The sequence below is a fragment of the Annulohypoxylon maeteangense genome (genome assembly GCF_022496945.1).
Source record: "Annulohypoxylon maeteangense strain CBS 123835 unplaced genomic scaffold GGS22scaffold_6, whole genome shotgun sequence".
Taxonomy (NCBI): domain Eukaryota; kingdom Fungi; phylum Ascomycota; class Sordariomycetes; order Xylariales; family Hypoxylaceae; genus Annulohypoxylon; species Annulohypoxylon maeteangense.
The window spans coordinates 82,458-311,652 of NW_025953253.1; the positions used below are offsets into that span (position 1 = coordinate 82,458).

Below are 229,195 nucleotides of genomic sequence, written 5' to 3' on the forward strand. Positions count from 1 at the left end.
ATATAAAATTCTACAGCCCAAGGTACACTACAGCCTAGCTGGGCTGAATACGCAGCCTCTGTCCCCTAGAGAACTATGCGCCACGAAGTACTTGGACTGACCTATGCGAGACGAGGCGAGACGCCGGAACCAAAGGTTCGGGCCGGGCCACGAGGCACGAGGATTAGAAGTCACAAAGTGACAGAAGGGTTTGACCAATTCTAAGAGACAATTGTGACTCAAAAAACGATCTCGCAGTCTCGTAGCCAGAGAGGGGGACCAGGAGGGGACCCATTGGGTTCCAATTGAGTCTAGTGTTGAAGCCCGAAACACCAAAATAAAGCACCAATGAAAGTAAAGAACCAAACTTTTAACATACCAGCCGGCTCAAAAGGATGGTTGAGACTGTCGAGGTGAAATAAAATATGGAAAATGAGACGGGAATGATTTGGCGATTGGTGTCGTGATATTTGTTGCCATGGCGAGAGAGTGTGATTGATGATGAACGACACAGCCGATTAAGGTCAACGCCTTCTCAATATCTCGGGTCATATCCATATGATTGTTTGATTGTACGATAGGTACATACATACCTCATAGTACCTAGCAGGAATACGGTGTACGGAGGAATATGCGCTGGTCAATTTGCGTGTTGTGGTCGTGATTGTGGTAGCGGAAGATTTGTAAGAAGGGGGGTGGATGAGCCTATTCGCTATTTTCAAGCTGTGCAGATGTAAAGCATTAACAACAATTCGTTGGCGGTTTGCCGCATTGGAACTTTGTTTAGGTAATTTCCAAAAACGAGAGGCAAAAATAAAATTCTTGTTTACCTATCGGCATAAGGAAACTAGGTGTATTTGAAACGGAACGAGAGCTTACAGAATTTGAGGAATTCATATGTAAAAGCAGGATGTCTTGATTTTTTTTGAAGTTGAGGAATTGCGATGTTGGTTAATATTATTTGATCCAGACGTTCCATGTTTCCAATATTAGCATATTGAATAGCACTAACAACCTCGGAAACCGCTAGCACTCCAGCTGTCGCCTTCCACCTACCGTACCTACACGCCAGTCTAGACTAATAAGATTAGACCAAACTCTACATTCGCACTTTATTTCTAGGCAGCTGCCAGGTTGCTATTATTGTTATACTTAAATTCCTGCATACATATTGCTACTTCTACACTACTACTACACTACTGCATATCATTGGAATTCCTACAACATTACATATCACGGCACGGTCTCACGGTCGATCCTACATGCGACGGGCGCAAAGGCGGCGTAATTTCTCAGGTCGCTGATCTTTGATTCAGGTTGACGTCTGGTTACGTTTGGTTCATGTGGTTCGTGTTCCTCCTCTTGCTACCCCCTACAACCTAGCGCCTATGCGGACTCTACGCTACGCATAGTGCCTAGTATGCAGAACCTATGCAGAGGCGAGAGGGTACGATCTCGGAAGCGCATTAATACGGAGTAGGTTAGTTCGAAGAACATTCGATTTTTATTGATCATTCTCGTCGAACCCTCGAGCATCATTTTTGTATTAGGAACGGGAAACGGGACACGGGAAACGGGGGTTCTCCTAGTCTTCCGATCAGCGTAACCATCCCTCGCCTGGGTTGGTCTATCCTGGTACCTGTCAACCTTCACTTGAATCACCTCTAGCTGGATGATAAGCTGGACTTTAGCTGTCTAGTTCGGCCTGGGCTTGCCATTGACGCAACGCAATTCTATTTTGTGTGAATCGGGACGTCATCACCGACGCTGTTCCATCCCACCATTCGCTATCTCAGCTTTGGTGCATGGTAAATGCCCCTCCACCACCATCGTCATTGTCATCCATGATCTTTTTTATCTTTTATCAGCTATCACACACACATCTATTACATACCTAACCTAGTACACTCCACGGATCCGTCTCCTCGGCTCTAGCTTGTTAGCTTCTTACCAATACCCAGCTTCCTCCTCCTCCGAAGCCAACCTACACCAACCCATACCAACTCACACCAAAATCCCAGGGGCTGTGTCTATCGTCAGATCACTCCACCGTTTCAACAACAAAAATCCTACAAGCAGATCCGAGCAGAATCCAGTAACAGGGGCATCAGGCAAAAGACTTTCCGTTTCTTGCCGTGGCTCTTCTCTTTTGACCAACCAACTACACTACACCCCACTTCGTCTCTCTCTGCATGCATTAGCAGAGCACACCTTCGTGCATGACCTGCCTTAACTTAACTTACCTAAGGGATCACCAAGCTGCATGAGAGAGAAAAAAATTGAGAAACCCACCAGCTCAAATTCTAGTCTTTTTTGGTAACGAAGCTTTCATCAGCAGTCGCCTGCTTATTCCCATACAGAGCCTCAGCACTGTCGTTGGCGCTTCTTAGCTAGTCAGTCAGCAATTCCTTCCATAGAATATTCTTCTTACCCTATCACTGCCGGAACCAAGAGGGGCGACGGGAAACGCACGTATCCGAAGGCGAAGGTGTTGTCGAGTCGACCAGTCAAGTCTGCGCTGTGATTGCGAGGCACACAAATAAAAACGACGACAACAACCCCGCTACTACCATACTACCATAGCTGGATATACATCAGGATCAAAATCACTCATTATTGGTCATCTTAACTTAGGTCTTCTTGGAGGGTACGAAATAGCACCTCTTCAGGCAAATAAAATCCGGTAGACAACGCACCCACAATCATCACCGCGCACCTGGCTGGCAATTATTATTCTTTTGCACTTTCTGCTAAAGAATTTATACTTGCTTGATCTGGCCGACTTGTCCGGTCTCTTTCGTGCACTTTGCTATCGGGTCACTTGATCCAAATCTTACGGACAACTCATACAATTTGCCTCTTCCCGGCCGAAGGGCTCACGAACAAATACAGATCTGTACAGCGTCCCGGCAATTATTGTCAATCAAGGGGATAATCAAGGGGATAGGAGGACCTGAACGCTCGTGGCTGGCTTCAAGGGTCCTTCATCTTAGTGGCCCAATTTCACCGCCGGTTCCCTGCTCTGCAGCCCAACCCGACTACGCAAACTCGTCGCAATACAACCCTTCTCAACCATTCTATGGCTTCTACCCCACGATAGGACCCTGATATCCTCGTCTGTTGCCTGTCCCTCTCAACCAGGGTTTCTCTTCCTGGTAAGTACCTCATGCAATTCTTTGCTTTACTACAATATTCTTAAGCGGCACCACTCGGCTTTCGATTCTCCGGAAAATATTGTCGCCATTATAAAAATTCACTACTTATGTACCATGTACTATACATTCTCCGCGCTCTTTTTTTCGAATTTTCTAATGGCTTACTTATATGTCGCAGAACGACCCATCTTTTATCACTCGATAAAATTTATTATACGAAGAGAGTGAGAAAAAAAAGAGGGAAGAAAAAGAAGTAAAGGCCACAAGACCTTTCTCACTTCCAACTATTCCGCCCCCAACTAGAAACCTGACCTTCATATACGAAACCTGGTCATATTGTCAGGACTAAGAAATAAGCCGGACATAATTACATCCCACCTGTCCCACTTCCCTGTCTTCGAATACTTTCCTGCTTTCTATTTGCCTGATTTTATTTTCTCACTTTCTCTCACCGAGACTTCTTCCTCAATTTAGGCTTGAAACACCTTTTGTGACTCTATCGTGATCGTTACCGGTCGCAAGAAATACCAAAATATCGATTTCAACTTGAGTCATTTATCACATTCTCATATTGTGGACAAGCTTACCAACGAACCAACCAACATCGTCAATATGACTGAGCCTCGATACCGGTACTCGGGGCGTAGGTCGCCTACCTCCAACCCCGCGCGAGCCTCGTTGCCTGTAGGCGTAGGCTACAACCCTCATTTCAGCGGAGATATCCATGCAGTACCCACGGCTCGCTATGACGCTGCTGCCCCGCGGAGAGTAAATGAACATAAAGCCTCGTCCTCTTCGAATAACCCTCCAACCACCACCATTACAACTTATAACGTTACTAAAGAGCCTGCGCCGCGCACATCAAATACCGCACGTCGTCGCTCATCTACGGTAGATTCGGGCGCGGTTAAACCTATCATAGTCACAACTAACCATGCCACACGACCTCACGGGTCATCCTCCCACACGTCATCTGCCGCCCGCCAGACTAGTCCGTCACACGACCCCTACCGATCGAGCGATGAGACCTATTATACGCAACCCGCCTCCTCCACTTCGCGGGGCCAGCGATATAGCCACGGTTATAGCCAAAGCGCGACTGTAAGTAATGACGAACTAAGACGATTGAGAGAACGAGTTGGTGGCATCGACGACAGACTTCGAGCTCCGACACACACCCCTACCGACTATTACCGATTCGCCCTTCCTCATGCAAGTTACGCGACTCCATCACATGACCTCAGCAGCACCGCCGTAATCGACTACGAGAATGAAGGTTACGAATACACAAAACCTAGCGATCTGGCTAGATATGACCTAGACAACGATCGCCAGCCACAGCGCGGACGTAGGCGGGAGAGCGTTGACCGTCCCGCTAACAACTACTTCAGGCCAACTGTGAATGTTGTTAGTAACGATCCGGGACGCTACGATGCTCCCAGCGCCGGCCGTGGTCGCGGTCCACCGCCTCCATCCTCGGGACTTGAGCGCTATAACAGGGCTACTGCTGCGGGTATCTATGATCGTCCCACTGTTACTATGCCAGCTCTACCACCTGTTCCTTCCGCACCGCCAGTCGATCCCAAACGTCGCATTGAAGCTGCACCGAGGGATCCATCTCCCGAGCGTAGACTGACGCGACCACGACCTGTGTCTCTATACCAGGATGCGCCGGCGCGCATATCGCATCCTGACGACCTCTACCGCTCTCACGACGACGAGCGTGTACATCGTCGTCGGGAGCGTGACGACCCATACCTCGATCCCGAGGTCTCTGCGCGCGGATTTGGTATCCGCACGGATTCCCTAAAAGTAGAACAACCAGATCGCCCAGCAAGATCAGTAGATCGGCGCGACTATGATGACCGGCGTGTGCGACGAGACGCCGCAGAGCGCGAGCCTCGGCGTCGCTCTGATGAGTCTATCGATTATGCTCGCCCCCACGATACCAGACAGTCCGTTGATGATAACATGAGCCGGGACTCTAGAGATTCTAGAGATACCCTTAGCCGTAAAGGTAGCCTAGGCGGTCGAGCCCGTGATAAAGTGGCTGCTGGCTTAGGTGTTGCTGCTGCTGCAATGGGATTAGTTCCTCCTAAGGAAACGTCCAAGGATGACGATCGCAAGGTCTCCCCACGTCGCCGGGATACTATTGATGAAGAAGTAGAGGTGGGAAGCTCTCGTAACGGTGATAGGTACAAGCCCAGAGAGCGGGATGTTGTCGAGCGCGTAGAGCGCAAACCTTCTCCCAGAGAGGACGCTCCCTTGGAACGACGAGAATCCCGGAAAGAACGGGCGGACTCGGCGTCGGTTTCTAGGGATCGTGAGACAGACCGGGAATCAGAGAGGGAGCGCATTCGCGAGCGTGCTCTCGATCGCGAGAGGGAACGAGAGGAAGAAAAGGAACGGGAGCGCGAGTTAGACCAGCGTGAGCGTGAAAAGGAGCGGGATCGCTCTCGTGAGCGCGCTGAGCGCACTAGACAAGATACGGAGGCTGTACTCAGCGGATCCGCCGTAGTGGGTGAGAGAGACAACTCACCACCCCCCAGCGACGCCACGGGTACTTCGCGCCGACGTCAACACACTTCGTCAACTTTCGACTCTACAAATATTAACGATCTGCTGGATGTTAAAGCCGAGTTGGCTGCTAAGGACAACCAAGAGAAGCCTGAGAGATCGCCTGTCGGGGATCGCACATCTAACAAAGAGGCTAGCCCCTCTTCCTCTAGCGAGCGCCAGCCAGTCGACTCTCACGAAGAGTCTCGGGGTCGCGAGGTAGTCTCAACATCGGAGAAACAAGTCCGCGTAGTGTCACCCCCTCGCGACAAGTCCGAGCAGAAGCCTATTAAGGGCATTCTTAAGGCGCCCAGCGCCAAGTTCCCCGAGGAGGAGAACCCGATCCGGGAGGGCGTCGCACCGCACAAAGATGACAAGACCAAGAAGGGTGTCCCTCCAGGTGCGCGCTGGACCAAGATTAACCGGAAGCTAATCAACCCCGCCGCCTTGGAGGCCGGAAAAGAGCGCTTCGAGGTCCGCGACGATTTCGTCATCGTACTTAGGGTCTTGAATAAGGAAGAGATCCAGGGCTACGCTACTGCCACGGCGCAACTTAGAGGTATTTTTTGACTCTTAATATTTTTATCTGTTAGGATAATGTCTTGCTAACTAGATTTTAGCCGCCAAGAGAAGAGAAATCGAGAAAGAATTGGGTAGCAACCACGAATATGATAGTCGTGACGATGACGATAAGCGACCAAATCGTCGACACCGCCGAGAGCACGATGATAACTACGAGTATCGCCGAGATGATGACCGGGAGCGTCACAGAAGACACAGACGGGATGACGACTCGGATGACGATGGACGCGGCCGTCGCGCTATTGAGTACGAAACTTCAACGACCGGCCGACACGACGTACCTCGTCACCATAGGTCCGTTCGCGAACGTGATTACGACTCCATTACTACCAACTCGGACGACAGACGCTAAGTCAGCCTGTCAAGGGGCGCTGGAGTCATATTAGAGTTATTTATGAGCTATCTAAGGTGTATATGGTTTATATGATCTGTTGATATGTTTTTTTCATTCGTTTCATGTATACATACATACATGTTGCCGGAGATTAGACATATCTCGTCGGCAGAGATAGGGCGGGATGGTATGATAAAGCATGTAGGATCGTCGGATGTATAGGAGAGTGTATATGGAGCTCGAGGCGAAAGGGGATGGAATTAAGCAGCATGACGGAGCTTGTACAGCATGTATCGGGAAAATCATTAGGACTTTGGGCTTTTCTTGTTTGGGTGATGGAATTATGAGGGTTTTTTGTTTAGAGACGTCATGTACAGTCCGTCGCATCTTCCTCCTACCCCCTTTTTCTTTCCCCGTCTTGTCTGCTTTCCCTTTGTCTATCCTTCATCATTCAACATCATCGTCAAAAGGTCAGATACCCTACGGATTTTACGAAGGAAAAAGGAAGAGTAAGAGATGGATATGGATTTGGATACGATACGAACTACTTAGATATACCCCGTAGATTTCTTCTTCTTTTTACTATATTTTATGGAACTTTTTTTTTTCATGAGCCTTGGTACTTAACTAGTCCCTTGATTGTGTATGAGTAGAGGATAGTTACTGAAGGTTAGATGGTAGATGGCGTGTGTATTAGGGGGTGAGAAGTTTACTTGTGTCCTGAGCATCGCGAAGTCTGTCGTAAAAGGCGGGCGGCTTCCAAGCTAGATGTGCTGCTTCTATTGATGCCTAGGTATCTATATATCACCATATATGCTCTCAACATACTCGACAGCTTACTAGGCAGTTTAACCACTACCAAGCCACATCTTCAATGTTTAGATACTCGGTACCTAGCTAGCTATAACATACCCAGTATATCGGCACCTATCTAGGTAGGAAACTTTATTCCCTAAACCATCCCACCGAAGACCAAGAGCCTCACAGTGCTATCTATCCATATATATACGTAAGTACCTTACGCACCAGTATAAACCCGATCCTCCACTGTACAACCGCACCCACCCCACCCCTAAACCGCAGCACGGACACGACGCGGATGATTTTAAAAAAAAAACGGCTACCCGCATCTCCTGGCGGCCCGGTGCGCGGCGGACGGGTGACGGGGCGGCACGGGTACTCGCGTATCGATATCTACCTACCTATCTTTTCTTCTCTTTTTTTTCTTTTTGGTTAAGATTGCGAGGGGTGCGGTAGGGAAGAGAGGCGTTGTGGCTTGCATGAGCACATTTTCCCCTTGTTTTGTTTGATGTATTTGGGATGTACCTGGTACACGGCTTGTATGTATACTACTTGTAGAGGTATACATAGGTAGGTAGGTATCTGTGTCTCATGATAGGGGGTTATCTCCGATGCACGATTACTGCAACAAAAAAAAAGGAAAAAAAGCATAAGGACTTTTCTATAGGTAAGTAGGTATGTACATATTATCTTTAGCTAGACCTCTCACCGGGTGGCCAAGAAGTAAGCCGCGGAAGTCTGATGGTGTTGGTGATGAAAGGAGCCGCATGACCTAACTGGATGCAAGAGAGTATACGGCTAACGGCTCCGGTCACATCTCATTCGCATAGGAAAAAAGTATATCATACGAGTTGCCTCGCGATACATTCCACCATCGTGCGTTGACATCATAAGCGTTTCTTTTTCGTAAGCACCAGCGGCGGAGAAGAAAAAAAAAGCAAAGGCAACTTATCGTCAGCAAAGTCAATCCCCAATGCTATTTCCATAAACGGCTTCAACGTTTTTTTTGGGTCAGGTATCTTATGAATCTTAAAACCAAACCTTAAGGCGACATCATGACATGCTTATACGAATACGGCCGCGGATTTACCTTCAAACGCACTTTCTGCAGATACTTTATCAACGGAAAATAGTACTTATGATGTCCTATATGTAGCGTATTATACCTCGGTGTGAACGAAGACACAAATACCAACCGACAACGTCATTGATATTAACACACACCCCCATATGCCCTCCCATTCCGTGAGATGAGCCTAGAAGCTCGAATGCCATCTCCCTTCTCACTTGACAGATGTGTGCCGATCGACTTCTGTGCCCTCTTATCCCCCCGATTACCTATAACCACAAGACGATATAAATAAAGTTTGGTATCTCCCCTATAAACAATCTCTTGCCGTTACCAAGCCCCACGCCTCAAGCCATATTCCCACCCAACAAACCCTGTTTCTTTTTTCTCCTTTTCCGGTTTTCGCCCCATAACCACCACTATAGAAAATGTAAACTCCTCTATCCTGTAAAGTAGTTTCCGTAAAAAAAAAGCCGTATATGCAGAAGTGAATCCGACGATGTAAATGTATCTAGCCAGCCCACTACTAAGAATAAATCGCATCAGACAAGCAAAAGGAGATCGATAGCGCATGAGATATATGATGAAATAGATCATTGTCATGGCAGGACATCAAGATTCCGGTCCCCGAAAGGAGACGTATCCGGTAACATATAAAAACATGATCGAAGAGGTGAGATAGAAATCCGTATCAAGTTAGAATCACTGATACATAAATAGCAGGTCGAATTAGACGGGACGATGAAGAAATCGGTCGTATATCGCTATTGACTTTTCTGATGACTCTATAAAGCGCGGATATAATACAAGCGCGGGACGTAGCGTATGTGTGAAGAGGCCATTATTTTATGCGCCCGGCGACGGAATAGAAAAATTCCACAGGAGCGCGACTCGTCTAAATATGAAATGATAATAATAATAAGCCGAGACGAAAAAGTGGCGAGTGGCAGCAAGATGTCAGTGGGATATCAGTTATATAGTGTCATATGAAGCAAAATAGCTCGGACTCGGACTAGGAGTCCTCATCCCGCTTTTCGCCGCGGCGTTCACGTTCACCCCATCTTCGCTTGCCGACTCTCGTTTCGTAGTGAGGTACCGTGGTCCTTACATCTTGAGTAGCACCTTCGATAGAGGTACAAGTCTTATTCCGATAGCAGTCGACTGTAACAAAGTTAGCAAAAAACCATGACAAAGTTGATGCGCCAAAAATTCAACTTACGCGCTCGCTGGAGAAAGACAGTCCTTCCGGCAAAAACACGACTATGCATCCACGCCATACGGTAGGCAAGGTCGTTGAGGCGCACTTCCTTTATGCGCGACCCTCTTCTAATTCTGGGGATAGCAACTTCGGCCTCGTTGCCATCGGACATAGGCGCCTTCACCATAACGCGCTCCCTCATAACATCCCTTCGAGGGCGTCCGGGTCGCCTACCGTCGACTTCAACATTGTCGTCGCTCAGGTCGTCCTGGAAGAATTGGCTCCCCGTGGCGCTAGGAGGCGGACTCTGCATTTCGCGCGGGAAATAGCTACGCGGGAAGACGGCAGAGCTTTTGCGAAACGAGTCGGGTATCTCCTTGGGATTCACTTCTTCGAGCATCACACGTACTCGCAGACGAGCATTACGTTTGTTATCTTCGACGAGAATAAACTTGCGCTTCTTGGCGTCCGGCAAGTCAGGGAATAAGCCTTCCGGATTTTTGTCATCTTCCTCATCATCGTCCCGCGCCGTACGTCGAGCTACGATAGTATTATGGTGGGAACCGCCAAGACCGTCATGCAGCGGTGGCATGGACGATTCCGAGGCGGAGTGGCTAGGGTAATGTTGGGGGTAACCGGCAAATACTTGAGCTGGGCGCACGTCGGCCGAGTTTCTAGATCCTGGTCCCGTAGGAGCTTGATGGTGGTGATGATGAGATCCATCCACATACTCTCCATCCCCTGTTTAGATAGTCGAATTAGCGGACTAGACCAGGGTCGGAGTGCTTATTTAGTAGAATTTAGGGCAGCAAAAGAATCGAAGCGATGCGATGCGAATATTTGCAATTTTTTGTGAAGGGTTTCAATACAAGGAGGCAACGATATGAGGCTGTGATATGTGCTCTTGGTGTGTTTGTGCAGTGAGATGCAAAGCAAGCCATGCCAACCTATGCTACCAGACAGACGACTAGACCGTCCCGAAAGCAGCAAGGACTACCAAGCGCAATGGCAACTAGATAATGTACAGAATAGTGCCAGTCCCCCAGTGCTCTCAAAAACGCCAGCGGCTTTGCGCCGTTATATAAACACGAATGGCAACCGATCCTAATAACCGAACAGACACAAGGTATAAGAGGTATCACGTAATTGCACAATGACAACGACAACAGCAACGATAACAACAACAACGCATGAATCACATCTGCTGGTGAAACATACCGACATCTCCTCCGCCTTGAGCGCCTCCATCGTGGGCGTGGTGGTGATGCATCTGCGGACCCATGTTACTCATCCCAGGCTTCCCCATGGGCGTGTCGCCGCCAGGGCCAATCGATCCAGGGGTGGACATCCCTGCCGGGCCACTGGGACCGGACATGTGCGTCGAGTGGGGAGTCTGAACCGCCTTGCGATTGTTCATCTTGGCCATTCGACGAACGCGTCGACTTCGCAATCGAGGATCCTGGTTGCTGTTGCGCCAGCTGTCGACCGCCCTCTGAATAAGTCCTCTCTTGCCTCGGAGGCAAGGGTTAAGCTGGGCCAGTGCCCATCCTACGGTATTGCACTCTGTCTCATACTGCAATCGGTTTCCGCGGTACTGGTCCTTAGGGCAGCATGCTCTCGGGTAAACGCAGTTCTCCGTCTTAAAATCGCTGCCGAGCTCGTCGGTGTTCACAGACTCGACGTCGCAGCGGATTGTGTACTCCATCTTTACCCGATCACGAGAATACTCGAACGCGATCCATTGAACCCCGTTGTTATCTTGCCTGACAACTAGCGGCGTAGTAGCCGGGATGGGACCGGGCGCGGCGTTGTTATTGTTGACACCAGGCGTCGACGAACCGGTAGGAGTCGATAATTGGTTACCATTCTGGGGTTGCTGCGATGTTCCCAACGGTCCAGGCGTAGGTCGCTGTAATTGCGAAGGCATCTGCGGCTCCATCTTGGTATGTCGCGGGCTTCCTGTCATTCCTGGTTGCGCGTGTTGGCTCGCGTGCTGGGTCATCTGGTGTTGGGGGCCCGTGTGCGACATCATCATGTTTGGCTGCGACGCCATGGGTTGATGCGGTTGCTGAGCGTGCTGCTGGTACGGGGAAGGTGCCTGCGGGGGTAAAGATGAGTATTGCGGTTGTTGCGCGCCATAGTACATCGATTGGGGTTGAAGCTGTGATGTTGGTTGACCGTAGATACTTCGGTGTTGATCGTGACCGGATGGCGACGCGACGGAAGACGGAGAGTTGGATTGAGGCGTATGATAAGAGGACATCGGAGGATAGGGTCGAGGCATCTGAGCTGCGGCCATCATCTCGGAGGTGTCTAGCGGCGTATAAGCTTACACATTGACCCCAAAAACAAGGCGCGCGACGCGACGGGGAACTTACCTGCGGACGTATATCCGCTCGTCGTACCGGGTGTGCTGTACGGGCTCTGGTGAGCGTAGTATGGCAAATCTTGCGCGTGTTGTGCGGCGGGAGCGTGTCCTGTTTGTTGGTAGGCGGGCTGTAGAGGATGAGTAGAGGAATACGCGGAAGGGTGCTGCGATTGCTGCGGCGGCGCCTGGTGATGTTGCTGATGAACGATACTCGAGGGTCGAGGATGCTGTAGGTGCTGGGGAGGCGCCGGACCCTGCGAGTGGTGGGGATGATGCTGCATAGAGGAGACAACCATTAGTCCTAAACTCTCGAGTGTCGAAGCCAAATAGTAACGGCAACCATGGAAAAGAAAAAAAGAATGAAGTAGGACGCGTCGGCAATTTTTATTTTACTTGACACTGTCAAGGTCCAAGGAACTTAAACATCTCCAGATGACGAGGTTTAACGGGTGAGGCTTGCTTAAGCGACGGGGGGAGGTATAGGTTATAAGACCGGGGGGTCCCTAAGCATACTACCGTAAGAGATAAAGAATTGCAGTACCAGGAAATGACACCACAAGGTGCTTGCTCCTAAAAGGGAGGAGTGGATAGGAATCGGGAGGCGGAACCCGAAAGTCTCAAAGTTCACCAACTAGGTTCTCCTTCAAGCCTATTTGGGCTATTCTCAAGAGGTACTCAACAACTACTAATGCCTCGAACGCGTTCGGGACTGAGTTTTGAGAGAGAAAGTGGAAGTATACACGACCGACAGGGGGGATGATTAACGAAAACAAAGAGAGCGACAGGAGATTTGAGATCGGAGCGAGGGTTCAGAATGCGACGATGGGAAAAAATGGCAGGGCCAACGATATTTGAGCTATGTAAGGTGAGATCGCAAGGTAAGAAAACACCAAGGTAAGGATACTTCTGTGACTTCTGTGTACCTGTAGGTGTAAAAATGGGGCCTGTAATGTATCAATGTGTACGGCGTACGTCCCAGAAGCCTCTCGTTCCGGGATAATTAACAGGGACGATATGACTGCTTAGTTTGGTAGAAGAAGGACGTGCGATGCCTGCGGCAAAGCATGAAATGTTGAAAGAAGAGAAATAGAAGTTGGAGATTTCGCGTTAGGTGTGGGCGTGGATGGATCAGGATGTGGGACATCGCATGGAAGAAACGTGACAGGGGGCAGGGGGGAAGCTGCATTTTTAGATGAAGTGGCCAATGGCGGCACGGCCAAGCCATGGCTAGTCTACCCGATGAGGTACCTATGTCCGGGGCTAACCAGGATAAGGCCCTTCGCGAGCTTCTCAGGGAGCAAGGCGGTGTGTATGGGGCGTGATAAAAGGTACTCGACAATTGCGTGTAATTGCGACGAATATCGAGAGTACCACCCACGACGAAACTCGTCCAGGGCATTGAGATGGTCCCTTGCTCGAAGACCATGTACGCTCCCAGGGCTGTATGTACGCATAGTACGTATTGTACCTAGGTAATTGTACATCCGTTGCAGAGGCCTACTACGACCTGCTGGAAGATCCTCACATTGGAAACTCTCCTAGCCGGTAACTCTTCCGTCACTTGACTGCGAAACCTATGCAACTCGGCCGCTAGAGTTTTTCCTTTCCCTTAAGCCTACCAGGCATAAAGGTACCTAGGTAGGTAAGGTACTAGGTAGATAGGTATCCTCTGCTGGATCCATCCCAAACCAGAATCGCGGTGGTGTGGTGACAAGCGGCGATTGCCAAAGCCATTCCCACTTCGCCATTGGAGAATTTCTTTCGGGTCCACTTTGATAGCCAACACCCACCCTCTGTTAGGCTTGAACCATCCACACAGCTACATACCTGTATGTACTGTATATCAAGCTCGTGTGGTGTATGAAGGGAAGTACCGTGTACGACTTCGGTCGAATATTATTTTTTTGGCCATTTTCCTGTTTTTGGTCCGAATGTGTGATAAAAAGCCCACAGCACTAACCAGACTTGTTATGCATGTTGGAAGTAGGAATTGAGCCGGAGAAAATCAACCATTACAGCCATACAACGCTAATGATCATAGCGTTGAAAAAAGATATCTCGAAGGGACTCGACTCCGTTGAACCCGCTGAACTTTTTTTTTCTGGCTTTAACTCGAAAAGGAAAGGATGCTCTCTAATGGGTTCTGGTCTCTCGCGACCGTTTCTCCCAATCTTGTTTGGCACTTGCGCCATCAAACATCCGGGGCGTGTAGGGGGGAGATTTAAAAGGTCCAGAGCATCTTTTCGATCAGGATCATGACAGTGTGGGTGCTGCGCGAAACATACGGACCAGCAAAACCGATAAATCGTGAATTAAGAGAATGCATCTGTCTCCCCGCATCCACTTGGGGGGCGGGGACATCACGGGCACGTCAGCTATGAGAGGTGCTTGATAGGACCAGCATCACCATCCTTGAAGTATCGGCCGGGGACGCTAAGGCAACCCGCACAAGCCCTGTTCCAGAAGAAAAGCCCCCTGGACACTTGTGAAACAAGAAGCTCCCCTGTAATTCCCTGGATTTCAAGGACTGATCTCTTAGAGGCAGGCAAGCATGCGACGAACCACGCGATATTCTGGAAACGAAGAAACTCTGCGCATAGGCAGAGTATACTAACGCGCCAAAGTTCAAACCCGGCGCGTTTTGGTAGCGACGAAGATTATTCCATGATACTTGGCGGGGAATAACTTGGGCTGTGTCGTTGTAACATCCGAAGACGTCGCACAGCTGCGATGACTCGGTCGAATCTGCGAGCCGCAGATCCACATCCGCGTCGTAGCACTTGCCACGGAGCATTGAAGTAGATACATAACAAAATAAATGAATATAAACTTACCGAGTCCACACGCGGCTCCTCTTTGAGGTATGTATTAGGCGCTTGTCGACCCATCTTCATAATCATGGCAAATGAGTTGCCAACTTGGAGTGGATTTAAAGGTTCTTCGCCGGTCCTGCCATATATCTCATGTCAGTAAAGCAACAAACAATGAATTAGATAATCCTGCCTTCTCCACATGGCTCGGCTTTGGTGCAGCCGTTGAAAACCTGGGAGGGCATGTGGATCAACAGAAGAGACCACGCCATATGAGCAAGGGGAGAAATTCCCCGCATGCTTTAAATAACGAACTAGGATGAACGTCGCAATTCCCAGAGCGCGCGCGCGCACACAGACGTCTTGTTTAGGGACAGAGTTTGATAGTGATTTCGTATAATAAAACAGAATGTACTCACGGTGTAATAATCAAGGTATTCGTTCGACGATCATAGACTGGATGTAATGAGACTACGACAGTCGAGGTAGGTTGTTCGTTATGAGATTGTGGGATGGCCGGTTTCTTTTCTATCTCAAGGTTAGTGGCATATTATGGTCTGTGATGTGTGGATACAACATTGATGACCGTAACAAAACAAACATCACAATTAAAAATAGTAATTTGTATCGATAAGAAATATTTTCAGCGAGACCCAGTAATGGATGGCAAATTCGTGCAAATCCTTCAGCTGAATCTTGCCGAGGTATAGATAGGTGTGTAGATAGGTAATGGAGGCCTTCCACGGTTGGGGGCGACACATGATAAAAGATGTAGGCATGAAACGGAGAGTTCATTGCTATAGGTAGAATCGAGAAGATAGAAAACAGGTAAATAGACATGGAAAACCAGATTGAAACAGTTCATACATACAAGATAGTTTAGGATATAATAAGCCGTCGGGCAGAGGAAAGCCGAGGATAGTTTGGCTGAATGTGTAAATAATCAATCGTCGTAGTAGTGCCGTACAAGTCGTAATGTGCCGATGCTCGATAAACTAGAGAGTCAGGCTTTGGTTGGCGGCTCTCGATAGAATCCCACGTTTATTTCGAGGTGGTTTGCAAGGTTGAACCTTTCCGTCGGTATCAATGAAGTCAAATCGCGTGTCAGGTACGTGCTTTTGCTATGCCTGTAAAATCTTGCAGATAGATGCGCACATCGACCAGGCAAGCGACGTAATTTTCTGCAAGTTATCTGTCGTGGCCAGACCCCGGGGTTAGATCTGTGCTGCCATATTAGTTCATGCATGCCAGCCTTGTCTAGTTAGATGCTGTCAAAAGAAGTCGAGGGAACAAATGCATGGTTCCCCAAGGCAGATGGGGGGGACGACAAGGAATAGGTAATGGGTACGGTATTGGTGGTGGTGGAGGGGTGCAGAAACTGACCAGTGTACTGGGGTTCGGCAAAACAGTAATATTGTTCTTTTTTTTCCACGAGAAAGTGAGATGGGGGAAAGGCGTTGCAACACCTCTCACTGGGGTATGTGATGAGATTGGTAAATGATGGGAATAAGGAAAAATAGATATAATCGAGGATACAGGGGATTAGTCGGGATAGAAACAAGTGAAGTAACCTTTGCTATACGAAAGAAATTTCCATATCAGGGAGATTGGATAGGGTGGTTCCGATGGGACTTTTTATTTGGGCTAAGGTTGCCAGGCAATTTCAACATCCGATCTGGGGATAAACTGGCGGCTAATGAACATTGAATAACAAGGGGGGTCCCAAAAAAAAGATTTTGGTATCCATGGATAGAAACGATAGGAACACGACTCTAAATCGAGGGGTCGATAGCATAAAACCACTAAGCAGTGCTAGACTTGTAAAAGGATTGCTGTATCTCATAATGGATAAGATCCATAAACGAAAATAGAGATTTACTTACCAAGACACTCAAGATATCACCACAGTGTACTGTATAAACGTGCTGAACCGAATAGACTAATGAACAGCGGGCCGTCGCCTGGTAACTGGCTTCCAGGGCTGTCACTTGGCTGGGTTGCCAGGATCAGGGATCAAGAGATGCGTCAGACAGGTAAATCTTCAGCCTCTTTGACGACAGTTTACAATTTGATATCAACGTAGACAGACAGTTGATAAATTTGTTGTCTCTAGGTGCAATACCTACTAGCAGATAAAACCTTCCTGACTCAGCTAATGGTCACCGCTTCACTGTCGCTCAAAAAGCTGACAGATCGTGAGGAGGTACAAGAGTTGACGGATATCGGAACGAACTTCAGACTTGATTGGGTCTGGCGCTCGTTGTGCGATCTGGCCTCTCCTCAGATAAATAAGCGCGTACTCCTCGTGTGGTAGTGCCAACTTGTGACCTATAGTTTTGTGATTAGGCGGTAAACTAAGGTACTTGGATAGATAAATTGGCGGTGGAAGGTGGCCGTTGACTGAGTTGAGGGTGTGTATAACGCAGACCAACTAAATCCTTTTAACTAGTAGGAAGTAAGAGTAGGTCAGCTTCTGCAACATAATCCATAATATGTCTCCTAGGGTAGCTTTTTAGGATCGTGACAGCGCGAGTAAACCCTCAAGGATCATAAAGGACGGGAAGTGAACAGGGGTATCGCAGTTCCGATAAACCCTGATTCAGATCAATGGCTTTCGATTTGCCCATGCGAAAATAATAATACATCACGAATAGGAGACTTAGAAGTTGAGTAACACTGTTGTGATGGGAAATGAGATACCAAATAAACGATACGAGGAAACTGTGCATTTTGAAAAGACATCGATCAATGCATCAGCTTTAGCATCGTTGTAGATCGAAGAACAGAAATCCGTCTTTAGAAATTCAGTACGATACATACTAGAAGCCCTGACGCAATCTAGGTGCTTTTCTCGTGCAGGACACGCGCATTTGCAGGGTATCCCGTGGCTAATTGGGGACTTGGGGCAGGCTCAGGGTCAGGGGCTCGTGCGTGTAGGCGGCACACCCGCCAGCACCGACTAGGAAGCACACGTCCCGACAATCTGGGCCATGACAAAATCTGATAATTGATAGAAGGGGTGCCTTGTAACTGTGAACCAAGTATAAAAAGAGATCAAGCTCAACTTACAAAAAGTGACACAGCTATTAATTAATTAAGCTCTTTCTTCTTTTGTGCCTTTTAATTGCCAGGTACTAAGTGAGAGTTATGTGATTTGGTGAATAGGTCTTCAAATAGAATGTGTCTTAGACACCCTTAAAAGCGTGATGTTAGTACTAATTGAGTTGAGTGACGGATAATGTGTAAATGTAGAATAGAACGACAACGACGATAATTGGGGTAATTGTTGAAGAAAGTGGGTGCAAATATTTAAAGATCAGCAAGATTCTATGTGAAACCGATTTATGATGGAACATGACTTGTTTACATATACATATCATATATAGAATAATAGCTTTTTGACCATGATTTTCCAAAGAGGCTTGATGAAGCAGTATTAGATTAGATCAGGAGTGCCAAGGACAGAGTAGTTTCGCGGCAATGACGATTGCGACGCAGGCACGCGATATAGTCCCACTTGGGCTGTGCGTTGTGGGTGGTGGCTTTTGAATGGACCTCGATATTCTCTGGGGTCGAAGGGTACCTATAATCCCTGAAACATGTTGTGTTGTGCGACGTCGGGAGTAATTCAAGCTTAAAATAAGAATAATCCGTTACTTACAAAGTGGTCGAAACGAGTAACCAGATGATTGTATCATTCGACATCCACCAAATATGGATGAGGGGTTCGTGATTAGCCGCCACTATAGATATTTAGTTTGCTACTTCGTGTGTGTACTAAGTCCGATCAAGAGTTGATGCTCCTGTTGAAAAGACGACGGATAGAGTTGAGATTAACATGTAGGTTGTAGAAGTACATAAAAGGCATTGACCAGGGTTAGGCCCAAGGGAACAGGACGATAGATTCGTGGCTTAGAATCCCCAGAAACGAATATCAGGAAGAATTACCTCTTTTGGGTGACCGTTGAGGCAGTTCGAGTTTAGTTGCAGTCTCGAGCTTGGGTTTGCCAGGGGTCCGGTGGTTCAGAATTTATTTTAGTAGGGCATGCCGTAGGATTCAAGGACCCAGGGTTGATCATTAAAATCGGGTTCCATGCAGACACAAGGGTCAAATTGCGGCTTGGACGAAGCAGGAAAAAGAGAATGGATGGTCGCTTAAGAGCGAAAGGATGCGGCAGGGTATTGTTGTCGGGACGAAGGTGTTTGTGCAGAATAGTTCCTTGCAACGTTGAAATTCGCAAGCTAATAATACTTCAATGTGGATGATCGATACCGACTAATGCAGGTAGCAGTGGTCCGTGAACAAGAGCTCCAGTGCTACTTCCATATCCATTTCCCATTCCGCGTCCAAGGTTAGCTAGGATGGGACGAGACTTCCCTTCTCAGGTCTAGACGTACGTAAGCCGGACTGGCTAATGGCTGGTAGGGCAATAAATCAGTGGATGTGCCTCCCCGAACGCTTGAAGGCTTGGTCGTACCTTTCGATTCAGTGGTTTATATGCCCAGATAAGTTAGCACCGGCGCGCTTGCAGCTTCTCCAAATGCAGGTTTATCTGGTCGTTGATTGAACATTAAATCAATAGATACATACTAGCATGTACCTGGGCATGTATGTATTATACACGAGCAGGGTCTTCTAGTGACTTCGGATGGAATAATATCAATTCGCATAAACTATTCATATTAGCTAATCATACAAAGTCAAATGACTCTTTAGTTTAATTCTGATTTTTTATTTGAGAGAAATTTCTTAATATTATTATTTGATAGCTTGAATAATCATGATACGTAATAGCCGAGAAACATGCCGTTTTAGTTCTTCTCAAGATATACTAGGTATCAATTTAGGCTTGATTTCTAAGAGGTTGCAAAGCTCGATATAGGTATTTCAATCCGAGTTGAAATTGTCGCTACACAGTGCCCTGTCGCTTAACAAGCCTAACTGCCCAGTTAGGTAAGTGTGCGGTACATTAGCTCCCTGTATGTATGGTAGCGCTGAGATCGAAGAGGGTACTGGGGATAGCGAGAAATGACAGGACAAGTGGGTATTCACTCTAAGGAAACCCTACACAATAGTACATATTACCTAGTAGTGCAGCGTACTATGTAGATAGGTAGATAATGGAATCAGAAGGTTACCATGTTGCTTCTACTACGTTGACTGCAGTTTGGTATATTTGGATGGATTTGTTACCAACTGAACGGATCTAGGAATAATACATGTAATTAGTATAATGGGAATATTATCATGTACTCAATACATATTCCAAATCCATATATGATTCAAATTAGTATAATATAAACGCCTACGTAATTAAGTGAGTTTAGTTGTTTTCCCATCATTATCTACCTACCTAAACTGGTACGGAATGAGAGCCGGCGCTTTTTTCAGCTCTGCAAATCGTTACGGCAGGTTTGTCGGCGCAATATCCATTTTCTCGGGAGGTTGCCGCGATATTACGGAAGAGGTAAGAGAAGCCAAAGGGAATAGTAACCATATTTATTGCTCTGGTGTCGGTCCAATATAAGTTTTGAGCGATTCCGACATAGTGAAGCTCAATCCCACGGACTACTCCGGCTTAGATGGATGGCACATCTCTCGGACAAGTCCACATTAGGTGCAAACTGCAGCAGGTATCGGAAGTTCAGAACGTCAGGACGGGAATCCCAGGTCCGCGGAACATATAAATTCCATATGGCAAACTCAGGTCATATTGACAAAGGGCCGCCCAATGCGATCAAGATCGACGTAATTGCGCGTCATACGAATCTTCATAGACAGCGCGCTTATATCTGTTTGAGACAGCTATCAACAGAGAAAGGACACGCTCTGAGTCTCTGACAGCTATCACGCAGTCTCGGAGATGACACTTATGCATAAGGTAAGCATAGTTAAATAGGGCCGATCAGTGGTACCACTTACATTCTTTGCAATAAGCGAAGTAGACGGTACATTAGCTGGTTATTGATGTATGTATATATGTATTATGTAGTATTTGAAAGCTACCCCGAATTCAACCGCGCACGATCAACATCATAGTACAGAAAATATATGCATGGTATATTAGCCCAGTATATCACGTGACCTTTATACAAATTTGAGACATCGGCTCAGATTGTTAATGCTCTAGTAATAAATTTCACGTGCCTCCTTTTCGTGCCTCATCTGTGCCCCTTAAGCCCCGTTGTTATTATCGGACTTCTTTTTTTTTTCGTTGCAACTTAACAACTTAGTTACCATTCAACACGACACGAAACGTTTAAACTATAAACTACAAAGAAACATACATAGACCTTCCAAGGTTCCTTATACTTTACTACGTATTTGTAGCTTGTTCAGCTGCATGATGTAACACCTGCATCAATCCTTGACCGGCAGATCTCTTGTTCCCATGCTCAAAATAAAAATCCCCAGATTGTTCAACACAAGTTCCCCCCCTGGGTAGTGGAATCGATCCATACAGGGTCTGCGGTCGATGTTGGACAAGGTGTGTGGGCGCCTCACCAGCCCTGACATTCTATTGACCATTGATCCCCGCTAGCTCTGAGGACGTCAGGTCGCCTGTCAACTCGGAGAATTTTGCCGCTTTTCAATTGCGAGGATGTTTCGATGCACTGATATGATAATCAACTAGGAGGGAACAGGCCACCAAACTCCTGTAGCTTGCAGCGGTGCCCAGTCTCTAGATCTTATCACCCACTGTCGAGAGATCTCGAGAAATCCTTCCCCCAAGCTCTTTACAGGCTCCCAGAAAGGACACCCTTACCTTTCGTCCACAGGGATGCGACCACCTCTACACAAATATTCCACGTGGTTCATCGTTACTATCTATTCACAATTACCTACTTATGCTTACAGACGCCGTCAGATCTTAGTAACGAGTTGCTAGATTTACGTGCGTTAGTTAAGAGCTTTAGAATATTGCTGGTTTTAGATAAGTACAAAATAAGGGGGAAACATCCATACAGTAAGACAGAGAGATCCGCTTCGACAATGCTTAGTTACTTGATGTACAAATACGCCAATATATGTAACCTACAGCAGAGCAATTTCAGCGTCAATGTCGCAATTCTCTCGCCCCCCTATCACATGCCGGCCAACGCAAAATTAACGTGTCCTATGGATGAGCGAAGAGACGCCCTCGCCCCTCGAGGGTTTAGGCAGGGGGGTATATGTATCTACGTACTGTGTAATACATGGTACTGTGTGGGTGGCTCCAAAGTAAGCGTATGAAATATTCCCGGCTAACATCTCGGCAAGGGGTGTGAACCAAGCATTTCCACCTACCTAATCATCGACTTTTCACCACATGTAGATGCTTCAAGAGTAATTGAGATTGGTTTGTTTGCAGAAACCTTATACTAAACTTGAAATGACGAGGGGCTCTAGCGGATGATTGCCTTCAAGCCCTCCTGCGAGTCATCGACGACTAGTCGCATGTTTGGTCGATTCTTTCAACCGAGGCGACATCCGTAATGAATAATATGCAAGAGAATTTTATTATTGAGTTACAAACCACACCGTCCAGATCATCAGATGAACTAAGTAATATAAATCCACCTAAACATACAGTAGCTGGCAACTAGTGCTTCAGATTATCAAGGTATACGATGCCAACTAATAAATGCTAATTGTTACGAGGACAAGAAAGGGATTCCAGCCACCAACCAGCTCCACAGCTGTAATGATCTTTCGTAGGTTTGCGCGGTGTGGCCAAATTGGTCATGTTGATTGGACGCATTGAGTTCCGAGTCTTCAACATGATGACGACGAGTATGCTTAGAATTCTCAACCTAAATTCGCCTGCGCGCTGACTAACATACAAAATTTACGAGTTTTAGGACGAGAGGCAAACAGGAAATACGTCATTTCATATATAGTACGATAAGGATGTAGAAGTCGCATAGGAGAACTCGATCGAACCAAGTCGCAGAGAGGTACTTACATTCAATCAAAGGTAAATGTAATGAGCCATCGAATATCCGGGTCGTAAAAGCCTCGTTGCACACAAGCGGAGAACTTTTTACCTCTCTATGGACTTGGCACACCGCCAATGTAAGTAGGGCATTGTCAACGCAGGTTCACATCAACTCGCATCAACTGCTTATCAAATACCAGCATTCATGGTTGTTTCGATGGCTGAATCTGAGTCTGACCTGGCAACTCGGGTCGGGACGTGTCCCGGTTCGGTCCTTTGCTTATTCGACGCTATTCTTTTATTGTCTCCCCAAAGACGTCCATAACATAGCAATTGTTGGTGTAGATGGCCTCAAGCTTCATCCAGCCCTACAACAGATCCCTACCTTGATCACTGGGTTCCTGGGAGACACGACAGGATTTTGACAGCTCTCAGCCAGGGAGCTCCCTAGTCATATCACCCCTAAATGTTAAGCAAGTGAGGACTCTCCACCTTCATGGTTAGGAGCCCAGGGTTCTTTTGAACCGGCCCGAGCGATGCTCGGGTAAGCTAATACTAAGGTAGTCAATACATACGAGGCGGTCATCATTCTCTCTACCCCCTGTTTTGACATTTGCTATGTACTTACAAGTGCTGATCTGCATATTCCTAGCCCGAAGTTTACTAATAACCTCGAGCCAATTTCCCTAACGACCTTGACTCGGCCGAAAAGCTTCAGTTCGATTACCAATATCCCAATTCACGTTCTCAAGACCTGTCTTTTGATGCCCAACTGCGAAAGGACATAGATTGCCTCAATGCCTTTAATTTTACTTGAAGGTTACTAGCAGGTATCTTGTTTTTGATGAATATGGGTACCTATCCTGCAAAATCAAGATCGAGTTCACCACACGCACAGCGAGATCCAGGTGGCTGTTGCCACGGTTCTACAGAAATTTCCAGCGGCAGACACGAAGGATCGACTCAGGCCATACCTTAGGGAGGCCGCTATGCTCAGAGCTAACAGAGAGGCTTGACAAATAAAATCTTTCGTATGGTTCATATCCGTTGGAGAGATAGCCCCAAGGGCTTCCATTGCTTGGTTATGAGCGCCAAGTGTAAACCCAAGACGGCAGCATTGGCCGCTTGGAATACGTTAAATGTAACTACCGAATGGGGCTTCGAATCCTTCGCAGCGACTTGCTTGTATTTCTCGCGAATCAAGCTTTATGGTCTGATGAACAGTATACGACCTATTAACGAGTCCAATTCTAGGGAACAATACAATGCAGCTAAATATTTTCGGGGTTTCACGCTTTCCCCTAAAGAAACTTGAAAAGTCTTCAGTGATTCTTAGCGGTGATTTATTACAGAGCTAACTAGTAGTCTTCTATGCCATATTCGATCGTCAAGAATGGGCTAGGGTTATGTATGTATATCATAAAGGTAGGTAGTCATTGTACCTATAGCTACCTACATACCATCGGGTTGCTTGATAGCACGGGGTTTCTATACCCGACTTAATCGCCAGCTAGGGCGTTTTATTCTACCAAATTACCTCTTTGTAGGTTTTACTCTAAAGAGCTACAGCCGTCGCGCTTGTAACTCCCATCAGACTATGTTTCGCGTCCTGTTTCTCCCTTATATTTAGGATGTTTGATTACCGAAAAGGAGACAGGCAACACGGCTAACTGATATTCACAACATCATAATGTTTGACTAAGGTTATGAATACGGCGGTAGTGATGTATGGAGCTCCTATTTTTAACCATTAGAGCGTGTAAAATACAATGAATTCAACTCCTTCTCGATACGGGAAAGTTACCATCAAAACTCTTTTACTACGAGTTTATACGAAGTAGCCGCGAGTTTCCATTTCACCGAGCCGCTACGCATGTAACTCAGGGCTTTTACCGCACCAGCCGTCGTTATTACTATTCGAGTCGAAGATTGGTTGAACATGTTCATATTCTATTTCTAGCAAGGACAGTACATAATTACATAGGTGACCAGTGGTAGTCATGATAAAGCTGCTGGCATTTATATCCACCCTTGTTGTCAACTACCTTCTCACTGCCGGCCGAGATGCTCATACCACGAGCTGGCCCATGTTACATGAACACCCTCGCCATAATCTTACCGCAGAAGCCCGGATCGCACGCAGCAATGGCGACACTACACCTGCTTATGCTCTGTATCATCAGGTACATACAAGTACATACATACGATTTTATTTCCTTTTTAGCTATAGTATACGCACATATAGGAACATCCATTAGTTGACTTGGTAGATCTACGCCTCTGAGGCGTGAGAATTTGTCACTTGATATTAGCAATCAACAACCGCAGTAATTACGCTCTTATGAGCATACATAGACCATTTTCCTTAATCAATTTGCCTTTTGATAGAGTCTACGTCTGCTTGTACGGCAAAGCTTCGAACTAACATGGTTTTTTTTTTCTTTGCTGGTATTCTGTATGGGGTTGCTCACCTTTGCCCCCTGGACCCTGCAGGCAAACAAGGGGGGCAAATCTTTCCTTTCCCTGTTTCGTTTGCCATAGGATGCAATGCAAATACTACGGTGCCATTCCACTTGACCCTTGCATGTCAATGCGTCCGCTGTACTGTGTACTTGCTCTGTTCTTTTCACATATTCAGATAACCCGTGCCGTGGTCCTGCGTTTTAATGCATTAAATGGCCGAGTTTCTACGGTCTTGTGACATTCCATGTTTCCATTGACGTTCCATGACTACATATTTACCCTTTAATGCGACATAGTATGCCGCCTCATTACCGTAGACTGCCCATCGTTCGTGTACGTAATCCACACTTCGTCGCGTGTTGCCGTATCTCCGCTTGGTGTCCTTCGTGAGGGTCACCGGTCTTATCAAAGCAGCAGTATTTTCGAGACTATTGGAAGATCACATCTCCTCCATAATACTATGTACGCTTCCTATGGATGCTCGCTTAGAGCTATTGCTTTATAAGCAACTGCGCGTTATTTGCAATAGTCTACGTCTGTCGCCGGCGTGGTTTGTTCGAATACGAAAGGCTTCTGCCGCGCGCTTGCATGTAACCCCATGCTCTTATCGCGACCATCCTTCTATATCTCTTTGCTTTGCCGCGGCTTCGCAGGGCCTTGCCGCGTCTGGAGGTCCCATTGTTCGAGAAGGTCTCGCGCTACTGTCACTCGCACGTACATGGGTGTGTATGCACGTACTGAACAGGGCCGGCATCATGAACGCGTCCCCTAGAACTCGAGCAAGGGAAGAAGAGAGCGGAGCGTCTGTGCTAAGGTGAAATGAAGATGGGGGTCCTAGTCGGGACCGGGCGTTCCTGCAGATATACCATGTTCCCCGTATGTTACTAATGTCGTACCTTGCCTGAATAGTACATTTGTTATGCTGAAGAGCAGGCTAGCCAGACTAATATCCTATTGGTATCGACATTGGACAAGTACGAGAGGTACATACATACTTCTAGGTATGCGATGCTGTCGTCAGAACTCACCGATGACAATCTGGGTATTCATGAAATGAAACCGAGCGGAACTTCCCTTCCATTGTTCACCTACATTTGGTAACGAGCTCGGGTAGGTTTACGGTTATTACAGACGAGTGCATTAGATAGTATGCGAAGAATAGCGTATTGCTCCTCTTAGGTCAGGTCTTCGCTCATCTCCGCAATCCTGCGCCTAATGTTGACGGCTTTCCTCGAGTCCGCTCCTTGCTCATTTCGCCTTGCGTTATCAAGTTAGATCGATCTCGCTCAATCCGCCATATTTCCCACCAATACTGTCCCGTTGCGGACGCGCTTACATCGATATCCGCAAGCTGTAGCTACTTCGAAGGACATTCGCAATAGCCTATGTAAAACATGATGATTCTATGCAACCTAAGTCGCGACCGTGTCCATCGTTCACGTCTACCGATGGCTCTCCCATGCCTTTTCCCCCCATCATACCCTTGCTTTTCAAAATGCCGTGCTGCGCATGGTGTGCAGTTCAGCGCTAGGTAGGTACCTACATAGCGTAGTCCCATCTACCGTAGCAGCGCGTAGCGGGAAAATAAAGGGGATCTTGTACGAGTCTGCGAGCATGAGCAAGGGATAAAGCACGATTGCTTATGGTTTGTGCGACTGCACATCTCAGGGATGCGATAGAGGCGAACCGTGGAGCTGGGGCGCTCACCACTGACCAGAGTCGCTTCTCAAGCCCTGGAGGGCTGGAAAGGCTGGGAGGGTAGGGTTATTTTTTCCTTGGGGAGATTTTGGGGATCTGTGCATGGGCAGGGGAATGAGCACGCACTTTACACAGGGGGGGGGAGGCCCGTCTTGTCAGGCTGGCGGGCTGGTCAGGTTGGGGGTCAAGCAAGCATGTTCCCGTTGTGGGGGAATCTCGAGTCCTCTCATCCATCCATATGATAATAAAGATAATACCACCAACACCCAATTACCCAGTACCCAGCACAGCAGCACCCAGATAAAATACTATGCAATTTAGAGGTCTATATGCATAATCCATAAATTAAAGTGAACAAGCTTCAGGAAGATTACGGTTCGATCATGACAATCTAACGGATTGGGTATGTAAAACATCAAGCTTTGTGTCGTTAAAGAAGGCAAGTCTCTGCCAAGGCCTCTGCGCCGGTCTCATCTACGCATTCGATGTATTCGACCTTTAGTCTAGAAGCACTTGCATATGCGGGCGACATGTTCGAAATTAGAAGAATCAGCCAAAGTCGGTCTGAACATCATGATATACATTCGCAAATCAGACCAAAAACGTGTATATCTGCGAGGAAAGGGAGAGCCTCACGCGGGATGCAGAAATAGAAGGAATGGCTGAAACATCCCCGGCATCTTAACGGCTGATCCGAGTCGACAGAGATGACTAATTCGAAACAAGCACGTACATTAGGGCGTTTTCGACCTCCCCATCATCACACACACTTTTCGTGTCGCAATGCCAATCATTTCTCGAGGATGGGTATGGTGAGGGTTAAGGACCGGAAAGTGGCTCAAACCGGATAGACTAGATTCTTGCGGGAAAAACAAACATATCGTCCCAGAAAAACCAAACAACACGCGCGTACTATAGTACCTATACAACGGCGTATTATACTAGATAGGAAAGATCATCCCATCCCCTGAGAAGTGCTTGGAGATGTGATTTCGTTTTGTATGAATTCGTCCAGATCTTCTTCAATATACTATTGCGAAATGCGCAAAAGAGGACTTAGTGGTGAGCATTGACGGTGAGAGCCCGCTCAGCGTCGCCTCGCTTGATGGTATCTCCGTCCTTTAGTTACGAGCTTTGGTAACGCTGAGCGCGGTACCACGAAGATTATCATCGAGAACTCGGCATAATTTTACCTTGGTGCGGGTATAGACACGCTCAAATTGCTACCTCTTTCCTCCTTCGGATTCTACTACTATTATGTAGGACTCTCGAAGAGAAAGGGAAGACGTATTCCTCTTTGGTAATATCTCGTCTTAGCCGGGGCCGGGTAATGCGGGAGTCCTCTTTCTAGATGGTGTGTTGTCGTGATTGACTTACTCGTACATGATCAAGAAGCGGTGAACTCGTCATCAGTATCCTTCATAACGCAGATTTCAAGGATACCATTCCCACTCTGCAAGCGAATAATCCCATAGTGATTTGGATTCAGATGCAATGGCCTGGTTCAACTATCTATGCTTCGAGAACCTATTAAAGAGGATCTCAAAACGCTGTGCCGTACGACTCATTATTCAATCAATTGAGGCGTATAATCGTTTGGATATCAATGGTTAGAGGTTAGTTGTTAAGCGATATAGTGACTTAATTACCAAGTAGCTATCTTAATATTAGGTTTTATAATTCACCTACCTTTATTGTGTGTGCCTACACTGCGTATTGGCGCAGGTTGGTAGTTTAATAACATGATACGATGAAAGGTCTAGATACTATTGACGTTTATCAGTCCTATGGCGTGCACGAATATGCGAAATATAGGAGTTAGGTAGCCATTGTCCCTTGGTTGGTATATTCAAGTTGTTCAAATTAATAACAATCGTACGAGAATATTAGTAGGCGTAATTATAAATCAGGAGTTGATATTTGGATGTTTCTCCCTTGTTTGGCTCTCTTCTGAAGTTGACTAGTCTGATGATTCCTTTCATCCCTTTCTTGGGCATCATAATTCTTTCCAGTTGAAATCTGACATGTAGTAACTTTTAACCTATATGTACCTGATTGGACATAATTCTGAATGAAATATTAACGAATCTTTGTTGCTTGGTTTTAGAACGTCCTATCCCTTTACAACTAGGCAGGTAGGTTTCAACGAGATCATTACTGGAATATCCTAGGTATGTTGTAAATTTTAGATTTAGAAAGAACGCTCAACTGTTCGTTGTAGAGGAACTATAGTCATATAGTTAATATGACTTCCGATAATTCGATACCATACACGCTGAGTCTTCCATATGTCGTTTTCAATCGATTCGCAGTCTCTCCTATGAGACGATCAACATAACATAGACATCTGAAACCAACTATGCGATCGTGAGCGAACAGCTCGGTTAAAATCAATTAGCAATTGACTGACAGCCTAAAATTCATGTGGAATTCCGTCGAAAGGATGACATAGCGGGAAAAGATGCGTAGGGACGGCCCGTGATATTGATTATTCCCTGTGAGCTGTGATCCGAGATCGTCAGCTTATGGCCCCCCCTTTGATTCTCTTCTCCTAAATTGGTGCCTCCCTCCGTACAATACAGTACGGAATAGCTCTAGGTTGGCCACTTTTAAGCTTTTCATTGGTTTCAACAACTACAGTATGGGATTTGCTGACCCCAACAGTCTTAGGATTGCGCGCCACCTGACAATGATTGAAGGTTTTGTCATCCCTAACTTCCTGATAAGGTGACAAGTATTTCTTAGGTCTTACGCAATAAGTTGTAAGACCTCTTGAGGAGAACGCCAGCTGGGCTGAGATACCTAGATACCCTCGGGTGAGCTTAACCGGACAGCGGAAGCCAGCGAACCTACGACAAGGAAAGGCTATGTACCTAGCTAGCTCTAGGAATATGTTATGTTGCGAGCACCGTATTCTTGCTCTTGCTACTCCTAGCCGCGATACCACGATACTTTATCTGTCTCTGACTCTTTCGATATCGGGGCGATACTTGCACCGTAGCAGCACTTGGTTCTGCTATACACCTCAGACTACTATAGGAAGCAAGCTAACGGGTGTTTTCGGTACATCGAGACAACACGTTTGTTCTGTAGGGAAGACTTTAGGGCCAACCGCGACAAAGGAATACAGAAAAGGGGTAACGTCGAGGTGTGGTTAGGTACCACTAGGATGTCCTTGCGACTCAAGGTCCACCTGTATGTACGATTATTTGTTTGCTATGCCTTACATGGAGATCGGGGCACATGATGTAATTCGTGAATGCGAACCCCTTTCTTGTATCACCATAATGGAAATAGGAGAGATAAATGACAGGCGGTGGAAAGTTCAGCTCTGTCGGCTAATTCTTAGCCGTGGTAATATGAATGGTAGAAGTATCTACAAAGCAAAATAGGGGCTCTCATTAGTGGCGAAGGATGGCGTTACTATCAATAAGCTACGGGCGTGCGAGCCGTATCGGTACCTGATGTTTGCTGCGGAATAAGAGAACGAGCCGCCGTCATATCCGTGGCGATAGGGGCTGAATGTGGCCCGTATTGACAACTGTCGTCTATGACGATGAACTACGACTACTAGCTCACAATTGGGCCAAATATCTCATCTATGCTAGTTTCCACTGAGATTCTTAGGTAGAAATAGGTATCAAGTTCTTGTACTTGAACCGTTTATGTACCTTATTATCAATGAACAATATTGTATATGGCCTTAGATACCGATATCGTTCATCCCGTGTTTATCTCGACAAAGGCGACTTGTCCCATACCTAATAGCTAGAAACCATCATAATACCCCTGAGTGTCCATTTCTTAGATAGTACCTAGAGGTATCTTACAATAAAAAGGGGTATCGGAATGTAGAACACTTACGTACCTACCTACGTAGGTAGTCACCTATGGCATATAAGCCTCTTTGAAGGACGGTTTGGATATACCTAGCAATAAGGACGACCTGGTGCCGAGGGACTTGGGTGGCGTACGTTAAGGTACTAATGGCCTCCATATCATAAGACTAGGCATACATTATCTGTCTCCCATTACTAGAAAGTCTGTAGCCATTATCTCATGGTCTTCGCCGTAGAGAGGGAGTTAGATCATAAATACTCGATATAGAAGGTAGGTACCTACCTACGAACCTCCCTCTTTCAGATCTATAAATTCCAACCTTTCATGCAATCAAGGCCGAATGGCCTTAGCAATTTTCTGGTAATGGCAACATGATAACGTACGCTTGGCAGAAGTGATTGGAGAAGCTACTAGGTAGGTAGTATATTGTTCTGACGATAGCCATAGTCACAGAAATATAGGCACTGTTGTGTTCGTCTCGAAGGGACCGGGACGATAGAAATCCTCCGTAGAAGAATTCGATTTCTTTGTACTCATGGTATGAGGTCTCATCATTTCCCTAGAGTATAGAAGTATGCATTAGTAGAATAGCCACAATTCGGTGGTACTTGACTTGAGATGTTGGTATTAACTGAGATCAAGCACCTTTTTGTTGACGGCTAGATGTATATGCTGGATATCCCGTTGCTGGGAACTCTAGCACGTATAGACTGACTGCATGATGTAGTGACTGCAATGGCTATTGGTATATGTAGATATAAGTCTATCAAGGCTCTTGGATTTAATGATGTTAAGCAATGGAGGCAGACGTATATTTACTAGGTACTAGGTAACTACTAGGTAGGTACTTACACAGAAAAGAAGGTAAATGAAACCACCACAGCAAGAACTTGCATATCTCTGGAGGCTCTTTGCCCGAAATACGGCTGGACTACTTATTCATAGGTGTACTGGAGCGGCCTAAGGTCTTGGGATCTGGGAATGCTACCTCGTACCTGGTCACTGTCGGAGCAGATTGGGGGAATGGGTTTGGGACGTGAACCGAGGTGATGTGATGTATGGCTGGGCAAGTAAATAAAATGGCGAGATCATGCTCTCCCTTTCTCTCGGGTTTCGCTCTCGTTCTCATCCAGGTCGAATATACTCTAGGTGTAAATCTCTAGTGTCAGTCCCTAGCTGTAGTATAATTCTAAACACTGCCTCTATACTACCTACCTAATTCTACGTTACCTGCGCAGAGTTTCCGTGCATCACATATCAAAGTCCCAGAAACCATAGACTGGAAACTGCTTAATTATATCAACGGTTGGGTATATAGGCGGTATGTGATTGTTATGTTTCGACACGAGGGTAAATCATAGTGCGACCGCCTGGCTCGAACCGTATCTTCGTGATATATACTTACCTAGTAGGTATATGTCATGTCACAATATTATTTGTAGAGGGGTGTCGTAACATACGGCCATCGAGCACGACCATTATGGAGTTTTGCTAGCGGAGAGACTATGACTTGATGCTGAATCGCCCAAGCTACCATATTCTGCATATTCTACTTCATCTTGTAGGCGTCGCGACTAATTGGGACGTTCATTGTATGATATAATCGCACGAGAAACCTATGACCGATAATATTTGCAGGATATAACGTAGATACAAATCGATTTGATTATATTGGAGTAGCGAAAAGATACCAAGGTCGGTAACGAGACTCGTACGGACGTTCGATCGAATGGGTCGAGGGTGTCAAGTACTACTGACGTTTCCATAGCGATGTACACTATCTGTCGTGAGATACACGTGTCTTTCTCGAAACTCGTTGATGTCGACGTAATCGAGTGAAGAGCGCGGATGTTGGGAGATCCTGCCCCTGACTTGCGGGTAGGTACTAGGTAGTCTTTTATATCCCATAACGTTCCAGCAAACGATACTGATATATTAACCTCTATGAGCTGTACCACAAGGGAAAATAGGCAAGTTTACGACGACAAGGTCGCGTCAAAGTCAGATAGCAACGCATGCTAAAAAGAGGCATGTCGTGTCACCGTACATGAACATAAGCCGCGTCACGACCAGCACAAAATCGATCGCCAAGTTGCCAAGTTCTAAGACGCCAATGCACGTGCTACATAATTAGATCCAGATCGACCAGGTTGTTGAGCCGCTGAGACGTCCCCTTTAAGCTTACTGGCTTCCACTTGACATTTCGTAAGATTCTTATTCGAGTCGAAGGTCTTGTCATCGATCGTTGAAGATATCATCTCATTGTCGCTTAACATTCATGGCGGAATTCTATTTGCTCGAACGGCTGCCTACATAAATCGGATGCTGGAGTGCCGAAACTGGGGAAGTCCTAGATCTTCGCACTCGCTTTGGCAACCTTTACAATATTCATTGTGCGTCGGCAATCCGCGTGGATGATAAGGCTTTCCCATAGGTTCTTTTAATGCGATGTTAGGCAATGTCTCGATTTTCATTATGAAGTACGTACACTTACATATTGGGTGCGCAGAATTGCTTTTCCGAATACCTGACTCATCACTAAACGATTTCTTCGATTATTCCTTTAGGCTCTGCGATTTTCGGCATGGAGGTTGTACGAGTAACGTTGGTTTTCCACGTAGGATCCATCCTGTTACGCGAGTAGTTATTCCATCGAAGAATTCCTGCTTTTTCTGAGAGCGTTCGGAAGCGCGTAGCAATCATTCCATGTAACGACCCCTCGAATTTGAGAGCATGCACGGCTCGTAACGCCATCCTACAGAATTTCGAGCGCGTCGAATTAAATCCGGGATTGGATTTGCGTACTGCTTCCGGGATCACGGAAATTATGTGGAAAAGTGGCGAGGGTCTAAATGTGATCTGTATTAGGTGAAGATCTGCTATGCTACACCAATCATAGCATGGTTTCATCTAAATCCTCGACGAAATTACCGGGTGGGATGCGTGAGGCAACATCTATTACAAGGCTGATGCGGCGAAGCTAACATTCTCCCGGTACCTATGAGCCGATACTTCCTACAAATCACCAATTTTACCCGGGAGGTATGATGTCGAAAGTGGCTTGCATAATCAGTTTCGACGAGCTTGGTTGTATTCTTCTTCAGAAGTTGCATAGAAGAAAAGCTACGCCCTATGAGATGGTCACTAACACAACGTGTCCGGCTGAGGTAGCATTGGAATCGACGAAGATTCGAATCGGCATCGGTCCCGTCCTAGACGGATTTCACCCCGTGCAGATGATATGATTACTTATTAAGACCCACGGCGTGTTATGACCAATGGCTGCCAGAATCGAATCATCCTTTCTCCGGGACCCGGAAAATCGACGAGCACCGGCATTTGTATCCCAAGCACTCAAAAGGTCTCGATTGCTGGCTTTAAGCCACTCGGCTAAGGGTTTGATAGCGTGATGTAAGGGGGTTTCGAATTTGCGGGTGGCTGACCTCTCTTACGACTTTGGCTAGAGACATTTCACTACACCGGAGAGGCGTCATTAATTATCTGACTGGCGTTGATATAGCCTGTTTACCACCTACGGATCACAACGGGGTTAAGCCGGCTGTCGAAATTGCTATGTTAGTTGGTAATTCCGTGGCTATTCGGAAGTACGAGGTTTTCCTTCTCCTTGATTATTGCTCACATCAGCATGCATCAAACGACCGAAAACCGTAAAATGACGAGTCCTAGTCCCACGATGATATGTGGCACAGAAAAATTGTAAATTTTACGATAGGAACCACGACGAGGCGGTATACCCAATCCTTTGAATCCTTTTACGATCTTAATTATGATTCTGACAGCTTCCACTTGGTTGACCTTTTCTAAGCGAGTTAACTTAGTTATTCCTATCGAGAGTTCCTTGTTTCCCTCGGTACTTACCTAGGTATGACGGGATAGACCTTGGCTGAGTAACTGCAAGAAGACGCGGTGTAACACGACAACGATTAGGTTGTGAAACCGTCTTGTCCGATACATCCAGTAATCTGGCGGGATTTTTCTCTTGACCGATGGCAACAAGACTGAAATGGAGATCGGACCGCGCCGTGTTCTCCTTTAGTACAAGAGAGACATATCCTTTCCGAAACTTTCATGATTTCTCCAACTATCTGCATGGTGGCTTCTTTGTGTATCCAACCGTCTGTTAGGTCGATATCTTTTTGACAATCGGTGAGGCTCCCTGAAGACTGCTTACGTACTGGTACCATGTAAGTCATTATGGGATGCTGCAGGATCGTCGAATCGTCTGCTCTCGTATAGTTGACGCGTGATGGTTGGCCTCCACCCAAGCATATCAACCATGATTTAAATATTCGGACCAGTAGGTATGGCCGAGCCGAATGTTATCTCACTTGCTTCGTTAAACTCTAGTCCGATGGAAGCCTCGCCTGCGTATAGTTTCTCAATGGGGAGTTTCTCAGCTGGTGTTGATGTTGATAACATGATGTTAACAGAATTATATAAGACAACCACTTCGGTGGCTTACTACCATCGTAGTTTGAACAGACGACACAAACGACCTGTTATCGAAGCTTGAATATTGTACTCATATCATTACCCCTTTAGGATAATAAAGATGGCGAAAGGAGCTTCTCCTCATGTCTTGATCGTGGGCGCTGGCCTAGGTGGTTTATTGCTCGGTCAGAATCTGCGCAAGAACAACATCTCATTCGAGATCTTCGAACGAGACCCAAGCGATAATGTTCGAATTCAAGGATGGGCAATCGGTCTTCACACGTAAGTAATACACTTGAAAGGATATCGTGATGAAACTAACTGGCATCAAGGATTCTCGACGAACTCGACGCCTCAGTTCCAGATGACCTAGGCTCGCGCGATTTCATAAACCACTTGCTCCCCCTGAAGCACAACTATGAGTTTGCCTGGTACAGACATGACCGTACCACGAAACTCGGCGTGCGCGATGACGGAAGCGGAAAGTTCATCCGCGCGAACCGAGCCCGTCTACGGAACTGGCTGGCGACGAATATGCCGATCCAATACGGCAAGCGAGCTCTCCGCATCGAAGAAAGCAATGATACCGTGACGGTTCACTTCGAAGACGGGACTTCGGCTACCGGTGATATCCTCGTTGGTGCAGAGGGGCCTTACAGCCCAAGTTAGTATCTTGTTCTATTCAGTGAACTGGTATATTGCCTTACTAATACGCTTACTACTAGCCCGAAAATACCTCCTAGGAGGCAAAGACGTCATCCGGAAGCCGCGCCAAGGAACAATCAGCGGCGAAGCCATCCTCAGCGGGCGCGAGATGAAAGAGCAACTAGCATTAGGCCACTCCTGCTACCTCGTCGACATAAGCCCGGACGACGAAAACCCCTCGTTCCTCTTCTGCGGGCTGAGCGAGGCCTTCGAAGACGGGAAGTCCGGGCGGTACTACTACAACATGTTCTGGCGCGACGAGGGAGCCACGGACAAGAACTTCTGGCCGTACTCCGCTAGCAAGGAGAAGCTGTACGAGACGGCGTTGGAGAAGACGGCGCACTTGCCGGATAAACTGAGGTCCATCGTAGTGCGGACTGGACCGGAAGGGATGAAGCAGCCGCCTATCCACTTCTGGACTCTGACTATGACCCCTGACCAGCTGCCCCACGGGAGGGTTACGTTGATGGGTGACTCCGCACACGCTATGCCTTCATGTAAGTAATTATACCATCCCTTCTCCATAAGGAAGAATGTAACTAACGAATAACGACTATAGTCCGAGGCGAAGGAGGTTTCCACGCCCTCCTCGACGCGCTGAACCTCGGAAAGGCCCTCGCGAAGATAAAGACGAACGACACGGCCGTGATCAAGAAAGTGCTCGGCGAATACCAAGACGAGATGATCGAGCGAGGATCAAAGGCCTCGGCGTGGTCGAGCATCGCTTTTGACCAGGCATGGAGCAGCGAGAATGCCCAGCCCAAGATCGTCTGGGGTCTTCCTGTGGTGCCTCTCCCCGAAGAGAAGATCGATGAATAATTGCGTAGATACCTATATTTCTGGGTTGGATGGGATTGTGTATGATAAATATTACTAGTGTAGTGGGACATAGGACAACCTTTGCTTATATATGAAATACCCATTGGAGAAATCCAGCGCAGCGCCGAGCTCAACCTCGGGAGTTTTTATCGGGATGGACTTGGGGGAGTTACGTATTACGAGCGGATTCAGGACGACCACGAAGCAGTGGAACATTGCTTGCTCTCGTGTGGTGGGAGAATGAAGATATCGGGATATTTGTGTACAAATATATGGAAGGATTCTTCCAAGATAACAATATGCGACCGTAGCACATATAATTCAATTACCTAACACGACATCATTTTACGAGTATCTTTCATGACGCAGGAGTACTAGTTAGCATGTTCCTTGACAAGCCACAACCGTCGGCTGCACTAACACCGGAACGCTCTCGTCCCTCAAAGTCCACGAACACTACTCGAGTTAGTGATAATATCCAAAAAGCATTAGTTAATAAACTTGAGAAAAGGTCTACGAACCACACCACTACCACCACAACTCCCTCTCATATTCTCCCCAACCTGGAAATGTTGCGTCCCGACCAAGACCTTGTAATATTCATCTCCGTCTACCGTCAGGTTGGTGGTGAGCGTAAACCTGACATCCATGTTCGTGGTAGCCGACGGTGAAGTGACATTCGCCTCTAAGACCTCGATTGTCCACTTTGACGTTGAAGACGAGGAGGACTCTTCGGTGTCCGTTGTGTTGCAAATAAATACATGGCCATACGGATAATCGCCGGCATAGACCCAGTTCACCGTGCAGTTCGCGCTGCTGGCGTCGAATGTGACTCCGGGCCCGGCGGGGATGGGGCTAGGATTCGTGATATTGGCCCATAGGTGAGCGTTCACATCGCTGCCTGGACGTCCTGAGGGTGAAAACGTGTTAAGCCTCGTTACTTGCCATGGCTCTGGAGTTTCCAGGTAAGCCCCTGATGAGGCGACGAGGGTGAAGCAGCTCGCAAGAGCAAGGATAGGCCTGTAGTGTCTCATCGTGATCTGCTAGTAGTGTCTGTTACTCCCAACTGTTTAAACTTGACTAGGATTCCTGAGACTATCGTGAGTATATCATGATATATATGGAATTGCTTTCTGTAATACGTCTCAGAACACCGTTGACGATACGAGGCAAGAACATGCTACAAAAGTTTGTCGCTATTGAGTAACGTTGGTTCACAACGTAGCACTGATCGATCTAGACCAGACTATTCGCGAAGTTTTACCTATAGAGATCCGTCATTTTGAGGCTACTGTCTGCAGTCATCCATTAGGCTAAATCGACGGCAGGAAGTCATTCCACTCCATGTCTCGATAGGGACTTGGGACATGGAATACGAGCTATCCAATGGCGAATACCTATTTTTAAACGTAATATACATGTTGTGAGACGATGTATATGACAGCTTTAATTTGACGTACTACGTGTAGGGCTGGAGACACGACCCACGCGATGCAGAATTGTCTCTGCTAGATCCAAAGAATGCGGACTTATTGAATCAGGACTGCATATTTTTAGGTAGCATACACTTGAGAAGCTTGCCAAGCACTTCGTGCTGCTGATTGGTGCTTCGACAGCCACTTACGCCGCCGTGCTTTTTCATCTCGCGGGGCCACCGGAAGGCGGTCTCGCGCTGTATTCCTCAGGCCAAGAACGGAAGATATCGCGGATCTTGTCCAGTGGCGCTGTCAGGAGCCCCACCGCTGTCTCAAACGGAGGCTTATTTGGGGCACCCGGATGACTGCGGGTCGGTGTGAAGGCCTTCGTCATCTCGAACTGGTCGGCTAGATTCCTCGATCTTGATGGAAGCAGGGCCTCCTCAAGCTTGACGAGGTCATGCTCTTCTTCTTCTCTGATATGCATCTTTAGGTCTGTCATCAAAGCTTCCAAGGTGGGGATGAAATGTCTGTCTCCGGGTTCAAGATTCTGGAATATGTAGAGCTGTTCTTTAGCCTGAAAAAGCAATGCTTATTAGCATGTATTCTTTTGGACACCTTGATGTATTTATCGTACGTACTATCTGATGCTCCGCACGATCCTTCTCTGCCATCTCTTTACCATCATTGAGCCCCGTTTCTATCGAAGGATACACGACCAATTCCTCGGCTATGGTATGTCTGGCGAGCTCCCACACGAAAGCGTTTTGGTATCGGCGCTGAGCGTCATGGTCACTCGAATTGATGATCTTGTCGTAGTACTTCTCGATTTGTCGGTGATCCTGGTGGATGGCTTCCGAAATACTGCCTGGCTGAATGTCGGTTTTGGCTGTAGCGGAGTACGATCGCCATAGAGTTGAACGAGCTACCGAAGTAGGCACTGACCGGGCTGCCAAACCCCTTAACGGAGTTAGTCGTAGCAGTTGTCGCTGCATTGGTGAAGTCCGGATGCACGATACGATCTCGATTTTGTAAGCTTGGTTTCCTCGGAGAAACTGGCCATGATGATGGTAATGCCAAGTATCGCGGTCGTTCAGCTGATATTAGTCGCATTAATTGGTATACCCATCATAGAGTGACATAGATTGCCGTCATCAAAACGTATTCGATGGGTTCTGGTTTAGTCCATTTAGTACATCTCTAGACGATGACGAGCTAGAAGTCCGCCGTTCACGGTTTAGAACATCGCCGGCTTTCTTAGAAGGTCATTCGATGACACTTCCATAATATCTCATATCTTAGATACCTAAGGACATTAGCTGGATATCCCAAACTTCACATTTAATGAAGTGAATCAAACATGGAATGAATCATGACACGGACGAAACAATCAGCGACCAACAACAAAAACACATGCAATTTCATATATTCATCAAACCCTCATCAGCCCATCATATATGCAATTAAGAGACAACCCACAAAAACCCCAAATGCATATACAGAAAATATCTATCTAGCCAAAGAAAGAATTCCCTAGGTATATATCCTCATCCATCCCATATATCCAACACACAAAAGCCGGTCCGCGGCCAGGGACATCAATTCCTCATCGGGAGAAACCAAAGTCCACCAGACCGCGCGACGGGGAACGAAGAAACTAATAACACATTATCTACCGCCAGGTGCTCGCGACATCCTGGGCGGTAAGCGAGCACGAGGTGGGCACAGTGTAAGAGCGATTAGGGTCACTCTCCCACGTAACCGTGCCGGAGCTCGAGACCTTAACGAATTTATACTGGAAAGTAGTGCCCGCAGCCATGGAGAGCGTGATGCTCCACAGCGGGTTCGAAGACGTGTACTTGGCAGCGGAGAGAGCGGGAGCCTTGCTCACGTCCCAGCTGCCGAGGGCGGCGATGGAGCCGACGATCTTAATCGTGTCGCCGTAGGCTGTCGTCACGGCCTGGTTGAAGGTCAGCGCAACTGTACTCGCGGTGGCCGAAGCGGCGCACGCGGTGCTGGTTGTCGAGGTGGACACACTGGTCTTGGTGGATGACGGGGCCGGAGATGACGCGTTGCCTGAGATCGCGATGTCTGCGCAGGACAGGTACACCTGAGGCGTCTGGAACGAGTTCCACTTGAAGGAGAGGAGCGTGTGCTCGCTCGAGTAGTTCGGGATCTTGATCTTCTTCGTCACGGTGTAGCCGCCTGCGATACTCGTGTAGCAAGAGTTCAGCGCGGCTTTGTCTACGCCCTGGCACCTGGTGCCCGAGTTGAAGCCCTCGCACGTGAACCAGTCGTTGCGGTAGCACTTCTGGTCCGACGTGCAGTCGGCGTTGTAGCCGCAGGTCTGTCCGTTCACGTCAGTACATTTGAGGATACCCTCCTCGAAGCAGTCCTCCGCCGCCTGCTTCTCTGCCTCCGTCGGCGTGTAGGTCGCGTCTAGGAACTTGTCGACCAGGGTCTGGTTCTGGCAGATGCGGTACGTGAACATGCCGCCGTGGTCGCCGTTGTTGTCCACGCACCACTCCACGTCGATCACGTCGCCCGGCGCGTACGTAGCCACCGTCGACTTGCCCCAGTTCGCCCCCGGAAAGTTGTAGTCCACGCTCACGCGCGCGTTATATCCGCAAGGCCCGCTCCTGCCTACCTTCGCCGCGTCTAGATCGGGCCACGCCGTAACCGGCTCGAGAATGGTGCATTCGGGGCAAGTGTCAGTGCCGGCCTAAGATAACAGGTATGGATTAGCATCACGTTCGCTCCGAGGGAAACTTATCGTGGCGGGTCCGTGTACCTCATGTCCGAGGCGGGTGCGGCTGTGAGGCTTGGTCATGTAGCCGTGACCGTGTACGAGGCCGAGAAGGCCGGCGCCTGTCAATACGGAGATAACCCTCATTTTGAAGTAGCGAATGAAGGATACTGCTTAAACGATTGAAGAGTTGTCTTGGGGCTGTGATCTTGAACCTTGGCGATGAGGATCTTGGGTTGATCTACAAGCTTTCATCTCGTTGACTTGGGGCCGGACGGGACGGATCTATATACTCTTCGACGAAGCCCTCGTCCCGGCTACATTGCGGTGAAAGCACGAGAAGGACCGAAGTTGACTATGGGGATGATGGAGATTCATGGAAGAGTATGTCGTTGATCTTACAACTACCGCCACTATATCTCTGCACATACCGCCGAGCCTATGGACAGCTCTAATGCTTTGTTGCTACGCTGTGTATCGCATTGGGAAGATGAATCGTCATGTGTCAAACAGGAAGCCCTCGTAGCTCCGGTCGTTTGTCGGCCCCTGGGCATGAGTTGTGGAGGACGACCCCAAATTTTAACATCGATGTCATGCATGCCGGCCTAAACCACAAATGGCTTTGCCCCGGAGATCGTCTTGGAATTTGTGGAGGCGAGAGATCACTTCTCCAGGCGGGAGGCTTCCCCACATTTTGAGAGCATGCTAGATCTGGGGTGTTCTACGATGTCGCCAAGGCTACAACAGCGCCTTAAAACCCTGTTATAAAATTCTACGACACCTGGTCCGGTCCGAGAAAGCGCCGGATGGAACGCTTCGAGGCTTTCTCCGAGAGCTCGCTTAATAATTTCATCTATCATGAGCCACTGAGATGCTCAGCTATTCAAGAGCCTCCCGTTATTTAGCGAATGAGTTAATCGAAACTCCGTCGCCGCAACTCCGCCTCTAGCCTTGAATCGTCCCTGTGGATCGTGCGTACCTGGCGATGAAGGTTGTGTGCCGAGGAGCAATGGGCCGAATTAACCTCTTAGAGTTCCTCGTGATAATAATACCTGCTAATTATCGTAAAAAATGTAAATTAACTTAACTACCTTTATCATAGTCACGAGAAAATCATGGCGAATAGGTTACTACACCCAGCTAGTTGTGTCGTGAAGCAAGTATTATTAACAGACTTGTGTAGAGGCCCTTTTATCGTACATTCATCGTCAATCGTAATCAACGTCGTCAAACCAGTTTGCCCATATTAGACCGTAAGATCCTCCCCCTTTCCCATCATCAATCGTAACGTCATCGATCCATTCAAATCGCAAGGGATATAGGTAAAGGGGGGATTTGGGTATCAGGCTCAGGCGACCGGGGAAGTAAGAAAAGAAAAGAAACATCCACAAACAAACTTTTGTCCTCCGGCTATGCAGCGATGATAGCGAAACTCTCCTACCAGCAAATAAAACCACCCGTTGTCCTATGCACAGAACTATCTGCCGTATATCGGCTCCCTACTAGTAAAGCACCGTTTCGTATCGAAGACCAATAAGTAGGCTTAACCACTCATGTACCTCGAAAAGAACAGTACATATCACTTCGTCATGTTCATGTGCGCGTTTGCCGCCTCTAGATGAGGGCAGGCTGTAGGGGAGGGTCGCTTTCCGCCGTGGAAGCTCGGTCGGGTTCGTCGGGCATCCACACGGCCTCAATAAGGCTCATGCGGCTGTTCTTAGGTCTGGTAACACCCTGTGATGAATAGGTAGTCAGCATCTATACTCTTCTTTCATCTCATCTCATACCAACACCCTCCCCCCTCCCCTTCTAAACATATGGATGGTTAGTGCTAGGAATAAAATAACTCACCTTGAAAACGAAGCCATCTCCAGCCAGCTTGAACAACTGACGAAAATCCTCCTCTCCGCGCTCCTGCGCGTTCAGCAGCGTCATCATCACGAGGTCCATGCTCCTCATAAGGCGCTCGTCCCACGGAGTCTCGACGCCGGGCTCGCTGAGACACAAATCGTTCACGATAATACGCGCACCGGGCTTCAGAGCCGGGATGAGGTTACGAATGATCTGAACAGCGTAGGGAGTCGAGTGATTATGCATGATCCAACGGAAGTAGTAGACATCAGCGCCGCGCACGGGCTGCTCCTTAAAGAAGTCGTGCACCTGGAAGCGGATGCGCTTAGCGATCTTAGCGTCGGCGCAGACAGGCTTCGGAGCGCTGTCAATCGTGTTGGCCAGGTCTTGCACCACGAACTTCATGTTGCGGAACTGTTTCGCCAGGTACAGCGACACGAACCCGTGGCTGCCGCCTAGGTCGACCAGAGTGCCGCCTCGCGCGTCTACGGAGGCTAGATCGCAGCCTTGCGTGATGTACGATAGCTCGTACCCTTCTCCACCGGTAAGGCTCGTCATGGCCTGCCCCATACGCTTGGCTCTCTTCGGATCCTTACCGATCGTTACGAACATCGGTTCTGAGTCAACCGTGTTGAACGCGAAGTTGAAGCCCGTCTGCATGAGGCCCGTGGCCTCGGGGTACTTCTTCAAGGCGTCGATCACGTGCGCCGATGCCGGGTACACGTCCTTGGTGTTGAAGGCGACCCAAGACTGGAGCGATTCATCCTCGAGCAGAAGTCGGGATGCTGCCGTGTGTGTGATCACGCCCGCCTCAGGTTCATGGAAGAGGTGGTTGACCATGCCATGACGGAGGAGTCGTGCGAGATTGGTAGGGTCCAGAGTAGTCTTAGTCTGAAGCTCCGACAGCGTGATTGATCCATCGATGGGAACAAGTTTTGCTAAGGAAAATTTATTAGTAATTATCTAATGTATCGCTATTGCAGGGTTTAAAAACATACCAATCTCATAGTGGTTCAAGAGCTGCAAGCTCTGTGTGTCCATGAACTATTATGTCATATGTCAGCATAATGTCTAACCCTATATAAAAAGGTGTATATGGTATGTATGATCGGAGTGATATGATAGGTAAAGCGGAGAAAAAAAGCTATTAAAAATTAACTCAAATGTCTCACTTACATTCCAGGCCATCCATCGCACAGATTCTCGAGGACCGACCATGAGATCCTGAAGTTCCTTCGTCGCGTGAATGATCTCGCGGCGGCTTCGAGAGATGTCATCAGGCATCTCAGGAAAGTCGCTAGGCGCGTCCACATCGAAGTTGGGGGTCTGTAGACCGTGTTCCTGAAAATAAGCCTCGACCTTTTCGGTCTCGGAGCTGATCTTCTGCGCGAGAGTAATCATTTTGGAGGGTGCCATGATGGGCGGGGGGGTAGGTGGTGTGATGGGGTTATTTGTGTGGGAAAGGTGAGAAAGATTAATACCAGATTCTTCTCTCTGGTATATTTGGAGATGATGTTTTTTTTCCTCTGATGAGGCTGTCGGTATCTCAGTTGTGGGCCTGAGATTTTGTTTTATGTGGTCTGTATTTACAGGATGGGGAGTGGGAGAGGTAGGGTGGAGCCAGGTAGCCAACCTAAGCCTAACCATCTTTATGTGAGGATGGCGACGGTGATGTTTGTGATGTTCCGTTTGTCATCTGTAGTGTCGATGAAGTTTGAGTAGCAAAGTGGAAACAAAGCAAGCCGCCAGGGTTGATACGAATATGAGATTCAGAAGTGAGAATAGCGGGAACAGTAACGTCCAGACGACTGAAATAGATGAACAAATTATAGACAATTAAGAATACCAATGTCCTGGTGTTCCACCTACAAGCCAAGCGAATGTGATAACTGGAAAGCGATGTTCGGTCACCGAAGAGTATAGATATTAGAGTCTCTGTCTAAACATTTGACAATCATCACAGGCCAATATGATGCCAATGTTGTGTAAGTGAACCTTAGGCTTAGCTCAAAAGGAGAAGAAAGAGTAAGCCCCGACTATGAATCTGTATCACATCTCATGGTGTGAGACAGGTGTCGTAGATATGAAGGCGAATAAGGTGAATCTAAGCTGATCTAGTCGACAAAGAGTGACGTTAGCTTTTTTGTCAACCTTGAAGTTTGCTCTTCTCCTATAGCGATTGTGTCTTGGCATCTCTTTCTCAGTTTCTCATAAGATTTCTTTCTTTCTTATATGTACCGGGTAGAATTATACCAGCACTCGCAATATAAGTTATCGTTCTGGATTATGCATACCTAGAGACCCTTTTCTTCGCCTTCCTCCTTATGAAGAGGTCAGCAGATTTGCCGCCAGGCCTGCAAGGGAGAGAGGCCTTGTCAGCCACGCGGATGTTTATCATCCGATTCTAAAATCTGACAATGGCCACAAGATCTTCCAGAATTAGAAAGGCGCTCTTAGACGAGGATAGATAACTATATGTCTTGAAAATATGGCAACAATAAAAATAAAACAACACCAGGGATCTTCCGGACCAGAGAACTGGTTGACAGCTACCGAGGACTTGGTCTTGGGTCCAAGAGGCGTTCGCTTGTGGTGTGTCACACGGCAGACATGCAAAAAGAACCGTAATTCTTTTTTTTCTTCGGTACGAGCAACCGGTCGGGACGAGGGTGAGAAGATCTGTGTGCGCGTGTGTTTTCTACGCGGTGGTAAAAGGATTGGAGGCGTTGGTCCAACGAGATGGAGACGCGAGAGACACGCAGCTCCTCGAAGGCGATTGCCTTTTTTCCCTCAGCTGTATGACCCGACGTGTCTTAGGCCATAGGGGCTCTTAGCTCGGCGCCCAACAGCCAGGGACGGACGGAGCCCCGAAAGCGTGGGAAAAGCCTGGAGGGCCAAGTGTGGATTTCGTTATGTGCCTTTTCTGGCTGGCTGGTTGCGTGTGGTGTTCGGCCGTCGTGCGGACCTGCTGTGGGCGGTCTAGCTGCGGCTATCCTTTTCTTGCCCGGGTGTCTGCACTGCAGTGAATTGTAACCCCTGTGCGTATGTGAATGTGTCTAGTCTTGTGCGGTGTCCCTCTCCTCTCCTAAGCTGGCTTGAAGTGGACGGCAGGCCATATCGTTTCCGGAGTTGAGATCGGGTTGTTGTCACGGCACATCGTGAGATCTTATATGGTAGAGGATAGTAGAATACTTTCCCTTTACGCGCCGGATGTCTGCGCCGAGCATGCCGGAGTTCGCGGGGTAGTAACCCCTTACCTTATACCCTGGATCTTCCATCATAATTACCTGCCTATGAGAGCTGTGAGAGGTGCTTTCTTCCGAGAAATATGTTTAGCTCTAACTTTCCCCAGATACCGACCGATGGGATCCATCTCTAATGTAACATGCTATTCAAGAACGTAGCATTTATAGCGTCGTAATATTGAAAGAGTTACCTAGTCTGTCAATTATGGTAACCAATCCGGATATTCGATTGGTCCCGTCGTGATGGTCTTCGGCCTAAAAACTGCATGCATAGAGTTCCACTTCCACGGTGGTAAGAGGAACCTTTGGTTGTCTTGTCTAGGTAGCCAGTGACCTGCATCTAATTGCATTGGTCAATCAACCACCAAGGTAGCGCCAATAACATGCATTGGTATATGAGTAGCGTTGTGGGGGTTTGGAATTAATTGTAAGCCGGGTCGGGATCAATCCCATCTAAGAAGTAGGTGATGGAATTTATGCCCTCAAGCAGCCGATTTGCCGCCATGATGCCATCTTTTGGGAGATGAGCGAATAATAATTAGGGGAGAGATCGGCCAGACCGGCCATCCGGATTAGGTATACCTACCTACCTACCTAGGTAGTTATCCAGCTGAAGAAGTGTGGCTTCAAGCCGCTGATTAGACACATCCGCGAACTTGCTAGGAAAGGATCTAAGAGAGCTAGGTATATGAAGTTATGAATATGAACTTCTCATGTTGGGCATGCGACCAGTCGATTCGACCATTGCTCGAGGTAGATCATTGATAAGGTTTTCTAGCGGCTCTTGCCTCATTCATATTATAATCTGGAAATTAATAGAAACAGCGATGATGACAATAACGCGTATAATATGGTGTGGCGGCGGTTTCCTTACGATTTGGTTTCGTTGAGGGAAGCGTTGTGGAGATAGTACTTGTACTTAATCTAACTCGTCTCGAGTCTCTTTAAACTCTTTACATACAATATAGGTTGTTCTTCGGAATGATGGAATGAAGAACAGTGCGGAAGATCTTAGTAGTTAAAATATGACCTGTCAACTGTGGCTTCGAGAGCGCTGCCGCTAGGCTTGCTTCGAATACCTCACCGGTTTCAATTTATCTTCACCGGAACGCCACACTACCATAAACAACACCCATGACGTTTATATGAGACTCAACTATCGATGAGGCTTGTAGTAAGTGCTTACTGATGCCCAGTTGGCGCTGAAGGTGCCTTAAGTGATAGGGGCTTACATTTCTAGGAAAAGCAAATATTTGTATAGGTACCTACCTAGGTATATATATGTATCATGGCGATGAATCAGTGGAAGAACGCTCTCAATCTCTTCAATTATAGCCTGCTAGTAATAATATGGTGCTTAGGGTCGACCTCATTTAAAAACGGTGTCAGCAAATCGCGAGAGTGAACGCTATACGAAGAACGCTAGACGTTGCGAATTGATGGTTACAATTTAGCCGTTGGGAATTTGTCACCTTTCTAATGCAGCCACCGACAGTCGTCCCTCTTCCACGATGGTACGTTGCGAAACTTTGGGGATCAACACCATAACAGTTAGGTATCCCAGAGTCGTAAGCAGGGCCTTGGCGCGTCCAATCACCAATCGACGTTCTTGATCTCAGGGCAGTCGCACGACAGGGCGATAGCATGGTACTGTAGATGCGCATTTACATGTGGTTTGAGAATAAGGGTGAGAGATGGACTTTACCTAGGCACGGCAAAAGAACAATTATACGATGGTCTTCGAATTCGCGAATTCGACCCATCTCATATCAATCAGATTATCTACGACAACACGGAACGGTAAGTAGTGTTTGCTACTCTCTGTTTTATATTATCTGATTGCGAATCATCATCGCGTCTTCTCTCGTTTTCCTTAAGAGCAACGGCTACTTGCTTTGCAGTGACAGCGGCCGTTGCTGCAAGGCGCCCGTTTGGGAGGTGGGAACTAGTAGTGTACAGTGCCCAGGCGTATGAGGCGGCGATGGCGTCGGCGATTCTTAACCCGGATAGGCGAATTCCATCCGCTAATCTTGGGGTACCTACATAGGGCGAATCACTTCCATCTGGTACTAAGTATATGCGGGTGCGGGCACGAGCTTGATTGCTTTGAAAGATGCCGGGCACGCGGATATCTTGCACCCGCACAAGAATCTAGATTACCTAGCAAACACGCGGGTTCACCGATATTTTCGCATATTTAGATCTAAGCGATGAGGGTAGGTGAGAACCTAATCGGAATGAGATATGATATGATTTGACGCGATTCTTAGGTACGTAACAGGGTAGATATTTAGATATCTACCTACATACATAGGCAGATGCGTAGATCTATGAGAGGAAACGTCTCGTTTCTCATGTATACCTTCATACATAGCTAGCCTGTACTGTACTTGTGCGAGGAGTGAAAAGGGGATAGGAAGCTCTGTTTGACAGGTTTCCGACGCCATCGGGTGTTACCCCTGCAAATATATGATCATCCCATTCCAGTTGTGATTCTTGCCGCATGTGATAAGAAGATTCCGTATATTTCTTTTTTCCATAAATCAACATGGTGGGAATGAGTTCGCGAACCCGAAGATCTTCTTGGGAACTAAAAGAGTTAGCACTGTCACAGTGGAGAAGCATTATCGAAAAAAAAGATATTTCCTATTCCGGCTATAAAAAGTAGTAATTCTCCAATGATAACGGCTCCTGCGAGCAAGGGTGGCTGAAAGTGTCTAAAATTAGTCAAGCTAGTGGTTCAAGCGGTTCAAGTTGTTTGTTCTCCTCAATACTTCCACGGTTCGTTTCTGCTCTGCAGGTATTCGCTCTGCCGTCCCGATCGCATTCGTATCCAACCAGTATAAGCTTCTTTCCCGATCTGGACCGCCTCTCGGGAGATCCGACCTCCTTTTCGCTAGGATATTTACTGCGATTCGGGTTTCTGACCATATACGCAGACGAGAGGCATGTACAGGAGTAGCGAGTTGTCATGATATCCCTTCCTCACCGAAACTAGGAGGGCCTCCACCTGTTCTCTTCTCCAATGTAGTCCCCTGGTCATTGGTCCGAGCGCTATCGCTTGTATGCCATCAAGCAAGATCGTCTTCCAGTAGAGCCCGACACTCTTCAGAGTCTTGTTTTTCGGCCAAGTACCGATAGGAATGTGAAAGACCCGTTCCGTTACATTCACATATCCGCATTCTCGCATCGCTGCCGCTATACGGCCTTCGTTCGACGTCCTGAAGCTAACCCCTAGATTTATCAACCCCTCGTCCACATATTGCCAGTATTGGGCAACCGGGTGGTCGCTCGCTAAGGTACCATTACTGCTCGCGGGGAAATGATGAATTTCTTGCAGCTCTATCCAGCCGCCTGGTTTTAAATGCCTATGTTGGAGTAATATTTAGCATCAATTATTCCCCTTGAGCTAGTCTCGGTCAACTTACTCGTAGGATGTTCTTAACAGCTTATCCCAGTCTTTAATAGCCATGATCATATGTCGCGAATGTATGTAGTCGAAATGGTTCTTGGGATGAAGCCAAGGGCTTTCCACGTCGTCTACCATGAATCGGACATTAGGCGGTACCCACTGTGGTTGAATAGGACTCAAGTCTAAGCCAAGAACGTTTGCGCTGGGATAGGTATCACCCACTAACCGAGTCAGTAAACTAAGACACAAAGCAATGATCGTCATATAAACGAGCGACTTACTCTCAATTGCCCATACTCCGGTGCCTGTTCCAAGATCGAGTATCTCGTGTGGGTTGTCTCCGATAGGCGCGAAGTAAAGTTGCTGGCACAACATTTTAAGCATGGCGTGTTTCATATCTTCACGTTCCTGTTCGTCATCGTCATTCGGGAAGTTGTATCGTCCTTCTCTAAATTTATGGTATCTTCTTCCGTTCTCGAAGGAAAAATCCCAAATACTCGATGACACCGATGTCGATGCAGTCGTTGCTGCTGTGTCTGATTCATAACCGGCATCCGTGACTGACACGTTATCTGCCACGATGGCCCCGGACCCGACTTGATGGGCTGCCTCAGCTTCGTCCCCTAATTGCTCGAATGAGGACGGAGCCGCATATGGACCAGTTCCACCTTCTCCTGCCATTGAAAAAGCCTGTGATGTAAATACAGGATATACATTTGCATTAGGATTCCTGCTCGTCAGATGATGAACCGGGGGCCTTTGAGCATCCCAGGTTTGCGGAGCAGCTAATTGAAAATTCCAGTTCAATTTCACGGAAAACCCATTGAGCTTCGAAGGATGGTTCGCAGAGGCATAAGATCGTTCCGCAGCTCGGCTCGGAGGTGCAGTTTCCGTGTTATTGAAGAGAGCTACCCCTGTGATGCTATCGATTCGGAGTCGAGGTAGAGTGATCGGTAAGCTAGGGAGTTTCTGCTCTTGGGTTCTGGTTGGCAGGGATGGAAGAGATGGGAGAGATGTGTAATGTGATATATTCGTAGGAAGATGAGCATAGCTTTGTTGTAACTTGGGGGAAACGACAACGGTCGAGCCCCGACTGAAGTCTGCCATGGCTAACAAAGAAGCGAATGGAGATCAAAGAATCGATGATGGCTTGTCGTTATATGTCAAGAGTCAGGTGATAAGTAGGAATCTGAGACATTCAAGCAGCCATGCGTAGATATGCGTATATATGCATCTGGTCGTTAGAGTTGTCGGGTTGAATCACTCAACATTGTAGGATAAAAAAACGGGGGACAGGATGGGTTTTCCCTTTCAAATTGGCAGGACTCGCCCTACCTCAGTTCTACGCCACGGTATCTGTTCCACGGAGCGATTGAGCGAGTACTGGATGGAATACAGTTTTTTTGATGTGGCTATTAAAGAGACTGGTAGCATCGAGCTCGGATGCCCGCATGAGCACCAGCGCTGGCAGAGAGTCTTGGATGACTGAAGTACCCGCGTAATGAGGATTGCAACACCGATACACCGCAGCTCGCCTGGAGGGGCCAATCCGCGAGTTGAATTCACGCAACCACAAATAAACAAAGAAGTTTGGGACTTTGGAACTTTGGACACTTTTGGGCCTTTTGAACAAAGAACGAAGTCCGAAAAATGTCCAACGTTTATTTTTACGTTGGGGATCTCGTAGTTAATGAGTTGATCTCTCGGGCGCTGAAGTTGACAATGAACAGTCGGGCATTTGAATGATTCATATTATTCTAATGCTAATCCGAAACCGAAAATATAGTACTATGGTATTCTTTATTTCCTATTTGGCCTGACTATTAGGTAGGTAGTATACTAGGTGCTGTATATGATGTCGGTCAGGGGTCAGGGGTCAGGGGTTCGGATGGGTAGACAACTCAACCCCCCACCTTTGTCCCAAAGGCCGCACTGCAGTTTTCAATCGAATCTTGTGCAGTTCGCCTCTACAGCGTCATACTAATTTCATATCTGTATGAGATGGGTCCGTCATGGAAGAACAACAAGACGGGAGATAACAGGATACATACAAACATACTAAGTACACTATTAGGTAGATAATAGTATATTGTATATTTATTGTAGTATCTAATATACTTAGGGAATGCACTTTTATCTAGTTTTTAGGCGTAATCGATTTTTGAAGGCTGCTACTGGCAATGACAAAAGATAAGTACTGGGTGGTAGACAGGTACAGGTTTGCTACACAATAAACGAACCGGAGAAGAACCCGGCAAACAGGTAAGGCCTGAGGTGAGTTGATAAATATCTTAAATTTGGCGCCAGGGACTGACTTGTATGCAGATGGGACCTACGATGGAGAGGGCGACTGCATGAATTTTCTCCGATATGACAACATCCCAAACGTTCTCCTCTCGAAAAATAATTGGAAGACGATTCTCAGATACATATCTTCAACCTAGCTCAGTAAGGTTACGCCGTACACTGTCATACTAGGTACCTGCTAGGTAGTCACGTCATGTGTGCCTTGATAGAAAGATGGTTAGATACCGACTAGATTTGTCATCCAAGCAACGTCTTACGCACGGAATACTAAACTCCTAGAGTCCAAATGGATGGCATCCATACTATAACCTCCTAAAGGGTTACCGTATTGAGAATCTCGTCTGATTCTATCTCTAGGCGGCCGGGCCCACCCGTTCACAACGTCAACCGCCCCGAGCTACCAAGTGTACGGGGAATATGCGAGGCTGAGAATATTCTTAATCAGTGTCGTTGATTAAGTCGCAAATTCGCCTTCTTTCATACCTTCTAGATGATTATGACGGGTGGACGAGCTCGGCAAGTTCCTGGATTCAATATGGGGCAAGGAATCGATACCTAAATCATTCCAATTTATAAAGACATGCATCTCCCTGCCAGTTTTCGGCGTATCCAGGGGCACCCTTTATTAAATCGCTTAAAAATGCCATAGTGTAATTCCAATCGCCTAATGTTATACTATAATTAAATCCCTGGCTGTTAGGTATTTCCAGAACTACTTTGTCGGCTATTATATTATTTAGCTCCCCTAACAGCTCTCCTCATGTTGCTGATAGGCTTACTAAACTCCCTTCAAGATGAGCTTTTAAATACCTCGGGACCGACGCTGAAGCAGAAACTGTTTTTAGGTGAAATTCTTCAGAATTCATTGCTAAGAATGTTTATCTCGATGCCTTCGCAAGGCGAACAAGCTTTAACTTGTGATACCAGGGTTGACTGGAGAAATCGATGAAGAAGATTAACGACTAAATTGCATTATCGCATGATTATCCCTTGCACTATTCCACACAGGCATCCAAGCCCAAGGAACCGGTTTGCCATGAAACAAAGCCCGAATGTTGAACTGGAACTTTCGAGAGCATGTTGGCATGCCGTACAATATCATGGCACTTTCGACCCGGCGGTCCAGTAACCTAGTGACAAGCGGTTACAATGTCTCTCCGGAAAGAGTCGAGTACCTAATCTTAGCTTTGCCACAGGTACGACTATCGTGCGCCGTTAGAGCGTTGTTGGAAATGGTAGCTTTAGGCATAAATATGGACCGATCTATGAAATTCTCACTATTTATCAAGATCGCTCACAAAACATCGTATGCAAGGTCATCGCCGTCGCACATTACGTCTATACGTACCTGTTACTTGCATACCTACCTTATAGGTACTAGCTATGTTCGCTTCTTCGAATAGGGGGGCTAGGGGCATCTACCCCTGAATGCGGGGAACGATCAACCCCGCCTAAGCAATTATCCACCGTCGACTAGCTACATCCAACTTTTCCTCTCAAAACACCGAGTACTCATCCCGCTTGCGATCGAACCGAAAATCGAGGTTTGAAAGGAGGACCGACTAGATGGCGCCTAAAAAGAAGCCTTTCACGTATTGCGAAGGCGCGCCGTCCTGGAACCCGACGACATACATCGCAGACGCCCCACTACACGCGCGCGTCGAAGCGCTCCTCGCCAACGATGACTTCGCGTCCGCCATCGCCGCATCATTCTCGCTCCCACCACCGAACCGCGACAAATACACCTACCACGCGATCGTCAGCGTGACGCTTCCGGAAGTACAGCACGCCATATCGCTCGGCCGACAAAACGGGCTACACGCATGGTACTTCGCGCCCACACCCACGCCGACGCCGCCCCCTAACGATAACGACGCCACAACCACCACCCCCCAACCACAAAAGCAAACCCTAACATCCCTCGCACCACCCCCGCGCCCGGACACCGAAGCCTACCTCGCGCTCTTCTCCCCCAGCACATCCACCGCCTCCGCGCTCAAAACCCTGCACTCCAACGCGCGAAAATCCAGCCTCCGTCTCTCAACCGCCCTCCACCTCCTCTCAAAACGGTACCTGCACCCCTCGCTCCCCTCCCTCACCATCCCAAAACAAAGCAAAAAATCCCCCTCCCCACCGACGAACCCATACCTCCAATTCCTCATCTGGAGCATCAAAGCCCTCGAATGGTGCGGCCCTTGCCCCGCCTCCACGCTCGCAGGTCTACGCTCGCACCCCGTGCTCCCGATCCTAATGCACCACTTCGGGTGCGCATGTCCCTCGCACGAAGCCCTTTCCATCCTCCGAGTAGTCGCGGCCGGTAGGCCTGTTTTCGATATAGGCAGCGGAGGTGGGTACTGGACGTACATGCTACGCGCGTACGGGGTGGACTGTGTGGCGGTTGATAGCGCGCAGAGCGAGTGGCGGGTGAACTGGGTCGACGACACTGTGATTTCCGACGGCGCTGCGTTTTTGAAGAGGCGGAAGGCGAGGAATACGGGGGTAGCGGTGGATCCGGACGAGCCGGTGCTGTTGCTGGTCTACCCCATTGTCGGGGGATCGATAGCGGGCGGTTCGGAAGGCGGGTTTACGCGCGCGATGTTGGATGCGTATTCTGGGGATACGCTTGCGGTTGTGGGGACGCAGAACCGGAATGGGTATACGGGGTTTAGGGGGGAGAGTATGGATGAGTATATGGAAAGAGAGCAGGCCTCGAACGGCTGGGTTAAGGTTGTGCAGGTTGCGCTTCCGAGCTTTCCCGGTAAGGATGAGGCTCTGTTTGTTTTCCAGAGAGGTGCTCGGGCTCCTACTTCTGATCGTACGGAAGTTGGCGAAAGAGATGAGGGTAAGAGTAAAGATGAAAATAAGAGCAGTAGCGGTAATGGTAATAAAGGGGCTTCGTAAGTAATGCTGTCTTTGGTAACATCTTGTAAGGATACCTAAAGTAAGTGCTGCTATCGCCCGCTATCACTGTTAGCGGAATAAGGTGGTTACGAGGATTGTTACAGGTAAGAATTACATCCCTACCCGATTTTATAATAATTAATTTCTCTACAAGTCACGATAACCGACCGATATAATAGGAATCCGTTGATTTCATTATGACCCTATATACGGAAAAGTCAAAGAACTCCCAGAAACCCCAGTGACTACAGAATGAGCACATGAAAACCACCGTCATCGCCAATCGTTCATCCCGCGTATCCTCCGCCAAAAGAGTTGTCGGTTGCTGATTCGGATAGAGATGACAAGTCTTCTCAAAGCCCAAAGAAAATTGCATTGGCGTATATACCTAGTAGGTATTGCCCATTCGTACCGAACCTAGAAGGCCAACGACCCGTTTCCCGCACAAACAAGAGGGGTACTTCAGGTTACTTGACCAGCCAAGCCATGACCTTATGGAACACCTAAGGGGCTACTCCACCAGCACCACCCCCTTCATCACCGTTAGCACCCCCCTCCGTGGTTACGATTGTGACGACGCATAAGGGTCTCTACATCAAGTCTCTGCCTGTTCTTCTTTCCTGGGCTGCGTGGAGCCAAAGCTGACGTCTGGTTACTCGTTGATTGATCACCTTCAGGTTCCATGTGCGAGCTACTACCCTGGTAAGATGACATGCCTGGGTTGTTCTCCTTGTTCGTCTCAGCCACATTCCTGACCTTGCGTCGAAGATGAGGGGCTACCCATTCCTCAGGCGGTTGTCCCTGCTGCTGGGGTGGAAGGTTCGTCTGGGCATTGACGCGCTCGCGCTTCTCGAGCTTGTTGAGAATCTTTTGAGAAACGTAATCAAGGTCTCGTTTCATTGACAACAAATAATCATCATTGGGCGCTTTTTGCAATGACTTGCATAGTCTCCTTTGGCCCCCGATAAGAGACTGCATTGATTCGTTGCAATCCTTCTCAAGTAAAAAATCTACCGCTTCCCGTGCACCAGAGTTCTTATCGAGGTAATCCTCGATCTCCGCCTCAGTCTTCTTCTCGGTAGATAGGCCTGCGATCATCTGTCCATCTACCATATCACGTATTAGGGTGCCTTGTAGCTCTGCGAGTGATTGGGGTTGAGCATCATGGATCAAAGTCTCGTCACTTTCGATTGCGGCTTGCGTTGGTGCCTCAAGTTGACTCACGGCAGCAGAACTCTCCTCCAGACCACGGATGGGCATGTTTATGGCCTTGAGCCATACTATGCACTTCTGCTGAACCTCAGGAACGCTACAGAGTAGTTCAATCTGTCGAGATTTTGCAGCTTTGAGAACTAAATAATAATATGTTAGCAATTGGTATCAACAAAGACCATCGGTACCTATACATACGGCCATGGATGCGTTCTGTAATCGGACCCACGCTCCCACCAATGAGATTTTGGTAGCGTACGACGGCTAGGGCTAAATAGAAGACCGGGTAGTCGAAGTACTTCTGAATGGCCCGAAGAGGATCCGGGTTAACTCCAGGAGGCACAAAAACATCAGGGATCCAGCATATGATCTCGTTATATGGTGCAGCAACAACTTGAAAGTCGATCTTCTCGTTCCAATCTCTGCTTCGATCTTCAGTCGGTTGTGGAATATCCAGGGAGCGAATGGTGATATCTCCGAGGACGGTTAACGTAGCGCGATGTTCAGCAACGGTGAAGATCTCATGGCAAAAGTTCTCATCAACATCCTTATCATCGAGGAGTTTCTTAAGTACTGTCTTAGCTTCATTGCTAGCCGGCAAGTCCCAATATGCAGGCCAAGCCTCGAATGCCTCCTTGGTGAGGTGTTTCAGGTGAACAATCTGCGAGTTCTTGTTACCGCCAAACGCATCCCCGAAGAATTTGAAGCGCTCGCAATCTACGATTCGAGTGCTTACTTCGAGCTTCTTCCACTTCTTGCGATAATCCTCTAGTGAAAGGTACTTGCGAGGACCAATTAGTTTCTCCCAATCGTCATGTTCGGTCTCAAAGTTAAAGGAATGATTGCCGTTCTCAGCAGACAATCGGCCAGTAAGAGAACGGTGGATGGCCACCTTTAAATCTGCAAGAAACTCTCTCTGCTCATCAGAAAGTATGAAAGGATTGGAAAACTTCTGTTTTACCTCTTTCATATTCATACCATCACCGCCGAGTAAAGGACAGGCTAACCCTACGAAGTGTCTCATATGGGACCTTGTAAAAACGCCGCCGAATTGCCTTGCGAGGAATTCGTTGCGATCGGCGCGCACCTGACACGGAGATTGGGTGAAGGATGGATTTACCTGCCACCCAGCAGAGAACATGGAGGGTGTTACCATAATGGCCTCGACATCTCCACCAATCGCATGGCATATGGATTGACTCTTCAAATGATGGACTGGATTGGTCTCGCCGAAGAAGACGTCCTGCTCAATGGTACTCGGGCCACAGACTATAATAATCAGAGGAGTACCTGACTGCTTAGATAAATGCGCCTTGACGGAACAAGCAATGAGGAAATCCGCCATTAGCTTCTGGCGATCTGTCTGGACCTTCAAATCGGCGCCGTGAGAATAATATGTTCCTTGGTAGCCAGTTCCTTCGGCTCCAAGGACAATTCGGCGCTCCTTGCCGTGAACGTAGAGATCGGGATTGTTGTTGACTATGCCGACAATATCGCAATGAGCCAGCCAATCTTGTGATCCAGGATTTACCTCATCGTGAAGAAGGTATTTAAACGCCAAGAAGTCTACAATATGCCAACCAAGATTATCCATACCTGCTCGCTCGAGGGGCACGGTACAGAGTCCGATAACGTGGCTTCCGGGTGGAATGTCTGGAATAGTGCGCGTGATGAACGTGGCATCCTGAACGGGGTCACATGCTTGCCCGCCGACTGGAGCGAACTCACGAGCCTTAGGATCAAGCGGCGTAGGCTGATGGCCCTGGTGGTGGCCATACGCCGATGAGCTGAACATTGTAGTGGGCAATCTCTTGAACTGGTTATGGTGCTGAAGAGATGTGTACTCTGTAATTCTATTAGAGGTTAGAGGTCAGCACGTGATGAACTGAAGGAGAGAGATTTTGTATGATATAGAAAGTAAAGAAAAAGTGACAAGAAGTGAGTGACCAAGTCCTTTTCTTGAAGCTTTCATCATCCGAGGTCACCCATGGCTCTATAAACACCAATTGTGATTGATTTACGCGATAGGGAAAATATGAGTCGGTACTGCTTCTTATCGCGACTAATACTCGTCTATCCAGTACCCCACAAGCCGCTTGACTCTGTTTAGTGGAAACATAGACGCATATTATACGAAATAGAAAGGATGACAATAGACAATAGCCATTGATAATAGATGATATGGCAGTTCCAATCCAAGATAGGAGGAGACATGCCAGAGACAATCTGATGTAGAGGTAGGGACGGGGACATTAAGGCTTGATATTGAGTAATAATTTGACATACCCAAGTATTAGGAAATAGTTATGAAGAGGTAGCTGGGGCAATGGGATCCAATGTTAAAAAGGAAGATGAAGGGAAATGGATGTGTGGTGAAAATTCAGCGGATGCTAATATTCAAACGAAGCTTCAACTCGACGCGATAGTGTAGTGTATGATACCAAAAATGTTATAGTAGAAGGGGGAAAATATCATGGATTACTTACTAGATGGGTTTTTTTATACGACACAGCGCAGGTTGGCTGAGACTCAGTACTTTGATGTGACGTGGTTAAGGAAAGGTTGGATTGATGATGGCCTGTGGTGATGAGAGAAAAGGTGAGATAGAGAATTGAGAGAAAGCTTTATTAAATAGTTTTTTGACGTGCTGCTGATAGTTACTGATCCTAGATCGAAGCTATCCCCCGGGGCGCCAGGTGCCTTCCTTGACGTTACCCTTTTTATGAGTACCTACATATGTATCTAAGGCATCTACAACTTGGAAGTATCCACAGATTGTAGACTACTGAACATCAAAGTACCTACCTAGGTACGTATTAGGTAGGTATACATGTAGATACAATAGGCTGAGTGTAATTGTTACGATTAAGCTTTGAGTTGCTGTTAGAATTCTAGATGCCGTTAAGAGATATTGAACTCAATAGATCCCTTAGACGAAATGTCTAGGTACTTGGAGGTACGTACAATAACATCACGGCAAATTTGAGTCTATCAGTCAGGTTCTTCAAAGGAGGCCATTGATGAATATACTAGTTATAGTTAAAGGATGTGTGGCCTGCGTACCTACATAAACGCAACTAGATAGTTAATATGACTATTGACACTAACAACCCTCAGATGTTTACATATATGTTCTGGAGTATAGGTACCTACCTAGTAGGTATAAATGTTGATGTGGAAAACCGGGAAATATATACAATAATTTTCAATTATCTAGGTACCATCCAAGATAAGTACCGTTTCTCTCTATGTGAAGGGAAGGCCGTGAAGAGGGAGAGAGATAATCATCACTAAGAAACTTCCCTAAGTCACTACCTACTAGGTATATATTCATTAGCATGTATAGGTTTATCGCCATATACCTAAGCAACAATGGCATTATGACCCACTCAATTTGCATATATATACCTAAGTGACCTATCCACCTAAACGCTGAGGCTGTCTTCAATTCCATTACGCCAATAAACTCCACCTTCTTCGCCTCTCAGGTCTCCAAATGAAATTTAATCGTCGTTATCCCAATGAGAATGAAGCATAGCATCCCGATTGATATAATAGGTCATGACCTCGTGCTTTGACGGCGGTCCTAATGCATGCTCGAGAGTCTTCGCGACAACCTGTCTTCTCACTTGGGCCCAATCTGTGCCTCGCTTTTCCAGGTCGAAAACGCTACTGTGATCACTGGCGTCATGGATAGCCCAGAATGTAACAGTCACGTTCTCATCTTTCTTGCCTTGTCCACTCTTTACTTGGCCGATTATTAATGTCTGTTTCTCGAACACGGGCTCGACGATGTCATGGCCCTCAAAAATACAGTCCATATCATAACCCAACCCCAAACCGAGTTTAGGAAAGCTTCTCAAAATTGAATTGTGAATCTTATAGCAGGAGTGGCAGCGGTGGATCGCATGAAGGCCATGGTTGAAATACCCACCATATTTCCGGCGATGCTCGGAAACGGGGTTCTCTTTGCTATGTCCGTAGCGCTCACAATCAGTGAACTTGTCGAGGTGTATCTCACGCAACGACGGGAACCATTGGCGTAGTAGTCGCCAAACGTACTTGAACTCGCCGTAGCAAACCGCTTCATCTTCGCCATCGACTTCCGGGAGTATGTGCGGGGCCGGCCGCTCAAGTAGCGAATTATGACGAGCAAACTTTGGGAGAGCGGGAGCCAATTCCGGGATAGAAATTCGTCTCAGGCGGCTGAGATCAAGCTGTGTGAATGCAGTCTGCAGCGGGTGGTGAAGGGGGAACACCAATCTATCGATATCGAAGTTGAAGAACACAAATGTACGGCTGCCAGGGTGTTTGCATGGCACAGTGTGAGTCGGGCAACGATCTGGCAACATAAGAGCAAGTTCGAAGTGCCTCAATGTCTCGCGACGAGATTCTCTATTTACCCATAGAGATAAGGGGGGCCGGGTTGTCGAGCGTGTAGTTACTACGAATTTGGTGGGTAGCCGTAGATAGCGGCAGTCATGGCTCTCATGCTCTTGAATGTCCCAATGTTGCTGATTGGCACGAATGTGGGCTAAATGATAACAATAAAGGTCGATTTCTCGTCGGTCATCATAGGGTTCACCTAGACGGAAAACTCCAACTCCCCGTGTCAAGTTCACATCCCGATGCTCCCAGGTCTCACGCCAGATCTGGAAACGCAATTCCGGAGGAAGCCTACTGAACTGCGGGAAACCTGCGCCTGAGTAAACGAATGGCCGAGTATCATGTTTGCGTACTTGGTGGTGCGTTGTAGGATAACGAATGTATGCAGGCACAGCGCGTTTTACTATTTCCCCAGTATAGCGCAGTAGCCGTTTTGTGATGGAAAGATCTTGGTCGTCATCCTCGTTATCCCGATGGCGCTTCTGGCCACGGGGTCGCGGCTCTTGGGATTCCTCCATGCTAATTTTTATCGAAGTAGGCGATGATTTAGCACTGTTATGGATAACTTAGTCTTTATACATCCATAGCAGTTGGAAGTGGGGACGAACAGCGCAAGTTGAAATTTATTGGTGTGGTTCGATTCTCGCGTTTTGAGTATTGATCAGAGGTCAGTAAACAATTGTATTGTAAGGTCAGTGGTAACAAAAGAGGACTTTTAGTGAATGTGATATATTTAAATCACTTAGAATATGGCGTCTTTTTAAAGTCGCGACGGTTCAAACTACGAAGAAAATAAAATCCAATAGTTTATAGCATATGCAGTATACTAAGTACTGAGGGAAGAGGTTAAAAGTATTGAGTCGCCGGAAAAAGTTCCTATTTGACTATTTTTTTGTTACAAACTCCAGGTTAGGTATCCCCTCGGGACAATAAATTTGAATTTCATAAACTTCTCTAAGGCTACATCTAAGAAGTTTTAGTTCTACTAATTAAGTACTGAAGGTTAATATATGTACTTACTTAGGCACCTACGTAGTATGTAGGCACTCGATAGTCTCAAGGTTAAATTGAAATTCAACCTGATTGGGTACATCCATGTGAAAGTTAGGATACTCAATTATATATCAAGAAGGCAGGAGGAGAAAGTACCTATGATAATTGGTTATCGAACTACTATGTACATTTGTATGTACCTACCTAGTACGTACCTGGAAAACAGTCTGTGCACGTGAAGCATTATGCACTTGGTACCTAATATTGGCAAGCCACCAAGCCACCCTCGGTATTTTGTTAGAGCAATACAGTACAAAAGCACGGTACATAAAGATTACAAACTGTATTTTGTACCTGTCAATGAAACGATGCTGTACCTATCTATATACCTATAGTATTCTGTAACGCGCATGAGAGACATAATGCGGGGAGTCCACCCTCCCTCAATCCTACCAAGTACATATTTGGGGGGCTAGCCACAAGGAAATCTTGGAACTTCATCGCGATTGTACTTAGTAGTAATTACCTACCTAGTATGTTATGCGTAGGTACCTAGGTATCTAGCGTATGCTTTTCATTCAAATTGTTTGAATTTTGTAAACACAATACGTTTGTGTCGTCAAGTCGACTCTTCCGATTCCGTTCTTAAAAGTGTCAGGTACTATTTACAACTTCTATTCGTCAATATGGGGGTCCTTCGTTCCGCACAAGAGCCACTTGCAGTGTTGGCAAATCCAGCCAATTTCATACGACCTTTTATCCTTTTAGTCCTTGCATTCTACACATTTCGGAATTATGACTGGTTCATAGGAGCAGTACCCGAGACAAGCGTTGGGAGTGATGAAAAACCATTACAAGATATTGTTACTTGGGATGAACACTCCTTATATATAAAAGGGGAAAGAGTTATGATTATGAGTGGTGAATTTCACCCCTGGAGATTACCTGTCCCCTCATTATGGCTTGATATTTTTCAGAAAGTTAAGGCGATGGGGTTCAATTGTGTCTCTTTCTATAGCAACTGGGCTTTATTGGAAGGAAAACCAGGCAACTTTTCAGCCGAAGGTGTGTTTGCCTACGAAGAATTCTTCAAAGCTGCAACTAAGGCTGGCGTCTATCTTATCGCAGTAAGCCACCCCCCAATTACTTGAGATAACTTACCTACTAAACCTCGAAAGCGACCTGGCCCCTACATTAATGCCGAAGTTAGTTTTGGTGGATTCCCCGGTTGGCTTCAACGTATTAAGGGGCATCTTAGGACTCCAGATGAGGGTTATTTAGCAGCAACGGACAAGTCTGCCTTACTACCAATATGAATAGACTTATCTAGCTAATTTAGAGTAGCTATGCAACTCAAATTGGTGCCATAATTGCTCGCGCACAAATTACCAACGGCGGCCCTGTTATATTATACCAACCTGAGAACGAATACACAGTCGGAGTCTCTATCCCTTTCCCTAGCGGCAATTACATGCAGTATGTCGAGGACCAAGCGAAAAACGCTGGCGTTGTTGTACCCCTTATCAGCAACGACGCTGTCGCGCTTGGCCGCAATGCTCCTGGTACGGGGTTAGGTGAGGTCGAAATCTACGTGAGTCGAATCGAGCATAATTGTGTACTGGTCTAACGGGGAATAGGGACATGATGCTTACCCAGTCATGTTCGATTGTGTTAGTTTGATCACATCCTCTTCCACTCGGATGCTTATCGAAATAGGCGAATCCTTCTACTTGGCCACTCCTGGCTTTATCAGGAACTTACCATCAAATCCACGAATTACAGAGCCCCTTAACCCCTTTCTCGTTAGTCGAAGTGAGCTAAAAGTACCTATAAATATTGGCAGTGAATGTATGGTATTGACATCAAGTGCTGCTAGTTCCAAGGTGGCGCATACGATCCATGGGGTGGCCCGGGGTTTAATAACTGTGCTACGTTCATTAACCACGAATTCGAACGAGTTTTCTTCAAGAATAACTTTGCTGCAGGTGTAGCTATCCATAATATCTATATGGTTAGTGATAAACGCCTCATTCTCGACTCTTCAGCTGACCTGTACCAGATTTACGGTGGTACAAATTGGGGCAACATCGGACATCCGGGTGGTTATACGTCATATGACTATGGAGCAGCGAGTATCTCAAGCCATTTCGGTTACGGACGGAAGACTAATTTACCTTCAGGCTATATCCGAAGACCGGACAATCGTAAGAGAAAAGTATTCGGAATTAAAGCTTGAAGCTGAATGGCTGAAAGTATCACCGGACTATTTGACAGCTCAGCCAGGGGCTGCTCTGGTTTGGACATATGCGACCAATGCAGCAATTACTGTGACAAGACTTGCTGGTAACAGTACGCTAGGCAGCGGATCATTCTTTGTCGTCCGGCATAGCGATTATTCCAGCACTACTTCGGATAGCTACACGATGAAGTTACCTACATCAGAGGGCGATATATCTATTCCAACATTATTTGACAAGTTTACCCTTCACGGCAGGGACTCGAAAATTATAGTCACTGACTACGATGTACAAGGAATCAAGCTTTTATACTCGACTGCTGAGATTTTAACCCACCAAAGGTTTCAAAACGCGACAGTGCTCCTTGTATATAGTGGGCCAACCGAAATAAACGAGCTTGCAGTAAAAACTACTGGTGGTTCTCTAGTTGTGTCGGACGACTCTATTAAAATAAACAGGACTGAAGGGCTCGTCACTCTAGCTTGGGCCACTTCCCCAACAAGGAGGGTCGTTCAGATTGACCGCTTTCATATTTACATTTTAGGTGAATAACAATACCCCCTCTTGATTCTGAGAGCTAATGGGTCCTTAGATCGGAATTCTGCTTACAAGTATTGGATACCGGAAATCAGTAAATCTTTATCGCTGATAATCAATGGGCCTTATCTTGTTAGATCTGCTTCTCTTGAGAATGGAGCGCTGTCCGTCTCCGCAGACTTCAACAGGTCGACGATTTTCGAAGTCATCGGAGCCCCGCAGAATACGACGACGTTAATTATAAATGGGAAGAAGGTAGATTTCGAAAACCAGGATGAACGAATAGTAGCTACCATCCCGTATTCGGCCCCATTACTTAACATACCTCTCTTATCCGAATTACCGTGGATCTATGTCGACTCGCTTCCCGAAATTCAAACGAACTACGATGACTCCACATGGGTGATCTGCGATCACCAGTCTACGAACAATTCATATCAAATTCTACAAACACCGACCTCACTCTTTGCCGGTGATTACGGGTTTCATGCTGGAATTTTACTATTTAGGGGTCACTTCACCGCCAAGGGCACCGAAAAATCCTTCAAGATCAAGACTCAAGGGGGCACTGCGTACGGCCACTCGATCTGGCTCAATGGCATCTTTCTAGGATCTTGGGTCGGAAGCGCCAGGAATTCGAACTACGACACTACCTACGAGTTGCCGGATCTTACCCAAGGAGAATCATATACCTTCACGATTGTCATCGACCATATGGGATTAGACGGTAACTACGTGCCGGGCATCGACACTGGCAAAGCGCCTCGCGGGATCCTCAACTATCGCCTCACGAGTTCTTTAATTGACTCCACCCCCATAACCTGGAAAATCACCGGAAACTTTGGGGGTGAAGACTACGTCGATCAGGTGCGGGGTCCTCTGAACGAAGGGGGGCTGTACATCGAAAGACAGGGTTACCACCAGCCTCGACCTCCTACCCAGAACTTTACCTCTGGCTCGCCGTTTTCCCCGCCAGGCAAGCCGGGCATATCATACTACATGGCCCCGCTTTCACTCGACCTACCCTCCGATACTTACGACATCCCGCTCTCCTTTTCCTTCCGCAACGTCGACGGCGGGGCTGCGCGCATCCAACTATACGTAAACGGGTGGCAATTCGGCAAGTTCGTAGGTCATATCGGACCGCAAACAAACTTCCCCGTCCCTGAGGGTATCTTAAACTATAATGGAGAGAACTGGATCGGGTTGGCGATATGGCGTATGGAGGAGAATGGCCGAGAGCCCGTCCTCGAATTTACGCTCGAAGCTGGTATACCGGTTTTGACGGGACGCGATCCTGTTGTTTTAGTCGAGAGCCCGATTTGGTCGCTACGCGAGGGAGCGTACTGAAGTTCATTGATTCTATGATAATGGTAAATATATAGAATCGTTACTCGATCACGACGAGATATTAGCTAGCTACCCCTGTTATCTGCGAAGATTTCCGATTGGTCTACTGGTCATTAAATTGCCTATTCTGGCTTCAAGTTCTCCAAACACAACTACTAACTCTGATTGTAGTAAAGCGACATGAAGGTGGAGACTGACGAGGGTCCGGCTTAAAGGGCCAAGACTACCTACCTAGCCAGTAGGTACCTTATCTGTAGCTTCATGATTCTATCTCGAATTTTTCGGCGTTTCTACGTTATTTTCGGATAGTCTAGCAGCGAGGCCAAGGTTAGAGGAGCGATATCGCCGTTCATGGTGTCCAGGAGGTCAGTTTTGCGTTCCTGTTGTCGTTATCTGGTATCCCCCAGTATGATATGTGGGGGGAGGAATAAACATAAAACCTTTGATCTGTATTAGCGACAGAAGTATAATTCATTATAATGTAACATCATTAGTCAACGGCGAGATAAGCCATCAGCATGCTGTCGAATATATCATGATCGCAGCCTCAAATAGGTAGATGAAGACTTATCTACCTACCTATCAAATGAGTAGAACCAGGTACATATAACAGCCAAGAGAACTTAGTAGGAATAATCTATTGGCTCGTCCGTATTCTAAGCAATTGATATAAGCTTGGGGTTTGAGAATATACGTCATTTTGGAGGGCATATCGCACCGCAAGGCGCGTTTGACAAGCGGGGGTTTGTTTAAGAGGCTTCTCTTTTACTCCAAGAGCTGATTTATAAAGATGAAATACAATCACCAATGCTAATCAATGGAAGAAATTTGAATCGGAATTAGTGTTCGTTCATTGCAGTCTTCAATATTGACCCAAGCAAGATGTCCAGACCAACACCTGACAATTTCCCGAAACCGAAGTCCATTACAGGGGGCTGTCTTTGCGGTGCTCTGCGATACAAGGTCGACTTCCCCGACGACCACGACTTTTTGAAACAAGTACGTACGATATTATCTTGAACAATATAAACACCTCTTTCAATAAACGGCCTCAACTAACGAAACCCAGAGCTCAAGTTGTCAATGCACGCAATGCCGGCGCAACACAGGAACCCTATTCCTCGTAGCGCACACTACCCCGCTAAGCGGATTCACATTCCTAACGCCCACGACAACGCTGAAAAAGTTCTCCGCGACGCCGGGTTTCCAGCGCGCATTCTGCGCTAACTGCGGGGGCTTTCTGTACTGGCGGGACGAGTCGCTGGACGAAGTCGCGGTGGCGGTAGGGACTGTGGACCCGGAGTACCTATCCAAGTACGGGTTCGCGCTTGCGAGTGCCTCGGACAATCTCTGGTGCGAGAACGAGATTAAGGGCGTTACCGATGTGATGATTGGCAAGGAGAGAGGTATCAGGTGGGCTAGGAGTAGCGAAGAGGGTGTTAAAATGTAAAGGGCACCTGCAATGAAGCGAAATTTATCCTGTAGGGAATAACACGCCTAAAAGCTCGCTTGTAGACAATGATAATACTTGATTTCTATTGGTTAGCTTCATGCGATTAGCATCAATGATTGTGAGGGGTCTCCGCAGCTTTCTGTGCGCATATAGTAATCTTTAGGGCGATACTCCAGTATCCAATAGCAGTAATACTCCGAAGGAGTGGACTGAAGCATCAGTGGTTTAGTGGTAAAATCCATCGTTGCCATCGATGGGCCCCGCGTTCGATTCGCGGCTGATGCATTTAACTTTTGCTTCCTGTGACACTTGCGGTCTAGAAGGTGATAATATTTTTTCCAAGTGATTTTCTTCCACGATTGACAGCGATTCAGTGATTAGATCTATAATTTTGAGACGTAACTTTGCTGTGAGTAGCAATTAAATGAAAACAATTAATTAGGCGTCAGTCCGCTTTTGATGGCCGAACGGCAGCTGTCTGTGTGGGTGGGCAGTGAGCATAGGTCTGTACGTAGGTCTAGGTATCGTGAAAGTTGCGCGTCCCAGTCAATAGCACATATTCCAACATCTTCCTCAAGGCGATGCATCAAGGCACCGCTCAAAACGAAAATGAAATGACATCAAAAATTGCGCTCCCTACGATCCACGAGGGATAATAGAAGAGGGTCGACTCCGCGCTGTGCAATGCAGGTCTCTCCCCTTGCGAACCCCGATTCTTGAGCCGGGGTGCGCGGAACAAGGTAAGTATGAAGAAGAAAGGAAGAAAAAGAAATTGAAAATTTGGGCGGGGGGCCAGGTATTTATAAACTCTCCCAGACGCTCAGGGCGGTAGGAGCTTCCCTAGGCAACTGCCAGGCAAGAGGCACTGAAAGAGGCACGAAATGGCCAGTGCCTTCCCAGCCCTAAAACCCCGCGTCGGAAAGATCGAGAAGCTTATTGTCGCGTTCGATGATGTCATGCTAAAAACCTTGAATACAACGGAACGAACGAACGATGTACCTACTATGTACCTTCGTACCTAGTACACGGATAGCGAAAAAGAATATGCATCTTGTACCTCAGCCATAATACAAAAATCTTGAATCTCACAGCACATCCATGGATCTCACATGTACAATGCTCATACAAGGTACGCGGTATTTTGCGTTTTGATATATCAACTTCCATTCAGTATATTCTTCTAATAAATATATACCTCTGATTTAGGCATTTACATATAGATATATACCTCCATATCTATTCCACCCCACGAACTCTCCACTCCTATATCCTTCCCGTTTACAACATAAACGCAACAACAGCCAACAAGCCCAGACTCAACGAAGCAGTCTTCGCCGATCCGGCCGTGACCACTGCCGACGCAGTAGGGTACACAGTCGCAGCCGTGTATCCGACCTTCGAGCTCGTTGTCGTCGGGACAATCGGGTATCCGGTAGCGGCGCTGGCGCTGTACGCGGGGAGGGTGCTGTTGCTGGCCTTGCCCGTGGGGTACACGGCGATAGCTAAGGTGCTGGTAGCGAACGAGCTGCTTGAGGAGGCAGGGACAACAGCTGAGCTAGCGCTGGGGCTGCTTCCGGATCCAGCGACCGGGTAGTTGCTAGGAACGCCGGCTGCCTGGAAGGGCTTTGAGGACGAGGATTCGGGCGCGCTGCCGACGGGGTATTTGGCAGCAGATGGAGCTGCGGTAGTAGTGGTAGGCTTGGTCTCTGAGGCCTTGGTCGTGATAGGGACGAGGACGGTGGAGACTGAGATAGTCTGGGTGGTAACCTTGGCGGGGCAGTTCTCTACGTATGCCGGGCACTTGGTGATGGTGGCAACGACGGTGCTGTAGACAGTGCTGGTAGACAAGGGGACGGTGGTCGGGATCGTGGTGGGGGCCGAGGTAAAGGCAGTGGTCGGCTTCTGAGTCGCGGTAACAGGGCATACGGTCGTGTATAGATCGACCGTTTCGGTGACGACGGATCCTTTAGCCGGGCAGTTGGTTACGGTAGGGGCGCAAGACGTCACGGTGTAGACGGTAGTGGTCTTGATGGTGCTGGTCGTGTACTGTACAGCAGAGGAGGTGGTGCTTGTCAGAGAAGCACTGGAGGCAGTCGTCGCGGTTGCGTATCCACTAGACGTGGGAATGGCAGTGGAGCTGCTGTTAGTGTAAGACAGAATGCTGGAAGAAGCTGTCGCCGTGGCAAAGCTGCTGGATGAGAGAGTTTGAGAAACACTCTGCGATCCGGTGGTAGTTGCCGAGACACTGAGAGTGGCCGACTCAGTAAATGAGCTTGAGCTCTCGTCAGTAGTGCAGTCATCATCGTCATCAGAAGAGGTAGTCGAGGCGCTGTACGAGGCACTGGAGGTGGTGCTAGCGGACGAAACAGTGCTGCTGCTTGTGATCAGCGAGCTGGAAGAGGACTCTGTTGCACTTGCTGAAACGCTAGAGCTGGATGTGGCAGTGTAAGAACTGGATGAGCTGCTATCCGAGGAGCTACTGGAAGTAGCGGCGGAAGACGAAGCGGAAGACGAGCTGCTTGACGAGCTAGCAGAGCTTGAGGATGCCGAGCTTGTGGTAGCAGAAACGCTTGAGCTGGAGACACTGCTGGAGACACTGGCGGAAGCAGTGCTGGAAGTAGCAACGAAAGAAGATGTAGTCGAGGACAGGCTGCTTGAAGAATCAACAGAGCTTGAGGTTGAGGCACTGCTTGTCGTAGTTGCAATGCTTGAAGTAGAAACACTGCTAGCCGTGCTCGAGGTAGAGCTTGAAGTATACTCGGTGCCAGTGGAGGAAGAGCTGCTGGTCGTAGAAACAGAGCTTGAGGCGGTGCTGCTAGAGGACGAAGAGGCGCTCTCGGTACTTGAAGAGGAGCTGGAAGTCGAATCACTGCTCGTGGTGGCAGCAGAGCTAGAAGCGGAGGTGCTACTCGAGATAGAAGCGCTGCTGGTAGTTGAGACAGAGCTAGAAGTAGCCGTAGTGCTCACGGTGCTTGAGCTAGAGACAGTGCTTTCGGTGCTGCTTGCAGTAGTAGCAGAGCTGGAAGCAGTGCTGCTGCTGGAGGATGCGGAGGAACTGGTGGATGCGGAAGAGCTGGTGCTGCTGCTAGTGATCGTGGCAGAGCTAGATGAAGATGTGGTGCTAGAGGAAATGCTAGAGGTAGATGTGGCGCTAATAGTCGAGCTGGATGATGTCGGCGGAGGAGCGCAAACGTCAGCAGAACAGCCACCGCATTTCAAAGCCTCGGCAACGGTTTCGAGGTATGATATATTCTCTATGTCGGTGTTCTCGGAGGCGTAGTAAGCATCCCATAACATAGCACCGCCAAAATGCTCCTTATTTTTATACGTGCAGATAAGTTCCTTGGCCGCGTCAGGGGTAATGTAACCAGTGCCTAAAACACCAACAGCTTCAAGGCTTCCGGGAAGACCGATGAAAAGTTCGGCATCGTCGTTGACTCCGCCATTGATGAAGGTCTCCCAATCATCATAGTTGAACCCCGTGGTAGTTGCCTCGCAGGATGGGTTGTTGTAAAACTGGATCCAGATCTTGTCAAATTTGGCCTCCTGAAGGATGGTCTCCATCTGGAAGTACTTGGAAGTCTGCGGGCATTGAGGGGCAGCTGAGAGGATTATATCCTCGCTATCGTTAGTGATGAGTTCGCGAAGGTGGTTCACCATGTGAACGTATGGCTCTTGGTCATCTATACTTGAGTTAGTAAGTTGTAAAGTACGAGTAAGGTAAGCGAGCACTGTGCTTAATTTCTTTAGAGAAATGAACAATTCTTACCAAATTTGTACTCAATATCAAAGTCAAAACCATCAATGGTGGTGTGGTCCGTGGAGCTCGTGTCAAAGGGTCGTGGACCGGTGTATCCCTCCTTGAAGGGGCCAAAGGCCTCGTAGAGGAAGTCCGCGAAGTCAATACCATTCTGGACGGAGGAGACCGTATAGTTGCTCGTCTCAGAAAATACACCTCCGACTGATAATAACACCTTCTTACCAAGACGCTGGCATGTCTTGATATCATCCTTGATATAAGAGCACGAGCTGAGAAGTGAGGACGTTCGATCATTATTCACGTAGACCTCTGCCGCACAGTGAGAGGCGAAGTTGGTGCCTGGGTAGTTAGTGCCGTTTCCATTTTCGGGTGAGACGTTTACGAAAGCGAGTGTGACGAAGTCAACGCTATCAGATTCGCAGTGGTCGCCGAGGAAGTCGGTCCAAGGTCCGGATTGTCCCTACGAGTTATTTATGAGATGGAGAGTCTTCATTAGCAGTGAGGTATCATACCCAGTAGGCATTGAGTTTGTAGTCTGGCGTGTAAGTGGTAGCAGAAAGTGCAATGGCAGACGACGCTGAAAGCGCGGCCATTAAGACTGAATTCTTCACCATCTTGAGGGTTGATTAAGGGATTGTATTATTCGTAAAGATCGTAAGTGGCCGAGGCCGTAATGAATGTGGTTGCCGAACTACTCAACGAAAGGACGCAAACAAAATGTTTGCTACGGCTGGCTATTATGCCGTTTCTTGTCGAATGGACAGATGGTGATGAGAAGAAAGAAGAGACGAAAGAAGGAAAGAGAGCGTCTCGACTATGAGATAAAAAACACTTGTTTGCTCTATAGGGGCCTAAACATCCCCTAGCCACACCCACCCCAGCTAGGGGACGATTACTATAGGGTCGATCCAAAACTAGGACAGTGGCCTTGTACATTGTTTGACTAATACTTGATAGAAGGCGTTTGCGTACTCTTCTCATCGCTTGCCTACTTGGTAATTTCCCAGTTTCCAGTGACTGAGATTGTATTGTCCGAAATGGGACCTGCGCGCCGAGGAAGCCCATGATGGTAAGCCGCTAAACCCTCGTCGAATCAGTGTGATTATGCGGCTTGCACAAAGACCAAGGGGTACTATCAGGATTAGGGAGTCGGCTAGTATCAGGAACAAGTATAGTCCTCAGCCTAGAATCAGCCTTAAGGCACGAGTGCGGCGGGTGACCAGGGCTTGCAATTGGTCGGCACTAGGGTCCGAACTATTGGAACCACACCTATAGAATACTATAATTCTCATAGGTCAGATGAAAGTGACTAGGCAAAGATCGATTAGATCTAGGACTTAGGACCACAATTTTATCGGACCACTCGACGCTCGCTTAAATCGAGTTTGTTTAATGGAGAAAAACTGGTGAAGAGGAAAAGATCATCGCCGTTGACAACGACATGCGCTATGAACCAGTTAGTTCTCTTCAAAAAGGCACCTATTCAGTATTCAACGGTAGCCGAACTCACGAGATCATATAACGAACATCTTCTCCTGGGCTGCGACGCCACAGCCCTACGATGAAGTTTCATACCCCTAATCTACGCTCAGGGACGCACATATTCTGGTGCGGTACTAAAGACGTTTGAGTGCCTGGCTCTCAGTTCACTAATCCATAGCGCCCAACCCCACGTATGTTCAAAAGGTCCCTTTCCTAGTGCCGGCGGAATGACATACCCGGCCAATTCATAGGCCGACGGCAACGGGGCATGACAATCCTTTGAAAATATTAATCTGTATAATCAGGGACACAAACTCCCAATTTGTTCACTGTGTCGGGATGACGTTGCCTACGTCCATCCACCATAATTACCGGCATCGAATCGGGCATATGTCCGTCTGCGACTCGGTACCTGCATAGGTAACTAGGTAATTAGCCCAGGCATTGAGATTGGTACAGCCTGAAGAACTACATTACAATGAGGCTGGCGGGTCTCGCGAGTCATGTCATGATCTAGAATCGCGGAGTTGACTAGCACTAGGGCTCAGCTGGTGTGATTAAGGCTCGCCATCGCCTGGAGTTGATTATGCCAATATTCAATCGTTGTGAGAACAAAAATATTCACAAAACCTTAGAAGATAAAAACCATATGGTACCCATTTGGAAAGCAATATCTTGGCTTCGACGCGCTCCTAATGGCCGAAGAAAGAAACGTGGATAAAGCTGAAGAAATTGTGAAAATCGTGGCTCACGGACTCGGCCGAACTTAGGATCCACATAAAGCCACATTTATTACTTAATCTTTTTTTACAGTGGGGTTTCATCATCACACTGTGCATTGAAGCCCCTGAGTTAAAAAACTAAGAGATTATGATAGGTGAGTCTTAAAACGGATATCGTTTAGTTTGAGAGAATATCCTCATATTCCGAAGATTGCGTGTCCTCCAATGATATCTACAACTTAGGCTGTATTGAAGTGGACATCATGTCTCTCTAGTGGCGATACATGTGATAACCTCCAATCTGCGACTTACCTAAGAGTGTTGTAGACCTCCATTACTAGGTAGTATGAGGAAATATCAGACGGCGCCTGATAGGAGAGCATGGAAAAGATGAAAAATCAACTATAAAATCAAGATTCCTCATGTTTCTCTTACAGGTACGTAGAGGCACAGTCGACTAATGATTCCCTATAGCCCTAGGAGATATTCACATAGCTACTTGCTTGCCTTTTAGGTATGCATCCGTTGCTAAATGCCGACAATCCCTAGTAACTACCTACCTACTAGGTATTTATTAGTCAACTACATAAAGTAGCCCTATGTGATTCTCACAATTTTCCACATAGTCTAAACAACACCACAAATGCCAACCCCGCTGATTATTTCCGCCTAATATTCATGGGATCATAATCCAGCCTATCGTCACAGAGTAATGAAAAGGATTGGCATAGTGATAGTAGCTCGACAGTATGACCTATAGTTAGGGACAGAATCACATGAAACCTGCTAACTATCAGTGTCTACCTAGATATTTATCTAGGTAGGCGGTGTGTATAGACCTATCACTAATTAGGAGATCTCCGAGTGAGTATAGATGTATTCGAGACCCATCGCAGCCCCCTCAGTAAATTAACGCCAGGCTAATATCCATGAGGGTTATTGGTAATGTTCCTACCTATGTGAACCTCGAGAGTTCAACCTTACCAATATTCACCCCCTTTTTATCATGCTGTTTGACTTCATCATTATCTTCGTCGTTTCGCAAGAGGAAGCTGTACCTCAAAGTTTCTAGTATCATGATGTGATGTTTAGTTCGTTAGTTAATTGGCAGAAGAACTTACACCTGAGCAATAGCCCCCGGGGCACTCGAAGAAACAAGGGACACTCTTTCACCCAGTATGATCGCAGAGTTTATCTCCTTATAGACCGCTATACATTCTTCTCATTCATATAACCACTTATATTATCTATCTAGTCAGTTGTATCATCCTTCAAGTGTTGTTGATCCTGTCGGACGTCAGGGGATAGTCGCGAAGAAGTATTCAAGTCGCGGATAAAGCTATCCATCAATATTTATGTCGGCTAACTTCACCTAGGACATTATTAGATGATTGTATACCTTTATTTCAATAGAAAGTAGAAGCGGCCTGTATATAAAACCGGGATAGAATCGACCTCACCCAACAAACGTGGCATCGTGATGTGATGTATATCATCTATTTATCGACACACGCCCGATAAATAGCTTGGTCGACGACCGAGAATCAATCGTATATCCTTAACGTCGATCTCTCGTTGAATTTTAACCATTCTGTCCAATAAAGGGGAAACATTTAGAGCGAGACTCGAGATAGTTATATGATATGCAGGAACATCATAGAGCTAGGTTGCCGGAGTGCCGGAGATCTTACATATACCATGCATGATCATTTCGCCGATAGCGTCTGAATATATTCGAATTGAGATAATAATCGCGATGACATCGGTGGCGTTCCGAAATAGCATCATTCTCCTACCCCAGACGCAGGGACCGATGCGAACGATTGAGGGGCTACCATATCCCAATAAGTTTCACCACATCTCGACTTTGGTGACCTATGAGGGCGATAGTCTACCTACCTATAATATCCTAGGTTGATTTTAAAGGACCTAGAACTTATGTTTTAATGCCATTGTTTGTTAGGTTCTCAGGTGTGAGCGCCCATCTGGAGTCAATTTCATGTCTTGGCAATTTTTTCCGCAGTAGCACAAAACCACAATCCCAAGGAATAGAAAGGAGAGAAAACGAGAGATCAGCAGAATCGTTTCTATAAATATGGAAGAGAGCGTATGTTGGGCGCTCGAAAATATATCCTGATCATGTCTCTCTAAGGCACAGTACAGGGTAGTAGGGAGGCGGGGTTGTCAGGCATCTGCCAATCCCACAAGACGTTGGATATGCGAACAGTTAGGTAGGTATCACGTTAAAACTCCAAGCAGTTCCAAGGTTGTTATTTCAACTTCTTGACATTGATATTCTAGATACATCTCAACTATCGTAAGAGAATCAAGAATATATATATTTTTTAAAAAAATTACCATGGATGTGTTAATTATCATCATCTCAATGTGTGTACCCCTTTCATCACAAGTCTCCACTGAGCCCTCCCCTTTGAATGTTGAGAAAGGCAACAAGGCATAACTAACAACACCATAGTATTCTCCTTCTTGCGAGTCTAGCCTCCTTCATTCCCCAGTACCATCGTATAGTGTCTCGTGGCGACTATAATGGGATATCTCCTCTCTATGTCCTAATCAACCTCATCGTTGCCACGGAGCAGTTCGCCATTGATCTGCATTATATGGTAGACAATACCGATATAATGGACCTCATCGTGAAGACACCCCCAACGGTTCTTGACTGGCTTAACCTGGCTCAATTTTCCGTGGTTTTCTTTTGCCATCTAGTACTGTAGGTGTAACCACACTCACCCCCAATTGAGTCCGAAACGTTACACGATCTTGTCTAAGTGCTACCATTACGCCTGCTAATGTATTTTCTTAGCTTCGGGATGTACCTCTACTTCCCATCTTCGAAGCCCAGCCTGAAATACTGCATTGTCGCTACTTACGTTGCCTTCTTTCTTATATCAGTCGCTCCGGTCATACTCGAGTCTACCTTGGAATCTGACGGAACGTACGGTTATCGACAGCTTCTCTCCGCCGTATTCTTCGGCATACACACCATTTATATCAACCCTATAATCACTGCTCTTGCTGTAATTGCCGTGTTTCCCCAGCGACATGAGATCTTGTCACGCAGAGAGCCTGGGGCATTGAGCGTCATGGGCTTATTAGTGCAGGCGGTCGTATTCGCGGTGGTGGCTTGCGTCTGGCCAGTGCGTTTTACGATAGGATCGGAAGTCCGAGTTCCTATCAGTGCGTGGTATCAGCTTGTTGGCTGGGCTGCTGTAGACAACTTGATTTTCGCCATTGTCCAGGCGGTGTTGTTTTGGACTTCGCGGAAATTTAGGGTAGGAGATACTGCTGAGGAGATTGCCCCCGAAGAAACAACACCATTAATGGCTGAGCGAGTGTGAGAATGTCAGTATTCAAGGGAACCTAATATAGCATTAGATTATAAAAATATAAATGCATCGGTGCTATCTGATACAGTACCTACAAATCGCGCTGTATTGAGGATCACAACATCTGGTTCAACGTCGGTGACTCTGGCCTTTCCATTATTCATCATTAGGACACCAATCGAATTATTCTTGTGGCGCAATGAAGCCAGTCTAAAGACGGCATAGATGAGTCCAATGAGGACCTTTCACACGGAGGTCTGTTGGGTGGCAGTGTCAGGACAATTCCTTGTATCACTTTCCTCTGCACGTGTTCCTCGGCCTGCTCCATGTCGACAAAATTCTTCATCCCGTAATCTTGCCTCAGCGCCACCACCCAGCCATGCTGCACGTCATCCACACTCTCGACAACACCGTCGATAGATTCTTTTCATAGGCTCGAGCGTTGTCGTCTAAGAAGCAATGCGACGAAGTTATCTGCGAGACGCAGCCTGTTGATATTCACAAAGATGCCGTCACTAGCCGTTCTGAGCTGGGGTGGGTCAGCAACCTAAATGACTCACAGCCAGCAATATGCGAGATGAACAGGCTTCCTGGAGAAACCCATATTACCGCGCACGCCTCCCCTACGCACGATCAACGGCTCGAAACCGTGCATAGCCTGGTAAAGTTCGTTGAGACTACATCTTTATCTCTTCTCTTAATTGAGAATGACTTCTCTATGTGTAATCGCGGTAGAGGGATATACTAGGTGACTCGAACGCCTCGATGGATGCTATTCAGCGATCCTTACGCACAGCGATCTCAACGAGATGAACATCCTGGTTGATACCTATAGCGGCAATATTACAGACGTTGTCAACTGGCCTGATACGAGTATCGAGCCGCTCCAAGGTTTGGCTTCACCCTCTATGCGCTGGCGGACGCCCTCAGCAGCATGAACTTTAACGGATGGAAATGGGCAAAGCTTTGATCCCCACTTTGTGACTCCGAGATCCCGCCATTTAAAGCTTTATCGATAAAGATGTGGTGATTCGGGATTCAAAGTTCAAATCGGTTCAACCTATCAATTCAATTATGTCAAGGATGACCTGCCACGTGCGCGACCGGATCTTTCTTAGCGTAGCAGTGTAGTGATACTGTGGCAGTGGCAATCGCAACACTGGTTCGCTCTGTTCGTTCTGCTCGTTCCTTCCGACCAGGCCGGTGGGGGTACAGATCCCAGAACCCCGGGTGCAAAGGACGGTGATTTTTTGAGTTCGGAAAAAACTCTAGACCGTCACATCCAATCAATTTCGAGCGCCAAGTGCCCCTCCACTTTTTACTCCAACGTTAGTCGCAAATATTTCGAATTCTCTCAGATGGGACAAGAAAAAAAATTAGTAAATTTAATCATGATGCCGATTGCGCGCGTTTCTTGTAGCGCAGGTGCTTCCGCGCTCCCACTCGAAGGCAAATATTCGTATAATCAATTCAGTCAATTCAATTCTTGATATCGTCATATTTGTCAAATTATACGTTTATTCCAACTCCTTCAAGTACCATCCCACGTCCATCTTCGTCTACCTGCGTCCACCTCCCAGTAATCGCGCAAACTCACGGGCACTTGTTGCAGGCTTCGTACGATTTCCCCGCGATTCACTCGAACCGATCTCACTCGGCTCGACTCGATTCGATCCAACTTGCAGTAGCACCCCACGGCATCGAGATCAATAGAGAAGGTACGTTGGAATAGATTCCGTTCTCGTAGAATTTGGCGCAAATCGGGGACAACGGGTTGCTGCTTCCTAGCAGATAGGTCTGGTATAAGTTGATCCTGCGTAATTCAAGTCCTAGATCCTACTCGGCTATGGGATAGTAAGAATTAACGTTGGAAGCAATTGTACTCATAAGACCCGTGCCCCTGAGGATAGCCGTAAATATTGTTATGATGAGTATTTTTCTTTATAAATGTTCGACTGCCTAGCTACATGCTGCGGATAAATCCACTCTGAACAATATCTTTACCAATCGTCATATTTATCTCTCAGAACACAGCGTAACAGCACCGGGAAACCAACCATTGCGTCTAATTTATTGGTCTTGGTGTAACTTTGCGTATAAGAAAATATTTGGTGTTTTCCGGTGATCCGGTTGCTGTTGTGCTGTTGACTGAGATAATGGGGCTTCTTGTAGCTTCATCTTTGCTAACAAGACTTTCCTAGATCTTGCGATCCTGCCCGCTGAGCAACCATGTGTGGCGTCATTGGGTTGATCTTAGGCCATGTCGGGGATGACCCTGAGCACCCTTGCAAAGCTGCAGTTGCGCTTCACGAAGCTCTGTACTTCCTCCAACACAGAGGACAAGATGGTTAGTTAATACTTATGGCAGTAATTTGGGTCAAACAAACTGACAGTCATCAGCTTGTGGTATAGCAACTTGTGCTGCCGGAGGTCGCATATACCAGTGCAAGGTAAATCTATGTATCTATTACTTTTTAAAGGCTAGTATCTAATGTTAATATTAGGGCAATGGAATGGCCGCCAAAGTGTTTGCCGACGGCATGAGAATTCAAGATCTACCCGGCTCAATGGGCATTGGGCGTACGTTTTCTCTTCCTTTCCCTCGTCGCCATCTCTCTCGTTCAAAAATTTGAATGCAGAATTCTCCCAGTATCACTTTATTTCTACTACTATTCATTGAAAGCTGACGTTTGATGCATTAGACCTACGTTATCCGACTGCAGGCACATCATCAAATGCCGAGTCACAACCGGTTAGTGAAACTTACCCTCTTATAGTATTTTACATAGTTCTCGTGAACTATGCGATGTTATAAGATCTCCCATAAAAGCTAATATTATCATAGTACGTTGAGTCGCAATCATTGCATTTTGTTATTTACCCCTTTTTATGGAACAATCCTCACGGTTCCTAAGCCCTTGCCTAGATACTAACATAAAACAGGTTATACGTTAACAGTCCTTATGGAATATGTGTAAGCCCCGCCCGATCCCCTTCTTAGTTCTAATAACCATAAATGTAAATTTATTTGTAAGGCTTTGAAGAAATCGCTAATTAGACATCACAGCTTGCCCACAATGGCAATCTTATCAACGCTCCTGAATTACGTCGGTATCTCGACACTGTCGCTCACCGACATATCAATACGGACAGCGACAGTGAACTGTAAGTTGGCAACCGTACTCCGGAAGATTCATAAGGAAGGATTGAAACCAAGCAAAGCTAACAAAACTTCAGCATGCTCAATGTGTTTGCAAACGAGTTAAATGAGACAGGAAAGGCCAGAGTTAACACGGACGATATATTCAGTAAGCATTCCGAATATCAGACCCTTTTCTTCTTCGCCTAGATTTTCCGTCTTTGTCATCTTTTTCTCTATCCAGTCTATACAAAATATCTTATTCAAAGATAGAGCTATTTTCATCATTAAATATAATGCTAACAGATACTAGATTCTTTAGAGCGAATGTATGAACGATGTTCGGTTGGTTACATCTACTAGAGTGACGATATAATGATAGCTAACAACCGTATCAGGGCGGCTGGGCTTGTACTGCAATGATTGCTGGTTTCGGAGTTTTAGGCTTCAGAGATTCTTACGGTATTAGGCCCTTAGTACTCGGCGAGAGAGATTCCGATACTCTCCCCGGCGCAAAAGACTATATGCTTGCCTCTGAGTCCATTGCCTTACGACAACTTGGTTTTCGCAACATTCGGGACATTTTACCCGGCCAAGCTGTGTTCATACAAAAAGGCCGCGCACCCGTCTTTCATCAAGTTCAAACCCCGAAAATGTATTCACCTGACATATTTGAATACGTTTACTTTGCAAGGCCTGATACTGGTTAGTATTATATAGAGTTTACCCTTGCCAGGTGACACAAATTCTAACCTCACTTTTGCAGTCATGGATGGGATCAGCGTACATGCTTCTCGACAGAGAATGGGCTACAAGTTGGCCGATAAGATACGAGAGCTCCTAGGAGATGAAGGCATCAAAGATATTGATGCTGTTATTCCCATTCCCGAGACATCAAACACGTCAGCCGCAAGCGTCTCCGAACGATTAGGCTTGAAATTCTGCCAAGGTTTTGTCAAGAACAGATATGTGTTCAGGACGTTTATGTTTGTTAACCCTTATCTGTTCGAAAAGACTTGCTGATGCCGATAACTAACTTGGGTTACTACAGTATGCCTCAGCAGGGAGCTCGTCAAAAGGGCGTTAGGCGAAAGCTTAGCGCTATTCAGACCGAATTTGAAGGAAGATGTGTCTTGCTTGTTGATGACTCTATCGTTCGCGGTACTACAAGCAAGGAGATAGTTGCTATGGCACGTGAGGCCGGCGCGCGAAAAGTTATTTTCGCTAGCTGCGCCCCCCCTATCACAGCACCACACATCTACGGCAGTAAGTGATATGCCCTTCCCAAGATGATATTCTAGCTATTGATTACCATTCACCGACCCCTTTTCCAATTGTGGATGGTTTACTAATCAGATCCTATAGTTGATTTAGCCAGCCCCACAGAACTGATCGCTTCAGGCAAAGACCGCTTTGCTATCGCCAAGAGTAAGTGACCAGCTTTAAATAACAACCCTAATAGTGTCAGATAATTACTAACTTCAATACTAAGGCATTGATGCGGAGGAAGTGATCTACCAAGACCTCGACGACCTAAAGGCATCATGCGCAGAGCTCGCACCGCCAAACGGTCCTACTGAATTTGAGGTCGGCGTATTTTGTGGAAAGTATGTCACACCGGTACCCGAAGGGTATTTTGAGCATTTGAATGAATTGCGCGGCACGAAGCGGAAACATACCACGCATGCCCCAATCGCCAGTAGTGGCGCAACGATGGTAGTTGGTGGCAGCCAGACCGGTACTAACGGCTCGGCGCCGCATCTGTCGGCACATGAAGAGGAACATCCTTCGCCGGATCTCAAGAGAAATGGGGCTACTTCCCCTATTCGGGATGACATCAGTCTTCACAATATGGCTAGTGAACCCGAACGGCGTTGAAAGCTTACGTTCTTTATAGACGATCTATTGATTAGCTCGATAAGAAATATAGACGTCTAACGAAATCACACGCTCTTATTCGTGGTTTGCGTAGGTGGTTTACCTACCTCATTGCCATATGTTTCTGAATTTCCCAACGGAGGAGTGATGTCGTACAGACTCGTCTTCTTCGGCAAGTAGTACATTATCTAAACCAAGAATCATGCCTTACCTTCAGTCTTACCTACCCCTGTTTTGCTAAATCAATGTTCAATCTAGTAGCCATCATGTAACATTCTATCTACCTCCTGAATTTAACGTCAACAAGCAGAAACGCAAACCCGATACCTTCTGATACGAGAGAAATTCTGCTTAGGGAATTCATACCATAATAATACCAAAGTACTGATTACATCTCAATCTGGCCAACCCAAGAAGAAAATTACCTACATACCTAAATAATAATAAATAAAGGAGAGGTCATTTCTTATACGGACATCCACCTCACTCACCTACACATAGGAATTACTGCTCGACGACGGCCATGTTCCATTGCCTAATGAGATAAAGGCACTCGAAAACAAGAGTGTAAGAAACATCGCCTTGAATAGGGGCGGTATCTTATCCAGTACCTTTGTCGGTAGGCGTGTTAGGCAAGAACGTACCTGGATATTGCCCAGATGACCATCCGAACCCCTAAATACGTCATTATCCCGCGAATAGAGTTAGCGTCTAAGCATTAAGCGGTGGTTCCTGCTGATGCAAAGAAGTTCGTCCGATGTTCATCGCACTTGCAATCATCTATGGTTTGAAGTAGTCTTTGGTCTTGAGTTGAATGTTGTCCCGCCCTTCATGAACTTGCTCACTTCCAACTTTCTTCCTCACTTTCATACCTTATACATTCTCAAGTTTCGTTTCTCCCACCTCTGTATCACTCAATCGACTTTCTTCTTTCTCATATGTGTACTTTATGTGTTATGTGGTAGTTGACACTTGTCAAATACCGATCGTCAATTCAACCATTCGATTCAAGCTCACCCCTTTGAAGTAGCACATTCATCACGCAACTGAATCCCCCCCCAATCCTGCACTTAGAGCATCACTCTTGTCAATAATTGAGTACACACCGAGTTATCGCATCAGTTTATCACAGCAATCCCGAGGTTCTATTCTTCCTCGCATGCATCGGTACTGGACAGATTCATTCTGAACCCCACTGTCAGACGGCGGTCTCTGTAGGTACTGTAGGTGTCACTCATATCACATGCCCTAGTTTGCTAAAATTCATGTCGTCGATTGAATATACTCTTCTCAAAGACTACATTATGTCACAGTCTTGTCATCTACTAAGCGCATTCAATTAGTATTACTAGATTCGCCCGCGCCAACAGAGTACACTCTCGTTGATAGAATATACACATTGTCGCTAGTGAGTTCCCTCTCTCACAGTATCCCCTATTCGTATCAACCATATCGGAAGCTATCCACACATCCCATTACCTACATACTTACTAAAGAACTGCTCTTACCAAAGCCACCGATACCTCTTAGCGGTGCTCGGATGTTGACTTATCACCATCGTGGTTAATTACCTACCTTATACTTCCTCTAAGTCGGTCGAGACTTCTCGAGTCTCATTTATGGAATCGCCGCTTCCTTCAGTACTCTAACTACCACCATCTCGACCGAGTTATCGGTTTGCGATAAGGGAACCAGCATTCTTCATTTGACAAACTTCGGATCCGCTCCCAACTCAAAGTTTCGTTAATTACTTTGATGTCCAAACTACCTACCAAGGCGAACGCTAGACTTTTAATAGTTACAGGCGGTATACACCTTCAACTATAATTGCGCAGACCATTTGCCGTAAACGTCGTTTCATGTTATTGGTATTCTTTATATGTGAGTACGCGCCTATGGATACGTCTTGGTAAAGAATTAGATCGAGCAGATCTAGTACACCTACCCTAATTACAACCTCCTTATCGCGGCGCTTTACATGCTTGTATAACCCCCATCTACATATTTTATCCTCTATCTCCTTAATTGCCGAGACTAAAGATGTTATCTCATAAGCATACACTAATTAAATCCTAATGCCTTGCCTACTAGGTACCCTATTCTATGGCCCTCGCATATGTGGATTTGACGTAACGTATTTTAATCTAGCCCGTACCTAGTCGTAATATACCGACAAGATGCCGAGACGAAGTCGAAAGGGACCTCAGGCAAAGGATGCGGCCATGTTGCCGTTGCCTCACGGTTTAGGGGTTGTCTTAGGAGCTGGTGTAACCAAAACATCAGCTACTATTGAAAAGTCGCCTTTCTCTAATTTGCCATCCATCGCCGATTCACAACCTACGGTAGACTCAATCGCTAATGCCCATCCATTGCCTATTCCACAAACGTCATTCACCCCTGAGGTGCCGGTTGAAGCAATAGCGACAACAGCGGTGACTTCGGAAGAAGCTGGTGTTAAGAAAATTCAAACTCCAAGTTTGTTTAGACTTGAGACTGCCTCTGTCAATACGCCAATCAGCGGCGGCCGGCAATTACGACCAAGAAACCCAAAGGTGAATGTTCAAAAGTCTTTGGCGCAAGATACTCTATCCTTTTCCGTTACGAAGCTTCAACACGCCGATAGACAAGATTCTAAGAGCACAACACTGAAGCGAAAGGCTCAAACGGAGGGTATATCTGACGCTGGGAACCAAGATATACTCGAACCTAAAACTAAAAGAGCGAAGAGGATCGCTAGAAAGACAAAGGATAATCCTTATGGTTTGACGCCAGGTGTGAGTCCTTTCCCTACGTGGGTGCCGCCAACCGCGGAGCAGTGTGAAGAAGTTTTCGACTTGCTCAGAAAAACGCACAACACTGTTTTGACCCAATCACCAGAAGTTATACCTCCTCCTTCTCTAGAGGTAACTGGATGTGGGGAGGTTCCGTCTCTGCTCGATGGGCTACTTAGGACATATCTGAGCACTGCAGTAAGCATGGACAGCTCGAACAAGATGTTACAAAATGTAGCCGCAAAGTTCGGAGTATTGAATGGGGGAATTGGAAATGGAAGTGTGGACTGGAATAATGTTCGGCTACATAAGACGGAGGTGCTGTATGATGCCATTCGCAAAGGGGGTCTGGCAACTGAAAAGTCTAAGAACATTAAGACCATTCTCGACATGGTTTATGAGGAAAACGTCGAACGGCGTAAGGCATATCTCGAGGAAAGGAAGACCGGTGTGCATGCAAACGTATTCGCAGCGGCAGAAAAGACAGACGGACAGAAGGACTTTGAAGTACAGGCAGTGGAGCAGAATGTCCTTTCACTTGAACATCTCCGTGGCTTGCCAAGCGACGATGTCATGAAGCATCTGACCAAATACCCTGGTATTGGTGTTAAGACCTCAGCATGCGTTATCCTCTTTTGTCTTCAAATTCCATGCTTTGCTGTTGACACCCACGTTCACAGATTTGCGCGATGGCTAGGATGGGTGCCGGAGAAAACAAACGCCGATGATACATTCAGTCACTTGGATGTCAGATGCCCGGACCAGTTCAAGTACGGTCTGCATCAATTGTTTATCCAACACGGAAAACTGTGCGGGAAATGCAAGGCAAACACCGTTGAAGGGACAAAGGATTGGGCTGTTCTCGACGAATGTCCGCTAGAGAACCTGATTCGCCGATTCGGAAAACGGCAGTCAAAGCCGAAGGGAGGACAGGAAAAGAAGAAGCAAGAAGAGAAGATTAAGGAGGAGGAGGAAGATGATGAGAATTAAAGGAAAGGCGTAAAGGATCAGGAGAACGCCGAAGGTGACAAGTAAGCTACCGATTATGGCTGGTGGTAACTGCTCAGCTGCTTTAACTGCTTTTATGTGCAAGGAAGTGTAGATTACCTATTTAGGTAAGAGCTGACCTGAGATAAAATAAAAACTGCGATGCTTTTTAACTTTTTAACTTGTACTATCTTGCACCCGCTTGTTTTTGCTTTTACTCGACTATACGCCTCCGTGTCGGTGCTTTCTATATGTTTCACTTCTACTGTAAGCTCCCGCCCTCTTTATCGTATACCTAGCACGCTATAGGCGGGACTTGCCTGTTCTTTTTACTCTTTAACGGTTTCATATTATACATACTAGTCATTAAGTAAACAATTATACGCTTCCGAATTCGAAGTAATCGAATTGGAATGATAATAGACCTATGGAAATAAATTATTTGCGAAATTTCTACCAACTTCCTCTTCTACACTTCCACTTCTACACTTCCAATCGGAGGGATTACGCCAAGCCTCCAAAGCTCAACCCTGGAACCTATTACCTCATCACACTGCACAGAACCTTGCCAGGCGAAGCAATTAAAGTATTATCGATAAGAAAGCACTGTAAGTACTGTACCTAGTAGTTTGGCACGTTCCTCGAAACTTCACGCGCCGCGCCATGAGCAATTCACTTTAACATTACCTACACATCTCCAGGACTGTCAAACTTTCCCACTTCACTTTTGACAGCTCCTAATTCCTCCCCATTCTCAATATCTACTGTTGCGTATGGTTCTGACTTATTGTGTAGCAGAGAGAAGAGAAGAGAAATTCCATTTCGCAAACCCTCGCAAACCCTCGCAAACCCTCGCGTTGGAATTTGCATGCCATCAATACCTTTCCCCCTCTTGAACGTCCCTGACCATTTCTGGTGGTGAATGTACTTTCCAACTGAGATAATCAGAGTGGCTTAAGATTAGATTTTCTAAATTCACACTCAAACCTCGATACAAATCTTAGAACCTGAACCTAAATCTGAACCCGACCTTCAATCCCCCATTACAACATCGAATTACGATCCGGGACGACATGCCTGACGCAAGTCAACATGTCTGTCAATCAATTACTCGAGAGTGCTTTTAGTAAGCTCCGAGAGTTCCCACAAGAATCACATCTATGCTGTCCACGCATATCCGAAGAGGATGACGAGATCTACGAGGACGTTGACGCTCCTAGCAAAATCACCATCGCCGAAAAGGAAGAGAGAATCCAACAAGGCAAGGAGAGATTGAATCAGACATACATCTGTTCATTAATATTGGGCCTCGAAGAAGAATTGGCAGGGAACTTAGGTCCTGAATTTGGAGAGCGGACAAATGTTTTCCTCAAGTCATGCGCGACATGCGTGCGTAACTGGCACAAGGGACGTAAACCCTTCCTAAAAGACATCGGCCAAATATACGACGACAGTGTAGTCGCCGAGATGGAGGATCGTCTGAATCAATTCGATTTCGTCCGCATCACCAAAGGTCTTGAGGGTGCTGCTGAATTCATCAATGCACACAACGGTGTAGCTGGACAGAGCACCTTTCTTAAGGAAGATCGGGAAGATCTACTCATCGCGCTCTACGAAGCTATCTGCTGTATGCCATACTTGAGTTTGCCGGAAAACCGAAAAGAGTTCAACTTCGTATTCGAGGCTATACAGAAGAGAAAGATTCTTAAACTAGACGAGATCCTTCCGACTATGACTTTTTTCCTATTCGACCCCAACGAAACTCGCAACCGATTCGCTGTCCACACATTCTCTCGACATCCCTCTGTTACCGAAGAGGACTTTGAGTGGGCAATCAACGACAACCTCGCAAACGCTATTGTGGGAGCTAATGACTCCTCAGCGTCTCCTGAGTTCCTCCTTCGCTTCTGGCAAGGATTTCTTCATATTCTGGACGTGCTTGATGAGAAGCTCGTCATTCATTCCCTTCGAGCCATGACCGGCCAGCCGAGCATATATGATTTGCTGCTTGCCCAAATCCCTCGAATAAATTCCGTCCCCATTTTGAAGTTACTTCTCAAGGCATTTTGCGCGCTGATACGAAAGTCTTCCAAGGCGTTCTGGGATGCATATAGTCATTGCTCTCACATATCAGTTGCCGAACAAATATTGGGTAGCCCAGCCTTTAAGTCACTTCTTTTGCAATCGGGAGAGCCTGATATGTCCGAGGGTCCAACGGCCATCTCTTGGGTAAAGCCATTCGTAGAATCAATTCCTACCCATCAGAAGAGTGATGTCTGTGATTCACTTTTGCACCACTTCCTGCAAAGATACGCACAGGATCCTACCATGACATCGGGAGGCAAGCTCGCTTGTACTCTTGCTGCGGTTGAGATTCTCTCCTCCACCCTAGGAACTTTCGCCTCCCCAAGTTACAAGCTTCACATATCATCCTCGACCATTCATACCAATACGGTCTTGAATCTAACATTAAAGTATAAAGACTTGATCATACAGCTTGCCCAACTTCCATCCAACGACCAACAGAATGCTGCTATGTCACATGCTGGTTTATCCGTAATAAAACACGCTCTAACTTTGGATTCTCGCATCACCGTCGAGGAGTTTAGCGCACTCCAGAGCAGTGATAGCTACGTCCAACGAGAGGTAAAACGGAACTCGCCTGGTCTTTGGGAAGCATTCTTGGAGATCCTCCAGCCCGGTGCAGATGAACTTGCCCAGATCATGCTAGTTGCCGCCAGCCCTCTAATTGCCGTAGAGATCTTTCGACCGGTGAAGAGACAGACTTTATCGCCGACGAAGAAGGAATTCAACATTGATTTTCAGAAAACAGCTGAGTTGATAGGCCGGATGATTGAAAGGCTAGCCGACTTTAGCGAGCCTGCTCTACGACAGCTCTGTTCCGATCCTTCGACAATATCCCCTATTATGGCGACTCTTGTGCATGGCGAGCAGGACATCAATCAGGCCGGGGCATCCTTCATCAAGACGGTAACGAATGAGATGAGGAGAACCGACGCCGTACTCAGACTACTAGAAAGCTACTTCACCCATGTCTTATCTTCTTATACCTCTATTGTCACTGAAATTACCGAGAGGATGTCTCTCTGGTCGCCACAATTTAATGTCATCCGATATTCAAGAGATATTCTCAGCAGTCTCTGCGATCCGACGTCTGGTATACTTCGATCGAAAGATCTGAATGGCAGAGAGCGTGAAGTACTGCGTGCTTGGTGGACCGCACAATGGATCTTTATCGACAACGCATTTACCCAGACAGAGGATTGGAGTCGCTTAATTGATATGGAAACCATGAAGAATTTTTGTCGAGAAGCGATGGAGTTTGCCGAAGCTCTTTTGGCTCAAGATGGTCTCCTCGCCTCTGCACTGAGCTCAGAATCTGCGCATTCTTCTTCGGTCGAGAATGGCGAACAACCCGAGAAGCAAGCTATGAGAGATATTCTCGAACACCCGCGAAAGTATTCCTTCGGACTTTGCAAGATGCTTCGCTTAAAGGATCTATATCTTGTTACGGTAATCGTCAACGTGCTCGGAAAGCTCCTGAGACGTCTGGTAGAGTTCGATATCGAGCTCCCCTCGCAGGCTCTGACGTTCGTCAAGAACACCTGCATTAAGAACAAGGATGGGCGATACAATACCTCGACAAACATGAATGATCGCCAACGTGCTGAATTATTACGAGCTTTGGGCGAAGATGCTCGAGATGAAGTCGAGATCATTTCAGTAAAGAAGGCCGAGCCACTTAAACGACAGACTAGGCTTGATGCCTGGTCGTCATCGGTCGATGACACTTCAAGTACACCGAGTGCACCTGGCGCGTCTCGAAAGGAGAAGATACCAGTAAGGTCAAGCAAGGATGATTTGCGTGATGTGCTAAAGACTTCCTCTTCGGATAAGACTAAGTCTGCTTTGGACATAATGAGATCCCGCCAAGCAGAACGAAAACCCGCACCACCTGTAGTTAATGTAGCATCTATTCGTGAAAAACGTCAGAAGGAAGCCGAGGAGAAGCGAAAGCGAGATGCAGAAGCCATTTCCAGGGCAAAAGCTCTTAGGCAACCTAAACCGCTTGTCAGCGGCGAGGGTTCTGGCCTTCAGGGACTTTCTGGCGCCCATGGCAAAGATCATGCACCACAGAAGAGCGAGATCATGGTCAATTCCTCTTCGGAAGATGAAGATGATTCAGACGGTGACGCCGAGTTTTTAGCCCGATCTGCTGCTGGGAAGAAAGGGTCGAAGGGCGGACAATTCGCGAGGCCTAATGTGCCTTTACCAGTGAAAAAGGTGAAGATCATACGTTCTGCAAAGGATATGCGAGCCCGACTTATCCCTCCGATGGACATCCTTCACCAGGCTATTCTCGAATGGGATATCTTCCATGAAGGCAATGACCCACCTAATGGCATAATATGTTCTAAGGTTTCTAACGCCTATGGAGATCCACTTGAGTATAGGAACACATTCATGCCGCTTCTAATTAATGAGGCTTGGAGGTCCTTTGTGACGGCTAAAGATGAGTCGACATCGAAGCCGTTTGGTATCAAGATTGTTAACCGGATGAACGTTGATAAGTTCGTCGAGGTTAGTACAGCCATGCCTATTAATGAAAATAAGGACAGGTTCCTCTCAGAAGGAGACATTGTCCTATTTTCACAGGCTGCGAATCCGTTGGAAGCTACGGAGGACTTACATTGTCTTGCTCGTATCTGGCGTGTCCAGTTCAAGAATGGCAATCTAGAAGTGCAATTCCGCTTAAGTGGTCGGGCTGGACCTATATTATCTACATTGACGCCTAAGTCCGAGCTTTATGCCGTAAAGATTACTAACATGACTACCATCGAACGTGAATACGCCTCGTTGGAGAGTCTGAAGTACTACGACTTGATGCCTGAAGTTCTAGAGGCTAAACCGTCTCCTATGCTTAAGTTTAGTCAAGAAGCCGTTGAAAAGGTCATGGAAAACTATCAACTCAATCCTGGTCAGGCAAAGGCGATTCTAAATGCGAAGGAGAATGATGCATTTACTCTAGTTCAAGGGTGAGTACCGATCATTAGCAGGTAAAACTTGAAGAAATATTGACTAATTGATTACAGGCCCCCTGGAACAGGCAAGACGAAAACGATCGTAGCAATGGTCGGAGCCTTACTCACAGGCAATTTCCCTACAAATACGGGCACAGCTATCAAACGACCTACTGGGCCGGGTTCAGCGGCCGGTAAAGCGTTAGCCAAGAAATTGTTAGTTTGCGCGCCGAGTAACGCTGCTGTGGACGAATTAGTTCTACGACTCAAAAATGGAGTCAAGTCTACCACAGGATCTTTCCACAAGGTCAATGTGCTACGTCTCGGTCGTACTGACGCTATCAATGCTGCTGTAAGAGATGTCACATTGGACGAATTGGTCAAGGCCCGCGTGGAGGGAACTGCGGACCAGAATAAGGGTCCTAGCTCGCGAGAATTGATGCATAAGGAAGCTGGTCAAATCAAGTTGGAACTGGCTGATTTGCGACCGCAACTAGAGGCGGCGAGAACCGTCGGCGACCGTGCGCAGATAAACCAATTTCAACGAAAATTTGACGAATTGAAGCGCCGACAAGCCCAAATCGGCGCAAAGATCGACGCCGATAAAGATAGTGGAAATACGGTGGCCAGAGAGAACGAAATCCGACGACGTCAAATCCAACAGGAGATCCTTGATTCCGCTCAGGTACTATGCGCGACGCTCAGCGGTAGTGGACATGAGATGTTCAAGAATCTTTCGGTCGAATTCGAGACCGTGATCATCGACGAAGCAGCACAGTGTGTTGAACTCAGTGCGCTCATCCCATTGAAATATGGATGCTCTAAATGTATTCTTGTCGGTGATCCAAAGCAGCTTCCTCCTACTGTGTTGTCGCAATCTGCTGCGCGCTACGGTTACGACCAGAGTCTTTTCGTTCGCATGCAACGAAACCATCCTGACGACGTTCATCTCCTCGATACACAATATCGTATGCACCCAGAAATCAGCCTCTTCCCCAGCCAGGAATTCTACGAACGACGTCTCTTGGATGGCGATGACATGAGAAGACTGCGTCATCAGCCGTGGCACCAGAGTGCGTTGTTAGGTCCATATCGCTTCTTCGACGTGAAGGGAATCCAAGAGAGAGGTCGCAAAGGCCAATCGCTTGTCAACTTGGAGGAACTTAAGGTTGCTATGCAGCTGTATGATAGATTGTCGACGGATTACGCGAACATTGATTGGAAGGGAAAGATCGGTATCATCACCCCCTATAAAGCTCAATTATTCGAGCTACGAGATCAGTTCTCTCGCCGGTACGGAGAGAAGATCAAAGAGTTCATCGAATTCAACACCACGGACGCCTTCCAGGGTCGTGAGTGCGAGATCATTATATTCTCGTGTGTTCGAGCTAGTCCGACAGGTGGTATTGGTTTCATGACCGACATTCGACGTATGAACGTCGGTCTAACCCGTGCAAAGTCTTCTCTATTCATTCTTGGAGATTCAAGAGCTCTAGTCCAGGGTGAATTCTGGAACAAGCTCATCGAAGATGCCAAGACTCGAGATCGTTATACAGCTGGCGATGTCCTCTCTTTGCTAAGAAGACCCGGCGTCAAAGTGCCACCCCCTAATTTTGAAGCTCCGCCAACACCCGCTCTGCCGGCTCCCCCTCAACCTATCGAAACCTCGAATCCCACTTCGAAGCAATCTAGTCGAGCCAATAGTCACGAAGATGTAGTTATGGAAGATGCACCACCTTCGAATCGGGCACCCAAGAAGAAGCATCAGACCCCTCAACTACCGCAGACGTACACCGTCCTTGAGCGACAAAATCCCCGAGCCCCAGTCGACAACTCGGCTATGACGGGATATGGTGGATTGAATGAGAGAGGTGAAGCGGCCACCGTCAATCGTTCTTCTGAACGTCCCGTAATCCATCAATCGGGTCAAAAGCGGCCTAGAGATGGTAACGATGATGGCAAAGCGTCAAAGAGGGTAAGCTATATCAGCATGGCGAAGATTTCCGAAAATCGCTAACATTGAATGAAATAGGTTGCTAGCACGAATGTTCCTCTAAAAGCGCCACCGAGCGCACCTCGAAACATGCCGCAGCCCCAAGATCCTTCAGCCATGGCTGTTTTGGGCATTACACCCAAACCTGCTTCATCTTCTCACAACTCCCCTCCCGGGCCTTCGAATGCCCCTAGGGTATGTAACACCTTCTATGGTTAAATAATAAACTGTTCCTTTGCTAATAATTATCATTAGGGTCCGCCCGGTCCTGGATCATCTCGACCGTTACCACCGAGAAGACGACCCCCTCCTTCCGATCCCTTTATCAGACGTAGACCGAGACCACAGTAATAACCCGACGAAAGTGGAGGATCGATTTTTCGTCCCTCCGCTATCTAATGGGTGTGGATACGCTTTTTCCCTTATTACCAACAAAACACCACACAGCACATCATCCGTAATACGATGTGCTTCGTTACGGGAATGGCGTTACCGGTAGCCTCACCATTACATCGCATTTTCACGGCGCCTGGCTTTCCCCATGATACTTGTACTCCTAGATATCGCTTTCCTCTCGGCCTCTACAAAACACCACGCTTAATTAGGAACGCTTGGACGACTTTCTAGTGGCTTTGATACCCAGGTCTCGCATCTAAAGCAGTGCAGGCAGGAATGGTATTTGCTTCTTCGTAAACGGGGATGGAAAAGAACTCAATTAAAAATAGCTGGCGAGCCGAACCTCGGGCTGTCTTCTGTAGATTCTGGGCGAAAATCGTGGAATTAATTACGATCATGCCCGGTTTTAAATGGGCGATTGGCTGGGTAAGTATCCTAGTTCGTATTGCCTGGTATATTTGTGAGGTGATTCGGTGATTTGGTGGTGTGTATGTGTGTATGTGATACCTCCTATGCTTCACGTTTGGTGGTGCTCTGGTGGCTTTAGCCCGGAGATGTCCTTCTCGACGACTCTATTGAATATTCGGGTTGAGCGTCATACACCTACAGTACCTACTTTAAGGGTGCGAACTACATATCATTTTCAACCTTGCGTACCTACCCAAGATCTACCTGTTCACTATTCCTGATCTTCGCACCCATCTCCAAATACCACTATATTTGTGATATCCTACAGCGTCGACCTTAGCGGGATTCCCCCACATCCCCGCACCGCGTACCTATTGTGTGTACCCCCAACCTCCCTTTTTCGACCCTTCAGAACCTTGGAAGTTAAACCCTCGATAAAAAGAACCAGTGTATCTATGTCATCTCCGTCTATCCGTATATCTCCTTCAAAGTACAGCTCAAGGAGCCTCCCCCCGTTTCCAAGCTTCGAATCATTAAATCACCGTAGAGTAACACAGTCACAACTGCATACGGAGTTTTCCATCCACAAACATTAGTACCTATCAATACCCCTTCATTTTCCCCCGCAACCCCTCAATTCTTAACCTAGCCGTATGTTGCCTATAAGACACTGCAACTCAACTCGGCTTAGGGAAATAGTCTGTAATCTCACGAACACATCGGTGTCCATCTAGCTGCGTACCTAGGTACCTAGTTAGTGCTGGGTTTAGTGCTAGGTATGCCAAAGCCGTACACTCTAAGCCCGGAAAAGCCTCGTCCCAAATCAGGAATTAGACCTAATTAGGTACCATCTGCCTACATATCACACTTAAACATAATGCACAAGAATCCCAAAAACGCCCCCTATTAGTTTCATAAACGCCGTTCGGCGTAAATATATTACAAATATATAAGTAGGCGATGAAAGATTGTAAGTTAAATTTAAACCAGCAAGCTAAGAAAGCTAACTAAGTCCAATAGTCCTGGGTATGCCTCGTTACAACCAAAGACATAGCTGCAGCTACGGGAGAAAGGTCCAAATGGATATCAACCAACCAACCCGACAACCGAATCAGAATAAGTTAAAGATCTCAGGCTCCGAACCAGACGTCTTTCCCCCTTCGACCTCGGGCTGTCTCGCCGTCGCCTGCAACTCGCGCATGAGCGGTTCCATGACTTCGACACTATCCGCATCGATGCTCTGGTCGTTACTGCTGTCGCTGGAGTGGCCGGAACCTTGGGCAATTTGGCGAGTTTGGGATTGCAGATGTTCTTGTAACGCCTCTAGTGCCGACTTGCTAACACGTGTGCCCGTAGCATCGTTCTCTTTTCTTTCTTGAGTATCTCTTTCTCGCTCCGCTTGACGTGGATTTGGTGAGTTTTGTTTTTGAAGCTGCGTCGTCCCTCGCTCTAACCCCGTCCGCAGGATTTCACGTAAGTTGTCATAGCTACGTATAGACCTTAGGGATTGGGCGCGTCCTCGGCCAATTTCGGTGTGTTTTCGGCGCGGGCGGGAGGCAGAAGTAGTTGTATTACGAACGGTAGCACTTCGTTGTAGGGGATTTTGATGTTGATCCTGTAACAGTCTATTGAGGGTGTCCATCAAAGACACCATAGACTGCATGAGAACCTCGCCATTCCGCTCTAGCCGGTGCAGCCGTTTCTCCATATCCCTAGTACGACTCTCCTTTAACTTTTCGTATCGCCGGAGGAGCTTCTGGTGTGCTATTTTATCCTGAAGCTCTGCCTCCTCTGCCAGCCTCTGGGCGGCATACTTTTCTCTCCTTACTCTAGCTTCATTCTCTTCTCGCTCCGCCTGCTTTTCTCTTCGGCGATAATAGGCTGTACTACCTTCCCAAGGCATGGGCGATGCTATCGGGGATGGTGATGACGAACTTGTCATGGCTGGGACGCTCGCACTTCTTTGGCGACGTTTCTTGATGGCAGCTTCAGGTGACAAGTAAGGCGATTTCAGATGCATCACAGACCTGATTGGGCCGATATCCGATAGTTTAGCTGTTAAGTATGGCTTTGAAGACAGGGGGCCTATATTGTGACCAAATCGGCCGAGAACAGGAGACTCCGGCCAGTCATCGTCAACTACTACCCCCGACGTAGGAGCCTTGGTCTGACGCAACTGCGCCTTCAACTTCTCTATATCTTTCTGTTTCCGTTCCCGTACCCGATCTTTCCGACTCGAAACTACCTTGGCTACTGCGGGAGGTGATAGAATTTCTACATGGTCTGAGCTATTGGCTCTGATCGAGTTATTTGAAGGTGGTGTAGGGAAATTGAGATTCAGAGGTGACTCGGCGTCTGGATGCGAAGGTGGCCGTACAACTATGGGAACAGATTGGTATGCCGTAGCAGTCTGCGCCTTGAACAATCTAGGCGACGATTCCGTCGTTCTCAGACTCTCAGTAACCGAGCCACAAGGACCAGTTCCACGACCGTTTCCATCGCCATTATCAGAGTTGGCGGTCAGTAGCATGGGTCGGCGGCTAGCAACATTATCAATATCGCTTCTTCCAGAAAACGTCAGTGGAGCCCTTCGGCTCGAAGTTCGAACTGGCAATACCGGCGCACTCAAAGAGCTCGTCAAGAGAAAGCGCCGAGGCTTAGTAGATTTGCTAGCATCCTTTGAATCGTTCTTTGGCGTTTCATGATCTTCGTGTGTGATCGACTCGGTGGCCGGAGGCGGTTTCTTGAGTTTCTTTGGCGTAATCTCAATAACCCGAGGGACCTTTCCAAGTTCGGGTCCAATAGATTCCGATGCCTTCTTCTGATGCTCTTGTTGTAGCGCACGATCCCGCGTGGGAGACTTGGATTCCTGATCAGTGATATATGATGTCTTATTAGATATCAAAGGCGTCATCAGTGCTTGGCGAGCTATGATATTTTCTGCTTTACCCCATGTATCTAATTCTTTTCCTTTCTTAGAAGTTATCTCTTCCTGAGAAGCCTGCGAAGGCACCGTCGAAAGCAAGGAAACTTTTCTAGGGGGAGGTGCCAATTCGGTAACCCCTTCCTGTTGCGTCGCCGACTTTGTTGCGAGAGATATAGAGGACAATGATTCGTGATCTTCAGTAACGGTCTTGAGGGTATTTCTGCGAGGATCAGAGGTCGATTTACGCGATGGATTACTGACTGTCGGATATTGTAAAGGAACGGGGCTGAATGTTGAATAGTTAATCGGGATAGAAATGGCAATATATCGATGGCCGTCGATGGTTCTAGCAGAAACAGCTGAGTCTGGAAGCTTGATAAGTGGCGGTTGGCGACGTTTCCTGCGCTTCCGCTTCTTGCGAAAGACTTTGAAGACGCCCCATTTGGTATCAGTCGAAGAAATACTTGCATTGTCAGGTATTGACATGCGATTCCCTGGAGGTGGAGGCCCTTGAAGGAACTCCACGAGGTCTTTTCGGCAATCCTCGCCGGCGTTAGGACGGGCAAGCATCTTGCCAGATGGCAGAGACGAAGTCGTCTCGCGCAGCTCAGATATTTTTGTTTCTTTCGTTAGGTTGGATATAGAGCGAACGACAGATACAACAGAGGATGGGAGAGATGGTGCTGAGTCTCCATTGGTCTTGTCTTCTATGCGCACCACAATTTCCTTTTCCACCAGGATACCCAGGCTGACTGAGCTTAAGAAGATGCTATCCATAATTAAAAATGCTTAGGCGGAGACGATGGAAGGGGATAAAGTCTATTTTTCAAGTGTCTTCCATGTGTGAATGGAGACATACGCCACTTTTACTTCATCATCTCCAGCTCTGATTGTTCGTGACATGACCAGACCCAGAGCTTCGGGAGTCAGATACGACCACACTCGTCGAGCTTTCCAGCATCAGCATACGAGGGTTCCCTACAGTATTATTATGAATAGCTATCCCTCAATAAAAAGACCGATACCATAACGTATTAGATATTTCGGATATTATATGAACCCCTTGCGGGCCTTTTAAAGAGAGCAATAGAGACTTATTGGGGAATATATGCAAGTAGCTAAAAATGGCATCATAACGAAGAGGAGAACGACCCCAATTAAAAAAACGAGGCAAAGATAAACGGTCGAAGAGGTCGGTAACTAGCCGAGAAAGTTAAACATCATCTTCCATCTGAGTTAGGTATGGTAGACAGGTAAAGGTTCGACTAGCAACCTGTGATCGACACAAGCAAGTGAAGACTGACTAGCCTACCAAGGATAAGCTAGACAGCTAGGCAGCTCGGTTCACAACCAGCCAGGCACTCGACTACCGGTTGGAATCTTAAGAATCTTGGAATCTTGGAACTGTGAGTTGTCTCGAGTCAAGAGTTAGAGTCAGAGCGCTATCAGCTCTGACAGTAGCGAAGTATGTTCGTCTACTGGCTAGGTAGCTACCTAGGTAGGCGACTCGAAAAGGCCGTTGAAACATGTTCAAGAGACACGAAAACAAGGTGTGCTAGACAAATTGAGAGGTCTGTCAGTTAACTTGCTTTTCTTGCCAACATTGGACGATCGATATAGGAAAATACTCGGCCTAGTTGCCCATGACTACCAAGTACTGATCGCTACCTGAATGCGCATCAAAGGCCATTGATGTGTAGTATCAACGACCTAGGTACCTTGGTAATGGAATATTTCGAAGACTCGAAGCATTTCCAGGAGTCGAGGGTGTTTGATTACGAGTCATTGTCATGGTCGAGTTGTGAGACATTGATGTTAAAGTTTAATTCAGAGCTCCGAGGTTGTTCGCAGGGATGGAAATATACGGGGAAATAAACCTTCGATTAATACGATTACCAACCCCACTAATTGACCTTTGCTTTTATCTGCATACACTTTAACCTTCTAAAACGTTCGTATTCGTTAACTCGTTCAGCCTATTTACGCCCCTAAATGACACATCAATTCCACCTCTTTTTCAATCTTGAAAATCGTTAATTCATTTCAAAAAAATAATAATAATACGGTGACTCGTGAATATCTTAAATTTGGTGCTAGGATCTAGTTCATTCGTCGACTTCCGTGGATATGTGAAGGCTAAATATTACCTAGGTGCATTACCATGGCGTCGGAATCCCGAGAATAATAATGACCGCCTCAACGCTCCCGGAAACTTGGAGGTGTGATTTCGTTAACGAATCGTCTATGAAGATAACCGAGAGCGAGTAGGCGGCGTTATAGAAACCTCGGCCGAACATATTAAACCTACATTTCCTCTAGAGAAACTCGAAAATGGCATTATCAGCTTAGAAAGTGATCGAGTTTCTCTTCTACGCTGATGTCTCTATACTTAGCACTTAACGGAGCTCCGGCTTGAAACCGCTGAGAGATCATGTTGGAGATACGCCGATCTTTCCTCATTTCTCCACGCCTCAAATTTCGCATGAGGAGGCGTGTAAATGAGAGAATATGTCTCACACGAGATTTCCATGCATATTTCAGCCTACCAATCTCGGGGAGGTTGGGTCAAAGCCTTGGACTCGAAGAGAACTCGAGAATGAATTTTGCTAAGCTCTGGCAAACAATTGCATTCTGTCCACCCTATAGAATAGTCTAGCCTCGACTTTTCTCGATCAACTGTGAATCACTAAAATGAAATACACAATATTGATTCTCATTCTACCCGGTTCATTGCAACTAAGTGCAGTTACACAGAAAACGAGTCAACTGGCTGAGATATAGAGTATAGAGGTAGTACCTAAAATGCCACTGTTGATTTTACGACAGCTTCGTACGTTCTAACATTCAAGATACCGTAAATAGTTGTATATGATTTGCAATTCTGCGGCAGGGTATTCACAGTAATAACCCTTACCCGATCGCGATATTATCAAAACTGCTTATAGATCGATAGTGATGAATCATTACCTTTGATCCATGGATTTAACCTCAAGCATCGCAGAACGTCGGAGTTTCGAGGCGTCTAGCTGAGCAGCAACATGTCTACTATGGCTTTCCGAAATGGATCACAGATAGTAAATTGTTTTCTAACAGTTATGATCGGAGCATAATGTAATATAGTAGTAAACTAGGGAAGAAAACTCACCAAAATGTCCAAACCCTGGATCCTCGTCTCCCCAGCCAGCCGCGGGATCGGACACGCCCTAACACGGCACCTCCTACGAACAACCACGGCCCCGATCCTCGCAACAGCGCGGTCCGACCTCCCCGGCGTGCGAGCCTCCATCCTAGACTCTCTCTCCTCCTCCCCATCCACCCCCCTCTCCAAAGACGAAAAAACCTCACTATCAAAACGCCTGCACCTAACCCACATCGACGTAACCCACGAACAAAGCCTAACCACCGCCTCCGCAGAAGCAGCCCAGTTATTCCCCCCCGAAACCCACCACCTACACCTCGCATTCGCGCTCCCGGGGATCCTGCACCCAGAAAAAAGCCCAGCAGACGTAGACTACGCCGCGGCGCTGCACACGCTGCAAGTGAACGTACTAGGCCCCCTCATGCTAATAAAGCACTTCGGGGACTTCCTGCCGCGAAAAAACGTCGACATATCCCCAGAGCCGTTATTCACCTCCCCACCCCAATCCCCCACCACCCCCAACGAAGACGGAGAAGCCAACAACCCCCCACCGCACGCAACCTTCCTCCTCCCCTCCGCCCGCGTGGGCTCGACAACCGACAACCGGCTGGGAGGATGGTACACGTACCGGGCGTCGAAAGCAGGCGTGACCAGTCTCGCACGCACATACGACTTATATCTCCAGAACCGGTCCGGGGGGAAGGCTATATGTATAGCGTACCACCCGGGCACGGTGAAAACGGATCTAAGCCGCGAATTTTGGGACCGGGTGCGTGCGGAGAAGTTATTCACGCCGGAGTATGCGGCGGAGCGGATGGTGGAGGTGGTGAGGACGAGGCGGGCTGGGGAGCATCGGGGGCGGTGTTGGGATTGGAGGGGGGTGGAGGTGTTGCCTTGAAGGAGGGGTGGTGAGGAGAAGGAGAATATCCTGAAGCTCGCTATGAAACTACTTCAAGTCCTGAACAAGGAAGTAAAATAGCTATGTGCCATATAACGTAAAACAAGAAAATGGCCCTTATTTCTCCTAAAGGATTCGGATCCGGTTAGAGCAAAACGCCTTTCCAACTCATCCATATATTACTAGAGTTATACGAATAAACGTGACTGCAAGACGTCAATGTGACACATTCCCGCATCCCTACTGTACACAGGTATATTAATAGCCCAAGCTGACAACTGCCATTTTTATTACCTGGCCGGGTATTTTGGAAACCTCTGAAAACTCCATGCTAGTGAGCACTTCGGATCGTAGACCGTATTTATAGCGCTACATCTTGGAAGGACGCCCCATCACCGGGGGAAGGCTCAGGTTTACCCTCCGAATTTGCCTCCTCTTCCGAATCCTCGGCAGTCTCTTTGTCGGGCGATGGTTGTTCACGGCTAGGCCGCAGAGCGACTTTCTGAGTATCCTTATCTTCGAGCCTCACTTTCTGTTCGTCCGTAGCCCTTGCTTTTTCATCATCTCCTGTGCCCTCCTCGTCTTCTTCATCATCCTCACCGCTGCTCTCTTCCTCTTTGTTCTCTTCTTTTTTCGTTTCGACTTCTTTACTCTCTCTAGACTGGCTTGGGGTCTGTGGGAGATCCTTCTGGCTTTGTTGAGCCGGTGTAGGAGGCGATGCCGTCCTCTGTGCTTCCTCGAGGCCTTGGATATTCGCCCTTGGCGCATCCAAGTAAAATTTGGTGACGCCTAGGATACGGCCATTCTTCTCACATGCCTCAACCCACTCGGGTCGCACGACAGGGATATTCATCTCAACTGCCTTCTCCCAAGGTACACCACGACCTTCAGTGGTAACGAAGTGTGTAGTGTCGATGCGCACACCATCGACGATCTTAGCGCCGATGCGCTCGACAGCCTTTGCGAGCTCTTCGCGCGTGGAGGGCGGAAGAATGCCGGTGGTAATAGTGACACCACTCAAATCGGTCATCTTGTGAGTGCGGACGACAACCTGCTTGCTAGCAAATGTGCCGGCGGTGGTGCGTAGGACTAGGTGGAATGAATATTCGGTATCGACTGCAAGACCACTGATCTTAGTGCTATGCATATGAAGAGGTCGAGGGATGTTGCCAGCCTTTTGGCCATTGCGGTAGAGGGAAAGGGAGATGAGGTCGGCGGTAGCGAGTTCGATAGGGTCCCATTCAAGGACTACTGAAGTCTGAGTAGCATTTCTGCAACGAAGGGCAGGTGTGCTAGGCTGCGAAGCGCCAAAAGAGGAAAATATTTGATCTTGGAGGGCGGAGAACCGTGCTTCTGCTTTGGCTTCGGACTCGTTGTTGCGAGAGACAGTAATATCGACTATAGAGCCCGAGATAATGTTGGGAGGCAAGAGAATAGAAGGAAATTCGATCTAGATTTGCACATTAGACTCGTCACTGGCTAATTGGCCACTATAAAGTACGTAGGGAGCATCTCGCGCCTGTGCGATGGATTGCGACAACTTCCAGATAATGGTGGATGATGAGATCAGATAGAATAACGACATACCAAACGTTTATCGGGTGTTAAAAGAACAGTTACGCCGGCATCGACCTTGCCGACAGTGAGAGAGACTAGCATTGTCACCGAGGAATCAGGACACAAAAATTCGAAATAAGTTGGATGCTAGTAGCCGAATGTGAGGTTGGTTGTAGTTGATAATAAGTTAGAGATCTGTACCTATCGTTTAATAAATTTGGGGCGGCGATTCGATTTCGCGTCTCAGGAAATTATCCCACGTGTTACGTATCGAATCTGCGCATCTACCCAAGGAAGCGTCGACACTAGACACTTTTACCACCCCGCAAACTCTCATGCAAATAATAATGTACCTAAATGTACAATGTATAATAAACCATAAAACAGATGATCTTAGGTATAATATCTCTTAAACCAAGGAAACTGCATTTTAAAAAGGACAATCGAGTGGCACCTGGCACGGTCTACTCCTAGATCAGGTACCAAGGTACGTATATTGATGTCGTGCCATCCAATCGCTATAACACCACTAGGCAGTTTTCGTCTCTGGTTTTATATTTATTTCAATGTTCTATAACATACCTAACATTGCATCTTCCCCTATTTCCATATGATATACGTATTACATGTATATGGGTATTATAAGTTCGATATGATTGTATTGTATTGTAAGTACCGGGCTACATACGTCGTGCTGGCCGTGTGTTAGATCGCATGTCCGTCCTCTTACTATCGCCTATTCGACTTATTGCCTGGCTTCCAGTTTGCTTGGGTTGTATTTTGTTGACCCTTGGTCGGGGAGCTGTGATGAATTCACCATTCTTGTCTTTCGCAAGAATCGGTTCAAACCCGGCCACTACCTGTTTCATCTGCTCCAAAAGATCCGCGAACTTGATATTGCAAACAGCCTTCGGATCCCCGCAAGCTATCTTCACGGTCCCATACAAGTTTGTGATTACACTTGACTCATCTTTCGTGATTTTCCTACCCTCTCGATCATATCCATAGTATGCCAATGCGTCGAAGAGTGCGTGCCGGATCCTCTTTACCGCAACTTTACACGGAAAGGGTCTGGCCACGGGATGAGCAAACACCTTATGCCATAGAGGGATCTTCTTCTTTTTGATGTACATGTCGAGGACCGATTTCGCAAATGGGTGCTCATAGCTGTCGAGGTACTTGATCGAAGCTTCGTCGAAAACGTGAATGTGAGAAATCATTATACTGAACTTGCATGAATTATCATTCATCTTCAGTCGGCTTATCGGTATAAAGCTGAATACGTTTTGGTTCGGGAGCGAAATCTGGTATTGTTTGGATACCAAGCGGATATGGTCACCCGAACCAAGCCCCAGGGACAGAATGCCCTCTCTGCCTAGATTTCCTCGGTACGGGCTTCCGTCGCTCACACATCGTCGAAGAGTAAGGAGATAAGGCGCAAATCGTGGTATTCCTAGGGGCCTGCCCAGGAGCAAGCTTGTCATGGTCTACCTAGGCCGAACCCCGTCTAACAGATATGTTGTTGTCAAACAACTCATAATTCTGGTTAGACTGAAAAAAGAAGGATGTTGAACGTATAGATCTTTTAAGCTGTTGGTAGTTCAAATCTTAAGAAGCTTTTTTTCGAGCTCTCATGAGGCTAAAAATTGTTCTGGTAGTGGTAGGAAGTAGAAGTACTACTCAAAAAAGATACTTCCAATTGGTATGCCATGATATCGTAAGTTCATGTACTCTATCTCTATCTTTGGAAATACTTCGTACCTAGTCTAAAGCACACCAACACGCCAAAGTGACCAGAGCGACCAATAGGAGTTGATGCTGTTTCCAAGATTAGCACTGAAAAAAACAAAGTGCCCCACTATGCTACCTAAAAGATACCTTCCCAGGTATATGCAGTGGTAAGGCTATCGCTATCTCCGAACTATAGCGCTAAATAGCCACAAAAGCGTTCGCTCTCCCCGCTATTACTCACTGCTAATTTCTGACAGGCTCGTTTTATTTAAATGCCCCTCGTCACCACGCAACTTTCTTACTTCTAACAAAAACAACGATCACCGATCAACAAACCACAACTTCCCCGGAACGCTTCTGCGACTACTATTGTCGCTCGTAATAAACTTACTTTCCATCTCATCTATCATCCTATCACTACTAGAATCAGCCTAGTCGACCGCCATCATGCCTAAGAACAAGGGAAAAGTACGTATAAATATTCGGCGTCAACCCCGCCACTGACAGCAATATTTGTTTTTTCAATCTTTGTGTGTGAGCGGCTTGTGAAATTTGGCTATGCGAAAAGGTGGCAATCCTGAGGGAAAAATCAACGCTCTTCAATTAGACATCGTCAGCTTGCTTACATCGGGTTGCAACGCATTGCATCAGTCGAGGAGATGATTTAAAACATCAGGCCATTTCACAAGCCAATCATTGTTTCACCATTAGCACAATGTTTCACCCGCCTTTCACCACTATTTTGCTAACGCTATGATAAATAGGGTGGTAAGAATCGTCGTCGTGGAAAGAACGAGAACGACAACGAGAAGCGCGAGTTGACCTTCAAGGAGGATGGACAAGGTACGTCACCTAACCACCGACATATTACTTCCAATATACCTTCGAGTCAAATTCCATATATATACCGCGAATGCATAGGGCAATGAAAAGGAATATACAATAACTAACATCTCTACAACAGAGTATGCCCAAGTCGTCAAGATGCTCGGCAACGGCCGTCTCGAGGCGCAGTGCTTCGACGGTGCTAAGCGACTAGCCCACATCCGAGGCAAGCTTCGTAAGAAAGTCTGGATCAACAACGGAGACATTATCCTGCTCTCCCTTCGCGACTACCAGGACGAGAAAGGCGACGTCATCCTGAAGTACTCAGCAGACGAGGCCCGTTCCCTCAAGGCCTACGGCGAACTTCCCGAAAGCGCCAAAATCAACGAAACCGATACCTACGGCCCCAACGATGAGGGCGAGTGTGGCTTCGAGTTCGACGAGGACCGTGACTCCGAGAGTGAGGGTGAAGCTGCCGCCGGTGGCAAGGAGGTCGATATTGACGACATCTAATCTGTTGTTTTCCCTTCGCCTTGGAGGGAAAATGGAAGTATTCGTCCACCTGGTCCGCCGGTTTACATCGTAACACTTTACAACCCAACAACCTCACGATAACCTTCTTCGGCCATGGAAAAAAACACTGTCTTCTCTCTCAAACCTAGATGTCTCGCGTCTACTACTATTCCGGGTTCCACGACAGTCGGACGATTGCAACTTTGACAGGCTAGTGGCAGGGTTTTACGGTGGGAGAGACGTCGTAGCCCCTTCGCCACTGGGCATTTCACGAGACTGCTTGCTTTTAACTTCACATTTGGCAAATTTCATACACTGCTATTGGCAAGGCATGGAGGAGGTCACGGCATAATGATAACGTAATGACACCCATCACGAACGTCCTTAGGTAGTCTGTTGCTGTTGGTTCTCAATACACACGCCTTTTCTTCAATACATATGCTCATATAACTACGTGCTTGACATGCCCTACTAAGGTGCTTAAGCACTCCTGTAATTTGACTTGACATGACTTAATCTCACGATCTCGTAGCATAACACGCTCATTCTTGAAACGAAAAAAAGTTTGTAATAATCGATTGATTGCCAATTCTCTAAACATCTTCTATCCCTAATCCAAAAGCACAGCCGTCCCCAAAGCTTCGAAAGCAAGTCTCGACAAAACACCGCTTTCCCCGATCAAAGTCTCAACAATAGGCCTGGGTGTTTGTTTGTTCGTTGTGATGCTGGAGTAAATCAATTGTCAACCCCAACCCGACCCGACCCGTCTTTGTCTAGCTAGCTTCGAATCCGACGAAGAGTGTCTTCGAACCTCTGATATTCTAGTAACACTTGCGATGGCAATGATGATAAATAAGTTCCTGGCATTCTAAGCTGCGTGGTCTGTTGTAGACTTGTTTCGATCAGGCTAGGCGAGGCTCTCCCCGAATATGCTACCTCGCGAAACTCCTTGCTCTGTGCTCTTTTCCACCCCCACCCCCTTCCCCCCCTCTCCTTTTACTATGCTTATTGTTAGGCAGGCGGTGCGTGAAATGTGGGCGAATGAGAATAAATCCTGCATCGCAGGCGTGTAGGCGCGGTGGCCGGTGTTGGTACAGCTACGGTGAGTAGGTAGAGTGCTGACCCCCAACCCGGTTTGCGCTCTTGTCTGGTGGTACATTGATGACTTTCAAGGCCTCGCATAGCATGCGTGGTTGGCTTGATTTAGTGGCTCTTGTAGGACTTATTCGAGATGGTTTATGTGATATTCCACTTAGAACAGAATTTTCATCGTTTGATGAATTTAGGGTCTCCCTGACTACAGCCTGGTTGACATGTGTAACGTAATTTTCCGACAGACTTCAACTTCCAAGTCCATTGTCGTATCCCCCCTCTTTAATGTTCGACCAATAGGGCCATTTGCTATGCATGAATTTCGAGAATGCGGCTCTACCACTCATCATCGCTCTTCTCATCATCTACAGAAATGTTAGTATCACTTTCCATGTCTAGTATTGATATTAGAGTAAATGAAAACTTACCACTATCACGAACTCTCTCCTTGCGCTTCTGCAATGCTGCAGCCAATGCATCGGCCATACCACCACCGCCACCGGGGGCGATACCGGCAGGCGGCAGTCCGCTACCGTGCGGTCCTGTATCCGATCCGCCCCCGACTGTAGCGCCACTCCTATCTCTGATCTGAGTCCTATCAACTTTCTTGAGCGACCCAATTCCACCAGCCTTCTGGATGCTGTCCAGCATTGCGGAACGACTATTGTCTGCTGATGGCGCAGCAGGAGCTGGCACTCCGGAAGAGTAACCCGAATCGCGATTCGGGGGTGGTGGTGGAGGAGCAGCTGGGATACCTCCTGGCGGGGGAGGTGGAGGAGGTGCTGGTATTCCTGTTGGGCCAGGTGGTGGTGGGGGAGGTGGGGGTGGAGGAGGAGCTCCGGCACCAGGTAAGGGAGGAGGAGATGGTGCGGAGGATTGGGGCAGCGGAGGCGGTAGTGGCGCAGAAGATGGAGGTAATGGAGGCGGAACTGGCGCACTTGATGCTGGAAGTGGTGGTACAAGTGGACTTCGCGCAGGAGGCGGAGGAGCAGCAACAGGAGGTGCGGGAGTAGGCCGAGTAGCGGCAGGGGGTAAAGGAGGTGCTGGCGGTGCTGGCGGCGGTGCGCTCGAGGTGGGCAGCTTCGGTGGCAGACTCGGTGGAGGTGGAGGTGCTGATGCTTGAGGCTGCTCTCGCGGAGGTGGAGGGGGCACCGGACCCCTGGCCGGTGGTGGTGGAGCGTTGTTCAGCCTCTGGCCAGTAAAAGCGGGAGGTACCCCGAACTTGTGTCCCTGCGGCTTCTCCTCCTGCTCTTCCATCGGCGTCTTAGGCGGTCGTGGAGGGGGTGCCGGTCCAGGAGGAGCTCGAGGCGCGGGATCACTATGAGCGTATTTACCAGCATCGGGCAGGGCAGGAGGTGCGTTAAATCGCGGTCGTGGGGGAATTGGCTCTTGCGGTGGTGTCGGCTCTCGGTGAACGAGTTCCATCTTGCCAGACCTACGAGGTGCAGGTGGAGGTGGAGGAAGACCACGACGGGAGCCTGATGATGATAGGCTTTCCGACGTTGAACGCGGGTTTCCCGATGGAGGAGGTGGAGGAGGAGGGGGCGCTCGACCATGACCGTGGCCGTGATTGTGGCTGTTACCGTTAAGTGACGAGTGACTACCTGACGGAGGTGGAGGCGGCGGCGGAGGTGCTGTCGCAGCTGGCATTCCATTATGAGTCCCCTGCTCTTTCAAAAATTCGACAATGAAATCTTGGTTCTCCCTTATGAATTCGTCCGTAAGCCCTTGCTCCGAAAGAAAATTCCCGAAGTTGTCTCGCCAGTTCGGATCATATGCCTCTAGCTTGGCGAATTTTGATGGCGGTTTTTGGAAACCGTTAACATTCGTTGTAGACATTCTCGCATCATGGAGTGTAGGTATAACACTATTACGAGGTGATTCGGGCGGCGTGGGTGCCGAGGAATGTCTATGTCCTCCGAAGATACTCCCAAAGAAGCCTTGCTTGACAGGTTGCTGTGATGGACCGCCGAAAGGTGTATTTTTCGTGGACTTCGACGCATTCTTTTCCCTCTCATCCATCTTCTTCTTAAATTGTTTAGCCTCCTTTTCATCGACAAAAGACAGCCCAGCTAAACAGTCCTCGAGTTCGAAGGAATGGAAAAAGGTTCGATCTTGATTATAGGACCAATTGTCAAATATTTCTTGGTCCCATATTACACCTCGAGCGGTAGGCTACGGATCATTAGGAATTAGTATATACTGGCAGGGCTTATGTACTACTAGATAGACAGGATAACTTACAGATACGTCGACAAGCTTCAACCAATACGTATTTCCTACTAGATCGTTGGAGAGAACGATAGCCCCTTGTAGGCCAGTGTACGTCCATTTTGAAGGATGTGGATAGGCGACATATAACCTCGCAACAGCTACGGCCTGTATCTTGTTTGTATGTTTTGGCACTACTCGCCTAACGGTTTCCTTATCTTCTTCGCTGAGTATGGACGGCATGGTGGTGGTTGTAACAAGGTCGTGTGATTTATTAAGGGGGGTAAAGAAAGGAGTATAGCAAATCGGTGGCTATCTCCAACGTAGGCGTGATTACTTCTAGGGCTCTACTGAGTAATCATTGAATTGAGGATACAATCGAATCGAATTCGAGAATTCGAATCTACGCCGAGCGGAATGGGATGCGATAGTTTAAAGGATGTAGTATTGTAGCGTACGCGGTCTATTCGCAGTATGGTACCTGAAGTTTAGTGTAGAGGTGGTCGATTGGAGAGCAGGCGAAGCGGCGGTTACGCAGGATTACCGAGTTGCCAAATAGCGGGCGGTTGGTTGGTTAGCTAGTTGGCTGGGACGTTGACAAGAGCCCTGTAAGATGATTGGGAGGCAGCCAAATGTCAGAGGCTGATCAAGCTGATCCTATTTCGCTATTTCGGTTGTACTTGTAGTAATATGTAATGTGGGAATAGTGGCCAAAAGGCCAAAGGTCGAAATATTGGAAATATGAACAATAGAAAAACAAGAAGTAAGCTGCTCAATTTTACATTCCTTTTTGCTGCAGCCTGTGTAGTAATTTCGGAAAAGACGTTTCGTGACTATGAAGGATAGATCCTTGCGATACCTTGCGGAAACCCGCCCGACATCATCAAGTTTGGCTGTGATTTGGCTGTGACCTAGAAACCGCTGACAAGAGATACCGGCCAATAGAATACGACGAAAAAATGAAGACGCCACATTTGAGCACCGCCACTTCGAACAATCTATCTTCCGCGCTATCCACCACAAGGAAAGAAGCCAACCAGGCGAACCTAAATTTCAAGGTTTTGTTAAGCCCCGCTACCGACCCGACCTTCGGGATGCCCCGCCCAAACCGCCGAGTTGTTAATCCCAATTTTATTGAAGACTGTGCACTGAAGAGAAAGCGGTCAGTTTAAATTCAAGACTCGGTGAGTTGGCGATAGGCTGTATCATTATGGACATTCCGACTGCCACTATCACTACTACAGCGTACTATATATCCATGCAATCCATGAATGGATGTTTATATCAAACGATAAGTTGCCGAACACTTCCAAGAAATCTTTAGTTTATCGCAGGGCTGCAATTGATAATTACGCCACTGCATATCACAAACGTACGTCATCCCGCCTTGCCGCCAGTCACCCAAGTTACAGCTCCGGTTGTTACGGATGGTCGAATAAGGCTGCCTAAACGCTCTAGACTTGATTCACTTTCAAACATGTACAGATTCACTGTATTTGAACGGTTGCCTATACTAGAGACAGGTTACAATAATCTCATTCATAATCATGTCTGTGCTATTACAATCATATTACATGAGGTGTACTGTATCCTCGTTTAAGTCTTGAGACCTCGGTTTTCGTTTCAGGATTTCTCCGTCCTATGCCATAGAATCATTCTGAGCCGTGACCACCTAAAACTTCAAACTACGTAATATTCCCAAGACTGTTTTTACGAACAGACTTATTTGTTCAACTCTTTAGCCTTTGCATTGCGCTCTTCCTTAGTCCCTTCTTGCTCTGGCATGTTCTGGGGAATAACAGGACCTGGATGCGCCTTATGGGCTGCGAAAGCAAACTGCTTTGCTCCCTGAGGCTGAGCTGCCTCGCTAGCAGGCTGAGCTTGAGAGTCGGCATCAATCTTGCCGGTCTGAGAGTAATGTTCGGTTAGCTAATACGTCCAATATCTCCCTATAAATTGTGTAAGTCTTAAGAGTCATACCTGAGGAGTAGGATAGGAAGTGTCGGGCATTTTGGTGGTTTGTTTAAGAGTTCTTGTTATTGATTTGGCTATTGTCAGTTTTGTCAAATTGAAAGAATTCGAGTCTAAGAAAAAAGGCTTCATAGAGATCACTACAAGCTACTTTTATGCGAACAATAGTATTCTTAGGTTCTACAGAGTACTTGACCATAACTACGTGGTGTAACATCTTTCGATGGGTGATGACGTATAGATTTGGACCTTCTAGAACCTTGGGACTCTTTAACTTGAGGATCCGCAATTGCCCGTGACCCGGCGTCACAGTGGCGGCAGGTGGTTTACAACCCCGGATTTGCAAGCGCGACTGCATACCAAGTAGCACTTAGCTTTCAATTAAACTGATGCCTACTAGGCATTCGACCTACAACTTCTACACATCTACATCATATGACATACGTACGCACTTACGTACTACCGATCTCGAACATTCGAATGGTACAACAGATAATACCATCTCAACTAATAGGATGATATCCTAACCGAACAAACAGAGCATGCGCGAGGATCCTTGACACCTTGTTGTCACGCTTCTGTCAAAGACGTGCCCCGCATGTCTACAAACAATGCTCCTCAGCCTGTGAAGCTTTCACTGCCTCTCGTACGACCTCCTAAACTTTGCAAATTTCGGATGCTAGTTTATGAGTTACCTACTAAATTTTGTATTATGTTGTCTAGGAATATCAGCAACACCTCTTTCAAGAACTTCGCGCCGAAGATGAACTCGTCGTTATTGCGAAAGGCCTCGGCCTCATGCGCCTCGTTACCAATCTACTACATAGCTACGATGCCGCCGGAAATAACTTGATAATAGTCGTGGGTGCCGAAGATAGGGAAAATGCATGGATGGGTGAAGCTCTCGCCGAGTCTGCTGCTATTAGTATGGCTCCCAAAGCAAGAGGCCTGACAATAGTGAACACCGACTTCACGAGCGTCGCAGCTAGAGAGAGGATGTATGCGAAAGGTGGAATATATAGCATTACATCACGAATCTTAGTCGTCGATCTATTGACGAGTCTTCTTCACCCAGAGACAATCACTGGTCTTATTGTGCTACACGCCGATAAGGTGATAGCAACCTCCCTCGAGGCCTTCATACTCCGAGTATATCGCCAAAAGAATAAGAACGGTTTCCTAAAGGCATTTTCTGATAATCCAGATCCATTTACCATCGGCTTCTCCCCATTAGCTACGATAATGAGGAACCTTTTCCTCCGAAAGACTTCTCTATGGCCCAGATTCCATGTGACGGTAGCTAGCTCACTCGAGGGCAAGAAGAAAGCGGAGGTTATCGAACTAGAAGTCACCATGACCGACGCGATGAGGGATATCCAAACAGCGATCATGGAATGCGTTGAAGTTAGTATACACGAGCTGAAGAAGAGTAATACGGGGTTGGAAATGGATGATTGGAACCTTGACAGCGCACTGCTAAAGAATTTTGATGTCATGGTCAGGCGACAATTGGATCCAAACTGGCACAGAGTTAGTTGGAAGACGAAGCAGATTGTTAGCGACTTGACAGTTCTCCGCAGTCTGTTGCACTCGGTCTTAGCCTTGGATAGTGTGACTTTCTTGCAGCATTTAGATACCATTCATGCCGCGCACTCCCCACAACCAGGGTCTACGAGACAATCGCAGTCTCCGTGGTTATTCCTCGATGCTGCGCATACAATCTTCGACACCGCCAAACGGAGAGTATACGCTAGCAATTCCAAAGCTAACGCGAAGTCTTCTCTTGAATCCCTGCGCCCGGTACTAGAGGAGCAGCCAAAGTGGGCTCTCCTCGCGGAGATTTTAGAGGAAATCGACAGGGACCTGTATTTTAATCCTCCGATGAGAGATGATTCTAATGGAACCATCCTTATCATGTGTTCTGATACAGCAACCACTCGCCAACTTCGAGATTATCTGCAGACGATGCATGTGGAACCTAAAGCTGAAAACGACGGGAAGCAAGGCAAGGAAGAGCATAAGACTTCGGGCGCATTTATGATGAGAAGAAGACTTCGAAGTTACCTCAATTGGAAGAGAGAATTTGCCCAGGTCAGCAATGCGCTGCTAACCGAAAACCAGAAAGCCCTCGAAGGAGCAGTTGACCCGCGAATAGCCCAAGGCTCATATAAAGGGAGAGCACCGGCGAACAAGAGACGACGAGTACGGGGAGGTGGCACTACAGGATCAGCACCGGGTAGAACTGCTAATGGCAGTGTGGCCCAGTACTTCGAAAAGCCTAGCGAGGTCGCCGAGCTCATGGATGAAGTGCAAATTACCGAAGAAGAGGCGAACCAGAAAGCAAATATCATAGATGATCCCCTAGAAGACATGGACGACTATTTCGAGCTTTATGAGATGCAGGATCTAGTCGTAGTACATGCTTATGAGGGCGATCAAGACGAGCATGTTCTTGAAGAGGTAAAGCCTCGGTACATAGTAATGTATGAACCAGATGCTTCTTTCATACGTCGGATTGAGGTTTATCGGTCATCACATAACGACAGAAATGTCCGGGTATATTTCATGTTCTATGGTGGGTCTGTTGAAGAGCAGCGGTACCTCGCTACAGTCCGACGAGAGAAGGACTCGTTTACCAAGCTTATTAAAGAGCGAGCTAGCATGTCTGTCGTCATGACAGTTGAGTCACAAGGTGTGGAGGATCCTCAAGAGGCATTTCTAAGGACGGTGAACACCCGAATAGCCGGAGGTGGCCGATTAGCAGCCACAGCGGAACCCCCCAGGGTTGTCGTCGACGTACGAGAGTTCCGCTCATCCCTCCCTTCCCTCTTGCATGGGCGCAACATGGTCATCGTTCCATGCATGCTCACAGTTGGGGATTACATCCTGTCGCCTAATATCTGTGTAGAACGTAAATCCATCAGCGATCTTATCGGCTCGTTCAAAGACGGTCGACTCTTCAGCCAAGCGGAGTCGATGTTCCAGCACTACAAGAACCCAATGCTGCTCATCGAGTTCGACCAGAACAAATCATTTACCCTCGAGCCTTTCGCCGATCTATCCGGTAACCTCAAGTCCGTCAACCCCAACGAGGTGCCCTCGGACCTGCAGTCCAAGATCGTCCTCCTCACCCTCGCCTTCCCGAGGCTAAGGGTCATCTGGAGCAGCAGCCCGTACCAGACCGCGGAGATCTTCGAAGGTCTGAAGACACAGCAGGACGAGCCGGACCCGGTTATGGCGGTGCGCGCGGGCTTGGATAAGGATGCAAAGGCGGAGGACCAGGCGTTTAATCTGGAGCCCCATGAGATGTTGGGGGTTGTGCCGGGTGTTACGCCGAAGAACTTGAAGAACCTGACGCTAGAGGCGGAGAATGTACGGGAGGTTGCGAATATGAGCGTGGAGGAGATGGACCCGCTTATTGGGAGGGAGGCGGCGAGACAGGTTCATGGGTTCTTTAATCGGAATCTTATTGATATTGATGATTGAGGTTATTTGTATGTATACACCCGTAGGTAGACTTGGATAGAGTATGTAGGTGTGTTTAATTACGAGGTCACGTTCACATGCATTAGGAGTATAAGGTTCAGTGAGGTTAGGAATAAAATTGTGTTATTCCTCTCTATCTTGAGGATGCTATGGCATGTCCATCGCGTCGTCTCGTCATTTCTTGGAAAAGCAAATGTCCTCAATTACAGTGGTTAAGAAAAGGGGGTATCGTAATATTCGTTCGTCAAGACCTCTTGTCTGATCTCGTCCATCTCATCGCTCGCATCTCCTTCGTAGCTCAGCACATCTTCCCTCCTCTCCTGTTTACTAGATGCGGCTCGTGGTAGTCACATGGCGACGCCGTCCCCAACCGCGCCGCGTCCCGGTCGTCGAGCCCATGCCGCCTCCTGTGCTGCGGTGGCGTCGCCCGCTGCTGCAGTAGCCGCAGGTCAGGAAGGAGACGATTATGCCGAAGAAGGTGACGATGCCGCTGATTATCGCTTGCAGGATGTTACCTACGCCGGCGACGATGGCCATGATCACGTTGCCGATCGTGCGGAAGATGGATTGGACCTGTTGGTTTGTGCGGTTAGTTGGGTGTGACGAGGCTAGGTTGGGGGTTTAGGGGGAGGGCTTACGCAAGATACTACGGCACCCATTTTGATGATTAGGTTTGGTAGGTTAAGTGGTTGGTAGGGTTTTCCTTGGTAATAGTGAAGCTGTCTTAGTCGTGAAGAGTTCGGGTGTTTAGAGATGGGATAGTTCAAAGTTTGTTTTCGGGTTGTTCAAGTTTGTTTAGTTTAACGGCCTAGATGCAACCGTGATAAAGGGAGGAGTCAAGGGACTTTATAGGACCAAGTCACGTCCACGTATAGACGGACTTGTTAGATGGCGAGATATGATCTTCCAGCCAAGCGATATCGCATATCACATTTCGATGTTCGAGAAGGAGCTACAGGAAGGTTAGGTCATAGAGTTACAAGCGAGACCCAATGAGATCATTACTCGAGGCGTTCCTTCCTTAGATGCGGCGACTTACAGGCCGCCAGCGCGCTAGGTATCGACCTACCTAATTGCCGGGTCTACAAAAGCAATTACTCGAGCTGTTCGGGTTACGGCACCTAAAATATTTGATTCGAACATGTACACATATTCTGAAATTAAAGTGATATGTCAGTCACATACAGTCTCCAATAATAATTACGTGCATTAGCCATCGGCCTTTGACGGTCTAGGTGGTAGTCGACCTCGTGGATGGTCTGTATAAAAGAAATTGACGTCATTACAGCATCGCAACAACCCCGTTGTGATAGCCCCACCTCTTGTCCGTCATCATGATCTAAAACTAAGAAGGGGGATCGCTCGAATCTGTCTGAGCAATTAACATTTTGATTCGTTCATGCCGTAATCGCGCGTCTGGGAGACCGAGCCGGTGTTAAAGCTCCGGTAGGGCTCAAGCCTTCTTTGCCCTTTTTGAAACCTCTGATAGACATACGGAGCCGAGATGCTCCAAAGTTGTGTCATAGATCAAAGATTTGTGGCTTTAATCTCAGTACACTTCCAGAATGGGAAGTCAAAACGCCACAGAAAGCGGGGTTATTGTCTTTTGAGGCGTCAGATATTGAAGCCGAAAAAACCTGTTTGTTCTCTTGAAATGGCATGGCTCGGTGGCTCCATACGCGGAATGACGTACGTGTGAGATGCGGCTAATGTGACTCAAATCCTTGCTTGGATCGATTCCCCGAACTATCATCCAATGGAAGATAGGATTACTGTTTGCTCGTCAGCAGGATACGAAAAATAGATTCCTCGTGTTGACACCCTGAAAATCCAGCTGTAGCGATCAGACTAGACAAACAACGTTTAGAACAAACGTTATCGAGATCGAACCTTGGAAGCTAACCCAGAGATTAACCCAGCTGTTCGGAAACACAAGCCTCAAATGTTATTATTATGGCTATTGGAAATTAGATTCGCCTAAATCTATAAAGTAAAAGCTTAATATGGTAAGATGAGCTGAGAAACAGGCTTGTTCCCGTCACACCTGACCCCCCTTGCTGCCCTAGCCTAATGTATAATTACGCCATACGTCCTGGGGATATTATATATTAGCTGATAGTCCCCTGTGGAATGTTACTCTTCCTTCTTTCTTCTTCGTGTTCTGCCGCGCAGGTGACTTCACCCCTATCTCTCCGTGAGATCGGGCAAGTCGTTGCCTCCCTTCATGGCCGGTTATGCCGCCTTGTTGGGATGGGTTCGAGTTGAAGACCTATGGCTTCCTCCATTCATGCTGACGAATGAGCATCCCGCTGACCACGGTTACCAGTCCATAATGTCCACTGATGCCCTTCCTCGATCGACATTATTTTGTCTCGAGGGAGGGTCTTCTCCATGACATTAACCATCGCTTGAGTGACGGAGTTGATTACCGGTAGAGTATCTAATCATACTCTCGGAATCCTCTGGCCGCTCGCGTGGTAGCGCATGAACAACCTCGACCACTCTGTTCGTCCGCACTTGACGAAATTGACCTTGGTCGATACGACTCCTCCAATCGAAGACACACCTAAGAGAGTTTCTCGAAGTTGTGCGTTGCTGTGCTGGACGACAACTTGATTCTCACGACACAAGCTCGAGCTCGCGCGATTTCTATCCACGGTCTTCCTGATCGAACCGGATTACCACCGTTTCCAGTTCTCGGTCGAATACTCGTTGTCGATCGACTTTAGCCGACTCGCTTACCGCGATCGAATCCTGCTGCTCTGCCGGCCCCCTTTGGTTGAGACCTCGTTGTCTCTTGGAGACGTCTGTCGTGTCCTGATGGACTACGACGTCGTGGGGATGGACGAGAAGAGACGGGGTTGTTCATTTTTTTGGGAGCGACCTTCACTTCTTCTGGAGCGTTTAACGGAGAATATGATAACAAATTTCTAATATCCGGTCCATTTCGATTCGTCGTTCCGATCATTGGACTCGCCGATTCTACTTTATTCCCGACAACAAATAAAAAATACCATTTCGAACAATTTGGTTATGGGAGATGGTTTGATGCTCGCGTTTATGAGGAACTAAATTGTCATGCGACTTACGAATTGACGACACTTGGGTAATAGATGTTATTATGTTAGCGTCGACTGGGTGGTACTTTTGACAATAAGGATCGCGAGGAGCTCGCTACATGCGCTTCGTGTGCTGCCGCCTATGGAAAGCGCTACAATATCGTACCCAGGGTATGAAGGTTTATGGATGAGTCATATTTCAACGTATTTCTTGGTAGATGCATGAGTTTGGAATATACTTATTTTTCTTCCATCTATTGTGCTTATACATGGACGCCCAGAACAGTGAGATGTTAACTTGTTAACCATTCACCGTGTATATCTATCATGGCATGGAAAATGATCACATGTAGAATGTACATCGTAGGTCCATAACTAAATATCAGGTAGCTCTAGCGTAAAGGTCAAAAGGGGGAGGATACAAGAAATGCTGAAACCAGAACGAATCCAAATCACAGGCCATATTTACATTAGTTCCAGAATCTCTTAGAATACGCCTGAACACTCCCGCAAGTTTCCGTACGAGTAAATATATACTCAAAAAATCCAAGCTCGAAAAACTCGGGAGATGGATTATTAGAACTCGAACAATTTTCCTGATTCGGCGTGATCTCGTAAGAGTTCGTCAAATGGAGAAAATGGTCGGATCTCTATCTGATTAACCAAATCGCTACATTACTGCAGTGCAGTACACACATTAACCAATCCATGGCGTGCAGTACGTCGTAGTGAAAGATATTGATCGTCTAGCTGATTTAGAAAGTGCTTCGGGCACCGCTCTTCTCGTCGATGTACCGGAATCGTTCCCGCTCCTTTCGGTCCTTGAGTAGGCAAGCGATAGCCATGATCAGTATTGTATCGATACCGACCATACCAAAGACAGCTGTGAAGATGTTGTCCACGAACGTGTTTCCGAATGAGGTGAGAGGGGTAGCGCAACCCCTCATAAGGGCGGCAGCAGCAGGACTAGGGCAGGTCGCATCGGTGATAAAAGCAGGAGAGCTACTGTTAAAAAAGCCACAGCAGCTGAACTATAGAGGGGTCAGATCCTACAAGGTAACGGCAGAGCAAGAATATAGTAATTATGACTTACAGCAGTCTGCATCAGCTCTTGAACATTGGACGGTTGGGAAAACCAGATTGATTGAAATTCGGCCTTCATCTTCAAAGTTATGATCCACAGATCCACGCCGATACCCAAGGTGAAGACAGCATCCACTACAATCATGTAGATAGCAAGCTTCAACCAGCTCCGGTTATTTGTCGCTAGCGAGGGGATCGTGACCAGGAAGGTTACCAATACAAAGATGGCGTTGACGATTCCGGCTAATAATTCATTAGCGATTTATGGTCCACCATCACTTCTATTTTATGTGCATATCACTTACCAGTGAAGGGAAATCTTTGGTATAGAAGATCGCGGGCTGCCTCATTTCCATCGGTCGGCGTATTGAAACAGGTTTGCTGGACGATGACGGAGAAACCCAACATAATAGCACCCATAGAGACGAATAATCCATCCGTGACCACGAAGGCCGCAAGCACCTTGTTAACCATCTTGACTTATTGTTATTGGATAGTTTCCTAGCTCTTGAAGTATATTTCTTCCTTCTATTCCTCCAGTACGTGAAATCGTATTTTTCGAAGCGTTAAATCGACGACCGGCGTCTTTCGTAAAAGGCTATCGCGGGCGGCGAAGAAAAATGGTAGTTTAAGGCGAATAACAGAGTAATAGCAAAAGGAACGGAAGGGCAGCGCGACAGCACCTACACCTCGACCTAAAGTCGAAAGGAAGGGAAGAGGGAATCACGAAGCGAAAAAAGTAAAGCAAATTAGAAAAGAAGGGAATAAAATCCTAAAGATGAATACGATGCATAGCACGATAAGAATCGGAAGGTCAATAAAGTCGACTGACTGGACGACAAGAAAGATGCAAGCGCCGGGCTGCCAGAAAGGAAAAACGCTACCTAAAACTTAACCGGACGCTGCCGAAATAGGTGACAAGTGCGAAATAGAACCAGCACACGAAGGGGGAATGGGAGAAAAGAATTACGACTACAGCAAAAGCAGGATGGCCTGACCAGAAGCAGAAACGAAGGTGAAAACGCTACACCAACCTGACCAGCTAGGGCTCCGCCAACTAACGAGTCCAGAAAGAGGGCAAGAAAGGATCGAGACCTGAGTGACGATGCGAGATCCCTCACGCTTGGTGTTTCAGGCCTTGTCAGGGATAGGAGGCGGACATGGGGTAGCCTGCGTTGAGGTGAGAGCACGTACCATATTCTGAGCGGTGCACCCAATTACACACGACTTGTCGGGGGATCAAATGGACTTTTATCCAATCAGATGAAAGAGTTCGTCAACACCAAACCAACTGAAGCAGTGAGGATAGCATCGCATGATAATCGGTCTGAGGCTCTGACAATAAACCATGATGTGAATCGTATGCCAAGCACTGTCAAGTACGTACTTGTATCTAGTAATATTCTAGTAGATTACTACGGTAGGATTCTTCAATTTCGTAGAGGATGGCCGTAAAGGGTTACAAGAGCCTCATTACTATTACCGTTGACATGTATCTAGATAAATTACTTCGTATGTGAAGTTAAATTCGAATCCTCAAATCTCACGAAAGACAACCACATCAGCTAGCCGCAGTCTCTTTCTAAATATTAATGATGATTTATAATACACATCCCCTTATCCGAGACTTTACCATGGCTTACCTCAACAGAAACATTCGCATTCGAAGATGAAGGAACATCAAGAAACTCAAACGTCCTACGAGTGAATGATCCATGCGTTTCGAGTTCTGATGCGGCTATGCCGCACGCACACCCTGCAGCACATCATCCGCTGTAACCCACAAAATTTCGATCAGATTGCAAAGGATCGTCGAGGCACGAACCAGCCACGATTCGGTTGTTAAAATAGAACACCACCATCTACAGAGCAGGACGTGCCGACGCCTTCTACATTGAGATAGAAGATCTCATAGGACAGGGGAGGTGATAATACGATTAATATGACCACGAACCCTTCAGGTCGGGTCAACCTGGTTTCGAAGCATGAAGGAAAGAGCCGGACGACGCAAAAAGGCGTCGTAATCCTTCGAGATTCAGATTCACACCCCTCCCGATTCGTTTGCCATATGGCTTTGCTGCTGCTAAGCCTCTCACGTGTGAACCATGGGAATACCTTGCCCCCCTAGGTATGTACCTACCTACTTACGGCATTCCTCGAGATGGCTATTAGGTATGTATGTAGGTGCCACAGGGCTGTACACCTCGGGAAGGGCGCCGAAGTCATGTGCGGCGGCCAGCGCAGCCACAGACTCTACGTATTGTACATACATACACGCCTAGCAACGGCGCCGCCGTCGTGTCGCCTGCCTACCTACTAGATACCTAGTATACCTGAGCAGGTAGGTAGAGCACCTAGGTACGTCTTCAATGACACCCCTCGGAAGCAGGCACGCCGGGATCCTCAATTGGCTCCTCACCACCACGATAGCGCTGCTTGTAGAATGGCTGACGGGGAGAGAGAGAGACAGCCCAACGGAACGGGCATTGGCTCGTGCCGCCCGCGAACGGCAGCTGGCATGTCGCCGGGATGGGAATGGGAATGCGTGTCGATCGGTGGCGTTCGGAAGATGGGGACCGCGACGCTGCTTTGCTTCTCTACTTGCCTACCTAGGTATTCTACCTTACTAACTTCTTACATACTTGCTTCACTAAGGTTGGGTAGGTATGTAGGTACGCACATACATGCCTCGTCCCGAGGACTCGGTACCTCGTACGGCGAGCACCGCGTTCTTTGTGCGAGGTTGCTGGGTCAGGCGCGTGAGACCTCGTAGACGGGCTGAGACACCGAGGTTTGGGGGGTATGTGTGTGTATATGTATGTATGTTTTGCTTTGGTCGAGCGGCGGCGCGGGTATTTACAAGAACACTTTTTCATGCTGTGCTAGGTGTCATGGCGATATTTCTTCCTGATATCATCGTCATGTACCTAGCGTACTAGTATGTATGTATGTGTGTACGTAGGTAAGCAAGTGGTAGGATATGAGGTACATGCTCGCCGCGCCGGCAACGCTGGTCCCGAGTGTTGCTGATGAGCTGCTGGGTAGTTCGCCCGGTGCCGTGGTCCGGTGTCTTTTTCGACTTTCAGGCGAGACAATGGACTCAGAGTGCCATCCGGGTGTGGGGATGGCGACCAATTGGTTTGTTATATTGTGGTTTGGTGGCGTTGACAGGTTGTATTGTTTTGATAGCCACGGCGCTTATGGGCTTGTATTGGCTGCGATACATAGCTGTATTCACTTCTAGGTAAGACGGAGTTGTGGGTAGTTACGGGTACGGCAGCTTTGCCGAGAAGCTTGTTCAACGTTTCTTTCATATCGAGATGTCTTCAAACGAATTTTACTGTTGTTTTCTTGGCCTTTTCTTAGGTAGGTAGCTACATACAAATTGTCTATGCAATATCACATAGATCATCGTTAACGATATGATGTGTCGACTTACATAGATCTCTTCAAAATTGGTGGCTTTGGCTCTCTGGAGTCTAGACAGGTTCTCTCATACCGCCATCCTTGCTGATCTGATTTCGTGAGCGCGTCGCGTTCGATCGAATAGCGCCACTAGAGGATCAGTAATTTCCTTTTTCGGTCCAATTTTCGAGAGCATGTCCGAGTTCCAATCAACCAGTCTTGCGTCGTATGTAGCATTCTAATATTCACTTACATACATAGCGCGTTCGCTACTACGTGGAGGGTATTGGCGGTGTTGGCGTATTAGCAGCTATGGATATGGGCAGCTATGGCATGGATAATGGAAGATCGGTCTTCTCCAATTTCTCATCGATCCTACGAAGCCATGCTGCGAACAAGGAAGTTTAGAACCCCAACCTCTCGAGAATATGGAGTGGCTTGAGTGGGACTACAGTACTACAGTACTACTACCTAGCTGCACTAGGTGTACCTAGGTATGATTTGCTTAAGGACCCTGGTAGACTCTTGCAAGTGTCTGCAAGCCTCCAAGCCTGCAAGCCTGAAAGCTTGGGGGTCAGGAGGGAAAAGGGAAAAGAAGATCGCGCCGAACCGCGCAAAAAAGGAAAAGTCTTTGTCCTACATACCGCGGGCCGCCTTCGAATCTGGACGCCTCGTGGGTTGGGAGATTGGCGCCTTTCCCTTTCTTGATCGACAGCAGCAATTGTTAATTGTCTAAACTGACGACATCTCATCTCGACCTGTTATCTGAAGATGTTGGTTATCCTCATCCTAACTGACTGACCAGTATTACGTATCATCGCCTAGATATTCGGAGACTTAAGTCTTCCCAGTCGTATGCTTGCCAACTTCTCATCTCGATAAACCCGAATTAAACGCCCGCTCCTGAATGGTCCGAAGGTAAGTAATACATAATACATTTGTTCCGAGGCTACTACCGTGTATGACTTCCTCTCGCGCTTTTTTTTCAGGGTCTGCTGCTCCATGTACTCTCCGCCCATTCGAACCATTCGAACCATTTGACGAGCAGAGCGAATTAAGACGGTATCATCGCCCCCGCTTTTCTACATCAACGTTACGGCCCTAGTGTTATAGCTCCATACGGGGCAAATGGTGCAATCGTGTTAGAGGCTAGCGAGGTTAGTCACTGGGTAGTCGAGCTTCCAAGTTCTCCGCGTATTATCTCGTGAGACAACGAGACAAAGGGACGAAGAAACAAAGAAATGACACCAATTCATCATCATATGAAGGGTGAGCTTAGTAGGAACTATGTATGAGCTAGGTGATAGTCAACTGGTCAACTTGTCGACTTCTTGGACCAATGTCCGAAGTTGGTCTTCATTTTTCGAAATGAAATCGAGTACGAGTGGATAGTGGATATCTTCGTCCTCGGCGGCCATCTGTGCTTTGTGAAGCGTCGAGTCTGTGCGAGGCACACGTCGGTAGGGTGCTTCCGTAGGCACATTGACAATTGAGTCTTTTGCTGGTACACCAAAGTAAATCGTCCAATCAACGCCATTTCGGCTTTAATGGCGATCCTCCTCGAAGGCGGTCTCTATTACTCATCCAGCTAAGCCGTCAACTCTTCCTGCCTGGTCGCAACATATGGGCATTTATAGGAGGATGGAGTCTGATGCTAAAGATAGTCTTGATGGCGTATGACTCGAAACACGATGACTCTTCTACATACATTATAGATTATATAAATGCATTACCTTACCTATTACATTCTAGGTAGGCTCATAAAGCTGGACGAGAGCTTGCTACCGTAATAAAGATGAAAACACACTACCAGCACTCTGGATTGATTCCCGATATGGTCAACTCCAAAATGGTCGAACGGCCTTCATTTCATTGGAACGGAGGCAAAAGGTGATTTATGACCCCTGCTCGCCCCCCCTCAAGGCTCATGCATGGGAGTGTGCCCGCATTGCTGCAACGAAAGAACCGTCCCCCTCAAAGACCAGTGAGACCTTGCACTGTGCGAGTCCCTTTTGCGATGAGAGTGGGGATTCTGCCAGGTGGCAAAGGCGAACAGGTACGATACAAACCGTAGGTGTGTGCTATTCTTGAGCGCTTCTGATGGATTTATTGACACCGCCGAAGTGTTCCAAAAAGCGCACGCATTCCATCCGGCATTAGCGAACATGTCAGTTCGAATCCTTCGGCAACTCACAAGGACCAGGTCCTGAATGATTTATGTATTTTATCTATAAAAACATTTACCTAGTATTTGCTTAAATAATCCAGGTATTTTCAGAAAACTAAAGAAAACGAATGGCTCGTCAAGGCTTAGTGTACTTAGGCCGTCCTCTCACCGAATTCCCTAGTTCGTATAAATAATGGTTTTGTAATAATATTGAGGCTAATTATTGATTCTTCATTGCACACCTAGCCCCCCAACGTAGAAATACACGTGCTGAGACTACTTGCGCAGCTTGTGGTGCTGCTTTTCCGCCCCGTAAGCACTAGGAGCTTGCCAATGCTGCTGTCGAGTTCCTGTCAGGTTGTCAGGCAGTTCAGGGTCCGTCGATGGGTCAGCGGGCTCCAGCTTGCTGACTCTCTTCGCCACCTTTTTTTTGTTTCGATATCAAAAAGTCCTTACTGTACCGTATGTGAATGCATCAACGGATAGTAATGAGAACCTTGAAAGCTACCGTGCTCTCTCGTCCAGTTACTTATCTGTATGTATGGTAATCATTAACATACTATCGGCTGGTTTGCTGCGCCGCTGACGCAGATGACGAACCAACTAGCTAGCTCATCATGGTCATGGAATTCTTGGGGGTCGACGGAATTACGCCGGCATAAACGAGGGATACATCCATTGAAGACTTCCCCTCCAGCCTTCCAGGGGTATGATGGATATTGGGATGACCTGCACATGGCGTGTCTAGCGTCAATGGAACGTCTGCAGGCTATGGTGATGCTAGGTGATGCAGTGCAACATGTATTGAGTAGGGTCCTTGTGTAGTGCCTGTCTGCCGCCTGTGTGAGTAACAAGCTTGGAACAATCTATACGCGAGCGCATTCGCACTGTCGAGAACCGGCGTATTGGATTTTGCAAATCTCGAAGACGTTCTGTGACCTGTGCCATACATATTCTACATACATATTCTACATACAGCGTACATTATCTACCACCACATCCGGGAATTGATATGCCTATAGCAGACGACCTTTAAAAGCTTATTTTCACTTGTAACCTACCTTCCAAATCCCGAGAGCGTGACTTGGAGGCTGAATTTCGGTATTCATGTAGACATTGCTTACTAGAGAAAATACTGGCCATTGACCGTGCTAATAAGTCACTTAGCGATCGCCGATTACTAGCCTCAATATGCAGCAATAATATGTGTCTCGTAAGGACAGCCAAACTACAATACACTGCCGAGATAAATCTCAGGTTATGGTAGCCACAGTCTCAATGGTGAAGATACCTATAGTCTATGCGAATAAGCAAATCTACAACAACTGGCAACCTATCATACTTAACAGTGTACAATAAATATGACTCCTCGGTGGCTAAATTACGTAGGCGCATGTTATTATGATTGTAAAACTTACCGGTATTAGAACAACTACCGCGAATTCAAAACACTTGTAGACTGTTGTGAGGACCTTGCGGCTCAAGTTCTTCAATGGCTGCTAAGCCTAAAGTAGAGTCCCCAGATCGAACAGGCTCGATTCGGAAAGGGAGATTGATGAGGCTATCAACTACATGCGTTCAATTACGACATTGTCATTAGTGTAATCTTTAAACTGGTGAATTCCAAACTGTTACTTGTAGCATAATACTACGCCACCTGGACTTGAGAATATATAAATTAAATGTGTATATTTACGAAGTATATCATCACTTAATTCTAGTCACCGTATCATACACTACCTACTAGGTAAATACCCCTGATGCTTGTGCTACCTTGCTAGTAATAGGAGGGTAAGCTTGAAGATTCTCACCTAGGGCGACTAGTTTGTATACATTTCCCACACCGTCGTCTACGACTTATCATAGTATTGCCATCATGTCTTCAGGTCATACCCTTAGCTTTACATACTTCAACCCAATTCACCTTGGCAGGTTCGTATTACCTTTAAACTGTATTTTAGGAGTAGTCGTCATACGTTTTAGTAACACATTTCCTAAAAGTCTTATTTTACGAACTTGGCTGTTAAGTATATATACCCCGCAACCTCATCCTTTTAGCTTGAACATCACCATCGTGGACATAATCCATACCTAGTAATACCTACTAGGCAGGTAGGTAAGTACTCCGGTGATTGCTGTGCAAATAGTGAACTAGAATTGTTACACATGATTGCTGTAACGTGTCGATGGTATACATACCTAGGTAGTTTGAACGCGATCTCTGATCTCTTCATTTCTGTATTACCAGACTCTTGCCCTTGCGTTTCGCCTCGGATGAACTACCATATCTTGTAACACACAATAACCTCCAAATCGGCAGGACAAGCAAACAATGTATGCCTTCAACCGTTCGCATTTTCGGACAAGTATATGTGTTTAATATCGAAGATGTGAGTAGGTATGCAACGATGTCTTCTCAGCATACCACTCCCAACAGTCTGACAGTGCCACCACTAGGTATTTGCTGCTTACACACAACATCATAAACACGTGTTCAACCGGACTGGATATCTCGATAGATACTGCTCTTTGGCGGTTAATTAACAGTCGTGATATACAGTGTTCAATATAGGTTCTACCAATACAAACTGACTATATAGTAGAAGTTTTTGAGATTGATGAATAGGGTCCATTTTGATATTAACATCTCGGGTTTTCTGGTAGTATCGCCGACAGCTGACAGCATCTTAGCGAGATGACGGAATGGACCATTAATGCTATTATCTTATGTTGAAGTTAACTTATTTTAGCTCCTACTAGGCACACTAGAATGAAGTCTAAAGACTTGAGATTGTTCGATATACTGATGATAATCTCGTGTAAAACATTACTTATTAGACTGGGCATTGTAGTTCCTAGTTCCAAGTTCACTTACACAATTTCATAAAGCCGATCAGCGTCAACGCTTCCTAGAACTCCGGCTTGTTGTGAAAATGAAAAAAGAAATGGGGACATTTCTCAAGGTCGAATAAGACAACGCGCACAGTGCCGAATACGGCAAGTACCTAATTTGGTCTTGTGGACCCTGGGTGGTTTTAGCAGATGGCAGGTGGCAGATAGCCTTGATGTGGGGCAGTTGCCAGGATAGCCGTGCACAGGTGCATTTACTAAAGATCACTAATAACGCCGCACGGAGCATTTCGGTACGTACAATCGCCCTAACTCCAGCAGACTCCAGTCCTCCAGCACTAAGCAGTGGACCCAAACGTTTTGCGGAAATTTCTGCACCGTTATTTTAGAAGCAGCTACTGCATGCGTTCCCCCCTTCGGTAAGCCATGTCACCAGCCTGACAATTTCATTGGTCGAACGCTACATCCTTTACCTCAGTATTTTATTCTCTCCCAAGTTCGCAAAAAGCCTGGTCTCCACCTTCTTATCCAATACTTACATGTATTTAGGTATCTAACTCGACCGCCTTCAATCTGATTGTTCAGTACCTAGTACCAGGTTCCGTCGTACCAGAAGACTCGAATACCAAGCACCGAAGCACCTTTCACGCGCTCATCATTACGTACTTCCAATACCTGCCTACTCGATTCGTATCCCGAGAAGCACTCGAAGCGTGCATGCAAAGTCAAGCAATCAATCAGTCGCGCGGCACTGCGTTTCTTCGTCCTAAGGCGTATCAAACGCCCTAATACTTACTACTACCTCAGTCCACCGAGGGTCGTTGTTACTTCGTCAAAAGTGGTATTACTACGAGAGCTAGCTCTGCACTAGAGCACAGAGGCAGCTTAGCTCGCCCGCTAACAAGGTACGTGATTGGAGAGATTGGGAAACCGCCTCCACGATTAGATAGAGCTAGTAGGGGATGTATTAGGCTTGGGGCTGGGGGTGTGCGAGCAGGGGAAGGTGGGAGAGGGGAGTACCAACTAGATTCCTGGCTCGCATACTCGTCTAATCGCCTCCAGGGCTTGTTGTTGCTACCAAGCACTGCTTGCACCTGCTGCTGGGCTCATCAGAAGGGGAAAAAAAGAGTGGGAAGTCATGACCCGCCACTTAGTTTGGCCCACTCCGCTTGCTTAATGCCTGCCAGACCAGCAGACCAGCGCCTGCTTCTCTCGAGTCTGTGCCTCTTTAAACCTAGCACGCAGCTGGCTCAAGCGCGTCCAGGTCTGCCAGGTGCCTGCTATTTTGCTAGTCCATGTCTGTCTATTCCCTGCGTCCACGCCCCCGCAGCTCCTGCCTTTTTTTCTTTTTAAACTGGCGCGGCCATGACCACGCAAAAGCCCGTGTGCTACCACCTCGCTATCCTCTTTTCAACCATCCCGCATTCGCCTTTCCTGATCTATCAATCAAACCGAGTTTGATACTGACGACGTTTTGATCTTTTCTTCTCACAGGGGAAGTCTAACTCCAAAAGCGTACTGTTTGACAACCGCCGAGACTCCCTTTTGAGAATATCCCCTTGACTTTATTTGCACATCCGAAGCAAAAAAAGCACCGACCATCTCAAAGAGTGCAGTGCAAGTGTCAAGTTCGTCAATCATTTTTTATTATTATTCTGGTATTATTTTTTTTTTTTTCGAGGTTCGCGCCAATTGAGTTTTATTATTATTATTATTCTTGTACTATTTTTTATCTGATTTTCCCTATTTTGTTTTTGGCAATTGACTGACATTTCCACCTACCCTTTTCAGGACAAACATAACACAACCAAGAGAGTTGATTGACCGAACCTATCTGACGAATCCCAAGCTACAAGCTAACTTACAACCTACCACCACCACCTTACCACACTCAACCGTCTACTACCTACCACCCGACCGGTGCACCGAGAGACACTCAGTACTCAGTACCCTCAATACTTACCTACCTAGCCTACCTACCACCTATCTACCTACTCACTCACTACCCATCCATTATCTCCACTATCCTTCTAAATCTTAAAACAAACCAGACAATTTTTTATTTTTAATTTTCTTATTTTCCCTTTTCTCTCATTTTTTCGAGAGTAAGACGAAAATTAATAATAATAATTTCCACTACTGGAAACTGAAATTCCTCGGCCTGAACCTCCCACTTTATTCCGGCCAGTGTCCGCGCACCAAAGAGAAGCGCACCAGACTCGATACAGCAGGCGCCCCAACCAGGTTTCTGCGACAGAATTTACAGCCTACTACAGCCTACTACAACCCAGAGCCTCTCCGCTCAACGCCAGATCAAGTATAGGTCGTCGGCACCACGACCAAAACAGTATCTCCACCATTTTTGCCTTTTTTGTTCGTGATACAATCGTCGTACCTCGACAAAAATGGCCGACATCACAGACCAACACGAACAGACCTCGCCAACCGAACTCGATGAATCACACGTCGGCAATGGCAACCAAGGTCCCGCAGAGAGTCGAGGCATCAAGCGTCAGCGCGCTAGCATTGCCGACGACGATGATGATGACGACGAGAAGGGAGGTCGCGAACGTCGCAAGATTGAGATCAAGTTTATTAGTGATAAGTCGCGTCGCCACATCACATTCTCCAAGCGCAAGGCCGGTATTATGAAGAAGGTACGTCTGACGCTTCTCAACCTCGCTCCAAATAACAATCTAAATCGACCACCACCTAAAGATTTACCTTTACTTTTTCTATCCATCGCGTTATACGCGTTACTTGTTTTGATTTTGAGTTTCCCACGATATCAAATCGGTACTAACGTCTAAATCTTTCCAGGCCTACGAATTGTCTGTTCTGACCGGCACGCAAGTTCTACTGCTAGTCGTCTCGGAGACCGGTTTAGTGTACACATTCACCACTCCTAAGCTCCAACCCTTAGTCACCAAGGCAGAGGGCAAGAACTTAATCCAGGTTCGTATTTCGCGAAAACACCTTTCGACGCGACTTTCGATCATGAACTAACTGATGCGTGCCTAGGCCTGCCTGAACGCGCCCGAACCTACTCAGGGCAACGAGAACGGTGTGGACGATTCCAACCAAGTCGAGTCACCCGAAGAACCGACCAATTCCCACCTGCCTCCTCAAACGAGCCGGCCGGGAATGCCTTCGCACATGCCTCCTAACTACGTACCCAACGTCCCAATGGACCCGCAACAAGCTATGGCGTATCAAAGCTATATGCAACACCAACAGCGCGGTCAATTCGGTCTGCCACCTCAGTCTGGCATGCCGCAACACACCTCACACCAATCCTGATCGTCGTCTTTTCGGCGATGAAATTGCCTTGCGCCTGATACCCCGAATTTAATGCATTCATGAGGTTCTCTTTTCATTCGAGGCATTCCGCACACAATTATAATTGCAAGGCCTCGGCTTCGGTGGTCCGGCGTTGTTGGGTCATCGTGACTTATTTTTTCTTTGCTCTGCACAATACGACTTTGATCCCATCCTCTTTTTTTCAGTCTTTCCAATTAAAATACCTATCGCTTGTTAAAATGGTGATAAGGCGATGTGATCATCGCGCCCGATTTGCCATCTATTAATTCTCGTTTTCATCGTTTCATCCTAAAGAACGAATAGAGGCTGGTTACGAACTCGACGTCTCACCTCGCCGATTCCCCGCCGACTTTTTAAATCTTCCAAGGTGGTTGAACACGACGAGTAAGGAATTATCGCACAACATCTCAACGCCTTTAGAAACATACCTCGAACCCCTTTCGACGATGGTCTATCTGCCTAGATATCTAGTCTAATATACCTCCGACATCAACGTACTTGAGTTTCCTAAACTCATGCTCGTCCTCGCCTATCGAAACGCCTATGCATACGGAATTGAAGGGGGGGCATTAATCATTTTCGATGGTATCTGCATCGTCGCGATCTTGACGAAAGGATGAAGATGCAATATATAGCTCCATTACAACCAAGACTGGTTCTCTAACCAGATCGATCGTTCTTTAGTTTGACAAGGAAACGGTGGCAATGATTTACGAATCATGGCTGATGAATACATGAATGAAACCGACGGATTGAAATCGATTACGTGACGTGGTCGATCGATTCTTGGGACGGATGAGATTCCATTAGGTCTTAGCCGACATTTCAACTTCATTCTATTATCCAAACGAAAAGTCCTTGGCGACCAAAGATTTTTGCGGGTAGGATGACAACAATTCTCAACAAAGTTCAGTTCATGGATCCTTGAGGGTTTATGTCATCTTGCGTATCGACCTTGAACTCGCATCCGCACGGTCTTGGGCACGTGCCTTTCGACTTCCAGTCCGATCATATCATTCATCTGAAGTCATTCTCTCTGGGCACTGGGCTACGATGAGGGGTGGTGGGTGGATGGAATGGTGAGACGCTCTACAACGTCTAGAGACGCATTTGTATGATAGGAATTACCCCGAAGGAATCATCTAACCCGTAGATTCCAAAGATCTTAGCATCTAGCAATTAACTCTTTCAAACTGCTTCATGCTACGATCTGCTTACTTTTTTCCATAGCTGCAGATATCCCCCCAAGTTTTACTCGTAAATTACCTCCGACCTCTGTGCTTTTCCGGGATTGAATAGTTCATGGTTTCGTGCAGATCGCGTTTATAGATCTTCATGACTAACTTACCTCGGATGGATATTTTTAGAATGTAGGATCCTTGAGGATTCGTACCTTAATATACGCGTCTTGGAATTACAGGTGTTACTGCCGGGAATACCATGAGACGACACACCGTATACATTCAGATCGCGACTTAGTCTGGTCTTGTCTCATATAGCTTTTGCGAGAGGACGCGTGATAACCTCAGGTTGTAGGTTGTAGTAGTAACTCGGCTGTTCTACGTTTGCGCGGGAGATACGTAGGTGAAGGTGTAGTTACTGGGTGGTTTATGCGGCTGTTGCTGATATTACGTTGCTTCGCGTTATACTCACTCACCTACCCGCCCATCTCTCACTTCCCGACGTACTACTAGGTAGATTCGCAACTGTGCCTACTTCTATTATATAGGCTATTTTTTCAGTTGATAGAGCCGTGCATTTACGTAGCAAAGTTAAAGTTTGAAGCTTGTAGCTTGCAGGGAAAAGGGGGGGTTCGTGCTCATTGGCTGAGAGCTATCCCGCGACGATAGATCGGGAAAGAGGCCGTTGGAGCTTGTGTAACTTCGCTGATAGGCTCATGCTTCTTGTGCTTGATTAGGTTAGGGGATGTCGGTTTAGTGTTTTTAATGTTAGGTTTAGGTTCTTCGGTAGGTACTAGGTAGGTTGATGGGTTCTAAGGTTGGTATTGGTCAGAGAAGGGGAAAAGCAAACTTCTAGATAGATAGGTTGGTATGGAGAAATTTGTGCTGCGGCGTATGTGGTGGCTGCTCCTTGGCTTCTGGGCGGTTCTTCACCGACAGGGGTGTTTGTGAGCGGCTTGGGCTCTGGGCTCGTGTCTTGGCTGAGGTTTGGTTGTTTGCGGGTTGTGGATTTTGTGATGGTTGGATTTGGAAGCCGAGGACAGCATGATACGATAGTTTCTGTGTTTCTGCGGGTTTGTTGTTGGTTGTGGGTGGAGGCTGGTTGTTCGGTTGGTGATAACTCATGAGTACATCGCGATGATCGGAGTAGAAGTCCGGATGGCTTGCATGAGGCGTATATTGCTATTTTACATTTTACAAGTGGCGGTTTCTGCGTGCAGGATCTTATACATGCGTGCAGGAACTATAGTTTCTAGATAAATGACGGGAGAAGCTTCATTTTATCGGAAGGGTCAGATAGGACAACTTCATATTTTGGGGCTTCTCCCTTTCCACCAGTTGTCTTCGTCTGTTTATTCACTTGTGAAGAACCCTGCTCTTTTGAAGTTAGGTACATTACGTATGATGTATCACCAGAAAAAGTTCTGCTCTGTATAGTTGTCGTAGGGGTTAGGAATAAGAACTTGCTTATATATTGGAGAAATCGCCGTGATGATAATAAATTGCCTACCTATTAACGCTCAATCCAAGTTGAACAAGTTATTTTACATACCTAGGTATATTTCACGAAGTCCTTGGAGCAGAGGTTTTAGACTCGGTCGGGTGTACAAGAGCTACTCCAAATGGTGGCGTTGTCGTATATCAATGCCCCTGAAATCTCCCAGCTACCACAAGACAACTCGTAGAAACTTAAGAACCGAACTCTCTTAAGTCTTCACTCTAATAATTAAGATAGGAGGGAGTTTTCACCAAGGTGTTTCGCAATTCATCGCCAACATGATTCAATCACTTAAAGATTCCACTTGGATGTCATCTTGTAGGTGGGCTTGCAACGATGTACTCAAGACCGTGCTACCCAACGAAACCAGGCTATGCGGCATGCAATAATGTAAAAACCTAGAATGCCATAAATGGCATGTAGCCTGAGAGAAGTCATTATACTCTGAGCCACATGCGAGCTCCAGAAAGAGGGGCGCGGGTATTCTAGTCTTGTCTTGCTATTTAGCAAAGAATACTCCTGTAAATAGGGGATCTGATTAATAAGGGCTTAAGCCATCCTCCAGTACTGGAGGAGTCTCTCTGGATGTCATATATTGCTTCATCACAAATTTCAACTCCGTCATTGGCTTAGAGACATACGACTATTATACTATTAGTCTTTGTGTATCGCGTCTTTTGTAATCCTATATGACCAAGTGATGTCGGGTTTTAATATCTTGTAGTCATACAACGGGGAAGTATGCTTTCGTATATATTTAGGGGTATGTATACCACACCTAGGTGAAATGTTGGAAGCTCCATACTATTAGGAATGATTAACGGGAGATACTGATAGGGTAGTATGAAGTCAACCCAACGCACGTGAGGAGATCTCGACCGAGTCTCGGACCCGGAACTTTGGAAGAAGGGACTGGGGTCCCGAAACGGGTCAAGCTGAACAGCAATGGACAGATGCGGAGGGAACGTGGGGGCACGGCAGGGGGCTGTCTTCCCGATTCGACGAGCGGGTTTGAGGGGGTTTCTGCATCTGGCATTGGTGGTAGGTAGTATTGGTACATAATCGTAGATATTATACCTAGGTACATACCTTCTACAGTGGACCTCGATCTCTTCAACTGGCTCGTTGAATATATCACTGTGGATTCTTTATCAAGTCAGCGAAAATTTCCCTACATTATCTCGTCTGTTTAACAAATGCCAGTGGGCTTGCGTGCCCTCCTAAACGCCTTGCTCTGAATTGCAATGATGACTGATATAAGGGGTGCCCCTCCCTTCCGTTTACAGGCTGATATCAACAGCCTAGAACAACCGAATGCATACCGTCCTTAAAACTCGCAAACCGCGACTCATGCTGGTGCCGTCGTTTCGTGCGTGGGAAATTAATGTAAGTCGTCTTGGCAACTCGAAAATCCGGCAATCGTTCCTCCTTTCCATGAGATCATGCGTTTTAATGCTCGGCGCTGTAGAATCGGCCGACGAGTAGGCTACCCACGAATGTGCCCGCGAGTACGGCTAGGAAGTAGCCGACGTTCATTGTCATGACTGCCAACATCCTGTGCCTTGGTCAGAAACTATTAAATTGACAAGGTACTAGTGTTAGATGATATCAACTTACAGTAGGTAGCTGACACCGGCGATGCAGGTGTCTAGGACTGCTCGCACAGGGTCAACTGACATGCGCCAGGGACGGAGATGGGTAGTCTTCTTCTGAACTACGATAACCTCTTCTTCTACACCATTCTCGGTGAGGGTCATCTTCTTGCCGAGACTGTCGGTAGACACCTGTTCCGCAACTGGGATTTTTCCCTGTACAACAACATATCTTCGCTTCATCTCGGTATCTAGCCATCGCTCTTCCGTAATTGCCTTGCCTGCAAGCAGTAGTCGAAATACAACACCGAGGATGATCAAGAAGATGATGGTTCCAGCATAGGCGCCCGTGGTGTTTGGTTCCCAGGAATCAGAGTAGAGAGGTGTGTTCATGCTGTTCCGAAAGACCATGTGCATGCCAGTCGAATGCGGCATATCCATACCATCCATATTGCCCATGTCTCCCATATCCATATTGTGGTGTGTTGCGGCCATTATTATGGTGTCTCGATTCTATTTACGTATTCGTAAATATTAGGCAAATTAATAGCGACGAGAAATGTGCTGTAAAATCGTTGCTGTGCGACGTTAAGTGAAAGCGGGTGTTAGGTGGTGGGTTGAAAATTGACGAAGGGATAAGGGGAAGAAGCGTTGGTAGTGGTGGTTATATGTTGAACGGAGGGAGGTACGTGATTATTCGTGCAACGGTTTGTTGACCACGATGGACGTACAATCACAAAATTGTACGAGTGATTAATTTTGTGATATGTCAAATCGAACTTGAAAAGACGAGATTCCTCGATTTACTTTGGTGTTCAGTTCAAGGTCATGAATCGTCAAAAGCCGTGCAAGTTATTCGTAAAGACCGTCGTGCAAAGGAGTGAGAGATGAGACCTGTATTCTGATGGTGACCTTCGATTGATGGGTAGGTATCACCTTGTACCGATGAACGATTTGACACCAAACAAATAGGAAATTCTAGGTCCACTTCCAACTTGAACGAAGTGAGGGAGGAAGAAAGTAAAAATCGGTAGAAATTCGACGTGGGATCGAGTTGCTTTTCTTTGTCGAGGGGGTTCCAACAGCAGGTACCACAAGCTACGCCGTAAAGTTTCTTCAGGGCAGTCTCACTAGGTATTACAGTGGTTACAGAGGTACCTAATTTACGGCCTTAAAAAAGAGCCATGGAACGGTGGCTACGATCTACTTGGTACAGTGATAGCCTCCACTATCAAACCTTGGTAGGTACGATGAACAAAGATGCCCCCAAAAATACATGCAGTAACGATTGTTCAAATATTTACAACAATGCACCCTCCCTTTCAATATTGTATGCTTCTTGTCATTTCCCCGGCTACCCATATCTGTGCCAAGCCGGATTAGTACATGTGAGCCTGATCTGCGCATTTTTATTGGCTTAAGCAAGGGACCTATGCATATGCCGTCTGCATAGCCTGCAAGGTACATCTGAACTTGTACCGTCGCATCTCATCTACAACCACGACCTAATACATATCTAGCCCTACCAATCACCTTGTATGTACGCCCGTCGCCTTGTCCGTTAGGCGGCGTCAGATCAAGCCCAATAAATACCGAGACCATCGAGCGTTTGGGGATCCAATCATATCCATGTGCTCTCATGCTATCCTGAGGCTTAAATCCGATTCTGAGAGGTAACCCGGAGGGAACCTACAGCTGCTTCAGGCGCAGACAAGCTTTTCGACCGTTACATGAGGCATTGCGATGCTTTTTCTGTAATAGGTAACAACGGAATATCCTCTTCTTGATACTGACGTCGAGAATACTAGTCTCACACGTGGTTATCGTCTTTGCCCCTTAACAAGTCTGATAACGTTCCCTCATACCGTCACATTTCCCATCAACACACCAAGGTAGATGGTTAACGGTAGTATGCGGGCCGTCTCAAGGCAGGGTCAAGTGGCTAGTAATGTTCAGCTTATATCAATCATCTAGAGAAGCATTGTGTTTAGAATTGATGCCGTAGTTGGTAGGCCCCCTTGTATCCAGAAAACGAAGGTCTGAATTTGGCCAGAGATTTAGAGATACTGGTTTCAACAAGCACGTTTATCTGATATGTTTCAGGTCATTATGAGTATACCTAGGTATTGTTTAATTGGTTTAGCATCCTGGGACTCGTATCGGTAAGTCTACCTATGCAATGGCACTCTACCTACTCGTGTGGGGCGAGTGACTCGGACTGACCTAGGTGTTGCTGGATCGTTGACAAGGTATAGGAGGTACGTACCTGCATACGTCAAGACAATAACAATGCTTAAAATAACATTTTATCGAAAATCTGCGCCTTCATGGATTTGGGAAACCAAGAACTTCTAACTAAAAAAGAAAATTCGTCTATACCTAGGTATGATAGGTAAAATATCTTGCCACGCCCCGTAATTGTTTGTCCTAGCCTATCATTCACGACGTGAAGGACGGTCACAACCCTACCATTGGATTATTTAGGTAAGTAGGCCCTGTGAAGATCTTGTAGGTTAGGGGACTCTATGTTAGAAGACCCCTAACCGTGATTCATGGTTATAGGTGACTCCGGGTTTGCGGGACGACCCGATACCCCATGATTGTATAACGCGTAATGATGGACTATAAACGGCCATACAGTAGCGCCGAATGAATTACTCAAAACAGATTATGCTATAAATACTTTGACATGTCCTTATATGTCCTTGGAAGCCAAGTAATTTCGGAAAACGGTTGTAATTGGAAGTACCGAACCGGAAGATTCTCCAATCAACGTGATATACCATGCTTCTCGGGGATACTATTCGAATCGAACCCTGGCTCTTTATAGTTCTTACGTGAGGCCGTCCATCACACAAGGACATAGTGGTGAATTAATCTTTTATAGGTCTTTAATGTGATAAAAAGCTTTTCTCACTTAACAAACGTGGAAATAATCGATAGGTATCTACCTACATAAATTTTGTAATCAACTTGGCAGATACTCAGGGGTAAAGGGTGTAGTGTAGCTATTTGTTTGTCCCTTTCTGAAAGATATGTTCTTTAAGCGTACATAGGTAGAATTCATTCTTCATACCTCTAAATATTCTAACTTGGTTTTCAAAAGAAGGTTCTCATGAGATTAGACTATACGACGATTCTAATCAATACTTTTGGTTTGTTTTGCAAGGACTATGGCTATGTCGACAAGATTGTCGACTCTTGCGAAGATAAGAAGTGCATAGAGCCAATAGTCGAAGTGCTTGACGTAACATTTAGGTAGGTAAATACGGATAGGGGTTAGAGTGATCGTCTACATTGCCCTTAACATAATATCACTCTCTAAACTCTCTTGGGGACTTTGGGGCCAAACTACACCGCTGGAATCAAGTAGCCATCCTTCGGGAAACGCGGCATCATCATCGTCTTATCTTTCTCTTTTCGAGATAGGCAAGGCGGTCATTGCCTCTATGCAGTGCTACTTCTCCGTTGATCATATGAACTTGTTTACGACGTACTATTCGAGAAATAGGGCGCGGACTGGCAACGTAGCAAGAGCCGCAAGGTGCTTCCTTTGATAGCCATTTCTAAAGGGGTAGATGGGACAACCATGAGGTATGTTTTCAAGTATGAGGCCGATATAAAGGGGGTCATCATACTCTTTCCTGGTGGACGAGAAGATTAGAGATCACACAAATCATCTTGTACACTCTGCTATTGTTTCTCTAGGAGACTATTTCGTTGTCTAGTACTTTTAGCAGTCGTCGTTTCACAACCATGACTCCTACCCAAGGCCAGCAGATCAACGGCGGAAAGCCAAAACACCTATATTACTCCCTGGACCCAGAAGACCCACATATCCGACTCGTTACGATCCAGCCCGGCCTTTGGTCCGACGAGATCCATTGTATCATCGACGTCGTGCCATTCGACTTCCAACAGAAGTACGAGGCGCTCTCCTACGTGTGGGGAGACCGACAGAACAAGAAGTTCATCCAGCTCGACGGCCAAGCCTTCGAAGTCACCGATAACCTATGGCTAGCAATGCGACGCCTCCGACAGCCCTCGACCCCTCGCGTGCTATGGATCGATGCTCTGTGCATTAACCAAGACGACAATGTCGAGAAGTCCCACCAGGTCGGGATGATGGGCGATATATACAGGAGCTGTACCAACTGCGTCATCTGGCTAGGGGAAAGTACTGAAAAGCCCAAGGCAGACGTTCGATCCACAACCGCCGTCCGAGCTATCGAACTGCTAGGCCTGTTGTCTTCCGACAAGCACCTGCCAGACCTCCCGTGCTTCAAGGCAGTTAAGGGCCAGCGAACAGCTATTGTGAAGAAGTACGAAGCCCACTTCGAAGCCCTAGGACAGCTCCTCGATCTTCCTTGGTGGAGACGTATCTGGGTCATCCAAGAGTTGGTCCTGCCTAGCAAGGTCACCTTCCTCTATGCCTCCGAGCAACTGCCCTACCAGGCTCTCGTGGGAGCGGTAGGGATGCTCAACACACATGCTGCGACCTGTTGCAAGTCACACCGGATGACGCTAAGAGCGTTGGGCTTTGATCCTCTCGTAGTTATCCAGGAGCAAGTCGATCCGATCGTCTCCACGCGAGAGAAATGGGCAAACCACGAGTCGACGACCCTGTCCCAACTGCGAAGACAGTTCTACGCGTTCCAGGCGACGGAGAAGAGGGACTTGTTTTACGGACTCCTTGGTCTCGTCAACGATTGGGGTTCTGCCGGTCCGTTGATTCCTAACTATGGTAGCCCTCCACATGTCGCCATCACGGAGGCTGTCTTCAAGTGCATATCGGAGCAAGCGGGCATGGAATTTCTCCTTGGAGAGAGGTTGTTTCGTACTTCAGATCCGGAGAACACCCCAGACTTGCCTTCGTGGGTCCCCGATGCGTACTTCTGCTCGCTGCCGTCGCAGTGCGTGATAATTGAGCAGCGGAGACTCATCATGTCCTCATCTTTTGCTGCCTCAGGGCCGTACTGCCAAGACCCTTCGGAGTTGACTTTGGGAAAGGATGGGGTTCTCCTTGCGCAATCCCTCATGGTCGATAAGGTCGCCAGAGTTGGAACCGTGTGTGAAGTCCTTGATAAGTGGGAGAAGACGCCTGGTGTCTTCAAACAGTGGCTCGATATGGCTGGGCTCAGTCCTAAAGATTGGCCGGAGCAGCCTCCCGAAGAAGGCACGCTAAAGGATGTCTTTTGGAGAACCATCCTTAACAACTGCGCCGAAGACGATGTGCCAGGTCTCTCCTACCGAAAGCTTAGGACAGAGGACTACACCGAATTGCGAAAGCTGTGGTTCTGGTTTCGGATGATCGGGCCTCTCCTTAGCCTTGCATCGCACGACATACTTCAGTCTATGGCTTCGAAGACGGTATACCATATCGTCGTGTGCCTATGGCAACGTCGGCTGATCATCACGGAGGGTGGTATGGTTGGACTGGGACCCCGAGATGCGGATGTTGGTGACGAGATTCATGTTGTGTTGGGCTCACCATCGCCTTTCTTCTTGAGACCTATTAAAGAACCCACTAAGGTTGGGGATAGGCTAGAATCCCTTTCTTCTTACACTGTCATTGGAAACGGATATGTCCATGATATCATGTTTGGAAATGTAGTGGATGATGAGACTCTGGGGGATGCTAAAACTATCGCGATCTATTAGTTTCGAGATTGCCTAAATCCCATTTGCAAGAAAAGGGGATGAGAGTGTTGAACTATGGTTGACCTAAAAGATAGGATTTCATGGCTTGGATGTCGCAAGGACGTTTAGGTTAGTGGGACATTCTGGTTAGCAAATTCTCTTTTATCCTTTCCTATTCATGAGTTAGTCAACATGTCAAATTGAGGTTATGGAGTTGGCTGTGCCTTCGCTCCTGAGAGTCTACATATATAAGCTCGCGGTGGCCTTAAAGGTTCCAAGGTTCTCAATCTCCCTCAGTGCCAAGAGACTGGAGTTTGGTCGAATAGGGGTATAAATCTAGACCTATCAACTTTAGACCTGCGAGTTCGAATCACGCTAAAAACTTACTTAACTTAGAGAGATGTAACGCTATCACAGCTCCTTTTAGCATTTTTCACTTCCCACTCAAATTCTTCCAATGCCGCCGTTTCAGTAGGATAGAGGGATATGCCGGCCCAGGCATCAACAGCAGCGCAAGCTGATGCCAGAGCCCCGGCAAGAGCAAGTAGAAAACGAGCCCAGCCAGGTACACCAACTACCCAGACTCCCACTAGCGACCCTGCTAACACAATTCCCGCAACACCCAGTCTGGCCCTTCTCCACCAAGAGCGCTGTTGAAGTATCTTACTATTCTCTCCCAGAACATGGATAATCTCGTCAAGAAGCTCAATGGTATTTGGCTCGCCAGGCAACTCCCCCAATTCCAGAGCTCCTTGTAGCTCTTGAACATGAGTCTCACTGCCTGCGTCTTCCTTTAGCCCTGTGAAGGCCCTGTGATCAGCACCGCGGGGCTCATTCGATAGTTGACGACTTATCGGGACCCCCTTTCCTATCTTCTGAAACGCAAGAGTCGTCTCGACGCTGAAATGATCGCTTAACGAGCAGCCTAGCACTGGATGTCGATCGACCATACCCACTTTCGCGGATTTCACCGTCCACACGCCACGGCCCTGGTCGACTTTACTAGTACCCCCGGTGTCTTTCCCGCTTCCAAACCTATCTGTGTATGGACCAATCTCAATATCCTTGAGATATCGGGGAGTTACGTTCGCTAGCACGTAGTCTATACGCATAACCTGCTCTCGTCCGACCCCCGCCGGGAAACCCAATTCGCTAACCGGAGCTCCCGGTTGTCTCAGATACCGGGCCCGTTGGGCGCGAGTCCACATCCACGTGTTATACGGCGACCCATATGTAACTCCACTTTGGACATTGGTATCATCTTCCCGCGTATTACTACCTCCCTGACTGCCTTTTGGAGGTTTCTTGTGCCGAAGAGAATGCTGGAGCCAAGTATCGTGGATATCGGGGACGAAGTGCCTCAAAATGCGGTACGGAAGAGATGTTGGCTCGGCGTTAAGGTCGCCGAGGAGAACGACCAGAGCCCTATCGTGACGGCGTTGCGAGGCACCCCGTAGGAACTTGGACAGTTCCCAGGCTTGGCTTACTCGGTGACAGAGGTACTCGTGGCCGGGGTAGAAAGCATGCAGCTGCGAATAGGAGATCGTGTTAGGGAATTCAAGCAAGACGACTGGGACCGATATTACTTAATGATGGTGGTTTTGAGGTTGTCAAAATGCCTAGTAGCGGGTTAAAGGCTTACGTGCGTGTTGAAGACATCAATTATGTTGTCCGGCTCCTTGCCGTATCGGACTTTGGCGTAGGCAACGCCTTTACCCGCGTACCAGTCACCATGGAAGAGAGCTGTCGGAGAGCCATTCAGGGGGTATCGAGTTATCGAGATTTCTTCAATGGGCCATCGTGATAGAAGAGCCAGCCCTGTCCCGAGCGGTCCGGCGAAGTATTGCTTAGAGTATGGCAAGATGCTGCGTGTCTCTTGCTGGATATGCTCGAAATCTGTCTTGGAGATGCATTCTTGTAGGCCAACGATATGCGGCTGGGGGTTACTCTTAACAATACGTCGCCCGATTTCCTCGAGACGATCAGATCGATTTGGGCACACGTATGGGATGCCCCAGCAGTTCAAGGTGAGAACGTTGATTTCTTCGGGGAGGCAATCGACGCCAGCCATCTCGAAGCAGACAGGGAGAAATTTGCCTGCTCCATTATTTGGCGGCTGAATCGTAGGCGCTGGTATACAGGGGAAATGAGAGCTGAACCTGCCTGATCCCCGCCTACCCCATGTACCTAGTAGGAAAAACTTTGCGATTGGATTTGCCTAAACTGCTTTAGCAGGTCTCGTTATAGTCTTCTACATAGGTCAATTCAGTCCAAAATTCGAGTTACTTTTACTTCTCGAATCCGAATTGAGCATAGACAACTGGTAATCTACTTGAATCTACACAATTCGGCTTGATCTAGCCATCACTCTTGACTCTCCAGACTGTGGAAATAGGGGCATATGGTGTGGAGCCGAAAAACTTCACAAGAGGAGATCCACCCTGGTTAAATTTAAGGGACGTGTTCGACATAGTCAAATCCTCAAAAGTTCCCAACCTGATCAAGCGAATTCGGGTCAAACCATTCAACCTCTACGATGTCTATCGTGGAAGCCATCTTACTACCTAGGTACCCTAGTTGGCTTGAGGGAGAGCAGATGGCATCGTGCACTTTCTCAATTAGATGTGCCTCGATTATACCTGATACAGCGAGTGATTATAATGATCATCAATCTTCCGATCGGCCGAATTATTCTCGTTCTCGCACGAGAGACACCAAGACCAGCAACCAAATAGGCATCTGGTAAGGATGATATGATAATATGATGATATACGGCTCACTCTACTGTCTCGATGTCATGAAGCAATGCCGACCTTGCAAGGTCTACTACCAAGCATCTCGTATATACCTAGTATTGAACTGAAGGCTTCGGGAAGGAGTATCCGAGGTTAGATATCCGGAGGCTTCCGATATAGAGAAGTCTTCGTGATCGCGCGGTGCGAAAAGCAGCGGAGACGACCGCCCGCATGTTGGGGGCCAAAAACGGAAAGCCGTGGATATCACGAACCAGCTTACTAATTGATCTCTGAATAACTGCATTAGCCCCCTTTATCAGATTGTTGAGTGTAAGAAATAGAAAGGTGACAGATGTCTGGGTTCCGAAGAAGGAATGACACAATTAACATCAAACTCGAACTCGATATAATGTGATCATCACGGCGCTGATCTAGAAGCAGGCAGATAGCTAGAACATGCCTAAATAGGAAATGTGGTCGAATTTCCCAGCGGTGGAGTTTCCGCGGCTGCAGAGTGGAAGACAAGTGCGGTATAAGAACGAACTACTGCAGTGGAATCTGATTATATGCCGTATCGTGGACTCGGGGTCATACCGCATCAAAATCACGGGCCGCGTAAATGGCTAGCATCCACCATCACTGAATCTGTCACATACCTAGAGGCTCTTCTATGCAACTAGAAGGGTTAATCGACAGCAAGTATGACATGCCATCAAATCAATCCCCCACGGCGATACATCTCGGCCTCGCAAGTAACCCGCGCCGAACCATCTCGGCGAACGTTGAAGATGGCGTAGTTGCCAACCCTTCAAGCCGCTGTCGTGACACCAGCCGCCACATTGCCGAGCCTCCACCGTAAGTGTTTCGTGCGCGCTGAGAGTTGTGGTTCCTGGAAGAAATATCATCCTTCGGAAGTGATGCGCGAGTGCTCGCCACGATCTGCTTACCTTTACCGGTATCGTAGGACGACGCAGAGCCGCCCCTATGCGCGTTGAAGAATAGAACAGAGACATACATTACCTGCCTGCCTAGTCGCGCACCTTTAGGAACTCGATACTCCACACGCACAGCAGTGAAATCTCCAACTAGACGAGAGACATACCTAACGATATTGGAAGACCGCGTCACCACCTCCCCACGAGACCGACGATGTACGGGGGGACGGTAACATGAGATTAGTGCCTTAGGTAGGTACATCAGATGCCTAGCTCTTCACAAGCATCACGAGCATCTCACGCGCGCACCGATCGCACGCCCCCTACGCCGCCGCCGAAGTGAAAGCGTGAACCAAAAAAAAAAAAAAGATCCCTACAACTTACCGAGCTGCAAGCTCCCGTGCTCGGCGCCCTGCTCTCCACCACGCCCCCTACGCCGCCTCCAATCATTGCAGAACGCCCTAACGCAGAAAGGATCGACGAGCTTTCGGTACGCGCAGTACCCATCGTCGGCCTCGCGCCAAACCCACCCCCAAAGAAAAAACAACACTTCACGCGCACCAAAAAAAAGACCCAATCTTGTGTTTCCCAACTCTTCCTGTCATACTTACTTTTAGCTAGGTACATACAAGCCTCCCCAACCAGCGCCGACATAAGCCAAGCTAAGCCGCGCACCAGAAGCAGACATCATCTCAACAGAGGTCGGACAAGTAAGGCGCGTTTCCCACACCTGTCGTGCGCAGCGGATTGTCTCTCGGCGATTATTTTCCTCTGCTCCCCCCTCTGGTCTTTGTACTTGTGTTCGATGAACCGGTACCGGTATCATACCCGTAACCCGTGTACATACATAAGTACCTACATACTTATATAGGTACCTATCTTTGGTATACATAGGTACTAGGTAGGTAGGTGTATATGTCCTGCGCTGCGGGATCCCGCCTCCAAGGCGAGACACAAAACACAGAAACCTTTTTTTTCTCTTGCTGCTGCTGCTGCGGCTGTCAGGGATAGGGGGGTTGAGCGGACGGGACGTGTGACGACGGGTGTTGTGCGAACCGTCGGCGTTTCGCCCTAGGTTCGCCCGCGACGGGATTGTCTAGGAGGTAGGTACCTGCTAGGTAGGTTTGTAAGCAAGTAAATAGATAGCGATTGTCCTAGCCTACAACACATGTTAAGTCGAGTTAGGTTGGTTGTCTTGGTTTGCGGATGCGTGCATACATTCATTGCATCCATCTCATCTGATATGATATGATCTGATATGTACTCTACCTGACCCTAGGTATCCCCTTAAGTTGCGGGTTGCGAATACCCCGCGTTCCCGAGCCGTTTCGGCGCGACGGCTCGGTACATATGGATGTCCTTGTCGGTTACCAGTCTACCAAGCTTGGGTCTGACAGCAACGAAGCGCACCCGTCCGAGAGAGCCGAGGGGAGCCGGGATGGGGTCGCGCGACGAGAACGGGACACCCGAGTCTAATTTAACGACACCTCGAGCCCAGCGCTCTCTGGATCTGGTTGGCAGGAAACCGAGGCCCGGTTTCTCATCGCTGCGCTCGTCTCACTTGAAACCGTACTCTGCCCAGTGAGAAATTTCTCCGTACCTAGTCCCCGGAGAGAGCCTCCTCAGGGGCACAGCGGTTTTGATATATTGGTTTCTAGTTGATCGTCATGGATGTGTGAGTAAAAGGAAATCTGATGATGAACGGTATGAAATTGATGATGATGATACTAGGCAGCTAGGTAATGATGGTAGGTAGCAACAGATCTCATCGGTGACCGGGTTACTGCGAGACCTGCTTTGCGGTAATCCATGGATGCGATATAACGTCACCGCGATTCGCCGTTCTCGCGGACATGGCTCCCCGAATGGGAAACGCCGTGCCGGCAGACGGAAGCCACCCTCTTCTTTTAGGTAAGGCGGGACGATGCGTTCATCTCACGGACGTTGATCGAACTACCCCTTCTAGGAAGGTGAGGCGTTCCCCCGCGGCTACATAATACAACGTAACGGGGATTGTGCGAATGGAACTCCAGATTCCAAGATTTGCGATTTGAGATTTGAGATTTAGATTCAGCCCCTTTCTCTTTCCCCTCCCCTATTTTGACCCTGAAAGCTTAAGCTTATTCTCCAACATTTCTCCAATCCCGTCCTCCGTAGCGCGCGGGCGGAATCAAGCGGGACAGGCCTGACCCCTGCATACCCCGTCGATAGTCTCGGGCGCTAATAATATTTATCACGAATATAAGTACCTCGTACCTTTGTATTTATTCAATTAAAATATTACATTTTTAACTGCTACCTCATAATTGAAAACTTATGTAATTATCAATCAATCTGCGATGGGGACCCAATCAGCGCTAACAATAGCTAAGGTGGGGGTCAAAAGGGGGTCAGAATCCTTGACGCTATTTTTACAATACCTTGTACGTCTTGCATAAGGCTCTCTCGTGTTTTAGAAGCAAAAGTTTCAATGGACCGGATCGGATATCGAAATTTGCACATTATAGCTTTTGCATGGCATTATGAATCACTATTGGTATATTTTTTTAATACTTATGCAATCCGTATTTCGTATTTGTCACGATTATCTGGAATTATCGAATCTTGTCTCCTCTAAGGATCGGCCATCGCGGGCGCTCAGATCCTAGATCCTGCGTGACAGGATGACAGAAATAGGAGGGAAACGCGAAGCTTCGCGTTACACGAACCTAATTTGGTCGGCGATAACGCTGGGAGATATAACCCTCGGCGTAAGCAAGATACAAGATGAAGGTGAAGTTCAAGACAGGCGCAATCTCATTGCATACTTACCTGCTCTACCTGTATGTAGATATATGTCATCTTGCTTCGGTGTGAAAATGCAGTTTCACTTTACGGGGCGCATACTTGAAGTAGATGTTGAGAAATACGATGATAAGTATGGCAAAGAGGGAAGACCGAGATGAAGAAACTTATCTGTGTAACAAACAGCTCCTAAGAACGGCACGAGCTCCCTAGGTCTTCGAATACCCATCTATCTCCTAAAGATCCCCATTTCCGCGACATCCAATTGTAGATGGTATCGTGTATCATGCGTCGTGCGGTACTTTGAAATATGATCAGTCATGTAATATTAGCTGTGGCCGTTGTTCCTGCGCCATCTCATTGGGCATGAAAAGAAAGTGCAGTTAAAGCTATTACCTGGTTCTTTACCTACGCAGTAGCTGCCTAGTTCCTCCATCACTTAGAAGGTCCTAGGACGGCGGAATAATCCATCCAATCGTGCTTGATAGATGCGATCTCTTGGATCCATTGGACCCAGTGGGAATTTGCTTTTTTTTTTTTGGTCAGCATCCTGGCGTCGGACTTCATGTCAGGGTTTCACAACTCTACCTAACAAGAAAAAATGACAACTAAGACAAGGTAAAATAACACACGCTTTATGTAATGGATATTGATATGTTATGGTCAGGAATAGTGGGAACTGTTGAATGATTGGAATGGAAATTGTCGTAAGGGAGATTAGATTCTCGTTTTCAATACTGTTTTTTTACTCGGGAGAATTAAAGGGAAAGAGCGAGATTTTGACGCCTTAATTTATTTGGAAGTTTACCTGTTTGTTTGTTTACCATAAAAGCCTATACACCTATCTACTTCCAGATTGATATGATGTAGAGATTAAATCATACCTACCTAAATAGATCAGTCACATAATCAGATTTAGGGGGTAAGCCTCTGCTAGTGAGAGACATTGACCAGCATCTTCAGCCTTACCATGTGGCCACCACAAACATTTCAGGTGATCGAGTCCGGGGAGGGGGGAGCTACATGCTAACAGTAGTTCGTCGTGGTCGTTCGGAGCCGACGGCAATATGACCTACGTGTAGGACTTGATAGGTACCTAGCGGCCTAGTAGTCAGGCTCGCTGGCTCACTAAGAGCCAGAGCTGCTATAAAATGCTTACGTGCGTATTTAGCGCGTATGGCTTATATAGCGTGCAGAGGGTAGGAAGCCACTGAGCTGCTTCTGGACTGTCTTCAACCAAGGAAGCAGTCCTACCCGGTCCCAGCCTCTCATAGGCTTCAGATCGGCATGTTCGATCCATCGTGGTGCGAGGACGGGAATGGCTGACTGGTTGAAGTGGGCTCTAGCTTATCTTGTGTCTCTGTGACATAGCCCGTTGGATCGGCCGGGGAAGCCACGAGAAAACGAACTTCGAGAAACACGGGACGTGCTAGTTTCTTAGCGTGTTGTTCTGCTACTGCAAGTACGTGTACCTAGCAGACTAGGTATGTATCTACTATAGGTACAGTTGATATTCAAGGAAGCTGAGATGCGACACATTCCTTGGCTGGGCTTGGATCGAGATTCGAAGGCCCAGGCCCGGGGTGTCCCGAAACGTTCTCCCCCTTTTCGGGCCACTTTTGGGGGCTGTTGACTCGTGTATGTACATGTCTTCAGTTCCGTCTCCCCTATCAGGTTGGGTTCTATATTTTCGTGTATGTATTGTTTCCTAATGTCGACTTGCTCGTGACCATTCCAGGTACTCTACCTCAGGGTCATGGTAAGATTCAATAAAGCAGTTTAGGCTTTTTGGGTACTTACTGGGTAGGTAGGTACTTAGTGAGAAGGGGGGCCATGTGGTGAACTGGTCTCAAGTACCCAAGGATTAGCATCGTTGTACAACTTACTAGTAGAGTCTATATGCATCTCTTCATTTTGTAATCGTGTATGATGTATTTCAGTATCCAAATCGGTAGCTTGAAACCAATAGTCAGTTTGGTTAGGTCCCGGTAGCCAAACCCTACAAGCCACATATGTAAAGTTATGAAGTAAAATACCTATAGTTAGGTACCTAGATAGTACCCAATAGGGTATTAACGTTCAAGCTTAATAATTAAGGTTAAGGTTAATGGCAGGCATAATGTAGATTGCCATGTGGCTAAATAGTTTTTGGGGTCTCGTGAATTATTAAACTATCAAACTATTAAAGTATATTTTATGCTATTAACACTTGCACGTTAACAAGATCCATGATGTTACATCGTTGCCGTGAATTGGGCAATTTAGTCTTTCCAGCCAAATGCCACGTTTTCGTCGAAGTAGCTAGGCTGTTCCCCCCTAAAAAGCTTCGAAAATGGGTATTTTATAAAGTGATTATGCACCTCACGATGCAACTGCAAGCAACTCCCCTATCAAATTTAATGTTGAATAATGACGCGATAACGAAATTATAACGGCGGTATTTACATGTAGTATGCCCAGTATAAATTTCATCCAATAGTATCGAACAAATCATAGGAATATATGGCATAGAGAAAACGATCTTATGGCTACCCCTGAATGGGGAAACGGACTTGTGATGTCTACCGCTAGTGCTGTCTGCTATTGCGACATTTCACGTTGCCTACGCGAAAAAAAGAAACAAGCTACATAAAGTGCGCGCGTACGGGGGTATCAACATGATAAAAAAGGTAGGAGGACCTAGAAACAATTGACCTCTTTGCCCCGACAAGAATACCTAAGTAAACAACCTTAACAGGAGAATTCTCAATCACAATTCCAACCCGTAAAGCAACCGTAGTCTATCTTGTCCATGTATCATACACCACTCCCCGTTCGCCAAATATACAGAATTGCTTGTCGTGAATTCAACGCACGTCATCCCTGCTGTTGTTGCTAGGGAGTTAGTCCGAGTGATTTCCCAATTTGCCAAAAGCCCTTTCATGACAGAGTATCCGCCCAATGATTGTTCCTGGGGAATGCTGTCCTAACCGTATAACCCTCCCATCAGCTCGTCTCGGCTCGTAGGGATGCGTATTCGATGCTTATCCATCTAACCCACCAACCGAAGGCAATATATCCCGCCCAGGCCGGTCCGAGAAACAAAAGAAATAACAGAAACACAATATAGTCCTCTTCGTTGTCAACCAGCCGTGTAGACCAAACTGGCCGGTAGTGGGTATTCCCCCGATGTTGCGAGGATGGATTCGAGAATAACCACAACGTCGACAGAAAGAAACAGCATAAAAAAACCCGAATTGCCAAACCCGCCTATATAACCTAGTGGGGACTATGCCGTGACTTTGGTATCGTGGAGCATTAGTCGTGCCCGTCCGCAAAATCCATAACCGTTGACTCCGAGGACCTATTCTTTTCCCGTATCCTGCCATTTTCGCTCGTTATAAAAATATCCTGTCGTAGATGCAATGTGCAATGACCACCATTCGTGAAGTACCCCTGTACCCTTCCAATTTCAACGTAGCATTTGTTCGGTGACTTCGCTCGGGACAACGCGTCAACCGTAATAAGACGTTATTAACGTAGGGTTTCATGCCGGTTCCTCCTTAATTAATTCTGAACTCGGAGGGTCAGTGGGTCCGACGTTCGGATCATCTGAAGGGGATTTATTGTTTCCATCGCCGGGAGAATCAGTTCCGCCTCCGCAACCTTTAACGAGTCTATGCCGCTATTAAATATTAGCATGACCTCCACTTGATTCGGGCAAATCACAGAAAACGGGGGGATTTGACCAACCTTGAGGGCATCTTTTCTCGAGAAGCTCTTGTCACAGAAGGTACAAGGAAAGGGTTTGATTGCAAGGTGGATCTTCTTATGCCTCTTCAAGTCGTGGTTGCGGTTAAATTGCGTGGGGCATTCGTCGCACTTGAAGGGTCGCTCTTGTTGTTGAACGGTCTGTCTAGAATACATTGAATGCGCTCCCATCAACTGTCCCTGTGGTTGGTAATGGTGCCCCGATAACATAGGACCTACGATCCGCATACGCCCTCCAGGGTTCGTCATGTTTGTTAAGACTGGGCCTCCTGAATATGGGTATTGCCCTGGATAGGGCGGTGCTTGCATTGGAGAATGATGCGCTGTCAGGCTTCTTGGCAAGGCTCCCGCCGTTGTCGGGGACGTCTGTGACGAGGAGGCGTGGGTAGACGTAAAGGAGGGGAAAGAGGATTGGTGAGCTGTAGATGACGACGGCGCTGAGTAGTAACTAGAACCCGACTGCGATCGCGCGTAACTGTCTGGAGCAGCTGTCGTCGAGGGAGTAGAGGGGTGGGATCCTTGCGAATGGCTGGTCATCATCGGATTCTGCAACGCGGTTTGGTTTGAAGGTTGGGAAAGCAGATTAGAGTAACCAGCTCCACTTCCTGGAACAGGAAGAGAATAGGCTGGAGAACCACTTTCAAATGGGGCCGGTAGCCCGTCTGCTGGAGATTGAGAACTTCGAGGATACGCGGGGCTAGCAGAAGAGTAGGTTGACGAGCGGCCGTAGTTTGACTGCATCAGTCCTCCCGGATTCATCAAATTTTGCGAATAAGACGAAGATACCGGTAAAGATGCCCAGGTGCTGGCTTGAGGACTGTAAATTGGGCCTGACGGAGAAGAATTCTGGGAGTTACCGCTGTAGACTCCCGACGAAGGACTTTGGGTGCCACTGCTAGGCACTCCTGCGTAGCTGGTTAGAAAGTTGAAGTCAGAGAAGTATGGCTCTTCGGAGGAAGTGTAATATGTCTCTATAATAGGCTCAAAGGGACTATTAAGCTGGTGTTCGGGTGGAGGGGAATCACTATCGGGGGTATCACCACCATTGGAAGGAGGAGAGGACGACGAATCGGGGAGATAATTAAAATTGAAACCCATACTGGCTAGTCCAATATCTAATAAAGACGTTGGAGTTGGAAGATGAAATTGAGGAAGTGCGTGTGTTGCTATTCTACGAGAAGAAAAGCTAGTCGAGACGGCTTCCATTCTTTAAAGATAGCGAGGTTGGGAATTGGAGATAGAAGACGTTGGCCTTCCAACGCATCTGCCAATTCCGGTAGAAGGTAGAATCCTATTAACTACCTCTATATCGTAAACTATGAATTAAGCCTTGAGATTGAGATTGAGATAATTTGGAACCAGTAGAGCTTATCGCAGTTAGGTCGAGAATCGTAAACAGAAGTTAGCCTTGGGGGGTGAAGTTACCATAAGATCAGGATTCACAGGTAGTTAGGCTCGTCCTGATATTCGGTTTTAATGACAATTAGGGCCGTTTAGTTTTGTTTTGTGTGGTTTTGTGTAGATTCGTATTGTACGTTAAATCGTCTGTTAACTCGGTACTGGGATTTGCTATTGCCGTGATAGAGTTAGCGGTTAGGGAAAACTAGAGCGCCACTGCCGTCGAATATTATGGTTTGGGGACGAAAAACCCCAGACCAAAGTTCTGACAGGCACTTCTGAAGTCTTAAGACTTGGAGGTAAAGTAGGTAATAAACTTAAGCTCTAGGTTGGATTACCTTAAAGATGTGGAGGAAGGAGGTCCCTTGATAGGTAAATAAGCTCGCGCCAGCTTGTATGGGGAGGTTAGAAGTGGAGACGTCGATCATAGAATGGCTTGCCGGGAGGCGCCCTTCGAATTATATACTCTATTGGATGAATTGGCCAAACCCTTGCTTAGGATGCTTAGGACGCTTAGGAAGAGGTAACCGTTCCTAGGTCGGATTTTAGCTTCTTGGGGGAGAGGACAGCTTTTAATCGATTCTGATTTTGATTCTGATTTTTCTTTTCTTTTCGGCTGGCCCTTCATGGGTTGTCTGTCTCTTGTGGTTTTGGTTGGGGCTAGAGCTATTTCTTATTTTAAGTCTCTATCGTTTTATTTATTTCTAGCGAGGAGGGATCTTGTTGTAGTAAGTTAAGAAGATGTAGGTAGGGACCGGGGGTTTGCTAGTACGTACAGCGTATCAATCCATCACCCCAGACTAGCTCCATGGGCTGAACCTGCTACCCGGTTGTGCATATATGCAGTTTAGGAGTGTAAAGCTGATAGAGAGGGGCAAGAAAGACGGAAGAGGCGCGTGGGTTTACATTAGTATGTACCTAGGTTCCCAAGTTCTCAAGTTCCTACCCTAAGTAAATTATTCCATGTGGACTGGAGAGTTTCAGCGGAAACTTTGCTTAAGTGTTGGTTTCGTCCCAGTTGAAGGCGCTCTGGCTCCGGTACATGGATACTTGAATACTACCATTCACCACATGCTACATACCACGTAAATTGTACACGCGTAAGTATCTACATGTGTAGTTTAGTTTATCCTGGTAGTTTATTCGTGCCTTAGAGCAGCCAAATCTTAGGTATTGTACGGTGAATTGGTTTTTGACTTCAACGTTGCCGATATTGTTGATCCGGTACTCGAGACTTGTGTTGTCAACCGTTAAAGAAACTACCAGAGGGATAACGAAGCGTTCGTCGACTACGGACGGTGGCTTGCTCGATCTGGGGCAGTACTAAATAAACCAGAGCACTAAGCACGTGGGCTAAAAGAGTAATAAGTCTGCTACGCAGGTGACCTAGATGACCTAGATTACCAACGCATATGCACAATGGCTGTGCTAATGCCGACATCTATGTAGGATCTTGACTTCCAATGGCCGGGGCGTTTCGACGCAAGAGAGCATACATACCCTATGTACATTTATCTTATTTGGTAGGTATGCCCCTAGGAGTAATCTTAGTGAGAAGGAAAGAGTGAACTTTGGTCACCAATTGGGGATGAAAGAAGTCACAGAGTCAGAATAGAAAAGAGCTGTAAAGGAAGGTACAATAAAATAAAATATGTACTGTGTCTTTGGGAAAGTGTGGCCTCTGGGGTGTTCCTTTACCAAAGTAATGAAAGGAGGATGTTCGAGTTCAAGGGGGAATACAGCTACAAAGTGTAAGTACCCAAGTACTTAGCTAGATTTATGTAGGGAAAGACAATTAGAGGCCAGAACCTTGCAACTTTACAACCTCGCAACCTGGCTCCCTGTTCAGCATTTACGATTTTGAACTTAGCACCCGCTCTTCGCCCCTCTAAAAGCTCCATGCACCCAAGATCCCGGGATGCTCTTAATGCCCGGGTCGTCATTACTGCCTACCTATATTACGATTAATTTATTGGCCCTTCTAGCTAGTTTGGACATCGGTCCATTACGAAGTTATGTCCAATGTCACATGTAGATATCGGGGTAAACACTTTGTTACTGTCAGGTGCTATTGTTACCGCATGTAGGTACCTAATGTACATGGAAAGGGTGTGTTACTAGGTACCTAGATATCTACATAAGGTCGAGATATGTATTTATCAGGGTTACTATAGTATACGATAGAAAAGTACTATGTACCTAGTATTTGAAGTACCTAACCTAATCCTGTCATCAAGTCGTCCGACTTCCCGCGTTTCCTAGCTCAGCTAGACCAAGCTAAACTACTTAGTAAACTAGAGACACGGAATAATGTTTTATTGATTTTAAAAAAGCCCCCCATCTTCACCGGTACTCTATCTTATTATACCTTCTAAACTCAGTAATTGAGAAATGTTCCCGTGCTTACGGGAAATACAGCTGAACACTAAGAAGACCTGAAAAAGCTCAGCTCCTGGCCGATTGTAGTGATGGACATGACGAGATGGGGCAGATGGGGTTAGAATTGGGGTTCTAAATGATGTACAGGGGGGCAACCCTTCCGCTATCCCCTGTTGCCGTTCTTGCGCTAATGCATTCCATGACAGGGACTCTCAGAGTGCTGATCTCGGCCGTGTGTCCACGACTAGGGTCTTCCGTTAACGTGGTAGGCCTAGTAGGCCTCGCGTGCTTTCTTTACTTCTCACCGGCCCGGCCTATGGTGAATACTTAGACACGAAGGTCTAAACGCATAGGACCTATGTTTGGTCGATCACGTTTTGAATCTCATTATCCCCTGCGAGGACCAGACCTAAGAAGAGATTGGGAAAAAGGGGTATGTCCAGTGGTATTCGGGATGATGAATACCTAACTAGATATAGGTAGCGTTGCTTATCATTACTTCCATGGTTCAGTCATTTCCATCAATAATGTACATGGTAGCATGACAGGTAAAGTTACACGCATAAGCTTACCGCTACCGACATGCGCGACGGTTTGCCAATGTGAGTATCGCGAAGTAGGCATATTGGTACCTAGTAGTATAGAAAGATATAAAAGTAAAAGATTACCTATTGAAACGGATGAATAGGTATAATTACCGTCCCAAGCATTTCGCCGTCTTCTGAATTGCTCAGCTCGCTTCAAACTTATTGTCTTGGCACATATTCGATGATGGTGTACCTAATAATCAATCTTCAGCTGTCTATTTGATGCTACTAGACTTTTACGCGCGCGCAAAACGGGAATAAAGTTATGAGGCTGCTGTTACTTTGGAGTTAAATACTACCTACCTATCTCCCTACGCGGTAGTCGATCTAGTCATCCCATCTTCCCGGGTTATATAGAGATCTAGATATAGAAGATTGCCTTTCGTATGAATGGTCGGCGACACTAGCGGCTTGGTGCAAATTTAAGCCGGTAAGCTGGCCAGTCTGTACTACTTTCTCTCTGGTGCCCCACGTGAATTGAAGGAGAGAACCCTTATGTCTATAGCGTCCAAGCCTTAATTGTAAATACGCAGGTTGATAACGACGTTCGAATTGGTGGAATAAGACAATGGTTGAGGACAATCCATGATGTGATCTTCTATACGTAGGCTGCTAGGTAGGGACTCTCCCCCAACATCGATCGGACGACTGCGAGTCTACCATGTACATACTTGGCAATGCATGTGCTCCGCGCTGGCATTACTGCAGACTGCGTGGCACTTGAATGGTGTCAATGCAAGCCACCTCTTCTTCGCCAGATGATCTTATAAAATTACGGACATGTACGCAAGTGTGCGTATATGAAAGAAGCACGTAATATTCCTAGCATAGGGTAGGATTGCCATGCCGAAAGAGCCTCATCGGTAACATATCGACGATATCAACGATTTGGGATATAGCGGCCCGCTTGGGCTCGTGACGTCTAAAGGGGGGCTGAAGGGAGAAACGACAGGATCCCGTTCAATCCTCTACCTGCATCGAATGTCATCGGGGCGATCTGTTAGGTTCGATCATTTATCCCAATAAATGCTTGCGTATGCCGTTGTTGCAGGGAAAGTCCCTGGAACCAGAAGCAATTAGGTTACACCCCGTTGTTGGAGGCTAACGCTGCCGTGTGCGAATTTGCATTGGCATTAGCATTGGCATAGGAGAGTAGGTACAAGGCGTCGAGGCGCGCGAGAACCAGGGTCAGTCGTTCGCTGGGATTTCTTCGATTAAGGAAAACCCCGCAATCGCCGCAACCAGGGTGTATTATACTACCTAGTATTCCATTTTAGATCCATGGATACTAGGTAGTATTGTATGTATGTATATCCACCTCGGAATTCTGTTGTGTTGCGGTAAAGCATACTTACGTCGCTCATTCATATGAGATATTCTTGGTAATAATAGAGAGCTTACAACTTTTGCTTTTTCTGTCTCTCGAGGGGTAAACGCTTACCCTGCGCCTTAAGCCAGGATTTAACCCCCCACAACACGTTACAGGACGTGCCCAACTAAGAGGTACCTACTAGGTAGGTAGGTACTAGACCAGTAGGCCAGTAAACACGTAGTAGAAAAGATCAGGTATTGTGTCGTTAGAGCCTTGCCTGGTTCAGGGAATTTTTGACGAGAATCGTGCGTTTCTTTCCTTACTCTCCCAAAAGTTCTTCTTAAACTTACATCCCTTTCGGAGCTCACCGTGTAAACAGATAAAATCGACAGAGCTTACCAGATTGTAATCCGTACTTCGCGCGCAGCGCTTAGGTAGCTGGGCAGGTAGGTACAAATCTGAATCTGACTTACTAGGTTGGCATAGTACGGGCCAATCTCCCAGATGTGGTATCAGAGCCTCTCTCTCTCTAAGACACAAACTCGGTGCTCGGGTGGTTTGTATGTGCATGATCTGGATGGCACGGTAATACCTGGAATCTAATCCATTTTTAGCAATTCCTCTTGTTCTGATAGTTAGGATGGTAATCGACGGATTCTTCTCGTGTCACCACCTACTTAGGTACCTACCTAGACATATTCCGCTGCCATTCATCGAGGGTCTGACCTCACCATGCCGACCGCGACGGTACTGGAGACTGGAGTTGCAGAGCTGAAATATGTACCTAGGTAATCCTGATTGGTCAGCATTCTTAGGGATGATAACCCTGCCATTCGACTAAATATGGGCGAGTCGGGACCGATGCGAACCCCGAATGTCATTCGCCTGAATTGGGTTTCAAGCTTCGAGGGTATTGCCAATCCTAAGGGATAGATGAGCGGTTCCCAACTTCCCTCTCCCTTGACATTCGAATCTTTGTATGAAAATGGAACCGCAGCAACCGGGTAGGGCCGGTGGCGCGAACTCAGAAGCAGAAACCAAATCCTTTCGGCAGCTGCTGCATACCGTACACAAGATGGGACCGCATCTCATCTCATCTAGATATGAATTTCTCGTCTAGTCGACGTGTGCGAAGCCTTGCGAATAACGTCCGGGGCCGGGGTATCGTTCCGGAGCATAGGTTTCCTCCTTGGATGAGACCTCCAAGCCTCAAGGTAATCAATAGGTATCCAGACGACCTGGGAGATTGGATGGGGTGGTGAATGTTCATTGGGATTCGTCTGGTTGGATTCCAATCAAGTTTCAAGTCTAAGTACTTGCCTACATACCTAGTACGTAGCGGCAGGACAGGTATGGGTAGGTAGGCAGGTAGGTAGGCAAATAGGTAGATTTTTTGTGCCTGTGTAACCCGTCATCCAGCAGTTCCTTAAGCTTGGACCCGTTTATTGAAATTCTCTCGTGTTGTATCGGGATGCCGGTGAGTCGCTCGATGTGAGCCGGGGCCAGCACAGAGCACCTGGGCAGTTAATAGTAGGGACGGATGTAAGAAGTCTCCGAAAGACATACTACGTCGGTAACAAGTAGCATGCAGTGAAACCAAAAACGTCCAGACCACTAAGATGAAGGCCGGTACCTTATCAAGTAAGTTTAAAGGTCGAGTGCGGTTTTTCTTTTTTTTTGGTGATGTGACATTGAAACCGATTTAAGTGAAGAACGGCCAACTGCTTCCAAGATACGAGATACGATTATGCAACATGCAACATGCAACAAACCATCCCGATTATCACGCTATGCATCCCCATTGTTGAATAAGAACTGCTTAAATACATATATATGTAGTTTAGCTATTCAAGCACCCACCTTTTCGGCAGAAGTATGGATCATTTCGTTTCATCTCATTCTTTTACAAATTCTTAACCAATTCAATTACCTGGTTATATTTATTATGATATGTTCAGTATTCCGGAAAAGTTAAAAGTATGGAAAGGATTATACTTTTCATCATGGGTTTTCTGAGATTCTCCGTTTAAAGGTCTAATGAGCCTGTGAGCTTGAAATCTAGATTCTGGACTTTGTCTAGGCTCTGATCTATTGATCTACACTACTCCTCCACTTCATTGCGAGCTGTCGCGGCTCACCGGTGACCGGTCAGCTACGAACTACATATCCGCATTAGCGTGATTGCTATCATCTGACGCCCTTCATTTCCTAAGAACCCAATTACACCTGGGCATCTATCATTAAACATTAAACAGAGAACGGCTTTACATATGCGTATCGTTAAAACTACTCAAACACGACCACTCTCACAGTTCCTGGCTTTGGAAATGAAGGCCAACAATCGGTTTTGTCTTGAAGCCCTAGTTAGCGGTCACGAGCCACAGTGCTAGTTACGCGGGGGCTATGCCGCGGTGTGGTAATTCTGTGCTTCTGGCATACGAGGGTGTCTACAGCCTATCGCATCTTTGCCCACGTCAATCCCGACAACTATTGTGCTACATTAATAGTCCCACGCGTCACTTCCCCGAACCGGCTGGTTTCCCGAATTCGGTTCTTCAACCGAGGAAAAAGGACTCGTAAGTCTCGATTTATGACAGACATAGCAACAACACCTATTGCCCTATGACCTTTTGACCTTTTGGCCTTTTGGCATCTATGAGCGGAAGTTAGTTAAGGCAATGTTACCAGCGGATCAATATGGAATTTCATCAGATTCATAGCCCCATCTCGCCCAATTTTTCTTCTGCGAGACGACGAATATGGTATAGCTACATTCACCAAGCTGATAGGTTCGATTGAACCCCCCACCCCTAAGTTGGCGTTGTGCTGTTGTGCTGTTGTACTTCAACCATTCGCCTTGGAGGATTTCTATGCAATTCTCAAGCCGGTCTGGATTGACGCGCTCGTCTCCTTTTACGATTTTCAGCTGGCATCATACCTGAACACTTGCCTCCGTTCGGAAAGAATGCGAGACAGAATCGATTTCCTCGTAGGACGGGCCGTTTCCCCCCATCTTCCGCGCTCTAGAATAACCTTGGAACCAGGCACAAAGTCGCACGAGCGGGGTTTAGGGAGGATTCCCTTAAAAGGATGGAGGGGGAATCCCGCGCGCAATATTTGGATTTTCCACTCAAACAAGCGGGAGTGTGCATTTCTTAGCTCCTTAGCGATTTCACTGCTACCGAAGACAGGGTAAGCGCCGTGAATCCATCCACGGCTCTGGGTCAATTCGGTTGGCGCACCGCATGAGCCCTGGACTCCTTGAGCCGCCACAGGCTCCTCCCAGACACACGGATGAGCCTCATTGAGGAAATACGCCCATCCACCAGAACGGTTTGGCTGCTTATGGCTTCGGCAAGGTTCCGAAGAGTCAAAGATCTTATGTCTCCACACCAATTGACCCACAAAGTCGTCGATGAAGTTGGGGGAAAACTTCCTCTTTCGTCGATAAGGTGGATAACAATTCGATAATATGTATGCGATGATTATCCCGAACTTCCTATTCATTGAGATGGGTCGCCGGTCTGTATGAAATATCACAGCTCCGAAAATGAGCCCGGAGGGTGTTGAAGGCCCGCCATTGGACATTTAAACGGCGAACACGGAATACCTGACGGTTGCGAAGGCCAATCCGCCGCCGCATCTAATACCTTTTCTCATTTCGCAACTCCGGGTCTTGCTTTCCATGATATCCGGTTGCAAGTTGAATGAATTGATAATGCCGATTGGAAGTTCCCTGTTTTCCGCGCCACCACCCTTGTACGGAAATCAACATGCTGCAATGTCATCAAAATACTAACAAATAGGTACTAGGTGGGTAAGTGGGTAGGCGGGTAGGTAGGTGCCTACCGACCTAAAAATTATCGTCAGAGTCACAGAGTTTACGCCGACCATCAACTACCCCTAGTACGCATACGCGAGTAATCATCGCTCGTCTTCCTGCCCGATCCAATATAAGCAGATTTTGTAGTCTATTTGGGATTATTCCATCCCGGGATTAATCTTTTAATGACGTTTGTTTATCTGGATAAATCCAATGAAAATCAATGAACGCAGCAGCAAAATCAACATTATAAACATTATAATTAACCGTATCTCCGAATATGGCCGACATGGATAATCATTCTGCCTTTGACAGTCGCGCGGATAAGTCAGATCAATAAGAGTAGACCTCGGTACCCCTACGAGCAGCGTACTGTAACACATTAGCCGGTCTCCTCGATTGCCGACCTAATTGAGTCATTACTAAGATCTCGGGCTCTGGAGGATAGCCGTAGATCCAACCTGCCTACGCGTATGCAGTCATCAAGTTCCGCTCGTCGTCAGCTGTAATGAAGCTTGCTTATCTACAACCTAGATATATTAAACTTGCCAGATCTCTCGTCAGCACGAGTTGAATGTTACCCACCTTCTATGTACATCGACCTTTTGCGGTTACATGTATTAATTAGACCCGATGGTCAGGTACCTGCTCTCTATTATCCCCTCCTCCTACCAAAAGATTTGTCTAAAACACCCTGTTGATTTTCACAGTTTTAATATAACAATACCTCATGTAGTTCTACCTAAAATCAGGACTATCTATCCGTATGAACACGGAACAAAACGTCAAACAACTAACTTCTTCATAATACTACAATCCCTCTTATGAAGAAGGTCGTTACTCAGCTACCCAGCTACCCGGGTATCCAAAACTCGTTTCATATTCAGCATCTTGGTAAGTTGTAGACAGGACACACCGCTCAAAAACCTGGCAGCTCGTGATGCATTCAGGTTTTCAACAGTGGCAAAGTAATATCAGCTCCTGCATGTACTAGCCAGGCGAGCCGTATCAGGGACCGCAGGAACATATTGTAGTAAGGTAGGTATGAACCCATCTCTCAGCTAAACAGCTTGTGAGGCTAGCGCGTCTTAAAGTAGTATATTCGTTATGATTAGTACAACTACGTTCGATACCTACCTACCTACCTAAGCAAATGTGTCAAGGCCAAGAGTGAAGGTCTCAAGTACGGTCAATATCTAGCCTTGTCTAGCCGCCTGGTATATCGCGATATAAGCATAGAAAGTGACTCGGAGGCTGGCAGCGACGTCAAATAGAAAATGGGATCGTGGGTATCCTGCACCCATGGCAGCGCCACTAAAGATTTCCAAGTTGAAGGCGTGATTTAGTTGGATGGCATCCAAACCACTCAATCCACCAGATGACCAAATTATCAGCCACAAACTATATCCAAAGCAATAATTTGGGTGAAACATTGAAAGAAGGAAGTTGAAGGGGGGCCAAAGATTTGGCCTGAGATCGATCGTGGGAGTTGTAGGTAAGGATTCTTCCAAGGCTCTATTGAGTGATCAGCAAGGTCAACATCGTGCTGGGGCTTGATTTGCTGAAGAAAGGTGTTCGAAGATGATCAGGGTCCCCGGAACTCCAGCCCGTCCACACACACAGCAGCAAGGCTTGCATACGAACTCGTTATCAATCCTTCGGGCACCTATGTTCTTCGTTTAAGTCGCATGCTATCAAGCCTGGGCGCCGCCACCCCCTACTCTGATGTATCGCTCACCAAGCCACGATTAGCACTAGAGATATTGACACTTGTCGTCCACAACACGACCTGCATGTAATGGTCTTTTCTGAGACTTCTGTGTCCGCTCTATACATAGACGGCTCACCATTGTCAATCAAAACATTCTGTGACTCGAGTACAACTCTCGACACGCTTTAGATCCAAGTACCATCGCTATACCGCGATTCAATGCACCTAGATACGAGCTTACCCCGAGTTTAATCCCGTTCCATCCATGCCATACTATGCAGACTATGTTATTCTCTGCAGTGTGAAGTGAGACGTCATTCAGCTACTAAACCGGCGACCTCCCTGGGGCACAATGATCATCATGCGCCTGCAGGTGGACGACCAATCGGAGTAGGCACGATCGACACTGGCTGGGCGCGCTATCAGCTAGCTCTAGACAATCCTAAACTCCGTAGCTAAGGGAGTCCGAATAGATCTGCAACTGCCTCAAGACACAGCTATTTTACGCTATCGAATTCTTTCTTTTGCAACGACTGATACATCCCCGCGTATCTATTATTGTGGTAATACGTCGTTGAAGAAACTCGCGTGGAGTCGGGTTTCATGTTGATAGGCCATGGGAAGGTTAGTCTCCGGACCACCCTTCTGGATTCTCTTTAGAATCACTGGGGTAATCGCCTACGCTAAAGGTGTCACGCATCTCCTATAACACGAGGGAATAGACTGAGACGAAATGCCCTACTTACGGCCATTAAACCTTAATGATCAACTTGGCTTGGAAATGATATTCGTGTGAACCGTGTCTTAAGGGCTGTGACTTTCAAAGACGCGTAATCCCCTGTGTACCACATGAACTTCTTCGAGTAGAGATGCCGTTTTCGGGAACTCGGGACGTAATCTTCGCGGATTTGTGCCTCAGCCTAGCGAAGCTATCCAGCGATCTTGGCAATGCAATTAGGACATGGGATTAGACTTGTATCATCGACGACCTAATTTATCTGAATAATTGTGTCTCACTATTAATAATTTCATCTAGAGTTAAGAATAGCCCGATCATATCAGCAATGTGAAGTGGCTTGTAGTTCAAATGAACATCAGCATATGTGCTTCCCATCTCAAGCCCCTAAGATGCGGTACCTGCGTCAGCATCGTAAGGTAGAAGTCCAGGCCTACTCTGACAGCGATGTCTTCAGAAAGAGAAGGCATATACCTACCATAGCCCTACCAAATATAAGCATTGGGCGTAAGACAGGCGGTACCCATGCCATCGGCTCCTGCACCTTGTCTTAGCAGATACCTAAGTAATTAGGGGACAAGTTTACATTCCGGCCTGAAGCGGGGCACGCGAACTATGGGCTCACTTTGCGGACTTCGAAACACGGCAGGCTAGCTACTGTGTGTTCTAGAAGCTAGGATACTGTCTCTATGTGGGACAAAATTGGCCGGGAGTCTGGGGCGATCTAAAAGTAGTATCTATCGGAGTACAAGCATGTGTACCTAGTCTTCTCTGAGGACATCGTATGGTTTGACGGACTTGGTTCCGCAGGTACCTGTCTGCCTTGTGAGAACGGTGATTAGTAAGTGCTGTAAAAAGGGGGTTTCTCTGCTCCTATAGCGAAGAGAAGTAATAAGATTTTTTTATTGATCATTGTTCAAGGTATGATCTTGGCATTGGATCTGAATATTATCAATAGTGGCTGGTTTAGGAAGCCTAATGCTAAGATACGTGGTCGACACATGGAAAAGGGGGGACTCGGCCTTGTCGTACGACTTTCTCGGGAATATTAAAATAGCCGTTTAAAGTAAACTCTACATGATATTATACCTGAGTTTTCAAGAATAGGAGTAAAGTTTAATGTCGGTACGATTGATTAACCATTTCATTGATCTTTTCTTTTCTAATTGAATGGCAGATTCCCTGGTGAAGACTGTCATGCCATGGGACTAAGCCTTAGGTTTAGTGGTTCATGCCTGCCAATTGAGCCAAACCACCAAAGGACGACAATCACAAGTCGGACAACTTGCGATCTATTACAGGTATTAAAGGCCAGTCCGTAACAAAGACTCGGAAGGGGCTCAGGGGTCCCAAACTCATAGTTACATGCATAGTAGCAAACGTCCGATTGCAAATTACACACAGGCTTTCTTAAAAGGGGCATTTTACACTTTTTCATTGAAGTTATCTCTGTGATTAATTCAAATAATAATAATGATATGGTATATTAACTATAAGAGGTAGGTACCTATTGTTTACCATAACCTAATGCTATCAGCATCCGCCTTAACAAGACATTCACACTAAGGTCCTAGTTAGATTATATCTATAGGAGATATATTGGTAGTTGGCCTTAGAACGACGTTAGTAAAGAACATTGGCTATATGCATATCACGACGATACCTAAAGCTACCTAGATGCCTAATTTGTTCATGGTTTAAAGTTCTACTCAAAATAATCCTAAGTCTCCCAGTTTACATATCTCAGTCGCATGACTTTAAGGTTGATATTCAATAGGGTTGAAACCAATGATATATCACAATAACTGTAGGATACCTATTGAAGAGATACAAAAGCTTTAACTCTGTAGTAGGTATCTCTATTGTAGGTGGTTATTATCTTTGGAATGGGTTTCATTAGAATCATCACTACCTAGGTATATTGAGTGTTGTTGAGAGATATACCTTGAGATAACATTTAAATAGGTACTTGAAACAATTATCAGCGACAGAATATGTCTGTGGTTCTTGCAAATTCACTAGAGTTTAGGCATCATGATACCTGGGGCCTGGGTTCCTTTCTTTATACCCAAATTAAATATAAAGACATTTACTTTAACACACACTTAACTACTAGGTACCTAAGTACTTACTTGATGGTTTATCTCTAATTCAGTATGGAAAACGTATTTCTTATATAGTATGTTCAATCATCATGAAAAGGAGTTCCTGAATATATCTTTAACTACTTACCTACCAGAATGAATAGGTAAGCAAATATACAGTGATATACATGATAATACGAACACGTTATGAAACTAAGTAAGTATAATTCGAAGACAGCTATCTTAGTAAAATCATAACAAAATCTTAACTGATATAGTCTCTTTAGATAGAACTCTCAAAGAATGCCGGTCAGTATTTAGTTGCTAGGTTCTATTAACTCCTCAACTTACGTCAAAATTAGTTTGCCGCCAGATCCAATACGAGCTTCCTGCAAGAACTTGCCATCGCCCCAAAGGATGATTCTTACAAGCGCTGGCTTCCTATATTTCCTGTTATGAGGCAGAACCAAAAGGCATGGGAACGGTAACGTTGCTGCGCGAAGATCTCTAATCTCCTTACTCCCTCCAAGGGAGCGTGGTATATATAGAAAAGGCCCTTCGTCTACTCTGTCTCTAGTACAAGCACCTAGTATGTCTACCTAAGCATTCCTCATAGACTTCAAGGTTATTAGCGGGCCGAGTCCCGGTCCTACTAGACCTCTAGCTACAAGTCCTCCTACAGACCAGACTTCTGAAACTTCTCTCTTAATTGTGTTTTTCTTGTATTGATTCAGAATAGGTACTATTAAAACTTGAATTTGGGTAGGTTTCGTATCCCATGCTTGAAGGTGCTCCTTTGAGCAAGGACGTGGTGCAATTATCCACGATTAAGACTTGATAGGTAGGTATGTAGAAACTTATTCACAGCTTGGTCCAAAAACACTCCCCATTGATCAAAATCAAGATGTCATGAGGACTGAGCAGAGACTATTTATATTTAGATGGGCAAATGTTCGTCTCCTATGCACTATCAACCAAATGGGCGCCCCCTACAATATCACGGATTCTCATAAATCATGCAAAGAATCCTTTATCAACCTGACAAATAGCTACCTCAAACATAGAAATCTTGTAATATTTTGGATTATAGTATGTCAATCATGAGGTACCCATGTATAGGATTTATATACTTGGGAATTCAGGGGTTGATTAGTAATCCGGAACAACGCTTGGTGCGATCATTTAACCCATTGAGAAATATTATACAGGATTTGGGGAGAGGTTTTAAGGTGAAAGATAAACCTTGATTTCTGATTTCTATAATTGAATTAATGTCTACTATGTTTCCACTAAATCATACACACAATCATAAACTGATGCTTTTCAGCTGATACCCCTATCAGATATTCCGACTACAGCATCTAGAAAGAACTACACGTTGGTACAGCTGCAAACATAGTTTGAATTACCAAGGTGTATTGCTTAGGTTAACATGCTGTTAATTTCTATGAGAATGTGATGTTACACGTACCTATTATGTGGCATTCAGCTTCTGTTAAGTCGCCGTAGGGCCTAGATTTACAAAGAACACCCCTACTAAGGTACCCAAGTACCCTTTCTAAAGAACCCATCAAATAGGTACCTAGGTATATCGCGGAAGACACACCTGTGCTCCTTAATTTCACCTTGCCACAGCCTTTCTCCCCGTTCGATATACAATTTTATATGATATGTAGAAGTGAGGATGGCCCCATACGTCCCTAGGTCTGATAGGCATGATATATTGTCGTTGCATTCAATGTTGCCGAGAAATGTACCTACCCAAGCAGTGCCTATCACATTCACTATTATCGTTGCATTGGTGCAACAGGGGAGAAAAAGCATATACTTTTCGGTGAAAGCCCCATTTCGGTCTTTTCGAGCAATTATAACGCCTATTTGTAGACCAAGTAACATTTCCCCTCATTTTCTATGCGGTCATTTATGCATAAGTGAGACATAAGTTGGATTTTTTTTTCGAGGAGAGGGGGTTGGGGCTGGCTTGAATATCTTATGATATAGGATATCAGCGTCAGTCTTCATCTACTGACATAATTCAAAAGTGATCTTGAAGCTCTATGCGCGATATCCACCTACTAGCCAACGGAACTCTTACTAGTCATGTTGCTGTGTGGGAGCGGCCGATTTCGTTTCTATACCTAAGAGTACCCAATCCTCAGCCTATAATTGTTTCAACCTGTCAGCACTACGTAATCATAGATAGCCCCCCTCCCTCTAAAGATTACCACTTTATATAGGTATAAATCTGTGCAATAGGCGTACCTAGAAGGTATTTTTGGTCCGGACCCCATCGGACCCCATGTCTCGTCATGCTCAGGTGGCTAGCTAAAATTATCAGATGATTGAGGATATGGGCGACTATATATCTCTTGAAGTCTTGATATCAGATCCTACTGTCTTATATCTTCAAGTCTTCTCTTCAATCAATTTTCTTTTCCCAAAGTCATCTCCTTTCTTTTGTATCGGGCTGGGGAATGTACGGTGACCCCCGTGGCAAGGCTGTTCCCCGTCATTAATTCTGCAGGGCATATTTCCTTATTGACAAGGCAAACAAAATACCAACATGTCTTCGGCAAAGGAACCCATATTGAGAGCCAATTGACTTTATAGAAGTTATCGGCTGGCAATATATTAGTTCAAGTGACCTTAGGGAGTTCCTAGAAGTCTGTGTCTTGACTTCTTGAGAGAAGGCTACCGTTGTTTGAGATGGGTCGCAGACCAAGGTACTTCCTCAGGCAAACACATGTCCCTACGTTTTTAGTCCCTTCGTTGCCTTTTCTACACTTCGCCCATGTACCTCGCATGACTTATGGGCAAAGCACTAATTCGTTATTGATTCCCAGACCGAAAGTTGCCAACAAGGCATGCTTAATACCTACCTAGCATCCAAGGACCCTGCAGTTCTGTCCGGCACCACACCAAGAGATTCCCTATCAATAATTCCGATCCCCCGAGCTTAGATTTGGAACAGCGGTATAGCAGCAGTGCAGGAGAACGCAACAAGTTGCGGGCATTTCCATCAAAATGCAGAAGGTTCCTGAGTTCCGCACAGATGTGTACCTAGAGCTTGATATCCTTAGCAGCGCATTCCCTCAATATCCGAAGGTCCCTTTGAAAGAGAGGAGAACTAGACAGAATGGATGTCTCGTACGTCTGCCCAATGTTGAGAGAGCTATTGCACCACTATTATAAGAGGACTTTAAACCACAAACTAAATCCGCCTTGTATTTTTTTTACTCTCCAACAAAGCTTAACTTTATTATATCCTACCATGAGTATGTTCTCCCATGTAGGCACTGATGATGTGTCACAAGTAACGAGCAGCGTTACAAGCAAGACCGAAATCAACTATGAGTACCACCAACAAGAAAGTGCTTTTCAGCAGTCTCTTACGTCCAGGGAGCTCATTGATGAAAGCGGCATGGGCCAGGATTGCTTGTTAGTTTTGTCTTTCTACTAAGCCTTTCCTTATTGCCGCCTCACTAAGCTGACACATGTATAAAGATTTTTCAAAGGCGTATTAGATGACTGCTACCAAAGCCGCCTCTATGCTCGCGTGCTCGAATTTTATTTCATTGAAAATCATCCTAAGCACGGACCGTATCGCTGTCCAATGGAAAATTGCAAGATAGACGAATTCGATGACCTCAAGCAGATGATTCTACATCTCAAAGGCTGCAAGTACTTCAAGCAAGGCTACATTCGATGTCCAGGATGCAATAACGTTGAGAGATTTCGGAAAACCTCTAACAAAGGTTGTTCTTGGAATAGACCTAGTCTCAAGCATAGAATTCAAAAGAAACTCGAAGCTGCATTGGATATTATCAAAAGAATTGCTAGTTGTCAGGCAGAGTCAACCATGGTGTTGGGTCTGTGTCAGAACTGTGGCCATCCAATAACACCGAATGGGTTGGACAAAACTCCCCAATTGCTTCACAGCCATTCTCCAACCGGTTCAATCTCCAACACCTCATCGACCACAGACCACTGTCAAGACGATCTAGGAAAACACTGTTGCTATGAAGTTCTAGGCAAAGAGCTCTATGATATTACATGCATGAGACCCTGCGAAGCTCCTAACACCTATTTACCTTGTGAAGCTCCTAACGACTACCTACTCTACGAAGCTCCTGGCGACAACTCACTCTGTGAAGCTCTTGGCTTGAGACACCGCGAAGATCTCAGTAAGCAACACCTTGAACTCATCGATTCGCAAGGCCACACACCAGAGTTGCCAACCTATGATAAGATACAGTTACATGTCCCACATGATACATTCACCTCAGGCCAGCCGTCTGTATATAACCTACCATCGGAATTGGGCTCATCTCCAGTCAATCCTGGGGCTATATCTTCCACAGGCGTGTCACCTCTGTTCGCTGCAACATTAACAACCACATCTACAGAGAACTCTCAATGCCAAAGCTCATTGACGAGCCATCAATACTCTGGAAGTTCATCTGATCATGAGATAATCTCAAACAAAGGCCATAACATGGATGAAATGCGAAACAATTGGCAGGGATCCCGATTAACACGACTCTATGATCCGGCGTCTACGCGCGACCTAGTAGATCTAGAGTCGTCTTTTGGGCAACCACTTTCAATACAAACGGGATATGATGAACCTGATGTGAATTATCTATTATGGGATAATTCCACCTTTTATCAAGGTCCTCTAGGTCCTGTGAATAGTACGGGACACTTAAGGGACATACCGTCTGTACCCATGATGGAAACATCTTTGTCTGATGCTGGAGCTTTTGCTGGCCCGTCCGTCCAAATTGCAGATGGCAATATCGCTACGAATATCGGACCAATTTCTCCCTCTTCTCCCCTCGGTTCGACAATACCATCTTCGAACTCTGATCAACCTCCTGAATCGGAATTATCAGAAAACGAATTGACCTGTTCCTCTTGTGGATTTAGACCTTCAGGAAAGGAAGCAAATCGCAGGGCATATCTCCGAAAGCATGAAACGATCCACCAGAAGCCCACGTTTCCATGTGATCACTGCGGCAAACCCTATACTCGGCGAGATAACATGGTTGTCCATCGTGACAAATCTCATCCCAGCCCCAGTGATCGCAAGAAACGCCGAGATAACTCAGTTGATATTGGCATGGGGAACCAAAGGAAAAAGAGGTTTTCGGTAAGTTAGGCTAAGAAACGATCGGCTGGGGCTGAATAGGATATCTTTGTGTTGTTTCATAAACGTACACGGGAATAATGCTGTCGAAATCGAATGGGATTCGATATTAGTTCGTGTAGTGGCTTTCATTACCTATTTATGAGTGTCTATCTCCTTAACTCATTTCATAGCCTTCTTACCACCCGGCCAAGCCCATCAATAATAATAAATTCATGAGTAAATTGCAGTGGCCACCATTTTTAGAGCCGTGAACGTACATACATAGTAATTACACCCAATAATCAAGTAAAGTTGAGATAAAAGAGTAATAACGCCAATACCCCATGAATGAATAGGGCAGGGGACATCACAACCTTCACTCCAGGTGTGCCCGTTAGTATCAGAGCCCGATCAAAGAGACGAGCAACTAATTCCCTTTCTATCCTAGTTATGACATTTACACGAATAATTCTAGATTATTCCGCGTTGATGGGTATGATGATAGCTCATTGCCCACGACATAGTGATTAGGCATAGTTGCCATAAGGGAAAACGTAAATCAGGGAGAATTCAAGTAATTTATCTGCATAGTGCTTGGTGACGTTAGGGCGCTGCCACGAACCTAAACGAACATCACATTCCCGTGAGGCGGAGCGAATTTCCGAGCTTCTACTGTTTCCCCATGGGACGTAGCAACACTCACTTTGCAAGTGTGTAAGACTTTGTGGTGTTAATTTCCCCGGCCAATTCACCCTGAAAACATCCAGATATTAGGTCTTCCCATTTGCGATTCCTCTCAAAGGATCCAGGCGTGATAGTGATTGCATCAAGTCTCAGGGTGGACTGGTTCTAGGTAGAACACTGAAAAATTAAGGATTTGGCTAAACCGGAGAGGGATACGCTGGCAGTTGCGGCTCTTAAAATCCTTGATCATTATTCGATCGGTGGTAGGTAATCTTACCCCTCCGAAAGGGAGTTACGACTTCGTAAGGCGGCAACACCCTGAGATACCTACAGAAGGGACGCTTCACTTTAGTTGTTGCGAACCAAGCTGCAAAGAAGTCCCCTGTTAAGGGCCAACATCCAAACTCCGAAGCAAATCGTCTCTTGGCTGTCAAATACACTAGGCACAAGACTCAATGATATAAAAGGAGTCTTGTAACTTCTGTAGGAGATGATTTCGAAATGCATCCTAACCTGCAACATAAACAAAACATCTCATCAGATTTTGTGACTTACCACAATTTCACCAACCCAAATTCACACATCCTTTCAAAACAGAACCATCAAAAAATAACCATCAAAACAATGGATAAGTCTAGGTAAGTCATATACTACCTCTTGATCAATAAATCAGCTCCATGGAAAAAATACTGACCAGAATTCGCAGCGCCAACACCACCAACCCTTCCAAGGCGAAGGAAACCGAGCCTACGGCTCGTGACCAGCCTTCCAAAGACAACTCACTCCCCATCGATCGTTATCTAAACGAGGACAATCGCTACGAGAAACTCGCCGTTGGCGAACCATCGAGCAAACGGGATGCCGAAGAGAAGCTACGAGCTTTTGACAAGATGTGGGAGGCAGCAGGTGGACAGAAGAGCTGAATTGGCCATATGATGGGAATAAGCATGGTCAGGTATCAACCGATATGATGAAGGACGGGCATTTCATGTCGATTGATTGATTTCAAAAGCTGGCTCTGAGAATTTCGTTCGAGTGGAGGGTATCTGGGGAAGTTGTCTAGGGACCCTTTAAATTCAATCCATTCTCTCGTTACTGCCCACATATCTTAAACCAATGCGATCGTGACCTCGTAGAGATACGTGAAATGTACCACAAAACACCAATAAAGCTAGTTTATAAAATAAAAAGTAGAGAAAAGGATTTTTTGGATGAACGTAGGTAGTCATCTTACTCCAAGTCGTCCCACGCAGCGTCACCCCCTTTTTAACGCCAAGCCACAATACCAACGCCACAAATACCTACATAAGCCACTCAAAAAAGGGGTCAGACCGATAAACATACAATTTTCACTTTAACTAGACGCGGAGCACAACTCCAGCAGCAGTTTACCATATGAATTTTCCAAGTTAACATCGCTACCGAGCCTAAACGCTATCTATATACAAAGCAACTCGCTCGTCGGCTCTCTTCTATCACCACAAACCAATTCATTCGTCGTCCCAGAGTCTTCTACTAATAATGATAGGCCTAGCCTGGTCCCAAGGTCCGTTGATAGCGTTCTTATACTTCTGGAGGCCAATAAGCCACCAGCTGCAGCCGCCCATGGCGACGACGGCAATGACAGTCGCTACTAAAACCCCCAAGAGCCCGCTTTTCCACGGCCACACGTCGTCCCTATCTCCGCCTAGTATCAGGCCGACTCCGCCCCCAGCGCCGATCACGAGTAGCGCAGAGAGAGCGACGTGGTATTTCCAACTGTGGTGGCGGGCATAGCGTCTAAAGACGGGGAAAAGGCCAAACACTTCGATGCTGAATAACGTGAGGCTAAAAACTTGTCCCGTGGAGGGCAGCCGCGAGGCGAGCACCGTAGACGCCATTAACGCCGCGTTTGTAGAGAGTGATGCCGGGAATTTAACGGGTCCCGAGGAGTAATCGTAGAAAAAGATATTTAGCGCTAATAACCAAAATGACATAGCCCAGATGCTATCGGATGAAGTAGATCGAGTTAGAGATTTTAGGATAGGTGATAATCCAAGGAGGGTAAAATATATAAGAATAGCGGATTTGATCGTGCTGAGGCGGAGATTGGCCCTGCCATTACGTAGCGGAGAAGATGGACGATGGGTCGGCACTTCCATAGACTCGGATGACCGTCGGCCTTGCGATGCGTTGGACTGGAGAGATGTGGCCGATGCGGAGTGGGACTGTCGCGTAGCCACTAGACTTCCTTGTGGATATGTCCGTTCCGTCGCTGCTAGATTGGTTACCGAACTTCCGGCAGACGGCGTACCTCCTCCCGCGGCATTAAACCGGCCTCTCCTACTCTGGTCTCTTGTTGATCGGCTGCGGTTACTACGGCGCCTCTGCAAAGCCTCGTCTTCGTCTTCCTGACCAACCCACCAATCCCACAACAACCATCCCACAAATGTCGCGAAGCTGCCCCAGCTCACAACGGCCACAGGGGACACGCGCTCTTGGAATATCCCGACAAAACACACGACGAATATGGTAACGGAACACACTTGCTGTAGGATCACGGTCGAGTCGGCTACGAGAGGCCAGAATTCGTATGGTTGGAGACGCGGGTTGCGCTGGAGGTTCTCGAGGAAGGTGGCTTGGTCTGTATAGTTATCCGGGTCTAGAGGTAGCTGTTAATACCGACGTTGTAGATGCTATACGGGGTGGTAGTCGGTACAAGATTGTTTCACCCAGAGTAGTTTCTTCCAATTGCGTCGCCGGCGACGGCTCCTGCTCCGACTGCCAAGCTTCGAGCTCATCTTCCGCGACCGCGACTCACCGCGGCTGTCGTTGATGCCGTTGGGTTCGAAACCCGATTGTCGCCGCGAGAGCGGTGCTGTATTGAAGGCATCTTCGGGCGCAAGGTGGGATCGGGCGGTTCGCGGCGAATGTAACTCGATGGGTAGAGTGGCCGCACGCGTTATTCCGGGTTGCGGTGGTGGTAATGGTGGTGATGGTCCATCGCACATAGGTTTTGATGCCGCGGTTGTCGCCGAGGAGCCAAGGCTAGAAGTAGACATTTCTAGCTTCGTATCCGGTCGGTCATCGAAATTGGGTCTGGCGGCCGAGGTCTGGGGTGGGCTGCTCTACAGCCTTGTGATGATATGCATGTCGGACAATGCGTAGCGGGTGATGGAGAATGGAGAATGATGAATTGAATTGGTTCTAGACCCCTGAACTTTGAAGGGCTGAGCCTTTGAAGTTGAAATTTTGGTGGGGGTGAATGGCGCTCTGTCCCCAGGCCTTAAGATTCAATTGTTAAGCCTGGGGCCCCACTCGACTTAACCTTAGATGGCCTTTAGCTAACGTCAGCCACATAACCAAGCCGTCGGAAAATTCCATTTCCAAGGTACGCGTACGGGAAGGAACAGCTGAAAGTCTTGGCAAAGTTATCATTATGCGATGCATTAAGTTATTAGAACAGAGTTTAAAAGCTATAGCTCCATTGGTTTTAACTGGTCTCAGTTGGCCGCGACTGTTTACCCTTAGGTCGGTGGCCCCATGACTAATAGATACGAACTTTTATGCCGAATTACAAGGATTTAAAACTTTAGTTAAGGGGGTCGAAAGGTCGCGATCCCATTTGGTATAGCGAGATCTAAACCTCATTATACCAATAGGCTATCTCTTCCACGCTACTGCCCGTTATATGGCTGCCTACAGAAGGCAGTCCGAGCTGGCCTAGCTTCCAGGCAGATATCCCGTGCGATGCTACATTTTGACGTCACTGTTAATGTTCGACTTCACCGCAAAGAAATCTGCCTATTTTGAATGGGTAGTACTTGGGTAGCTGGATATATAGATATTAAGGTATGTAGGTAGCACCTATTTATCACACGTGGGAGAGTTAATTAAATATCAATTTAACTTGACGAAAACCACTATCTATATGTTGCACCGTGGCGTCGATGTTTGTCTCAGTGTCGGTGCAGGTCGAGATTCTCGGATTGAAAGACACACAAAGGTTCAGAAGCTTGTTTTATTGTAATTACTATGCTATTGTACGCATGGTATCGACGACTTCGGTCAACCTAGTCGAGTCAAGCTTTTATTTCATAAGCCGAAAGTCTAGACAGGTCTAAAAATGGAAAGCAACTCTTGGCAATTAGACCCTAGGTCCTTGCCAGATTCGGATGATGGTAGAAGGTTATTGGATGCTGAGCGGTTGGTTTAAATAAGGTGGATAACATGGGGATGCGATTTGGCTCCTCATAGGGGAGTTACGGTGCAGCTACACTGCTAGTGTCTACCAATGTAGGGCAACCACGGAAAGCCCGGCACCTATGACCCTTACCAAGTATCAATTAATCCTGTCCTTACTTCACAATCTGAAATCGCGGCCCCTTCATCCATGGCAGCCATGGATCACACCAAACCATTTCAACATTTTTCAAAAGGTACGTACGAAGGAAGAAAAACACCAAAACTTCAATGATGTGCAACGGTTGGGCTTTATGTTTGGTATTGGGATTTGATGAAAGGAATTATCTCAGCTTCCTTATATGTCGTTGGTGAATATTTAGCGAGGCGCAGCTTCTGACTGTCACGGCTGGTGCCATTACATTTCGTCATATTACGATCCAAATGCTGATCCTCAAATGATAGACCTTCGGTTTTTAGTCTTTTTCAGTTACATGTAAAAGGTCCGGTCACAAGTGATCCGAAAAAATCAACGAGAAGGATTCGGTACCGGATGGTGCATGGTACGGTGCACGCAGCAACAAACTTCAGGTATGTAGATATTTTCATATAATACTCCCGCTTCGTCCCGCGGAATAATAGGTAATAGGTAGAGGTGATGGAATGTCTTAGTGGAGGTTTGCACGTTCCCCATTTTAACCGCATATTAATAAACGCGATCTACAGTGGTGTTAGTCGCTCCCCACTAGTCGCTACCCACCGGTTGCTCCCTACTAAGTTGGACCGAATCACTGACCCCAAAGTCCTAGGTAGTAGCCCAGCCAGCCCAAGCTTTTAAACATAGCAGCCTAGTTTCTCAATGCTTAGTGCATTTACATTGAATCGGCGAGCTCAAATAGGCACTTGTTCATGCAGCTCTGCCAATTCGCATCAACTCCCGTCAACTCCCCCGAATAAATAAAAAGAACTCGGGTCGTCCAGGTTGTCCAAGTCAACCAAATCAACCAGGTCAACCAGGTCCGTCCAACAAAGTCGGCCTAATCTTCCTCATTCGAAACCGTGTTACTTCAAAGGTTTCTCTCATTTATCTCCTCTATTTGAACAACATTCCGATTCATTTACCGTGTGACCAACCCGTCAACCATACATATCACATGGACATTGGAATTCTAGAAAAATATTCACTTGGCGACATCGCGTTGTAAAATCAATTTCACTTCCTCACGTTCTTGTCTTCCTTTATTTTCTTGAAATCACCCCACAGAGCCACAGAGACAAGGGCGCATTTCGTCCACCCATAATCCCATAATCCCAATTTCTCCCAATCAAACGATTCTTACCTAATAATATCCTCAGCCTGTCCGCTCGTCAGCACCGCGTACCTGACAGGCTTGGTTCAACTTGAATCGATCGCCAAGAGTTTAGGGGACCGTTTAAACCCACACAATCCCTACGACAATTCTCCCGATTCTATCACTACTACAACATTAACCCTCTCGTTCAGTTTCGACTGTTACAGAACTTGGTTTGAACGCCGAGAGATATCCATAATCATCCTAGGGCCTTGTCGCCGCTCACGTTTGAGGCCATTTTTCGCAGAATACTTGTTCTCGTCCAAATCCTACAAATTCCTTCCAATCCCTCATATCGAAGTCATTTCTTTTTTTAAAGGTGCACATTGCACAACCACTCAAATCTTATCTTTCAATTAAGCAACAGATCAGTAACAGATCAACAACCGACAATCATTTCGTCATGAAGACCTTAACAGCCATCTTATGCACCCTCGTGGTCGCGCCCCTAGGTCTTGCAGCTCCTATCGTTACACACGATAAAACTCCGAGCCACTTCAACGATGCATCGTCGCATATGCAACAAACAACACAATCGGTGGAACTACACCAGACCAGACCCTACTTACTCCCTTTCTTCGCGACGTCACGAGTACCAGCAGAGAAGCGTCCCAAGGTTATTATCACAGAAGATGGCCAACGTATGCAAGTACCAGACAACCTTGCAGGCGCTAGATCTTGGGAAACACCTAATGTTCTTCACTTCCTCTCCTCGCTAGCTCACCCGAAGAAGCTATCGCCATTCCCCGAATCCAGCATCATGAGAGAGGAGACGCGTGCGAACAACGCCGAGATCGAACCACAGTTAACTATTGTGGAGTTGGAGACTAAGGCAGAGCGCGAGTCCTGGACCTATCTACCTTATGTCACTGAAGACAATGTTCTGCATTTCAAGTGTGTGCATAAGGTCACCGATAAGAGCGTGCTCCTTCCCTTGATTGCAGTCCCTATGCTCCTTATTGGCATAATTCTCGTCACGTTATTAAGCGTACTTCGTCATTTGTAAGTATTGATTCTATTCAAACTATTATTACTATTTTTGGCTGACTTTATTTTAGATATCGCTCTGTTTGTTCTGCCGAGCGTGGGGCAATTCGCCTTGGTGACGAGGAGACCGCGACGCCCAGCCGTTCGCTAAAAATTGCCTGTCCACCTCAGGAGCCTCAAGTTCTCAAACCTGATTTGGAGGTGGATTCTTTAAATGACTGCGCTATCGACGAGAAAAGTTATAAGTCGTGACGATCCGGGGGGTCTTTTCCATTATGATACCAAAAAATCGGTCTTGGCGTTTGGGATCCGAGCTGGCATTGCTCGAGGGCAAGCATTGAAATTTTGTTTCACCAGAAAAAAAGCAACGCACTATCGCCGAGGCTATGCAACATCAATTGATTCACGCTAGGAACGAGTGAATTACGATCTAAAAAATCCAGAGTGGTAAAACGAGTTGCAGTCTTGGCATTGCAACTCGACGATAGCAAATGATCGTGGGAAACATCACCAGGGATAGGGACACCTTAGCACTCTAGGAAGACCCCACAAGGTCACCCACAAGGTCAGCTATCAGGTAGCTTTAGGTAGCTATCTAGACCTCGATCTGAACGAGGCATATCGATCGAATAAGACAAATTCAAAACAACAAATATGCATCGTCGCCTTGTGGATACGAAGTGAGTGATTGTGGTACATACATACATACGACCGATTCCATCGTAACCTAATCTCTGCATACTAGGCAGATATGTATGCACCTAATGATACGAGACATTAGCATATGTGCTAGTTCTGCGCGTCGTGGGCGAATATTGAACACGTGCCACTCATTCCAAAAGTCTAGAATTATTAACATGAGATGCTTATACACGCTGTCAATTCCATTCCATAGTATATGTTCGGTAAGATGTATGAGCCCACAGAATAGGTAAGGTGAATAAACCATCATCAGTCAATTCCCGATCCATCTGACCTTTACTTACCGATTTGTACACGTGCATTGCTTCTGATAGACTTGTCTCTGCGAGATAACTGGACACTCGCCGTGTAGAAGTTCGCAATGGTTCTTGCGGGTATCTGCACGCAAGCGTGAGGCTGCCCAATTGGCATCCCCGACAATGCTACGGACCTGATCTCGAAAGGCTATAGGTGGAGCTATGGCTAGAGGAGTCTAAGCCATCACATCGGAGAATTTTGATTGGGTAGCTCTGCGTTTCTTCCAATCCACGGACGCATTAACATCATCAATGCCTAGCTGCTACTACATGAGAACCAAGCCATGCATCGATCAACGACACACAGCAGAGACAGTAACCCACACTAACGGCAAGTGGTTCAAGGTGAAGAATTCTCTTTCTTTCGCCTCCGTGTCACTCATCTACTGCAGAAGCTGCGGAAGCTGAGGTCAGATATGAGGGAATAGGAATGCCACGCGACTCATTTTGCCTCTACGGCTATTACATCCATTGGACAATTTTACTGCGTTGTATTGGTCGATTAAATGAAGAGCTGAGACCGCCACTTTGAAACATCGATTGTGATTGCGCGGGCTCCTCCGCTCCCAAGCTGCAGAGCCCCAATCTTTGCAACTGCTGCAACCTCTACAACTTTTTTCTTGCTTTGCTGTACATGTTGTATGTACGTATGCCTGCCTATCTGTACGTCTTTCTGTGGCCTGTATGTATGTCTGTACAAGTATCGTACATCCGAATCTTTTAGCGATGCTGCAATCGAAAGTGAGGCGCATGAAGACGCCCGCAGTTGAAAAACTTCGGTCAAAATCGAAAATCACACATAATATGGATGTCGACTCCTTGACTCGCCTATCTACGTTGCCCGACTGCTACATCAAGTACTGTATGTCTGGCCACTTTAGTAATAATGCAACTTGTCAAGTTGGCAAAAGTGTGCAGAGCTCGGAAAGTTGACAACTTCAAGATCTTTCATTGGACGGAGAATTTACGAATTTGTAAGTTTTCAATATTTCGGCCCCCAAGAAAATGAGAATAATATTGGATCTACCAAACTTGGCGAGAGCAGCCAGCCGTTGGAAGTGACGCTAGTCCAGCCTACCTAGCCTACCTAGGGCAGCTACTAGGGCTGTTGTTTGAGAAACTGCAGTGCAAGAACCGGTTAACCCCTCCAAGTGGAAGCCATTCCTGGAATAAACACCTGGGCAGTTTCCCTCCCAGCTGCATCCTCTTCCTTCCCTACACTGCCTACGTACACCTACGTGTACTTGCAAGGTATCTTGTCGCTAGCAATAGGCCGCATATGTACGCGCCGAGTACTAAATCAATACTAACCCGATACTAACGACGCCTTCGAAGCAGGTACCACTCTTCATCACATTCAGACAGTCACGCAGTCACCCACCATTTCTCACTAGTCATATTAAAGAATGGCATTTTGTCTCAGCTCTTCTTCCCAAATCTTCTCCTCTTCCCTCCCCTGTCTTCGCGAAATACCCAGACTTTCTCTAGTCTCTTAGCAAGAAACAAAACAAGTTCAACCTAGAGTTGACACTACCACTCTCTTAAAAAGGGTTATCAATCATTAATATATTGGGACTTAATACCTAAAATAAACTTATCTTAGCTCCAACCCCTCTCCAAAAGGGTTTATTGCGACTCTATATAATACACTTGCGGTTGTACCTAGATATACCCCGCAGCCTTATCGCAGGCCGCGGATCGCGAGTTTGGGGAACTCCGCTTAATCTTTGACGACGCGCTCCAAGTTACTTCGGTTCAGGTACCTGTCTAAGCGTTAGAAGCTTTGTTAAGTTTGCGCTTGCAACCCTCGGCTCCCGAAATGTCTCTCCACGCTGATGATTCCGTGCGGCGGGGTCGCGACCCGAGCAGCGACCGGCGGCGGTCCGCGCGTGGTAGCAGCCCCTCGCTGCTCGACGCCGTGCGCATGCCCTCCCCGCCGGCTGGTTTCAGCTACGACGACTCGGCGCCACGTCGCGATCGTGAACGCGCTGTTTCGTACCGCGTCGGCTCTCCTACCGAAGAGTCGAGCTACTACTCAGACCCGCGCCGCAAGAGCGTAGAGCGTGTGTCGCGCGGGGATAAGGACATGGTTGAAGCGGCGCAGGATGCTTTGCGCCGTGGCGCTGACGCCTTTCTGCCCTCTAAGTATGCGAGCAAGTTTAAGGAAACAGAGGATGAGAAGGCGATGAAGAAGGAACGTAAAAAGGAGAAGCTAGAAGATGATTTGGCTTATGGAAGTGCGGTGGTGAGCGTCCCGACTCCACCATCGGGAAAGTACCAGTCGCCGACTTCGTCATCGGGTAGAGTGCATTACTCCATGCCTGGCGGTTGGGACGATGAGAAGGAGAAGTTGAGATACCCACGCGTGGACGCGTCGTATGTGCCTGCGCCAGATAGACCTGGGAACCGCGATTCTTATGGGAGAGATCCGAGGGCTTCGGGTTTGACGCCGGGCTATGGAGGGAGGAGAGAGCACTCGCCTTTGCCGCCTACTGGGCGGATGTCCTCGTTAACTGTGAATACGGGACACCACACTGCTTCGATGTCCCTATCAAGCGCACCCCCTTCCCCACTCCTAGAATCATACTATGGCACTTACCAATCTATGTCGCCAATGCCATCACCGTTGCTCCTCGCTCAGAGCCCTAGAAACTCGGACGTAATTGAACCACTCTCGCCTAGTCTCTCCGATGGCGAGAGCAATAACGGTGAAAAGAAGAGGCGTCGCGCTCGTTTCCATGACCCAGTTGACGATGCAGCGCGCCTAGCAAAAGCGCTCAAGGGGGAACACTCTCCTCCAAACACTGAGCCTCTGATAGAAATTCTCCCCGGAATGACACATGACCAGGTCATGGAGCTGCGCGTCGAGTACAAGCGGCTCGTCAAAACCGGCGCCGAGCGCAAAGGCGTCAATGTCGCGAAACATATCCGAGCCCGCCTAAAGGACGAAGAACCCACTCTTATGAAAGCGTGCTATACTGTCGCCCTTGGAAAGTGGGAGTCGGAAGCGTACTGGGCTAATTTCTGGTACCACGGCGACAAAACCCGACGAGAGCTATTAATCGAGAGCTTGATGGGACGCCCTAACCGCGAGATCGCGCAGATCAAGGAAGCCTTCTCCGACAAAAAGTACCGCGACTCTCTAACCCTGTGTATGAAGACCGAGCTCAAGGAGGACAAGTTCAAACGCGCGGTGCTCATGGTGCTCGAGGAAAAGCGTATGGAGGACGTCGACGAGTATGGGAGGCTACTTCCAATCGATCGCGAACTCGTGCAGGACGATGTCGAGACCCTATATAAGGCCGTGCGAAGCGATAAGGGAGGCGAGTCGGCTATGATACAGATTGTCGTCTTGCGTAGCTCACACCATATGAAAGAGGTTCTGAGGTTGTATGAGAAGGTGTCCCAAAGTAATTTCGCTCGCGATGCGCTGAAGAAGAGTGGGAACCTAGTCGTAAGTACCTATTTCCCTCCATATCTTATACCATATCTAGATTTGGAAATATGTCGCTAACTTACTATAATAGGGTGAGCTCTTGGCACATATCCTCAACGGCATAATTAATAAGCCGGTACGCGACGCGCTGCTTCTGCACCATGCGCTCACGGCTAGCCGGAAAGACCACCTGAGACGCGAACTTCTTATCTCAAGACTGGTGCGGTTCCATTGGGATAGACATCATATGGCGGCGATCAAGCGAGCGTATCGCGAGCGCTACGGCGAAGAACTAGCGGAAGCGGTGAAGGAGGGGACCAGTGGCGAGTGGGGCCTGTTCTGCGAGCAGCTGGTCGTCACACGCATGCCGGACGATGTCAAGAGCTTCGAGAAAGTAGACGCAGTCCACGAGATCAGACGCTCGGAAGAGAGGGAGCGCGAGCGCGAAAGAGAAGAGAGGCTTAGAGAGCGGGAACGAGAGATGGACCGTGAGAGCGAGAAGGAGAGGGAAAGAGAAGAGAGGCACAGGCGTAGAAAGGAAGAGAGAGAAGACAAGGATAGGAAGGATAAGAAGGAGAGGAGAAGAGAGAAAGAGAGGAGTGAGGGGTTGCTTGTTGTTAAGGATTCCAAGCATCGCGATCGCAGTCACAGTCGGGAGAGGAGTAGGAGTCAGAGACGGGAGTAATTGGATTTGGTATGATGAGTTTTGGTATGGAAGTGTGTTCGATTTTCGATAAGTGAGGATTAAGTAGGGAGGGGGGAGGGTATAGGAAGGTCATATTTACCCATAACGAGCTCTAAAAATTTGATAAATTTTCCATTTACACCGTGGCGACGATATAGGTTGCGTTTCTGTCCGTATTCCTGCGCTCGTCTACCTGGGCAGGTAGACAGGAGGAGAGATTCCTCGCAAACGACAAAAATGCACGAATTGGGCATGATAAGGCTATATATTCATTCGAGCCTTACCCTAGTGGCCCCCCGTCGTATGAGGTGGCTTAGGTATTGCGTAACGTAGAGCGCCGGACGGACTTTGGGTGCGTCATACAGCAGCGTCGTAGAGCCAATGGGAACGGCTTTGGAAGAGATTGGGGAAATTATTCGCCAATCGGGCGCGTTTCCAGGGGTAGATCTTTGCGGGAAGGATTGTACGGCGTTTTTGGCGAATGATCGCCTTTTGATGCCCGATTGGAAGCTTACCTACCTTGCTTTTTGAAGGGTTTGGGGAGCTGGGTTTTGGATCGTGAGATGTGGTTGGGAATGTCGGGGATAAGAATCCTCATTTGAAAGGAACAGGACGATGTTTTCTAGTGCGCCTACGGTCATGTTTAAGTACTATATACCCTACCTATAAAACATTGGATGAATGAAAACTCGGTATTTATACAAAATCCTAAGGGGGCCGAGTATTCTCGCTAATGCGGCTTGTGGTTACACAACCGAAAAGGGGTAGCATCGCACACCGAATTTATATAGATGAGGACAATAGAGGTTGGAGAAGAATAAATTAATTCAGCTTTAGCCCCTCAAGTGTCCTTATCTCTTTATAGACGAGAACATCCAATTATTTTTCAACATAAATTATTAACGTTGTCCAAGACAAAGACATCTAATATCGCAACATCAACGCCAACACCAAAACCAACAACGAACACACTACCACGACCGATACAACCGACGACGGCCTCTCAATCTTATCCAACGTCCCCAATTCCCCTCTCTTCCTCCCCACCCCCTCATCCCCTCTCCCCCGCCACGGAACGTCCATCCCAAAATCCCCCAATATCTGCTCTGCCGTGATCTTAGCCCCGGCAAGCACAATCGGGACCCCAGTCCCGGGATGCGTGCTCGCGCCGACGAAATACGCATTCTTCAACCCCCGCGCCCGCGTGCTAGGTCGGAATGACAAGACGTTGAAAAACCCGTGCCCGAGACCCAGGATCGATCCTTTGTCTAGGTTGAACCGCGCTTCCCAGGTTAATGGGTCGTTGACGCTTTCGTGGATTATGGAGGCTTGGAGTGGTGCGCAACCTGTTCGTGCGGAGATGGTGGAGAGGACGGCGGTGCGCGCTTGCGAGATTAGGGCTGGCCAGTCTTGGTTTCGGGGGAGGCCGGTTTTGGGGTTTGTGGATTGTAGGAGGTGTCCTGTGGGCACGAGCACGATGATCGCGTCGCACCCCTCCGGGGCCGCGCTCGGGTCTACGCGGCTGGGGACGTTGACGTAGAAGCTCGGTTCCTTTGGGAGCTCTTTTCTATCGAAAATAGCGTCGAAGGACTCGCGGTACTCGTCTGCGAGGAAAATGTTGTGGGTTTGTAACTCGGGGACCTTACGGTCTAGGGCCCAGTAGAACGAGATCGAGCTACAGGAGCTGTCGCGTTTTTGGAGGGACTTCGCATACCGCTGCGTGGAAGGTGTCTGCGGGAACAAATTCGAGTACGCGTAGACGAGGTCCGCATTCACAACCACCACATCCGCATCCAGCGTCTCCCCAGACTCCAACTCCACCCCCTTCGCCGTCCGCCCATCCCCACTTGTAAGAATCCGTTTCACAGCCGTACCCAACCGAAACTCCACCCCCTCCCTCCTCCCAACCCGCACCAGCGCCTCCAGAACGCTATGAAACCCACCCTTGGGATACCAAATCCCCTCCGCGAGCTCCGAGTACTGCAGCAGGGAATACGTAGCCGGCGCATCGAACGGGGACATCCCCATATACATAGTCGCGAACGTAAACACTCTCCTCAACCGCTCCGTCCAGAAATACTTACTCGCGCGTCCCCAGATGCTGTGCAGCGGGTGTATCTTCAGCCCCGTCCACACAAACCCGGGACTCAGCAGGTCCCAGAACGACGTGAAGTTCCGGTGCAGCACCTCCGACACGCTGAGCTCGTAATGGTCGTGCGCTTCGCGCAGCCAGGAAAGATACCGCTTAAACCCGTCTACGCCTTCATAACGCTCGATCTGCGTCTTCATGCGCGCCAGGTCCGGGGTGAGTTCGAAGGGCGCGCCGTCGGCGAACCAGACGGAGTAGTTTGACGGGCAGCGGAGGAGCTCCACGCCTTCTTTCTCGAGGGAGGTGTCCAAATCATGGAAGGTTTCGTGGAAGAGCTTGGGCAGGAGAAGCAGCGAGGGCCCTTGGTCGAAGCGGTAGCCCGCGTGCTGGATTATGCTGCAGCGTCCGCCGGTGAAGGGGTTCTTCTCGACCACAGTTACGGAGAATCCGGATTGAGCGAGGCGCGCTGCGGTGGCGATGCCGCCGGCGCCGGCGCCTGGAGTTCGTTAGTGCGTGATGTGAGGGGGAAGGTGGGTGGCGTTGCTTACCGATGACTATGGCTTTTTTACGGGTTATCTTGGTCATTCCTCTGATCCTTGACGTAAGTAATCCGCCAAATTGACAGTGTTATGAGGCTGAATATCTATAATATAGGCTGTTACAGAGATATCATTCGGGAAAAGTCAGATATATGTTGTTCTTCCACCTAATCAGTATGCCGGCGAGACAGATTTGTCGAATTGGTTCCGAACTTGGATAGTGTCAACGCTCAAATACCATGTGTTCAGTTGGATAGGAAACTCATACTCATATGAAAACTTACTTATATAGATGAGATGGTGAAAGCCCTGTACAGAATGTAATTAAAATATCTCATATCACAGCCTGGTCGCCCAAGAATGAACGGCTTCTATAAGAAACTTGCCTGGCGACCTAGGAAGATAAGGATTCCAACAAATCAATAGCTGGGATGGCTTGCGATCGGGGATCGTTCTTGGTGGCGCTCCCATCGACCCGGGAAATACATATTGCGCTAAGAAAGGAATTAGGTGCTGTTTTTCATACGTTCATGCCTTTCCGAATCCGACTTGATGATTCATCACTAGAATCTGCAAGTGCTAAGTTAATAAAATGCCCCCTACTTTGGCCAGCAAAAGCACAACCTACACATTGTATACGCTCGCTATCACTTGGAGATTTGAGTTTCTCGTAGAAGATGTAAGGATCGAGAGATATTGAATCATCTTTCTACCTAGGTAGTCAATAGTAAATTTATCGTCGGCCTAGTTAATCTATAATTATACGTAAATTATGATATGAAATCTGGACTTGGGATTGCTATCCGGCTCACACCCAAAAGAAGGACGTAGATAACGCTTCTAGTCAATACAAAATTTATCGTAGCTTCATACATGTCGTAAATCACTTTTCAGCCAAGAGAGTTCTCCACACAACCCATAAACGTCTCCATAGAGGAACTGTTGCCCGTCCTCTTTGAATTTGAACACCGGCCCCTTTTCCTTCTCGTAACACCCGCCCTATCTCCATATAACTTTCAACAGCTATTATCATAGGAGCTCGAACTTCGTGGGGAAGCAAGTTCATCACTTTCCGAGATTGGTCGTATTCCTTGAATGCCAGCTCAAGCAACCTCTGTCTGAGATTTTCTACCTTTGGCTGGTTCGGATCTCTGAGGATGTCCTCGGGCGTAATGATCTCTTCCTTCAGCCAATTCGACGGTAGGTAAACACGGCCCATCTCCGCGTCTATTGCGATGTCGCGAGCGATGTTTACATACTGTAATGCATGTCCCATCGTTCGGGCAGCATTTATGAGCTCTGACTTACTACGGCTTGAAAGTTCCGTCTCGCTATGGTGAAAAACAAGCCTCAGACATAATTCCCCAACAGAACTTGCGACACACTGAGCATAAAGCTCTAAGTCTGCCTCGTCCTTAATAGGAAACCGAATATTCCGTTTTTCTGGATAAGTCCATCTAAAAGCGAGGTCCGTCTTGAAACCTTGCAAGAGCTCCGTGAACGGTTGCCTGGGTAGAAACTTAACCGGCAGGAATTCTAGCGCTGACCAAGCCTCCTCTGGGAAAGTACTTTCCACATAAACACTAGCATGATGTGTTGATGGGGATTGACCATCCGAAGAGGGGGCATAAACTAGGTCAAGGTATTTAGAAAATTGAGAAATCCATGAATGAGCCCCGCCTTGTGTACTAGATTCGTCTACTAAGTCATCTGCGACTCTGCAAAACGAGTACCTAGAAATGTTAGTATGCGAAATGAGATGTGGTATTGATATTACATACAGAAGGATTAGGTCGATACGAAGACGTCCAGGAAACGTGGAACTAGCTAAGTAAAAGCTTCTGCTTTTTCGCCGCAACGTTTCTATGGCTTCCCTTATACCCTTCACCCGTGTCATGTCGTATGTTGCTGGATCGAGAAGGACGGCCTTGGCAAGGAGGCCGAGGGGAGATAGATTTGGCACATCGGGAAATAGGTTAGAAAAGGTGTAAAGGACTGCCAGCGCTCGATCAAATGCGACCATACCGAAAACAACTAGAGCATTCGTAGCAAGGAAGAAGATAGCCTCTTCCAACTCGAGACTACCCCATACGCACCAGCCTAGTTTGGTTCCAGATTCAATGGACCAGGTGCCCCGTCCCAAAGCCAACTCGTCTACAACCCATAGATACACCGTCGGGATTATGATTGGTGTCGCGACGTTAACCAGAGGAAGTCTGATTATAAAGTAGCCAGAGAGTGACCACGTGAAGAGAGCGAATGGGCAAGCCCATATCAATATGAGTCCGAGGTAAGTTCCCTCACCTCCTCTTTTCACAAGATAAGCACCACCAACAATAGAACCGACCAAGAGGATTTGCCCTAGTATTTTTATCCATCGCGACTTGGTAGAGGAGTCATTCTTATTCGTGAGGAATTGGGCGTGAAGAATAGGCTTATTTAGTAATGTGTATAACATCGATGTGATGTAAGTCTGAATGACGAAGAAGAATAACTCCTCAGCCGGAACGCTAAAGAGCCGTAATCCGACGATCGCGTCAGGGGGGTATGTCCAGATGCCATGGCGCACTAGATAAGAGTCCCATGGCAGTGTTGCAAAGAAGGCTATGAATATTAAGGTGTATGTCTTGTATAAGTCGAGCTTTGTGAGAAGAGGTCTCGAAATGAAGGTGAGAAGTCCGGCTAGAGGGATGGTATACTTGAGATGCCTGTTCAATGAATTAGCTCAACATCTTTCTGTTAACCGCCAAGGAGACCTGTTTTGTAGAGTGGAGAATAACTTACACAATGGCATAATCATAGGCCATAGTGGATGTCAGATCTCACCAGCGCGGCGAGTTTCGTAGACATACACATTCACCTCACAGTACGGCGAGAGAATAAGGTTCACTTATGAGATCAAAAGACCAGCAAACTTAGAGTAGATAACATAACGCCTCATCGGAAATCGTTTCAACCGGTGAAAAAAGGGTAGCTATCCATATTGACTTCGGACTTCGGTTTTATTAGCATCAGCGCCAGGTGTAGCACAAGGCTTAGTTCTACAGCTGGAAGGATGTGAGACAGCCATGATGATTCGTCGTTTTCAACAAATGCCTACGTCATGAGATCATAGAAACGCCTCTCTGAAGCCAGGAATGAGATAGGTACGTAGGTAGTGTGTAAAAGCAAAGAGTACCAAGTACAGGGAATCCTTATTGAGAAGCGCTACCGACGCCAAACCCGTTAGTTAGGGAATACTGCTTCCGGAATTAAAGTTCGCGCTAATCTATGCAAGATCGCAAGATATCGATTAAACGGTGCATTGTAAATTTAACATTTCCCTCGACCAATCAAGTGTCGCACCCGTCTCATCGGGATTGGGATGGTCACGGTTACATTCAACCAAGATCTGTCTCACTTCGACACCTAAGAGCCTCAACCCCGGGAAACCGTAAAAACGTAACCTGACCGCATTTGACTTTTCCATCCTCGTCGCTGTTGGGAAGGAGAGCAATCGAATAATGCTGGCTGCCGGTCACCGAGCCGCGCAGGTGTGTCTGCGATCGGCACGACTCCCTCTCCCCTCGAGATTCATCCACCCAAATCCCACGATACGAATCTCCCGCAGCTCCCCAGTCCTCTCACAGCTCAGACTATTCACACAAACACGCCATCTCTCAACCGACCAATCCACCAACCAATCCCGAACCCCCGACGCGATCCTCTCCCCCGAAACAACCAGCCCCCGCCCCCCTCGCCGCCGCCGCTGGCGCTCAAGCCTAATCTTCCTAATCCTCGGGATCTCCCTCGGCACCGCCCTGCGCTTCACCCTCTCCCCACCAACCCCGCCCGCTCCAGGCTCCGACGAAGACGAATACCTAACCACGCAAATCCGCACGCAAGGCGCCTCCCTCGCACTCGTACAATCCCTCTCCCAAGACCCAAACTACATATCCTGGGACGCCTACTCCGGGTTCTCCTCGCCTCCAACCCACACCTCCAAACCCAACCACACAACCGTCGTGCAATCGCGAATAACCAGCGGTCCGCTCTCCGGCTCCCGCGGACTCCCCTTCCAACGAATCTTCCACAACCCCTCTTCAGGCGAAATAATCTCAATCCTGTACTTCGGCTCCGGAACCAGCGGATGGCCGGGCGTAGTCCACGGCGGTGCTCTCGCAACGCTGCTCGACGAATCTCTAGGTCGGTGCGCGATTCTCCAGTTCCCGTCGCGCACGGGCGTGACCGCGCGCTTGGAGCTGCAGTACCGCCAGCCGACGCTGACGTCGGGGTTCTACGTGATCCGGGCGCGGCCGATGGCGGACGAGCGGGACGGGCCCGAGAAGCGGGAGCGGAAGATGTGGGTCGAGGGCACGTTGGAGACCATGAGTGGGAAGACTTGTGTCGAGGCTAAGGCGCTGTTTGTTGTGCCCAAGGGGGTTACGCTGAAGCCGCTTGTGGAGGGGTTTTAGGGGGTGGGATGCTAGGGTTTTATGGGATGAGATGGAGTGAGGATGGGACTTGTGTATAAGACAGATCTGGCATTATCGCATGGACAGGCGTTACGGCGCCGACGGCGAATGTAAAAAAGGATACCAAGTAAAATACAGAGCAATAGGTCATATTCTCGTGGTCTACCTAAACATACGACAGCTATGGTGATAGTGACAGCAAACAATAAGCGAGATTCGTTAAGATGCCGATACCGCCATCATTCTCACAAACCAGCCATCTATTCTAGTATAACGATACGGGTGAAGAGACTGGCAACCAACAAATTTTAGTTGAGGCTAATATACTCGACGTAGAATCGACCTTTCTCATCAACAATCCTCTAGAGGGAATGTGGCCGTGGGAGAGGTTCAAGAGCCCGTAATAGTCGGGTATTTGACTGTGGCGATAACTCCCTGCTTCTGAGCTGTATATAGGGGAGTGGAGATTGAAGGAAAGTGGTGGGGTGGGAATATGCGTCCACGTGAGACCTAGCAATCGTTACAAGCCCCGGCGCCGGCAAATCAAGCGGGTTGGGGTAGCGGTAGCCCGGCACACGATAAAGCGAATCCTATTGCGCTTGTTCGGTCGGAGCCAACGTTTGCATCGGTGCTGGGGGTTGACTGTAGTTTGCTGCCGGACCACGGCCTCCGCGATACCCTCCTCTGAATCCACGATAACCGCGGGTTTGGTAACCTCTGCCGTAACCTCGCCCACCACGGAATGACCCACGAGGATTGTCAGTTGAGACTTGCTGATTGCCTTGGTTACCTTGATTGTTACGCTGTCTATTAGCTGTTCTCCCATTTTCATTCTGCCCATTAGGGTTACTAGGACCAGTTGGTGGTTGCGGAGTTGTAGATGGTTGTGGCGTTCGACCGCTTCCCCCACGTCCAGGACCGCGTCGGCGGACAAAAGGTCGCCTGGAGGCCTTAGGTTTTCCTTCAACCGAGAATTCGATCTTCTTTATCGGATTCTCGGCCATTGCAAGACCTGTTAGACCGAGACGGTCCCAATCCTCTTTTGGTGTAGTCCAAGCTTGAAAGACATTTTCTAACTTCTCGAGCTTTTGCACTTCTGGTAGCCAACAGCGCACGTACTCCCCATCCTTATCGTAATCGAAAGCTTGCTTGACGGGATTGAAAATGCGTGCTTCGCCTCGCGGGTCATTCCCCACTCCGGATACGTATTGCCAGTTTGCCCAGTTAGATGAGACGTCGTAATCGACTAACAACATCTCATACCATTCAGCACCATAGCGCCAATCGATGCTCAGGTGTTTTGCAAGAAAACTAGCGACATTCTGACGGGCACGGTTCGACGTGTAACCGGTGTGCAACAACTCCCTCTGAGATGCATCAATCAACCCCATCCCGGTAGTACCATCAAATACTCTTCGTATTGTTTCAGCAACCTCACCCACCGACCGCTGTTCACCGTCTACTTCTTCTTTCTCGACCGATTTCCACTTATTAGCATGGTCATCTCGGAATCCAGAGCGTAAGAAGAGCTTCTCCTTAAACTTCCTGTTGCAGAGCCTCATATAATCGCGCCAAAGCAACTCGAACCGTATGGCTTTTGTTCCTTCGTTTTCTCCCTCCCCGTATCCCTGCGACTCGGATAATGACTCGTCTTTTCCATCTTCGTATGCCATAAGTCTATCGTGGACCTGACGGGCAGTGATGCATCCTTGCGCAAGATAGGCCGACAGCTTCGTACTGAAGTCGCTTCCCAGTAGCCCGTTTCGTGAATCCTTATACAAGTATGCGCTTCCTGATTTGATCAGGTACTCCAATCTCTCGTGGGCGCTTTCCTCGCCACCTTTGAAAGGGTGTGCTGACTTAGCCCCTTCGGGAAATGGTGGGACGCCGGACAGAACCTCATTTATAGGACGCAAGAGCGATTCCTCGAATTTTTCGTACGACGAAGGGATTTCGAAAGGCGAATCTTGATGCGGAATCTTAGATTTTTCGATAGGTTTTGGTAGATCATCTTTTGAGGGAGTAGGTAGAACCGTGCTAGGCTTCTCTCGGAGGGGTTCCATCATTTTCCTGTAAGTCGTGAATACATCGGGGAGGTCTTGAGATGCGTCGAGTTTTACATTTTGGCTAGAGACGTAAGTAACCAGCGAATTCGTGCGCCAAACTATGATCGCAACTTACTCGTCGATGAAGTATTTCTCGTCGATCCATGTTCGGAAGTCGACACCTAGACTAGAACATGTCTCCGATATGGCTGTTTCGTCTCGTTTCTCCTCAGTACCTTCTTCTCCTATTGTCCATACGCCCCCTACAGTGAGCTCATTCTGTCGTAGACCTTCAATCAGCGTCTTCAATACCTCATCATATGGCCCTATCCTAATCGTCAAGTCGTTGCCTAATTTTTCGAGATTGTCTTTCAAATTCCAAAACGATTGGGCGATGAACCTAGCTCGGTGCGGCCCGCATCTCCAGTAACGACCAACATCACTTTTAGCTTCGGGAAAAGGCGACTTGATCCCTTGCTTCAGAAACCCTGAAACCTCAATCTGATGCGGAAGCAAGACGCAGAGAGGGAGAATATGCGTAAATCCATGATCAGATGTAGAAGCGAGATGATGTAGAATAGGATTGTCAGAGACGCGCAGGTCGTGGCGTACGACGTAGACGAGAATATTGCTCGTCGACATATTCGTTGGGGAAGAAGAGATGTGGAGAGATGTGCCAAATAGTCGATTATAGCTGGGCCTTGAAGCTGTAGCTCCGTATCAGTTAGATTGGGCGAGAATAGCTGGCATGAATAGCTACGAGTCAAGGTAATAAACACGTTTCTAAAAAGGGTCTACTAACTAATAAGGAACCGAAATTCAGTGGATCTGGCACAGCTCCGGCGAAATATAGCTAGTCGACAGACACTTGACGTCTTTGATAGCTTGATCGTGCTCATGCTCAATCCCAAGCTTGAGAAGACCCTATGCGCCTAGATCGACGCTAGCGAGGCAGCATGGGGCGATGCCTGTTAAGGGAAAGCAGTCTGGGCTCCAAGGTCAGATTCTGGGCCAGCACGGCTGAAAATAAATCAGATCCTCACATTTTTGATCGCTTCGGCCGACGTATAATAGGTACAGCAAGGCTTAGCCCACTTATGCCTGATAGGCTGGTAGGGACCAACTGGGGTATTGGTGTCTAGGGTCGAGCTAGAGGTAGACCGGCTTTGCTGAAAATGGCAAAAGCAGTTCCAGATCAAGGTGTTATGCCCTAGGTTAGGTTGCCACGCTAATGTACGGAGCGGCTCAATAACACACTGGGTGTAGATGAAAGTGAGATATCCGAGAACAGGTGCCGAGAAGCCCGCCTCGAAGGCCGCATCTGCTGGATGTAGGGGTCTGCTCCACGGTGTGCTTGATGTAGCCTTGAAGCTTGCCAGATCTGATGTGGCGTTCTGCAAGAAAGTAATTGGACCGTAGCTTAGGCTCGTGAGAGTCGTTGTATTGTTGTATATGCGTATGAAAGTGGAGAACAGAGTCGGAGCAACACGATATGAAGTGAGACTCCCCCCAGAGTGCTAGACGCTGTAGCAACTCAAGAATCTCGGTCAAGAATGAGACTAGAATCGTGAAAAGATCCACCTGCTTATAGGGGTATCTCACGATGGCCAGGGATGGAAATTTTTGGGATCCAGATATGTTACCCTGGACCTGGTCCTCGGGCGAGATGGATCCAATAGAGCAAACAGGGATAAAAGGTGAGATGTCAATAGAAGAAGACAAAGACAAAGACCATCGTAGAAGAGATGGGATTTGAAAATTGATCGAATTAAAGCCATGGTGCTGGTGCTGGCTGTGTCCGCAAATCGATCCATGACTATGGTGGGTGGGAAAAGGTAATTGGAAAGAATGCACAAGACTTGTTTCCATGATGCTCAGATTTGTGTCCGGGGTCTAGAGATCGGGAACCCGTAAAATAAGATTTTTGGGGACCCAGTAAACAGGGGCTATCGTCCGGAACCCTTAGCCCTGGAAAGAGGTAGGGAGTTAGGCTTACGTACATTTGCGGAGCATCTTTTCCATCGATCGTATTGGCTGGTCACACTGGCCACACTGGCACTTACCGTCGGAAGGAGCGAACGCTTGAGAATCCCCTGAGCCCTGACATTATCCTTCGAGGTTAGGCGTTTCGATAGGTACTTTAGCTGCTTACATGTAGGTACTTTTGGGTGCCACTATCCACGAAGTACGTATAAATTTATGTATATTTACAAGAGAGATGTATCACCTCAACCTTGAACTCAAATGGCTAGGTAGTAAAACATATAGGTACATGATTGATATGTATCCTTTATTCAAGCTTCTTATTTATATTTATTCTTGATTACAGACACAAGTAACCCGGATATGAGGATTGATATGTCCAAACACCATTCAAACGTACTTGGAATATTAAAGTGCATCTTATAACGGGCAAGGACTAAGCGATTAGAAATCCATGGATGCTAGTCTAAAAGAACCGATCATCTAAGATCTGCAAGACCATAACGTTCGTGTCCGTGCCCGTGCTCGTGGCTTATTGCAGACAGTTTGGCTTGAGTTTGGCTTAGGGGTTTCTGGGGTTTGACTTAGCTTCCCGGGGAACTTGAAACTTTCCCATACGAACTGATCGAAAACCACCTGGCAGTGTGTAATGCAGTAATGCAGCTAATCATGATGTGGGAAAAGAACAAGAGCCAGTGAAGAGGGGGTTTTGTTCTGAAGCTTGCGGCCGTACCCATTATCTGGTATGCGTCTCAAGATAGGTATTGCATGATAGGTACCTCGCATGCTAATAGGGTACATACATACATCCTATATGTAACTACAATATAGGTGACTGAATGCTAAAGATTCCGATTTGACGCGGGAAAATTAAACCTGCACAACAGGTTCGTTAGCACAGAAATCGACCGGTTGATTGCATCTATGAAATCGGTAAAAATGATCCCAGTGTCATATCCATTCGGTGTTCTAAAAATCCAAGATAATCGCATGATTGCCCAAAATCCAGGTAGACGGTTCTAGCCCTCTCGCCCTGTCCAGAATGGTTATATCCGATCCATCTATGTACGCCCAGGCCATAGGTTTAGCCCCCATCCCTTTGGGGAAGCCTTGATCGACGCCCAGAAAGTGATATATGACAGGTCGCCTTACCTGGATGACGCCCCCAGCAGTCAACTGAACCGGCAGAACCGGTTACAGTTCACATCAATTTGTACCTACATATCATATGCATTGTAATTACATCTACGACTCAGCTGTATCCTCCTACGAGACATTATAGCCGCACGATGTGGAATCGGCATCTTGATTCTATAATCGAAGCTCGCATACCTAAAAAGATATTGAATCACAAATCTTGTCGACCAATGATTTATGTGATAGGGGCTCAGATCTCGTAGTTAATTTGTGTTTATTTCAATCGCGAGGTCCCCTGAGCTGTAGAACGTCGATCGAGGATAAGAATCTTCAAAATTCGCATCGATTCACTCTGCTTGGTCGTTAAGAATTGATAGCATGCATCGACAGTCTGCTGTGTACAGCGGTAATCTGATAGTATGTACCACCCCCCTAGTAAATATTAACTGTGTTACTACTAGGGTTCGCCGGCAATGTTTCCGTCTCCGATATAGAGTTACACGTGCTGAAGCTCTAAATGTGCCGTGTATTTGCCTTTGTGCCATAATAGGTACCTAACAACTAGGTACATACCAAGGGAAATATTTTATCATCGCAGTTCTTAGGTATTATCTTCCTAGAATGTCACTTAAAACTGTTTGAGCGATATTATGATAAATGCTGGTGTAATTCGAGTCGACCATGGTAGCTAGGTCCTAAAATGAGCGCTCATGTTCTGAATGCTGTGTGGGACGGATGCTTCTAGAAGATGATATGATCCAAGCAGCCAAGTAACTTTCAGGGGTTAGCTGACGATAAGGTTCGTTGTACGACGAGGAGTATAGCGGTTAGATGCGTGGTGACATCGTGTAACGTCTCACACTATTCACGACTGGGTCGCTGCTTCCAACACTACCTACCTAGGTAGTAGTATGTATACGGCATTCCATACCTAATACTCTACGTTTTCTCATTTTTGAACTTCAGCCTCATAACGGGCTAGTGATATGTAGGTAATCTTGGACATAGATGGTTATTGCAGTGAAAGGGAATGAATTGGCTCTTACTGTCGATTACTAAATATTAGGACTATCCGTGTAATCGAGAATCCAACATCTTAGGATCAAAGCTACCTGTTTAATCGATCTAGCCATGTTGTCACTCGACCTAAGAATCTACCTACTCTATTAAACTTTTCTTTTTCCACCCAGGCCCACGAAGGTTCTGGGACGACTTGGTTCGGTAGGTGATTCCTAGGACATCAATTCGCCTACAATCCCACTGACTATTCCTAGAAAGTAAGAATGAATTGAGAGGTAGGTTTAATGCTTCCACACGAACCGACACTCTGAACTGGGAATTTGGCTGTCTTGGCCTACAGCATAGTTGAGCTCGTTCTGGCCAAATGATATAAATGAGGCTTGCTGCACTATACATGGATATCCTGCACGTCTGTTTACGATCTAGGGTTTCCAGCACCAAGTCTTGCAATCGAGCCATATGCGGTTGGGGACTTTTGAGAAAGTTGTGGCACACCACGGTCGTGCGAATATTCGGTCACACAGCACGATAATTGAGAATCGTAAACCGATGGGCTGTGAAGACGATCTTTCTGTTAGTGGATCGGTATTTTCACTCTCGCCTAGCCGTCTATCATGAATTCTGTCGTGGATCAAAACGTGCAGTCGGAAAAAAGGGATTTTGCTTTGGCGAGAGGATACCTAGGCAAATTCAGGTTACCGGTGCAGGCTATACGACAATCTAGGAAATGATGCTGGAACTCGCATGTCGCCGGTTTCGTTTAGTTTCGTTTATACAGGCCCTCTCGGCCTGAGTGACACCGGAGGATCTATAACTATGGAGATATTAGCTAAGGTGTAGCATAAGATCGAAAGGTTTTCGGCCTAGATTCGTAACTATGGAAGTAAGGTGGCCAAGATCTTGAGTGCTCTATATTATGAATCCTAGTCATATTCGTCACCACGACTATCCGCTGTATGTAGGGGCATATGGCGGATGGAAAGCAAAATGCTTGATGCATATGCTGTCCATTAGATATGGATTGAAAAAGAAAAAGCCTTTGTGTCTAGGAGACATCCATGGCATCTGGGTTTAGTATCTGCGGTGAGGGATCCAAACTCGGGAAAGGGCTCCGCACGGCCAGACTCAACCCTTCATGGAAACAGCTGAAGAGGTAAAGATGCGTAGGTAATGGGTTCCGAGGTTGGGAATGCTCAATAACTTGTGATTGTGGCGAGATGATTGTAACTTATTAACTGAAGAGGCAGCGTCGGGGTCCAGAAGCAACCTCATCCTCATCGCTACCACAAAACCATATTGGATGCCTCATAAACGATGAGATATGGAATATTCCAGAGAGGCGAAGGGATTCATTTGACCAACGCATGAACTACGTTATCTTGACTGCTTTTGACTGACAACTAGGAACTTCCCCGGACGTCGGTACCATGATTGAATCCTAGTTGAATGAAACAATCAGATGCGCCAGTCATAATCGTAGTCATATCAGGCCTCGTAGGTGTTGAGCTGTTTCCACGTACCTTCGGCGCTTAAGGATACTACACAAAGTTTCAAGGTCAATAGAGGCGTAACCCGCAGCAGTCGATTACCTCTCCAGATACCTGGTTATGTCGGCCGTGACTCAGAATTACCGACATGAATAAGAAATCGTCAGTTCTGTACATTAGCTCGGAGAGTTGTATTTTTCAGCTACCTAGTATTCGATAATCTCCTTCTCGGGTAATGCGGCACCTAAGTTCGGAAGTTAGGGTGAATCGCGACAGCTGCAACATCGCACCCGTAGCCGGGGACTTGTGGCCGTACAATCGGGAGTGTCAAAGATTGACCAGTTAAAAAGACGTCAAGGTCTTTAGTGTGGTTATTCATAGATTCTATGATTGAGATTGATTGAGATTAATTGTCCCGTACATGCACAACTGATTAGATGACGTCTTTGACGTTACAATGCGTAATGATAGCCTTGATATTGAGGCTGATCAAGACGGCTTTTCCGTTGGAGGTTAATGATGATTGTTTCTCTTAAGACAATTAAAACAATTGGGATCGCGTTCACCGAGAGGTCTCCGACTAAGCACCAGCTAAGCACCAGCTAAGCTAACCGTTTTTCGCACCTCGTACCTATTATCGATAAAACCCCTTTCCCTCAATGGTCATAGCTTGTGGCGCAATAAGTAGATGTGTTCTTTTATGGGGAAGTATCCATGCGAAGTATTTTATGTTAGCGCACTAACTTGATAATAAGCTAGCTGGGTGGTGGTTACCATATTAATTTGGTGTGTTCAAAGATTTTACGATAACAGATTAGTTGAAACGGGTACAATTTTAAGAGGAATGGACGACCAACCAATTGAGGGCTCCAATTAGAAAACGACCGGGGGGTTCAGGCTTAGCAAAGACCAAAAACTTACCAGCCAACAATAATTCGCAGAAGTTCATAGGATCATAATGCAACCTCTCCTGCATTCGCTAGCCCTGGGCGCTTCCCGGCAACAGTTCCGCCTCCAACTTTTCTGATGAGGCTGAATCAATCTGATAAATCAGCTAATCCTAGTTTTTCAACGTCAACTCCTCTGTTCCATACGAGTACATGACCAGAATGTGATCAGAAGATCTGCGAAGCAATCATCAAAAAATTCGTCGGCATAATTCACGTGCGCTGCGCAGCACCTGTAAGGCCGCTATTGGGCCCGCCTGTTTTGTCCGAACATCATCCTAGTGATTGACCGACTTGGCTGACCCTGCGAGAGGGCGTAGGGTCTGCTTTTCGAAGTACCAACCCTTAACCATCGCGCCATCTGGGTCTCGCATGCTCTCTAGCCACTGAGGCTTCGGATCTTATCTTTTTCTTCGGCGGGATCTAGTTCTCCTCGATACGCGTTAATTTCTCACTGGCTCTCTTGACCGTTGGAACCGCTCGAGTAATCTCATCCCGAACACGCGAGCGTTCATCCAAACTACACTTGCGAGTTCCGACTCTCACTTTAATATATCAACTTAATCTACTATGGCGCCCACTTCAAGCATGAAATCCGTTCTCAACGCGCGGGGGACCCAGTTATCCCCCGGCGCAATCGCTGGGACAGTCATCGGCTGTGTTTTCGGAGGGAGCCTATTACTCATAGTCTTAGGCTTTCTCTACTTTCGATTCAGACGGAAGTCCAGGGAAGCCAGGTTGGCGGAGGAAATATTGCCGACTGAGAAATCCAACAGTGCCCATCGTAGGACTCTGTTCCCTATTCCGGGCTTCCTGCCTAGACAGACCCCTGCCACTCAAGAAAGTCACCCTCCTTCTCTTAAAGATGATATTGAAAGAGGTGTACCCACTTTGACTGATGGCTCGGAATTCCAGGGGCCACATACTTCTGGCTATAGGGACGACCTCATGAGGGATCATGAAACATATTATACGGAAAACTTCGGTCAGCAGCCTTTCCCACCAGGTATTGATTTCTCTCTTCCTGCTCAGCCGTCGCTTCCTACAACAACCAACGAACTGGGGAAAATTCTGCCTTTGGACAATGCTGCCCCAGCACAAGAAGCTGCCAATTCTAGTTATTATGACACTAGGATCTCCATGGATTCGGCTCCTGGCCAAGGACCGATACCACCGTCTAGACAGATGACCGAGCTTTATGAAGAACAGCTTAGACAATCACGCGAAGAACGTAGACGAAGCGGTTCCTTGACAAGTCGGATCTGGAGCAGCTTCAAGAGAAAACGATCTACGCACTCCTCGACTCACGGTACCAGCAGTCCTCAGTACTCAGCGTCACAGCAGTATTTCCCCAATTCGCCAGTTGCCAGCCCTATTGGCATCAAACCAGAGTCTGGATTTGAAGCAGCAGGAGGGAGCAATTCGCAGACGAAGATTCCGGGAAACCGGTTTTTCGAGGAACCCGGGGAGATGCCTGAAAACCCGAATATTTCAAGTAGTTCTATAGGCGGAAATAGGGATCAACAGCAACACAAGAAACAGAAACGAGGAGATTCGCGGTTTGACGAATTCCCTCTCAGGACTAGCTCAACAATTCGAGATACAACTGAGAAAGATCCGGAGCTACCCTCAGCTGCCCTTAGAAGCCGGGATTCCACTGACGGGTTACCTCACTCAGCTCAGCCACAATCCGAGACCCGGCCCCAAAGACTTATGAGCCCGGCCATCCCGGAACCTATGGAGTTGGATGAGACAGTCGAAGCTGTTCATAGACCATCTGTCTTCCAAGGCTCTCACTCTCCTCCTCTTCATCCAGAATCATTCGTGTCGCCGATGTCCATCATGCACCCATCTAACGCTGCCGAGAAGGCTGCCTACACCCACTTCCAAATGGAGAACTCTATGTCCCCTCCGACGTTTCCTACCTCGCCTCCCGCCATCGTTACCGACCAACCATCACAAGAGACATTCAACAACTTCGCTCAAGGCCCTCAAGACGACTTCGATGCCGATAGCTTCCTCGATATCCCTAGTGACGACGAACCCCGCCAGTCGGGAGAGTCATACGACTACTCAACTACACCGGGACATACACCAGGGCAGAGCTCCACGACGGACCATTCTATGGGGAGGACACCTGACACCCGCCTGACGGTATCCCCATCCCCGTACCCGGTAATACATGAGCATGTCAAGCCGGAACCAGAGTCGAGCTCGTCGCCAGAAGCCTCCAAACTATCACCCCAGTCACCCGTCCATATTTGCGAAGAATGTGGTCGATACTTCGATCAAGTGCACAAACTGAACCACCATAAACGGTATCATGACCGCAAACACGAATGTACTTACGAAGGTTGTGATAAGAGGTTCGGTACCAAGACACATCTCGATCGCCACATCAACGACAAGCATGTGAAGTCGAAGGCATACCACTGTATCGAGCCAACATGCCAATACTATAGGGGTGGCAAGGCCTTCCCGAGGAAGGATAACTGGAGGCGACACATGGTCAAGAAGCATGGGGCAACGGCGGGCGAACTCGAGATGATGGACGAGTCAATCGGATGAGAAGGCTATACCCAGTCGATTCGTCATTATACGACCAGTATATGTATCACAGACGACATGTATTCGAAGGTTCACCGAGGGTAACTATATGATGCCGTATGGTCTTAGGCGTTGATGGGAGAAGGATTCCAGTGCGGAAATCCGTCACGCCGACAGGACGCATTAACCATGGTGGAATTGGTATAAGGATACAAACTCTCCATCACTTTTATACTTCTACTTATGAGCAAGCCATCTGGCTTCCAAAGCCCGGTACGCCATACCTGTTGGAATAGGATACCGCCTTCAAGCTTATTCCAATCTACAACGACGAACCTTCGTTTCTATACTTTACGATCTTTCGACATTCGATACACTCGTTCATGCACATAAGGATATATTTGGTAATAGCATTCGGGACATATAGGAGCAAGCGAAAGCGAAGTCGGAACCTTCTTTGGGCTGGTCACTGTAATAAAGCAATGGCGCTAGCGGTTTTTGTCAAGAGATATCAATGTATTTCAACAGATGCGATATGGGTTTTTAGTTCTCACGAATACAGCTAAGAGGCCAGGATAAAACGGTTGGATAGAAGCTCTTGCAATCTACAACACGAATCTTTTTTCGAGTCTATTCCTATTTTCTATTGGTTGTGAGCTCGAGGTTATCACACTTTTTAACCATCTATGTAATATTTCATAATTATGCCCGGTTACTAATAGCCCAGTTAGATGAGCAAGTCCTGAGGAGCGACATCCAGGGAGAACAAACGAAGTTAAATACAAGTAACAAGGCCCTAGCGTTTCTATCTTACAACCTGTTTCTCTACCAAGGTTTATTCTCGTATTCTCACTCCTGAGAATCTCTCAACTAATATTTCCTCTTTACGGTGGAAATCGCGAGAGCCAAGCAAAAGCTAAGCTTCAGACATACCCGCAAGCTCGAAGATGCGACGATGCGTCCCGGTGTTTGTGGGGTTTTGGAGCAGGGGTACCAGGCGCCCTCAAAACGGTCGCAACCCCTGCCGCGAAACACGGAGAGGCTCAAAAGTCTGCCAATTCGGTGTCAGGATTCCCAACTCTCTCACAAACGCGGTCTTGAATTCTTCGAACGGCTGCTACCTCGCTGGCCTGCTTACCTGATAAATACGTGTTTTCGGCGCATATTTGACTACATACAAAGACCAATCCGATTTTAGCACCGCCTCCCGCGAATAGCTACAGCCTTGCTAAAGTTCCTCTTTCTTGGCGGGGTCTCTTCTAGATCTCTTGGCTTGCTGAATTGAAGTCTTTGCTGGGGACTTTGGTTGGCTTAAAACTTAGCTAAAGGCTTGGGTGCGCCGTTTGGGTAAATGCCAAGATTGCTTGTTTGATCTCCGCGATCCTAAGCTGCCAAGAAGTCGAGCATCATAATGGATCGCAATATTCTCCTTACTGTGATGTACGGTACTCTAAAACCTCGCGAGTGCGGATGAGGTTTATTCGTTTCTTCTTCTTTCCTTCTTCTCTTATTCCTTTCTCTAAGCTCTAGACGAGTCTCAATTAATTGATTTTTTGTTGTTTTTTCATTCCTGCATGTCTGCCTTTCCCTTCTTCGGACCCGCATCTCCCTTTTCTTTAATCCTTCTCAGTAATCAGGATGTTGACCGTCCGTTCGTTGTCGCTGCTAGCCCTCGGCCTGCTAAGCGCCGTGGAAGCATTGCCACAAAACAGAAATAAGGCCGGCAAGAAGAAGGGCCAGGCTACGACGGCTTTCCAACAGGCTCAGCAGATAGCGCAGGGTGTGTCGAAGGCCACGGATGGCAGCATGATCTTGGATACCACGGCCATGGTGAAGTACGTCTGGCTCTTACCCTATTAAAAACACCCCAAACTAACAACCCCCAGCGGCCTCCCTCTACGCTTCAAAGTCTCCGCCCCAGCAGACCAATTCACCGCAGCCTCCGGCGTAACCGGCGGCGCCCAAGCCGCCAACGCGACCGGGACCCTGGGCCTAAACGTGCTCCTGCACGGCGACGGCGGGCAATCCTTCTTCGACTTCCCGAACCAAGCCGTGCAGAACGGCCTCGCGGGCGTCGCCGTGCTAGCCCCAGACCCGAACCTCTTCTGGGGCGGCGGCTCCGGGCTCGACCGAACCGACGGCGTCGCGCACTCGCAAGCAGTCGCGGACCTGATCTCCAGCGTAATGCCCAAAGTCCTCGCCTTCGACGCGAACAAAGTCAGTTTCACAGGCGTATCGGGCGGCTCGCTGCTGCTATCAGGCTTTTTAATGCCGGGGCACATGGCGCAGTTCGCGTCCGCAGGCCAGACATCACAAGTCCTGCTGAACTGCGGCGGATTGACGCCCCAAGTCGCCGTATCCGCCGCGAACGCCGCCGCGCTAGCGACTACGCGCGTGCATTTCCAGAGCACACAGCAGGAGCTCACGTTACTGCAGCCGGAACTGCCGAAGGCGATACAGGCGTACGAGAAGATCGTGTCGGGGGCGGGGTTGAACGCGGCTGCGATCGGGGCGCTGCAGACCGTGGATAACTCGCCGAACGGGGGGCACTGCGCGTTCGACGAGCAGGGGTTCGTGAGCGGGGTCCAGCTTATGGCGAATTCGTTCTCGGCCGTCATGCAAGGCGGGAATGGGGTTTTGGCTGGGACGAATGTGAATGTGTTGAACCCGGCGCCTGGGAATGAGAATTTGAAGTTCTCGGGCGCTGCGTAGGGAAGGGATGGGAAGGGATGGGATGGGAAGGTGATGTGCAGGGTTTGTAGATGAAAAGAAATAAATAAATAAAGATAAATAATGAATTATATCGATGGAAATAATTGATTCCTCCTGTGATATTGCCATATTTCTATCCACGCAAGCGAGGAGAAGCGCCTTCTCGAGCATCTAAGGTCACTGTCAGTAGCCACGGATATCAGGCTTAGATACTAATTCGTTCAATAAAAGAAATCTAATAAAATCTCCGTTTTCCATAAGTTTTGCCCGTGATGTATGTAACCCATTCCTAGTTGATCAAGTCATAAATGCACAATATGGTATCCAGGGCACCAGACGCCGTATTCATAAAAATCCCTCCGAAATGAGACAACGCTGCAGGCCCAAACGAACGACAGTGGCTTTCTTCGTAGTTACTCCTCTTCGCTAACATCGCTTTCCTGTGCATTATCAACTTCGCCTAGTTCGGCCATCAAAGCAGCTTCAAGATCCATCTCATCGTCCAGAGCGGTCTCGTCGGCATCGATAGACTGTTGTCCCACGTCTTCCATTTCTTCATCCTCCTCTTCCTCTTCATCCCCGTTGAATTGTGGCTTCTGTCGGAAAGAACTGGTCTCCTGCATCTGGCGGTTGATCGGGCTAGGTAGCGTAAAGTGCTCCATGTTATCATCGTCGTCATCTTCGCCATCGGCATCGTCATTCTCTCCCTCCTCTTCTCGCTCGAAATCGTTAAATGACCGGATGCCAAATATGTTGCCGGGTGAGAAGTTTTGTCTCGTGTCTCGTGCCTGACCACCCGGGTTCTCGATAGTGAGGCCAAGATCGTCGTCTGAGCTTTCCTCTTCCTCGTCTGCCGAGGCTTTACTTGGTTTGGTGGCGGCTATAGGTTTCGGGGGCGGTTTCTTCTCGGGCATGGCCAAAGCTGGCTTCTCCTCAGCTTTCTTCGCTTTCGGCGGTTGTTTTCGCGGTTTAGATGTTGTCTTTTTCTCTTCGTTGCTCGCTTTCGTGGACTTTTTGCTACCATTCGTCGGGCCTGTGGCCTTAGCACTGCTACTACTGCTATGACCCTCAAGCTGGGGGAATTCTCGTCGTAGGCTCTCGGCATCGCTAGATGGCGTTTGTACCAGGTTCATATTGAACATAGAGTCTACCTTATGGAGAACAAAGACTTCGCGCGCGGCGTCGAAGATCAACACATATTTGCTATCCTCGACACCCCGGGTTCCTTTATACTGGTAGCGACCGCCGTCATCCTGGAACGAGAGGTCATACGAAGGGGCACTCTTCTTGGAGGACGAAGATGTCTGTTTTATTCGTGCTTGGGAGGGCGCTGTGGGTGATGACAAAGACGGCTTATGATTATCTATAGTGAGCCAGTCATTAGACATGTCCACATATTCAAAACAGAAAAGCGACAGGGGCGATGAAATAAGGTGACCAACATCTTACGCCAGTAAGAATCTCCTTTGAGTCTTTACCCAGTAGAGCATCGCTCAAAACGACGGGATATTTGCCGGCTTTCGTGGGATCGACTATCCCCGCCGCGAGGGACGTCATGGTTCTATCCGTCAATCCGGTCAATTACCGGTCGGGTTCGGTATATCTTATTTGAAACTAGAATCTAATTGTACTGAGATAAAAGTAGAAAGTTGAGGGTTCCGAAAATGAAGAGAATGTAGAGGCGTGTAGGAAGTTAGTTCAAGTATATCGTCGAAGGATGAATGGCGAATGGCGAATGGTGAATGTGAAAAGGGAAGATCCATGGATGTAACTTGACAAGGCGGGCGGCTGAACAGGGCGGAAGGCAGAGGGCGGCTTCTAGAGGTTAGGCGAGAACCTACTAGGTAATCAAGACGCTGATCTCTCTTACGTAATCCGAATAGTCTTGGCACTGTGCATATATATATTCCGTACTGTATGAAGCCGTTTTGAGACAGGTACGTCTCCCATCTCCCCCTCCCCCCTTTTTTTTCTTCACCATTTCTAGATTCTCTGTGTCTTCTATCATGTCACATATCATATTGTATGCCCATCAAATAATCCCGCCATCATTATAGGTTACCCTTTGTTCCCTACGGCTAAGTGATTCTTAGCATCGTGAAGATGTCTACTTCATTACCTACATCATAGGAGACATCGCGTCGAGGATTTGAATCAATCAAGTACCTGTGTTTTTATAGTAATGATAACAAAAGCTTCGCAGGTTGCCTGTCCAGGACCTCAATTTTTTCTATTCGAATATCAACTAGGTAAGCAGTTTATCATCATTATCCCCTCATTTCCCTAGGTATCTTTTCTTTCTATGAGCCTCATGTCCTAGTTTAATCAGTTGTGTAGAATGCTTACGTTAATACGTACCTAGTAGCTAAGCAGGCAGAGAAACAACTAATTGCCGACTTCATATGCAGGCTCTGTAGAATTGCATAATGCATCGCCATTCGGGAGGTACAAAGCAAGGATAATTAATTAGGATGTCTTCCGATGGGAAGTATGTATCATCTACAACGTGACGGTGGCTTGCACTACAAGTTGCCTCGTTGATATTTCGACCTATCAGCAATAGTCACGAGGAATACCTGGTAGGTAATCATAACATCTTATATCTTCGATGCCGGGATACTACACCACGGGTAGATACGGTAAGTATTCACCTACATTATCACCATGCTTCTGCATATCGTCTCCCCCCCAAATCCGCTCCCCTTTCTATGCTCGGTGCCTATATGACGAAAGTACCTAGCGTTTACTACTCTGATAACACATTGCATCGGAGCAATTTCTTTTTCAAAACTATACACGATCGTCCGGATCTACCAAGGACATGACATGCATCGATTACAAGTAGATATCATGAAATCATGACAAGGCTGCGGTGGCGTTCCAGGGAAGTGGGATGTGATGGTGGGATGTACAAGCCGAAATTACCTCGCATGCGATGGGTTCCAAGGACCGGGGAATGTGTGGTCACCGTCCTGCATACGAGTAAGCAGTTGGACTGTTGGAGTATAAATGGTCTATCCCCTCTAGCTTGAGGCTAATATTATCTCGCACCATAAATTTCACGTTCAGGAGAGTACATTTACCGAAATAATTATACCATGTAACATTATTTATCATGCCTCCTAACCCTACAGAAACGCTCTACCAAGAAATCCACGATAGCTTGGAAGATTGTTGTTTCTCGAAAAAGAAATTTCTACCGGAAAAGGCATTCGGGGACCTGTTAACTAGCGATAGGATCAAAAGGATATTGTCATATACAAGACCGCTTAGTAAGATCCTTCAGAGTAAGAGTATGTATAAATGGATACGGAGATTCATATATACAGCGTTCCCTCGAATATGGCGACAGGGACCAAGCGAACAGGCTTCTAATTCTTCTGAATTAGCCCTTATAGAATACATTGAGGAGCATGCAACGCGTGTCTTTGCTATTCTTGTCTACTCAAGACTTGTCGATAAGGCATTTACGTTGAAAAAGCATGGCTTTATGGACAAGTATCTCCCCATTCAGATGGGGCCCGGAAAGGCCACAACTTTCCATCTTCTCGCAGATGATGCAGCCCTAAAGTGGTTTGAAAACTGGAAAGCATCTGAGATAGCATCGTTCCAAAACGCACAGTGGCTTTTCCTTGCCCCAGTATTCACTGAGCAGTCAGTTCTGGAGCAACCTGATGACACGTGCCCGTTACCCTTCATCAGTTACGACACTACTCAAGATGCAGGGAGCTTTGGTAGAATTCATAAGGCTCGCATTCATAGCAGCCATATCAAGGGCTTCCAACTAGACAAGGTAAGTCAGTAATCCTACCAAGTTGGAATATGACATTTAATAGCTTTCTGATAGGACTCTACGGTAGCTATCAAAGAGCTTCACGCAGTCAGTATTTCCGACAGAGCCTATGAACTCGAAATGGACGCTCTCGAGCTAGCTAGATGCTTAAACCATGACCATCTAGTCAAGTTTATCTCAGGGTTCGAGACGTACAGAAAGCACTATCTGATGTTCCAATGGGTTGGTGGGGGAAATCTACGCAATTTTTGGGAGACCCATTCATGGCAGCGTAGTGAGCATTTGATATCATGGGCCCTTGAGCAAATGAGAGGCGTTTCCATGGGCCTAGAAAAGCTGCATGGGTTCAATTCTCAGAGGAACTGCCGTCACGGGGATTTGAAGCCCGAAAACATTCTTGTCTCAGAGAGATCGGGTGAATATGGAGTCCTCCAGATTGCTGACATGGGGTCAGCTAAGATCCACTCGGTCCCAACGAGCCTCAGACAGGTAGGGACGACATCGCTCGCCGGCACAATTCGATACCAGCCCCCTGAGGTACAAACGACCATTTCAGGAAAGAGATCACGGGCGTATGACATTTGGTCCATGGGTTGCATTCTACTCGAACTCACCATCTGGCTCCTCCACGGGCCGAACGGGCTGAATGAATTCAACGAATCCTTTGATAACATGACTCAACCATTTTTCCGTGTCGATCAGGAACACAATCTATTGCAAGCTAATGTCAATAAGTGGATAGAGCATCTACGAGAAACTTGCCTCGGTGACTCTGAAGATAGATGCGTGAGTCGAGCATTAAGGGACCTTCTTGGCTTTATCAACGACCAAATCCTGATTGAGAATGATGGCGTAGAGAACGACATGGAATCCAACGATACCAAACGCCAAAACACTTCAGATCCAGGAACACTAGACATTGTGATCACCCGAGCAACAACTCGGCGGAAGAATGGATCACAGCAGCGGAGGGCCAACATTTCAGATGTTGCGGCAACGCTCACAAACATTCGAGCGAACGTGGAAGTAAATTATCTTTACAACGAGGAAGCAGCGACCACAGAAGCCTCAAAGAGCATATTGAAGAGTTTAGAGCTTAAGGAGGAATTGAAGAACGAACAGAAGCTAAAGCCGAATTGGCCCAACCACCGATTAGCGAGGCCACAACAGCAAATTGCAGGACCAGAGGTAAGCATGACCTACAACCACCAATATATGAGGATTATAGGCATGCTAACGTTGCATTGGAAACTTTTCTAGGATGTAAGTCCCTATCCATTCATCATTTCAGAACTATCTCATATCTTCTACGTCTCTTAGCACTCATATATTTCGGATATTACTAACCTGTGGGTTTATACAGCCAGTAAGTTACCCAAGACGAATAATTTAAACACATCTATTATCCCCAGACTGACGAGACCTCCTCTTTGCCTAAATGTAGTATGTAAGTACATAATGTTCCGCCCCCACGATGGTAACCTATTGAGACTAAAATTTTAACTCGCTGTAGTCGGTAAGTAGCAGGTTCTCCATCCTTCTCAAGCATTTATAGAACACTAACTGGGTTCTCCTAGCTTGTGAGTTTCTTAGAGATACCTGCGGACTAATTTATTAGCACTAATATAGAATTCGAATCTTTGTTTTGTAGCTGGTAAGTTTTCAAGCCCCTCGGAGATCTCCTATTGGCGCTGATATGTCTACTCTAGCCCGTATGTTTTTTCAGCTAAGCATTCTGGATGCCTCCATGCCCTTCTAGGAGCTAGTGCTAACAAATAACAACAGTTATCAGACACATGGGAATTTTGCAATGATAACATCTTCGCAAGAGACCTTTTCAGAACCTTAACTTCAACGGCTATGAAAGATGACTTCCTCAAGAATCCAGAGACCCAAAACTCGCCGCCGCTCTGTGATAACTGCGGGAACATTTTCCGCGATGGGTTTTCATTTACTCTCGGTAATTCCACCCAACGCTGCGGTCTTTGTCAAGTCTTGTCTCCATATTTGAATGATTACATTCAGACCCTCGACGAGAAAGCCCGCAGAAATGCCCAGATTGTGCGGATAGGCTCATCTTTGGCAACGACTTCGACAGCAACGGCGATACTCTCTATCGTCGTTGGCCCAGGCGAGTGCAATGTTCAGATTCATCCAGACGTACCCAGTGTGCTAACCCCCTCTAAGGCTTTTCCAATATCCCTTCACACATTCAGAGAGGTTTCCCCTACTTGGTGAAATCTCGAAGCACAACTCAAGAACAATTATTCAAGCACTGGCTCGATGACTGCGACAAGAGACATGAAAATACCTGCAAGCCGGATTTTGTGCAAAAACGTCCAACAAGGTTGGTTTATGTTGGTGCCTCATCAAAAGAGTTGAAGCTACTTGATTCAGATACTTCGGGTCGTGACTCGGAGGATGACCGCTATATCGCCTTGTCGCATCGTTGGGGCGATCCAACAAATACACTTTTCTGCACAACTTCAAATATTGAAAGCTTGAAGAGATCTATTAACTACTACGATCTTCCGAAGAATTTTCAAGACGCAGTGACAGTGACACGAGGTCTCGGCATCAAGTATCTTTGGATTGATTCCCTTTGTATCATTCAAGGGGATGGAGGGGACTTCGATACGGAGTCTAGGCTCATGGAAGACTATTATAGCGGTGCATACTGTACAATCTCTGCAAGCTCTGCCGACGAATCAACATCTGGGTTCCTCGACAGTCTGTCCACAACTAGGGACACGGTCAGACAATGCCATGTACTCCAGAGCCATCAAGGGTCCTCCAGCTCCGAATCGACCTTTTACGTATGCAACAATATCGATAACTTTGCCCGTGATGTCGAGGAGAGTCCCCTTAGCAAGCGCGGCTGGGTATTCCAGGAACGAGCGCTCTCGAGACGTACCATACATTTCACCAAAACTCAGGTCTATTGGGAATGCGGCTTCGGAGTGCGCTGCGAGACCATGAGTAGGCTTTTCAAGTGAGTTTTCTAATTTTCCAAATACGTTACTACCTCTAAATCTATATCGCGCAGCCGGAGGTCGTCATTCCTATCCGATCCTGATTTCCCACGTTCTGCAAAGCAATATTATAGGGGCATGCGAATCGAATTCTTCCAGTACATCTACTCAAAGTACTCCAATCTTAGTTTCTCATACGAAACAGATCGATCGGTGGCCATGTTCGGGCTTGAGCGACGACTGGCGAGGGTCTATGGTGTGCAAGCAAGATATGGCATCCTGGACAAGACTTTTCTTCACAGAAGCCTTCTTTGGCGGATAGCGGATACCGGGAGGCCACTACGCAAAATTGATTACAAAAATAGCCACAGAGTTCCTTCGTGGTCTTGGATGGCGGTCATGGGCCCGATCAAGTACATGGACGCCCCATTTGAGCTAATGGATTGGGACGTCGACATAAAATCGCCTTTCGAGGACCCCTCCCCGGAAAAAGATCCACAACTGGTTCCCAACTACATGGTACCGGCAAGAGACGTCTTGCAGGAGGTAGATCCAAGAAGCCTGATATATGATCGACCCGAATATAAAAACCTGCATGAAGGCAACGATCCGGTTCAAAGTAAGCTAAAATGTGTCATCGTCGGGCGGGAAAAAAGGGAAAGCGAGGAGGCTCCCCAGGATCTTTATGTCCTTCTTATCATCCCCACAGATATCTCTAAACACGATTGTACCGATTACGAGAGGATCGGTGTCGCTCGCATCACCGGAGATGACATCGATCTTGAGGGAAAGGTGACCAATGTGCGAATTGTTTAGTACGGATATAAGTATATATGGGGTAAGCTTCTCTTACATATTTCCCCCTGCTTCTTCTGCTTCTTGAGTAATTCAGAAGTTTGTTGCTGATGTAGTGTTTAGTGGGGGGCTTTGAAGGGGTAAATTTGTGGGTTTGAGCTAAGTCGCATCCAGTAAGCGTGACTACCCTTCATGGTATAGCGTTAGTGGAGCGAGGCTTTTAGCGGCGGACGGGCGTGCTTATGGAAATCAAAGATGTGGCGTGGCGTGGCGTGGCGTAGGCTGCTTTGATTCGGAGTTATCCATTCTAATTGCCCATGGATCCCCATCATCATTTACTTTCCCACTGAACTACCTATGTAAGATCAGTGTAGTCTTAGATGGATGCACATGAATATACACTCGTTTCCATCCAAGCAACAATACAGTATTGGTTTTGAAAATGCTTAAAGGAAATATCTCGGTACCTTTGTATCCCACGGTCTCCCACCAACTCACCGATGCGGATTAACGGCCATGACGTGATATTAACAATCATGGTCCGACTCGGATCCTAGTTAGCCGGGCGGGTCCGTGATGTCGTAGCGGAACCTCCATGGGGTTTGCATCGCGATATTTTTCGCAGGACGGCCTGCCTCTCCGATATCATCTGGACTCTGATGTCGGCCGTCGGCCTCCGCGGAAGGTAGACCAAATAATGAGATGAAACTCGTGCGAATAATAAATACCCTTATCGCACTTACAATTTCCCATGTAGCTGGCCAGCGTGACAACTGTCGGACTATCCGTTTATGAATCTAATACCTCAACTAATACATCTCCTTTGAGTTAATTTGATAAGATGGATGACGATCAACAACCAGGCTTGAGACCCGCGTTCAACGAACAGGAACCTCTTCTCAGTAACGGTGAAGGAAGACAAGATGATGACACATCAGAAAACGATGTACCCCGTCGAATAACCTATAGGCTTTACGTATCCCACTTCCTCTCAACATGGAATTCGCGGGTATTCGAATTCGGAGCCGTGATCTACTTAGCTACCATCTATCCAGGAACGCTACTCCCCATGTCCATATATGCTTTAGCACGCGGTCTATCAGCTATTCTATTCGCTACTGCGGTCGGCCAATATATCGACACGGGAAATCGCCTCCAAGTCGTTCGTGTGTCAATTAGTTCGTCGCCTTATTCCTCTCTCCAATCGTATCTTTAACTGACTATCTCTCGATCCGCCTTAGTCTTCCAGAGATTGGTTGTGGCGACGTCATGTGTCGTGTTTTACATCATGGCTCTTCACGAAGAACTTGATGGCCAAGCTAAAATGGGCATGCTAGTGCTTCTGTCTCTCCTGGCTTGCATTGAGAAACTTTGCTCCATTATGAATTCTATTTCTGTAGAGAAAGACTGGGTAAGTGATCCCTGGTTTCTTTTTGTTGAAGTTTATTGCCTAATCTACCATAGGTCGTTGTCGTTGCCGGGGAAAATCAAGGGGCTCTTAGTTCCTTAAATGCGCAAATGAGGCGCATTGATCTACTCTGCAAGCTCTTAGGCCCCTTATTCATCGCCCTCATCGATGGCTTCTCGACCAAAGTGGCCATAATTGTCAACTTCGCGATGAACATTGCATCTATTACTATAGAATACTACGCCATCGCTCGTGTCTACTATGAAGTACCGGCGCTGCAAGAACCGAAACATCAAATCGAAGATTATGAGTCTCACCTCTCTGAATTGTCAAACAGAGAGCGCCCAAACATCAGGGCAAGCGTTCTAGCGATTCTGAAACGATCCAAAGCAGATTTCGGATTATATTTCCGTCACCAAGCATTTTTACCTTCATTCGCTTGTGCTCTACTCTACCTCACTGTCTTGAGCTTTTCCGGTCAAATGGTAACTTACTTGCTTTCGACCGGCTACACCAGCTCACAGATTGGTATCACACGAACGATCAGTGTCGCATTTGAAGTACTCGCTACCTGGGTAGCCCCATGGCTGATTAGCCATATCGGACCAGTGAGGGCCGGTTTATGGCATAGTACTATGCAGGTCACCATGCTCATTACTGGTTTGATTATATTCTGGACGTTCGACGCAAGTAATCCTATCATTTCCGCAAGTGGGCTTGTGGGAGGGACAATTCTTAGTCGTCTTGGCCTTCGAGGCTTTGATCTTTGTACCCAGATTATCGTGCAAGAGGTACGTATCAAGACGCCCCTATGCATCTAAAATTTCTTTCTTATGCCTTAACAGGAAGTCGAAGCCGAGAATCGTGGCGCGTTCTCCTCCGTCGAGGCGGCTTGGCAGAGTGTTTTTGAACTGGCGGCTTACGGCTCTACGATTGTATTTTTCCAGCCTTCCCAGTTCAAATGGCCTTCCTTGATATCAATCACTGCCGTCACAGCTGCAAGTTTATTATACACGGTCTACGTGTACATAAAGAGAGGCCACCTAATCCATTTCGAGAAAATCGCAGGATTGTGTATGAGCAAGGAAGACAGAAATAGGAACGTCGAAAGAGGTCTTCAGCGCATTCTATCTGATCGGGAGATCTAAGTATTGATCAAAAGCAAAATTGGCTACGCATACACCCCGAGGGGAGATTAAATGGGTTCTAAAGGATTTGAAAAGGGGTACATGTAAGTGGCTTACATCGGCAGAACGTCTAGGGCTGTGGGTGTACCAGATACCGAGGTATTTGACAAATCAAAGCTTCCCGTGTTACCTGACATCCTAGTAATATACATGCGATATAGACTGGAAGTAGTAAGGCTTTACCTACACAGGGCTTTCTAGAGATGTCGATATCCGGACCTCCGAGTTATGAATGCGCCGTGGCTTCGACTTCTCCAACATTTTGATTCAGTTTTGTGGCTTCTCATTCCCATATTCCAGGATCAAATGTGTGCCGTTAATATGGACAGAACACGCCCCGTAACTGATCCGAGACCAATACAATCATCGGATCTGGATCAGCCAACGCCTTGTCTTCGGCTCACCCCTGCGCAGTTGTATAGCAATTTACCTTTGGGAGATAATCGCACCATTCGGCTCCTCGACCTGAATGATCTGCCCTCCAAGTCAGATAATGACGAAACGCCATTGTCAGGAACTCTCCGAGTGGTATCCCTGGCGACGAAGCCACGCTTCACAGCTCTCTCCTATGTCTGGGGTACTTTTTCAATACCTCATGCGGATACATTGGAGTTACGACATAGCGTCGGACAGGACATCAAGTTAGGAATATCCACTAACTGCCGCGATGCCCTGCGCGCTCTCCGCCGGAGGTATGGCGGCTTGCGTATCTGGGTTGATGCAATATGCATCAACCAAGACGACGAGGCCGAGAGATCGTCCCAGATCAACTTGATGGAAGATATCTACTCATGGGCCACCGTCGTCTACGCGTGGCTGGGTCCTAGTACCGATGCTTCTGATAGGGTAATGGATTGGGCTCGCCAACTTGCAAAACACGATTTTCTCAATGTTGCTTTTGCTACATGCCCCCCTACTAGGAGAAACCAGTTAAAATACAGCTCTATAGCTATGTATCATATGGCGGCCTACTTTTCACGTGTGATGGTAGATATCTGCGTGAGGTGGATTAGGCTACTGGCAGCTCTTGGAAAGATGATTGTATACCGCAGGCGACCTATACTTGACAATGTCTTCTCAAATCTCGTTGTAGCGGGGAACTGTAGGTTGAGATTGGATGTCAAGTTAGAGATAGAAGATTTGCGGGATTTATCGAATCGCGAATGGTTCCGAAGAGCTTGGACCTTCCAAGAGGTTGTTCTTTCTTCCAACGTCATCCTCATTTGTGGATGTAACCACGTCGAATGGACGAAGATTGTCACTGCTTTTAGGATAGGTACCATCAATGATGGGCTCGGTACGTTTGGTCCTCGGAAACGCTCTGCTCCTATGTCCAAGGTTTCGCCCTTACCAATACACGACCTAGCGAGAGTTTGGGCATATACCGAAAGGCCTACGACGTGGAACGACCGGTTAGACACCCAAGGGTTGAAGTCTTTTACTTATGTGTCTTGGCTACAAGAACCTTGCCAAGCAATTATTCGATATGCTTTCATTCTTATGTTAGTCGTGCTAAGTATCGTCTGGAGTCCGGTGGTGATAAGCTTATGTTTTGCATACATCTACATGAAAGAAAAGGGGGTTGGGGTCTTTCTTACAACACTGGTATGTATCATGTGCCATATTCTATCGTTTAGCATCCTTTAGCTGACGTTTCTTTAGTAAGTAACAGGGTCCCTATGTCCATCGAAGCACTGAGATAAAGCCTCTCTTTTGAGTATATTGCTAATGAAAATGAACACAGATATCTCTTTGTGGTCGCTTGGCTTGCTTATGGGGAGATATATTGGGACATATATTCTACCTGGGCTTCGCTAGTTATGAAACTTAGGATCAACACCGAAAGCACAAGAAACACGTACCTCGCGGGCGTATTCCGAGCAATTCGCGCACGACAGGCTTCCAACGCAAAAGACCGTTCTTACGCCGCATACGGTGTTCTCCAGCGTCTAGGTGTCCAAAATCTCTCCCAGCCAGAATACTCGAAACAATTAGGCCAAGTGTATCAAGAACTCGCCAGAGATCTATTGAAATGGAGTCCTCAGGCAATATGCTTGCTTGTAGATGCAGGCACTTGCTCATATATTAACCGCCCGTCATGGATCCCGGACTGGAGAATCGCTGCGGAGAGGCAATGGATTCACTCCGACTACATCATAAACCCCGTTGAACCTGTGGCCACTCCGATCCCACAGGCTTGGATCGAATTTCGAGGGAATAATAAACTCGTCGTTAAGGGCGTCCGAAATGGTGCGATTAAGTTCAATTCACGGCCGTTTCATAAAATCGGGACACATCAAGCGCACCCGCATAGCTCTGTCGACATCGAGGCTGCAACATCCATACTTAAACGTTGGCTCAAATATCTCATTAGAGACTCGACGACACATGAAGATTACCAACCACTTTCTAAAGCAGCTGCGAGAATACTAACCACCGATATTGATTCTAAGCCCGACTTAGACCTTACCGGAGAAGACTTCTTTACCTGGTACAAAGTGTTGATTAATGACAAGGTAAATCTTCAAGGACACACTGGTACGTGCGTCAAAGGCTACTTCTATAACTCCGGGAATTTGAAAATAACATCGCAGGCAACATTTACGACTCTCATCCTCAAGGTGATGTCGCTAAGGCCTTGACCGTAAAAATATACAACCACCTTGCAGGGCGGAGGAACCTTTTCACCACCACAAATGGCCTTGCTGGCTCGGGGCCAGAGGGGATGAACCCTGGAGACATCGTCATGCTTATCGCAGGAATTCACGTACCGATGATTTTACGTCGTGTGGCCGATGACGGTAGCGGGACGAACAGCAATCCCGCTTACCGTATCATCGGGCCTGCATACGTTTACGGACCTATGAAAAGGGGGTTTAAAGAGTGTGCGGAAAAAATCACTCTGGTATAACAAGTAAAAGTGATTAAGACAGGTATCGAACGGACATTTTCTCAAGCTGGATTATTAAATAGGTTAGTCGAAAGTACCCCTTTTCGCCCTTTCCCGTAATTCCGTACGGGGGCTATTACCGTTAGTCTAACAGAACACGCTGTTAAAAAAAACCAACCCCTAATAATTATATGCTACAAGACTTATTAATAAACATCAAAAGTCCTGAATCCCCGTCTCCCCCTCAAGCATCATCCTCCCACCCTGATCCCCAACCGGATCAGTAGCCCAATCCGGATCCTCGTCATCAAACCACGCATCCTCCTGCTCGCGGCGTTCTATAACATCCAGATCATCATTCTCATCCACGACCTGATAATCAAAGTCATCGTCACGCCCTAACACAAACCTTCGTCTTAAAAAATCATTCCACCGCTCCCGTCCCTCCTCCCTAGTCTCAGGCCGTCTCAACAAGCCCTTAATCCCCACCTCTGTCTCCGCACCCACATTCCCGCCCCCGTCGTCGCCGAAACCATCACTCCCACTCGCGTACTCCCGGATAAACGCGTCGGCATCCTCAGACGCCGGCTTCGGGATCCACGTCTCCGCCGCGTCCGACGGACGCGGTGCGGGATCTAGGGGCGCGGTGGTGATGTTCGCGGCGAAGGTCGCGGAAGTAAGCTGTGCGATCTTGGCTTCGCCGCGGATCAGATCGACTTCGAGGACCCGCGAGTACCCCTTCGTGCGCCCTTCCGCTTCCCGCTCGGCGGGCGATTGGAAGCGCCGGATTAGGGCGTCGTAGAGGAGGGGGTCTGGGTGGTGGGTTAGTTATGAACTGTCTAGGTACTTAGGTAGATAAAGGGAATTAAATGGACTAGAGAAATGTGAAGTAACAGCTCCCGAAATTAGGAAATGCGAGAAATCGTGTATTTACATTCTTCGCTTTGGATAGGGGTTAAAGGGGATGAACTGTGAAATGGAAAATGAAAAAGGCAAGGAATCGAATGAGTCTTTAATTGAATCGCCCATCAAGAAAAGGCTAGAATAAATAAAACCATACCCGCAAGTTCATGGTCCAGCGAATCAAAGTACTTCAGATTGCGCTCCAGATACTCGCGACGGCGGTTCTGAACACGGATCTGGGCGGAATGCGCGGGCGATTTAGGCGGCCGGGGTTGCGGCTTCACGTAGGTTGAGATTGGCGAGAGCGACGACAGGGGCGGCGTAGGCGGGGCTTGCGGAGGCATCGGGGAGGCCATGTCCCGAATTTCGGGGCTGTCTGTCACCATTCTATGGACTTGTGATTGAAGATGGGGGATTGGTTTAGATCCATAGGAACTGTTCAAGGTTACATAGATCTAGCAGAGTTTCGTATTACGTAAAATGGCCGCATGCTTTTGTGGGACCAAGTTTGTTGGGTTTATAGAAGATTGTTTCCCCAGTTATTGTATAGTCAAATTGAATATGATAGCATCAGTGGTTTAGTGGTAAAATCCATCGTTGCCATCGATGGGCCCCGCGTTCGATTCGCGGCTGATGCATTCTTTTTCGCTTTTTGATCCCCTAATATTCTTTAAATACGTAGTGCGACGTATATCCCATATTTTTTTTATTAGTTAAGAGTAAATACGACCCGAGGATTGACGATATCCCGAAACCACCAGTTGCGTGTTGTCGAATTGACTTCAGTTACCACAACACTCTCAATTTCAACTAATCATCAGGGACATGATATAAAGGTCATCAATATAAATATGTACATGAGAATATAAACACCCCATAAATCAGGGGAAGGTCTATCGACATGAACCAATATAATGCTCGGGTATATATGCATATAAACTTTTCCAATTTTCCCATCTCCTTCCCATCGCTTCAACCAAAGATGCAATGCTCATGAATAGCCATAGACAACCCGTTTTATGCGTAATTCCGTCTTCCCTTTTCCAAATCCTCACTTAGTCTTCCTCTCCGACTCCTATCCAAGCTCGGCCGGGCCCACGAACCCGCCGCATTCGCGCTACTGAAACTGACTTTCCGCGGCCCACCGGCTATCCTCTGGCCGAACGATGTAGGCGACAACCGTGCCGCGGCGTAGTAATCGGTGCTGCGCTCGCGACTATGTCTAGTAGGGAGCACACGCGACGACGCTCCGTCCAATAGCTGCTCTCTCCCCAGCCGATGCGACGACAGCGAGGTCTTCGGCTGAATAACAACCGTCTCCTCCTCGACCCCCCCTCCACCACCACGTTCCTTCCTCCTCCTCCCCCTCCCCCGCGCACCAAAACACCTATCAGTAAACCCCCTAACCGTATCCGAAATATCCGTAATCGTAAACGCCGTCGCGATAAGGGGCACACTGACCCCCAGCCCAATACCAAACAAATACTTACTCACATACGGAATGGTCAGCTTCCCACCCTCCCACTCCTGGAGATTGATAGCGAAAAAGGCAGCGATGAAACTCATGGGCAGAAAGATAATCGTGACGATTGTAAACACCATAACCGTCTGCCCTTGCCTCGCGGCAATCACCGCCTGGTCGCCCGCGAACCGGGCCTCCAGCGCGTTTGAGTGCTTCTGCTTGAGGTCCAGGAGGTCCGTTAGGTTGCGGTATAGCGACTCGGCTTGGTGGTCCATGCGCTCGATATCCTTCTTCCGGATTTCGAGGCCGCGGAGTTGTTCGCGGGACCGTTTGCGGATATCCGTGACGGCGAGGTCGATTGCGCGGCGGTTTTCGCCTGTTCCGCTGTTGCTGCGGAGTTCGTCTGTGATTTGCATTTCGAAGTCGTCGAGTGTCGAGAGCTGGCCTTCGAGGAGTCCGGTGATGATGCCGAGCTCGTCGCGGATATCTTTGATTTCAGCTAAGAGCGATGTTTCGACGCCGATGTCGAGGAGCGCATCGGGGAATTGGTCCATATCCTTGCCGTGGTATTCATTCGGAGATCCAAAGGAAGGGAGTCGAGCGGGTCGGCCCATGCTGCGTCGCCGACGGTGGTGCTGGAGCCATTGGGCGGATTGGGCTGAAGCTTTGTTAAATCGGCTGAAGAGTTGGCTTTCGCGATCTGTAACGAGGCCGATAGAACTCTCGAACATGTCCAAGAATTGGAAATCCTGATTGTCGAGACGGTGTCGGTCGAATGTTCCGGAACATCGGCTTGTTATAAGCATCGCAAGATCATCTAGTATTTGTTAGTATGTCATGCAGAGTTTCCAGATACTAGACGGTCGCCCAAATAGGAATGGAAAAGGGAGTGAAAGGAAGATTCGATCACATACTACAAATATTGTTAGCAATTATTCTAGACTCTCGAAGGGTTCATAAATATTATACGTACCACACAGAGCCAATCGGCGGTCTAGTCTTGGCATTCGTCTCCTCGATGATGCCGTCTAGAACATTTAAAGGATCCTGTTTAGGCTGGTCCCAGCGTTGCGGGAAGCAGGTAATAACAAGATCCTTTCCGATGATCCAAAGCCACAGTTGATCAACCATGAATACCTTCGGCTCTTTATTATGCCTCTTGCAATATCTGTAGACGACTTGATCCGTATCTCTTGCCGACGTGTCGATACCGTGGTAGAAGAACTGGTCAAGCGTCCTTCGTGGATGGAGACGCGGTTCACTTTTCAGATATGCATTGACGATGAGAGAATCCCGAGATGAATTATCCAAGACTTGTCGGTCTTCGTAAACATTCTTGATGGCCTTGCTCATCTTGCGCCGCCGCTCGTCTGTTTCGTAGTGTAAGAATGGCATCTAGATAAATTAGCTTTTTTACACTTTCATTTACATACCAACCTAGTAAGTAGGTAGGATAATAGGCTCACAAATAATACTATTTTCCCACTCGAAGCCGCAAACTTAGGGGTCTCCCAAGCAAGCGGAGCCTGGAATTTGCCACTCAAGTTGCTTGCGAAGCTATCTTGTCTCTGAGGCGGGTTACCGGGAGGACCTTTGGCTCGCTTATGCTTCTTAGGATGTCTCTCGGCGATCATTTCGGACTTGCTCTTCTTTTTTGTTGGCATGTCATCCTCGAAATGATCACTTGACTTCTTAGGGGAATCCCCATCATTGGTGCTATTTTGTGTCGATCCCATACTAACATCTGACGGTTCTTCGGATAATGGGGCTAGAGACGATTTGTCGTCTCTTTTATCTTGAAGGCCAGCCCGAGGTGAAGTAATACGATTAGAAAATGTCCTCATGAAATGCGCATGCGCATGTTGCCCCTGGTGTTCTTGGTCAAAGCATTTCTCCAGCGCTTTAAAGGCTTCGATGTCCCGGTGCCCCGCCTCGATGAAAGATTTCGCAAGGAGAGTCTAATAAATAGTGAGCCAATGGATGCGTTACACAACAAAAAGTGTTCAAATACCTCAACCCATGCTATCTATACGATATGTTAGTCCTGGTTGCCAAAATCATAAGACTGGGTCACGTTATACATTATTCGCGGGCAGATGGATCCACCGGAAATCCGGCTGATACTTAATATTCTTCGTCAGGGTAGGGACTTTTGGTTTCTCGTTCTCGTGATCCCAGCCGTACAGAAGTTCGTAAACGGAATACTTCGAAACGAGCTGTTTCTTCTCGAATTGGCCAAAGTCTACGACGGTGGCCTCGAAGGCCCGGCAAGCTTGTTGCGCGACTGGGGATAATCGATCGGCGCCGCGTGCGGGGGAAAGCAGCTGGACAATCTCGGGGTGGTTCTTCTCGGCGGCGCAAAGCATAGCTGTTCGATTGAAACTGTCCTTAATAGATAAGTTCACATCAAAACGAGTCAATATAAGTTGTACAACTTCCTCACAGCCATTAAAAGCAGCCCAGTGTAGAGGCGTCATCCCGTTCGAAAGCACAGCATTTACATTAGCGCCAGTTTCAAGCAGCAGCGCAACGATGGGCGCATAGCCACTCTGAGCAGCATTGTGGAGGGGCGTCCAACCGCCGTCACTCACTGCGCTAGGATCAGCTTCATGGTCAAGCAGAAGCCTTACCATTTCTTCAGACTGCTCCTTATGACTACCCTCAGCAGCGAGATGTAAAGCCGTTCGCCCGCGGTTATTTGTAACATCGAGACGCGCATAGTTCTCGAGGAGGACACGAGCGAGTTCGACATTCCCATTCGTAGCAGCCCACAGGAGTGGCGTTCTCCCAATCTGATCTTTGACTTCGAGATTGGCCCCGTTGCTTAGGAGTAGCTTCAGAGTCTCAAGAGTCCACTTCCCCTTCCCGGGTTTCTCTGAAGCTAGAAAAAGCAAGGGAGACCGACCTTCCTTGTCTTGAGCTTCTACATTTGCCTTTCCGTTTAGCAACTTCTCAACCACCTTATTATAACCCTTTAAGCACGCGCTAAATAGAGCAGTCTGCCCGTTGCGGTTACGTCCGTTCGGATCGGCGCCACGCTTCAGCAGCTCGGCTACGATTTCAGCTTGTCCTCCCTCAGCTGCTTTCACTAAGGCAGGGATTTCATTGTCTTTTCTAGGATTCAGCTCGGCGCCGTGATCGAGTAGGAGGAGGACGATGGAGAGTTTGCCGCGCGCGGCTGCTTTTTGGAGAGATTGGCGAAGCGCGTCATGATCGGTGCTCGAAGTCCAAGGAGGGTCTTCGGCTAGTATATCGCGAACTCTAGCTTCGTTGGCTTGAGCAGAAGCGGCGATGAGTCTCAATTGTCGTGGGTCGGGTTGACTGCTTGCTACGCTGGCTTGGCTTGCCATTCCTGGGATTGATAAAGCAAGGAGGGGGAAGAGGATAAACCTATCACAACCAGAACGCCATAACCCGGGAAATTAATAAATACAGCGTACAAGATCTACAGCCTTAAATCCAGACTACACCGTCAGACCGTCTCACAAAATCGCCCCACGTGACACAATTCCGAGCTCTATATCACAGAGTAACGAATGCATCAAAATAACCTTCGAATCGGAATTGATAGGTAATATTGGGGTGTTGGTGTTGTACAAATTTTGCAAACTCCCACATGTCGCGATCAATGTCGCGGTACCATCCGCATTGACCCTCCAGCCAAGATTTCTACAGCCAGCCCAGCGTAAGCAAAGTGGGTTGGTCCGCATCTGTGCATTGTGGAAGATGGAGGGTGGAGAATGGAGAATAGAGGCAAAATTGCGAGCGGGCCAAGCTAGGCTAGCTATCTCTGGCGATAGTAACATCGCGATTGCCTGGCGATTGGTAAACACAAGCTTAAAGTTTTAAAACAAGCTCCTAGCGATGTCACCGACTGAATGGTAACTCTCGGCAGCGCGGCGGATATTCAACGGCAACGGCAATAGCGGCAGCGGCAACGGTCGCCAAACGCTAAATCATCAATTTCGAAACTCAATTCGCGTACTTTTAGGAAAGTATCATCACCTACATGCGTAGCTGCGTAGTTTCACTTCCAACCGACTTCCAAGGTTATTATTGGAGAACATTTGAAGTCCACAATACATGTACCTTAGTACATACATAGGTACAACGGGTACACTGTCCTTCGATTCGTCCTCCTAGGCAGTGGCGTTAAACTACCAAGAAGGCAATGACCTACACTTTGTACCGGGAAGAACTAGGTCTTGGGTCGTACTAATGCATCGCAGTACCATACCGTAGAGATTATAGGTGACACTAGGGCGGGAAGGATTCGGAGTTTGCACCCTCTCGGGCAAATTTATTAGGTACATACCTAGGTTAGTAGTCTACATAGTATCTGTATTGTGTATAATAATAACAGTTGGGAGGCCGTGATCTCATATGGGCAAGACCATTATAAATGCCCAGTTTCTCTAAGACAAAGAACCCGCTTGTCCCGCTAATTAGAAGAGCATCCTAGGATGCCGCCTTAATCTTGTATCCTTCTGACGCCTTTGCTGCTTGCCGTCCGCATTCTCTTGCTTCATCTTTGCCAGTTCTGCCACCATCCTGTCTATCTCTTTCTGTTCAGCAGCAGCTGTCGCAGCGTCCAATGCCCGCTTCTCTTCTAGCCATTTCATGTAGTCTTCATCCTTGCGCTCGTCGTCGCCGTCGTCGAGTATTCCCTGAACAGGTTCTGGAGGTTGTAGGAACCCTCTGGCATCAGCCTCGAGTATAGCCTCGTACATCTTAGTTGCCATCATCTCGTAGCCGGCAGTACCAGGGTGCATGCCGTCCGAAGCTAGATTCCCATCTTGAATTCCGTCCGGGCCTTGCATATCAGCAAGCACCACCGGCAATTCCTGATGTTTGTATATTTTCGCCAGCCTCCGGATTTGCGGGTTGACCCTCCACACGTCCTCGCGACCATTGAATCGAGTATCCCAGGTAGGTAGAATAGTACCCATTATGATGGTGGACCTTGGCGAAGCCTCAAGGAGATATCGGACCAAGGCATCGTATCGCTTATAGAAGTTGTCAATGTCGACATGCTGGAAACAGTCATTAGATCCAGCGTTGATGAGGAATACATTAGGCTTGGACTTTGGAACAGCCTTCCGGGCGTTTCCGTGAATGGTCTCGGTAACAACACCGGGGTATGCTTCGATGTCGTTATCTGTCATGTTCCCAAGGCGCTGCGTGCCGACAAAATTGACTTTGTTGCCGATAGCAGTCAACCTTTCACGGAGAGGACGGCGAAACCCGTTGTTATCGATGCCCTCTTCGGGACTATCGCCACGGGTTGTCGATGCGCCAAGCGCCATAATACGAAGTGGAATTCCATTAGCAAGTGGCAGCTCGTGGCCTGGTCGAGCATACGGCTTAGTCCTAACTGTAGAAGTTGTTGCGCCGTTGGACAATTCGCTGGGAAAGGAGACAGCATTTAATGATGAAGAGTTGGTAGCAGTGTCGGTTGATGGATAAGAAACTTGAACAGTTCCGTTGCCAGTTACATAGCTGACGCCGGCCTTGAAGTTGTCGCCAAAACTATCCAGTCTATGACCCCATTCATTGTCGACGTTGACGGTACCAGAAAATAGCAGGACTATGAATTGGTCAGCCGCATATGTATCTAGATTACCAAGATTACCTAGATAGGTTGAAATAGAGAGTGCAGGGGTGTTGGAATGTGAAGATTAAGACTAGTGCATACCTATGAGAAATAAAGGCAAGCCCAGCAAGATGAGCGAGCGCCTCCGTGCCAAGACCATCGAAACGTACGGGCTCGAAGTCAGTTGGCGAGAAAACTTGTCCATAGTAAGTTTCGTGGTGACTTCAATGCGTGAGTGTTGCGCAGCGCGCGATAGATCAATCGTCTAAAATTAATCCAATCGCCCAAATCTACCCCACAATACGACTAGCACCGTTGTATTGTACGCGTAAGCTTCCGTCTCGAATGTCTAAGAAAAAAAGGGAGGAATAAAAATAGTAAGAGAAAGCGAGAAAGATGATTATGGCCCAAATGAAGGAATGAATATGAGTAGGAATGAGCGAGGGAAATAAAAAACTCGAACTATCGCGATATCACACGAGCACAGCAAAATCCCATCGTTCATCCGGTATTAAAAATATGATGACGGAGATACGCTCAGACAGGTTTTAGGAGCGGACGCGGACAGCAGGGACAGGAGGGAGGAAACGTCAAACATTTGAATTGGAAGAAGGCCCCTATTTTTATCTTAACGATGCAACATGATGCCGTTTCTTCCGTCCGTTTGCCAAGAAAGAATGCCAAGATCAATCGTGTCCCAATACTAAGATCGACATTTTTCGACTGCCAAGACGGCGAGATGTTGGATGGCGATAGGTGAATATGTTTCTTTGATGGACAAAATTTTGTTCTGTTCTGCCCAGTTGACCTAGCAGACCTAATAAACCTAGCAGAGTCTTTGCATGCGATGTATCAGATAGGTAGGTGGTAGGTAAAAGCTAGTGATCTTCATCAAGAAACATGCCAGGGGCTTGATGGTGGGTTTTAAGTAATGGATTAGGGTAGACCCGTAGGCCAGTAGTAGGCTCTAATACAGCGTAGACAAATAAATTAGTAGTGCCCTCCTACCATGTCTGGTTTAGATGCAGTCAAGCCTTCCCATGATCTGGGTAATTTTACAGCCAACTTTAATTTACATTTCCCGATCTATGATGTAGGTATGTATGTACATATATTGTAGCTTTTTCTTTTTGGAAACCTCGATTTGGTGTTGCTTTAGAACTACCTAGGTACGCAGCTACGGCAATCTGCATAAGCGGTTCTGGGTACTTAAAAATACCAGACTTTTCTCCGCATGCAAACGAAATAGTAAGTATATTCCGCATACCTCACATAGTACACCAGTACATACCTACTTCCTTTATCAAACGGACATACTTGTGAGATACTTCCCTCCGCCTCCGCCATCAACCAATTCAATCGGCCGGTGTATGATTAGCCACCCGTCAACCCCCACTTCGCTTAATCCACACCGCGCCAGTCGCCTTGTCAGCTGAACCAACTAGAACGATGGCGTGTGTACCTAAGTATCTAGTCTATCATGCAGTGGCAATAGGGGTTCTATGCATTATCACTCCAGCATTTCATTGGTCGCTCGTCCGATCAAATGTATTCCACGAGTCCGAGTCGACGGGTATAATCCTAACTTCCTTTCAACACGATGGCTGGCAAGGGGGAGAATGGCTTATGCCCAATAACACGAAATAATCTTACTTATACCACCATCTTTTAATCCAAGGACCTCCGTATACATGTGATATGCAATCCTTAACACGATATCATGTTATATGGCGAATACTAAATATTCCATCCAACCCCGGTATTATCCACCGTCCGCATTCTTAGTCTCTACATGTTGATAACATTTATATTTTGCCATCATTTTACTCCTGGCGCAGCATGGCGTATGAGTTCCGTTGGTGATTTGATATACTTATACCCGAGATAATTGAACAGACGATTAATAATTAATCAGCAAATCACAAGATGATAATATCAAGCGCGTGCCATGGTAAGCTCGTTCTAATAGCCTAATCTCTCTCATGATGTCCAACACTCAACCACCAGAGCAAAAATGGGCACATTAGGAGAAGATTATAAATATCACGGTCCAGGCCTTATGTAGATGTGACGACAAGCAGCGGGGTTCTGTCAGCTAAATTACCTAGGGTCGAGTTGTATCAGATAGTCGGTACAATTATATTGATATACCTACTGGTTAGGTAAGTGTTTCGCTCGCTGCCTACATTGTCCTACGGCCGAAAACAAAAGGGGGTAAAGCAAGCGGGCAGCAAGCATTAATAGAGAATCAGATAAGATTAATAGTCAAAAAAAAAACATTCTTTCAACTCGAAATTGGAAAGGTAAGAAACCATTTGATCAGATCGCAGAAATGGCATGCGCATCATTTGCCAGATACCACTTGGCATTTCATATGCTTCAGATTAGTCGAGCATATAATCATCATTTCAAATGGCACGCCTGAGAGTTGAACCCAAACCTATAGATATTTCCAGAGGTTTGGGTTATAACCACTAGGCCGTTCTCCAATTCTTGGAACAGATTCATGTTAAAATTATTAATATGCTTTCTATCATAACAGATTCAATTCAGCCGTCGATCGACTCAATCTATCTGACCCGAGCAGTGACGGATTCTCGTCGAAGTATAGAAGCCCTTGGAACAGCGTGTGCTAGCACCGCTAAGGCTTGAGACTGACGACGAGCCCGAATGAGTGAAAGGACTACTGCAAGTCGAAAACTACTAGGTACGTATGTCCCAACATACCTAGGTTCATATATGTCCATTTGTCTCTAAAGTTATAATTTTCAGTAATTTTGTAGCACACCGCATTATCATAGCTCAACCCCTATCCTTTGTCTTTAAGATCACAAAGGTTTATCAGCATTATAGCTCTAAATTATCTTTAGGGGAATAATTGCAAGGATAACATTGGTAACCATCGTTTTAATGTAAAACCTTACTGCCAACCTGTAGGTATTTCACTCCTAAAAGTTGACTACCTCCCAGGTATCATTGTATGGTAAACCTACCTACATTCACTCGTAGCAAGGGTTCAAGTAAATATATGATTTCAATATCTCAGTTACAGGATTTTTCTACACATACTATAGCCGTTATGTCAAACCTAAGACGATCTTTGTTATCACAATACGGTTTCGGTGGTTCAGCTAGTATATTAAAGGGATGTTTGTCCCAACTCTCGAACAAAACAATTCTAAAAACTGGCTTTCTATCTATTTGTAGCTCCTTTAAACCTACCTACCTATTAATTATAGGATCAAAGGAAGCCCATATCAAAGAAGCCACATACAGATTTAGCCAATGGTCTATTGAGTGAATTCAAAGGGATATAGGCTCGCACATAGACTTCGTAGAATTGAAGGATGAGTATGGATGTCGAGAGATATACTGAGAATCAAGCGACTATCTGAATAACCATTGTAGATATTTTGATACAGCATTTATATTACCCCAATATTCACAACATCGCATAGCCATGGATAGGAGCACTATAGCAGGACTGTTATTGTCGTTAAACCCTACTGATGTCGTGGACGCGCAGACTGCCGCCGTAGCGGATGATGTTGCTACATACTTTCGGCAAGACAAGAAATTATTATATAGAGGAATGGCTGGCATAGGTAGACGTAAGTAGTGCTTCATATGCATCGCCCTTTTTTAGGTATCCACAATGTGCCCCCTTTTAGAGATGATAGCTAATCCTTCTCAAATCATTCCAGATGGCGGTGCCCTAATTTTTGCCCAGATAGACGAGAACAGATGTCCTGTTCGAAGAATTATCGTAAAGTATTCGATCGATGCGACCAACGACGAGGATTTGATAAACGAAGCCTTTTGGTTAGAGAAACTACGAGGCGCGGAACATATCGGGCAAATGATTCCACTGGCTAATGCAAATGTCAATATATCTGGTACCGGGAAGCGTCCTACTCTTGCGCTCGAATATATTGAGAACGGCACAATGTCTACATTCCTCGAGCGATATGGTGCTGAGAATGTATGGATTCCCAACCGGATGCTGTGGAGTATCTTCCTCTGTCGTAAGTTGTTACGAGAATCTATTAGTCCTCTTGTGCCTCTGAGAATTGAGCTAATTCCACCTCAAACCTGATCTAGTGGTACGTCAGGAGATAGCTATGGCATGGCCCCCACGAGGAGCTCCAAACGCACCTCTTCGGAGGGAGATGGTGGACTTTTGGGAGGCACCGACCGCCTTGACGCAGAATTCACCCCATCGGAGGAATTTAGTGATAGGCAACTTCGACGATACCGCTGAACACAGCATTGTTCCTCGCATACACGTAGGTCACTGGCAAAGGCGGCTTCCAATGAATAATGGCTTCGTCACGCAAGAGATACTCTACTAATTTCTACGGCAGTTGATCGATTTTGGACGGGGTAAATTAGAGATTGATTACGAGACAGCCCAGCACTTCAACACGGGATACGTTGGATACGTTAGTGACCCCAAACCGATGAATCAAGTCTCATAGACCTATATTGGCTGACGTATCTATAGATGATGAGTTATATTACTCTTTGTCATATTCCGGACGAAGAAATCGATGATGAAACTCCATGGGAAGTAAGTAACATCGAAAGGCCTTTACCTGTGATAATACACTAGGAATGATAACTTCCCAATCGAAATAATGGAGTCCATGCTCCCGAAATATACTTATTTACATATCTAGTACCTATTCTCAAAGAAGTAATTGCTAATACCTGTTGTTGCAGTGGCATTATTACGACAGTACTGGGGTTGCTAAGCCATTTCTGACCTTTACAGATTCAAGGGTTTTAAATGCCCCTAACATTGATCCTGAGTTAGCAACTCTAATTGCTCGGTGTATGTCGCCTGATGCTCAACCACGAATTGGTGAGCTTCTGGAACTGTGTGAGCAGGGGGCCGCATTATCAGGAGAGCAAATGGCCGTCCGCGCGGATCTGGACCCGGAGTGGAGTCCGAAAGAATTAGATGAAGGCATTCGAGAATTGATTAAACAATATATATTGGACGCACCTAGTGTAGACGGCCGCCTCCCAGCGGATCGACCCTTAGTGGGACTCGATGCTATAAGACCTCCTTTAACTCGGGGCATACGACATCCCCTTGTCCGGCCTAAAGTCGAGAGGGAACCCCAAAACGAGCCCCAGAACGGACCTCAAGATGAACCCCAAGCACCTAGACCAAGCTTATTCCAAGGGTTCCAAGAACAAATCGAAATGATAAGGATGAGGGAAGCTAGGGAGGCTGCGGCAAGAGAAGAACCCCCGAGGTCACTATTCCGCGGGTTTCGAGATTGGTTTTTCAGAAGCAATGAAGGCCCTGTGATTAGGGAAGACTTAGATCCTATACAAGAACCTGATCCGGTGGACGACCACGATCCTATGGATGTTGATTAAGACACACCATGATACGCTGAGGTTTGTTGATTCAAGGATAGGTAATCGTCGGTTGTTTCCTGCAGTACATAATACTACCGAATCAATTTATATAATAAAGCCTTCAAAGTTGCCAAAGAGAATGTAGTAGATTGTTATTTCAAGATAGGTACCTACGTATTACGTCTATTCCGAGATAAAAATGCTTACCTACTAGCTTAAGTACCTACCTACCTACCTACCTATTGATGGAGTTTCTGAAAAAAAAAAAAAAAAAAAAAAAAAAAACTAACCCGAACAATAAGGACAAAATATTCATACCTGTATGATAGTTACATCTATTCTAAAGACCAAGGTACCTATTTTATGACCAAGTATCTACGTTAATAAAATCGATACTGGGCATGATAAACTTTTGAAGTTGAAGATGGGCTCATGGGGTATTTCAACGCGGGAAAGCGACTACAGAAATTCCAACTTCTAAATAATCTCATATAATCCCACCGCACCATTAAATCTCCTTTATCTTTAATAAATTCCTCTCGTCAATCCCAGCACCAATCTCACAGAATCGCCATGATGACGGCACACCAGTCATCACCGAAAAAAATAAGCTTAAACCAACCTCACCAACATCCATACACCATCCACACCTACCTACTCCTAGGTAAGCATCTATCGCAAACCAAGCCACACACGTCCGTGGCTGCCGCGAACCTTATTATAAGCATCGTATAGGTACCGTAAACACGCGCCTCCATCCCCACCTCTACCCAGCCAGCCTCAACGAAAGCGCTCAACAGAAACGGGGGTCGAAAAAAAAAAGTACGAGGTTGAAGCCCCTATTACTCTAGAAAACAACACTTAACTTTGCGTAAACTGCTAGCGAAATCTTATTTACACCGATCATTTGCACAAAATACGGATTGGCAGTTGCCTAGACTTCTTGACTGGTATTGTGCTGTGGTTTTTTTACCGTACCCCTTGTCATCCATATAGCCTATCCGTCGTATTAGAGAGCGATCTCAGTGGCTGGCGCTTACATATGCCCCAAGCTTTGCGAGTTAGGGTTCCATGGGTCTGGATTGAGGAGCGTCGGTGAAGAAAAAAAATCTCATTTTAAAATAATACGAGCCTACAATTCTGAACCATTGTAGCATGAGCGGACAATTACAATCTATTCACAGATAATTACCCTACCACTTGTATAAACAATTAAAAGTATAGTACGCGGTTCATAAATCGTCATCGGCATTGAAGACTACATACAATGCGAATACGAGTTGGATTCGTCCCAGACTCAGACCCGACAAGTCGGCTCATCTGATTCC

The 229,195-nt window shown here is 47.1% G+C and overlaps 54 protein-coding genes and 2 non-coding genes across 56 annotated transcripts; 28 read left to right on the top strand and 28 right to left on the bottom strand.

The window, feature by feature from the left end:
- Positions 1-3,746: 3,746 nt before the first annotated feature.
- Positions 3,747-6,624, top strand: GGS22DRAFT_187169 (uncharacterized protein; the record flags this gene model as incomplete). Its single annotated transcript, XM_047964551.1, has 2 exons — positions 3,747-6,249; positions 6,311-6,624. 2 exons carry the CDS (start codon positions 3,747-3,749, stop codon positions 6,622-6,624), a joined length of 2,817 nt encoding a protein of 938 aa, XP_047819773.1.
- Positions 6,625-9,477: 2,853 nt separating this feature from the next.
- Positions 9,478-12,338, bottom strand: GGS22DRAFT_199386 (uncharacterized protein; the record flags this gene model as incomplete). The annotated part of the gene is made up of 4 exons (XM_047966284.1): positions 9,478-9,637; positions 9,696-10,415; positions 10,893-11,987; positions 12,053-12,338. The coding sequence occupies 4 exons, from the start codon at positions 12,336-12,338 to the stop codon at positions 9,489-9,491; spliced, it is 2,250 nt and encodes a 749-aa protein (XP_047819774.1). The 3' UTR covers positions 9,478-9,488.
- A 22,828-nt stretch (positions 12,339-35,166) lies between these two features.
- GGS22DRAFT_121713 (putative monooxygenase) lies at positions 35,167-36,927 on the top strand. Its single transcript, XM_047958245.1, has 4 exons — positions 35,167-35,506; positions 35,557-35,888; positions 35,950-36,426; positions 36,489-36,927. Exons 1-4 carry the CDS (start codon positions 35,346-35,348, stop codon positions 36,746-36,748), a joined length of 1,230 nt encoding a protein of 409 aa, XP_047819775.1. The 5' UTR covers positions 35,167-35,345; the 3' UTR covers positions 36,749-36,927.
- Positions 36,928-36,989: 62 nt separating this feature from the next.
- GGS22DRAFT_121685 (uncharacterized protein) lies at positions 36,990-38,100 on the bottom strand. The gene is made up of 2 exons (XM_047958244.1): positions 37,270-38,100; positions 36,990-37,204 (listed from the first exon to the last, which is right to left on the bottom strand). Exons 1-2 carry the CDS (start codon positions 37,780-37,782, stop codon positions 37,127-37,129), a joined length of 591 nt encoding a protein of 196 aa, XP_047819776.1. The 5' UTR covers positions 37,783-38,100; the 3' UTR covers positions 36,990-37,126.
- Positions 38,101-38,171: 71 nt separating this feature from the next.
- On the bottom strand, positions 38,172-39,514 carry GGS22DRAFT_159403 (uncharacterized protein). Its single transcript, XM_047960785.1, has 2 exons — positions 38,805-39,514; positions 38,172-38,740 (listed from the first exon to the last, which is right to left on the bottom strand). Exons 1-2 carry the CDS (start codon positions 39,156-39,158, stop codon positions 38,387-38,389), a joined length of 708 nt encoding a protein of 235 aa, XP_047819777.1. The 5' UTR covers positions 39,159-39,514; the 3' UTR covers positions 38,172-38,386.
- Positions 39,515-39,835: 321 nt separating this feature from the next.
- Positions 39,836-41,056, bottom strand: GGS22DRAFT_179016 (carbohydrate-binding module family 20 protein; the record flags this gene model as incomplete). Its single annotated transcript, XM_047963640.1, has 2 exons — positions 39,836-40,885; positions 40,955-41,056. The coding sequence occupies 2 exons, from the start codon at positions 41,054-41,056 to the stop codon at positions 39,836-39,838; spliced, it is 1,152 nt and encodes a 383-aa protein (XP_047819778.1).
- Positions 41,057-42,506: 1,450 nt separating this feature from the next.
- GGS22DRAFT_121743 (S-adenosyl-L-methionine-dependent methyltransferase) lies at positions 42,507-44,737 on the bottom strand. Its single transcript, XM_047958246.1, has 3 exons — positions 43,937-44,737; positions 43,759-43,804; positions 42,507-43,698 (listed from the first exon to the last, which is right to left on the bottom strand). The coding sequence occupies exons 1-3, from the start codon at positions 44,405-44,407 to the stop codon at positions 42,719-42,721; spliced, it is 1,497 nt and encodes a 498-aa protein (XP_047819779.1). The 5' UTR covers positions 44,408-44,737; the 3' UTR covers positions 42,507-42,718.
- A 3,919-nt stretch (positions 44,738-48,656) lies between these two features.
- Positions 48,657-50,854, bottom strand: GGS22DRAFT_159416 (S-adenosyl-L-methionine-dependent methyltransferase). Its single transcript, XM_047960786.1, has 3 exons — positions 49,699-50,854; positions 49,434-49,638; positions 48,657-49,373 (listed from the first exon to the last, which is right to left on the bottom strand). The coding sequence occupies exons 1-3, from the start codon at positions 50,522-50,524 to the stop codon at positions 48,911-48,913; spliced, it is 1,494 nt and encodes a 497-aa protein (XP_047819780.1). The 5' UTR covers positions 50,525-50,854; the 3' UTR covers positions 48,657-48,910.
- Positions 50,855-53,209: 2,355 nt separating this feature from the next.
- Positions 53,210-54,958, top strand: GGS22DRAFT_121835 (uncharacterized protein). Its single transcript, XM_047958247.1, has 2 exons — positions 53,210-54,729; positions 54,805-54,958. The coding sequence occupies exon 1, from the start codon at positions 53,291-53,293 to the stop codon at positions 54,623-54,625; it is 1,335 nt and encodes a 444-aa protein (XP_047819781.1). The 5' UTR covers positions 53,210-53,290; the 3' UTR covers positions 54,626-54,729; positions 54,805-54,958.
- Positions 54,959-57,632, bottom strand: GGS22DRAFT_199394 (uncharacterized protein; the record flags this gene model as incomplete). Its single annotated transcript, XM_047966285.1, has 2 exons — positions 54,959-55,977; positions 56,036-57,632. 2 exons carry the CDS (start codon positions 57,630-57,632, stop codon positions 55,169-55,171), a joined length of 2,406 nt encoding a protein of 801 aa, XP_047819782.1. The 3' UTR covers positions 54,959-55,168.
- A 1,343-nt stretch (positions 57,633-58,975) lies between these two features.
- On the bottom strand, positions 58,976-61,321 carry GGS22DRAFT_159420 (uncharacterized protein). Its single transcript, XM_047960787.1, has 3 exons — positions 61,244-61,321; positions 60,832-61,189; positions 58,976-60,775 (listed from the first exon to the last, which is right to left on the bottom strand). Exon 3 carries the CDS (start codon positions 60,739-60,741, stop codon positions 59,341-59,343), a length of 1,401 nt encoding a protein of 466 aa, XP_047819783.1. The 5' UTR covers positions 60,742-60,775; positions 60,832-61,189; positions 61,244-61,321; the 3' UTR covers positions 58,976-59,340.
- A 341-nt stretch (positions 61,322-61,662) lies between these two features.
- On the top strand, positions 61,663-65,955 carry GGS22DRAFT_159430 (glycoside hydrolase family 35 protein). Its single transcript, XM_047960788.1, has 9 exons — positions 61,663-62,343; positions 62,395-62,510; positions 62,561-62,807; positions 62,854-62,886; positions 62,933-63,028; positions 63,093-63,227; positions 63,276-63,344; positions 63,397-63,997; positions 64,046-65,955. The coding sequence occupies exons 1-9, from the start codon at positions 61,903-61,905 to the stop codon at positions 65,338-65,340; spliced, it is 3,033 nt and encodes a 1,010-aa protein (XP_047819784.1). The 5' UTR covers positions 61,663-61,902; the 3' UTR covers positions 65,341-65,955.
- A 174-nt stretch (positions 65,956-66,129) lies between these two features.
- GGS22DRAFT_159441 (glutathione-dependent formaldehyde-activating GFA) lies at positions 66,130-66,868 on the top strand. The gene is made up of 2 exons (XM_047960789.1): positions 66,130-66,339; positions 66,410-66,868. The coding sequence occupies exons 1-2, from the start codon at positions 66,223-66,225 to the stop codon at positions 66,788-66,790; spliced, it is 498 nt and encodes a 165-aa protein (XP_047819785.1). The 5' UTR covers positions 66,130-66,222; the 3' UTR covers positions 66,791-66,868.
- A 139-nt stretch (positions 66,869-67,007) lies between these two features.
- GGS22DRAFT_t48 lies at positions 67,008-67,078 on the top strand. Its single transcript has one exon. It is a non-coding gene; the product is annotated as a tRNA-Gly (tRNA).
- Positions 67,079-67,912: 834 nt separating this feature from the next.
- Positions 67,913-71,723, bottom strand: GGS22DRAFT_159443 (glycoside hydrolase superfamily). The gene is made up of 3 exons (XM_047960790.1): positions 71,066-71,723; positions 70,563-71,013; positions 67,913-70,476 (listed from the first exon to the last, which is right to left on the bottom strand). Exons 1-3 carry the CDS (start codon positions 71,165-71,167, stop codon positions 68,072-68,074), a joined length of 2,958 nt encoding a protein of 985 aa, XP_047819786.1. The 5' UTR covers positions 71,168-71,723; the 3' UTR covers positions 67,913-68,071.
- A 3,742-nt stretch (positions 71,724-75,465) lies between these two features.
- On the top strand, positions 75,466-76,195 carry GGS22DRAFT_159449 (uncharacterized protein). The gene has a single exon (XM_047960791.1). The coding sequence runs from the start codon at positions 75,568-75,570 to the stop codon at positions 76,114-76,116; it is 549 nt and encodes a 182-aa protein (XP_047819787.1). The 5' UTR covers positions 75,466-75,567; the 3' UTR covers positions 76,117-76,195.
- Positions 76,196-78,333: 2,138 nt separating this feature from the next.
- Positions 78,334-81,121, top strand: GGS22DRAFT_179020 (amidophosphoribosyltransferase; the record flags this gene model as incomplete). The annotated part of the gene is made up of 14 exons (XM_047963641.1): positions 78,334-78,451; positions 78,505-78,554; positions 78,609-78,684; positions 78,807-78,856; positions 78,894-78,898; positions 79,048-79,078; positions 79,172-79,269; positions 79,342-79,412; positions 79,557-79,588; positions 79,642-79,948; positions 80,010-80,229; positions 80,295-80,509; positions 80,609-80,671; positions 80,736-81,121. The coding sequence occupies 14 exons, from the start codon at positions 78,334-78,336 to the stop codon at positions 81,119-81,121; spliced, it is 1,722 nt and encodes a 573-aa protein (XP_047819788.1).
- Positions 81,122-83,192: 2,071 nt separating this feature from the next.
- GGS22DRAFT_199396 (DNA glycosylase) lies at positions 83,193-84,882 on the top strand (the record flags this gene model as incomplete). Its single annotated transcript, XM_047966286.1, has 1 exon — positions 83,193-84,882. The coding sequence occupies exon 1, from the start codon at positions 83,299-83,301 to the stop codon at positions 84,880-84,882; it is 1,584 nt and encodes a 527-aa protein (XP_047819789.1). The 5' UTR covers positions 83,193-83,298.
- A 936-nt stretch (positions 84,883-85,818) lies between these two features.
- Positions 85,819-92,946, top strand: GGS22DRAFT_159453 (SEN1 N terminal-domain-containing protein). Its single transcript, XM_047960792.1, has 4 exons — positions 85,819-89,936; positions 89,994-91,896; positions 91,954-92,109; positions 92,170-92,946. Exons 1-4 carry the CDS (start codon positions 85,972-85,974, stop codon positions 92,263-92,265), a joined length of 6,120 nt encoding a protein of 2,039 aa, XP_047819790.1. The 5' UTR covers positions 85,819-85,971; the 3' UTR covers positions 92,266-92,946.
- Positions 92,947-93,414: 468 nt separating this feature from the next.
- On the bottom strand, positions 93,415-96,879 carry GGS22DRAFT_121994 (uncharacterized protein). Its single transcript, XM_047958248.1, has one exon. The coding sequence runs from the start codon at positions 96,419-96,421 to the stop codon at positions 93,830-93,832; it is 2,592 nt and encodes an 863-aa protein (XP_047819791.1). The 5' UTR covers positions 96,422-96,879; the 3' UTR covers positions 93,415-93,829.
- Positions 96,880-98,535: 1,656 nt separating this feature from the next.
- Positions 98,536-99,862, top strand: GGS22DRAFT_122011 (NAD(P)-binding protein). The gene has a single exon (XM_047958249.1). The coding sequence runs from the start codon at positions 98,794-98,796 to the stop codon at positions 99,679-99,681; it is 888 nt and encodes a 295-aa protein (XP_047819792.1). The 5' UTR covers positions 98,536-98,793; the 3' UTR covers positions 99,682-99,862.
- Positions 99,862-101,440, bottom strand: GGS22DRAFT_122019 (uncharacterized protein). Its single transcript, XM_047958250.1, has 2 exons — positions 101,269-101,440; positions 99,862-101,131 (listed from the first exon to the last, which is right to left on the bottom strand). Exons 1-2 carry the CDS (start codon positions 101,338-101,340, stop codon positions 100,043-100,045), a joined length of 1,161 nt encoding a protein of 386 aa, XP_047819793.1. The 5' UTR covers positions 101,341-101,440; the 3' UTR covers positions 99,862-100,042.
- Positions 101,441-101,883: 443 nt separating this feature from the next.
- GGS22DRAFT_159459 (uncharacterized protein) lies at positions 101,884-102,895 on the bottom strand. The gene has a single exon (XM_047960793.1). It carries the CDS (start codon positions 102,720-102,722, stop codon positions 101,919-101,921), a length of 804 nt encoding a protein of 267 aa, XP_047819794.1. The 5' UTR covers positions 102,723-102,895; the 3' UTR covers positions 101,884-101,918.
- A 331-nt stretch (positions 102,896-103,226) lies between these two features.
- Positions 103,227-104,478, top strand: GGS22DRAFT_122027 (uncharacterized protein). Its single transcript, XM_047958251.1, has 3 exons — positions 103,227-103,437; positions 103,734-103,812; positions 103,934-104,478. Exons 1-3 carry the CDS (start codon positions 103,417-103,419, stop codon positions 104,305-104,307), a joined length of 474 nt encoding a protein of 157 aa, XP_047819795.1. The 5' UTR covers positions 103,227-103,416; the 3' UTR covers positions 104,308-104,478.
- Positions 104,479-105,600: 1,122 nt separating this feature from the next.
- Positions 105,601-108,060, bottom strand: GGS22DRAFT_122034 (uncharacterized protein). Its single transcript, XM_047958252.1, has 3 exons — positions 107,644-108,060; positions 105,828-107,574; positions 105,601-105,764 (listed from the first exon to the last, which is right to left on the bottom strand). The coding sequence occupies exons 1-3, from the start codon at positions 107,851-107,853 to the stop codon at positions 105,736-105,738; spliced, it is 1,986 nt and encodes a 661-aa protein (XP_047819796.1). The 5' UTR covers positions 107,854-108,060; the 3' UTR covers positions 105,601-105,735.
- Positions 108,061-109,130: 1,070 nt separating this feature from the next.
- Positions 109,131-109,708, bottom strand: GGS22DRAFT_122050 (uncharacterized protein). The gene is made up of 2 exons (XM_047958253.1): positions 109,591-109,708; positions 109,131-109,518 (listed from the first exon to the last, which is right to left on the bottom strand). Exons 1-2 carry the CDS (start codon positions 109,618-109,620, stop codon positions 109,333-109,335), a joined length of 216 nt encoding a protein of 71 aa, XP_047819797.1. The 5' UTR covers positions 109,621-109,708; the 3' UTR covers positions 109,131-109,332.
- Positions 109,709-109,961: 253 nt separating this feature from the next.
- On the top strand, positions 109,962-113,138 carry GGS22DRAFT_122051 (DNA repair protein). The gene is made up of 2 exons (XM_047958254.1): positions 109,962-110,227; positions 110,305-113,138. The coding sequence occupies exons 1-2, from the start codon at positions 110,180-110,182 to the stop codon at positions 113,065-113,067; spliced, it is 2,811 nt and encodes a 936-aa protein (XP_047819798.1). The 5' UTR covers positions 109,962-110,179; the 3' UTR covers positions 113,068-113,138.
- Positions 113,139-113,191: 53 nt separating this feature from the next.
- On the bottom strand, positions 113,192-114,147 carry GGS22DRAFT_122055 (uncharacterized protein). The gene is made up of 2 exons (XM_047958255.1): positions 113,706-114,147; positions 113,192-113,640 (listed from the first exon to the last, which is right to left on the bottom strand). The coding sequence occupies exons 1-2, from the start codon at positions 113,724-113,726 to the stop codon at positions 113,395-113,397; spliced, it is 267 nt and encodes an 88-aa protein (XP_047819799.1). The 5' UTR covers positions 113,727-114,147; the 3' UTR covers positions 113,192-113,394.
- Positions 114,148-116,881: 2,734 nt separating this feature from the next.
- GGS22DRAFT_187197 (uncharacterized protein) lies at positions 116,882-117,683 on the bottom strand (the record flags this gene model as incomplete). The annotated part of the gene is made up of 3 exons (XM_047964552.1): positions 116,882-117,157; positions 117,220-117,452; positions 117,515-117,683. 3 exons carry the CDS (start codon positions 117,681-117,683, stop codon positions 116,882-116,884), a joined length of 678 nt encoding a protein of 225 aa, XP_047819800.1.
- A 2,403-nt stretch (positions 117,684-120,086) lies between these two features.
- Positions 120,087-120,565, top strand: GGS22DRAFT_122074 (uncharacterized protein). Its single transcript, XM_047958256.1, has one exon. The coding sequence runs from the start codon at positions 120,190-120,192 to the stop codon at positions 120,451-120,453; it is 264 nt and encodes an 87-aa protein (XP_047819801.1). The 5' UTR covers positions 120,087-120,189; the 3' UTR covers positions 120,454-120,565.
- A 7,063-nt stretch (positions 120,566-127,628) lies between these two features.
- GGS22DRAFT_122115 (MADS box protein) lies at positions 127,629-129,262 on the top strand. Its single transcript, XM_047958257.1, has 3 exons — positions 127,629-128,288; positions 128,452-128,586; positions 128,653-129,262. The coding sequence occupies exons 1-3, from the start codon at positions 128,037-128,039 to the stop codon at positions 128,929-128,931; spliced, it is 666 nt and encodes a 221-aa protein (XP_047819802.1). The 5' UTR covers positions 127,629-128,036; the 3' UTR covers positions 128,932-129,262.
- Positions 129,263-132,392: 3,130 nt separating this feature from the next.
- Positions 132,393-134,375, bottom strand: GGS22DRAFT_159482 (Ctr copper transporter). The gene is made up of 2 exons (XM_047960794.1): positions 133,249-134,375; positions 132,393-133,186 (listed from the first exon to the last, which is right to left on the bottom strand). Exons 1-2 carry the CDS (start codon positions 133,716-133,718, stop codon positions 133,081-133,083), a joined length of 576 nt encoding a protein of 191 aa, XP_047819803.1. The 5' UTR covers positions 133,719-134,375; the 3' UTR covers positions 132,393-133,080.
- A 2,349-nt stretch (positions 134,376-136,724) lies between these two features.
- GGS22DRAFT_122153 (heterokaryon incompatibility protein-domain-containing protein) lies at positions 136,725-139,070 on the top strand. The gene has a single exon (XM_047958258.1). The coding sequence runs from the start codon at positions 136,980-136,982 to the stop codon at positions 138,882-138,884; it is 1,905 nt and encodes a 634-aa protein (XP_047819804.1). The 5' UTR covers positions 136,725-136,979; the 3' UTR covers positions 138,885-139,070.
- On the bottom strand, positions 139,019-141,145 carry GGS22DRAFT_122157 (Endonuclease/exonuclease/phosphatase). Its single transcript, XM_047958259.1, has 4 exons — positions 140,506-141,145; positions 139,251-140,392; positions 139,088-139,199; positions 139,019-139,035 (listed from the first exon to the last, which is right to left on the bottom strand). The coding sequence occupies exons 1-2, from the start codon at positions 140,932-140,934 to the stop codon at positions 139,256-139,258; spliced, it is 1,566 nt and encodes a 521-aa protein (XP_047819805.1). The 5' UTR covers positions 140,935-141,145; the 3' UTR covers positions 139,019-139,035; positions 139,088-139,199; positions 139,251-139,255.
- A 7,698-nt stretch (positions 141,146-148,843) lies between these two features.
- GGS22DRAFT_187203 (uncharacterized protein) lies at positions 148,844-150,165 on the bottom strand (the record flags this gene model as incomplete). The annotated part of the gene is made up of 2 exons (XM_047964554.1): positions 148,844-148,981; positions 149,050-150,165. 2 exons carry the CDS (start codon positions 150,163-150,165, stop codon positions 148,844-148,846), a joined length of 1,254 nt encoding a protein of 417 aa, XP_047819806.1.
- A 7,026-nt stretch (positions 150,166-157,191) lies between these two features.
- GGS22DRAFT_122271 (uncharacterized protein) lies at positions 157,192-158,812 on the bottom strand. Its single transcript, XM_047958260.1, has one exon. It carries the CDS (start codon positions 158,329-158,331, stop codon positions 157,666-157,668), a length of 666 nt encoding a protein of 221 aa, XP_047819807.1. The 5' UTR covers positions 158,332-158,812; the 3' UTR covers positions 157,192-157,665.
- Positions 158,813-166,368: 7,556 nt separating this feature from the next.
- On the top strand, positions 166,369-168,258 carry GGS22DRAFT_187205 (uncharacterized protein; the record flags this gene model as incomplete). Its single annotated transcript, XM_047964555.1, has 2 exons — positions 166,369-166,535; positions 166,602-168,258. 2 exons carry the CDS (start codon positions 166,369-166,371, stop codon positions 168,256-168,258), a joined length of 1,824 nt encoding a protein of 607 aa, XP_047819808.1.
- A 1,278-nt stretch (positions 168,259-169,536) lies between these two features.
- On the top strand, positions 169,537-169,835 carry GGS22DRAFT_187206 (uncharacterized protein; the record flags this gene model as incomplete). The annotated part of the gene is made up of 2 exons (XM_047964556.1): positions 169,537-169,550; positions 169,619-169,835. The coding sequence occupies 2 exons, from the start codon at positions 169,537-169,539 to the stop codon at positions 169,833-169,835; spliced, it is 231 nt and encodes a 76-aa protein (XP_047819809.1).
- A 464-nt stretch (positions 169,836-170,299) lies between these two features.
- GGS22DRAFT_159509 (GPI2-domain-containing protein) lies at positions 170,300-172,316 on the bottom strand. The gene is made up of 2 exons (XM_047960795.1): positions 171,611-172,316; positions 170,300-171,553 (listed from the first exon to the last, which is right to left on the bottom strand). Exons 1-2 carry the CDS (start codon positions 171,951-171,953, stop codon positions 170,403-170,405), a joined length of 1,494 nt encoding a protein of 497 aa, XP_047819810.1. The 5' UTR covers positions 171,954-172,316; the 3' UTR covers positions 170,300-170,402.
- Positions 172,317-174,828: 2,512 nt separating this feature from the next.
- GGS22DRAFT_187208 (uncharacterized protein) lies at positions 174,829-175,664 on the top strand (the record flags this gene model as incomplete). The annotated part of the gene is made up of 2 exons (XM_047964557.1): positions 174,829-175,427; positions 175,484-175,664. The coding sequence occupies 2 exons, from the start codon at positions 174,829-174,831 to the stop codon at positions 175,662-175,664; spliced, it is 780 nt and encodes a 259-aa protein (XP_047819811.1).
- Positions 175,665-178,081: 2,417 nt separating this feature from the next.
- GGS22DRAFT_122310 (Annexin) lies at positions 178,082-180,561 on the top strand. The gene is made up of 2 exons (XM_047958261.1): positions 178,082-179,864; positions 179,938-180,561. The coding sequence occupies exons 1-2, from the start codon at positions 178,230-178,232 to the stop codon at positions 180,529-180,531; spliced, it is 2,229 nt and encodes a 742-aa protein (XP_047819812.1). The 5' UTR covers positions 178,082-178,229; the 3' UTR covers positions 180,532-180,561.
- Positions 180,562-181,338: 777 nt separating this feature from the next.
- Positions 181,339-183,807, bottom strand: GGS22DRAFT_159516 (phytoene desaturase). Its single transcript, XM_047960796.1, has 3 exons — positions 183,444-183,807; positions 183,169-183,371; positions 181,339-183,116 (listed from the first exon to the last, which is right to left on the bottom strand). Exons 2-3 carry the CDS (start codon positions 183,203-183,205, stop codon positions 181,456-181,458), a joined length of 1,698 nt encoding a protein of 565 aa, XP_047819813.1. The 5' UTR covers positions 183,206-183,371; positions 183,444-183,807; the 3' UTR covers positions 181,339-181,455.
- A 93-nt stretch (positions 183,808-183,900) lies between these two features.
- On the bottom strand, positions 183,901-186,301 carry GGS22DRAFT_159518 (Squalene/phytoene synthase-domain-containing protein). Its single transcript, XM_047960797.1, has 3 exons — positions 185,944-186,301; positions 184,941-185,867; positions 183,901-184,892 (listed from the first exon to the last, which is right to left on the bottom strand). The coding sequence occupies exons 1-3, from the start codon at positions 185,964-185,966 to the stop codon at positions 184,043-184,045; spliced, it is 1,800 nt and encodes a 599-aa protein (XP_047819814.1). The 5' UTR covers positions 185,967-186,301; the 3' UTR covers positions 183,901-184,042.
- A 73-nt stretch (positions 186,302-186,374) lies between these two features.
- On the top strand, positions 186,375-187,908 carry GGS22DRAFT_122353 (HotDog domain-containing protein). Its single transcript, XM_047958262.1, has one exon. The coding sequence runs from the start codon at positions 186,663-186,665 to the stop codon at positions 187,611-187,613; it is 951 nt and encodes a 316-aa protein (XP_047819815.1). The 5' UTR covers positions 186,375-186,662; the 3' UTR covers positions 187,614-187,908.
- On the bottom strand, positions 187,909-190,624 carry GGS22DRAFT_122360 (cryptochrome). Its single transcript, XM_047958263.1, has 3 exons — positions 190,461-190,624; positions 189,795-190,358; positions 187,909-189,740 (listed from the first exon to the last, which is right to left on the bottom strand). Exons 2-3 carry the CDS (start codon positions 190,298-190,300, stop codon positions 188,204-188,206), a joined length of 2,043 nt encoding a protein of 680 aa, XP_047819816.1. The 5' UTR covers positions 190,301-190,358; positions 190,461-190,624; the 3' UTR covers positions 187,909-188,203.
- Positions 190,625-196,284: 5,660 nt separating this feature from the next.
- GGS22DRAFT_159526 (uncharacterized protein) lies at positions 196,285-199,409 on the top strand. The gene has a single exon (XM_047960798.1). The coding sequence runs from the start codon at positions 196,803-196,805 to the stop codon at positions 198,798-198,800; it is 1,998 nt and encodes a 665-aa protein (XP_047819817.1). The 5' UTR covers positions 196,285-196,802; the 3' UTR covers positions 198,801-199,409.
- A 753-nt stretch (positions 199,410-200,162) lies between these two features.
- On the top strand, positions 200,163-201,581 carry GGS22DRAFT_159528 (uncharacterized protein). The gene is made up of 2 exons (XM_047960799.1): positions 200,163-200,614; positions 200,666-201,581. The coding sequence occupies exons 1-2, from the start codon at positions 200,418-200,420 to the stop codon at positions 201,489-201,491; spliced, it is 1,023 nt and encodes a 340-aa protein (XP_047819818.1). The 5' UTR covers positions 200,163-200,417; the 3' UTR covers positions 201,492-201,581.
- Positions 201,582-203,236, bottom strand: GGS22DRAFT_159529 (RNA polymerase II transcription elongation factor-domain-containing protein). Its single transcript, XM_047960800.1, has 2 exons — positions 202,934-203,236; positions 201,582-202,854 (listed from the first exon to the last, which is right to left on the bottom strand). Exons 1-2 carry the CDS (start codon positions 203,046-203,048, stop codon positions 201,905-201,907), a joined length of 1,065 nt encoding a protein of 354 aa, XP_047819819.1. The 5' UTR covers positions 203,049-203,236; the 3' UTR covers positions 201,582-201,904.
- Positions 203,237-204,545: 1,309 nt separating this feature from the next.
- GGS22DRAFT_159532 (uncharacterized protein) lies at positions 204,546-209,473 on the top strand. Its single transcript, XM_047960801.1, has 7 exons — positions 204,546-204,784; positions 204,881-205,284; positions 205,339-206,472; positions 207,070-207,415; positions 207,472-208,276; positions 208,331-209,094; positions 209,175-209,473. The coding sequence occupies exons 1-6, from the start codon at positions 204,607-204,609 to the stop codon at positions 209,070-209,072; spliced, it is 3,609 nt and encodes a 1,202-aa protein (XP_047819820.1). The 5' UTR covers positions 204,546-204,606; the 3' UTR covers positions 209,073-209,094; positions 209,175-209,473.
- A 34-nt stretch (positions 209,474-209,507) lies between these two features.
- GGS22DRAFT_122410 (Ferroporti-1) lies at positions 209,508-211,827 on the top strand. The gene is made up of 4 exons (XM_047958264.1): positions 209,508-210,229; positions 210,293-210,462; positions 210,516-211,250; positions 211,305-211,827. Exons 1-4 carry the CDS (start codon positions 209,893-209,895, stop codon positions 211,605-211,607), a joined length of 1,545 nt encoding a protein of 514 aa, XP_047819821.1. The 5' UTR covers positions 209,508-209,892; the 3' UTR covers positions 211,608-211,827.
- A 140-nt stretch (positions 211,828-211,967) lies between these two features.
- GGS22DRAFT_187219 (heterokaryon incompatibility protein-domain-containing protein) lies at positions 211,968-214,557 on the top strand (the record flags this gene model as incomplete). The annotated part of the gene is made up of 3 exons (XM_047964558.1): positions 211,968-213,058; positions 213,391-214,184; positions 214,241-214,557. The coding sequence occupies 3 exons, from the start codon at positions 211,968-211,970 to the stop codon at positions 214,555-214,557; spliced, it is 2,202 nt and encodes a 733-aa protein (XP_047819822.1).
- GGS22DRAFT_159547 (coiled-coil domain-containing protein-domain-containing protein) lies at positions 214,164-215,851 on the bottom strand. The gene is made up of 3 exons (XM_047960802.1): positions 215,604-215,851; positions 214,241-215,355; positions 214,164-214,184 (listed from the first exon to the last, which is right to left on the bottom strand). Exons 1-2 carry the CDS (start codon positions 215,823-215,825, stop codon positions 214,753-214,755), a joined length of 825 nt encoding a protein of 274 aa, XP_047819823.1. The 5' UTR covers positions 215,826-215,851; the 3' UTR covers positions 214,164-214,184; positions 214,241-214,752.
- A 155-nt stretch (positions 215,852-216,006) lies between these two features.
- GGS22DRAFT_t49 lies at positions 216,007-216,077 on the top strand. The gene has a single exon. It is a non-coding gene; the product is annotated as a tRNA-Gly (tRNA).
- A 379-nt stretch (positions 216,078-216,456) lies between these two features.
- Positions 216,457-220,251, bottom strand: GGS22DRAFT_179033 (uncharacterized protein; the record flags this gene model as incomplete). Its single annotated transcript, XM_047963642.1, has 5 exons — positions 216,457-217,693; positions 217,875-218,296; positions 218,368-218,859; positions 218,913-218,927; positions 218,983-220,251. The coding sequence occupies 5 exons, from the start codon at positions 220,249-220,251 to the stop codon at positions 216,457-216,459; spliced, it is 3,435 nt and encodes a 1,144-aa protein (XP_047819824.1).
- A 922-nt stretch (positions 220,252-221,173) lies between these two features.
- GGS22DRAFT_159554 (carbohydrate esterase family 3 protein) lies at positions 221,174-223,366 on the bottom strand. Its single transcript, XM_047960803.1, has 2 exons — positions 222,597-223,366; positions 221,174-222,488 (listed from the first exon to the last, which is right to left on the bottom strand). Exons 1-2 carry the CDS (start codon positions 222,697-222,699, stop codon positions 221,347-221,349), a joined length of 1,245 nt encoding a protein of 414 aa, XP_047819825.1. The 5' UTR covers positions 222,700-223,366; the 3' UTR covers positions 221,174-221,346.
- Positions 223,367-225,954: 2,588 nt separating this feature from the next.
- On the top strand, positions 225,955-227,885 carry GGS22DRAFT_199410 (uncharacterized protein; the record flags this gene model as incomplete). Its single annotated transcript, XM_047966287.1, has 6 exons — positions 225,955-226,105; positions 226,199-226,519; positions 226,596-226,780; positions 226,859-226,936; positions 226,999-227,064; positions 227,217-227,885. 6 exons carry the CDS (start codon positions 225,955-225,957, stop codon positions 227,883-227,885), a joined length of 1,470 nt encoding a protein of 489 aa, XP_047819826.1.
- Positions 227,886-229,195: the final 1,310 nt, after the last annotated feature.

Coding starts and splice junctions, on each gene's coding strand:
- GGS22DRAFT_159529 (XM_047960800.1), bottom strand. CDS start 203,048: ATGACGTCCCTCGCGGCGGGGATAGTCGATCCCACGAAAGCCGGCAAA. Junction 202,855..202,933: donor GATTCTTACTGGCGTAAGAT/GTTGGTCACCTT, acceptor GGCTCACTATAG/ATAATCATAAGCCGTCTTTG.
- GGS22DRAFT_121835 (XM_047958247.1), top strand. CDS start 53,291: ATGGCGCCTAAAAAGAAGCCTTTCACGTATTGCGAAGGCGCGCCGTCC.
- GGS22DRAFT_159420 (XM_047960787.1), bottom strand. CDS start 60,741: ATGGAGGAATCCCAAGAGCCGCGACCCCGTGGCCAGAAGCGCCATCGG.
- GGS22DRAFT_121743 (XM_047958246.1), bottom strand. CDS start 44,407: ATGGTTAGGCTTAGGTTGGCTACCTGGCTCCACCCTACCTCTCCCACT. Junction 43,805..43,936: donor TGCGATGGATGGCCTGGAAT/GTAAGTGAGACA, acceptor ATGACATAATAG/TTCATGGACACACAGAGCTT. Junction 43,699..43,758: donor CTTGAACCACTATGAGATTG/GTATGTTTTTAA, acceptor AATTTTCCTTAG/CAAAACTTGTTCCCATCGAT.
- GGS22DRAFT_122050 (XM_047958253.1), bottom strand. CDS start 109,620: ATGCCCGACACTTCCTATCCTACTCCTCAG. Junction 109,519..109,590: donor CTTCCTATCCTACTCCTCAG/GTATGACTCTTA, acceptor CATTACTCTCAG/ACCGGCAAGATTGATGCCGA.
- GGS22DRAFT_122055 (XM_047958255.1), bottom strand. CDS start 113,726: ATGGGTGCCGTAGTATCTTGC. Junction 113,641..113,705: donor TGGGTGCCGTAGTATCTTGC/GTAAGCCCTCCC, acceptor ACAAACCAACAG/GTCCAATCCATCTTCCGCAC.
- GGS22DRAFT_159554 (XM_047960803.1), bottom strand. CDS start 222,699: ATGGACAAGTTTTCTCGCCAACTGACTTCGAGCCCGTACGTTTCGATG. Junction 222,489..222,596: donor CTTGCCTTTATTTCTCATAG/GTATGCACTAGT, acceptor ACCAATTCATAG/TCCTGCTATTTTCTGGTACC.
- GGS22DRAFT_159430 (XM_047960788.1), top strand. CDS start 61,903: ATGGGGGTCCTTCGTTCCGCACAAGAGCCACTTGCAGTGTTGGCAAAT. Junction 62,808..62,853: donor TAGGTGAGGTCGAAATCTAC/GTGAGTCGAATC, acceptor AACGGGGAATAG/GGACATGATGCTTACCCAGT. Junction 63,228..63,275: donor CTATCCATAATATCTATATG/GTTAGTGATAAA, acceptor GACCTGTACCAG/ATTTACGGTGGTACAAATTG.
- GGS22DRAFT_159528 (XM_047960799.1), top strand. CDS start 200,418: ATGTTGACCGTCCGTTCGTTGTCGCTGCTAGCCCTCGGCCTGCTAAGC. Junction 200,615..200,665: donor GATACCACGGCCATGGTGAA/GTACGTCTGGCT, acceptor AACAACCCCCAG/CGGCCTCCCTCTACGCTTCA.
- GGS22DRAFT_121685 (XM_047958244.1), bottom strand. CDS start 37,782: ATGAGACACTACAGGCCTATCCTTGCTCTTGCGAGCTGCTTCACCCTC. Junction 37,205..37,269: donor GTTGTGGTGGTAGTGGTGTG/GTTCGTAGACCT, acceptor TAACTCGAGTAG/TGTTCGTGGACTTTGAGGGA.
- GGS22DRAFT_122011 (XM_047958249.1), top strand. CDS start 98,794: ATGTCCAAACCCTGGATCCTCGTCTCCCCAGCCAGCCGCGGGATCGGA.
- GGS22DRAFT_122115 (XM_047958257.1), top strand. CDS start 128,037: ATGGCCGACATCACAGACCAACACGAACAGACCTCGCCAACCGAACTC. Junction 128,289..128,451: donor AGGCCGGTATTATGAAGAAG/GTACGTCTGACG, acceptor AAATCTTTCCAG/GCCTACGAATTGTCTGTTCT. Junction 128,587..128,652: donor AGGGCAAGAACTTAATCCAG/GTTCGTATTTCG, acceptor ATGCGTGCCTAG/GCCTGCCTGAACGCGCCCGA.
- GGS22DRAFT_122153 (XM_047958258.1), top strand. CDS start 136,980: ATGACTCCTACCCAAGGCCAGCAGATCAACGGCGGAAAGCCAAAACAC.
- GGS22DRAFT_159518 (XM_047960797.1), bottom strand. CDS start 185,966: ATGGCCTATGATTATGCCATTGT. Junction 185,868..185,943: donor GCCTATGATTATGCCATTGT/GTAAGTTATTCT, acceptor TTCATTGAACAG/GCATCTCAAGTATACCATCC. Junction 184,893..184,940: donor CGTATCGACCTAATCCTTCT/GTATGTAATATC, acceptor TAACATTTCTAG/GTACTCGTTTTGCAGAGTCG.
- GGS22DRAFT_159403 (XM_047960785.1), bottom strand. CDS start 39,158: ATGCAGCGACAACTGCTACGACTAACTCCGTTAAGGGGTTTGGCAGCC. Junction 38,741..38,804: donor ATCGTGCGGAGCATCAGATA/GTACGTACGATA, acceptor TTGCTTTTTCAG/GCTAAAGAACAGCTCTACAT.
- GGS22DRAFT_122027 (XM_047958251.1), top strand. CDS start 103,417: ATGCCTAAGAACAAGGGAAAA. Junction 103,438..103,733: donor TGCCTAAGAACAAGGGAAAA/GTACGTATAAAT, acceptor TATGATAAATAG/GGTGGTAAGAATCGTCGTCG. Junction 103,813..103,933: donor CTTCAAGGAGGATGGACAAG/GTACGTCACCTA, acceptor TCTCTACAACAG/AGTATGCCCAAGTCGTCAAG.
- GGS22DRAFT_159449 (XM_047960791.1), top strand. CDS start 75,568: ATGTATTTTCTTAGCTTCGGGATGTACCTCTACTTCCCATCTTCGAAG.
- GGS22DRAFT_121713 (XM_047958245.1), top strand. CDS start 35,346: ATGGCGAAAGGAGCTTCTCCTCATGTCTTGATCGTGGGCGCTGGCCTA. Junction 35,507..35,556: donor TGGGCAATCGGTCTTCACAC/GTAAGTAATACA, acceptor ACTGGCATCAAG/GATTCTCGACGAACTCGACG. Junction 36,427..36,488: donor CGCACACGCTATGCCTTCAT/GTAAGTAATTAT, acceptor TAACGACTATAG/TCCGAGGCGAAGGAGGTTTC.
- GGS22DRAFT_122360 (XM_047958263.1), bottom strand. CDS start 190,300: ATGTCGACGAGCAATATTCTCGTCTACGTCGTACGCCACGACCTGCGC. Junction 189,741..189,794: donor GAGAAATACTTCATCGACGA/GTAAGTTGCGAT, acceptor TTACGTCTCTAG/CCAAAATGTAAAACTCGACG.
- GGS22DRAFT_122410 (XM_047958264.1), top strand. CDS start 209,893: ATGGATGACGATCAACAACCAGGCTTGAGACCCGCGTTCAACGAACAG. Junction 210,230..210,292: donor AGTCGTTCGTGTGTCAATTA/GTTCGTCGCCTT, acceptor GATCCGCCTTAG/TCTTCCAGAGATTGGTTGTG. Junction 210,463..210,515: donor TTTCTGTAGAGAAAGACTGG/GTAAGTGATCCC, acceptor AATCTACCATAG/GTCGTTGTCGTTGCCGGGGA.
- GGS22DRAFT_122074 (XM_047958256.1), top strand. CDS start 120,190: ATGAGGTACATGCTCGCCGCGCCGGCAACGCTGGTCCCGAGTGTTGCT.
- GGS22DRAFT_159453 (XM_047960792.1), top strand. CDS start 85,972: ATGTCTGTCAATCAATTACTCGAGAGTGCTTTTAGTAAGCTCCGAGAG. Junction 91,897..91,953: donor ATGGCAAAGCGTCAAAGAGG/GTAAGCTATATC, acceptor TGAATGAAATAG/GTTGCTAGCACGAATGTTCC. Junction 92,110..92,169: donor GGCCTTCGAATGCCCCTAGG/GTATGTAACACC, acceptor AATTATCATTAG/GGTCCGCCCGGTCCTGGATC.
- GGS22DRAFT_122157 (XM_047958259.1), bottom strand. CDS start 140,934: ATGGCTGGCGTCGATTGCCTCCCCGAAGAAATCAACGTTCTCACCTTG. Junction 140,393..140,505: donor TTGATGTCTTCAACACGCAC/GTAAGCCTTTAA, acceptor TCCTATTCGCAG/CTGCATGCTTTCTACCCCGG.
- GGS22DRAFT_159443 (XM_047960790.1), bottom strand. CDS start 71,167: ATGGTGAAGAATTCAGTCTTAATGGCCGCGCTTTCAGCGTCGTCTGCC. Junction 71,014..71,065: donor ACAAACTCAATGCCTACTGG/GTATGATACCTC, acceptor AATAACTCGTAG/GGACAATCCGGACCTTGGAC. Junction 70,477..70,562: donor TGATATTGAGTACAAATTTG/GTAAGAATTGTT, acceptor ACTCAAGTATAG/ATGACCAAGAGCCATACGTT.
- GGS22DRAFT_159482 (XM_047960794.1), bottom strand. CDS start 133,718: ATGGCCGCAACACACCACAATATGGATATGGGAGACATGGGCAATATG. Junction 133,187..133,248: donor GCCGGTGTCAGCTACCTACT/GTAAGTTGATAT, acceptor ACCAAGGCACAG/GATGTTGGCAGTCATGACAA.
- GGS22DRAFT_122271 (XM_047958260.1), bottom strand. CDS start 158,331: ATGTCCAATGGCGGGCCTTCAACACCCTCCGGGCTCATTTTCGGAGCT.
- GGS22DRAFT_159547 (XM_047960802.1), bottom strand. CDS start 215,825: ATGGTGACAGACAGCCCCGAAATTCGGGACATGGCCTCCCCGATGCCT. Junction 215,356..215,603: donor TTGATTCGCTGGACCATGAA/CTTGCGGGTATG, acceptor TAACTAACCCAC/CACCCAGACCCCCTCCTCTA.
- GGS22DRAFT_159532 (XM_047960801.1), top strand. CDS start 204,607: ATGCCTCCTAACCCTACAGAAACGCTCTACCAAGAAATCCACGATAGC. Junction 204,785..204,880: donor TAAGATCCTTCAGAGTAAGA/GTATGTATAAAT, acceptor CTTCTGAATTAG/CCCTTATAGAATACATTGAG. Junction 207,416..207,471: donor CTCTATCGTCGTTGGCCCAG/GCGAGTGCAATG, acceptor ACCCCCTCTAAG/GCTTTTCCAATATCCCTTCA.
- GGS22DRAFT_122310 (XM_047958261.1), top strand. CDS start 178,230: ATGTCTCTCCACGCTGATGATTCCGTGCGGCGGGGTCGCGACCCGAGC. Junction 179,865..179,937: donor AGAAGAGTGGGAACCTAGTC/GTAAGTACCTAT, acceptor TTACTATAATAG/GGTGAGCTCTTGGCACATAT.
- GGS22DRAFT_121994 (XM_047958248.1), bottom strand. CDS start 96,421: ATGGATAGCATCTTCTTAAGCTCAGTCAGCCTGGGTATCCTGGTGGAA.
- GGS22DRAFT_159441 (XM_047960789.1), top strand. CDS start 66,223: ATGTCCAGACCAACACCTGACAATTTCCCGAAACCGAAGTCCATTACA. Junction 66,340..66,409: donor ACCACGACTTTTTGAAACAA/GTACGTACGATA, acceptor AACGAAACCCAG/AGCTCAAGTTGTCAATGCAC.
- GGS22DRAFT_159459 (XM_047960793.1), bottom strand. CDS start 102,722: ATGACAAGCTTGCTCCTGGGCAGGCCCCTAGGAATACCACGATTTGCG.
- GGS22DRAFT_122353 (XM_047958262.1), top strand. CDS start 186,663: ATGCTGGCTGCCGGTCACCGAGCCGCGCAGGTGTGTCTGCGATCGGCA.
- GGS22DRAFT_159516 (XM_047960796.1), bottom strand. CDS start 183,205: ATGACCAAGATAACCCGTAAAAAAGCCATAGTCATCG. Junction 183,117..183,168: donor TAAAAAAGCCATAGTCATCG/GTAAGCAACGCC, acceptor AACGAACTCCAG/GCGCCGGCGCCGGCGGCATC.
- GGS22DRAFT_159416 (XM_047960786.1), bottom strand. CDS start 50,524: ATGGCAGACTTCAGTCGGGGCTCGACCGTTGTCGTTTCCCCCAAGTTA. Junction 49,639..49,698: donor CGGAGTATGGGCAATTGAGA/GTAAGTCGCTCG, acceptor TGACTCGGTTAG/TGGGTGATACCTATCCCAGC. Junction 49,374..49,433: donor CTGTTAAGAACATCCTACGA/GTAAGTTGACCG, acceptor ACTCCAACATAG/GCATTTAAAACCAGGCGGCT.
- GGS22DRAFT_159509 (XM_047960795.1), bottom strand. CDS start 171,953: ATGTCTACTTCTAGCCTTGGCTCCTCGGCGACAACCGCGGCATCAAAA. Junction 171,554..171,610: donor ACTCTGGGTGAAACAATCTT/GTACCGACTACC, acceptor AGCTACCTCTAG/ACCCGGATAACTATACAGAC.
- GGS22DRAFT_159526 (XM_047960798.1), top strand. CDS start 196,803: ATGGCGCCCACTTCAAGCATGAAATCCGTTCTCAACGCGCGGGGGACC.
- GGS22DRAFT_122019 (XM_047958250.1), bottom strand. CDS start 101,340: ATGCTAGTCTCTCTCACTGTCGGCAAGGTCGATGCCGGCGTAACTGTT. Junction 101,132..101,268: donor TAACACCCGATAAACGTTTG/GTATGTCGTTAT, acceptor GTGCAAATCTAG/ATCGAATTTCCTTCTATTCT.
- GGS22DRAFT_122034 (XM_047958252.1), bottom strand. CDS start 107,853: ATGCCGTCCATACTCAGCGAAGAAGATAAGGAAACCGTTAGGCGAGTA. Junction 107,575..107,643: donor TGAAGCTTGTCGACGTATCT/GTAAGTTATCCT, acceptor AATGATCCGTAG/CCTACCGCTCGAGGTGTAAT. Junction 105,765..105,827: donor GGAGAGAGTTCGTGATAGTG/GTAAGTTTTCAT, acceptor ACATTTCTGTAG/ATGATGAGAAGAGCGATGAT.
- GGS22DRAFT_122051 (XM_047958254.1), top strand. CDS start 110,180: ATGTCTACAAACAATGCTCCTCAGCCTGTGAAGCTTTCACTGCCTCTC. Junction 110,228..110,304: donor TGAAGCTTTCACTGCCTCTC/GTACGACCTCCT, acceptor TATGTTGTCTAG/GAATATCAGCAACACCTCTT.